Consider the following 279,825-nt stretch of genomic DNA (forward strand, 5'->3'; position numbering starts at 1 on the left):
AGGGGTTCTGAATGGTCCAGACTGAGTATCCAATTCCCAGTCAGAGCCCTGATCTTGCCCTCCAGGCTTCAGCCTCTACAGATGGTCCTCTGAAGGTGGAGGGGCACTTTGTTCTACAACCCAAATTTCTGTGAGAGATGCTTGGGTGATAGCAAAGGCATAAACCAGAACTGCTCCCTGGAGGCTGGCGAAGTTTTATTGTCCCCAGAGGAGATGACACTAGTCTGGATAACAAACTGCTCTGGTCTCACAAACCCTACCTGCCAACCACTCCCCCTGCCCCAACCCTGAGCAAACCCTGTAAGACAGAAAATAGAATTAGAGCTTGTGGAGGGGAAGACGAAACGTAAATTGGCATAGACTTCAGCTAAGAAAAATGCTATCCCTTCTGTTTTTGTGTCTTTGACTCCACACAACTCTGGGGTTTTTCTAACTTTATTTTCTCCTGATCCATGCTCACAGCATCCTCCCACCTTCCCGCTCTGTTCTGAAGTGGAAATACAGAACCAATATCAGCTCTAACCTGATTATCTGTAAAAATTGGGCCAGCGCAGGGTCAGGGATAATAAACGCAGGCAATTTGGAAAAACCATTTAAATTTGCCTTTGGCCTACATTTGTTTGTGTGTGTGCACTCCGCAGTAGGTTTACCTTCCTAATTACGTTTTGTTTGCATTTCCTCAGCACACATTGACTGGGAAGTCAGGGCGGGGTTCAGAGAGTGGGCTGAGTGTTGAGAAAAGCAGGCTTGAGATTAAAATTTGTAAGAGTTCAGCCATAAATTGCATCATTCATTTAACAAATATTTATTGAGCAGCAACAAATGATGCCACACAGCTCTTGGCTTTGCAGGAATTAGAAAGTAAGTGTGAGAAACAGGGTCTGCCTTAAAGAAGCTTGCCATCTTCTCAGGAAGGGTATATACACATTTGGTGTTCATACAATTGAGATTTCACTATAGCTTTAAATATGAGCCTAAATAGCACTGATTTTAACCCAAATTATCAGCAGACCCTAAATGGCTTTTGATCTAATGAGACTCAGATAAACAGGGATTCCTCCAGGAACTATACTATGATTTTCTTTGTTTCTCTGATTGCATAAAACACACGTTTTTCGGCCTGTAGAAGACAGCAGAGGAATCACTTCCCAGGGTACACGGGCGTTCATAATCATGGGTTGGAGAGGTTTGTTTCCCCTTGAGACGGCGTGTCAGAATTTACTGATGAGTTCATCACTGAGGAAGCAAACATTCGATGTGTCACTTGTCCTCAGTCCAGGCGCTTCCTGGCAGGCCCATCACAGTCACAGCTTTCCTTTTGGTTTACATTCCGAGGCCTGAAATCTGTGACACTGTCCCTCGAAGGACAGGCATGAGAGCTCAGTCACTAAGTCATGTCTGAGTCTTAGTGACGCTATGGACTGTAGCCCAACAGGCCCCTCTGTCGATGGGAATTTCCAGGCAAAAATACTGGAATAAGTTGCCATTTCCTTCTCCAGGGCATCTTCCTGACCCAGGGATCAAACCTGCATCTCCCACATTGGCCGGCAGCTTCTTTACCGCTGAGACACCTTCAGGGGGCAGGAGCCTTCCTCAATTCAATCATCCAGGGAAGAAAAGTGTGCCAACATGGGAAACGCAGTGAGGGGCAGGAGCCATGTTGGACCCAAATGCAAAACTGGGACAAAATTGTGACTCCATAACACTAGCCCTTCACCCAGATTCTTCTAGTAAAACAGATTCCTTTCTACCCCCTTGCTGCTGTTTCCATGATGGCCAGAGGAACTGGTAAAGTGGATTGTGTGTGCGTGGGAATCCCAGACCCATCCTCACTGCCCCCACTCCTGGGAAAGCACCCTGGCTGTCCATGTTCTGTTGTGGGTGAGACGGCAGCCCCCTGTTAGGGATGAGCGAGGGACTCTCAGAAGGCACCTCTGGCCAGGCTTACCCGGTCACGATCAGCAGCAAGGTCCGAGGCATCCAGCACAAGCTCACTTGTACACATGCCAGCCAGATGCCTCCTCACTGCAGGTGACCTAGGAAACCACTGAGCTCGGTTCAGAGGTCAAATAACATCTTTTACACATAGTGGAAGTAGGGGTTGTTATGTGAAATGACACATATACTAGGTATATTCGTACTTTGTATCACAATTTTTAAAAAAGGTCTACTTTAGGACATTCTGCATTCATGTGGATGGACTTGAAGCCAAAGCCTTAGAAATTATCCCCTAGCATTCATGGAATAAATACTAAGGTAAGAGTCAATGTTTGCATCGTGAACAAGCAAGTGACAACATAAATAAAAGCACCAGAGACGTGGAGAGTGAAGTCCCTTCTAAAACAAGGCCATATCTAGGAGGACTGGAAACCCTTCTAGTTCCTGCATGAGTTTCCCAGAAAGGCCTCTTGTAAAGCATCACTCAGCAAGGGAAAAGCAGACACCTACTTTCTAGCTTCTCCTATAACTGAAGAGTTTTGGGAGCAAGGGAGGGAGAGAGGACAGGAGATTCAGTGCCCCAGGGTCCCTGAGAAACTTTTCAAAAGTACATCTTATAAAGACTCTGATTCCTCTTTAAAACTGGTGCTAACCAATGCAACCTGCTAAGCTGAGCAGGTGGAGATTTGAACACCAAGATCGAGCAGGTAATTAACCACCTAGGTAGGAAGACCTGATATCCCCAGAAATGCCTTCTCTACTCTTAAAATTAATGTGGGAGTATTTTATTTCCAAAGCCAAATTCCCCTGAAGAGGTAACACTTTAGACTGTCTGTCATATACATCTCAGTGTGAATTTGTTTCAGATCCCGTTCTAAAACTAAGTATTGGTAAGAACAAGAAAAGAACATGACAATCCCACATGGCTTGGAGCACGGATCCCCAGTCTTTCTGGCACCAGGGATGGGTTTCATGGAAGACAACTTTCCATGGACTGGGGAGAGGGGTGGGGGGTGATTGGGGGTTGATTCAAGCACATTACATTTACTGTGCCTTTTATTTCTGTTGCTCGTGTGTCTTCACTCCAGCCTCTTCCCTAATCAATGCAACCTGACTACAGAGTTTCTGCCCACACCACCTCCCAGGAGGTGGTGGAAAGAAAACCCTGGCCTGGGCCCCACAGTGTCCTTCAAGGAGAGGCATGCAGGAGAGACTGACATGTCAGCTGTCAGCCCTCAGCCAAAGAGCTGCCGTTTCCACGGAGGCGTGCCTGGGCTCCCCCACCCTGGGATGAAACCAGGGTTCAGACAAGGGGCTTGAAGCCATCCATGGACTGACAGTGTAATACCCATGACTTTCGCAGTATGTGTCTTTCAGCTGCAGAAATAAGGGCAGGATAATTTTAGCTCCGCGTGTGTTAGCACAACTCCAACTCTCCTACCACCAGACTGGCTCCAGACAGAGACCCATTGTGTTCTTCTGCATCAGGGCACTCAGACGCTGAAGAATCACAGACTGGGGACTTCCCTGATGGTTCAGTGGCTCAGACTCCATGTTCCCAGTGCAGGGGGCCCAGGTTTGATCCCTGGTCAGGGAACTAGACCCCACCTGCAGCACTGAAGATCAAAGATCCCACGTGCTGTAACTAAGACCTGGCACAGCCAAATAAATATTAAAAAGAAAAGAAAGAACCACAGAGTGCAAACTCCGGGGAGTCAACTGGGGCTCAGGCGGAGAACAAGGCTCAAGGCTACCAGCAGTTCTCAGCCCACAGCCCAGAGCTGAGTGTCCTGAAGTGATGACCTCTGAACATCCAAGGGGACATGGTGCTCCCAGCATCTGCTGGCTGACGCACAGCTCCCCTAAAAGCAGCTCTATGCAAACAGAGCACAGTGGAAAGAGGACTCCCCTGTGCCGAACACTCGGCCGGCCAGCATCCTGCGACCTAGAAAGGAAGGGTGAACTAACCGCCCTCCTTCTCCTCCTTTTTCTTTCTTTGGTTTGAGTGGTTCTTCTTTTTCCTGATTTTCTTCCTACTTCTGCAGATGTGCTTTTATGTATAAGTTGGGGTCATTTTTTTTTTATTCCTTATAGGATATTGTCTACTCTCACTTTCCTAATTTGATGGGTCTTATATTTTAGTGGAAAAACCTAGGATCTCATCATTTCCACTCTAACCAATTTTGCCCTCCTCAGCTGTTCTCTCTTTGCTCACCAAAGACCAGGTACAAGTGCTTAGTGAAGGGAAAGATTCAAGAATCTGAACTATGAAGTACGTACAAGTGCCCAATCTTGCACTCAAACCCATCTGAGCCAGTTGAAGACAAAGACCTTTCCTCTCTTTAATTACAGTCTCCACATCTATGTGGCCCCTCACATCTGATCGCCTTTAGGATCCAAGGCCTGCATTCCCTTTGCTCCTGGTGAACGGTAAGTTACTCCAAAGGGCCAAAGACTATATAACATATCATGGGATGACCAGGCTTTGGCCTGGATAACACTCACTGGCACTCCCCTGTCCACTTGGGACAAGCTACCTATTCCCTGACTTTAAGAAAAATATACTGAGTTGCAAACTATTGTCAAGTTAATTCTTATTTTTTCAAATCTCACCCCTGCCCCTTAATTGCTCTGGGAACTCAAGCAACTTCAACATTTCTTTGCCTCAGTTTTCTCCTCTTAAAATAGAGATAACAAAAATTATGTGTCCCTTAGGGGTCATGGTATCCAATCAGTATGAAACACCTACAGCAACAGACTCCAACTCTGGACAGCTTATCCAACAAGATAGCACATAGGCTGAAGGGAAAAAACTAGATGCTGAGGTCCTAGAAAAGACTGGGAAACACCAAGATTCCAGGGTACAGAAACGAACACTGTCCTTAGGGCAGTGGGGATTCATCAGCTCCATTCACTCTTTCCACCTTGTTTCACTCAACTCAGGTATTGTATTTGCAAGAGAAAGAGGCTGATCGGTCCAGGACAGATCACACACCTGTCTTTGATAATGGCGGAGGACATAGAAATCACATGTGTGGTATAAAGCCTGAAATGAAGACCTAGGGATTTCCCCTGGCAGTCCAGTGGTTAAGACTCCATTCTTCTAATGCAGGGGTCACAGATTTGATCCCTGGTCAGGGAACTAAGATCCCACATGCCATGCAGTGCAACCAAAAAAAGAATTTAAAATTAAGACCCAATATTATATGTGCCTTGACATCTGGGGAAAATTGGAGGGCTTTGACTGATCTAACCACAATTCTCCTCCCTTTCTGCTCCTGCAAATAGGGCTCCCCAGCCAAATGATTTTTCACGCAAAGATGGGCTCAATAAAGGACAGAAATGGTCTGGACCAACAGAAGCAGAAGATATTAAGAAGAGGTGGCAAGAATACACAGAAGAACTGCACAAAAAAGATCTTCATGACTCATATAACCACAATGGTATGATCACTCACCTAGAGCCAGACATCCTGGAATGTGAAGTCAAGTGGGCCTTAGGAAGCATCATACAAACAAAGGTAGTGGAGGTGATGGAATTCCAGTTGAGCTATTTCAAATCCTAAAAGATGATGCTGTGAAAGTGCTGCAATCAACATGCCAGCAAATTTGGAAAAAGCAGCAGTGGCCACAGGATGGGAAAAGGTCAGTTTTCATTCCAATCCCAAAGAAGGGTAATGCCAAAGAATGCTCAAACTACCGCAAATTGCACTCATCTCATACACTAGCAAAGTAATGCTCAAAATTCTCCAAGAGAGGCTTCAATAGTATGTGAACCATGAACTTCCAGATGTTCAAGCTGGTTTTAGAAGAAGGCAGAGGAAGCAGAGATCAAATTGCCAGCATCTATTGGATCATCAAGAAAGCGAGAGAGTTCCAGGAAAAAAACATTTACTTCTGCTTTATTGACTGTACCAAAGCCTTTGACTGTGTGGATCACAACAAACTGTGGCGAATTCTTCAAGAGATGGGAACACCAGACCACCTGACCTGCCTCCTGAGAAATCTGTATGCAGGTCAGGAAGCAACAGTTAGAACTGGACATGGAACAACAGACTGGTTCCAAATCAGGAAAGGAGTTCATCAAGGCTGTATATTGTCACCCTGTTTATTTAACTTATATGCAGAGTACATCATATGAAATGCCAGGCTGAATGAAGCACAAGCTGGGATCAAGATTGCCAGGAGAAATATCAATAACCTCAGATATGCAGATGACACCACCCTTGTGGCAGAAAGTGAAGAGGAACTAAAGAGCCTCTTGATGAAAGAGGAGAGTGAAAAAGTTGGCTTAAAGCTCAACATTCAGAAAACGAAGATCATGGCATCTGGTCCCATCACTCCATGGCAAATAGATGGAGAAACAATGGAAGCAGTGTCAGACTTTATTTTGGGGGCTCCAAAATCACTGCAGATGGTGACTGCAGCCATGAAATTAAAAGATGCTTGCTCCTTGGAAGGAAAGTTATGACCAACCTAGACAGCATAGTAAAAAGCAGAGACATTACTTTGCCAACAAAGGTCCATCTAGTCAAAGCTATGGTTTTTCCAATAATCATGTATGGATGTGAGAGTTGGACTATAAAGAAAGCTGAGCAGTGAAGAATTGATGCTTTTGAAGTGTGGTGTTGGAGAAGACTCTTGAGAGTCCCTTGGACTGCAAGGAGATCTAACTAGTCCATCCTAGAGGAAAGCAATCCTGAATATTCATTGGAAGGACTGATGCTGAAGCTGAAGCTCCAATACTTTGGCCACCTGATACGAAGAACTGACTCATTGGAAAAGACCCTGATGCTGGGAAAGATTGAAGGCAGGAAGAGAAGAGGATGACAGAGTATGAGATGGTTGGATGGCATCACTGACTCAATGGACATGAGTTTGAGCAAGCTCCAGGAGTTGGTGAAGGACAGGGAAGCCTGGTGTGCTACAGTCCACGGGATCACAAAGAGTTGGACACTACTGAGAGACTGAATTGAACTGAACTGAACTGATCCAAATGACTGACCCTCCTTAACAAACAAACCAAGTGCAATTCCTGCCTATCCCTGAGTTGCTGATTTCAGTTCCCTGCCAGCTGATGGAATTACTCAAACAACTCGATCACGTCCCCACATGGGAATCAGCGGGTACCTCATCCTCTTGACGCTATAAAGTGCGCCTCCCACAGCCCCTGCTGGATCAGCCTCTTCCTGTGCGCAGCCCCTGTGTGACTCTGTGTGGCCTGCGCTGTCTTCCTCCCCCAGCCTGTGAATCCATGTCACTAATACACTTCTATTAGTCTCTCCTGTCTGGTGTCAGGCATCCTGTGTCCAGCCACCCCCATAACCCTGTGGAAGGAATCCCTGCTTCACAAATGGAGTGAAGAGGACCCCCCTTGAGTACCTGTTCCAGGAGCTGGGTAGGTCCCAAGAGGAAAATCAAGAGCTGTAACCATAGACCAGGAGGAATGCTGGTCCAGCAAGAACAACAGGTGCCCGGTATATCGTGAATAGTGCTTAACACAGGGCTCGAAAACCAGAAAATGGTTCCAAAAATGTAGACAGTGGTAACATTATTCCCACATTGTCCCGGAAATCCACAAAGTCTCTGAAAATAAACCTCCCATTGTAGTGTTTTCCACGTTTATAGAGTACTCTCTGCCTCTCCTCTCCAGACCCATCACTTCATGTCAGTACAGAGCATCAGGCATCAAAAAGCCAAAGGCAGGACCTCCCTGGTGGTCCAGGGGCTAAGACTCTGAGATCCCAGTGCAGAGGGCCTGGGTTTGATCCCTGATTAGGGAACTAGATCTGGCATGCCGCAACTAAGACCCAGAGCAGCCAAAATAAATAAACATTAAAAAAAAAAAAAAAAGCCGGGGGCATCATTAGAACAACCACAGCTGTGGGTCCCAAAGCAGGAAGTAGAAAGACACTGGCAGCCAGCCCCGTGCATGGGATTCCTGAGTTGAGCAGACGGACAAGGCAGCAGCGCGCCACACAAGCACCTCGCTCTGCAAGTAACATCACTGCGTCAGACTGGAAGGGAACAGGTGAAGACCCAATGCCCCCTGCACAGAGCCACACCCCTGATCATTTACCTCCTCCAAGTAAGAGGAACACAATTAAAAGCACTACTTTTGGTGAGCACTGGCCTTCTGGGCAGAATGTGTAGCTAGTGCCTGTTGGTTTATCCCAATCACAAGCGCCACAGAGCCCCTGACCCAAACATCAACCTGTTGCCTATCATTCTGCCACTCACACGTCATTCTTCCAGTTTCTGAGTATTTTTCAAAATAACACAGGTCCCACCTTTTTAGCAAATACCTTACATCTGCAGTCGTTTTCTCTCCTTCCGCTGAGAAATGAAATAGGACACAGGCTGGGTACCTGTCTGGAAGCAGAACAGCCGACTAGGACAAGACCCAGGAGGGAGGAAAGGAGGGCTGAGCAGTGGCCAGGGACACACACCAGTGACAAGTATCAAGACAGCTACTCCGGAGACCAGGGTCAGCCAGCACTGAACCCACCTTGAGCTCTGGGACCATGCAGCTAAGTGGTGCTGCAGCCTGGCTTCACTCTAAACTCTGTGCCAAGCACGTGGCTTCCACCTCAACAGCCAGGGGTATGCTGGCCCCATATGTTGGCTAAATTCCCAAAGTCCCCAAATGTTGCCAGGACCTGGGATCTCAGCTCTCTGAGCATCAGAATCCTAACATGGGCTTTTCACCATGCCAATCCTTATTCTCCTCCTTTGCTTCCCCCCATCCCAGAGATTTTCAACTGTGTTAGGTTTAGAAATCAAAATTCTTGAGTAGCTGCAAGCATAGCTCTCTGTTGTTTAAGAGCAGTAAGGATAATAATTAAATGCTTATTAAATGCCAGGCTCTTTATAAATATTATCTTCTTATCTCCTGTAATAATCCTCAAGGTGGGCTTTGTTATTCCCACCAAACAGAGGAGTCTGGCATGTTAAGGGGCTTGTCCAAGGTCACACAAATATTCAGTGACAGAGCTGGAACTCAAATCTAATTGCAAAGCCTCAAATACACTCATTGCCTCTTGAAAACATTTTTCAAGGACATCATCATGTCATAATCATGATGGGAAACTTAACCATACACCCATGAAGAATCCGTGAAAACATGACAGATTTTTCTGAAATTTTTACTCAGGCGTTCAGGATGTAAACTACTTGGACATCAATTCCTGGCCACAGTTGATCACATTACTCAGGTCTCAGAGAGCCAGACCCTGTCCTAGAAGCTAAATAAACAAATGTAACTTGTTGCATCTGAATTCTACCATAAAATCCTGCTCTCTTTTTGTCTGTTTCTAGAATCCTTATTGATATATCTCTTCAATGTATTCACGTATCACCCACAGCTAGCCCCTGGCTTGGAGCACCATATGAACAGCATTTATACCTTTTTAAAATGTGGGCACCCTTTAAAATATTCACATTTTACAAGAAACAATACCATTTAGGATGTTCCAACAGAAAAGCATTCTTTTCCTTCTGTTCTTCTATTGTAGTCATGGAGACTTCAAATTTGGTTGAAATGAACAGACAAAATTAAAACCTGCACAAAAAGCTGATATCAGAGCAAATAACAATGACAGTTGATATTTCAGGGGGTTTTTGTGTCTGAGGAAATCAATCATCCTACAGATGTTACCTCTTGCTGATCTCTCACTAAGGCAGGGAAAGGACAGGTGTTCCCGCCCCCGTGAGATCCACATGGAAACCACTGGTGAAGACCGTGGTAAACAGAGACTGGGTCTGGGCCTCAGGGAAACACACAGCTGAAACAGACACTTGCTCCCACCCAGTTATTTGGCATCAGACTGGTCAAATTAATCATCTGAAGTTAATGTTTTCATCAGTCAACTCAGCCACATTGATCTGTACAGACAAGAACTGTCAGATGTATCAACAAACCATGGAGATATGCATAAACCTGTTCTCCCCCTAAACCCCTGTCCCAACATTGAGCAGAGTTCCATATGCTGTACAATAGGTTTTTGTACAGCTGAGTCCCTTCACTGTTCACCTGAAACTATCACATTGTTAATCGACTATACCCCAATATAAAATGTTTTTGGTGTGAAAAAAATAAATAAATAAAATTAAAATAAAAAAACAAACCATGGAGAAGAGCTAAGAATAAACCTCAGGTTGTTCCATTGAATGTGGGGCTTTCAAACACCTCCCCGCCCTGCCAGACATTGCTTACCTTGATGGCTGCAGGTGTCCTACATATATCTCCACATTGTCACCAGGGGAGGGAAAGGGTCACTAAAACACAGATCTGATCACCTTACTGCCCCTGGTGACTAGGGCATGGACTTGAAACTGCCTGATGACACAGTCCTTCCTGATCTGACCTCTTGCCTAGGGTTCTGTCCCTGAGACTCTCACTTCCCATCCCGACTGCCACGTCATAGTTGTAAGAAGCTATTGGCGACTAGCAGTCATTTAAATATTCCAGACTGTTGCCTGGCCATACGACTTCTCACGACCATATGCCTACGACCCAATCTCCACCCACCATCGCCTGTATGAAAACAACCATTTATCCCTCTTTTCTTACCTTTTTAAAACATTTTTATTGTGGTATAGTTGCTTCACAGTGTTGTGCTTACTTTTTTAAAGTAATGTCTTATTGTTTTAGAAAAAAAAAAGCACATGGAAAATATAGTTAATAAAGAAAACTAGAAACAAGAAAACTAAAAGTATATATAATCCCATTGTGCACAGATAACATCTTGTTAGTATTTTGGGTATATTCCTTACAATCTTCTTTATATGAACAAGTAGAGACATTTTCTAACACACCAATTGGAACTTCTGAAACTCAGCTTTACTGCCACTTCCTGTAAGATGATTTTTCTAACCTTTTCTCCCCCTCATCTTCCCAAACTTAATCATGCTCTCTCCCACTCACCCTTCAGGTCTCCGTTTAAATGTCATATCCTCAGACAGTCCTTTCCTGACCCTCCCCCAAGAATATAATTTACATCACCCCATTTACTCTCTCTCTCTCTGATAACACAGACTTTCTCTTTCATCACTTTATCTGAATTTATAATTGTATATTTACTTGTGTGTTTATACATTCACATCTTTCCCATTAGACTGATAAATTCGTGAACGTTGGGGACATATCTTGTCATGCTTATCACACATCCCAAAACCTGAAACGGCATCTAGTTTCATCAAACACACAATGCATATGTTTAATAAACTGATGGATGGCAGTTCCCTTCTCCATACCCCCACAAACATCTTACCAATCTCTGCCATGTCTCTACTTACGTATTTTATGATACCAGTTGCTTACCGCTTAACTGAATGCTCCTGGAAGAAAAAGACGGTGTTTAAGTCCATGACTTCATTCTTAACATATGACCTCATAACATATGACCTCAATACATCTGTATCACACGACGCCCTGCCCGTGTCATATGGTCAGTTCTTTTGGATGATTTTAAATGAATGAATGAATTGCTGTGCAGGCAGGACAGCTTGCCAGTGTTGCTCTTGGGTGGTCCCACTTCTTATGTAAATTCTTTATTCCTGGTTTTGCTTAGTAACAGTTTCCACATAATACCAAAATATTGCTGAAAAGTGAAAACATTGCTTCTTGCTCCAGATGTTTCATTTTCAGAAGCCAAACATCCAGATCATTTCACACATATGCGAAATCGAGTGTTTTTTCATCCAGGTGTTTGGCATCTTCTTGGACCATTCAGAGGCGAGGGGGGTAAAAAAAAAAAAAAAAAACACCATATGCTTTGCCCCTCCACCACCAACAAAACTAAATAAATATAAATAGGTTTAGACACAACTAAAATAATAATTTCTGTGATTAAAGCTCGCGTTTTCAGTGCACCATAATCTTTCCACATTTAAAGAGCGCTGGTTTACATAAGAGACAACTGTTATGTGGGACTATCAGTGAGTTTTCTTTCAGCTATAAATGAAAAAACCCAACAGAAAATGACTTAAATATCAATAATTTTAGTACAGCACATAAAAGGACATCTGGAGGTTGGCTAATGCAACACTTCAGCAGCACCAACAAAGATCCCAGTGCTTTCTACCCTTCTGCTCTGCCTCTCTGAGAAAACATCTTCTGCACAGTCTCAAAGTGGCAGGAAGAGGACCAGGTGTCACACACACAACAAGCAGCTTCCTTCAAAGAAGGCTGTTATTGTGACTCCCCTGCAAGTCCAGTGGTTAAGACTCTGTGTTTCCAGTGCAGAGTGTATGGGTGTAATCCCTGGTTATCCCTGGTTAGGAGCATCTCAGGTGGCGCTAGTGGTAAAGAACCCACCTGCCAATGCAGGTAGACATTAAGAGATACAGGTTTGATCCCTGGGTCGGAAAGATCCCCTGGAGAAGGGCATGACAACCCACTCCAGTATTCTTGCCTGGAGAATCCCATGGACAGAGGAGCCTGGCGGGCTACAGTCCATAGTGTCGCACAGTCGGACACGACTGAAGCGACTGAACACGCATGCACAGGGAACTAAGACGCTAGAGGGAACAGTCAAAAAAATAAAATAAAAAGGAAGACAGTTAATCCCATGCACCTCTTTACACTGGTAAAGCACACTTTAGCACCCTTCCCCTCCCCATCTCACTTCTAGCCCTAGAGATCAAGATTGAGTCAAATGTCCATGCTCAACCTAGTTATTGGAAAGAGGAGTAAGATTAACACAATTGCTTTAGATCAATGGTTTTCAAGCTTTAGCCCAGATGGGAGTCATTCAGAGGATTTGTTAAAACAGACTGCTGGGCTCTACCCTAAGCTTTTGATTCAATAGATCTGTGGTGGGGCCTGAAATTCTGCATTTATAGTAAGTTCCAAATGATGCTGATGCTGCTCAGCTTGGGACCACATTTGAAAGCCTCTGGCAGAGAAAAGATATGAACTATCTTCCAGGGATGGGGAGAGGGACAACCTGCCAAGTACCTTGGTTGCCTGAGAGACATACAGATTCATGATTTTCTTTGCCTGGAAGACAGGAGTGGCTATGGGATGGCAATATTAGGGTCTACCACAGTGAAATAGAATCATAATAGCTGGAATGTATTCATTGTTGAGTCCTGCCCCAAAGCCACAGGTGCGAGGCCTTGCACCAAGACGGCAGAAGCAGAGCCCAGAACCAAGGTTACCTCCAAAGCTGACTGAGCCCCTTTGTAACCGTTGCCAAAAGCCCCCAGATAAACACTAACAAGTTTCCTGACTCCCGATTAAGCAAAGATGCCCACTCAGTAAACACCCTAGAGCACCTCAACCGATCACCTAATGCCAACCTTCCAGCAGGAATTTTCTTTGTCTTGAGGCTATAAAAATTGGCTATTAAGTCACGAAAACGCTCGACTCTCAGGAATTGTTGGCCCACTGCTCTCGGAGGGCCCATTTTATCTCTGCTGTTTGTTCTTAATAAACTCCCTCCTTTCTGAAATGCCCTGTGGCTGGAAATTCTTCTGCAATCCATGCTCGGACTGCCTCAACGTTCACTATTGTTGTTCCATCACTCTGGGTAGCTCTCTTTACTATAACTAGCTTTCTAACTAGGACACTCATCTGCACAGAATTAGGGAGATGATACAAACACTGAGAAAATACCCAGTCCATTTTTTTATTTGAAGAAATATATTTAGTTGTGTCTACAGAGTTAGATGAAGGCCACATGATGTCCTGTTATAAGAAAGTGAAAATTGTGCTCAAATTCAGCCTCAATTGAAGGAGAAAGTTGAGACTGTTTGGGGAGAGAATAGGTGGATGTAGAAGAGGCTACTGGAAACATCAGTAACTTCCCTATGGAAAAGGATTGGGCTCATCTTTCCTCCTAGAACCAACCAACAAGTGTCTCCTTCCTTTTATCTGCCAATGACTTGAACTGAAGTTGGTGAAATAAAATGATGACTCTGACCTCAACACACAGACAGAATCAGCTCTCCAGCTCATTTCACTGACAATGCCCCAGATTAAGGGTATTTAGCCATTAAAAGGACTAAAAGTTTCATGTTTCAGCAGCTCTGAGAGAGAGATCTGCCCTGATGGACCACCCAATCTCAAACAGTGCCCCACAAACCACTGTTATGCTTTTTCTGATTTTATTGATTGATTGATTTGGCTGTGTTAGTTCTTAGTTTCAACTCATGTGCTCCATCCAGGAGTGCTCAGGCTCAGCAGTTCTCACACAGTGACGTGTGGGATTTTAGTTCCCGGATCAGGGATCAAATCCACATCCCCCACATTGCAAGGCAGAGTCTCAACCACTGGGCCGCCCAGGGAAGTCCCCCTCATTGTTACTCTTGAGTCCCTTTCCTGTTGTATTTTCCTCTGAGAACTTACCAGGATCTGAAATTACATTGCTGCTTGACTTCTTTATTGTCTGCTTCCCGCGTAAGAAAGAAAGTTCCAGGAAGGGAGGAATGTTGTCTGTCTTGATCGCTGGTAGGTCCTCAATTCCTAGATGTATAGTAATTGCTAATTAAATATATGTTGAATGAACAAATAAACAAATACAGAAGTGGAAATTTAAATAACAGAGACAAACCACCTCTGTCTCAAAACTGGAAATTTTATCAGTGATGAGACAGAAACCTATTATCCTAACAGTATATTCATTAACATTTCATCAAATGAGAGAAGAGAAACTGTGAAAACTGTCATCCATGAAGCTGGGATGAGGGCCTAAACTGCATACTGAGATTTAGGCAAGTCTAAGCATGACCAGAGCTGTGACAAGCTTCACCACTGGGGACAGAATATGTCCTAAGGTAAGGCAGAGTTGACTCCAGGACAGAGCAGTGTTGCAGAAGCATTTTTGAGGCTGGCCAGGGTTCTGCTCCTCAGGGTTCTCAGGTTCTCCTACAGTCATGGTCTCATATGCGAGTTCTAGAGAGCGGGGACTAAGGCAAAAACCTAAAGGGAACAGAACGGATTCAACAGCTGGTGCAGTGGACAATCAGAAGCTGCATTTGGAATGGGAAAGGCTGGAGATATCAAGGATAGGCAGCACCATGCTCCCTTCAGAGACATCACAGACATCTTCATAAAGTGACAGGGGCAAAGCCTTCACTTAATATTAGCAACATTTTCCAAGTCAGCCACACCTTGGTTGGATATCAGCAATGGAGCCTTGAACAAACATCCTTGGCATGATGGTGGCCATAATACCTCAGTGGCTGGAGACATCACCTAAACTGATCATAAAGGAGAAAATCAGTGGAGACAGCTGAGAGGACAAGCTCATGAGTACATGTTAAATAACACAGAATCCAGCACGCCAGAACAATAGGAAAGGAACCAAAGAATAAAAACACGGTTCGATACCTAGTATCACAACTCTCTTTTACAGAAAGTCTTTCTACAGTTTTAATCGCCATAGTACGCTGTACTTACTCCATTCAGTGGCTCAGACGGTAAAGCGTCTGCCTGCGGTGCACGAGACACAGGTTCGACCCCTGGGTTGGGAAGATCCCCTGGAGAAGGAAATGATGTACTTATCAGAATAAAGTGACCCAAATAAAACTAGGCCATCTTAAGGAACTCTCCTCTCACCCGAATCCAGGTGAGAAATGAGACAAATCCATTGACAAATTAGAAAGACACAGGCACATTCACAAATCTGACTTTAAGAGCATCAGATGAAAACAAGAGGTTGTTATGGGAAAGCGCAAGAGATTTAGAGGGCCTGACAGCTCTTATCCCAAATCAGAACTGTCTTAAAATTACTTTTAAAAATCATTCTTCCCCACTCCAACTCCCTCCAGCAGTGACTACAATGTCCCCACACGGGCCCCCAATCCAGGTCCCTCGTGTCTCAGCAGTTCCTCACTTCCCACTTGTCCCGGTGTCTCATTGTTATTCCCAGCTCTTTGTTCTCTCTTGTCTGCTTCCTTTCCTGCCCTCTCCACCACCAAGGGCAGGAGCTGAACAGCACTGAGCAGCCTTCCTCCTGAGAAGAGAGTATTAGCACTTATGGTCATTTTTCCTCTATCACAGAAATCAAAACCAGAGAAAATTTCCTCTGCCAAGAGAATAAAAACTGGATCCTTTCTAATAATTCATTTATTAAAAGGAAATGTACTTTTATAAGTGACACCAAAAAGAAGAAAATTGAGGTGGATATACGAGAAATAGGATACCTTGAAGCCAAAATATTAAAGCTTCTGGAAATTCTCAAAATCCAAAGGAAAAGGCTCTTTTTCATTTATACAGATTGGGGAAAGAGGAAAAAAATGTAAAGCAGAGAAATCAATATTAATGCAATATGTTTCTATAATTTACAGCTACCGCTGTTAATAGCAAAGGATATAAAATATGCTACATGCTCTAACTGGATTGCTCACAAAATTGTCTTTTTCCTCCAATCTCCCTGTCTAATTTGACCATACCACCCACCCACCTCCCCCCCATTCTTTCCAATCTAATTTATTCCACTTACCCTAGGCTCCAATCAGAGTAGGCATAATTGGTCTTAGTTTCTGTGCTATTCATACAGTTTCTGCTTCCTCAGATGTTTCTCTTTTAAATCATCTGATAGTTTTATCATTGTTATCAAAAATTTATCTTAGATATTTTATTCAACATTTTAAATCTTTTCCAAAAGATAAAGGAGATTTGAAGAGGAAAAAAGTCCTTTTTCACTTTCTTTTTCTTCCCTTTTTCTCCCTTTGAGCCTTTATAATTTCTATTTCAGCATCCTAAAAGTTGCAAATGGGTTTTTGAAAAATGACTGAATTTAACCTCAGATTATTATAGGAAAATGACTAGTCATAAGAGAGCAGTGGACCTACATGGTGTAATTTGAGACCGTTGAAAGCTCTTTCACAAATATCTTCACTAACCTGCTCTATGACCTTAAATTCCTATTATGTAAGAGTATAAATCTTTTTAAAGCATTAGGTTTTCTCTTAAAATGAAACTATCCATGGAAAGGATAATGTCTCATTTCTCTGCTCAAAAAATCATCCACTGATACCCTACTAGCTACTAAATAAATTCAAAGTTCTTCAACTGGTCATTCGGGGCTCTCAGAGGTGCACTAACCCTGCATTTTCAGCATCATTCTCACTCCCCTGCCAACCCCGCTCAGAAACTCAGTACCCAACAGAGTGACTGCACTGCTTCCATCATCACACGGCCTTCCTGCCTGCATCTCTGTATATCCTCTCCTCTGCTTAAAAAGACACCAGTCACTGGCTTAACGACTCATCCTACCTTGGTATGACCTCATCTTAACTAATTACATTTGCAAAGGGTCTATTTTCAAATAAGGTCATATTCTGAGGTTCTGAGTGGGCATGATTTGGGGCAAACATGATTTAAGCAATTACATGCTCCAAAACGTAATCAATATGTATGATTTCCCATCATGGTTTCATGAGGCTCAGGAATCCAGGAGTGCTTTATCCGGATGGGTCTGACTCTGGTTCCTACAAATTCACAGTCCAGTTGTCAGTCCTCGGGCCTCAGTGTCTCCCCACACGGGCTTGGTTCCATTGGCTGCCTGAGTTCCTTCCTGACCAGGAAGCTGACTTCCCCCAATGTAGTGATTCAAGAGAGACTGAGTAATTAGCCTCCAATTAAAATAAATACATTTAAATTTAAAAAAAAGAGAGAGACTGAGAGAAAGAGAGACAGAAACAGAAAGACAGAAAGAATATGAGCAAAGGAGTAAGAGAGTGCCCAAGGCAGAAACTGCGCTTTTATAACCTAATGTCAAAAGCGACATACCACTACTATGCTGGATTCTTCTGGTCCCACAGACCGTCCCTCATCGTGGGTGGAGACACAGAGTGTAGAAACCAGGAGGCTGGGATCCTTGGGGGCCATGTTGGAGGCTGCCAGCCACAATAGTAATGCAACCCAATATATCATGAGAGCAAGTTTTAAATGTATGTAAATTATTCTTTTATATAATGCAATTTCAGATTAGTTTGCATTATGTATTCAGAACTACTGACGATTCTAACTTTTGTAAGTATTATAGAGGACTTCCTTGGTGGCCCAGTGGTGGGGCTTCACCCTCCTGTGCAGGGGTGCAGGTTCAATCCCTGGTGAAGATGCTAAGATCCCATCTGCCTTGCAGCCCAAAAACCAAAACAAAACAGAGGCAAGAGTATAACAAATTCAATAAAGACTTTTGAAATGGTCCACCTCAAAAAAAAAATCTTAAAAAATAATAAAAGTATTATAGAAATTTGTCCCGAAGTTAATGACTAAAACAGACCCCAAAACATAAGAGATGCTCACTACGCTCCCCTACAGGGCTATTGCTAACTTCCTGGACTCAGACTAGGTGTGTCTTAACACTTCTTTGTACACTTCTTAGACCAAGAAGAACATCTAAATCTTCCCACATTTTCAAAACTAGCAAAATAATCTAGTCATCCTGCAGAGTCACAAGAAAGAACACTCAAGAGGGGACCTGGTGACATGAATGCAGATGAATGCTAGCTCTGGGATCCAAGAACCCCTCAAATGAGGAGGAGCAGTAAGAAGGGCCAGGGTAGCTGCAGGACCCACTGAACCCCAGGAGTCAGAGAAGGACAAAAAACTGAACTTGCTGATACCCAGCACCATGTTGTAGGGTTGAGCTTGTATGGCTGGTATTCTTGGGATTCTAGAAGTAGTGTATTTTCAACTAGTCTGTCTGTCGAGAACTCTGGTAGCCTCGGCTACACAGTGATGCCCAAGGTTGAAATCATGTGAATCAATCAGCCAGGCTTTCCTCCGGCCCAGCCAAAAGAAAGACACACTAACTGAGCGTGAAAAACAAACAACGCACAACCCCACTAAACTAATAGAACATTAATGTTAACAATTCATGAATAACTAACATTTGCACACCTTTTAAAGGTTGCACAACAGAGAAACTAGTTAATAAATTGTGAACACTTAGGCACAAGTAAGGAGAAGGAAACGGCAACCCACTCCAATATTCTTGCCTAGAGAATCCTGTGGACACAGGAGCCTGATGGGCTGCTGTCCCTAGGGTCGCACAGAGTCGGACACAACTGAAGTGACTTAGCATGCATGCATGCATTCGAGAAGGAAATGGCAACCCACTGCAGTGTTCTTGCCTGGAGAATCCCAGGGACAGAGGAGCCTGGTGGGCTTCCGTCTATGGGGTCGCACAGAGTCGGACACGACTGAAGCGACTTAGCAGCACCAGCAGCAGCAGGCACAAGTACAATAGCTGTCTCAGCTTCCACAACTGCTATTAGCACTGCTTGACTTTTCTCTGAATCTTTAACATCTGGGCCTGATACTCCTACTCAGTGGCTTCTCTGTAGCTTGCAGTTTGTACTTCTTTGTTAATTGCAGTAAGCTGGCACGGATTGCCCTTAGGAAAGAATTTCATTTGTGCCTGTACATTCAATGCCAATCCTAGAAAACCCCTTAGGTTTCTAAACCTTTGTTTTAAAGAAAATAGCTTTGTATTTTAAAGCTTTCTCTGCAGAATGCTTACAAGTATTCACCAGAAGTAACCCTATCTTCACCTAGGGGTAGAGCAAAGTCTATGACAACCCCCAAGGCCAATGCTAACGTGCTCCTCCACTGAAATTTCTGTTCAGCTGCAATCCTTCCCAGCAAAGCCAGAAAGTAATGCACTCAATGTTAAAGAAACTCTTGCAGTCATCTGCATGGTCACCCTTACAAAGTGAGAAGAAACCTAGGGAAGGAGCCCAGCCACAACAGCCTGTGCTTTGCAGCAGGTCCTTGAGCTCCAGGGGCCCTACAGCCAGGCCTGAGTCTTCTAATACAGGAGTACGTTATCTTGGACCCTCCTGGCTGAAGCTGGCTTCTTGGATCCCTGGGACCAGGTACCTTCTTCTAGAGGCTGAGACAGTAAAAGACGAATATCCCATTGGCTCTTCCCTCTCTCTGGCTCCAGTATCCCCCATCCCATCCCAGCAACTGAAGGTAAGAGTTAACTTTTAGGGGATGCTTACTATGTGCCAGAAACCCCATCTAAGCAATTTTCAGGTATCTCTCATTTAAGAAATGACACTTTGGATAAGAGTACGAATTCAAGTCAAATTGCTTGAGTTCTGCTTTCCCACTTCCTAGCTGTGTGACCCTGGATAAATGAGTTAATCTCTCAGAGCTTTAGTTTCTTCCTCTGTAGAATGGGCTAATAATACCCATACTTCATAGGATCAGTGAGAGAATTAAGTGAGTTAATATAGAGAGAGTATGTAGAACAGCAGATTATAAGTATTGGATTGAAGATCGTTTATGATGAATTATGTTTTTTATGATTTGAAGTTTTTCTCTTCCTGACATTTCAAGGCAATAAAATTGACATTCTGCTTTTTATTCATCCTCATAAAATGTGAGCAATTTCCAAATAGAACCTTTACTTGAGAAACTCATGACCTAAATGGAATTAAGCAACTAAAAACTAAATGCTAAACAGTGGAGGCCAGAACAGCATTGTAAAGCAATTATCCTCCGATTTTAAAAATATATTAAGAAGCTAAATACAGTTCTTATAGGCTATTTTGTTGAATAGTACTAATCTTATATACCAAATAATTCTACAAAAATGGGAATTCTGGCATATATTCTATATTTCCCCACCTCGTATTTCAACTTATTTAATGTTACAAGTACTTGTAGCTTCTGAAGGCATATAGTTTTCTCTAAAGGAATTCAGCTAATATATCCCATTATTATAATACTGACATTCTTTTACTATTTGAAATTCCTTAGGAGTATTTTTATATATAAAATTATAGTTCTCACAGTCATGTTAGTTTTTCCAGAATTTTACTCTTGCAAAAATATATGTTTATACTTCATTTGACTGAGAGATTTAAGTGAGTAAAATGCATAAAGACATTTTTTACTCCAAGTTACATCTAAACTAAAAATTACTTTTATTTGAATGTTTCAATATCTCAGTATTTCAACATTAATAATAAATCTGAATAATATGACGTGTTCATTTTACAGATACTGTTATGCTGATATTTTATGATGGTAAATAAGTGATTGCACAATCACTACTCACAATCAAGCTCACAGACATCAGAAATGATACTGATGCAGACATACACATATCAGGGCTTCAGAGAATAAACCTGAACCAAAGGTGAATAGCATGTTTGGCTAAATACCAAAGTCAAGGCTTCAGTGTGTTTCTAATATATTAGAATAGTCTTCAGTCATGAAGGATGATACTTTAGAACATAAAGATATGGGGAAATGCTCTGGATAACTTCAAAGTATGTAAGAAAATATATTTAATTCTATACATAATATTAATAAGATCCAAAGCATTTCCATTTGAACTCTTTAGATCCTAAAGAATAGAGACTCACCCTAGCAAGCACAGGTGAAAGAAGCTTCATGTAAGGGTTAACGTTGGTCAATACAAAGAGTATCAGTGAAATCCAAACATTGAAACTCAATGAAGCTAAAGAAGAGGAAGAAAAAGCGGAAGGGCAGATGTGCCAAAATCCTCATCTAATATGGCAGGGTATCAGGAAATAGGGTCTAAAGTAGTCTGAACCAGAAAAGATGTAAGGTTTATCTTTATGAAGATTCAACAAAAGAAACCAACAAAAGAACAATAATTGCATTAAAATTAGAAGAGGAAGAGAACAGTATAATATTCCTTCTTAATAGGGGGTACTCATAGATGTATCCTAAAATAACCAATCACGAATTAGCGGGGCAAGTATATTATGCAGAAACAGAAAGGTAACCATCAAAAGCACTAAAAACAGAGTCACTTAAAGATGGTTGTCTCTGGCAAGTGGGAATGGGATGAGACAAGCCACTGTGGCCTCTTTTACAAGGCTTGCTGCATGATTTTTTCAGGTCAAGGTTCAGGTATTACCAGGATAAAAAATTTTACATGGAATGGCTAATTGTATCGGAAACTTTCTTTCCCTCGGGCGTTTATGTCTGCACAGATGATAAAGACTTTGGCTTGTCATAACTTCATCTCTCTTCAGCCCAGAATACCTTGAGAGGAAGGAAAGTGGTCTGGGTGGGTGAGGCCCTGACAGAGATTTCTTCCATATCAGAAGGCAGCTCTGCTTCCACCTCTGTCCAGTCTCTCCCTTTCACTCATTATGTGAATTCTGTATGGGCAAAAGTGGGAAGCTTCCATTTTTATTTAAAAATCACATTGTGTCTCCAAAGACAGTAAGGCGAAATTGTTTCTCATTTACATTTCGTTAACTCCCTCAGTCACATAATAATTCATTATTCTGTGAAAATGTGCAATAGTCTATAATATGAATGGCTTCAAAAAGCAGCATTCTTAAGAAATATAATGTCCTTCCTTACCACAGAAGTCAAACTCTGATAAAATAACATTAACATACTGATAAGCAAATTTTGCACATCAAAAATTTTATATAGATTTAACACTATTTTCAGCTTTTGTTTAATGAATATTTAATTTGGAATGCTATGAAATAATAGGTAATTATAGCTCTACAAGAACACATATTGACACGGAGTTTAAAAGACCGTGAAAGGTGACTTGTGCTTGCAGTGAGTTTATAATTTAAACACAAAGAAAAATTTTAAGGCTGCCAATCAAATATTCATCAGAAGAAAGAATTTACAGAGTATCTCACTTCCTCAGGGCACGTATGCAAAGAAGACACTAAAAATAACATAGGGCAAGTGTGGCAGACCGTGTTCAGGCAAAATCCAAACACACCCAAAAAGAGCTGAAGAAGAAAAAAGTTTCCTGAGCTTGAAAGCAAAGGCAACGGGATATAAGGGTCAGGTTTGGAAAAGATAGTGAGGACAGTCTGCAAAGGCCTTATAAGTAGGGAAAAAACGGGCAAGCCCAAGAGATTGAAATAGTTCCCCACCCTTTGTTTTAGTATCTTTTTCTTAACATGAGCAGTCCTCCGCTATCTTCAACCTTGACTCATGATAGAACCCATGTCACTCTTGCTGTCCATAAGAAAATCAATCAGGCTAATGGATAGAGCGTTAACGGGTTATCCTTCTTAAGCAGGGTTTTAACATGCTTTAAAACTTTCTAGAATGCTACAACTAACCAGTCCCATTCCGTGAAATTCTGAGATTTTGATTCAGTCCCAGAAAACTATATTTTTAACCAGCACTATAAGCAAGTCTGATGTGACCCATCCCCTGACCCACATTTGAAAATCACTGCATTGCACTGAAAGACAGAGGGGTTAGAGAAACCTTCACTTCCCTCTGCTGCCGGAAAATCCACCAGGGCAGGTCTTCTGCAGAATCTCTGTCCTGCATTCTCTCTTCCCATCCTCACCCATGACTTGCTTTGAAAAATTCTCAAGGATCTTTAATTGTCCGTTCATTTCCAATCACAGGCACTAATCCTCTGGCAAACTGGCAGTTCCTTCACACCCACTCAGAGATATTTGTAGCCTCTGGAGATCTTAGACAGGTGCTAACCCAGTAATCCTTCATCTAAGAGATTTGACTCCACACTAGTATTTTTAATTTCTCCAATTTGTTGCTTGTGGTTCACTGACTGGCAGTTGGATTCCAACCTGATTTCTTGTTGACCTGATACCATAGAGTCATTTCCTTCTGCTTATTCCCCAAGCCTTGTGTCACCCATCTGTGCCCATCTCACCCTAAAGAGAGAGGGTAAACCTACCAGTGGAACAGCTGATCCTTGACCTTAGAGCTAGAAAAGATGGGAAAGTCTTTGTACAGATCAAGATTCTTGAAATTACTGCTGAAAAAAAATCCTCAATCTGCCCTTTTTTCCCCAAAATCCATCCCAGTTAAAGTTTACTACTTGTTCCCAGCATTACAATGAGCACAAAGACAGGTAGTGAGACTGCATGCCAGCCCTCAGTTGTGGGATGGTCACTCAGGTGGTCTAGCACATGCTCGTGGTTAACAGATTGTGACTTAAATGCAAACACAAATTTACTGAAAGCTACTTGAGAATGTCTTTAGACTTTCAGGGTTCTACCGATCAGTTTGAAAATACCAGTATGATAGACTTCTTATCTCGGCCACTTGGTGCCTATGGGACCATGTTAGTGGTTCCTAATCTCTCTGAGCCTGACTTTCAACTCAAGTAGATTGATCAATAATAGGCTGCCTATATTAGTACAGTACAGAGGATGCCTGATGGCTCAGTGGATAAAGAATCTGCCTGCAATGTGGGACACACAGTCCGATCCCTGGGTCGGGAAGATCCCCTGGAGGAGGGAAGTGGAAACCCACTGCCATATTCTTGCCTGGAGAAGCCCATGGACAGAGGAGCTGGCAGACTACAGTCCAAACAGTCGTAAAGAGTTGGACATGATTGAACTACTAAGCACGAAAAGCACAGAGGATGAATTGCATAAGGGAGACAGTGAAGTCAGAAAGACGAATTGGAAGATGATTGCAGTGGCTCAGTCATGAGCAGAGAAGGGATATGACTAGATTACCAGCAGTGGGAATGAACAAGGATAACTCCAGAAGACTAACAAAGAAAGAACTGACATTTGTGACTGACTTGCATGTTTTCCTCAACTATACTCCCAGGATATTAACAGGGGTGTGTGAAAAGTGTGATTCCATCTTTGAAGAAACCTGGGGGGTTTCATAGGGGTTAGATAGCTTCATAGGGGTTAATTAGAGCTAGCAAGTAAGATTTATGGAATAAGATTTATCAGGATTTCTTAGGTTATCTTATAGCTCAGTTTCTTCAAATCTGAAGAAAGTATGCTACAGTATGATTGACAAATATGGATGTGCTGTAACAGAAAAAAAGAAAGGCTGCTTGAGTAGACAACCCTGACAAACAAAAGAGCCTTTGACAATAAAAGTGGGATGGCAGCTATAGCAAAAAAGAACCAAAGTTTCCTCACCCTGGCAACTCCGTAGATGATCTCCTGTAGCACATACCTCAGGGGGAGTTCTGGCTACACAGCCAGTTGTTACTGCCGTTTCCCAGAAATTACCAAGTGAAGCCATCAACAGCCTAATATAACCAAGCTGAAAGGTCAAACTAGGAACTCAAAATACCCTGTATATGGGACATACAGGAAACCCAAACTCAGAAGCAAGTGCATCTCATGGTTCTAATAGTCTGCTCTGAAAAAGGATTTATACATCAAAGGTGTGAGTGAGATGAATGGATTTAACAACAGAGTATGATCAGATATACAAATGCTGTGGTTATAGGCAGTGACTCCTCACAGTGTCTGATAACAGGTGTTTTATAGTGTTTTCTGTTAATTAAATCTCAACACAATTTTGTGGCAAGATTATTTGTCTTGTGTTTCAGACAGTCCCAAGTGCATTGGGTAAGAAATGATATACCATGCTCAATATTCCAGGAAATGAATTACCTGGGGGAATTCAGTGAAGACTGCAGAATTATGATGCTGCCTTTTAATATCCATCTGCTATTTTTTTTCATTGGTTTTGTTGACTGTTTAAACTTGCTAGCTGACATAGGACATCAGGTATGAAACGTGTAAGGAATTTTGGTGGGATAAGACAAATACAACCAGCTTTTTTAGCGCCATCTGCTCGCGGCGCCGCCTCCTGCTCCTCCCGCCACCGCCCTGAGTCACTGCCTGCGCAGCTCAGGCTGCTCGGCTCCCCGCGCTCGCCACCAGAGAGCTGAGCTGGAAAACGAAATTTGCCATTTTTGAAAAGACTTAGCATTTGTACAACATGGCAGACATCAACAACAAAGAACAGTCTGAACTTGATCAAGATTTGGATGATGTTGAAGAAGTAGAAGAAGAAGAAACTGGTGAAGAAACAAAAATCAAAGCGCGTCAGCTGACTGTTCAGATGATGCAAAATCCTCAGATTCTTGCAGCCCTTCAAGAAAGACGTGATGGTCTGGTAGAAACACCGACAGGATACATTGAAAGCTTGCCTAGGGTAGTTAAATGTGCACAGATAGAAGCCAAATTCTATGAGGAAGTTCATGATCTTGAAAGAAAGTATGCTGTTCTTTATCAGCCTCTGTTTGATAAGCGATTTGAGATCATTAATGCCATTTATGAACCTACAGAAGAAGAATGTGAATGGAAACCAGATGAGGAAGATGAAATTTCGGAGGAGCTAAAAGAAAAGGCCAAGATTGAAAATGAGAAAAAGGATGAAGAAAACGATCCCAAGGGAATTCCTGAGTTTTGGCTGACCGTTTTTAAGAATGTTGACTTGCTCAGTGATATGGTTCAGGAACATGATGAGCCTATTCTGAAGCACTTGAAAGATACTAAAGTGAAGTTCTCAGATGCTGGTCAACCTATGAGTTTTGTCTTAGAATTTCACTTTGAACCCAATGAATATTTCACAAATGAAGTGTTGACAAAGACATATAGGATGAGGTCAGAACCAGATGATTCTGATCCCTTTTCTTTTGATAGACCAGAAATTATGGGTTGTACAGGGTGCCAGATAGATTGGAGAAAAGGGAAGAATGTCACTTTGAAAACGATTAAGGAGAAGCAGAAACACAAGGGACATGGGACAGTTCATACTGTGACCAAAACAGTTTCTAATGACTCTTTCTTTAATTTTTTGGCCCCTCCTGAAGTTCCTGAGAGTGGAGATCTGGATGATGATTCTGAAGCTATCCTCGCTGCAGACTTTGAAATTGGTCACTTTTTACATGAGCGTATAATCCCAAGATCAGTGTTATGCTTTACTGGAGAAGCTATTGAGGATGATGACGATGATTATGATGAAGAAGGTGAAGAAGCGGATGAGGAAGGGGAAGAAGAAGGAGATGAGGAAAATGATCCAGACTAGGACCCAAAGAAGGATCAGAACCCAGCAGAGTGGAAGCAGCAGTGAAGCAGGAGGTATGAGGCCCTGAGGATAACCTGCGCTGATCTACCTTCTGCTTCCATGGAAAGGATGAATTTACACCATTTGACAAGCCTATTTCAAGTTTTTTGTTTGTTTGTTTGCTCATTTTTGTTTTTGCATCCTAAAATAAAAATGTCATATAATTTAAAAAAAAGAGACAAATACAACCAGCAGATAGGGCTTAGGCTACAACTGGGATTTAGGTCCAGGTACAAGCCTGGGCCAGGACAGGACTGGGACAATGCCCTGGAGCAAGTCTTACCCATTTCTCTAAGCTGAGACCACACTGAAGCACCAGGAGGCTGGAGACAGCTTGAAGACCAAGGAAGCAAAGGAGGTATTGCTAAGGATGATGTCAAGGGTCAGCCACGGGTCAAGGTAAGGAGGAAAGTAATGAGGGTAGGTCTACACTGTCCAATAAAATTAGGAGTATATGCAGTCACAACACTGACAGCCTAACAGAGATGCATGAAGCCAATAGTATTCTATTTAATGGCATGGCTAGAACAAAAGACACAGCCTGCATACCAAATTATTTATTTTGGCTTCAGATTGGGTAAATAAAAAGCATATCAGTCACAATACAATTGGGCTTCCCAGGTGGCTCAGTGGTAAAGAATCCACCTGCCAATGCAGGGGATGCGGGTTCAATCCCTGAATCAGAAAAATTCCCTGGAGAAGGGAATAGCAACCCACTCCAGTATTCTTGCCTGGAAAATCCCATGAACAGAGGAGCCTGCTGGATTTCAGTCCATGGGGTCACAAGAATCAAACACGACTGATCGACTAAATAATAACACCACCACCACAATATATAAACTGATTCTCTACATTCATAGATAGGCATTGATTTGACTGGAAGCTGAAGAATTCAATCATAATAGTTATGGTTATAGTTTTTAATGCCTGGTTTATGATACATGCAGCAGAAAAAGCTTTCTGATGTCCAGACATCACACCTGAGAGGAAGGTGTTATTGCCAGTTAAAAAGATCAGAATTTGCTATAAGCCACAGAGAAAATGCTTGAAGGAATCTTGGTCTTGTCACAAACATGTTTTCAATAACCTTGTATTCCTACATCCTTCTCTGACTTTGTAGTTGATCCAAATAATTTCTCGTGCATTTTAATGTTGTCTCATTATAAGGTGTGGTTTTGTAAGAATTAGGCTTGACCAAGATGATCTCTTGGTAATAGAATCTACTAATATTAACTAAGGAGATGAGGGAATTGACCTAAATACCCAAGTTAGGAAACAAAGACTTGGCTTTGTATTGTCAGCACTCAGAGGGTGTTGTGAGGCTCAGAGCCGATGATCACTCAGCGTCAAGTCAATAAAAGATCGGGGTTTATTGCAAGTTGAACTTAGTATTTTCTAAGGCAATGCTGTTCATAGAAATATGTGAACCACTAACATGCTAATATGAGCCACATAAGGAAATTTTAAATTTTCTAGTGGCCACATTGGGCTTCCCTGATAGCTCAGTTGTTAAAGAATCCACCTGCAATGTAGGAGACCTGGGTTTGATCCCTGGGTTGGGAAGATCCCCTGGAGAAGGGAAAGGCTCCCCACTCCAGTATTCTGGCCTGGAGAATTCCATGGACTGTATAGTCCATGGGGTCTCAAAGAGTCAGACAGGACTGAGCAAATTTCATTTTTTTTTTCACTTTCAGTGGCCACATTAAAAAAGATAAAAAGAAAGAGGTGAAATTAATTTGCATGATATATTTTAATATAATATAGCCAAAATGCTATAATTTTAACACACACTCAATGTTTTAAATTATTAAGTGTACATTTTACATTCTCTTTTGCTATAGCAAGTTGTTGAAATTCAGTATGTATTTTACACTGACAGCGTGTCTTAGTTCAGACTAGCCCCAAGTTAAGGACTCAATAGCCCCGTGCGATTAGTGGCTACCATAAGGCCAACAGAGTCCTAAGATGTCAAATGGGTAGTGAAATTCAAATAGATAGGAAAAAAACACTTATTAATATATCGTACAACAAATCAAGCTTTCAAAAACATCAAATTGTTTTAACATATATCATATGACATAGATATTATAAGTATCTTTGTCAATGCTGCTGCTGCTGCTGCTAAGTCGCTTCAGTCGTGTCTGACTCTGTGCGACCCCATAGACGGCAGCCCACCAGGCTCCCCCATCCCTGGGATTCTCTAGGCAAGAACACTGGAGTGGGCTGCCATTTCCTTCTCCAATGCATGAAAGTGAAAAGTCAAAGTGAAGTCGCTCAGTCATGCCCGACTCTTTGCGACCCCATGGACTGCAGCCTACCAAGGCTCCTCCGTCCATGGGATTTTCCAGGCAAGAGTACTGGAGTGGGGTGCCATTGCCTTCTCCTATCTATGTCAATAGACATATTATAATTATCTGTAAGTAAAGTAACTGCTTTTTTGTTAAAAAAGAAAGGGTTTTTTGTTTGTTTCCAAATTAAGAAAAGATATCCATTAGTTAATTTTTGTGGTAGAACGCTTCAATCCAACAGGATTTGAAGACCAATGCTTTGGAATAACATGGGTCACACACAGCTCCGAAAGCAATGAAAACTTGAGCATAAATTTGATGGGGACAGGGTGGGAGAGAAGGAGGGGGAAAGGAAAGAAAGGAGGAGAGGCGGGTGCTTTGGCAATGACAAACAAAGGACCTGGGGGAGGGGCTTCATCTCCACTGCATTTTGCCAAGAGCCAGTCCTGATATTAAAGAAGTTTATGGCTCTATACAGCTTTATTGCACTAGTTTGCAATTATTTATCCCTCTGCTCTTTTTATTCACAAGAGACACATCTGAAAGTGTGTCTCAGCTATTTATTCTGATCACCTTGATAACTGATACAGATCACCATGGCCTGCCCCACACAAAAGTATGGACAGTGACCTACAAATGTCCTTTCTGCCCCCAAATGCCTCCTCCAATTCCCACAGTGATGCCTGAAATCCACAGAGAGCCTTCCTCTGGGTAAAGAGAGGATTTCCCAGATTTCAGCCATTTGATTGATTCTGTTGGTCGTTATTTCTGCCAGATCTGTATGTGCTGTGCTGTGCTGTGTTTAGTCACTAGTCATGTCCAACTCTTTATAACCCCATGGACTGTAGCCCGCCAGGCTCCTCTGTCCATGGGATTCTCTAGGCAAGAATACTAGAGTGGGTTGTCATGCCCTCCTCCGGGAGATCTTCCCAATCCAGGGACTGAACCCAGGTTTCCTGCATTGCAGGCCAGTTGTTTACTGACTAAGCCACCAGGAAAGCCCAAGAACACTGGAGTGGGTAGCTTGTCCCTTCTCCAGGGGATCTTCTCAACCCAGGAATCGAACTGGGGTCTCCTACATTGCAGGCAGATTCTTTACCAGCTGAGCTACCAGGGAAGCCCACCAGATCTGTATACTACCTGTTCTACTACTTATTTAATGATTTCTTTAAACCAACTTCTTCCTTTCCACTGAAACAAACTTGCAAAGAAAAGAAACTCTATATCATTACCAAAAAGTAAAACCTACACAATTTGCCATAAATACTCTAAAGATGCAAACACCACCATTACACTTTACATGGTTACATATGTAACACTCTAAATCTTCACGCCTACCACCAGTGGTAAAAGACCACTTACTAGGAAATAAATGGGTTAAGAATTTCCAAATACTTTAAAAGGTGACTGCAAAAAAAATATGAATATCATAGAGCAGAGGTAGCATTCATAAATAGCTAGGAAAGCCGCTTGAGGAGGGAATCTGGTTTATGTTAGCATTCTCATCTTTACTGTGCCTAAGAATCACCTGGGAAGCTTATTTAAAATATAGGTTTCTAGGTCCCACAGCAGATTTCATAGATTTAGTAGAACTGGGTTGGGTGTGGATATATGCATTTTAATCGAATTCCTCAGGTGGTTAGGATGTAGTCGGTCTGCAAAGCACCCAAGAAATCCTGGGATGCTTCACTGCAACCCAGTAAGAGATGTGAAGCTAAGTCACAGACAACAGTGCCCTGGGGCAGCAGGGGGACCTAATATAGCGCCGATGCACAGGGGCTGGGGTGGGGGAGGGAGAGATCTGAAGGCAGTGCCATCAGTTCAGCTATTTTGTGGAATGTCTCTTTCCAGATGACCAGAGCTTAATGCAACCATCTATTCACTTCAGTAAAAACCCAGCAACAACATCGCTTCAATGGTTATAAATAAATCATATACATCAGCCCTGGATGGAATCTCTCTGCGGGTGTCTCCTGTTTCTCCCTCTCTCAGAGAAGATAAAGGTCATGCGTTTATTTAGGGTATTAGGAATTTATATAAAGCTTCCATTTGATCATGACAGTCCACATGAAAGATGTGAGATTTCAGGTTGATGTAAAAAGGGTGGGTAGAGAGTATGTGCTTGAACTTTTCCAGCAAAGTGAATGAATGAATCAGAATGGATCCTACAGGAAGTAAAGTCATTCCCAACAAAAGCCCTCCAGGGCCAGAGACAGAAAAACCTCAGCAGGGGCCTATCTGCAATTCGAGATACTTTCTGATTTCCCCTTATCTCACATCAAATATTATGGTTGCTGTGTGGGAAGCTTCTAAGATGGTGCCCAGTGAGGCCTGCCTCCTGGCATCCATGCCCTTGCGTAATCCCCTCCCCTGCAGTGCGGTCAGAATCCAGTGACTTCCTTCTCATTTATAGACGAGGGCAAAAGTGATGGGATACACCTCTGAGATGATGATAACGCTGCCCATGTGCTCAGTCATGTCTGCCTCCTGCAACCCCATGGACTGTAGCCCACCAGGTTTCTCTGTCCATGGAATTTTCCAGACAGGAACAGGTGAACTGGTTGTCATTTGCTTCTCTAGGGAGGCTTCACGGCCCAGGAAGTGAACCTGTGTCTCCTGCATTGGCAGGCAGGTTCTTTGCCAATGGAGCCACCTGGGAAGCCGCCTCTGAAGCGAGGCTCCACAACAGTGACTTCCGTCTTGCTCCTGCTCTCTTTCTGGCTCTTCCTGCTTGCCCATTCTGATGGAACAAAGTACCATTTTGTGAGATGCCCTGCAGAGAGGTCCACGTGGCAAGAGACTGAGGGGTTGTATCAGCTCCTATGGCTGCTATAACAGATGAGCACAAACTTGGCGGCTTAAAACAACAGAAATGTATTCACTCCATTCTGGAGATGGGAAGACTGAAACGAGTTTCACTGACTGTAATCAAGGTGTCAGCAAAGCTGTGGCTTCCTCTGGAGGCTCTAGGGGAGAATCTTTGCCTTGGCACTTCCAGCCCTGGTGGCTGCCAGCATCCTTGACTTGTGGCTGCGTCCTTCCTATCAACACCTCTATGGACACGTTGCCCCCTCCTCTCCTGTGCCGAGTCACCCTGTGCCTCTCTTTTGTAAAGATACTGCTGATGGCTTTAAGGGACCACCCAGAGAGCCCAGGAAAATCTCATCTCAAAAATCTTAATCTAGGACTTCTCTGGTGGTGCAGAGGTAAAGAATCCACCTGCCAATGCCAGGGACGTGGGTTTGGTCCCTGGGCTGAGAAGATCCCACATGGCGCAGGGCAGCTAAGCCCATGTGCCACAACTACTGAGGCCCTGCACTTAGAAGCTGTGCTCTGCAATAATGAGAGGCCCACACACTGCAACGGAGGGTAGCCCCCACTCGCCACGATTAGAGAAAGTCCCCACTCAGAAACCAAGACCCAGGGCAGTCAAAAGTAAATAATTTTTTTTTAACTCTTAATCTCATTCACAAAAACTTTACCATATGGTAAATTTTATATTATGTACTTTACCACAATTTTTTTTTTTTTATTTTAAGGTCAAAGTCAAAGAGTTAGGTGCTCAATCGTGTCCAACTCTTGGCACCCCATGGACTGTGGCCTGCCAGGCTCCCTTGTCCATAGGATTGATTCTTCAGGCAAGAATACTGCCATTCCCTTCTCCAGGGGCTCTTCCCGACCCAGGGATCGAACCTGGGTCTCTCACATTGCTGACAGATTCTTTACCACTTGAGCCACCAGGGAAGCCCAATTTTTTTTTTTACTTTTAAGATAACATACACATATTTCAGAGATGAAGACCTGATGTCTTTGGGAGCCGTGATTCCACCCACTACAGGTGATTCCTAGCCAACAACTAGAGAAGCACTGAAGCCAGTTCAACAGTCAGTGAGGAACTCAGTGCTGCCAAATGACCACTTGAGTGAGCTCAGGAGCAGTTCCTTCCCCAGTCCAGCCTGGAGATGACTGCAGCCCAGATGAAGCCCTGAAGACAATCTGCAGAGACTCGAGCCAAAGAACCCAACTAAACTGTGCCCAGATTCCTGAGTCACAGAAGCTCTGAGATAATACAGGCTCCTGTAACCAAGTTTGGGGGTGCTGCAACACAGTACCAGATAACTGGCAGCTGCTTTGTTCCAGGCTTGTAGAATGTCAATTCGTTACACTGTATTCACATCTATCACACGAGAATGGAACCAAAACTGTTTTGTTGATGGAGGCCACCTAAGACCACAAGCTGCAGGGAGGAGAAGCCCACTTTCTGCGGGACCTCAGGCAAGGTCTCTGCGACTTTGTTTCCACTTGTGTGGCTGCTGCTGCTGCTAAGTCACTTGAGTCTTGTCTGACTCTGTGCGACCCCACAGACGGCAGCCCACCAGGGTCCCCCATCCCTGGGATTCTCCAGGCAAGAACACTGGAGTGGGTTGCCATTTCCTTCTCCAATGCATGAAAATGAAAAGCAAAAATGAAGTCATTCAGTTGTGTCCGACTTGTAGCAATCCCATGGACTGCAGCCTTCCAGCCATGGGATTTTCCAGGCAAGAGTACTGGAGTGGGTTGCTATTTCCTTCTCCAATGCATCAGAGTGAAAAGTGATGGAGTTAATGATACTCTCCCAATAGTACTGTTGACAATACTTCATGACATACGTAAAGCAGCCTCTTCAGGATCTGGCATATAGTAAGCGCTCAATAAATAGTAGTCTATGTACTATTTTTACATGCCTTAAGAAAACATACGTGGTCTTCCCAGGTGGCTCAGTGGTAACGAATCTGCCTACCAATGCAGGAGACACAGGTTCAATCCCTGGGTGGGAAGATCCCCTAGAAGAGGAAATGACAGCCGACTCCTGGAAAATCTCATGGACAGAGAAGTCTGGTGGGCTACAGTCCATGGGGTTGCAAAGAGTCGGACACGACTGAGTGACTAAGCATGCATGCATGCAAGAAACCATGTATTTTAAAAACAAAATAGAACTAAGTATATTTTAGCATCTCAGAAGTCTTAAATGAAAATATTGTTTCTCCAAGGCCAATGACTTGGTGGTCCATTAAAAAAAATCTAATATCTCTTATAATGGATTCTCTCATCTCCTTAGGCCATACCAGCTGTACTCTGGGCACCCTTTTGACAGTTGATCCCGTTTGAAACATTAAAAACAGTTAGTATAAAATATGGACTCGGGAAAGGAAGGAATCAATAAAGAAATCAAGACCAAATTGTTTCAGCTGGAGTCAGTGAACCATTTCTTGACAGAGAGAGATGATGCAGTCACTTACCAGGAGAAAACTAACAAAGGACCTTGAAACCAAGTATGAGTCTGGGAAACTGCTCAGTGATGGATGGCAGGTCGATTTAGGCGGCAGGGACAGGATGAAGAGGTGGTAACATCCCTTGGAGGGCGGGGGAGATCGTTTCAGAAGCAGTCTGTGGGGAAAAAGGCTGAAGGTTAATGACAGGGGACTCTGAAAGACGCGGAAGCCAGAGAGTTATGGTGACATCCTCTCTCTTTTGCAAAAGGTTTGATCTAGAGTCTCATCCCTGAACTTGATCAGCACTTAACCTCTGCTCTCTCCTCCTCCCTGCAATAAGGAATCATCTGGATCATCTCCCCGGTCTCTTTGAGCTGGCATTCACAGCCACTGCCCATGTGAAAATGGATTATTCCCTCCCACATATGCTCAGCTTACTGATGAATGGTGAAATCGCTGGGGAGCGTCAGCTGCTACTAAGCTTCACTTTCTGCTCTTTTCCTAGTGTAAGTTATTATTCATTTAGGAGGAGAATCGGCACTTAATATGTGAGAGAAAAAGCACCTGAGAGATGGCTTTCCAAGGGCCTCTGCGCAGCCTGACAGTAAGAGTCACTGGGGCTTCCCTTGCAGGATCAGGTGGTAAAGAATGTGCCTGCAAGGCAGGAGACCCAGGTTCAATCCCTGGGTTTGGAAGAGCCCCTGGAGAAGGGAATGGCTACCCACTCCAGTATTCTTGCCTGGAGAATCCCCACGGACAGAGGAGCCTGGCGGGCTACAGTCCATGGGGTCACAAAGAGTCAGAGGTCAGAGGCGACTGAGCAACTAACACTTTCACTTTTCACTTTCAGCACTGACAGGAAGAACAACTGTGGCAGCTGACCTTGAGTACTGAGAAGGAAGACTGCGGTGGTTTGGACGGAGATGGTTCCGGCACCAACAGTCGTGTCCATACACACACGTTTTCTTGGAGTTGAGGGACATTTGTTTTCTTTTTAAAGGAAAAAGAAAAAAGTAAGTCAAATTGTTTATTCCTTTTCCAAAATATTTTATATTTGCTAGCTTTTTATTTGTGTCAGAGATTAATATGCATAGGAAAAGGAGGTGCTGAGTGTTTCCTTGTTATCTCCATGTTTCCAGGCCTCCCCTTCTTCCATAAGCATAGAAGCTGTCTCAGCAGCCCTGGTTTATATATGTAGACACTGACGCTTCCATTCCTGTCAACCTTGACCTCTGCCTCCTTGCACCTCCCTCCCAGTCACCCAGCCAGCGGGCAGCCAAGCGCAGGCCGCTCCCCAGAAGGCTTTGCAGTTACCTGGCAACAGTGACAATCTGGAACAGAAGACCAAACAGCAGCAGACACCAGAAAGAGCAGCTTCGTCCAGAATCTAAAAGAGGGAACGAGAAGGGAGGCAAAGGCTCTTTTTATCAATGGTTTTTATCCCCGCCTGTGCTGTTCTCCTGAATCCCCAACTCCCAATTTCTATCATCACCTGGTAAAAATAGCCTCCAATTGGAGAGTTTCATAAGAGCCATAGAGACTCACATGGAAGAGTGTACTTGGGTAGACTCACTAATCACTCCCTTCCTTAATCCCAGTGTGGAATGCTCAGGAGTTAATCAACCTAGTTTCCATCTGGGCACATGCTGTGTTTCAATCCAAGGATGTATTTTGACCATCTAATTATCTTTCCAAGATAACATCCGAAATTCTGTGTACTGAGAAGCACTGACAAGCAATTATCTCACATCTTGCCTCCTTAACCATAATTCCACAGTGAGAGGTCTTTGGTGGGGGTGGGGGTAGGGGGGTGGATAAGCATAGTAACTAACAATAGCTAACATTTACTGAAAGCTTTCTCTGTTCCAGCCGCCGCTCTGAACACTTTAAACTTTTGAAACAGTCTTATGAGATCAATAATATCATTATCTCCATTTTACCGATGGAAAAACTAGAGGTCAGAATGACTAACTGTCAAACGTCATACATCCATTAAGAGCAAGGCCACGATTTAAATTTGCTTCAGTGTTTGAACTCATGTTCTGAATCACCTTGTTAGGTAAATGAAAGCTGGAGACTGTAGGATTTGCTAAGAGGGAGCTTGTCTGAACGGTAAGACAGAGGTGAAAAGCAGAAACTGTAAGAGTCAGTGGATAAAAATTAATTATGCTACAGTCACCTAATAGAATATGCTAATCAAAACTTACTCCTCCATTAAAGTGGGATTGTGTAATTATAGGAGAGGCTGATCAACCCTCTCGGCAGAGTTCTGGGAAACTATGTAAACTCCCACAGGTCGCAGAGCATATAAAAGTCAACCTACAGGGACAATGACCCCTGAGGACTCTGTCATCCTCATCTTCTGTGATTTGATGGGCAAAGCAACATGGGCCATGTGAGTCAGCACAAAGAGAACGGGGTGTGGAATGACATGACCAAGTCGTGGCTTGCTTATCCACACGCTTTGTGACCTCAAAAAAGTCCATTCCATAAACATTCACAGGGCTTACACGTTGCACACCAAGTGCTGATGTAGAGACTGAGGAAGTAGGAAATTCCAGCCACGCACCATGTGCTGAAGTGGGGTCACAGGCTCAAGAAGCAGGGAGAATTGTGAACAGTTTCCCACATTCTCCATATCTCTAGACTGAGATGACTAATTGCAACTTCTCCTGTTGTTGCAAGCATCAGACTAGATAATGGCTGTGAGAAGGACTTACGGACTGCAAAAAAGGCATACAAAGTTAGTTAGTCAGTTCAGTCACTCGGTTGTGTCCGACTCTTTGCGACCCCATCAATCACAGCACGCCAGGCCTCCCTGTCCATCACCAACTCCCAGAGTTCACTCAGACTCACGTCCATTGAGTCAGTGATGCCATCCAGCCATCTCATCCTCTGTCGTCCCCTTCTCCTCCTGCCCCCAATCCCTCCGAGGATCAGAGCCTTTTCCAATGAGTCAACTCTTCACATGAGGTGGCCAAAGTACTGGAGTTTCTACTTCAGCATAAGTCCTTCCAAAGAAATCCCAGGGTTGATCTCCTTCAGAATGGACTGGTTGGCTCTCCTTGCAGTCCAAGGGACTCTCAAGAGTCTTCTCCAACACCACAGTTCAAAAGCATCAATTCTTCAGCACTCAGCCTTCTTCCCAGTCCAACTCTCACATCCATACATGACCACAGGAAAAACCATAGCCTTGGCTAGACGGACCTTGTCTCTGCTTTCGAATATGCTATCTAGGTTGGTCATAACTTTTCTTCCAAGGAGTAAGCGTCTAGTACTGATTATCAATGCTAAGACTGAGCTCTTAAGGTAATTCACAGATATTATTATCATGGCTATTATTTTATTTTATTAAAAATAAAATCATAAAAAAAGAGATGGGTAAACTGAAGTCTATCCCTGGAAAGTCCCACAGGATCCTGCTTGGTTTCACTACAATGATCATTTTAAAAAATAAAATAAAATAGAGAAGATGTGCACACACACACACATATATACAATGCACACATATACACATACATACACATATGCACACAATAACACATGCACACAGATGTGGGCACACACACATTCACATTTGCATGCACACACATCACTCTACTTCTTCATCCTTTTATTTTTCTTCAGCATACTATTTTGTCCTGAAATTGTGTTTTTACATGTTTGCCCACACACCTGTTACCTGACTCTCCCTCTGGAATGTAATCTCTATGAGGACAGGGACTTGGTTTCCTTAACATTCTATTTCTAGTGCCCAGAGCAGTGTCTGACTCATAACACAGTTCCATAATTATTGAGATATAACTCACATACCACACAATTTACTCCTGGTGCTCAATGGTTTTTAGTATACTCACAAAGTTGTGTAACCATCACCACAACAGGTTTTAGAACATTTTCATCCCCTCAAAAAGAAACCCCATACCCATCAGCAGTTACTCTCTGTTCACCCCCAAACTTCCCACCCCACTAATCTCCCCCACCCTACTAATCTACTTATTTCTGTGAATTTGCCTGTTCTGGACACTTCATGTAAATAGAATCATACTATACATGATCTTTTGAACATTAAAGTTTAATGAATGAATGGGAAATGTTGAATCCAAATTCTGCCACTCCCTCTAGATATCTGTAGCTCCCCAGATAGTTTTCTTCCCTGAGTTTTGAACAATCTATTATTCAACCTAAGTAACCAAGAATCCTTCTGGCAAAAATACAGCAAAAACATCTCATTTATTCATAGTGCACTTTTGTTTGTTTTTTAATTGTGACATTTTGACAGGCGTTGAACAGAAGCCTCCCTTAGCACTATCAACAGAAAAAAAGGAAAGGCTGACAGCTAGTAAATACTTGAAATGAAAGTCTGAGGGGCCTCTTTATTTACTTAAGAGACCAACTGTTTTCATACACTCTGAATTACAAATGATTTAATTCTAATCTAAGCAGAGGCCAGTGAGTCTGGTGCTCTGATATGTTGATTACAAATCATTCCCTATTCATTAAAGCAGGACCTTGATCAAGCAACTTCAGCACACATAATTCCCCACAGCCATGGACTTGAAAGTTGTAAAATGGCCTTTTATTACTTACAAGCATTTCATAATCAACTTCACCAACCAAACTGGCTTTCCCATTCAATTATTTTTAATTAGTGAGGTTTTAGTGCATAAATACTCTTTTCCAACATACACTGTCAAATGATTTCTCATATTTGATTCCAGTAAGAGTAACAGATGTTAGTATCTCAATCAAGCTATGAACTGGGCTTCCCAGGTAGCTTGGTGGCAAAGAATCTGCCTGCCAATGCAAGAGACGCAGGAGTCGTGTGTTTGATCCCTGGGTCGGCAAGATCCCCTGGAATAGGAAATAGCAACCCACTCCAGTATTCTTCTGAAGGAAATAGCAATCCACTCCAGTATTTGTGCCTGGAGAATTTCATGGTGATTGGGTATAACTTCTCACCCAGTGCTGGAATCCAAACCATAGCTTCCCTGTCTTGACTGCATCCAAGTGACAGGGGGCACACATCTACTGGAGGTACCTCCCTCCACCATTCCAAACAACATTAATGCCCTAGGGTTGCTCCTTAGAGTAAACTCTCCACGTATCCTAACTTAGAGATTGTCCCCCCATGACTATCTCCCTGCACCTACTTTATTTTAGTGCAAGTTCTTTGAGTCCAAGAAGAGGGGAAGTCTCCTTCTTCCTGGCCAGGGCAAGTGAGTCCCCTGAATATCTGAAGACAGATTGCCTCCTTGAGAATTCTTCCATGAGCTTAAAAAAATAGAAAGAAAGAGAACCCAGGCCATCTCGCAGCTTGGTTCTTTCTGCCGCCACCTCCCACCACCACCACCTTTCTGATCACCCACCACTGAAGCAATTCATTTCCGTCCCTCACTGTCTGTGCCCGTTCCCTCAGTCGTGTCTGACTCTTTGCGGCCCCGTGGAATGTACCCTGCCAGGCTCCTCTGTCCCTGAAATTTTCCAGGCAAGGAAACTGGAATGGGCTGCCATTCCCTTCTCCAGGGCATCTTCCCAACCCAGGGATCAAACTTGCGTCTCTTAGTCTCCTGCACTGGCAGCTGGATTCTTTACCACTAGCGCCACCTGGGAAGCCCATTGCTCACTGCAAATACGCAATACAGGGACTTCACTGTGAACCTTTCCAGTTAAAAGGGGATCACACATGCCTCGTATTAATTGCTAAAATACCCTCCTAAATGCAAACACAATCTATATGAATTCCCGAGATCATACAGATAAGACAATCCATATTAAGGGATGTCTATGGGCTTTTCATATTCATGTGTGGGTCAAGGGCTGCTTTGAGCTAAAATGAGCAGATCCCATTGAAACAAAGAACAATATCCATTCAGGAGCTGACCTGCAAGTCCTATCTTTAGACACATGTAATTTCAGCCGAAGTTATCATGAATCAAACCAGGAAAGCCAGAGCTATTTCAGCAGCTGTGAAAACAAAAGCCATAATATCAAGCTACTTGTATCCATTTAATTTGGAGCTTTCCTGTGGAGGAGAAAGTAAATTTCAGCACGCTTCCCATTTAAAGGTGCCACACGGAGAATGTTTTGTGTCTTCACAAGTCCTTCCAGAGGGTAATCAGTGCCAAAATATAAGGGGAAGAAGTGATGGCCTATTTTTGTCAGAGCTACTTAGACATTACCGGAATGAGAACGCTGCAGTTCAAGGTCTGATCTGTTTCCATCCTCTCCATTCAAACCCAATAACAAGTTCACCCAGAAATAACCAGTTTGAGGGACTTGAGTCCCACCAACTGTGGCCATTTCCAGCCAGGGAGACAACTCTGATGCAAGATTAGAACCAACCAGAAGCATCAAGCAGTTTCTTTCCAAGAGGCAGCAACATACAGAAAAGAAAGAAGGCATTGAAAGTTAGTCCAAGCAGCATTAAAGCACAGCTCTACCGTTTGTGATGAGTAACTGAGGAAATGACCTAACCACCCTTAGTCTTTAGTTTTTCCATTCTTAATTTTTCCACTAGTCATGTATGGATGTGACAGTTGGACCACAAAGAAAGCCGAGCGCCAAAGAATTGATGCTTTTGAACTGCAGTGTTGGAGAAGACTCTTAAGAGTCCCTTGGACTGCAGGGATATGAAACCAGACAATCCTAAAGGAGATCAGTCCTGAATATTCATTGGAAGGACTGATGCTGAAGCTGAAACTCCAATGCTTTGGCCACCTCATGCGAAGAACTGACTCTTCGCATGCTGGGAAATGCGAAAAGCCCCTGATGCTGGGAAAGATTGAAGGCAGGAGGAGAAGGGGACGACAGAGGATAAGATGATTGGATGGAATCATCAACTCAATGGGCATGAGTTTGAACAGGCTCAAGGAATTAATTGGTGATGAACAGGGAAGCCTGGTGTGCTGTAGTCCATGGGGTTGCAAAGAGACAGATTGAGCAACTGAGCTGAACTGAACCGAACTCAATCCTTAGCCTGTTTCTTCCTCTAAAAACAGGGTTCTCGATACTTACCTCAAAAGGTTGCTGTGAGTAGCCATGTATGAAAATGCACATGAAGTGTGCCGTGAAGTGTGTCTCTGAAGACAAGGCCAGGCACACAGTGTTGTTTAGTCACACAGTCGTGTCCAACTCTTTGTGATGCCAGGGACTGCAGCACACCAGGCCTCCCTGTCCCTCACCATCTCCCAAAGCTTGCCCAAGTTCATGTCCATTGCATCAGTGATACCATCCAGCCATCTCATCCTCTGATGCCCTCTTCTCCTTCTACCCTCAATCTTTCCCAGCATCAGGGGCTTTTCCAATGAGTTGGCTATACGCAATACACAGTAGGTTCTCATTAATAGTGACTAACAAACAAATTACAGATCAGAAAGTTGTTTGGTGAAGACAGAATTACAACAGAGTACATGGAATATGCTTAAGGGCTCTTTTTCCTGGGCTATGAGAACTTAATGAATTGCCCCCTTTCCACTCTGTCTAAAGAACTGGGGCCAATCAACTAGAATGGTCTGCCCTCTTTCCTGGACAACGATGAAGACACAGTAACACTTTCCAAATTTTCTATTTTTCAAGCTCTGTGCAGACCAACACCTTTCTCTGGCACTTGTCATGATAACCCTACCCTCTTGACATCAACAATAGTTTCAGATCCCTGACTTTACAGAGGATATTTCTTTCTTTATAATCAATGGGAAGATGCTTAGGTCCACTGGTAAACCATTCTTTATATATTAGGCTGAATTCCTTCTGCAGGTTTTCTAGGTAAAATTTTTAATTCAGTCACTAAAATTAATTTTGGAGAAGGCAGTGGCACCCCATTCCAGTACTCTTGCCTGGAAAATCCCATGGACGGAGGAGCCTGGTAGGCTGCAGTCCATGGGGTCGCTAAGAGTCGGACATGACTGAGCGACTTCCCTTTCACTTTTCACTTTCATGCATTGGAGAAGGAAATGGCAACCCACTTCAGTGTTCTTGCCTGGAGAATCCCAGGGATGGGAGAGCCTGGTGGGCTGCAGTCTATGGGGTCGCACAGAGTTGGACACGACTGAAGCAGCAGAATTAATTTTTAATTAATTTTTCCTTGGAGTATCCTGTTCTTTGCTTTTTCTTTTATTGGAGTATTCTGTTCTTTCACCAAACTCATCTGTTTGGGAATTCCTCAGTGGCCTGATGGTCCCCTGAAATCCACCATCAGTAGATAAATATAAGGTTCTCAGTTTTATCAGTCAACACAAAGGCCTTGGGTGCCTTTATGCTAATAAAATAGGCCATATATTCCAGGCTTTTCAGTAAGTTTATCCTGTCTAATCCCTCCCCAGCAGTTCCAGGTCATTAACCCCATAGATAAGAAAACTAACACCCAGAAAGTCCCAACCCACCTAATGTCACAGGTCAAGCTAATATCCAGTTAATACAGAGACTAGAGCTCCAAACAGCACTCCCTCTGCTCCATCCCACCTCCTGGCAGTTTGGGCTGAGCCACCTGAGGACATTCTTCAGGGATTACCTTGTCTCCTTGGTAACCAGAGGAGGCAGCACATCATTAAGATGTGCTCAGAGATGGCTAACGATTCAAGGCCCTGACTTGGAATGTCCGCAGGTGGTTCCTCTCAGGAGCTGTCTTTCCTGGCAACGGAGCCTGTTATCTCAGGGGACGCTTGGTCAGACGGGCCAGTGGCGGCTTTGTCTCCTTCATGAGAATTTCCTCCTATTGTGCACCTACAGGAGGGAACTGTGCAGCGGAGTGACTAAAGAAAGATGCTAAAGTTGGAACTGGGGACAATCCAAGTTGGCAGCCGCTGAATCATGAGGAGGTTCTATGCTGCCACTTGTTCCTCCACCAAGCAAAGTGACTCAGTTGTTTAAATCTTGCGGCAAGACACCTGGAAGCTGCTTGTCTTTTACCGAAGAACTCATTCACGGGGTAAAAATGTAATGATGTTCGTTTACCATCATTCTATTGCCCTGAAGACCAGACTGCTGCTAATTCAATGCGGTGCTGATTCAGTCGTCGTATCACTGAGGCAATATTCTTTTGCAATGGCTATTTATGTCCCAGCACCATTTGAAACGCCCTTCGGATCTGTTTTTTGGTTAATGTTTGTGTCCCAGAGAGGCAGCCTGATCTGGGTCCGTGGGTCCGAGGAGAGTGTGTCTGCAGGTCAGCCCACCACCCTGGGGCCATGCCATCCAGCTTGAGTGATACCTGTCTTTCATCTTCAGACTTGTTTCATGACAAACCCTGTTCACCTGGGCTCTGGAACAGTGCCTGCTCACTCCTGGCAGGAAGAAGGTGGAGAGATGGGTCGGCAGTTGGACATTTGATAATGCCTGCTCCAGAATGGCCAGTGGCCTGGCGTAAGAATGCAGTCACTCTGCGTGGTCTCTCTGTGCCCCAGCTTCCCTAACCAAGAACAAAGATAATTACTTCAATGAAAGGAGGCGAATAAATGATGGAATAAGGATAATTAATTACACAGTAGTGGGTAATTGGACACCCACCCAGCATGAAGCCAGGGAAAGGCTAATTCTGTCAATCTATTTATACACTGAGAGTCCTTGGGTTTGCTTCTCCCCCCCTCCCCCCCCATGCTCTGCTTCAGAGGGCCTGGGGTCTTAGCTAAGAGTGAGCATGGACAGAAAAACAAGCCAAATGCTGTCCTCGCTTCCTTCATCCTTTCCAGGTACCCCAGGTGAGAGCAGCTGATAAAATGCTTATGGAGGACTTCAAGCTCCTGGGGGATCAATGCTATATGAATAGAAAGTTTTATTATTATGCAAAACACTGGAGAACGGCTTCCCCGGAAATCATCACACTCCAGGCGGAGAATAGATGAAATAATTTCATTTCCTTTCTTCTGATCTCTGGCTAAAAGCTTCTCAGTCATTTAAGGAGGATTTAATCCACTAGTGGACTGTCCCCATTTGAGGACTGCAGGGCTAAAGTTAGTACTGACCTGAACACAACAACCACAAGGGGAAATAGACCATGGTCTGTCTCTACTGCTGCAAACTAGTCGCCTGCTGCTTTGCACACTTCCTCCTTCCCCGGGGTTTGGGGGAGAGTCTTCCACCAGGATTTCTCCTCCGAAATGCCTTCAAGGCAGAGCAGGCTTAGCACACCCTTCTCTCTGGACTTGGACTATCTCTCCACCCTTGATTCTCACTCCTTTTCTTCAAAGGACTTACTCCTACTCATTGGCACAAAGCTTGGCTGTCAACAAGTTGAACTGTAGCCCCTTTAAAGACCCTCTTGTCTTTAAGCCAATTTAAGAACCAATTTTAAGGCTCCAGGAAAGAGTCTTGCCAGGGGATAAGGAAGACCTTTTGAGGCTAGCTGACTTACTCTTTTCCCTTCAAATTTCTCCATAAAAGGAACTTCCAACTCCAGTCTTCATATTAGTCCTTTTTTTGAAGGCCTCAACTGTATGGTCCAGAGAGGAAGTACCAAGAGAGGGAGTGGACATCAGGCATAAAGATTAACTGATTGAATTGGGGGTCTTTTTCTTAGAGAGGGATTTCTCAGGAGATGCACGGGTATTTTCAGATATGTGAATACATATCATTGTAGCCTGTTTTTTTATGATAGTGCTGTTGCTGTTGCTGTTGTTTAGTCACTAAGTTGTGTTTGACTCTTTGCAACCCCATGGACTGTTGCCTGCCAGGCTTCTCTGTCCATGGGATTTCCCAGCAAGAATACTGGAGTGGGTTGCCATTTCCTTCTCCAGCGGATCTTCCTGACTCGGGGATCAAACCCATGTCTCCTGCATTGCAGGTGGACTCTTTACCACTGAACCACCAGAGAAGCCCTTTTATGATAATGAACAACAGTAACTCATTCAAACTAGTTTAGGTAAAAAGGGATTAGTACAGACCTAAGAAGGCTCCTGGGAATTCAAGAGATGAAGCCATAATAGGCTTGGGCCTCCTAGAAAAATGGTGGGAGAGTAGATTTGAACTTCAAGTGATCCAGACACTACAGGAGCAGAAGCTCAAGTGCCTTTTATAGAAAAGTCACTTTCCACATGACTCATCAGGCCCCCATCTGCTTCTTCCTCTAACAACTAACAAATTCTTTCCAAGTGGCTTCATTTAAATACCACTGAGTGAGAATCTCAGTGGTCTGACTTAAAAAAAAAAGACTATTTTTTAGAGCAGTGTTAGGTTCACAGCAAAATTGAAAGGGAAGTACAGAGACTCCCCATATGCCCTCTGCCCCTACAGAGGCATAACCTCTTTCATCATCAATAGTCCTCACCAGAGCCACACATTTGTTACAATTGATGAGCCTACATTGACACATCATAATCACCCAAAGTCTGTAGTTTCCATCAGAGTTCATTCTTGGTTCCATGTATTCTATGGGTTCTGAAAAATGCCGTAATTACACGGTTCCATCATTATAGCATCACAGAGTATTTTCCCTGCCCTAAAAATCCTCTGTGTTCTGCCCATTAATCTCTCCCCTCCAACCTCCAATGCCTGACAACCACTGATCTTTTCACTGTCTTCTTAGTTTTGCCTTTTCCAAAATGTCATAGAGCTGGAATCATACTATATAACTCCAAGCATGTAACTCTTTCAGTTGACTATTTTTTTTTCTACTAAATGATATGCTTCTAACTTTCCTCTATGTCTTTGTGGCCTGATTGTGGTCGTTTAGTCGTCAAGTCATGTCCAACTCTTTTGCAACCCCATGGATTGTATCCCACCTGGTTCCTTTGTCCATGGGATTTTCCAGGCAAGAATACTGGAGTGGGTTGCCATTTCCTTTTCCAGGGGATCTTCCTGATCCAGGGACTGAACCGTCATCTCCTGTACTGCAGGCAGATTCTTCATGGCTTAGCTACTGGGGAAGCCTCATGGCCTGATAGCTCACTTCTTTTTAGCACTGAGTAATACTCCATTGTCTGGAAGTACCACAGTTATTTATTCATTCATTTACTGAAGGACATCTCAGTTGCTTCCAAGGTTTGGCAACTATGAATAAAGTTCCTATAAACATCCAAGTGCATATTGTTGTATGAACAAAAGTTTTTCAGCTCCTTTAGATTACACCAAGGTGCAAGATTTCTGAATCATATGGTAAGAGTACACTTCATTTTGTAAGAAGCCATAGGCTATTTCCCAAAGTGGCTGAATCATTTGGCATTGCTGTTGTTCATCTTCAGTCGCTAAGTCATTTCCAACTCTTTGCGACTCCATGGACTGCATTCCCACCAGCGATGAATTAGAGTTCCGGTTGCTCCACATCTTCACCAGCATTTGGTGTTGTCAGTGTTCCAGAGTTTGGCAATTCTAACAGGTGTATTTAATTTATGTTTCTCTGATGATATACGCTGTAAGCATATTTTTGTATGCTTGCCATTTGTGTAGCTTCTTTGATGAGGTATCTGTTAATGTCTTTGGCCCATTTTTTAATTGAGTTGTTTGTTCTCTTATCCTTGAGTTTTAAAGTTCTGTGTATTTTGGAAAACAATCCTTTACCAACAGGAAGAAATGTAATGAAAAATGTTGCCTTTTTCCTTTTAAACACATGAGCTTACCTACTTGGTTCAAAAGGAGAATATTGCTGAGAAAATTGACACTATTTTTTAATCACCTAAGTGTAAACATATGGGGTTTTAAGGTTTAATAAATCCATTACATTAAAAAAAAAAAAGCCAACCCTTTACCAGATGTGTCTTTGCAAGTATTTCCTCCAGTCTGTAGCTTGTTTTCTCATTTTATGACACTGTCTTCACAGAGCAGATGTTTTTAATTTTAACAAAGCCCAGCTTATCAATTATTGATTTTTAGCAGACCACCCAAATAATAAATTATAGTCTAGCTATAAATTGCCTGGCAATGAATCAGGGATTGTTCTCTCCTCCAATTAGCTGTAGCAAGAAGGTGGGGTTAAGTGGTATATACAAATTGCTCCTGCCCGGCCAATCTGGGCATGAGATAGGAAGCAACAAATTCTTGAAAGAAGCACAGAAGGATGGGCAAACTAACAGGGAGATAAAGAGCATATAAGAGGTACAAACTAATTAGGTTTAAAATAAGCTATAAGGATATATTGTACAACATAGGGAATATAGCCAATATTTTATAATAACTATAAATTAAGTATAATATTTCTAATTTCACATCGCTATATTGTACACCTGTAACTTATATAATATTACTGTACACCAACTATATTTCAATTTTGGGGAAAAAAGCATGGAGGTTGCAATTGAATTTCTGCATACCACTTCCTCATGGATAAACCTAGAGCAAGTCACTCTCATCTCTGTGCCTCAATCTTCCCACATGTAAAAGTGGAAAAATAAATAAGGTTATTGAAAGGATTAATTAAGCAATCCACATAAAACACTTAAAACAGTGTCCAGCATAGAGCAGCACTCAATAAGTGCATGTTATTATTTTTCTTGCCAGTGTAGCATTTCTTCAACTTTAATGTGAATATCTGAGGAGCTTTTAAAGTGCAGATTCTGATTCAGTTATACAGGGTGAAACATGAGATTCTGCATGTCTAATCAGCCTCCAAGTGATGTCAGTGCTCCTGGTCTGTGGTTCACACTTCAAATAGCCCAGCTCTGATACCTAGGACATGAGGAAGAAGGAATAGACTGTTTCTAGGGAAAAGAACTAGAATAAAAGTCTTTAAAGAAAAAGAAAAAAAAGCAAACTTCTAGTTCAAAATAAGAAAAAACTTTCTACCAAGTTAAACTGTCCTTAAATGGAATATATAGGCTGCTCCATAAGGTAAAGAGTCTCCTCTTCAGAAGCATGGCTGACTTCTTTAAAGTACAGGAAGCAAGTGCCTAAAGCCTATGACTCTTTTGGGAACCTGAAAAATGTTTTCATTTTGATTTCTTTTAAAATCATAAGAAAAATGTAGGTAATAATAATAAATATATGATAATGAATCCAGGCTGGTCTATAGTCGGCTTTATTTCAGTGGAGTCACAAAATGCAATTTTAAATATTTTTTATGAAGCAAAAGGCCAACAAAAGCAAATATACCTGGAACTCATGAAAATGATAACGTGCCCCCGACTGGCTGTTTTCACAAGGATTCAAACACGAAAGCACAAGATAAAGAATGGAGATGGAGGATCAAAAGGTTCCTTCCAACTCTGAGAGTCAATATGTCTTTAAAATTCTATGACCTTGCACTAGGTCTGCTAGTCACAAACCTCACACCTGCAAAAGTTCACTTCCTGCCTGTCCCACATTCTCACACATAGACTAGCATTGCTTATTTTATTAATACAATAATGATATTTATGATTGTGATTATTTACCGCTGTCAATGAATTAGCTTGGAAAGACAAGCCACCCCTAGAATTTATCATCTATCTCTGTCTTCTCCCAGTCTGCTTCCAAAATAAAGTATGATTTTTATTTTTACAGAATACGTTTGATTCCAGAAAGATTTTGCAGACATTGCCTCATTTATCCATAACTCACTTTGTGGAAGGAGGTGGAGTTTTGTTTTTACTTTTAAGGAGGGACATGAAGCCAAGAAATGATTAAGTGAGACCTGTGCTTTGAGACTCGATGGGAGAAAGAAAAATACCTGTCTAAAATTATAGCTGTGTTTATGATGATTGTTGACATGACTGTGGGTGTAAAACATACATTAAGCACTCCTCAATCACTTGGGAAGTGATTCTCAACCATTGGTACAAAGTGGTGGAATTGTGTAGTCTGGCCCCTCCCACATCCTTTTCAGAATATCCAGAGAACAGAGCCCCAGACCGTCGTTTTGAAGAGTCTCCCTAGGGACTTACCTGGTGGCCCAGTGGTTAAGAACTCATGTTCCAATGCAGGGGATGCAGATTCGATCCCTCGTCAGGAAACTAAGATTCCACATGCCAGGGGCAACTTAGCCAGGCGTGTGGCAACTACAGAAGCCCACGCACCACAACAAAGAGCTCAAGAGCTGTGACAAAGACCCAGTGCAGCCAAAATAATGATAGTAATGGTAAAATCTCATCAAAAAGGGAAGCTCCCTGTGTGAGGGTTTAAAACCACTGTGTTAAAGCCGTAGAGAAGCATACTGCAGAAGCCCAAGAAGGGGAACGTTCCAAGGAGAAAATGGCTTGGTTCCCTGGGGCTGCACAGAGAAGGCGTGATAATGCAGATGGAAAAATGTCCTTTGAATTTGAGGGGAGGTTTGTAACTTTGGTGAGAATAAGGACTCTGGGCCAAGGGAGTCAAAGCCAGATTACAAAACATTGCTTGCCCTGTACACAGTCAGCACTCAACAGATATCTAGGAATCATAAACGTGAGAGATGAGTGGAAGATGAGGAAGTGGGCAGGGAGAAGAGACTTTACACCTGGGCTTTTAATCTGAGGTCCACAGACCAGCAAGGGATCCCTGCATAGAATTCAGGAAATCTATGAACTCGGAATGGAAAAGAATGACATCTAGATTTTCATTCACCCTTAGGTGAGATTTAGCTTTTCTTTTGATTATGATTGTAGATATCACACTTTCATGGTAGTAGTAGTAGTAGCTGCTACTTTGTCACCTGTGACAAAGCTACTTTTTAAAAATGTTTTTTGGCTGTGCCAGTTCTTAGCTGTGGCATGTGTGGCATGCAAACTCTTAGTTGCAGCATGTGGGATCTAGTTCCCTGACCAGGGATCAAATGTGGGCGCCTTGCACTGGGCGCACGGTGTCTTAGCCACTGTACCAGCAGCGAAACCCTGACAAAGCTATTTTAATGTCACATCACAGTGGATACAATGTGATAAATTGTTGCTTACGGTTATTTTGACATTACAAGAGCTATTAAATCCATTTCAAGATTTGACTATTTAATATATTAATAAAAGACGCATAACAAAATGAAAAATAAAATATGAAACAAATGCACTTTGTGCCAGGACAAGCTTAACTGACAGAAGCCTCCTTCAAGACCGTCTATCCTGAGCCCTCAGACAGGAGACAGGCGATATTCTGTGCCTACACTACCCAAATGGTGATATTGTGTTCAATTACCTTATTCCTTGAAAGTGAGGGATAAGCAGCAGAGGAGCAAGAGAAAATACCTGGAAAGAGGGTTTTTTTAGAAAAAAAAAAAAAAAGAAGAAGAAGAAGATTGGGGAGAGGAGAGGAGTCCAGTGGTTAAGAATCCACCTGCCAATTCAGGGGACATGGGTCCAAACCCTGGTCAGGGAACTGAGATCCCACATGCCATGGGGCAACTAAGCTCGTGTGCTATAGCTACTGAGTCAGTGTGCTCTAGAGCTCATATCCTACAATGAGAATCCAGGGGTCAGGGGTGGGGACAAGAGAAGTAAATACAGGGCAGGGAGTAGTGAACAAGGAACTATGGAGGAAGGAGGGCAACCCAGAAATCTCGAGGGCTGACGACATCCACGCTCCTGAATGCCACGTCTCTGCCCTCCTCCAGGCTTACTCCAGCTCGGTGTGCACTGTTCCTTCCCATGCCTGCACACGGAGAATAAAGCCACTGGACGAAACAGCAAGAAGACAGCATCACACAGTGCTCCCCAGAGGCCAGACCCAGGTGGGGTCTGTTCTGGGCAGAGCTTTCACAAGGTCCCAGTGAACTGGGGAAATTAATGACAAGGTACTGAGTATGTTACAAAACTAATATATCCCATTTCAAAGAATGCTCTTTGTTCTGAAATTATGGCTTTTCTATATTTTTATATTAAAATGTCCTTTTTATCAAACAGTACTGATATTAGATAACGTTTGGTTTTATATTTTAATATTCTTACTTGGAAGAATAAAGTATTATAAGCCCTGTATCTGTTCCCCAATTTTTAAAACCATTTTCATTGCTCTTGAAATCCACAAGGCTGGAAAGCACTATCTTATGCCTTCTGTTTAACTAACTCTTCTTCTTTTAGAGGTAAATTTTCAACAAGCAATGTGGCTTCTGATCCAGCATGTGGGTTTAGCAGCATATGATTTAGGGTCAGTTTACTTTGAGGTTGACCTCTGCCTCTGCTCTTCTCTACCTGTCTGACCTTGGGCGAGGAACTTGATCTTCCCAAGCCTCAGTTTCCTCATCCATAATTCTGAATCATTTGTTGAAGGATTAATGAGACAATGAATGTAAAGGTACTTTGTATATTGCTAAGTAGAGTTGTTATTATCACCATCATCATTTTTATTATTGTAATTCAATATTACCTGATTAATAGCAGAACTTGATTTCACACTGGATTTTGGCTTCCACACTGGGTTTTAGATTCCACACTGGACTGACCCCTTGCCCAGTATTCTTCAAACTATCCAGTGATTGACAATTCACACTTCGAGAATCTTTGTCAGATTGTGTCTTCTATTTAGCTTGTGACACATTAACAATTTATTTAATATTCTTGCCAAAAATGCGTAATCTGACTCTAGTCATGAGGGAACATCAGACAAAACCCAATTTGAAAGACCTCTAAAAAATAACTGGCCTAAATTCTTCAAAAATGTCAATGCCATGAAAAATTTTTTAAAAAGGCCAGAAAACTATTCCAGCTTTATAACTCTGTATTGAATTCTGGACCAAAAAAAAAAAGCATCACTATGAAAAAAAAAATGAAAGCAACTTGCAAAATATAAGATGTGTAATTAGATAACAGTATTCATTCTCAAATATCCTAGGGTGAATATTCGTCTTAGAAAATATATGCTGGAGTATTTAAGGACAAAGGGGCATGGTTTCTGAAACCTGCTGTCAAGAGGTTTGGAAAAATATATATAACGTGCGTGCTAAGTCGCTTCAGTTGTGTCCGACTCTTTGTGACCTTATGGACTGCCTGTCCATGGGATTCTCCAGGCAATAATACTGGAGAGGGTTGACATGCCCTCCTGCAGGGGATCTTCCCAACCCAAGGACTGAACCCAGGTCTCCTGTGGCTCCTGCGTTGCAAGCAGATTCTTAACTGCTGAGCCACCAGGGAAGCCCAATATAAAAATATATGATATATAAATAATATATATAAGAAATATATATACAGAGAAAGATATATAGATATAAAGATATACAGAAAAAGATACATAGAAAGAATATATATACATATATATGTATATAGGTATATATATATATATACACATAGAACAAATTTGGCAAGGTATTAAAAGTAGCTGTTACATGTAAGGCACTATGTAGGACAATAACAGGGCTTCTCAGGTGGCTCATGGTAAGGAATCCACCTGAGAATGCAGGAGATATAAGAGACAAGAGTCGAAATCTATGTTGGGAAGATCCCCTGGAGGACGGCATGGCAACCCGCTCCAGTATTCTTGCCTTGAGAATCCCATGGACAGAGGAGCCTGATGGACTACATACCATCCATAGGGTCACAAAGAGTCAGACGTGACTGAAGCAACTTGGCACTTAGAATGTAGCAGTTAATATAATGAAACCGTGTCTGCACTAGCTATGTGGGGATGCCTCACAGTGACCAGCCTCAGTAAATAGTAAGTGCTCAACTTATTATCCCACAACTTCTCTTCAGGAAATTAAAGCAAGCTTTCCCTCATTATCAGTTCATTTTTCACTTCCTAAGGCAAGAAAGAGAGGGGAGGGCTCCAGGCAGAAATGAACAGGAGTGGCATTAATGCTCCAGATTCATTCATGATGCATAGGGATTCAAAAAACATGCTGCAGGAAATTTAACCAGGAGCAGGGGCTCAAAACCCAAGTACCCGTAAACAAATGCCGCCTCTATCTTACTTCTGAAAAGATGAAAGGAGAAGAGATAGGTAGATAACAGAGTTAACATTTACCCAACATATGAGCCTCTTGCTCAAATTTCAGAACACATTTAAGAGGTGAGTAATATTATCACCATCTCCTGGGTGAAGAGACTCAGGCTCAGGAGAAGCGAAGGGACCACTCAAGATCACTCAGCTATTAAACATCTTATTAACCAGCTGGAGGAAACAAGTATTCCAGCCCAGGCTTCTCCAAGGTCAAAGTCTATTTCTTTAACTATTTGCAACATAATGCAGCTCTCCTTAAGGTGAGTGATTGCCAATATTTTTTCCATTTCCCAAAATAGTGTTTTCTAAGCTGAAATAGACACCCATTGATTAAAGCCAGCAGCCCTCGTTATTAATCAGTTTCTCTAGTGAAAAATAAAACAGCAGGTTCCAGCATTTTTATTCTTAGCTCCCTTACAAGGAGTAAGGAGAGATGGAAAGGGAAAGGAAGGAAGCTGGCATCCAAACACAAGGTGGCTGAATCAAACCCATCTTTGGCTGCCCCTGGATTCTCAAGTGCACAGCCCTTGACCAATTCCACGACAGCAAAACTTTTGCAACTCCCTTGAATCCTGGAACCATTTATTCCTCCACAGTGACAGGGCCATGGCATTTTGTGTCCCTATTATTAACAATGCATTTTTCCTCAATGGCAGCTGGTTAAGGTTCGCAGGTTAGAATAACAATGATCTGCATTGCGAGCCCTCTGACCGCCTCACCCGCCCATCACTTGTCCAGGTGTTCCCACTGCTGGTGATTACAATGCCAAGGTTTTGACACTCCTCCCCACTGCCCGGTGATTCACTCATAGCTGACACTCAAGCCTTCACTCCTCACTGTTGGAAAAAGAATTTCAAATCTCTGGGAGTTCTTTCCCCATTTTTCTTCTGTGCTGATAAATTCTGGAGAGCAGTAGCGATAACAGTAAGACATCCATCATGTTGCAGGATTTAGAAGCTGCTGGTGTGACATTCTCAGCCAGTATACCCGCACGCTAACTCTAACAATGATCTGTGGCTCTCAGCTTCCGGGAATATTGCCTGGATGCATCATTCTACTCCTCTATGCCAAATCCTCTAAGGTAGGCGTTCTGAGTCTCACCCTCTAAAACCCAGGGAGGAGGCAAGCTACAACTAAATCCCAGTGACAACAGTATATTATTCTGTGAGGATGCAGAGAACTCTTCTTTCATTTGCGAAGGTAAGTGGAAAACACTCAGGGCTTAAAAGTCCATGGGCCTTAAAAGAAGACAATTTCAGCTAAAATCTGAGGACATGAAAGTATTTGCAAAAGTTAGCAAAATCCATGCCAAACAAGTGTCCCATCTTGCTGAATTTCACTGGTTTCTTCCTATCATGTTCATTATTTCCACATTTTCTATTTTTTTAAATTTTTGGTTGCACTGAGTTTTTGTTGCTGCGCTCAGGCTTTCTCTGGTGGAGTCAAAGTGGCGGGGTGGAGGGGCTACTGTTTGCTGTGGTACATGGGCTTCTCACTGCAGGGGCTTCTCTTGTGACGCACAGGCTCTAGGCACGTGGGCTGCAGTAGCTGTAGCTCCCAGACTCTAGGGCAGGGGCTCAGTAGTTGTGGATGTGGGCTTAGCTGCTCTGGGGCCTGTGGAATCTCCCCAGACCAGGGATCAAACCCATGTCCCCTACCTTGGCAGGCAGATTCTAATCCACTGCACCACGAGGGAAGTCCCACATTTTCTAACACCATCCTTGGATCACCAATAAGGCCAGTCATTAATGCCATTGTCATTAATGGCAATCTGAGTTTGTGAGTCTTTCTAAAAATTTCGGTTCTTCAAAAACTACTTTCAGTTCCTCAAAAATAAAACTCAGCTGACTTAACCATCATTCCATGATAATTAGAACTTCTGATTATGTGAGGGGATGGCTTAGAAATGGTGAGCTGCTATCTCCTGCGTCTGACAGTATGAAACAACCCTGACTATTTAATTAGCATTTAACTAGTCCTTAAACCGGAGAAGGCAATGGCAACCCACTCCAGTACTCTCGCCTGGAAAATCCCATGGGCAGAGGAGCCTGGCGGGCTGCAGTCCATGGGGTCGCTAAGAGTCAGACATGACTGAGTGACTTCACTTTCACTTTTCACTTTCATGCATTGGAGAAGGAAATGGCAACCCACTCCAGTGTTCTTGCCTGGAGAATCCCAGGGACGTGGGAGCCTGGTGGGCTGCCGTCTATGGGGTCGCACAGAGTCAGACACGACTGAAGCGACTTAGCAGCAGCAGAAGCAGTCCTTAAACCAGTGGCCTCCAAAGAGTTTGCACATGCGTTCTCCCCTCAAAAAATATTAAAACATACTTCTGGTATGCTAGGTTGTAATAAACAGACCCAAATATGTAAGAGGGCTCAAATGCACTAAAGTTTCTTGGTTGTATAATAATAGCCTGAGCTGGACGTTCCTTGTACCTGAGTGGCTACCCTCCCAGCACTGTATCACAGATGCAGGTTCCTTTCATCCTGGGCCTCCAACATCCCCAGGACCTGGCCATTTTCTGCATCTAAGCCAGCAGTGGGGAAAGAGTACAAAGGAGACATGTTAGAAGCCTTGGCCCATAACCAATACATATCCCTTCTACTCACCTCCCACTGGGGAGAACTGGGACCCATCATTTACAAGGGATCTGGGAAAGTTGCCTCTGGCTGGGTAGCAGCTTCCCAGCTACTGTATCTTCTGGAAAGAAGGACAGATTTTGGTGAACAGCTAGCTGTTTGCCGTAACTCTCAATTTACTCTTTCCTTTATTCAGTCACTTTTTTATTTATAAATGGTGTGCATGGATGCTCAGTCACTCTGTTGTGTCTGACTCTTTGTGATCCTGTGGATTGTAGCCCACCAGGCTCCTCTGTCCATGGGATTTTCCAGGCAGTAATACTCAAGTGGGTTACCATTTCCTTCTCAGAGGATCTTCCTGACCAAGGGATCGAACCCACATCTCTTGCGTTTCCTGCATTGGCAGGTGGATTCTTTATCACTGAGCCACCTGGGAAGCCCATAAATGGTGTACATATGTGCAAATATATGTAAAGCATTGTACTAATATGTATACTGTAAAGCATACACAGAAATGTACATTAAAAAGATAAGAAGAAAAGTTTAAATAGAAGTTTTGAATGTTCTTCCTGCAGACCATTGAATTATGAGCATTTACCCCTAGATCTATTGCTCAAGACTCTAGGCAGTCCCAGAAGTTAGGAAGTGCTCTTCTAGGGGAGAGATTGAGAAAATGAGGGCCATCACCCTCCCCTAGTCTTTCCCATCTCTGTAGATAACACCACCCACACAACTGCTCAAGTCCCAAAGGCAGAAATCATCGTCAAAATTTCCCCACCCTCCCCCTCCATATCCAGTCCCCAGCTGCTCCTGCCCACTGACCCTCCCAATCAGACCCAGAATCCCAGCCATCTTTCCACCTCCAAAACTCCAACCATCCCCCAGGCACTATCATCTCCTGTCTGGACCCTACAGTAGTCTCATGTCCCAAAAAACACCCTCTATGGGACAGCCAGTGTGATCTTTAAAGCTTAATAAAGATTAGGTGACTGCCCTTCAAACTCTCCAATGGGCTGATATTTCATATAAAATCTAACCTCCTTATCCAAGCTCACAAGGCATTGTAAGAACTCAGTAAATATCTCTTGAATATTGTTAAACGTATGCATGGTAAAAGAAAAAAAAGGTTGAAAATGTTTTTGGCAAACAAAATATACTCATCTTCACTCTTCATTTGCTCAATGGCATCTTTCCTAATTGAAAACAAACGTATTCACATTTTGTAAAGAAGAAAGAGGAAAGGGAGAGGAGGAGGATAAGGAAAAGAAATTAAAGGTATCTGTTTCCAGGTAAATTCCACCCCAGGGACCAATAATTCTTTGAATTACTGTTTTCCCCTTCTAATTCAAGCCGATCCTCACTCACTTGCCTTGCAAGAGATTAGTAGCAAGAAAGAAACGGGAAAGATAGTTTATTTTCCAGCTTTCCATTTTTTCCTCCCAAAGAGCAAAACCCATTGAGGAGAACAGAATTTAATGAAACAAAAAGCCTCAGAGGGAAACTCGGGAGGGGATTTCCCGCCAAGAAAAAAAAAAGCTCTGGGTTGAAGGAAGACAGACAGATCTAAGACCTTGGAGAAAAATGCCATGTGTGGCCGGAAGAAGCTGGGAGGCCGTGTTCTCACTCGAAGCCCCAGATTCCTCATGAGTGTCAGGGCCCCAAGAGCCAAAGGGATCCTGTAAGCTCAAGACAGCAGTAGTCTCAGTGGAACCAGTATAAAGACTTGTCTAATGTAATATGTTGGCACTGCATAAGACCTGAGAATCTTGGCACAGCTCCTGGGAAGTGAGAGAGGTTAGACCAGAATAACAGAGGTTAAATTTCCTGTCAATCCAAGAAGCTAGGTGTCCAGAGTCAAAATTAGGTCGATTTATAGAAACAAAAGAAATGTCATTTCTCTTGAATAGCTTTATTTGTGTCCTGAGATTTATACCCACTATATCCTTGTACAAAAATGTGCAAGGATTTATCACCTTCATAATGAGTTCTGATTCAATGTCATAATTGTAATAATGTCACTCTTACTCATATGCATTCTAATATGCTTTCCTGGAGCAAACGTGTAGAGTAAAAGAGCGGCGGTGGGGGGTGGGGGGAATTATGAAGAATGCTGATGCTGCCCCAAAGGATGCATCTCATGCATGCATCTTAGCTGGCATGCATTTCAGTGGGCAAAAGGCTGAGAACTGGTGCTTGGCCCCTGTCTCATTCTGACTTGATCGCAGTTTCTTGTTTCCATCCCTAACCAGGCTTATTACATAACTTGGGACAGGAGGAGGTGACATGGCTTGGAAGGTTGTGGACCAAGACTCTCAGGGATGGAAATCAAGGTCTGCCAGCTCAGGAAACTATGTATGTGCAGCAAGTTTCCTAGTCCCACTGTTTTATCATCTGGATAATAACATACTTACTTTATTGGGTTACTGTGGGTTAAATGTGATAGTTTTAAGGTGCTTAGCACAGTGCTTGTCACATGGTAAGTTCTGTTACACATATATGTAAACTGAAGGGCACACAGATCACTTTGCTGTCCACCTGAAACTAATACAACATTGTTCATCAGCTACGTTTGTTGTTGTTGTTGAATCGCTAAGTCGTGTCTGATTCTTTGCAACTCCATGAACTATAGCCCATCAGGATCCTCTGTTCATGGGATTTCCCAGGCAAGAATACTGGAGTGGGCTGCCATTTTCTTTTTCAGAGGATCTTCCCAGCCCAGGGATCAAACCCATGTCTCCTGCATTGGCAGGTGGATTCTTAACCACTAAGCCACCAACTGTAAAGTAAAAAGTTATTAAAAATGATGATCATTATTACTCAATTCAGTTCAGTCGCTCAGTCATTATTACTAGCTTTTACTATACTGGCACTTGGAAAAGGCTGAGTGAATGAATGAATGACCTACCCTTCAGTGTATTAAGAATAGAAAATTACCAAGAAATACAGAATAGTGCTGTCCCAGGCCAAATACTGCGACATTTAGTGCTGCTGCTAAAGCACACACATTCGGTGCTTGTCACCTATCCTGAGGTGGCCTTGAGATAACTCATGGGACACGTGGTCTCACTGATGATCACCAGCCGACGCTGGCAAGGACTTCAGCCTTGATCAGGAATACACTCCGTCGTTATGCCCAATAATTTCCTCCTGGAAATGCTGTGTTCAGTGGAAATCAATCTTGCAATTTTAGCCCCAAGTAGCAGTAGAATAAATCAATTTCAAGAATAATGGAAAATCAAGAAATGCATATCCTTCTACGGGAGATATATTTAAGACAACCTTCAGCCAACAACTCAGCAGGGTGAATAGTTGGACAGCAGCCATTTGAAAACATTCAGATTTTAAGAAATGGTGTTGACAAATTCCTTTCCTGATATCCTCTGGGGGAAAAAAAAAAAACCTCTGCGTTGAAAGAAAAATGGTGCATGTATGATCAATGGTCCTGTGTTGCTTTCCCATAGAAACACAAAGCAAAACCATTAACATGCCATGTTCTCTCATCTCTCTGGGCCTTTGCCTATGCTGTTCCCTGAGCCCAGAGTGTCCTCCACACACCTCCTGTCCTCACTGGGTCCCATAATCCCAGCAAATCAGGCTTAACAGCATGGGTTCAAATCCCAGCTCCACGTTTCCCTGGATAGGTGATGCTGAACAGGTTACTTCTCTATTACTCAGTTTCCTATGGGGCTAGAACTGTACCAACCTTGTAGGGCTTTTGGAAAATTAAATAGGTTAATGTAGGTAAAATACTTAGAATATGCCAGTTCCTGGGACAGAGGAAGCACTACGTAGGTCTTGTTTTTCACATCCTAGCTTCAGCTCTGACCTCTTGTGAAGGTTCCTCCATTCCCCTGGGCAGAATGATACACCTCCTCCACTAGGCTCACACACATCTCTGCTGTAGTATGTATCACCTTCAATCACAACCTCCAGTGTGTATGTCTGCCTTGCCACTCTGCAAAAACATGAGGAATAGGAACGCCATCATTTGACCCTGGGAGTCTTCAGGCCTTTTACCAGAGCCATGAGCATGATAAATGCACAATAAGCATTTGGTTTCCATAGGAGGGCATTGGTTAAGCGCTCCTTAAGCTTTTCAAGCTTCCTATGCGATCTTTTTCCTTCCTTTCATGAAACTGTTGAAGAATTGTTGTTCAGTCTGCTTGGAAAGTCAAATAATGTAGGGTCTGAGCTTGTACAACTTTCACTGATTTCATAAAAAGTCTTTCTCGGCACCACTAATAATGGTGGATTAATGTTGTTACTGAGAAGGCAGAATGACTTGACCTAGCACATGTTATCTCTAGAGATGACCTTTAACAGGTTCTCGGGAAGCCTCAACTTCTCTGCATTGCTGGCACATGAGACCAATCACAGTCCTATGCAGAGATGTGGGAGTGGCTACTCACAGCCAATCAGCAAGTGGGATAGGACCTTGGCCGGAATGTGATGCAAGGAGACACTGAAAACATCAAGTCCATGGAAAGTGAGGGGAATTTCACCCTGTCAAAGTGAGAAGGAGATGATGAAATGAGAAGCTTCCCGGCAGTTGAGTAGAAAATATCCTGACTGAGCTGGAAGGCAATGAGGAACCCGGGAAGGTTCTGCCCACCTTGGGAAGGCAGTGGAGCAGTCAGGAGAGCACCAGATAGGGGATCCCAAGACTCGAATCTCTCCTACTGCACAGCACAGGGAGCTCTGCTCAGTGTTACATGGCAGCCTGGATGGGAGAGGAGTTGGGGGTAGAATGGATACACGTATATGTATGGCTGAGTCACTTTGCTGTCCGCCTGAGTCACTATCACAACGTTGTTAATTGGCTATACTCTGATATAAAATTAAAAGTATTTTTTAAAAAAGAATCAAATCTCAGTTCTTCCATTGGATGAGTTAACTTTCTCCTCTTCAAAATAGAGAATTAAGTAAAGAAAACTGCAAAGTGCTGCTGCTGCTGCTGCTGCTAATTCGCTGCAGTCGTGTCCGAATCTGTGCAACCCCACAGAGGGCAGCCCACCAGGCTCCGCCGTCCCCGGGATTCTCCAGGCAAGAACACTGGAGCAGGTTGCCATTTCCTTCTCCAGTGCACGAAAGTGAAAAGTGAAAGTGAAGTCGCTCAGTTGTGTCTGACTCTTAGTGACCCCATGGACTGCAGCACACCAGGCTCCTCCATCCATGGGATTTTCCAGGCAAGAGTACTGGAGTGGGGTGCCATGGGGATTTCCCTGGTGGTCCAGTTGCTAAGACTCCATGCTCTCAATGCTGAGGGTCCTGGGTTTCGTCCCCAGCCAGGAAACTAGATCCCGCATACCGCAACTAAGATCCAGTGCAGCCAAACAAATAAAAGTAAACATTTTTTTTCGAGGACAAAATTACAACTTTATTAAAATAAATGCAATTTATATTTTCAAGTATAGCAGCTGAGTCAGAGATATCTGCTGCTGCTGCTGCTGCTGCTGCTAAGTCACGTCAGTTGTGTCCAACTCTGTGTGACCCCATAGACGGCACCCAACAGGCTCCTCTGTCCCTGGGATTCTCCAGGCAAGAATGCTAGAGTGGGTTGCCATTTCCTTCTCCAGTGCATGAAAGTGAAAAGCGAAAGTGACGTTGTTCAGTCATGTCTGTCTCGTAACGACCCCATGGACTGCAGCCTACCATGCTCCTCCATCCATGGGATTCTCCAGGCAAGGGTACTGGAGTGGGTTGCCATTGCCTTCTCCAAACATTTTTTTTTTTTAATGTAAGAAATGATTCAATATGTTTGAATCATTCACTCAAGAACTCATGGAAAGAGCTCCCACCCTGAACAGAAACCTCTCCATCTTCTTCACTCTACGGGTTGGAAGAGAGGTCTCTGCCTTCATTTAACTTAAATTAGCAACTTTTTAAGAAGTTTAGAGGGACAAGAGGTTTAAAGGTTTTATCTTGGGATAAAACATTAATAGGACCTCCTCTTTTGACTACTATACCTTTGAAACTTATTCAGTTATACAGTATGATTTATGGCCTATGTAATCTTTTACCTTGAGAGCAAACATTTAAGATGCCAACTTGCAGTGGTGTGTATTGGGAGCTGGTGCCTCAAGATAACAAGAACTTATTTTGCGTATCTCTTCCCAGTTTTGTGTTTTGTGATATCATGTTGGTAACTTTAAGTTAGCCATAGTGCATGTACTTAACCCTGGCAGTTGACAAATGCTATAAATCAGTTGTCGGGCTTTTTTTTTTTCTCTCTCTCTCTAAAATTTGGCTGACCACTGACCCAGCCCCGAAGGACTCAAGATTCCCCCGGCCATCATTCTCCATCCACACACTACAAAAAGGAAACTGCAACCACATACACAAATACTAGACAGGGATACAACTCTGTGTGGCTAGAACAGCAAAAACAAAATGAAAACCCCTGGTGTATTAACTGTACATTCTTATCACGTGAGATTCTGACAAAGAGATGTCTTGAGTTTTCTTCTTTTTTAACTGAGAGTAACTGTAATATGCCAGAGAATTTTGAATCAGCCTTATGTGGAGCTTCAACTGAATCTACTCAAAAGACATATAACAGCTGGAATTCAAACATCTCCATTGCACGTTGCAGGTAATATAATGATAGAATAACTGGCTTGTCAAAACAGGTGACCTCTCATTTTCCCCAGTGAGCTAATGTAGAGTTGCATTTATAACCTTTCAATCCATGGTGGTCAACTGAACACATAGCCTTTGTTTTCTCTTACTTCTATTATCTATACTCCTAAAGTTTAAATGGATTGTTCCTTTTCTTCTGCAACTCCAAACATTATGCTATGTTCCCAAGACTGACAGGGGAAGAGGAAAATGCCTGCATGTATAGAGCATAGATGCTTCTCAGGGGTCCTTTTCACATACAATTCTCACTTAATTCTTACGCACACCCTCTAAAGTAAGGTGCATCCATTTTCAGATGAGGAAAAAGATGTTCCTCATGATAAGGGCTGTGGACTCCGCACCCTATTGTCATTATTGCTCCTAGCCACTGGACACTGACTATCATAGCCATCAACACCCTACTACTAGAATGACTATAGTAGGGGAGCAAAAATTGCCACCCCAAATTGTGCCTCTTTGGCATGAAAATTAATCTAGGCTCGTTATTTTTCAGGCCTAAAAGATTCAGGAAGAACCACTGAATTTTCCCTAACAGCCTAAAAGAGTGTAAATAGAAGACCAATTCCAGGAAGGCATTGTCATCATTATTGATACCTGTAGTATGAACTAAGGAGGAACCTGAGAAATTTCTGCTCATAAAAATTCCTCTCTGTATCCCACTGTCTCCGTATGCCCTGCAAACATTTATTTATCAAATATCTGCTTTTCCACCTCCATATACATAGCCTTCCTCCCTTTTGTAGGTCCAAACCATTACCCCCAACATCCTCTTTTATTTTTAGCTAAAAATGGAATTTATGATGAGGGCTTTGGCCATTTTGGTGAGTTATAGAGTTTTCCTGGGTTTCTCCCATGTACACATGTTACGAAAATTTTGTTTGACTTCCTCTGTTAATCTGTCTCCTATCTACATAGTTTTTTAGATCAGCCAAAAGAACCTAGAAGGGTAAAGGAAAACTTCTTCCTTCCTGACACTACCAAACTGCCCCTAGTTCTTAGGGTCATAAAGCATAGGACAAGAACTTCAGTTTCATGTTCAAATACTGTCTCATGTCAACATTTCAAGCAAACCGGTATCTGGAGTTGTTGGTTGTTTTTGTTTGTTTGTTTGTTTGTTTTTTGGCTTTTGCCATAGGAAGATTCTCCACCTAGAAAGACTTACAAAAAGGTAAATCCCCCAAACATAGGAGGGCGTTCAAATTCAGGACAGGAAACATTAAGACAATGATCATGGGCATCTATCCTATTCATGGCAGTCTATTAGCTCTTGAGTCTCCTTCTTTATTTGGGAAAATAACTGAATTCTGATCATAACCATTCCAACATAAGAAAGAATGCAAATTCCCAGCCTTCCTGGCAGCTAGGATTCATGCACGTGCTTTAGTTAAAACCAATCAGGGGTGCCATGATAAGACTTTGATTCAGAAGTAAGCCGCAAGAACAGATGCTCTGGCTTTCTGTGGAGGCAGCAGCAGTTGTGGCTATTTCCCAGGGATTGCAATGGTGTATTTCTGATGTAAAAGCAGCAGCTGTGCAGCAGCAGCAATTTTCTATTAGATCTGTGTCCTGGTTTGTGGTATTGTTCCTCCAGGCTTATCCTCAAGTCCAGTTTTCCAGTTCACTCAACAGTCTGTGATCCACCCAGTATTTTTTAAATAAAATGCTTTTCCACTTATTCAGCAGGAGTCAGCTTCTACTGCTTAGAGAACTCTACATAAGAACAACTATTTTTCTATTTCTCAGATGTGGAAATGGAAGCTTTAAGAGGTTAAATTCCTCAAGATCACAAAGTTAAACGATGACAGAACAAAGATTTGAAGCAGGACTGTTATAATCCAAAACTCACATTATAAACCAGGAAAGTTACACCACAGGGATGTAAAACTGGTGAATCAGAGTTGAGTAGCTGTTGTTTTTTTGAAGGTAGAATAAATTATAGAAATACCTAGTCCTAACGTGAAGTTCTGAGATATAAAGTGAAAAAGCAGAGGCCACAACCCAGATCTTCTGATCTGACGTGCTTTCTATGGTACCTCTCCTCTTATGATCCTATCACATTGTTTCTTTACACATTTTGAGATTTTAAAAATTATTTATGTATTGGTTGCACTGGGTCTTTGTTGCTGTGTTTGGGCTTTCTCTAGTTGCAGCGAGCAGGGCTTGCTCTCCATTGCAGCACACAGGCTTCTCATCTCGGTGGCTTCTCTGGTTGCGGAGCACGGGTGCTAGGCACACGGGCTTCAGCAGCTGCAGCTCACGTGGGTGCAGTAGTTGCAGCTCTCAGGCCCTAGTTGCCCGTGGCATGTGGGATCTTCCCGGACCACAGACTGAACCCGTGTCCCCTGCATTGGAAGGTGGATTCTTATTCACTGTACCACCAGGAAAGTCTCTTGAGATGCAGTTTTAAGTGCAGTTGAATTCAAGACTTATACAGGGAGGCTTTCCATCGTTTCTTGCATCTCACATATCCAATGCCTATCTTACCAAAGAATATGCTTTGGTAGTTTTGTCCACAAAAATCTATTTTTTTAATTATTTATCGTTAAATACTTTTATTTCCCTTTCATTCTTTATGATAATTCTGTTGAATATAGATTTCTGGGCTTCCATGGTGGATCAGATGGTAAAGAATCTGCCTGCAATGCAGCTGACCTGGGTTTGGTCCCTGGGTTGGGAAGATCTCCTGTAGAAGGGAATGGCTACCCAGTGCAGTATTCTTGCCTGGAGAATTCCATGAACAGGGGACCCTAGTGGGCTTCAGTCCAAGGGGTTGCAAAGAGCCAGACATGACTGAGGGACTAAGCACACATTATTTTTCATCAAAAAAAGGGTGGAGAACCTCTCCCTGCCTCCCTAATGGCTTTCTGATATGAGAAGTGATGGTTGTATCGTCCGCATAGTGCTTTTAGGGAAATGGGCATCCATGCCCCTTTTCTCTTCCCTGCAATCTCCCCACCACCACCCCTGCCTAGGGTGCAGACCAGAAGGCCAGAGCTAAAGAAGCCATGGGGGATCCTGAAATAGAGCCACAGATTGAAAATAACAGAGCCACTCTAGCAGCCTTTGACATCTTACATGCGGGAGAAGTAGCTTTCTATCCATGTTTTAGGGTATCTTTTTAAAAACCTTTTTATGTCATATTGGAATACCATTGAGTAACAATGTTGTGTTAGTTTCAGGTGTACAAAAAATAAAAAGTGATTATTTTATATATGTGTGTGTGTGTGTGTATACACATATACATGTATCAGTTCTTTTTAAAATTATTTTTCCATCTAGTTTGTTGCATAACATTGAGCTGAGTTCCTTGCTGGTTATCCATTTTAAATACAGCAGTGTGTACATCAATTTCAAACTCCCTAACTGTCCCTAGCCCCCAACCCCTCCCCTCTGGTAACCAAAAGTTCATTCTCTGTGAGTCTGTTTCTGTTTTGAAAATAAGTTCATTTGTCTCATTCTTTTTAGATTCCGCATATAAGTGATATCATATGATATTTGATGTTCTTTGCTGGACTTACTTCACTCAAGTGGTATGAAATCTCTTGGCAGGACACTCTGTTAAATCTGAATTTCAGATAAACATTTTTTACTTTAAGTATGTACCATTCAACTCTAGGACATACTTATACCAAAATATAAATATATATGTTCATTGTTTATGTGGAACTCAACTGTAACTGAGTATTCCGTATTTTAGTTTGCTAAACCTGATAAGCTTAGCCACCCTGCCTAAAACTGGCCTGAGGCCACATATCCAGTCTCTACATGAGCCTCAGCACCCCAGCCCCAGATTCTAGGACACAGGTGCAGGTCCAGGAATATTAGCTACAGTTAACACATTGACTCTGAGTTCCTTTCTCATAATGAGAACTAAACTGTTTCACTTACCTTTTCAATACTGGTTATACATATTTTTACCTGCTGACATGTTTTATCCAGACCTCTACACACAGGTAGGGGGAGAGGAGACTCGTCCATGTCAGATGTTGGCCATCGTCAGAAATGCTTTAATTACTCGTTGTATGCCTCTCACCCTCCAGCAGAGCAATGTGCGATGCCATCCAATTGAAAGCCTGGAGCACAGAGGGTTAATTCACCCAAATTAATGGAAAGACAAGGGAATGTGCAGGAACAAGCCCTCACTTGTACTCCAGGGATGCTGCCCATCTCAGCAAAAGAAATTATTCCTACGGGATGCACTCTTCAAAAGGGGGACAAACATGCCCCCGTTTTAGCTAAGGTTTGACTTTCCCCAAACCTGGGTATCCAAAGGTTTCTTCTATATTTGGGAAACACAGAAAAGGAAGCAAAATTTTGACTTTGCTGGGTTTTATTTTCACTGGGCCAACTGAAGATGAGACACTAGATGGTGAGGTAAAAATAGAAAATTATTAACTAAACGGGGTTCAAACAAGTATATTTTAAGACCTTAAATTAGTCAAAACCTAAAAAATGTAAGACACCGAGTCATAGGATGAGAAAATAAAGTACTTTTGTATTGAAATGTTTCAGAGAAAGGCCCCTTTCAAAACAGTTCTAAACCAAGTTCTCGGAACTGAAAAAGAGTATTTTGTTTTGACTTTAGACATGGAAAATCCCGTGGACCAAAAATTCCAAAATCCTTTCCAGAATTCTGGCCTTTTTTCCAGCAATTCCACATCCTCCATGTGGTTTCAAGGCAGGGCCTAATTTGCCTTCGACCTCATATTCATATTCATATTCATATTCATATTGGTGAATACCAAAATTCTCAAATTCAGGCCTTTGATCTATCTCCAAATGAAATTTTACTTTCTGTTCTTATACTCTGTGTTCAGGCATTTGTTCAAGATAAACATTTAAAATACAACACAACTTCTCAATTCTGTCTTGGTGTGTTTTGTTTTGTTCTTTTTTTTTTTTTCTCAGTATTTCAGACACCTTAAAAATTGATTTATGCCCTAGGCTTTCTGCCCCCTTTAAGGTTTTGCTGTTAAAAATTCATGTTGCATAGGGCTTAAAAAAATGTGCATACCTCCAAAACGTCTCCTACTTGATATGAGTTCAAGAAATAAGGTACATATTCTGCTAAATAGAAATTATTTATAACTCAAAAGAAAATGGAATAGTGCTTTTGATGTGTGTCTCTAAGCCCAGAACTCCTCTGTTGCACGAGTTCTTCAGTTCTAACAACCTCCACCTCCACCTCCAGCCCCTAGGTCTGTAGAATTCCTGTAGGACTGGTCTACCCCATGCTAAAAGACTCACAGGATAACAGTCCAAAGTATGACTACTCAAACTCTCAAAATAAATCAAATCAGAAAATCATAGACTTTTAATACATATTTTACATCAGAGCAAACCATGTAGCTTGGGCAACATTTGGAAATTACACAAAAGCATAAAGAAGTGGAAAATCCATATATCTCCACCACTCTGATAAATTTTTCTACACAAAACATTTTTAACAAAAATGAAATCCTACTCTAGAAGATGTAGAATTTGCTTGTTTCCACTTAGCTACATATTGTGAATATTTCCCACCATATTAAGTATTTTTCTAGAGCATTTTAGTAATTACACATGCCATTTTCTAAATGTGTGTTATTTCATTAGTTCTTTATTTGAGGAAATTTAGGTTGTCCCCAATTTCTCTCAACTCTGCAATACTTATTCTTGTAGAAAAGTTATCCTTGCAGTCAGTCATAATTATTTCCTTAGAATAAATTCCCAGAAGTGAAATTGATAAGCTGACGACTAAACGCATTTTCAAGATTTGAGGGACACATTGCCAAATTACCTTGCAATATGTTTGTCAGTCCCATCAGCATTCAAGAGCATCTATTTGCTTGCTTTAAGGAATTTTGTATAAACTAGGAAGATTATCTATTACGTGAAAGTACTCTTTATTAATGAAAAGGACTTACAACACAGTCCTATAAACACTGAATCTCTTAGTACATGTAAAACATTATTCAATTTAAAATAAGACTTTAGGAACCCCCTTGATGGTCTGGGGCTTCCCTGGTGGCTCAGACGGTAAAGAGCTTCCTGCAATGCAGGAGACCTGGGTTCGGTCCCTGGGTGGGGAAGATCCCCTGGAGAAGGGAACGGCTACCCACTGCAGTATTCTGGCCTGGAGAATCCCATGGACAGAGAAACCTGGCAGGCTATACAGTCCATGGGGTTGCAAAGAGTAGGACACGACTGAGGGAGTTTCACTTGATGGTCCAGTTATTAAGAATCCTTGCTCCCAATGCAGGGGCACAGGTTTGATCTCTGGTCAGGGAACTAATTTCTCACATGCTATGCAGTAAGGCTAAAAAATAAATAAAATTAATTTAAAAACAAAAACAAACAAACAAACCTGTCACAGGAGCAAAGACCGTTAAAAAATAAAATACGGGGACTTCCTTGGTGGTCCAGTGCTTAAGACTCCATGCTTCCAATGCAGGGGGCGTAGGTTCAATCCCTGGTGAGGGAACTAAGATCCCACATGCCTCGGGGTGCAGCCAAAAAACATAGAACAAAAGTATGATTTTCTGTTTCTGAGGAAATTTTCTGTAGCACAACTAATAAAGAAAAGAAAGCATTTCTCTATTTGAATATTTTTTAATGGAGGATGCCACCTGTCAAAGAACCCCTTCTCTTTCTGTCCTCACCCAGCCCGAGGGGAGGTGCCAGGGTACAGCAGTTATTTGGCTCTATTCCATCTCCTATTTCACATTCAGTTTCCCATCATGCACTGGGTGAAACGGCAGCCTGACATGATGAGAAGCCTCCCTGAAGACTACAGCCCACACTCATCCATCCCTTCACTGAACTCTATTATACTTATTGTCTGTACCACACAATTAGCACTTTATTATATACTGTCTTGTTCTCTAATTGCCTCCACCACACAAGTTAGCACTCTATTACATTCTGTCAGATTCTGTAATTCTGTCATGTATTTTTGCCTTGTCTTTCCACACGGATTACGAATACCAGGGTGGCAGGGACCGTGTCTGGTCTTGCTCTGGAGTTTCCCACAGCCCCAAACACTGTTCCAGGAGCAACAAAGTGGGCCTTTGACAAATGCCGGCTGGTTTACTGGTTGGTGGGGGGTCTGGGAGACTGGTTGATTTTCTGATGGGCTTATTTAAGCCAGCATCTGAGCTATCTAGAGCCTGGAGAAGAAAACAGAGAAGGTGCTGGGTTACAGAACACGGCCCATGGTCATTCCAGCCACCATCCTTCAGTTCAAACTGCCTCATCACCGACCAAGTCATTTCGTTTCTCTCTACCTAGGTTTTCCACATATGTAGGATAGGGAAATCAAAACATGTCACCAGATAACACCATTTTTTAGATCACGTGATGTTTTTCATCCAAAGATTTTACAAGATAAAATCCTCCCACGGGACAGGCATCACTGCGTAGAGGAGAGGTCGTGCTTTGAAATTAAAGAGACTTCTTACCAGCTATTTAGCTATTTGTTATCGTTAACAAATAGCTAAATAAACCTCTCTCCCTGAAACTAAACTCTCATCTCTGAAGTTACTTCAGTGACTGTAATTATTTGTAATATTACTTCTGTCCATAGGCTTGTTGAAATATTCTCATTTTTCCCAATTTCTGCAAGTGCCATGCCTCACAGGAAGTGTTAAGAATTATTATTATCATAATAAGTATAACAAACACCTCTGTTTGTCTCATACACTAGTTAAAGAGTGTCTGCTTCAGCGGTGATTCATGGGTTTTCTTCTTAGAGAACAAAGTCAGGGAGTTACACAATTTCTTTATCTTTCTTGGTTGAGGGATTGTTTATGCTTAATGGTCTATCACATGACTTCAGACTTATTCAACTAAATAATAAGTGAAGAAACACCCGATACGCGGCACTAACAAATCCATTCCTCAGTCTGTCTCTTTCACCTCTGCTATAAACATGTAGATGAATGGGGCACAGAGTTAATCTTATTTCTCTGAACTAGGGATGATGCAAATAAAATACTCTGTCCCTGTGTGTCATTTGCTTTTCCCCCTTTTGATCAGTATGCTTTGCCATACTGTATCCATTTCTGTTTTTGTCTTTGTTTTCTGGATCGGCAGGTACAGAATGCAACTAGTCACACAGCTGTGACATGTTATTTTCTTAAAACAAGATCAGCTTAAGCCTCCCCCAAGTGCTGCTCTAACCCTGGATCTTCTCCGCCTGAGGACCCCAGGAGCCTAAAGAGCTTTGAACGGCTACTTTGCAGGATAGATGACTCCCCCCTTTTTAAAATTATTTTTAATTGGAGGATGATTACACAGTTGCGTTGGTTTCTGCCATACAACCGTGTGAATCAGCCATAAGTATACATATGTCCCCTCCCTCTTGAACCTCCCTTCCATCCCTCATCCCATCCCACCCTCTAGGTTGTCACAGAGCACTGGGCTGAGCTCCCTGTGTTATAGAGCAGCTTCCCAGCAGCTGTCTATTTCACACTAGGCAATGTATATGTTTCAACGCTACTCTCAGTTCGGCCCCGCTGGGTCCACAAGCTTGTTCTCCATGCCTGTGCAGAGGACACCCTTTAAGAAGAGTTTTCCTCCCTCTTCGTGGGTTGCCTGAGTATCCCTTTGGGAAAGATGAACTGTTTCCTTTTGCGTACCTGTGCTAAACAGCAATTCGATTTTTCTCTCAAAAGCATTCATCAAGGTCTGCCGTGTAACGGGCAAGGCCTGGGTGCTGGAGAGACAAGGGTGACTACCACTCTACCACCCAGAGCTGGGGACTCCCACTGTAGGAACCCACAGTTTGATGGAGGAAGCAGAAAGCCTGAAAGATAACTACCACACAGGGAGATAAGTGTGACTCGAAAGTGTGTGGCCAGGCTGTCAGCCTGAGGCCAGTGTTGCCCACCACTAGGAGTCAACTTTGTCTGATAAATCTAAGGGAGCAGTTGGCCTGGTTAGGAGCTGATTAGACCGAAGGGAAGGGATGGCTTGAAGGTGCTTGCGACAAAGGAATGATAGGAAGGAACAGTCCTGGGGTGCAGAATGGGGCATGGGAAAGAAAAAAATGTCTTCTCTCTGACCTTGGCTCCCTGCCTAAGCTCTATAGACTCATTTCTGAGCCTGTGGACAGAGAGCCTGCAGGCAGAGAGGGTAGCGTCGGTGAGGCGCTGGATACAAGTCATGTCACTTTGAGACAAGGGTGAAAAACTGGCCAAGAAGAAGGGGCTTTTCTGTGTCTTTAGGCACCAAGAGAGCAACTTTGGCTGAGAGCGCTGTGACAGTGGCTGAGGGGAGACACTGCCCCCCAGTGGCCTCATGGCAGGGGACACCAACAAGGAGCTGGAAGACTAACAGGAAAAGACGGGAGGGAACACCAGCGGTACCACCTGCCTCCCAGGAACACTGGGGGAGACGTGGAGGGAGGGCTGCCCACTCCGCAGGCGGGTGGAAGCACAGCCAGTGCAACGGGAGTTCTCACCACTAAGACAATAACCGTTACCAGCAGCGCTGATGCGTAGGTAAAACTGCAGGAAACAGAGGTTCAGTTCAGTTCAGTCGCTCAGTCGTGTCCGACTCTTTGCGACCCCATGGGCTGCAGTGCGCCAGGGTTCTCTGTTCATCACCAACTCTGGGAGCCTACTCAAACTCATGTCCATCGCGTTGGTGATGCCATCCAACCATCTCATCCTCTCTCATCCCCTTCTACATGCACAAAAGTTATGTGAACACCAAAAAAACCCCTTATTTTCTGGCCACAAGATTAAGCAGAGTGGTATGTGCACTAGTTAGTAATGGGTCTGATAGGCAGAGCTATAGGATGTCCAAGATAAGTAACAAGAGGAGATTCAGACACAACTTTGGGGGTGGGGGTGGAGACTGGGTGGTGGTGAGCAGGAGTTCAGCCAGACACGGAGCGGGCTGCTGCAAAGCTCTGGATGCAGGAGCTTCCGGGAAGATGCTGCCAAAGAAGATGGCCCCGAGGCTGCGCACATCCTGGAAGTCAGACGACCAGACAGGAATACTCAACCAAATTTAAAACAGGACTTCTCTCCTGAACTAAACAAAATGAAATTCTATCCACAAGTGCATGGTTCAGTGGAAAAAAGAAACAAAAACTTCAAACAGCCCTAAAAGGCATGTTGAAAAATAAGTCCCTCCCTTCCTCAATCCCTATTGCCAGGAGAAATGACTGATAGCTACTGTCATATACTAGTATAAAACAACTAGCGAGTTGTTAAATTTCTTAAATATTTCCTTTCAGGTTGATAAGTAGCTACTGCTTCAAGCCCATAAAGTGCTGCCTGCCCAGAATTTCAACCAATCATTAATGGGTTAAAGCTTAGATTCCAGGGGGTCTCCAGCATCCTTCCAGCTTGAAGGCCAGCAGCCATCCTGTTTGTCAATGCCGAGCCACATAAATATTCTGAACATCACTGTTATCCTTCCAGATAACCTATTCGCGTATATAGGCATATCCCTGCACACATCTTTACTTCTTTTAATACAGATGGAAGAACTGAACACTGCTCTGCGTTTTGCGTGGTTTTTTACCTGCTTGGCCCACCTTTACAAATGTAGACTGTAGGTATGTCTTTCAGAGCTAACATAATCTAGTTATAACAAGCCAAACTGACCTGAGAAATGGGCACAGGAATAAAGAGTGAGATTCTGGAATAACTTATGGGAGCTTTCCAGTAGACCCAGAAGAACTTGGCCGATGGATTCAGTGGAAATACCACTGAAAGCTGGAATCCGAGAGTGCTGGTCTAGGCTAATGATACCCTGACAGCTTGGGTGCAGAGGAGGAGGAGGGACAGGGCCAGCGAAACCTCCCTGAGTCTCCCTCCAGAGACCATCTGGGCTCCTACCCCTGCTACCAGCTGACAGAGGGGACCTAAGCTTTAGAGGTTGAACGGTTAGCATCTAAATTCAGGCCTTACCCAGAATCAAACCAGTCTTGGGTAAAAATATATTAAATTGACCTTACCTCAGTGAATTTCCTTTCTTTCAAAAGGGACACATAATAAATTTTCCTCATAAAAGAGTCAAAATATATTTCTCCTAACTGCTCCATCTTCATCTCAAATGTGAAAAGAAGCATAGAACTTTTTTATTCATGAGGGAGAACATACTTACAAACTAAATTTGAACCACATTTTTAAGTATCCTCTACATATCAGAAAGTCAAGCCCACTGAATATGCATCTTCTTATAGTCGTCTTTATCATTAAAGCACAAAAGACTACAATTTGCCGGGGGGGAGTGGGGGACATAATTTTTCATGTCTAGCTTTTGTGTTTCTATACATCCTTTTTTTAATATTAAGAGGCAAGGATTAAACAAGATTTAAAATTAAAGGTTTCATCTGCATAGATTAAGGGGAAAGGAGGATGAGGAAATGGGAGAAGGAAAGGATTAGCTAATATTATTATTGTTTACTGATATTCCCAGAAACTTTCAGTCCAGAAAGGATTCATCAAAAGAGAAAGTAATTTCCGCTGATAGACTGCCACCTGGTGGTGAGTTTTTACTTTACTCATAATATTGGGTTGGCCGAAAAGTTCTTTTGAGTTTTAAAATCTCGAAAGAACTTTTTGGCCAACACAATATAAGCAGTTACTGAGTTTTGGGATGTTTTGGAAGACACGCTTATTTCTCTTTGAGACCCCTGGGGAATGTTATAGACTATTGCCACAAGGAAAATGGACTCACTTGTATGCTTCCCAAAGACCTAACGATCGGGTGGCACAGCGGTAAAGAATCTGCTTGTCAATGCAAGAGACATAAGAGACACATAAGACCCCAGGGTTGGATCCCTGGGCCAGGAAGATTCGCTGGAGTAGGAAATGGCAGCCCGCTCCAGTATGCTTGCCTGGAGAATCCCATGGACAGAGAAGCCTGGCGGGCTACAGCCCATGAGGTCCCGAAGAGTTGGACACGACCGAGCACAGACAAATGCAGTCACCAGGTAGACAGCAGCAATGCAGGCTGAACGTCTTTCAAAAGGGGGTCTGGCCTTTGTAATTATTTGAAGATTACCAAAGAAGCCCAGCCAAGCAAAATTAATATTGTTACATTTCTCTCCTGTTTTCAACCTATGGCATGTTCATAAGTCACCCTTGCTAGCAGTCAAACAAAGCCCAAATTTTTTCAAAGGGTTTTCCTCTCATTAGGTGGTGACAAAACATGTGTGCAACCCATTGGTTCAGTTCAGTTCAGTCGCTCAGTCGTGTCTGACTCTTTGTGACCCCATGAACTGCAGCACGCCAGGCCTCCCTGTCCATCACCAACTCCTGGAGTGCACTCAAACTCACGTCCATCGAGTCGGTGATGCCATCCAGCCATCTCATCCTGGGTCGTCCCCTTCTCCTCCTGCCCCCAATCCCTCCCAGCATCAGTCTTTTCCAATGAGTCAACTCTTCGCATGAGGTGGCCAAAGTACTGGAGTTTCAGCTTCAGCATCAGTCCTTCCAAAGAACACCCAGGACTGATCTCCTTCAGAATGGACTGGTTGGATCATCAGCCTAAAGACAGAACAGAGAATGTCCAAGTCAGCAACAAGGCAATGTTTAATCCACACCAGGAATAATCCCCTCCCTGCTCTCAGAGGGGTACTATGTTTCTGTCTGGCTCCTGTGTCCATCAGGTTCCCTAGTTTCACATCTTCTGTGCTGACACCATCCCTCTTAACCACAAAGGTCCCTCAACAAAATATTAGCCAACAAAATTCGACAAAATATCAAAAGGATCATACACTATGATCAAGTGGGAGTCATCCCAGGGACACAAGATGGGATGTGTCCACAGATCAATGTGACACACTACATTAATAAAACGAAGGCTGGACTTCCCTGGTGATCCAGGGTTAAGAATCTGCCTGCCAATGCAGGGGACGTGGGTTCAATGCTCACTCTGGGAGGATTCCACAAGCTGAGGAGCAACTTAGCCCATATGCCACAACTACCAAGGGCCATGCACCCTAGAGCACACGTTCCAAAACAAGAAGAGCCAGCGCAGTGAGATGCCTGAGCACCGCAACTAGAGAGTAGCCTCCGCTCGCTGCAGCTAGAGAAAGCCCCCACGCAGCAATGAAGACCCAACACAGGCAAAAATAAATTAACTAATAAAAAATAAATAACTTGAAGGATGAAAACCATATGACCATCTCAATCGATGAAGAACAAGCATTTGACAAGATGCCAAATGAACTCAGTGACTAAATCACCAACCACCACCAAAATGAACTCCAGCTTTTCAACCAGACCCTCTGACATAACTGAGAACTTCAAGAGAATTCTCATAACTGCAAGCTGGTTATACATTCTTTCCCCTGAATGGAAACAACTCCGGCTCACTTAAGGACACGCCTGTTTCTGGTCCACAATGGATGGCAACACTTTAAGATCCAACTTAACACTCTTTCCTTCATGGATGTGCTCCAATGTAGCACATTCAGACAGCATGTTAGCTGTCTGAAATCCATTTCTTCTTTTCTAATAAGGCAACTGTGATATTTTGATCTGTAGTAACAAATATATATTTGGTCTTCATTCAGCTCCTGGTATGGAGGGCCTAACACCCTTGGAATTCCTAAGTGATAAGAGCAAATCACTGCAGATGGTGACTGTAGCCATGAAATTAAAAGATGCTTGCTCCTTGGAAGAAAAGCTATGACCAAACCTAGACAGCATATTAAAAAGCAGTATACTAACGCATATATATGTAATTTAGAAAGATGGTAATGATAACCCTGTATGAGAGACAGCAAAAGAGACACAGATGTATAGAACAGTCTTTTGGACTCTGTGGGAGAGGGCAAGGGTGGGATGATTTGGGGGAATGGCATTGAAACATATCATACAAGAAGCAAATTGCCAGTCCAGGTTTGATGCAGGATACAGGATGCTTGGGGCTGGTGCACTGGGATGACCCAGAGGGATGGTACAGGGAGGGAGGTGGGAGGGGGGTTCAGGATGGGGAACACATATACACCCATGGCGGATTCATGTTGATGTATGGCAAAACCAATACAATACTGTTATGTAATTAGACTCCAATTAAAATAAATGAATTTTTTTAAAAGCAGAGACATTACTTTGCCAACAAAGGTCCCTCTAGTCAAGGCTATGGTTTTCCAGTATGGATGTGAGAGTTGGACTATAAAGAAAGCTGATCACTGAAGAATTGATGCTTTTGAACTGTGGTGTTAGAGAAGCCTCTTGAGAGTCTCTTGGACTGCAACCAGTCAATCCTAAAGGAAACCAGTCCAGAATATTCATTGGAAGGACTGATGCTGAAGCTGAAACTCCAATATTTTGGCCACCTGATGTGAAGAACCGACTCATTGGAAAAGACCCTGATGCTGGGAAAGATTGAAGGCAGGAGGAAAAGGGGATGCCAGAGGATGAGATGGTTGGATGGCATCACTGACTCGATAGACATGAGTCTGAGCAAGCTCCAGGAGTTGGTGATGAACAGGGAAGCCTGGGGTGCTGCAATCCTTGGGGTTACAAAGAGTCAGACATGACTGAGCAACTGAACTGAACTGGTCTCTGTTCACGAGTGCTGAATAGAAACGAGAAGACAGAATCTGAAGGGGTAGAAAAGAAGAGCTTTATTACTTTGCCAGGTAAAGGAGGACACAGTGGGATCCTGCCTTGCAAAACTATGTCCCTACCCAGGAGGATCTGACTTGGAGTCTTGTAACTCCCAACGGAGAGGTCTCTGACAAGCTGAGGGTGTGTGCAGGGCCTCATGTGATGGGTCTCCTAATCTTCACAAACTTCTCATTGATCTTGCCTCACGTGATTCCTTGGCTGCTTCTCCCTTGATTAGCAACTGTTCATATCTGCCCTTTGTAACTCAAGGAAGGCCATGGAGGCTGGAGTCTTGCGCTACGTGCTTAGTCACTCAGTCGTGTCCGACTCTTTTTGACCCCATGGACTGCAGCCTGCCAGGCTCCTCTGTCCATGGGATTCTCTAGGCAAGAATACTGGAGTGGGTTTCCATGCCCTCCTCCAGGGGACTCTTCCTAACCCAGGGATCTAACCCAAGTCTCCCACAATGCAGGTGGATTCTTTACCATCTCAGCCACCAGGGAAGCCCAATTTCTTTTGAGAAATGGGGGACAAAACAGAGGCCTCCATGCCCTGGGGCCCCACAGGGCCCCACTCCGTTTTACTTGGAGAGTAGTCAGCGTGGTGAGGGCATGAAAAAAATCTCCTTACCCTCTTTCCATGCCTTGCCGTAAACATCTCTTCCATCTGGCTATGCCTGAGTTGTATGTTTCTCTGAGTTCTGTGAGCCATTCTAGCAAAGTAATCAAACCCCTACTGGCACAAATATGTTGAAATTGGCACTAGCACCTTTCAACAACCTCACAAGAAGAAAAGGGCAACCTTTGGGGGAAATTACCATTTACCCACAGTCGGCAGTTCAGGAGCTTGTAATATGACTCCACAACCTGCTCCAAAGATGGAGCCTGTGGCCATTCTGATCAATTACAGTGCTCCAGAGTCTTGGGCTCTTTTCTCTGAATCACCAAGTTTCTGGCCTCCATGTGGACAGACACTGTGCTCTCTGCACCGCATGAAAACAAAGAAATGGGCCCTGATGCCTGCTTGGAGCACCTCACAGTGGTGCTCAGTCAGTTCAGTTCATTCGGTCAGTCATGTCCGACTCTTTGTGACCCCATGAATCGCAGCACACCAGGCCTCCCTGTCCATCACCATCTCCCAGAGTTCACTCAGACTCATGTCCATCGAGTCCGTGATGTCATCCAGCCATCTCATCCTCCATCGTCCCCTTCTCCTCCTGCCTCCAATCCCTCCCAGCATCAGAGTCTTTCCAATGAGTCAACTCTTCGCATGAGGTGGCCAAAGTACTGGAGCTTCAGCTTTAGCATCATTCCTTCCAAAGAAATCCCAGGGTTGATCTCCTTCAGAATGGACTGGTTGGATCTCCTTGCAGTCCAAGGGACTCTCAAGAGTCTTCTCCAACACCACACTTCAAAGGCATCAATTCTTCGGTGCTCAGCCTTCTTCCCAGTCCAACTCTCGCATCCATACATGACCACTGGAAAAACCATAGCCTTGACTAGACGGACCTTAGTCGGCAAAGTAATGTCTCTGCTTTTGAATATACTATCTAGGTTGGTCATAACTTTCCTTCCAAGGAGTAAGCGTCTTTTAATTTCATGGCTGCAGTCACCATCTGCAGTGATTTTGGAGCCCAGAAAAATAAAGTCTGACACTGTTTCCCCATCTATTTCCCATGAAGTGATGGGACCAGATGCCATGATCTTCGTTTTCTGAATGTTGAGCTTTAAGCCAACTTTTTTCACTCTCCTCTTTCACTTTCATCAAAAGGCTTTTTAGCTCCTCTTCACTTTCTGCCATAAGGGTGGTGTCATCTGCATATCTGAGGTTATTGATAGTTTTCCTGGCAATCTTGATTCCAGCTTGTGTTTCTTCCAGTCCAGCGTTTCTTATGATGTACTCCGCATAGAAGTTAAATAAGCAGGGTGACAATATACAGCCTTGACGTACTCCTTTTCCTATTTGGAACCAGTCTGTTGTTCCATGTCCAGTTCTAACTGTTGCTTCCTGACCTGCATATAGGTTTCTCAAGAGGCAGGTCAGGTGGTCTGGTATTCCCATCTCTTTCAGAATTTTCCACAGTTCATTGTAAAGGCTTTGGCATAGTCAATAAAGCAGAAATAGATGTCTCTCTGGAACTCTCTTGCTTTTTCCATGATCCAGCGGATATGTTGGCAATTTGATCTCTGGTTCCTCTGCCTTTTCGAAAACCAGCTTGAACATCAGGGAGTTCACGATTCACGTATTGCTGAAGCCTGGCTTGGAGAATTTTGAGCATTACTTTACCAGCATGTGAGATGAGTGCAATTGTGCGGTAGTTTGAGCATTCTTTAGCATTGCCTTTCTTCGGAATTGGAATGAAAACTGACCTTTTCCAGTCCTGTGGCCACTGCTGAGTTTTCCAAATTTGCTGGCATATTGAGTGCAGCATTTTCACAGCATCATCTTTCAGGATTTGAAACAGCTCAACTGGAATTCCATCACCTCCACTAGCTATGTTCGTATGGGGCAGAAAATAAAAGCACAAATAGTTAATGAAGGTGATTAGATAACACTGGATAACAAGAGATGAAATGTCACAGAGTCCGTGCCACTCATCAGAAAAGTGTCAGGGTGGGCAGTGATAGTTAGGGAGTTTGGGATGGACGTGTACACACTGCCATATTTAAAATGGATAACCAACAAGGACCTACTGTATAACACAGGGAACTCTGCCCAATGTCATGTGGCAGCCTGGATGGGAGGGGTGTTTGGGGGAGAGTGGATACATGCATATGTATAGCTGAGTCCCTTTGCTGTTCACCTGAAACTATCACATTGTTAATTGTGACAATTATATCCCAATACAAAATAAAAAAGTTTTTAAAAAAGAAAAGTGTCAGAGGACTTGAAGCCCGTAGTGGGGTGTTTTGTTTTGTTTTGTTTTGTTTTGTTTTGTTTTGCCTCTTCCTTCTTCTAAGGCCTACTCAAGTGTCTAAGACTGAACTTAGGTGTCACCTTCCCCTAGGGAGACCTCCCTGAGACTCTCTTGCCTCATCATACACACACTTACTAATACACACACATACTCAACCAATCCACATGGAGTCTCCTCTCAGTGCTTCTTAATATCTTTACACAGGTGTGTATATATATATATATATAAATGCCTTTCCCATAGTTCATAGTTGAGGCTGTGAGTTTCTTCAGAGCAGTTGGTGGATATTGGGATATGCACACCTCTCCCTCATTCTAATGAGACTCTTCCCACCCAACCCTCTTTCTTTCCTTCTCCTTCCAGAGGTATCAGAGCTCCATGACAACCTAAAGGCTCTTCCTGCCTTCCCTTGCTACCTCCCTCTGAAAATCTCCTGCACATCAAATTCCATGTTAGCATCTGCTTCTTAGCAAACCCTAACACATTATAATAAGGAATTGCCAGGCGGCCCTAGTGGTAAGGAACCCACCTGCCAATGCAGGAGATGTGGGTTCGACCCCTGGGTTGAGAAGATCCCCTGGAGGAGGGCATAGCAACCCGCTCCAGTATTCTTGCCTGGGGAATCCCATGGACAGAGGAGTTTGGCAGGCTGCAGTCTATAGGGTCACACAGAGTCAGAAATGACTAGGGTGACTTAGCACATAAGTGACTTGGCATGCATGCACCAAATTTATATAAACATTTATATATTTATATAAATAAACATATGCTAAGTCGCCCCAGTCGTGTCCAACCCTCCGTGACCCTGTGGACTGTAGCCCTCCAGGCTCTTTTGTCCATGGGATTCCCCAGGCAAGAATACTGGAGTGAGTGGCCATTTCCTTTTCCAATAAATAAACATAGTTATTTATAAAATATTTATATCAAATAGATTCAGAATATTGGCTTATTGGCTGGCAATATCAATCCTACTGATCGACATCTTTCAGGTGCTTAATTTTTCACCTATTAAAGTGTGACTTGAGCGCTTCCTTGGTAGTGGTGAAGAATCTTTCTGCCAAGGCAGAAGACTGGATTCGATCCCTGCACTGGGAAGATCCCACATGCTGAGGAACAACTAAGCCCGAGAGCCACAACTACTGAGCCTGTGCTCTAGAGCCTAGCAGCCACAACTACTGAAGCCCGTACACCTAAAGCCCACGCTCTGCAACAAGAGAAGCCACTGCAACGAGCAGCCCACGCACCGCTAGTGTGGTGCCACTGGAGAAAAGCCCGAGCAGCAACAGACCCAGCACAGCCAAAAATGAAAAGAAATAAAATTTTAAAAATGTCTTCAAGCGTGACCTTGAAAAAAAATACTAACATTGTCCCATTGGGATATAATATTCTTTTTAACATAATGAAACAAACAGATGTAACTAGGACTCTTCCTTCCTTCCTCTTTTGCAGGATAACACAGTAGCAATTAATAGTATCAGCTCCCAGACAACTGGAGATCAAATCACAACTCAACTGCTCACTGGTTCTATAGCCTTTGGCAAATCACTTAAGCTTTTTAAACTCGTGTTTCTGATCTATAAAATGGGAGAATGCATCCTCATCTGTAATGTATGACTTAAAAAAAAAATGGTACCCACCATATAGGATTGTTTTATGAATTCATTAATAAGAAGATGTGGCAAGAATACACAGAAGAACTGTACAAAAAAGATCTTCATGACCCAGATGATCACAAAGGTGTGATCACTCACACTCACCTAGAGCTGGACATCCTGGAATGTGAAGTCAACTGGGCCTTAGGAAGCATCACTGCAAACAAAGCTAATGGAGGTGATGGAATTCCAGTTGAGCTGTTTCAAATCCTAAAAGATGATGCTGTGAAAATGCTGCACTCAATATGCCAGCAAATTTGGAAAACTCAGCAGTGGCCACAGGACTGGAAAAGGTCAGTTTTCACTCTAATCCCAAAGAAAGGTAATGCCAAAGAGTGCTCAAACTACCACACAATTGCATTCACCTCACATGCTGTATAAGTAATGCTCAATATTCTCCAAACCAAGCTTCAGGAATATGTCCAGATGTTCAAGCTGGTTTTAGAAAAGGCAGAGGAACCAGAGATCAAATTGCCAACATCCGATGGATCGTTGCAAAGGCAAGAAAGTTCCAGAGAAACATCTATTTCTGCTTTATTGACTATGCCAAAGCCTTTGACTGTGTGGATCACAATAAACTGTGGAAAATTCTCCAAGAGATGGGAATACCAGACCACCTGACCTGCCTCTTGAGAAACCTATATGCAGGTCAGGAAGCAACAGTTAGAACTGGACATGGAACAACAGACTGGTTCCAAATAGGAAAAGGAGTACGTCAAGGGTGTATATTGTCACCCTGCTTATTTAACTTATATTCAGAGTACATCATGAGAAACGCTGGGCTGGAAGAAGCACAAGCTGGAATCAAGATTGCCAGGAGAAATATCAATAACCTCAGATATGCAGATGACACCACCCTTATGGCAGAAAGTGAAGAGGAGCTAAAAAGCCTCTTGATGAAAGTGAAAGAGGAGAGTGAAAAAAGTTGGCTTAAAGCTCAACATTCAGAAAATGAAGATCATGGCATCTGGTCCCATCACTTCATGGGACATAGATGGGGAAACAGTGTCAGACTTTATTTTTCTGGGCTCCAAAATCACTGCAGATGGTGACTGCAGCCATGAAATTAAAAGAGGCTTGCTCCTTGGAATGAAAGTTATGACCAACCTAGATAGCATATTGAAAAGCAGAGACATTACTTTGCCAACAAAGGTCCGTCTAGTCAAGGCTATGGTTTTTCCAGTGGTCATGTATGGATGTGAGAGTTGGACTGGGAAGAAAGCTGAATGCCGAAGAATTAATGCTTTTGAAGTGTGGTGTTGGAGAAGACTCTTGAGAGTCCCTTGGACTGCAAGGAGATCCAACCAGTCCATTCTGAAGGAGATCAGTCCTGGGATTTCTTTGGAAGGAATGATGCTAAAGCTGAAGCTCCAGTACTTTGGCCACCTCATGCGAAGAGTTGACTCATTGGAAAGACTCTGATGCTGGGAGGGATTGGAGGAGGAGGAGAAGGGGACGACCGAGGATGAGATGGCTGGATGGCATCACCGACCTGATGGACTTGAGTTTGAGTGAACTCTGGGAGTTGGTGATGGACAGGGAGGCCTGGCGTGCTACAGTTCATGGGGTCACAAAGAGTCGGACACGATTGAGCGACTGAACTGAACTGAACGAATTAATTTCTGGTGCAACGTGCAACAAAAGACCTATCCTAATGGATTTAAAAGCACTTTGCAAACTAGAAAGCACTTCAGGAAATTCATTTTTTCTAAATGCTTATTTAGCATTGCCTATTGTCTTTTATGGAAAACTGAGGTTAATTCACATCAGCAAGAGAAAGCTGAGGGACTTGCTTCTGCTTGTGTTTCTGATTTATTAACACAGCACTTAGTATTAGAAAATAAACTCTTTGACATTTCTACAAGTAGAGGTATTTTGGTTAAAAATACTTTTTCTTTCCAAATTCTTTCAATTGTTCTCCAGAATAAGCCAGAAAAGCTGTCGTATTAGTAACAAATCTGCTTTTAATATCCGTTCATCTCTTTTTAAAAACTGGAATATACTGATTCATAACGTTGCGTTAGTTTCAGTGAATCATTTATACCTATACATATATCTTTTTTTTTTTTAATTCCTTTCCCATTTAGGTCATTACAGAGTACTGAATAGAGTTCCCTGTGTTATACAGTAGGTCCTTATTAGTTATTTATTTTATACATAGTAGTGTGTATGTGTATGTGTTAGTCCCAATCTCCCCATTTATCACTCCTCCCTTTCACTCCTTGCAACAGGCAAGTTTGTGTTCTCTAACTGACTGTATCTCTGTTTCACAAATTAGTTCATTTTACCATTTTTTTAGATTCCACTTACATGCAACATCATGTGATATTTGTCCTTCTGACTCACTTCACTCAGTATGACAACAATCTCTAGGTGTATCTCTTTCTAACAGGAGAACCTGCGGGGTTGGGGCAGCAGCTGGAGCAGGAAGATCAGGGAATCCCCAAGGGGCAGGCAGTGTTCTCAGCAGGCTTCTAGAACAGCAGCCCGAATTTCCAAATCCGTTGTTGCAGGGCCTCGGGCAGAAGGCAGGTTAACACAGAAAGGAGCCCAGAAGGGGAAGAACCAGCCCAGCAGATGAAAAAGAAAAGATAGGTGTGGCTGCACCTGAGGGGAGGTGCAGGACGGACGGGATGAGCGCGCGCTCGGAGAACCCAGCTGCTCACAACTGTTGGGGAGCCGGAGCTGCGCGCCTGTGCGCAGCCAGACCCCGGCGTTGGCGGGGGCACCCCGGGGAGAGGGAACTCCACCTGTGCGCCCGGCCTTGCGCCGCGGGCGGCGCGGGAGGAACTGCAGCTCCCGGGCCGGGCGGGGCGGGCACGTGGTGCGCGGCTGCCGCGATAAAGAACGCCCCTGGGAGCCGGAGCGCAGCGGCGCAGGCGGCCTCGCGGCGGCTGGGTGAGCGCGGCCGGGCGGCGTGGACGGACGCACCGACGGACGGACGCATGGAAACAGACAGACAGGGAATAAGCGCAGAGGGGCGGCGGGGAGTGGACTCGGGGGTGCGTGAGACCGTGACGGCCGGACGCAAAGGTCAAGGCTGGGGAGATGGGAAATGGAGTCTGGGGGAGTGTGAACGCGACACCCTCCGGCCCGGGGGTAGTGTCCGGACGGACAGACGGGAAGGGGGACCCACTCCGCTAGGTTCTGTCCAGACCGCAGAGCCGGGCCTCAAGGATCCTTTTTTTAAAATGATCAGAGTCAGCCACTGGGGGAGAAGAGAGTTTAGGAATTAAGTGTGATACAGCCCCTTCATTTGATGGGACGCTGTATTTCTGCATTTTTGTGTGTTTAGTTTCTCTGTTTCTGTCTCTCGAGTGACTCTCCACGCCTAGAACTGCATCTTCCTCTTCCTCCCCCAGCGATTTTTTTTAACTTTGTTCCTTTAAGAGAGCTTGACTTAGGCAGCTTGAATTCTTTGCACTAAGGATTCTTGTCTGTGGAAAGAGGTGTTAAGATTTCGAGAGTAATAAGTGTTTAAGTAATGATATTCTAAATACTCCTATTTACAAAATACGGATCATTCTCAGTTACCAGGGTTGTGATTTTTTTTTTTTTAACTCCATCTCTTCCTGAAGCAGTTTCACAGTTTGCAAAGCCGGTAAACTTTGCTCATTTATTTTCCCTCGTGACTCAGCTGGTAAAGAATCCGCCTGCAATGCAGGAGACCTGGGTTCGATCGCTGGGTTGGGAAGGTCCCCTGGAGGAGGGAAAGGCTACCCACTCCAGTATTCTGGCCTGGAGAACCCCATGGACCATGGGGTCGCAAAGAGTCAGACAAGACTGAGCGACTTTTACTTCACTTCACTTCCTGAAGCATTTCCACGGTTTCTAAAGCCAGCAAACTGCTCATTTATTTAGTGTATTGCTCCACACAAAGATAGATTTTTGAACCCTTCTTGCCCCCTGACGGCTTACACTGGAAAAGAAGAGCCAGAACTACCTATCTCTGATGTAGTTTTTAGTGAAAAGCAAATGTTTGAGGGAATTCTAAAAGAGTAAGAAATTATTTTCATTTAGGGGATCAGAGAATGTCCTCTCATATTTAAGGTGAGTTCCAAAAGTTGGTTATACTGAAGGGGCTGAAATGGGAGATACTGCCATTCTGGGTGGGAGAACAGGCGAGCCAAGACAAGGTCGGTTACAACAGAGCACCAGGGACCAGCTGGACTGGGGCACCTCAGGTGTGGGGAGATCTCTGCAGAGAAAATAGACCAGGAAATTGGGTATTTGTCCCGTGGAAGCCAGGAAGAAGTTAATTAGTGTTTTCTGAGCAGGGCCAAATCAAGATCAGAAATGTCTGAGCTACTAGGTTAATCTGGTAGCCTGCCTATGTTGGAGAAGAGAGTTGGGGTTAGGACAGTGATTCCCAACTCTTATCCCAAGCCTCATATCTTTTAACAAAGCAAGCTGTATTTAAGTGCGCTTAATCTGAGACATTGATAGATAGATAAGTCTTTCTATCTTGCCAGTCCAGGCTTTTGACCATCCTAAGAATATCCTGGTAACTGCCCTAAATATGAAATAAATGCAGCTGAAAGCACAAGAATATGGAAATCTAGAGTGTACGGCCTCTAGGAGACTTGATATGGAACCTAGCTCTCTGAACTTTTATCTCTTGAACCTTCTTGAGCCCCTTTAATATGGAGTTGTGCTCATTGGTCTAGATAAGAGGTGATTAACGATGTGTAAGTTATGAGAGGGACAGTAAGGGGAGCGGGAAGGGTTGCAGGGAAAGAAGATAACAGATGGAAAGGAAATGACTTAGTCCCTGAATAGAAAAGAGTAGCCAGGGTTGGGGAGGTGGTGCGGACGGAGCTGAGATGACAGGAAACGGTGCTGATAAAGGAAAGCTGCCTATTCTCACCTATAGTTACCAGGCAAGACTATTCATGTAATTCTCTCAGCACCCCTATGAAAAGTGATTACGGTTATCCCCGTTTACTGAAGGGGAACCTGAAGCACAGAGAGGTTAAGTAGTAGTCCTGAGGTCACCCAGCTGGTAAGTGGTGGAGCCAGGATGTGGATACAGGAAGTCTGAATCCAGACCTAGAGCTCTAACCCTGCTACTGTAAGGAGCAAACGAAGACTGTTTAGATGATCAGATGGCAGGTTTGCTTTAGGCTGTCCTGAGTTGAGATGCGTGCAGGAGGAGGATGCGTGCAGTTGACGGCGTGCAGTGGACACAGCGTCAGCCTCGTTTGGTGCTCAGACCTTCCTCTGGGGTAGACAGGGTCCTGTGTTCTTGGCCTTGCATTTTCCCCATAGGCCAGGTGATTACATTTCTCTTTCAAAACTTCCAACAGGATTTAGTGGCATCTTCAAACTAGGAGAAGTCAGAGAAATCCTAGTATCCTTTATATCTGGTAAGGTTCCCTTTGTTGCCCTTCAGTACAGAGCAAAACTACTCAAAGGCTTTGGGCTTAATTTCAGGAGCAGAGCTCACCAGGGATGTATCTCTTTGTAAGGGGAGGTATCACCATTGGCCAGCCGCAAAAACAATGTTTTGCCACCTGTACCCTTCCATGTTTTTGTCCTTGTTCTGCCCTGTTTCTAGCTTCAAGAGCTCACTTGAGCCAGGATCTTAGGGGATACAGAAAAAGTAGAAGTGATCTCTGTACTCTGGAAGTTTATGCTCCTATCTGGGGAGATGAGATTAACAGTTATAAAAAATGAACACAATAGAATAGTCCATAATATTACATTATGTGGGTCAAATGTAAGCATAGTGGGCATTGGTGTTTTTTTTGTTTTCTTTTTTTTGGTGCTCTAGGTCTTTGTTGCTGTGCGTGGACTTTCTCTAGTTGTGGTGAGCATGGGGAGGCTACTCTTCCTTGCGGGCGTGCTGGCTTCTCATTGCAGTGGCTTCTCTTGTTGCGAAGCACAGGCTCGAGTTGTAGCTTTGGGGCTCTAGAGCTCAGGCTCAGTGGATGTGCACAGGCTTAGTTTTAAAGCACATGGAATCTTCGGGGACCAGGGATCGAACCTATGTCCTCTGTGTTGGCAGGTGGATTCTTACCTGTTGCACCACCAGGGAGTCTGGCATTTGGTTTTTAAAAGTGACCTCAGAACTATAATGGGGCATCCCTGTGGCTCAGAGGTTAAAGCGTCTGCCGCCAATGCGTGAGACCCAGGTTCGATCCCTGAGTCGGGAAGATCCCCTGGAGAAGGAAATGGTAACCCCCTCCAGTATTCTAGCCTGGAGAATCCCATGGACAGAGAAGCCTGGTAGGCTACAGTCCACGGGGTCGCAAAGAGTCGGACACGACTGAGCGACTTCACTTTCACTTCAGAACTATAATATACTCTCTCTTGTTAATTATAGACATCACTAACTTTTCACGAAGCCAAACATCTTTTGTATAATTGTCACCAAATACTGTCTGATTATGTTTTATTTTCTTCTTCAATTGTTAGACTTTGCATGTGTGCCTTCAAATTTTCATGTCCTCCAGCTCAAAAATTAATAGTGCTTCTGGAAGTAGTTAAATGGCAGAGGTGGGAGATGAACCAGGTAGCCTCCTGTGGAATCTAGGCTATTAACCAGGATGCTTGATGCCTCTCTTTGCCTGTTTTGGGCAACTTCTTGGCTTTTTTATGCTGGTTATGAGCAGGTACATTCTCAGCCAGGTGGTGAGGGATCCTTTTACCCCAAATGAGTGTTTGCGAGGTTCATTGTCTCAGCAGAGATCTCTGTGGAAGTAATCATCCAGCTACAATCTGGACACCTCATTCAATCACTCACATAGAAAGAAGAAAGTGAAGTCACTCAGTTGTGTCCAACTCTTTGCGACCCCATGGACTGTAGCCTGCCAGGCTCCTCCATCCATGGGATTTTCCAGGCAAGAGTACTGGAGTGGGTTGCCATTTCCTTCTCCAGGGGATCTTCCTGACCCAGGGATTGAACCTGGGTCTCCTGCACTGCAGGCAGACTCTTTACCATCTGAGCCACCAGGGAAGCCCAATCACTCACATATCCATCACTTTTTAATTGAACACAAGGTGTCCAACAGAGCACTCAGTTCAGGGAAAGCAAAGACACATGAAATCTATTTCCTGTCATGGGGGGGCTTGGTCTAGTGGGGAAGAGGTGAATGTCGTATTTGTGATGTGATTTACTAAAGCCAGGGAAACAGGGAAAAACTGATTAAAACTAGAATATGAAAGGATAGTTAGGTAAATCTAATGATAATCATGTAGCTCACACTGAAGCCTTTTAAGGCTTAAATACTGGTCTTAGGGGAGATTCTTGCTCAACCATATGAAGTTATGAAAAGACATAAGACTGTCCCTTTTCTCCTGACCAGATTTCAACCTGAGTGATGTATTTGACCTTGCTGAATTTGGTTCATATTCTTTCTTCTGCTGGTTTTCATCCCTGCTCTCTGAGGTTTCAAACTGCCTTGGTCATCTGTATAGATAAGCTGGGAGTCCTTTCCAGTGGTATTTTCCTAAAACATTACCCTCTTGTCTCCATCTCTGCTGTCTTTAAAATATAGTTTCCTCCTTTATAGTGTAAAGCTCTCACATCTTACATTCCTCTCATTTGCTCTGTGTTTGTAAACTTGTAAGCATTTTTCACAGTTCTAAACTGTGTAGGAATGGACTTTGCCCCAGAGTTTATCATTAATTGACATTTCTCGAAGACAGGAAGGACATTATATGTTTTCCAGACATTTCAGCAACTCGATGGCCTCCCCAAAGAAGAAGCTGCAAGGTCTTGTTGCTGCGACCATCACGCCGATGACTGAGCATGGGTAACTATGATCTGGGACTAAAAGGATCTCTCTCCACCATAAGAATCCAGAGGTCTCCATAGTAGCGGTGGCTTGGCCTCTGCAGCTTCCACCCCTACAGTGTCTCTGAGCCCAGGTCAGAGAAGAGGTCTCTATATCCCAGGCAGTGCAGAGGGAGATGAGATAATATATGGCAGCTCCCCTTCCTCCCAGTGTCCGTAGCCCCACAAAGCAAAATTCTGCTTGCATTTCATCAGAGCCCTGCCCGTTCCAAATAGGACCAGTGGAGTTGGGTGAGGAAAATCTCATTTTAGCAGGATTTGATATCAAGCTCTGGCCTCTAGAAGCTGTGTCTAGACTGTTCATGGACGTGATGAAATGTCCTACCCTGAAGAAAGTGGGGAAGGTTTCTGCCAGATGGCCCCCTTAAGGCATGTTTTACAGACTCATTTCAACATTGGTTAAATGATGGGGAGCTTGCAAAAGGGAGGTAATAACAGATGATTGCTGAGAAATTGTTACCCAAGCAAGCATTTTCCAGATGAATAGTATGGTGGTACTAGCAGAGAGTGGTCATGTGCCCCGGGCATCCATGAGCAGTATATAAATCCTCCCTGAATGTTACCATTAACACAGTGGGGATTTGTCCACCTTCTGGATCTGTTTTTGACATGTTAGAAGAAAAGCTTCTCCTTTCTTCCTCCATTTAATTGCAGCCATACCTACATTATGGAGTTATGAGTATTAAAATGAGATAATCCATTAATAGTGTTTAGCACAGGGTCAGCATGTGCTTAGGTTAATTAGTTTGAATTGCTATTGTGGCATAAGGGATAAATGAAAGATGACGTATTCTATAAGCCTTTAAATGAGACTTGTTTTTGGTCTTCTGTTACTGAATTTTTACAAACCTTAACCCTATCCCTTTAAAGTGGATGACATTTCTTATGACTTTTACTGTTCTTAATTCAGAGTTGGCTGTATCAGTTTTCCCTTAGGCCATTGGAGTTCAAACATTTTAACTTCCAAGATTCTCAAAAAATCACATCTTTACTAGGTCTAAGTAAAATTCTTGCTGAGATGGCATGGTTAATAGCATTTTTTTTTTTTTTCTGTTGCCTCTCCATTTCCACAAGCTCCAAGAAAGACTGAAGTCAGCTCTTTCTCAATGTGTCAGCTACTTGTTGGGCTGATAAAACAGCAGTCATGTGATTGCATGAGCAGACAGGATTTACTTCCTGTTATGGAGTAAGATCCTGTTTGCAAGCTCAAAACACTGCATCTGGTTGGTGTTACTTTAACCTTTTTAATCAGATTCCTCTTAGCCTAGAAGTGGCTTTCTTCAAAGTCCTGCTTGTTTATCTAGAACCCTCGCAGCGTCTGTGTTTTCACTCTATCCTGCTGTTTCCCTGGGATACCAGGACCCCCACATATTAGAGATAACTAAAATGACTCTGCTTTTCTGGATCCTTCTGTGTTTCCCAAATACTTCTAGCCCTGTTGCCTCCATTCACTATTTCCTCTTTTTTTTAATGAATTCTTTTCTCTTCTAGGACCCTCTCTTTCCTGAAGTGTGAAATAAAAATGTGTTTTTATAAGGGCCTTGTAAGAATTTAAATTAAATCATAATGTGTGTAAGTACATGGTACATAGTAGGCATGTAAGTTTTGTCAGTTCCCTTTTCTCTCCATCTTTCTGCTCCATCTAAACATTCCTATAGCTATGAAGCAGGTTTGGAGCACCCACCAAGAGCAGGTAGATATGAACCTACTTGCCCACAAGAGAATCTGTTTTTCTGACATGTTTTCAAAGAGACAGGACAGAAAGAAGAGCCACATGGAATCTAACACCTAGAAATTCTGCCCAGTGACCTACCAACATAGGAGGCTTCCTAACCTGGCTCTTAAACCACGGCCTCCATAATTCAGAATGGCTGAAGGTTCTTTTTTCTTCATAATTCTAGTGATTCAACTCTGAACATAAGTTGATGTCCTAAAGTGAGGAAGTTGGCAGGAAAAAAACATGGTTAAATAGATTTTAGTTAGAATATCTGGGTTCCTAACCCCCACCTCTGACACCACTAGCTATCTGACCCTGGGGAGCTCTATTCACCTTGTGAAAGTTCTCTCATATTTTGTAAGGAGACAGAATTCAACCACATAATCTCTAAGGCCATTCAAATGTTGAGAGTCCACAGTTCTCTAGTGTTAGGTTATTACGGATAGTGGTGGTCTCCATTAAGTAAGAATTTCTGAGTACCTGCAACTTCAGTCCATCCTCCACACTGTAGTCCAATGAGTTTCCTAATAAATGAATATAATCATTTGATGAACATGAACCTGGGCAAATTCCAGGAGATGGTGGGGGACAGGGAGGCCTGGTTTGCTGCAGTCCATGAGGTCACAGGGTCAGACATGACTTGGCGACTGAGCAACAACAAATTAGATTTACTCTCTAAGACTCTCTCCGAAGTCTGTTTTGTCTAAGCCTTGCTACTCGCATGGTCCATGGACCATTAGCTCCAACATCACATAGGAACTTGGTAGAAATGCAGTATCTTGGGTGCTACTACACACCACTGAACTAGAACCTGTATTTTAGCAGTGTCCCTGAATGATTCTTTAGCACGTTGAAGCCCGGCATCAACTGGTTGAAGCCCAGAACCTGGGATGACATAGGAAGTCCTTTACAGTCTACCCTTCCTACTACATTTCTTTTACCCAAAACACCTCATCCCCTTTCTTCTCTGTGTGCCTTTACACATTTTGTATCCTCTGCCTTTTTCTACCACCATCCTCTCCTTTTCCTGCTCCATTTGAACTTGTCTATTCATCCATCATTGAGTTAGACAAGGCTGTGGTCCTAGTGTGATTAGATTGACTAGTTTTCTGTGAGTATGGTTTCAGTGTGTCTGCCCTCTTGCAACACTTACCATCTTACTTGGGTTTCTCTTACCTTGGGCGTGGGGTATCTCTTCATGGCTGCTCCAGCAAAGCACAGCTGCTGCTCTTTACCTTGGATGAGGGATATCTCCTCCCGACCGCCCCTCCCGACCTTGAATGTGGAATAGCTCCTCTAGGCCCTCTGGCACCCACGCAGCCACCGCTCCTTGGACTTGGGGTCTCTCCTCGTGGCCACCACCCCTGGCCTCGGGCGTGGGGCAGCTCCTCCCAGCTGCCGCCCCTGGCCTCCAGCGGGGGTAGCTCTTCTCGGCTGCTCCTGCACTGTCACAGCCTGGCGCTCTCAGCCGCCGCCCCTGACCTCGGACGCGGGGTAGCTCCTCTAGGCTGCCTCCCCTGACCTCGGACGTGGGGTAGCTAATGAAACTAAATCATGCTCTGTGGGGCCACCCAAGATGGGCGGGCATGGTGGAGAGGTCTGACACAGTGTGGTCCACTGGAGAAGGGAAGGGCAAACCACTTCAGTATTCTTGCCTTGAGAACCCCATGAACAGTATGAAAAGACAAAATGATAGGATACTGAAAGAGGAACTCCCCTGGTCAGTAGGTGCCCAATATGCTACTGAAGATCAATGGACAAATAACTCCAGAAAGAATGAAGGGATGGAGCCAAAGCGAAAACAATACCCAGTTGTGGATGTGACTGGTGATGGAAGCAAGGTCCGATGCTGTAAAGAGCAATATTGCATAGGAACCTGGAATGTCAGGTCCATGAATCAAGGCAAATTGGAAGTGGTCAAACAAGAGATGGCAAGAGTGAACGTCAACATTCTAGGAATCAGTGAACTAAAATGGACTGGAATGGGTGAATTTAACTCAGATGACCATTATATCTACTACTGCGGGCAGGAATCCCGTAGAAGAAATGGAGTAGCCATCATGGTCAACAAAAGAGTCCGAAATGCAGTACTTGGATGAAATCTCAAAAACGACAGAATGATCTCTGTTCATTTCCAAGGCAAATCATTCAATTTCACGTTAATCCAAGTCTATGCACCAACCAGTAACACTGAAGAAGCTGAAGTTGAACTGTTCTATGAAGACCTATAAGACCTTTTAGAACTAACACCCAAAAAAGATGTCCTTTTCATTATAGGGGACTGGAATGCAAAAGTAGGAAGTCAAGAAACACCTGGAGTAACAGGCAAATTTGGCCTTGGAATATGGAATGAAGCAGGGCAAGGACTAATAGAGTTTTGCCAAGAAAATGCACTGGTCATAGCAAACACCCTCTTCCAACAACGCAAGAGAAGACTCTACACATGGACATCACCAGATGGTCAACACCGAAATCAGACTGATTATATTCTTTGCAGCCAAAGATGGAGAAGCTCTATACAGTCAGCAAAAACAAGACCAGGAGCTGTCTGTGGCTCAGATCATGAACTCCTTATTGCCAAATTCAGACTCAAATTGAAGAAAGTAGGGAAAACCACTAGACCATTCAGGTATGACCTAAATCAAATCCCTTATGATTATACAGTGGAAGTGAGAAATAGATTTAAGGGACTAGATCTGATAGACAGAGTGCCTGATGAACTATTGAATGAGGTTCGTTACATTGTACAGGAGACAGAGATCAAGACCATCCCCATGGAAAAGAAATGCAAAAAGCAAAATGGCTGTCTGAGGAGGCCTTACAAATAGCTGTGAAAAGAAGAGAAGCGAAAAGCAAAGGAGAAAAGGAAAGATACAAGCATCTGAATGCAGAGTTCCAAAGAATAGCAAGAAGAGACAAGAAAGCCTTCCTCGGAGATCAATGCAAAGAAATAGAGGAAAACAATAGAATGGGAAAGACTAGAGATCTCTTCAGGAAAATTAGAGATACCAAGGGAACATTTCATGCAAAGATGGGCTCGATAAAGGACAGAAATGGTAGGGACCTAACAGAAGCAGAAGATATTAAGAGGTGGCAAGAATACACGGAAGAACTATACAAAAAAGATCTTCATGACCAAGATAATCACAATGGTGTGATCACTCACCTAGAGCCAGACATCCTGGAATGTGAAGTCAAGTGGGCCTTAGGAAGCATCACTACGAACAAAGCTAGTGGAGATGATGGAATTCCAGTTGAGCTGTTTCAAATCCTGAAAGATGATGCTGTGAAAATGCTGCACTCAATATGCCAGCAAATTTGGAAAACTCAGCAGTGGCCACAGGACTGGAAAAGGTCAGTTTTCATTCCAATCCCAAAGAAAGGCAATACCAAAGAATGCTCAAACTACTGCACAATTGCACTCATCTCACCCGCTAGTAAAGTAATGCTCAAAATTCTCCAAGCCAGGCTTCAGCAATACATGAACTGTAAACTTCCAGATGTTCAAGCTGGTTTTAGAAAAGGCAGAGGAACCAGAGATCAAATTGCCAACATCCACTGGATCATCAAAAAACCAAGAGAGTTCCAGAAAAACATCTGCTTTATTGACTATGCCAAAGCCTTTGACTGTGTGGATCACAATAAACTGTGGAAAATTCTGAAAGAGATGGGAATACCAGACCACCTGACCTGCCTCTTGAGAAACCTGTATGCAGGTCAGGAAGCAACAGTTAGAACTGGACATGGAACAACAGACTGGTTCCAAATAGGAAAAGGAGTACGTCAAGGCTGTATATTGTCCCCCTGCTTATTTAATTTCTTTGCAGAATACATCATAAGAAACACTGGGCTGGAAGAAGCACAAGCTGGAATCAAGATTGCCAGGAGAAATATCAATAACCTCAGATATGCAGATGACACCACCCTTATGGCAGAAAGTGAAGAGGAACTAAAAAGCCTCTTGATGAAAGTGAAAGAGGAGAGTGAAAAAAGTTGGCTTAAAGCTCAACATTCAGAAAACGAAGATCATGGCATCTGGTCCCATCACTTCATGGGAAATAGATGGGGAAACAGTGGAAACAGTGTCAGACTTTATTTTTGCGGGACTCAAAAATCACTGCAGATGGTGATTGCAGCTATGAAATTAAAAGACGCTTACCCCTTGGAAGGAAAGTTATGACCAACCTAGATGGCATATTGAAAAGCAGAGACATTACTTTGCCAACAAAGGTCTGTCTAGTCAAGGCTGTGGTTTTCCCAGTGGTCATGTATGGATGTGAGAGTTGGACTGTGAAGAAAGCTGAGCACCGAAGAATTGATGCTTTTGAAGTGTGGTGTTGGAGAAGACTCTTGAGAGTCCCTTGGTCTGCAAGGAGATCCAACCAGTCCATTCTGAAGGAGATCAACCCTGGGATTTCTTTGGAAGGAATGATGCTGAAGCCAAAACTCCAGTACTTTGGCCACCACATGCGAAGAGTTGACTCATTGGAAAAGACTCTGATGCTGGGAGGGGTTGGGGGCAGGAGGAGAAGGGGACAACAGAGGATGAGATGGCTGGATGGCATCACTGACTTGATGGACGTGAGTCTGAGTGAACTCTGGGAATTGGTGATGGACAGGGAGGCCTGGTGTGCTGCAATTCATGGGGTCACAAAGAGTTGGACATGACTGAGCGACTGAACTGAACTGATTCATCCATCAAAACCATCCCCTGGTTATTCTTCCCCAGTTTCCCTAAAAAGAGTTATAGAGTCCTTCCTCTGTGGTCTCATAGCACCCTGTGCCTACCTTTTCATATTATATCACAATTATTTGTTTGTGATGATTACTATAATAACTTTGTTACATATGTGTTTCTGCCGAGATATTTTTTTTCTTCAATCTGGCTGAGCCAGGTCTTAGTTGTAGCATGTGGGATCTTCTGTCTTTGTTTCAACATGTGGTATTTTTAGTCGTGGCATAGGAACTCTTGGTTGCAGCATGTGTTGACCTAGTTCCCTGACCAGGGATCAAACCTGGACCCCCTTCATTTGGAGCCTGGAGTCTTAGCCACTAGACTAACAAGGGAAGTCACCCAACAGGCTTTGAGCTGTCTACCTTTATGTATAGTTATTTATTGGGTACCAGTCACTGCATAGGGACTGAGCATATATCTTATTTATCTTTGAATCTTCAGCATTTCACACATCATATGGTAAATTTTGTTAGCTGTAATTTCATGAGGAGAGGAAGCTAACATTGATTGGCTGAACACTATGTGTTAGTTTTCATGTGGGGCATTTTAAGGGACATATTCCACTTAAATCTTCGTAGCAATGCAGAGCTGTTACTTCTGTTAGTGCAGTTGATGAAACCAAGATCCTATAGACTAATGCCTAATTGGAAAGGAAGGTCAATCTCTACTCAGCCCAATTCATTTCTTTTTCTACATCAGAGTGAAGGACTTTTGTTTTCCTTAGTTGTTTCAAGAAGTCACTTTTTCCATTGGGCAAGTTCACAGTCATTAGAACAGAGTCCATTTCAGATTGGCCAAAATGTCTGGAAAAAAGTTGTGTTTTCTCCCTTGAAGGCCCTGAACTTCCTCATGAGAATTTTCACAACACACTGTGGTAACAACACACCTGTTACCCAGCCAGTCAAAGGGCCCGGCCCGCTGGAGATGGATTTGTGTAGACTGTCATCTTTCTAACTGTTGCGGGAAACCGAGTGACCCAGATTTCCAGAATAGGACACTTTCCGCCTCTGGCAGGGTGGGGTCGTTATAGCCCCTGCATGCTCTTCTCCCAAAGGAGTTTTTAAGTAACCGAGTAGTTATTTTGCCAAAAAGGATGAGTAGCTTCCATCTGATTTTGAAAGCTGAAGTATACATGCAATAGTGTTAGAGTGAAAGTGTTAGTCACTCTGACTCTTCACGACCCATGGACTGTAGCCCACAGGCTGCTGTGTTCATGGGATTCTTCAGGCAAGAATAGTGGAGTGGGTTGCCATTCTCTTCTCCAAGGGATCTTCTGGACCCAGGGATCGAACCTGGGTATCCTGCATTGAAGACAGATTCTTTACCATCTGAGCCACCAGGGAAGCCCAGGAAAACATTAGATTAAACCAAAAGAAAGCATATTAAAGTGAGTACAGTGGGTCTGTACTCCAGGTCTCGGTCACCTGGAGCTCTAGAGGCTCCTCCTTGGTGAAAAGGCCAGGCCTGCTCTCGGTTTGTATGTGGCCAGGGTGGAACTGGGGAGATGTTGAGACTTCAGTGAAAGTCTGCAGGAGCCACTGTGTCTGAATCCATGACTCCAGCATAAGCTATTGCCCAGTGACTTTATTTCCGGTTTCCGGTCCGTGATTGGAAAGTCCCTGGGGCCTGACAGAGGTGCTCCTGGCTGCTTGCATGAGTAGGTGGACATCAGTGGTCAAAACTAGAGCTACTGTCACACAGACAAAGCCGCTCCTGATCGTTCCTGCATCTCAGGGCTTGTTCCAGGTGGAGAAGAGCCGACGGAAGCAGCAAAGGGCAAGTGTGTTGTAAAGGTGTGGTTCCTAGTGGTCACAAATATCTGAAGCAGAGAGACTTCAAGAATTTGAGCAGGTCCAGCTGACCCAAACGAGGGTCCTGAGGTGAATTGTCTAGGCAGCCCACTCACCCATCTTAGAGTCTTGCTCAGTGAGACTGAGAGGCCAGAATTTGACATTTGAGCAAGTAGGGCAGGGAGGGGCAGTGTTAATGATGCTGGGACATGAGCCATTATGGAAAGCGCCTGCTCCCCTTGCAGGCCTTTCAACTACATTAAAGCGTGCCTTTGCCCAAGTGGCAGCTTGGACTGGTTGTCTCTTGCACATTGTGGGCAGTGGTTGCCTAGGCATCCTTTGTTTTCATCTCTATTGTTCTGTTTCCTTTGACAAATACCCTTTGATGTCTATGTTTTCTATATGCCCCAGATATTTTGGTTTCTTTTTGTTTTTTTAGGGACTAATAAGATGAAAAGAATGTTAATAAGGTTAAAATTAAATTAGTATTCTCTGGCCCCACTGACAAAAATGCAAAAGTACTAGCCAACTCATATCAGTACTTAGTTTTCTTGTCAACCATGCATTCTGCAACATTCTTGCCCCACTGTTTTCCTTTGTGTTTTCCTTCTCTATCCTCCCCACCTATATTTTGATTGAGAACAGGTCACTTTATCTGATCTGTCAGTTTCTAGATTTTTAAACTCAATATGATTTTAAGGAAAAGAGCCCTTATTGCCTGAAGTATCAGATCTTTACAAGGTCAGTACTTTTCAAACTGGAAAGCGCATCCAGATCATCTGGAGGTCTTGTTACAGTGCAGATTCTGACCAGGAGAACTGTGTGTGGCCTGGGACTCATCATTTCCAGCTAATATCCCCAGACACTGATACCGCTGTCCCACAAATGACACTTTAAAAGACAAACTGATGGCAAAGTTCCTTTCCAATTGTTAATCCCCTTTAGTTTAACGCTAACACATATAAATGGCTTTACGCCTTCCTCTATTGTCATAAATATTAAGTGCTAAAATTCTTCAGTTACTAAGATTGGATTTTCTTACTTCCTAAGAAGTGATTGCTTCTGGCCACACAGAAAATGTTAAGTTCTCATTTAACCACACCCCAGCCCATCACTCTTCCCCAAAAGGGCAAAAGATAATTAAGTAATTATTTTTTAATTATTACTTGTAATGAAGTTTAAATGTAAAACCTTTGTGGCTAGCTAATAAGATTTTGCTCACATAATTGAAGCACATGTGGCTGAGTAGAGAAGGAAAAAATCCAGGCATTATTCAGAAACAGGCTAAGAATTTCACAGTCTGATTGGGTGGATTTGAATAATGATTAACAAGAGAGAGCATTGGTTCAGCTGTTAAGAATCTGCCTGCCAATGCAAGAGATGCAGGTTGGATCCTTGTGTCAGGAAGATCCCTGGAGGAGGAAATGGCAACCCACGGCAGTATTCCTGGGAAATTCCATGGACAGAGGAGCCTGACGGGCTACAGTCCATGGGGTTGCAAAAGAGTCAAGCACGACTTAGTGACTAAACAATAACATGGATTGAACAATCTAGAAAAGAATAAATGCACAGTCTTTTCTGATTTTTTGTGTTTTTCAGAGAAATCAACTTTTCAGTCATTGGTCGGTATGTGGACTATCTTGTAGAGGAACAGGGAGTGAAGAATGTCTTTGGTAAGTCATCTTTAGGGATTGCTCTACATATCTCGAGCTCAGTCCTTGGAAAGCAGATTACTAGCCTGGAGGTCACAGTGTTATTGTATTAAAGGTTGTGGTTGAGCCTGGCTAAGCAGTGTAAAATCTGTGAATTTTTAGGTTCATCAATTTTAGACCTAAAAGATGATCAAGAGATTATCTGATTTGGTAGTGTACTTGAAATCGGCCAGGAACTGAGACCCTTTACCAGAGCACTTGCACCTAGAGCAACAGACTATAAAGAGGCTATAAGGGGCTAAAAATCGCTATGCACACGTGCAACTGGGGCAAATTATGAGCAATAAGATACAAAAAGGCCACGAGCCAGCGGCCACTTCTGAGGTGCTGGGAGCAAAAGCAGGGTGCTGCACACGATCCCTCCAGACTGCACAACGAGTAAGTGGGCAGACCACCTATGCCTCCTGCCCAACCCACGGACCCGCCCTCTTGTGACCCCCTTTAAGGACCGGCGTGCCACTTTGGGAAGCGAGCAAGGGTGCTTGTTTCTGGTTCTCCCTCCCCCCGGCTGCATCACAAGCTGCCATAAAGCCTTGCCTGAAATTCTCATCTGGCGTCTAACCAATTTCTATTGATTAAAGAGTCCAAGGACCCAGGTCTCTAGACAGAGGTCATTTTAGATCTGCAGTACCCACCATTGTCTTCGTAACTAAATGCCACTTAGGACCGCTGGGACATCCCAGTACTGGGTGGTATTGGTTTTCCTGCCATTAAACCCAAATAGAGAACTTGCCTGGTATGTTCGGAGACTTGCTTGAAACCTGGGCAGTCATCTCTGTCTCCATTTAAAATACTTACTCTCTGTCCCTGAAAACAAGGACAAATTTGTAATTACAAGTCATGCCTAACCTTCCCGGTCCTTTTGATAAGATGAAGATGAACAAAAGACTGGGTCTGAAGTGAAGAATGGAAACATGGCATCACACCACTGGCTCCAGACTCTCCTCAGTGTGTCTCCGTGTCCCTTCCTCTTGAGCAGGGGTTTCTGCCCCTGCACTGCCAGCGTTGGTGCTGGAGGAATGACAGGTATCAGCTGGTCCCCCTGACTGACTCTCTGTTTGGAACAGTGAACGGCACGACGGGAGAAGGCCTGTCCCTGAGCATCTCGGAGCGCTGCCGGGTCGCGGAGGAGTGGGTAACAAAGGGGAGGAACAAGTGAGTGGCTCCATCGAGATAAACTCCCTTATCTGCCAGGGCAGCAGAGACCACAGCTCTATCCCAGATGACACAGCCTCCCTGCCTTCCGGCCACAAGTCTGACCCAAGGTCAGCTTGTGGGGAGAGGAGCGCCCTTCCTTTCCATGTGGAAGGGCAGCAAGACACTCCCAGCTCTCAGAGATCCCATCGTGTAATCGGAAACTGCCTCTGATCTGTTTACCAGGCCAGTCCCTTGCTAGGGGTGGGTACCCTGTCCTTGGATGAGGGGCAGAGGGTCCTGGTGGTTGGCTGCTGGCCCTTCTGCTGAGCCGCTCAGCATCCTTCCCATCTCAGGGTGGGTCTGTTGCTTCCATCACATCTTGTCTCTGCACATGACTCCACGTGCTCTCTGTGGTGCTTCCTCTCATAGTCTTAGGGAGCTTTCTGCATCCTCTAAACTTCAGTGCAATGATGGATTTTTGTTATAACACTCAATTCATGTCTGGGAAAACCAATAGAACTGCGTCGATTCAATAGGCGCAATGAACCAAGTTTGATCCGTTGTCTGATACTTTGTGTGTCATGCACTGTGCTGGCGCTGGGGATATAAAACAGGATCTCTGCCCTCAGGTTGCTTACCATCCAGTGGAGATGTCAGACCATGAAAACTAACACTGATCCTTCTGATAAATAGTGTAAACAGGGGTCAGAGAAGGGAGTGATTGACGGTGCCTTAGATTGGCGGTAAGTCTCTGATCCTTAAATGGCTTTAGAGCACCTGGCATGTGTGCTAAGTCGCTTCAGTTGTGTCCGACTCTGCAGCTCTGTGGACCATGGCCCGCCAGACTCCTCTGTCCATGAGATTCTCCAGGCAAGAATACTGGAGTGGGTTGCTGTGCCCTCCTCCAGGGGATATTCCTGACCCAGGGGTCAAATCTGAGTCTCTTATATCTCCTGCATTGGCAGGCGGGTTCTTTAACACTAGCGCCACCTGGGAAGCCCTTGGAGCACTTTGGGCACTCTGAAATTGTACGCCAAACTTGAATGTCCACATAGGCAATTTCTGTCCGTTTTCAGCCAATTTTCAGTCTGATCCTGGGCCCCAAACAATTAAAGACCATGGGCAGAGTGAGAAAAGAGGATGGCTAAGTGTAAACATTAAGAAAAGCACCAGAGGGAATTCCCTAGTGTTCCAGCAGTTTAGGAAGCTGTGCTTCTATTGCCGGGGGTGCAGCTTCCATCCCTGGTCAGGGAACTAAGATCCCATATGCCTCCCAGCGTGGTCAGAAAAGAAAAGCACCGGAAACGGGGGGATAGTGAAGTGGGCACAGACAGAAAACACTCAGGAGGGAGATTAGGAGAGAGTCCTGTCACTGCAGGAAGGAAGGTCTTATAGAGCATCCAGAGAACATGGGAATTAAGAGCAGGGCTTGAAGGCCAGACCGCCTGAGTCGGCTGCTGCCTCTGCTTCTCCATAGCTCTGTGAGCTCAGGCTGGTCTTAAACGCCCTATGCTCTGTCTATCAAGCTGGAATGTTAATAGTACCCATCCTATAAGGTGGTGGTAAGGGTCCAAGCAGTGCCTGACATATAGTACTAAGGATTATATAAGAATTCACTGTAATTTTTGCAGTAGATGCCGTGTCCATTATAACATTTGTTTTAATAGTTGTTAGATGCTGTGAGAGTCTGCAGAATGGAGGATTGAAATGACCAGTGGCCTCAGAGAGAGCAGAGCCCATCGGGTCATTGTCACAGAAGCAGCTGCAGAGGGGGTAGAATGCAGCAGACACCTGGAAGGAGGACCAGTAAGGGTAGTTTATTCTCACACTCAGAAAAACCTTTGCAGGTGGGGACTTCCCTGGTGGTCCAGTGGCTAAGACTCTGAACTCCCAACGCAGGGGGCCAGGTTCGATCCCCAGTCTGGAAACTAGATCGCACAGACTGCAACTAAGACCCAGCACAGAGAAATAAATTTTAAAAATACTTATTTTTTAAAATGTGCTGGGATGAAAGGAAGGAGAAAGGGAACAATGGATTAGAGAGGAGGAACCAAGATTAAAAGAAGGGTAGTTTATCTCTCTCACAGAAGGAAAGTCTTAAACACATTTCCATGCTGAAAGGACAGTGCCATTGGAGAAGAGATAAAGAGAGTGGAGAACCGATGCCTTTGATGGAAGATCTCGGCGGGGCTTGAAATAAAACCAAATGTAGGTAGAGTAGCTCTAGGAGATAGATAAGAAGCTGGGAGGAACACACAAAAGGGGATACAGCTAAGCACAGAGATGAGGAGGGGGAAAAGGGAGTCTGTGTGCAGAGTGCCTTTACCTTTGGTGTCTTGGAAGCAGGGAGCAAGGACATCTGCCAAGAAAAAGGGGTTGTGGGATAGAATTTAGAGCTTGAGGTGAAAAGTCAAGACTTGGAGCAGCCTCTTCAGGGACTTGGAAAACGAAGTAAGTCATGGCGGCTAGAACACTTTGGGGAGTCTTTTCCTCCTGAATTGAGAAACTGCAAGTTTCCACTAAAGCCACAGAGTCAGCAGCCTGGTGGAGAGGAGAAGCATTGCATGATTGTTTTAACCTACGCCAGGAGATGGGGTAGTAAAAGGGTTAGGGGAGCCATGCACTAAAGCTGCTGGTGAGGGTAAAAAGCCAGCCACCTTTTCTCCTTTCAGAAATCTTCTGTTACCCTTTACAAATGCAGACCTGATCACAGGACTTCCCAGTGAGATCCCATTTTACCTAAGATAGCACAAGTCAAGGATGATGGGAGGACTCAGTGCTCAGGCCTCAATGACGACACATCTCCATCCCGTGAGAGCGGCACGTGCGTCATTCAGAGTCCCTGGAAGACTCACCAGCATGACTGAATTACAGCTGAGTCGTATTGATCCTACCCACAGAGGACCAGGGTGCCCTGTGGCACACATCCAAAGATGAACATTGGCGTCTCAGAGAAAACCTCTTTCATGGCCAAATCCTGAGGACTTTCAAGATAGGAAAAAACTTTTCACAGCGAGTTTGTTTCATATAGGACTGATTCCTGGATGTACTCCTTAAGGAACCTCTGTATTTTTATCTCCAACCCAAAATATCTCAGTTTTGCACCTATCTTCATGTATACAGTCACCATCAAATGCAGAATCTCTAACAAAGAGTAGTCAAAACAAGCCCTCGAGTATTGATTAATCCGTTATTGCTTTCAAAATTCTATTGCTTCAGTTCAGTTCAGTCACTCGGTCGCGTCTGACTCTTTGCGGCCCCATGGACTGCAGCACGCCAGGCCTCCCTGTCCATCACCAACTCCCAGAGTTTACTTAAACTCATGTCCATTGAGTCAGTGATGCCATCCAATCTCATCCTCTGTTGTCTCCTTCTCCCACCTTGAATCTTTCCCAGCATCAGGGTCTTTTCAGATGAGTCAGTTCTTCGCATCAGGTGGCCAAAATATTGGAGTTTCAGCTTCAGCATCAGTCTATTGCTTGGTTGAATCTTAAATTGTATTCCCTGGACTTTTTAAAAAAATCCCTGATCAGATTAATTTAAAGTAGACCACGGTATAATTCACTAGTCTTAAGAGTGAGATTAGCCAGATATTAGCTAACTGGTAAAACCAGCACAAACCAGAATAGCACAGCCCTTTGTAAACTTCAAGTGATGCAACAGAGGTTTCTCTTTTGCAGATTGGATCAGATAGTAATTCATGTGGGAGCCTTGAGCTTGAAGGAGTCACAAGAACTGGTATGTATGTGGGTCCATCTGGGAGAGACCACTTGAGGGACCTCCATCTTTATGCTGGAGTTAAAGTCAGTATCATTTTTGCTAAATATTGGATGCTATGCTGGTGCATATAAGGTCTAGAACCTCAGGGAAGCCAGCATGAAGCTATGAAGAGAGCAGCCCAAGGTGATAACTGCTGTAGCAGAGAGTCAAATAGAAGACAGAGGCACCTCTTCTATTGGGCAAAGTAAGGATGGGTATGGAGCTATCTGGCTTGCAGGTAAGGAACTTAACTTGAGCCAACCTCAGTTTTCTCTGGGAAGTAAAAGGCAAGACCATCTGCTGGGCCTAAAGGAGATGGAGTGAGTGTTCAGACATGAGAAGTGGTAAAAACTGAGAATTAATGCCTGGAGAATGGAAGAGAAAGTTTAGCAGAAGAAGCTTGCCCCCACCCATTTTTATAGCAGCACTGTTCATGAGGTCGAAGCAACCTAGATGCCCATGGTTAGATGAATGGATAAAGAAAGGGTGGAATATAGTATACATACAATGGGATATTATTCAATATTGAAAGGAAGCAAATCCATCTTGTCACATGCTGCAGTATGGATGAACCTCCTTGAGGACGTTGTGCTAAGTGAAATACGCCAGTCACTAAAGGACAAATACTATATTATTCCTCTTATGTTATGAGGTATCCAAAGTAGTCAAATCCACGTAAACAGAAATTAGAATGGTGGTTACTGGGGACTAGTGGGAGGGGGAAAGAAGAGTCGTTTAATGGGAATAGAGTTTGTTGTCTGAGAAAAAGCAGCAGGCTATAAAACAAAGAAATGCATTTATTTGGGATCTTGTTTTAAATAGAAGTATAGTTGATTTACAGTGTTGTGGTAGTTTCTGGTATATAGCAAAGTAATTCAGTTTTATACACACACACACACACACCTAGATTAAGCAGTTATTACCTTCAGAAATCTATTGTTTGGTTGAACCTTACATTTTATTCCCTGGACATTTACTTAAATCCCTGATTGGATTAATTTCAAATAGACCTTGGTAGAATTTAGTCGTCTTGAGATTGAGGTTACTTAGGTATTAGCTAACTGTCAAACATGCGCAAACGACAGCAGTGTAGCCTGTCTGTGTCACTGTGAACTTCAAGTGATGCAACTGTGTTTTCTCTTTTGCAAATTGGATCAGATGTATATATAAAGAATATATATTCAGATTCTTTTTCATTATAGATTATTACAAGATATTGTTTATTACAAGTTCCCTGTGCTATACACTTCCTTGTTGTTTATCTGTTTTGTGTGAAGTAGTATGTATCTGTTAATCCAGCATGGATGAACCTAGAGAATATCATACTCAGTGAAGTAAGTCAAATTTATAGGTGGAATCTAAAAAAATGATACCCGAATGAACTTATTTACAAAACAGAAACAAACTCACAGACAATAGAAAACAAATTCATGGTTACTTGGGGTCTTAGAGTTACAATTCAGGGAGCACAGATTCCAGCAGCCACCAGAACAGTGCCCCTCTGGGAACCAAAAGTCAGGAGTCTTTAAAGGAAAACAGAGAAGTACACTTAATTTCCATAAGTTATTTGCCAAGAGCTCTGACTGGGAGGTCCAGATCTTCTTCCTTTTTTTTTGGTTACAACTTATTGACTGGTCAAGTGTGTCTCAGATATGCAGATGATACCACCCTAAGGGCAGAAAACAAAGAGAAACTAAAGAGCCTCTTGATGAAGGTGAAAGAGGAGAGTGAAAAAGCTGACTTAAAACTCAATATTCAAAACACTAGGATCATGGCATCCAGTCCCATCAGTTCAGTCACTCAGTCGTGTCCGACTCTTTGCGACCCCATGAATTGCAGCACGCCAGGCTTCCCTGTCCATCACCAACTCCCGGAGTTCACTCAAACTCAAGTCCATCAAGTCGGTGATGCCATCCAGCCATCTCATCCTCTGTCGTCCCCTTCTCCTCCTGCCTCCAATCCCTCCCAGCATCAGAGTCTTTTCCAGTGAGTCAACTCTTCGCATGAGGTAGCCAAAATATTGGAGTTTCAGCTTTAGCATCAGTCCTTCCAAAGAACACCCAGGACTGATCTTTACTTCATGGCAAATAAATGGGGAAAAATAGAGACAGTGATAGACTGTATTTTCTTGGGCTCTAAAATCACTGCAGACAGTGACTTGCAACCAGGAAATTAAAAGATGCTTGCTCCTTGGAAGAAAAGCTGTTACACACCTAGACAACATATTAAAAAGCAGAGACATCACTTTGCAGACAAAGGTCCATCTAGTCAAAGCTGTGGTTTTTCCAGTAGCCATGTATGGATGAGAGAGTTGGACCATAAAGAAGGCTGAGCGCTGAAGAATTGATGCTTTCGAACTGTGGTGCTGGAGAAGACTCTTGAGGATCCCTTGGACAGCATGGAGATCAAACCAGTCAATCCTAAAGGAAATCAACCCTGAATGTTCATTAGAAGGACTGTTGCTAAAGCTGAAGCTCCAACTCTTTAGCCACTGATGCAAAAAGCCAATTCATTGGAAAAGACCCTGATGCTGGGGAAAATTGAAGACAGGAGGAGAAAGGGGTGACACAGGATGAGATGGTTGAATGCCATCATCGACTCAAATGGAGATAAGTCTGAGCAAACTCCAGGAGATAGTGAAGGACAGGGAAGCCTGTTGTGCTGCAGTCCATGAGGTCATAAAGAGTTGGACACGACTAAGCGATTAAACAAGTGTGTCTCACTTATTATCAGTAAAGGCACATTTCTGCACATTACCCCAAGATGCCTTTCTCAACAGATAGCTGCTGCTGCTGCTGCTTTTTTTTGTTGTCAGCAGGGTCAGCACAGTTCACAGTTTAACAGGATGGCGCCCTAAAGTTCCTATTGACAACTCCTTCCACAAGTTTCAGATTTGCAGGATGAATAAGTTCTATAGATCTGTTTCTCAACAATGTGAATATATTTAGCAGAACTGAACTGTACACTTAAAAATAGTTAACCTCACTGTGCAGCTTGTATAATCTTAGTTCCCCGACCAGAGATTGAATGCAGGCCATAGCAACGAAATCCTGCAATCCTAATCATCAGGCCACCAGTGAATTCCCAGTGGTGCATTTTTCTAAGTCACAATTTTGAAAAATAAATTTTAAAGTAATTAAATTTTTTTAAAAGGATTGCCCCAGCGGTGCTAAAAACCAACTAATGTTGTACGTCTTCAGTTTGTCCCATCACCACTCAACACAGCTGTGGGGATTTTCTTCTAGGCACACTCTTCAGTTAGAACATAGGAACAAGGATGCAAAGAGTTACGTTGCTCTGGGTTTAGAGGTGAGCAGGTTAGGTGGAGTAAAACTGTGGCAAGGGAGGAAGGAGTTAAAAGTTGCTAGCAGAAAAGTAAATGGTGTGGTGATTTTGCAGCCTTTGTGAGTGGAGTAAGTAAAGAAAGCCCAGATATACTGTAGACTGGACTGCTGTCAGTCAACTGTTGACTGAAAAAAATGTGCCGCCTAAAAGGCAAGAATTATATTTTAATCAGCGTCCTTGACTGAGGACTCAGGCCTGGGGTACAGCCACTCAGCTAGCTCTGAGGGACTGTTGCAAAGAGGCAAGGGAAGAACCTGAATGTGTAGGAGTTTCTGGCTGAAAAAAAAAACAAAAATAAACCATGTAGTTGAACATCAAAAGATTATAGCTTATCACAAAAGTACATTTCAAGTTAATCATTTTTGTGCTTTTCATTGTATGGGAAAGTGCATGCAGGCTTACTGAAACCGATCCTTTGATATGCATGTTTTTCTCCATCCTGAGTTCTCCTCAGGGCACCCTGACCTGGTGGCTGCAGCAGCTGATGACAGTTTGGTCGAAACACTGTTTACTGAAATGGCAGAGACGTTCTTTGTTCTCATAACTTTGAAGCTCTAATTCCAAGAAGCACAATGACCCGATCTAACTCCAGCATCTTCTTGTGGGTTTTGTTTGATCAAGAAGGCAATGGCAACCCACTCCAGTGTTCTTGCCTGGAGAATCCCAGGGACAGGGGAGCCTGGTGGGCTGCCATCTATGGGGTTGCACAGAGTCGGACACGACTGAAGTGACTCAGCTAGCAGCAGCAGCAGAAGCATGAATGCAAAATTGCTTCAGTTGTGTCCAACTCTTTGCGACCCCGTGGACTGTAGCCTGCCAGACTCTCCTGTCCATGGGATTGTCCAGGCAAAAATACCTGGGTGGGTTGCCGGGCCCTCCTTCAGGGGATCTTCCTGGCCCAGGGATCCAACCCATATCTCCTGCATTGACAGGCAGATTCTTTACCACCAGCACCACCTGGGAAGCCCTTGTTTGATTCTATTTCCTGTTATTTGAATTAATTAGTTAGGTTTTATTTGTCTATTTATTTATTTATTTTGGCCCTGATGTAGTATTTGGGATCTTAGTTCCCTTACTACAGATTGAACCCATGCCCCTCGCAGTGGAAGCCCAGAGTCTTAACCATTGCACTGTTGGAGAAAACCCTATTAATTGAATTTAGAAATGGGATGCATACTATATACTTGCAAAACTGCAATTCAATACTCTTAGGCAAGCCACAAGTGAAGGCACGACTGAATGATTGCTTAGTAAGCCTAGAATCAGAACTTGAAAACTTGATTTATTCTTTTTGATTTGTTGGTCCTACAGTTGGTCTTTCAAGTAAGGTAGTATAGTGGAGGAAATCTTTTTTCTCTCCCTTCTCCTTTCAATTGCCATTTTCTCCGATGGAAGAGGTGTTAGTTGCTCAGTCATGTCTGACTCTTTGCGACCCCATGGACTGTAGCGCACCAGGCTCCTCTGTCCATGAGATTCTCCAGGCAAGAACACTGGAGTGAGTAGCCGTTCTCTTTTCCAGGGGATCTTCCCAACCCAGGGACCGAACCTGGGTCTCATAAATTTTAAAATATTGTCATATCATGACATGAGAGCCAATGTTGTTCATTGGGCTCAATACTGCTGCTGCTGCTGCTAAGTCACTTCAGTCGTGTCTGACTCTGTGCAACCCCAGCAACAGCAGCCCACCAGGCTCCCCCGTCCCTGGGATTCTCCAGGCAAGAACACTGGAGTGGGCTCAATATTAGAATAGTATAAAGATAATCCTAGCATAAAGATTAATCCCCTGCCATGGGATAATCTTGCAAAAGAGACAGTAATATTGGCATCTGCTTAGACATAAATCTCCATTGGATGATGCCTGAATGGGCACTGCCATCAGCTATCTATGAAGTGGTTTTTCTCCTTCCTTTTACCTAAGGTTACCCTACTACTCTTGTCCTAAACAGTGTACTGAATGATTCAAATATGTCCCATTTCAATCCTGTATTACTAAAATTCTGTCCAGTGTCCTTGACTGGTCTTTAGACTATATTCCAGTCTCTTTTTGACTCTTCTGCTTTACTTCTGCAGAAAGTTAATCACATCTATTAGATACAGATATCCATAGTTAATGTGATGCCCCTTTTAGGTAATGGGGCGTGTTTCACACATCCACTGGGTACTTGCAATGTGTTCAGCACCATGACTGATCTGAACACAAGAGTCAATAAGATCTGACATCCTACCCTCAGGGAATTAACTCTAGCTGGAGACCAGTAACCATATGCAACTATCTTACAATGTGGTAGGCTTAGGTACTCTACTTGAAATACATACAAAAAAAGTTATGAGGGCTCAGTGGGAAGAAATGCTCATTTTTTCTGAGATAATGTGAGAAAATGTCAGAAGAGTAGCACCGTATCTTCTGTGATGTGTATAATCTTTCTACTCAAACTTTTTCAACTGCATTGCTGAAACCATTGTGGCATTTCAGGACGGCGTGAAGGGTATTCCGAAGAGCTCCAGTCCTTTATGTCTCAGTGCAGAAAGATTTCAGCAAGAGGCAAAATGGTAGCTAAGAAGTGATTTATTCAAATAGGAATAAAGCTTGTGAGGCTTACACAAGAGAGTGGGCGAGAGATTACCGGCCTATAGTTTTATAATCAGAGGAGAAGTGGGGAGGGGGAGAAGACCTTCTTTGTCTTTCTTGAATAGACATCATGCTTCCAACATCAGTTCCTCCTTCAGGTTGGGCAGGGGAGTTTTCTTTCCCTTCATGGTCAAGCTAGGTACACAAATTAGTGTTTTTCATGGGTGCAAAGAGTGTGTCCTAACAACGGAGCTCACTGGGCACGGTGTAGGTCTTATGATTGTTGTTATTCAGTCGCTCAGTCGTGTCCAGCTCTTTCCTACTGTTGCAGTTGTTTTATTGTTTTGGTCATGTCTCACACTTCTGCTGCAAAGCCAGCATGCTTGCTTTTGTGGGTAAGCAAACCCGCTTTCCGGAGTAATCATTAACTTACAGAGGTCTCCCATTTTTTGTCTGCTTATAATCCACTAGTGGCATTAACTATTTAATCACCTGCTTTGTCCCTTTACTCTGTCCCTAACATTTCCAGTCTGTAATATAAATTTTGAACTGTGACTATTGTATCTTTGGAGAGGAAAGTCGGTATTATCCAACGGGCTGAACACTGGACGAGCAATGACTTTTGCAAGTTTTGCTATCATTAACAGTTACAGTTTATCAAAACAAGCTGCTCATGTCTCCATAGCAAGTTTTTTTTGTAGTGACAATGCCTCGGAAGGTTCAAGTTAAATACACAGCTCACCTCCTCCAAAGGTCTCTACTTAGCAACCTGGGATTTTCCTGGTAATGACATTATTAAACAAAGTCTGTTGTTAACCTCTAGTATCTAAGTTAGAGGTGAATATAATAAATCTCTTACTCAGGATAGTTGTGATATTGTGATTTATAACAAGAAATATATTGAATTGGCCGAAAAATCATTTGTTTTTTTCCATAAGATCTTATATATTTGGTTTTTCTCCCATTTCTGGCACTGAGCTCCTTAAAACCCTTGGAATTCCCAGAGATGAGAACAATAAAAGTGTCTCTTGTTATGTTAATGAGGTGATTTTTGGAAAGCACTTAAGGTTGGGAGCTGGTTGCCAAGAACACCAAGCAAGTGAATTAAGAGGTTGGAATTTTCATTCTCAGCTCTCTCCCTGCAGGGAGGGAACGGGGCTGGAGTTTGAATCAGTCACCAATGGCCAATGATATAACCAATAATGCGTATGTAGTAAAACCTCTTTAAGCATACCAAAGGATGGATTTCAAAGACCGTCTAGTTTGGTGAACATGTAGAGATTTGGGGAGGATGTGGGAGACGTGCCCTGGAAGACGATGTGGAAATTTTATGCCCTACCCGCCCCTTGCCCTGTGCATCTCCTTGATCTGGCTGTTCCTGAGTCACATCCTACTTTAGATATAGATAAAGTAGACAGTGGTCTCCTCAGCCAGTCATTTCTCTGATTTCTGTGAGCCACCTTAGCAAATTATTTGATCCTTGGAGGGGGTCATTGACACCTCCAATCTACAGCCCATAGGTCAGGAGCACAGGATAACATGGCATTTGATGTGAGGGTAGTATTCTTGCCTGGAGAATCCCCATGGACAGAGGTGGCTGGCGAGCTACAGTTCATGAGGTCACAAAGAGCTGGTTCTGAATGAGCAACTCAGCACAGGAGTCTGGTCTTTTGGGACTGAGCCCTTAACTCGTGGAAGCTGATTCCATCTCCAGATAGATAGTGTCAGAGTTGACTTAAATTGTAGGAAACCCAGCTGGTGTTTGAGAATTGCTTGTTGGTGTGGAGCAACCCCCACACTCACCCGCATTGGAACTGTGACCAATGGTCTTTCTTCTTTTAAAGGCCCAACATGCAGCAGAAATAGGAGCCGATGGCATTGCTGTCATTGCACCTTTCTTTCTCAAGCCATGGAACAAAGGTAGGTAGATAGGTCTAAACACACAATGCCACACATGTTCCATTTCTTTATGCTGTCATTCCAAATGCTTGTATTTAACTCATGGAAGTAAAATCCTATGAACTGCCGTGAAGAGTCTCACGGCATGAGACTGCCATGGCATAGCAATTCTCTGGAATTTTCAGACTTCCTGGATCCATAGGAGAAAAGACTCCATTAAAGGACTTTGGCTCTTTTGCCAAGTAATCTGATTAGGTCATTCACCAAGCCTGGGGTCAACCTACAGGTGCCTGTGTTTGGGTCAGGTGTCCACTTCTTGTCCAATCAGTTGTGTAGAGTGTCAGATTACATGGCAAAGCATGAGACCATGTTTCTCAAAAAAAAAAAGAGGAATATAAGTGATGGGCATTTTGAGACTACATGTACTACTATTCAAGTGAGTAAGTGATGAACTGAAAAAAAGATTTCACAGAAATATCCATTGCTTTCAAAATATCAAGTTCTTATTTTCTCTATGGAAACTATTTGTGGTTTCCAAGTGTACTGAGTCCTTTTAATTCTTTTGATTAGCAAAAATACAATACAAATTAAAAAGGATTAAAAGCACAAGATGTTATTTGCATGCAGTTAAATAAATATTTATTGGTAGTGAGAAAATAGTTGTTAATATAGACAAATAATTTAAATACTACAATTCGGAAATTTAGCATGAATATTTTAAAAAAATTTTAACATGGTTTTTCATTTTTCTTGCATAAATACTTTACATAAAAGACAAAAAAATACATAATTTGTCAGATAGAAAACATAGATAGAAAACATAGAAAACATCACCACAGCATTCAGATAAAGTACATTGGATTTCTTCTCCCACTATTCACTGACATCCAAATGTAAGCAGTCTTGCTGGATTTGTTTATCATAAATACCTATATAAACAGCAGTGAAGTTCCTGTTAAGGTTTAAATTGGATGATGTAGGAAACCCCAGGTCTTCAGTAAACCAAACTGAACTCTCTTCTGAAAAATATAAATTTCTCTCCAAAGGGGAAAAGTACCAAACTCTGGTTGAAATGTGCCATTACTTTCATGTCTTCCCATTTTGAGCAGATGTTGTTTTATCTTTTCCTTGTAGGATTTTCTGAATTACAACTTTATTCTGATCTTAATGCAAAGTCTTTACTATTTACTGACCACACTTACCCTGCTGGGTAAGAGGAAGAGGATCCTGTTTGATGGGCTCCTGGTTTTTGTAAGAGTATTTCATGACTTAGTACGTGGGAAGATTTGCACCCGTTTTTTGTTAGAATTTTAGTACAGTAGGAAGGTGAGCCTCTTATTTTGGCCCTTCTGGAGAGAGGGAAACAAAACTTTGCGTGAAGTGAATTGCAGTAGCAATCCCAGAGATAGTAAGTGTGGTCAAGAATTTTCAGCCTCCGAAACAGATGGTTGCGTGTCACTCGGTGGCTCATTTTTCCCTGGGGAAAGGCAGTGTTTTACACCTGTTCACACCATGACTTTTCCTGCTGTTCTTTCAGATGTCCTAATTAATTTCCTGAAAGAGGTGGCTGCTGCCGCCCCTGCATTGCCATTTTACTACTATCACATTCCTGCCTTGACCGGGGTGAAGAGTAAGTACCGCTTCTTTCCGCGTTTCTTTCCCTTTACCCCTCACATTGTACCCTACTTCACTAACACACTCCCACACTCCATCCCATCCCACCCCACCCCATGTCACAAAATCATAAGACTATTGACTAAGATAGTTCCAATGGCTCCAAAGTAAATCACTCATCAAAAATAAGTCAGCCTGGGATTGCCCTGGTGGTCCAGTGGTTGAGAATCTGCCCTGTAAAGCAGGGGATGTGGGTTCGGTCCCTGTTTAGGGAATTAAGATCCAACATGCCACTAGGCAACTAAGCCCATCCGCAACTAGAGTCTGGATGCCGCAATACCCAGCATAGCTGGGGGGAAGAAAAATGTCCGTCCTTATCAGTCTTCGACACTACCTTATAATGGAATATTTTAAGTATGAAAGACAAGTTGACCCCTAGGCACTTCTAGCAGACACCTTGGGTCTGTGTCACACATCCCTCCTTCTTATATGGGAAGATATAGCCTGCAAACACCGCTAGGACAGTTGGCTTTGTACCCTGCCACATACTCAGTGCCTGGCACACAGGAAAATACTCTGATCTCTTCTCATTTTTCTTCTAGCTTTTCTGTCATCATTATCGTACTTCTCCAGCGTGAAGACTGTTACAGTTAGATGAAATTTCTTAGGAAGCTATTTTTAAAATCCTGCTCCTCTTAACTTCCTTAAAAGAAAACACTTAAGTTGCACTTTATAAATATCCATCTATTGTTCAAGGAACAGAAGATTTAAATCTATAATTTGACAAGTTCAGACGAACGAGGAGGCAAGGGCAAGTGACTATGTTCAGTCTGCAGCCAGTTGCAGCTGAGAGCAGCTCCTGGCAGCTCTGTACAGATGTATGGGGCTAGGTGGGATGTCATCTGATACTTCCCAGGATGTGCAGGTGAACAAGATGTTTACTGTTTTGAGCAGTTCGTGCTGAGGAGTTGTTGGATGGGATTCAGGATAAGATCCCCAGCTTCCAAGGGCTGAAATTCAGTGACACAGATCTCTTAGACTTCGGGCAGTGTGTGGATCAGAATCGCCCGCGACAGTTTGCTTTCCTTTTTGGGGTGGATGAGGTAAGTCACCTCCTGGCATGTCCCAGCTGGTTAGTTTCCCTCCCAAACAATTGATGTAGCTGCTTATCTAGTAGCAACTCTTCTCCTTTTTCATCATAGTAATTATGTTCTTTGTTTCTGTTTTTTTTTTTAATTCTAAATTTTTATTTGCTATTTATACCTCAATAAAACTGAAAAAAGTCTATCATAGCCTCATGATGAGGCTTTTGCCATAATTTGTTAGAAGCAAGTTATTGGTCCCACCCACTCTCAAGGAAAGGGACATATTCAGAGGGTAACAGTAACAAACAGAGATCAGATAGGCCATCTTAGAATTCTGTCCGTTATAACGAAATAACTCAATAGGTTACTGAACAGTATTTGTACTATTGGCTAACAGCAATATGGATGTCACTCTCTAGCATGGGGAACTAGGGTAATGGGGAGAAGACTGCTTTATGTGACTATTCCTTGCACACACTGCACTGCACAAATTTATTGATAAAAGTTATAAGAATATATAGTAAAAAAAATCTGTCATTAAGCAGAAGTTGAATGTAATTATGTAGAGTATGTTCAATGATGTTTATATTTTACAAAATATATATTTTTATCTGTCAAAACATAATGGAAGAAAATCTTTGTTTCTGATCAGCAACTGTTAAGTGCTCTGGTGATGGGAGCAACTGGAGCGGTGGGCAGGTAAGCAGGACTCGTTTTCCCCAATGATTATAACTGTAAAATCCCCCCCCAGAGCCATTCGTCACCTGAGTAGTTGTATTTCTTGCATGTAAACCTTTTCTAAGAGAAGTTGCCCTTCTTTGCCACATTCTCAGTGAAAATGAATTAAGTAGGGCTTAGCACTTTGGTGGGCTTCCCTGGTAGCTCAGCTGGTAAAGAAGCTCTAACTCTACCAACAGTATCTTAGACTAATCACTGGATTCTTAAGAGTAACCAGCAAGGCAGGAGGTTCTTGAAATTCAGAACAAGGGTGTTTTCCCAGTTTCTCTTACAGTAACTCAGGATCAGAGAAGTTTTTATCTTGTACTGGGAACAGCAAGTTCTTACCTCCTCCTCCTCTAATGCAGGAGACCTGGATTTGATTTCCTGGGTTGGGAAGATCCCCTGGAGAAGGGAATGGCAACCCACTCCAGTATTCTTGCCTGGAGAATTCCTTGGAAAGAGGAACCTGGCGGGCTATAGTCCATGGGGTCTAAAGAGGCGGACGTGACTGAAGGACTTTCACTTAACACTTTGTTAGTGGCTCAGCCATTGTTTTAAGAAGCAGCTGTTGCCATTAGAGGTGAGGCACACAAGCTGAAAGCGTGCATAGAACTTCTTTGTCAGAAATTACTTGGTTACAAATAACAGAAAACTATTCAAACTAGCTTATGTGAAAGAAGGTAAGTTATTGTAAAATACTGGGAAATTTCATACACCCCAAGGGGAGGGAATGCAGTGAGGTGTCAGAGAAGATGAGAACCCCAAACTGCAAAGCTCTCAGCTGCAGACTGTTCTCCATCTGCGGTCTTTGGACATCTCTCTATCTCCCTTCTCTCCAGATAGGCTTTCTCTGCTTCCGCATGCACATGGCCAGTCATGGTGCCTGATTGGGGGATTTCACGCTGTCACTAGATAGCACTGCCAAGCCAAATGTCCATGTAAAGCCCAATCAGTTGCAACTGGGAGGGGAGAATCATATGGCCTGATGTCTACTCAGCAAAAGGCTCTGGGACATTCGATTGAGCATGTCCACTGCACATGTTAACCTAATTCATTAGAAATGTGCCTGCAAGCAGGTTGAACTATCTATATTATACTGAAAGTGTATTTTTCCCCCCGGTGCGAAAAGTACAGGGGAAGCAAAGTGATAGCTCATAGCATATCTTGGTGAGCATGGCTTTGATGAAGAGTAGTTGAGTTGGATAATCTTAACGGCTCTTTCATCGAGCCAGGATGCCTGAAACAACCATTGTCACACAGGCCATTTCTATTGAGGAAAACTGAATGCCTAGATCTGCTGACCATGGAAGTTCTTTTTAGACTTTTTTTTTTTCTGACCTTCATACTAGGCATTTTTATTCTGTCAACATAATCTGAAGGCAAAGTACATTTGGTTACACTTCATTTCTTCTTAATCATGATCAACATTCCAAGACCCCTGAGACATTCATGTAACATATTGTGAACTCCAGTGTTTCACATCTGCAAATAACTTACCTTAGCAATTATATTTTATTCTTCCCTATTTTATTACTGGGAGAAAATATGAATTTCACATTCTTGGAATCCCTTGTATGGACTCCAGGGACTACATATTTGAAGTACCAACAATATGCTGTTCCTGGTACAACAAGATAAAACCCTTCTCTGATCCTGAGTTACTGTACGAGAAACTAGGAAAACATCCTTGTTCTGAATTTCAAGAAACTCCTGCCTTGCTGGTTTCTCTAAGAATCTAGTGATTAGTCTAAGATACTATTGGTAGAGTTAGAGTTTCTTTTTTAAGATGGCAAGAACATCTTATCAGATCAGATAACTCTCACCTCTGTTTTTGTTGAAGTGTAATAGAAGGCGGTACAAAGGGATGGAAAACCTTCTTGACAACTCTGTAGCCTTTCTTTGAGGCATAGCATCTTCACGGCGAAATGGAGACCACATCTCCCTCACAGGGTTTTGAGAGGATCAGACATGGTTTATGTCAGGCAGTGAAATATACTAGTCAATGAGAGGTCTCTCATATTATTATTATAATCAGTATTAATATTGTAATTAGAAACTAGTCTCTAGGTAGCATGTAACTTGACAAAGAATTGAGGTAATCGGCTAGGATTTTCCCCTTTTACTGTGGTGCTCCATTCACCCTGTTCCTCAGCTTAAGGTTTCTAGGATGTACTTTAGACATTGCATTTTATCCACAGTTCGTATCTAGCATTGCACCTCTGTGTGTGCCCTGGGTCGGGTGTTGCCCTCATTCACTCTTTGCCAAATATACCTCTGTCTTTCACTTTTTTCCAACTCTACCCTTTTTGTATTTTTCCTCCCTTTTCTTCATTCCCTTTAGTGTTCACTGCCTTCTCTGCACTGCTTAGTATTGCTGGAAAATTCAGAACTAAAGACACCTGATCCTTTAATAGATTAGGGCCCAAAAATAGACTTCTGGAAGGCTTGGTATATTTTTCCCTTTTAAGCTTCAGAGGGGTTTGTAGAGCTGGGTCTTCCTGCTGAGTTACTGATCCTACAGTGTGTGCTGTTTTCTCTTTCTAGTACCTATAACTACCTGGGAAAAAAGACAAAGCAGATGTTGGAGGCTTTTGAACGAAAAGACTTCTCTTCAGCTCTGAACCATCAGGTTAGCTTTCTTTTTCCCTCCTTAGAAGTCACAGCCTTTTTTCTTTCCCACTTGAGAATTCTTATTCTCTCTCATCAGCATTCCTACCATGCCTGCCCTCTTTAAAATTGCCCAGCTGCTTCTTTCTGTATTTTCTGTCTTTATTTTTGTTTGAAACCAAATCTGCCCCCATTGTCCACGCTCCCTACATGTCTAATCAGGACAGGCCCCATACAGGAATGACTCCTTTCTGTTCCTCCTAGAAGTGATCTTATTTTTAATCTACATTCAAAGTGTTTTTATGACTGTGAAATAATAGTGATGGGTTTCTGGGTAAGTGACCACATGCCATCCTCTTGAGAATTTCACACTTGAGTCACCAGAGTATATAAAGAAGTTATGAAGCTGGTGACCCAAAAACAGGAGAATTTATCCAAAATCAGAGCAGGTCAGTCTCCTTTGTCCTGGAAATGTTGCTGAGAACTTTATCCACCAGGCAGGAAACAAGAGCTGAGTAGGTGATCCAAAAGGAAGACACCAACTTTGAAACAGGAAGAGGAAAGCATCAGGAACTGGTGTGTCTCAGGGAAGACCCCTGGGGGAAATGGTGGGGGCTGTCAATGTTGCAGGGAGGACAGCCTCATGGTGTAGAGAAGGAAGAGCTTCGCCAAAGGCTAGAACCAGTCGCAACAGCTGGTAGTGTGTATACTTTAGGTAAACAGAATAAAGTGGAAAGACAGAGTCAGCACAACAGAGTGACTTCTGGAAGCCCTAAGAGGTCCAGGAACTTTCAGGATCATAAAAGTGACTAAGAGGAGTAGCCAAAAAAAAAAAAAAGAGAGTGGGAGTGAAAGGCATAAGCAAGATCAGAGCAGGTGGTTGGTTCCAGTAAGCTCAGATAAGGGATCTTTTGAATAGGACAGGCCACCATCCTGTCCTAATAATGGACTCATTGGGAAAGACCCTGATGCTGGGCAAGATTAAAGGCAGGAAGAGAAGGGAAGGCCAGAAGATGAGATGGTTGGATGGCATCACTGACCCAATGGACATGAGTGTGAGCAAGCTCCGAGAGTTGGTGATGGGCAGGGAAGCCTGGCCTGCTGCAGTCCATGGGGTTGCAAAGAGTTGGACATGACTGAGTGACTGAACTGAACTGGCCACCATCAGGGCAAATCAGGAATTACAAAGCAGAAGCCACAAAGCATCCTGAAGGTTAGAGGGGGTGACCTCAGCTCTAACCAAGAAGAGAACAAGAGGAAGCAGTTGCCAAGAGTGATTAAATACATCCCTCCTGGGACTTCCCTGGTGGTCCATTCCTTAGGAATCTACCTCGCAACACAGGGGGCATGGGTTAGATCCCTAGTTGGGGAACTAAGATCCTACATGCCACGGAGCAGCTAAACCTTTTGTGCTGCAACTGCTGAGCCCACGCCACGGGGGAAGGTCCAAAGATGGAAAGAAAACCTGCATGCTGCAACTCAGACCCAATGCTGCCAAATTTAAATTAAAAAAAATTTTTTAATACATCCTTAGCCTTTAGCCCTGAACATTGAGCCAGCCTAAATCTACTTCCTACTTAAAGTTTAAAACAGCTTATTTAATATTCATCTTTGTTCAGCCTCAGACCAGGTGAGGCTGAAAGCAGGAACACCGTAAGGACTTAGGAGGCTATGTCACCTAGATTAAGCATTGGAAGGATGTTGGTTTTAAACTAAGACATGAAGTCTGAATTGTGCAGACTCATGCCCTCTCTTCTTATTAATAATTTTTTTCTTCCTAAGTTTCCCAGAAAAAAAGTGTTTCTGAAAATTTCAACCTGTTCTGAGCTGAACGGTGGGAAGATCATAGAATTGTGTAAACCGTGACATGGATGAGAGATGGACCCTTCCATTTAGCAGTTTCTTTTATGGGTTGACTCAGCTTCCATCTCCATCCCATTTTTTCTTTTAGCCCTACTCAAATAAATCACCTCTCGTAAAACATTATTGGGAAGGAGTTTAGTTCGTCACATTCTATTTTTTCTTACAGAAAGCCAGTGTGAGTGGGTCTCATTTACTTATTTGTTAATATACCAAGGGCTGAACTGATGATTTCAGTAAAGCTGGTCTCTGCCCTAAAGGAGTTTGTAGTCAAGTGAAGAAACAAACAAGTAAAAAGTTAGGGCTAAACTTACTCGTTCTCATAGATTTAAATGCCATCCATTATATTTACCAAGTGAAATGATGCATATACAAAGATATTCCTTATAACATTGTTTATAATAGCAAAAGATGAAAACAGCTCAAATATCCACCCAAGGAGATGGTTAAAGACATTGTTGTTGTTTAGTCATTAGGTTGTGTCCAGCTCTTTTATGATCCCATGGACTTCTCTGTCCATAGGGTTTTCCAGGCAAGAATACTGGAGTAGGTTGCCATTTCCTCCTCCAGGGGATCTTTCCGACCTGGGGATCGAACCCATGTCTCCTGCATTGGCAGGTGGCTTCTTTACCACTGAGCCACCTGAGAAGCCCAAAAGACAGCTGGGCACAGCCTAAAGGGAAAGGTCCCCCCGCTATGTTTGAGTTATTTAATGGATCTATTTACAGCCCTTTTAAAGTTTTATATGCACAGATGTGAAGAGATCTCTATGATATATTAAGTGTAAAAAAAAGCAACAAAGTAGAGACTTTGGGGTTTTTTTATTTTTATATATATTTAATTTTATTATGAGTAGCTAAGGCAGTGGCATCCCACTCCAGTACTCTTGCCTGGAAACTCCCATGGACGAAGGAGCGTGGTAGGCTGTAGTCCATGGGGTCGCTAAGAGTCAGACATGACTGAGTGACTTCACTTTCACTTTTCACTTTCATGCATTGGAGAAGGAAATGGTAACCCACTCCAGTGTTCTTGCCTGGAGAATCCCAGGGATGGCGGAGCCCAGTGGGCTGCCGTCTGTGGGGTCACACAGAGTCGGACACGACTGAAGCGACTTAGCAGCAGCAACATTATTAATGAATGGTTTGATTAAATTATTTCCACTGAGCACCAAGCTAAGACAAGTTTGGATAGTGTGATAGTGAATAGGAAATAAAAGCTTAGAAGAGAAGCAAAGTAGAGACTTTTGAATGTAATGTGCCATAGTTTGTGTGCCAGGAAAAAAAGAACATATGCATATACGTTCTTGGTATTCAAATTTTATTCTGCATTGAATTTTTTATTGCTTATATACAGTTGATTAAGGGCTTCCCAGGTGCCACAGTGGTAAAGAATCCACCTTGCAATGCAGGAGATGCAAGAGACACTGGTTCTATCCCTGGGTGGGGAAAATCCCCTTTAGTAGGAAATGACAACCCACTTTAGTATTCTTGCCTGCAAAAATTCCCATGGACAGAGGCACCTGCCAACCTACAGTCCATGGAATCACAGAGTCAGACAGGACCGAATGACTAAGCATGCATGCACACACATACAATTGAGTAAAACAACATAAAAAGCAAATGTTATTGAAAATGCATCTCTATTGAAAATAGTGAGATGGATGGGGATCTCTTCTTTTTAAGGATTGCTTCATGAATTTGTGGATGAATATCCTTTAATGCTAGAATGAGTTACAGTTCGGCATCAATACTACTTCTGGTTTTTGTTTTTATAGAAATAAGTTCTGTGAAAGCATGATCATATATATTAGTAGATAAGAATGGAAGAAACTTTAGTATAAGCAGTGTCCCTCAGTCCTTTGAGTGGTTTTTGTGTCATATGCCACAAATCACAGAATGCTTGATCATTTAATGATTTTCAGCTGACAGTGTGAATCACAACATTAAAAGCAATGTTGAAAGGAAAAAATTGAAAACCCTATGATTTTTAAGAGGACTTGTTATTCATTAATTAGAGGAATCACTCTGTCAGCTCTCTTTGTGGATGCCAATACCAACATTTGATCTGCTTTATTTGATTCCAAGAGGTGTCCCAAGGCAGTGATATAGGAGGTATGTCTTTATTTTTTCAAAAGTAGAAGGATTGTGAAAGGGGAAAATAGAAAAGGATAATCTACACCTCCATTATGTGTGAATCCTCTCTCTGATCAATTTTAGAAATAGCACTTATGGAATTTGAGTATCTAGAAATTGATTTCCATAAATCAGCCTTGGCCAAGTGTCCCCAAGGTGTCTTGGAAAGTAATCCAGAAGTTAGAGCACCCCAATTTGGAAACAACTACACTAGCTGGTAAGCTTGTCTATGTAGCCTGGATGGGTAGAAGTTATCTTCCCCACCCTAACTCTGTATTGAACCGTTCCTTCACTGGAGCTCCTTTTCTTCATGGGCTCGATTCATAAAGCTTATATATATGGAAAGATTCTACCTTATCCTAGATGGATCTCAGCCATCCTCACTTGGCTGTTTTTCTGCATTCTGTCAGACCTACACAAAACTAAGATGTGTGGACCTTTGGTATGAGGTTTCTGTAATTTGACCTCCAAATTCTTTAAATTGTTACCACGGTTCAGTAATACTGACTGTAGATTTGTTTGTTTCTTTCTAGTTTTGTATTCAGAGATTTATCAACTTTGTGGTCAAACTAGGTAAGTTTCCCTCTTTGTCTGCTACTCGGGAGGGTTTGGGGGCTTCCCAGGTGACACAGTGATAAAGAATCCACCTGCCAATGCAGGAGATGCAAGAGGCTTGGGTTTGATCCTGGGTTGGGAAGATCCCCTGGAGTAGGAAATGGCAACCCCGCTCCAGTATTCTTGCCTGGAAAAAAATCCCCTGGACAGAGGAGCCTGGCAGGCTACATTCCATGGGGTTGCAAAGAGTTGAACACGACTGGGCAACTGAACACGCAACACTGGGAGCGTTTCAGAGAAAGTGATGAGAGACTTTCATCACTTTCTCCAAGGGTTCAACAAGAACACCTTTTAATCGGTTGTAAGCAAGGTTTTATCCCTAATGCTAACTTTCAGAGCCAGTCCTATAAAGCGGTGAAGTAAACCCAGTTGGAAGGTGTTGGCACCCTTCTGCAAGCCTTTCTCCATATTAGCACTTTACTCACCTTCCTACCCTGAGCACACACCATTTTTTACCCCTTTTCTTCTAAACCATCAACACTCCCTCCCTTCCCTTGCCTCTGCTCCTTAAAATTCTACTACCACACTATAGCTGATTTCAGCCTAAGTATTTGGAAGAAATCAGCTTGAATATAGATCATACTAAACTGTGAATGACTGACAGCTCTCCCAAGAGTATCTGCAATTTAAAAGTTTATTAACACAAGTAAGCTTGAATGGATAGAGGTTTGAATAACATGACAATGTAAAGTTTGAGGGAAATACAGTGGATCTGAGTAGAGAAACCTCTCCACAGTCTCCGAAGTCTTATCTCATAACAAATGACAAATGCCACCATTCACTCCACTTCTGCAAGAGCTTGGCCCTTCCTGAGAACCTGGGTCAAGTCCAGGAAAAGTTTTAGGCTTTTTCTTGGCAGACCCTTCCTTTTAGAGCCTTTCTGCCTCTTCCTGGCAAGTCCTCCCAAGCCCTAAGCACCTATTATGTATTATGTCCCTCATTCTCACGGGTTTTCAGCCAGCTCTCTTTATCCTTCAAAGACAATGCTTCCCATTTGCTTTTCCACTTCGATGATTTTTGGTCATATTTGTGTGCCACCAGTACTAATGGATTGGCCAAAAAGTTCGTTCTGGGTTTTCCATAACTAGAAGGAACTGTTTGGCCCACCCAATATTGTTAGCTATTATTATTCCCTTATCCTAAACAATACTTTACACAAAATCATGGGTTGGTATATGTTCCTAAGGTGCATGAAAGTAGATATTGAACTACTACTAGTTTTTCCAGTTTTTAAAGAACTAAACGTTCAGCTGTATGTCTAAGATCACTTTGCATACCAGCAGTGATACTGCAAAGAAGGCTTTTTCTTCCAGTTTCATTGAGATAAATTTGACATGCAGCATGTATAACTCTGTTTCTGTCTTTGTTTATTTTTTGTATTTTAGATTCCACAGATAAGTGAAATAATATAGTGCCTTTTTCTGTCTGACTTATTTCAATATCATTTAGTTCAACACCCTCTGGGTCCATCTGTTATAAGCTTCAAGCTTTCGTTCTTTTCTCAGTTTCAGTTTCAGTTCAGTTGCTCAGTCGTGTCCGACTCTTTGCGACCCCATGGACTGCAGCACGCCAGGCCTCCCTGTCCATCACCAACTCCCGGAGTCCACCCAAACCCATGTCCATCGAGTCGGTGATGCCATCCAGCCATCTCATCCTCTGTCGTCCCTTTCTCCTGCCCTCAATCTTTCCCAGCATCAGGGTTTTTCTAAATGAGTCAGCTCTTTGCATCAGGTGGCCAAAGTATTGGAGTTTCAGCTTCAGTGTCAGTCCTTCCAATGAATATTCAGGACTGATTTCCTTTAGGATGGACTGGCTGGATCTCCTTGCAGTCCAAGGGACTCTCATTCCATTGTATATAAGAGAGACTTAATAAATGTGATAGCCTTATCGTGAAGGTAGTTCTCCCTCTCCCACCATTCATGATAAGAATAGGAGGGCCACTTGCATTTATCAAAGTATATTCTATGTATTTAGCCAGGCTAGTATTTTCCTTCCCAATGCTCAGTTGTTACTGACTGTAACTAAGTTACTTTAGGAAAAGAAAGTTACTACTCATACCTTTAATCTAAGAACAATAGCCAGTTAAGAAAACAAATATCTTCCTGTGCTATATTCTGGATTATTTCCTTAGACCTACCTTCAAAATCACTAATATTATCTTTAGCTATTTTCTACAATTTCATTTCACTGATTATATATTTTTCATTTCCATTATTTCTTTTTGGTTATTTCTTCCAGATGATCCCATTCTTTATATGTCCTTCTCTTAGCCTATGGCTTCTATTCTTAAATATTTTCTAAAATTTCTTTCAGAATTTTGTGTCATCTTTTCTCGGGATGTGAAATTTGTGAGTTGTGTATTTGCTGGTTCCCATGCAGCTTCTTTTTCCTTGTGTGCTTTGTAACTTTTACCTCTGAATTCATCTTCAAAGACAGTTGTTTCCTGGGGAGTTCGTTGTACTCCAGGTTGTGAGGTGTCTCATCAAGTGGTTTTATGTCTGCCTCTTCAAACACTTTAGTTTCATCAGTTCTGACCAAGTCTTTAGGTCTATTTTTTAGTATGATTCCTGTACTAAGCACATAATATAGATCCAGCATTTATATGTGGCACAGGCTTGGGATTTCTTTTACTTCCTTTTCCAGCCATGGACTTCCTGGTGGCTCAGACGGTAAAGCATCTGCCTACAGTGCGGGAGACCCAGGTTCAATCCCTGGGTCGGGACGATCTCCTGGAGAAGGAAATGGCAACCCACTCCAATATTCTTGCCTGGAAAATCCCATGATCGCAAAATCCCATGAACGGAGGAGCCTGGTAGGGCTACAGTCCATGGGGTTGCAAAGAGTCAGACACTACTGAGTGACTTCACTTTCACTTTCCTTTCCAGCCACAGCCCTGGCAGAAGTCAGGCTCTCTTGCCTCTAAGGAGAGTTTTTCTTTGTTTGTTTGTTTAGTTTGGTTTTGTTTTTTCTATTGCTTTTCATGTAAGACTGACTACCAACTTTACACTGGGAGTTTTAGTTCCACCTCCTTGCTGTATACAGACTGAAGGCTTTATCTGGCATTGCAACCCTAATCTAAAACACTAGTACTGAGTCATAAACTATTACCTTAATTACTGCATTTCTCAGGGACTTCTTAGATGTGCTGGAACTAAATTCTGTCTTAGTGATGAATTCCTCTATCTTTCAATCCACAGCAGTACATCCCTGAATCAGATTATCCTCATGGACCATTGGCTTCAGCGTCTCCCTACCACTTTGGCCTCTTTATTCCTGATACCTCTTGTCCCTCCTTCTTGCTTTTGAGGCTGACTTTGAGTCTCACTTTGTTTTATTTTATAATTTATCAATTTGTTAAAAAAGCTTTCAGCATTTGTATGGGTTCAGAGCAGGCCTAGGGACTTCCTAAGGGGCTTCCCAGGTGGCCCTGGGACACCCCACTCCAGTATTCTTGCCTGGAGAATCAATCCCATGGACAGAGGAGCCTAGTGGGCTGTAGTCCACAGGGTCGCACAGACATGGACACAACTGAGGCCACTGAGCATGCACGCAGGGATTTCCCTGCATCTGCTCAATCTGCCATATTGACAAAAATGCCCCATCTTTTAGTTCCATTTTATCCTGTCCTAGGAATCACTGTAAGAATATGATCTCTTCTCTGGAATGTTTGTGGCAAAGTGGACCGTCCCAGCCATGTTTCCTGTTTATTTTTCCTAGGTTTTGGAGTGTCGCAGACCAAAGCCATCATGACTCTTGTCTCCGGGATTCCAATGGGCCCACCCCGTCTTCCACTACAGAAAGCCTCCAGGGAGTTCACTGATAATGCAGAAGCTAAGCTGAAAAGCCTAGATTTCCTTTCTTGTACTGATTTAAAGGATGGAAATATGGACGCTTGCAGTTAGTGTCTATCAAACTGAAATATAATGTACCTTGAATACAGCATTTATTTCTCAAAGACTTTTTAGATGAGCTTGAACTCAGTCTTCCTAGCAAATGAAATCCTACAGCAGCCAACAAGTATTTAAATACCTACTATGATCTTTTAAAAGTTTTAATTTGTGAAAGTGCAAAAACTTCAAAAGGAGTCATAGCCCTAAATCATTCAATATTTCACAAAATTTTTGTAGAGAAATTTTTGCATATATGGATGAGATTAAATCAAGAGGAAAAATGTACTTGATTAATTCCATTTGCCTTCAGGAGCTCCCATTATCTGAATTCCTGGTTCTTAATTCTATTTTAAAGTTTTCTAATTTTAAACCACTACAATATACTTTCATTTTAATAAATATTCATTTGTAATCTAGGACAACTCTGAGTGATTGCATTTAGGCAGATATTCTAATTGTAATGCCAGATTAATGCAATGTAACTCAACTACGCACAAATATTAACATATCACTTCACTTGGCTGCTCAGTCTAACTCAGTATATCTGCTTTCAGATTAATTACAGTGTCATGATTTTCCCCAAAAACTTTGGGTTAGGTGAAGACTTGCTTCAGTTACTATAACTAAAGGGCTCTTTGGGTGTTTTTCACATAACAAAGGAGAGGCCTTACGCAAAGATGAATTCATGTCTCTACTTGTTGCTGTAGAAAGTGAAAGTGAAGTCGCTCAGTTGTGTCCGACTCTTTGCAACCCCATAGACTGTAGCCTACCAGGCTCCTCTGTCCGTATAAAACTTCTTAAAGCTCAGAGTTTTGCAGAACCAAAGATCTCTCTGCTCTGGGCACTGCAACTTCCTCCTTTCCTCACTAGGGAGAAAGTGTGCCCCAACAGTGCACTGAATTATTGGAAATGAAAACCAGAGTCCCTTCTGCAGTGAGCCCAGCAGCTACTTACTTTCATTTTCCAGTTGCATTTTCAAGCAGTCACTTTTCAGTGATAAAAGTTTTAGGGAGGACCCAAAGATCTCACTTTAACTTTCTCTACACAACCTCTTTACTTTTTTCTTTTTCTGGAATGTATAACTGGCCGCTCAGCCTCCTCTGTAACAAACCCAGGTGTGTGCTTTCTAGCAACAAAGTCTATTGATGGTTAATCCTTAATGATTTTAAACTTGATTATCCAATCTAGTAACTACCTAGGGTTTTATTTTGTTTCCTGTCTGATTAGTCTGCAGAGGAGAAGTGTTTGAAATTCATATCAGTTTACGCTGTTTTTTAATTAAGAAGAAAACTTGTTCAAAATGAGAATTCAAAATGAACAATGGATTTAGTTATCTTTGCTAACCCTTTTAAAAATTGGTTGGGTAGGTAACAGTTGTTATATTTATATCTCCTCGTTCCTTCTACCGACTCAATGGATATGACTTTGAGCAAACTCCAGAATATAGTGGAGGACAGAGGAACCTGGCATGCTACAGTCCATGGGGTCACAAAGAGTCAGATATGACTGATAGTGACTGAACAACAGCAACACTCCTTTCTTACCCAGGAAAAACACATACTGTTTCCTCATATTTCTGTCTTCTTTAGGAATAGATATCTGAATTAGAAATTGAACCACAGTTGCTTATGTGAGCTTATATTCTACCTCATTGAAACTTCTTTGTATAGCTGTTAACTTCCTAAAAGAAGAAAAGTGAGGTTTTTTTTAGTGTTTGTTTCTGAGCATGTCATAACCCTATTTAACGATACTAAGGCCAGATTAGTTTTTCAGTGAAAATAAATACTGGATATCCACTAAGCAAAGAGCTCTGTTTTTCTTGTTTTGCTCATCTGAAATTAGCACTTGGAGAGCCTTTAACATGATTAATAAGATCTTGTGAACGCAAAGAAAAATATGACAGTTAAACAAATGACCAAGGCTGAATTTAAACTTTGTTATGTTGTTGGTTTGTTTTTTTAAATAATTTTTATTTTATTTTATCTCTTATTTTTGGCTGTGCTGGGTCTTTGCTGCTTTGCACATGCTTTCTCTAGTTGCAGTAAGCAGGGGCTACTCTTTGTTGTGCTGCACGGGCTTCTCATTTCAATGGTATCTCTTGTTGCAGACATAGGTTCTAGGCATCCAGGCTCAGTAGTTGTGGCACACAGGCTTAGTTGCTCCAAGGCCATGCAAAATCTTCCTGGACCAGGGATTGAACCTGTGTCTCCTGCATTGGCAGACAGATTCTTTACCACTGAGCCACCAGGGAAGCCCCCAGTGTATGTTCTTTATACATCAGAAAGAAACATTACATTGCTGCTAAACCGCTAACTCAATAGCTGGCAAAATAAAGTTGAAAATGATACAAAACCCAAGAAGTGATATAGAAATTTGCATTTATTATCATCAGAGATCAGATCACAGTTCCACTCTCAGATTTTTTCCTAGGTTGCAAACTTTTGACTGTGCTTCTAACAGTAGCAGATGGGAAATGGAAAATATCTACAGACTCTTGAATGATCCGTGTATCACTGTTTGGAACAGTGGCAAATACAATAAGAGAATGCCTTTTGCTAAGTGACTTTAGAGGAACAAGCAGGTCAAAGAGACACAGATTTTAAAAAGTTACCATCACTGAAAGATTTGAAGTATTTATGTGTTTATGGGGCCTCCTTATATGTGGAGTACATCATGAGAAACACTGGGCTGGATGAAGCACAAGCTGGAATCAAGATTGCCAGGAGTAATATCCATAACCTCAGATATGCAGATGACACCACCTTTATGGCAGAAAGCGAAGAAGAGTTAAAGAGTCTCTTGATGAAAGAGGAGAATGAAAAAGTTGGCTTAAAGCTCAACATTCAGAAAACTAAGATCATGGCATCTGGTCCCATCACTTCATGGCAAATAGATGGGGAAACAGTGACAGACTATTTGGCGGTGGGGGGGGGGGCTCCAAAATCACTGCAGATGGTGACTGTAGCCATGAAATTAAAAGACTCTTACTGCTTGGAAGGAAAGTTATGACCAACCTAGACAGCATACTAAAAAGCAGAGACATTACTTTACCAACAAAGGTCCGTCTAGTCAAGGCTATGGTTTTTCCAGTGGTCATGTATGGATGTGAGAGTTGGACTATAAAGAAAGCTGAGCACCAAAGAATTGATGCTTTTGAACTGTAGTGTTGGAGAAGACTCTTGAGAGTCCCTTGGACTGCAAGGAGATCCAGCCAGTCCATCCTAAAAGAAATCAGTCCTGAAAATTCATTGGAAGGACTGATGTTGAAGCTGAAACTCCAATACTTTGGCCACCTGAGGCAAAGAACTGATTCATTGGAAAAGACCCTAACGCTGGGAAAAATCAAAGGCGGGAGGAGAAGGGAATGACAGAGGATGAGATGGTTGGATGGTATCACTGACTCAATGGACATGAGTTTGAATAAAGTCCGGCAGTTGGTGTGGACAGGGAGGCCTGGCGTGCTGGTGTCCTTGAGGTCGTAAAGAGTTGGACACGACTAAGCAACTGAACTGAACTGAATTAAATGTGTTTGTGGGCTGGGAAGGTATGTGACATGACTTTTTGCTTTAAAAATGTCACTCTTGAAGCAGTGTGATGAGTAGATTAAAAGACAAACTGGGAACAGGGAAACCATTGGGTGGCCTATTGCAATAGGTAACCAGTGGTGGAGACTCAAACTAAGGAAGTGGCAGCAGTGATGGAGGGGAGGGAGTGGAATAAAAGATATTTAGAAAAAGAATCAACAGAAACTAGATACGGAAGATACAACTGGCACTCCGTATCTGTAGGATATCTCTGTATCCAAGGATTCAACCAAATACAGAAGAAAAATATTGGGAAAAAAAATTCCAGAAGGTTCCAAAAACCAAAACTTGAATATGTCACAAACTGGTAACTATTTACATAATATTTACATTGTACTTACAACTATTAACATAGCACATACACTGTAGTTATTAGACATCTAGAGATGATTAAAATATATAGAAGTATATCCTATAGGTTTTATGCAAATTCTGTGCCATTTATTTAGAGACTGGTGAATCTCCATAGATTGGTATCTAGGAGGGTCCTGGGACCAATCCCCTATGGATACTAAGGGACAATTGCACTTGTATTTGTTATTTATTTCATGTAACAAATCACCCCTAGATGTAACAGTTTAACATTGGAAATATTAACTCATGTAGTTTCTGAGGGTTAGGAATCTAGGAGCAGCTTAACTGGGTGATTTTGGTACAAAGTCTTTGAAAAAATTGCAGTCAAACCATTGGCTAGAGCTTTATTCCTCTCAAGATTGAACTGGAGCCGAAGAACCCACTTCTGGGTTCACTTACTTAGCTGGGCAGGCCTTTGTTCTTTGCTGGCTATTGGCCAGAGACTTCAGTTTCTCATGAAACTATGGCAGCTTTCTTACTCCAGAAAGATCTGAGAGAGTGATCCGAAAGATAGAGATGGCACACAAGTGAGCCAAAACTCAAAACAGAAGCCACAGTCTTTTAAAGCAATCTCAGAAGTGGCTTACTATCCCATTCCATGTGCTAAAGCAAAAAGTCAAAAAGACCAGTCCTAGTAACAGTGTAGGATGGGACTACACAGGGCTCATATGCCAGGAGGAAAGGATCGTTGTTGGCCATATTGAAGGCTGCCTACTCCAATAATAAAAGAATCAGGATTGAGACCCTAGACTCAGAAAGAAGCCTGGGGGACATTAAGGAGAGAGCGTCACTAAACATTTACATATGATCTGAAGTTCAAAAGAAAGTTTGGATTGGAGATTGAGGTTTAGAGGGTATTCACACATAGATGGCAGTTGAAAGCATGTAAGATACTCCAGGCAGAGTGTATACAGAGTGCCGAGAACAGAATCTGGGCATGACCGGCATTCAGTGTGCTTACAGAGGGAGCTCCGTAGGAGTCTGAGATGGAGGAATTGAGACATGGGAGCAGAGCTGTGCTCAGAGAAACTCCAAAAGCCTCAAATGTGAGGGGTGGTGATGTTCAGAGATCTGCTTCAGAAGTCTCTTTCTCAGAGGAGAATGTTAAAGCTCAGAGGGAAATGGGCAGTTGGCAGATGTCACCAGTCCCCAAAGGACCAGGGTCTCTCAATTACCCCTGGAGTCATCTTGCAAGTGTGGAAAGCCCTGGAACCTCAGAAGCTATGTACCACGTGAGGTTCCATTCCCAATCACCTTGTCACAGGCTCTCTAGGGCAGCTCAGAAGTAGCACAACTCACCACTGGCTGCCTAAGCTGCAGGGCAGGAGGCTGGAGCTGAAAGACCAGCATCTAATTCACCCCTGGTTCAAGGGAAGGGAAGATTAAACCCAGGGCAGCTGAAGGACTTGCCAGGGCCAAGGCCAGTGGTGAGCTGATAAATGGTTAACAATTGACTCTGGCAGAAGATTGGGGGGGGGGGGTAAGGGGGGGTGGTTCGTGGCTCCGGGGAGGCCCAGACTTGTAGCATTTGCCTAATTCAATAGTCTAAATATTCTCACCATGGGATGAGGATCAAGATGACAAACTAAGAAGATAACAGAGCTTACTTCCCTCCGCAAATGTTACCGAGTCCAAGCTCAGTCTGCTTCCTGCACAACAGGCCAATAATCAGGAGACAAGGTGCTGAGGCAAGGCGTAACGATTTTACTCAGAAAACCAGGCATCCAAGAAGGTGGCAGACTAGAGTCCAAGACATCTTATGGGGTCTGGATGCTAGCTTCTTTTACAGAACAGAGGAGAGAAGGTAAGAAAGTAAAGTAAAAAGGCGGTAAGTCTTGCAAAGTATCTCCTGGTTTGGCCAGCCTCCATTAGGGAAAGTGTTAATTCTTTTTTTTCTGCAGCCATCCACAGGTGGACAGGGTCAGGATGTTTCCCTATGAGCTGAATAAAGGCACTTTAACATTCTGGTAGAGGGGCAGGTGTACCCCGAGGCCATGATGTACGCTTATAGCTTCAGGCAGCATCTTCTTAGTGATTATAGAAACAAAAGTGATGGAAAACAAAGGTTAGAGTAAAAGAAACAAATCAAACAGGGAATCAGATTTTATTCTTCCCTGTTACTCAAATGAGTCAAAAATACATCTACACGGGAAACAACTGTTCTGGAAAACTAACTGAAAAATGGCAGAAAAACTAAACAACTAAGGCTGCAAGAAAGACTCCCATATAATTGGGAAGAAAAGCATGGAGTGGAGACCTGTGACCTTGGGAGAGGACAAGGGGAAAAGGGGAATCACACAGGTGGCCCTGGGGAATGAGCAGGTGAAGCCGCAGACTAGACCCCCCAGTCCTGGGGTCCTGCCCGGAAGAGACAAGCCCCTTTGGCTGCTTGGAGGACCACTGGGACAAAGAAGCCGGGGAAGCCTAGATTCCATTCATGAGGAGTGTGCAGGTACTGGTCTGCCATCGGACAGGGTGGATAGAGGTCTGCCCTAGTGGTTGCTTCTTTGCTCAGATTACCCCTAATCTGAGCTGGCTTCCCTGATGTTTCAGGTGGTAAAGAATCCACCTGCCAGTGCAAGAGACCAGGGTTTGAGCCATGGGTCGGGAAGATCCCCTGGAGGAGGAAATGCAATTCACTCCAGTATTCTTGCCTGGAGAATTCCATGGACAGAGGAACCTGGCAGGCTACAGTTCATGGGGTTGCAAAGAGTTGGACATGACTGAGCAATTAACACTAGTCTGAGCTAAGAGAATACCCCAGCCCCACATACTCCACAGCACAGCTTGGCAATGAACCTAGTGCCCCAGGACCTTGGAAAGACTTCATCTAAAGATGCAGAGGCAAGCTGGGGGCCTGGGGTGTGGTCTGGGTGGGGCAAGAGTGGCTGTTGTTGGCACTCACTCAAATGGTGCCGCTGAAGCCCTACCAGATTTCTGACAGCAGCATGGTCACTTAAACCACCATGACCCCTGGTCACGACCTGGTGAATGCTCTGGCCCCACTCACTCCATGCCACAGCTTTGCATTGATATGGGGTGGCTGCAACATGGGATAAGACAGGACTCTGGGCTGCTCCTGAGCAAAGCCACAGATGCCTACACAGGCAGCGCACACAAGCCTTTCTTACTTTACCACTCCCCTCCTTTGAGGCAAAGGCTCCAGTATGGGGAGAAGTAAAGATATACACACTTAGGGGCGATAAAGAATCCACCTGCAATGCAGGAGACCCCAGTTCGATTCCTGAGTCGGGAAGATCTGCTGGAGACGGGCTAGGCTACCCACTCTAGTATTCTTGGGCTTCTCAACTGGTAAAGAATCCTCCTGCAACACGGGAGACTTGGGTTCGATCCCTGGGTTGGGAAGATCCCCTGAAGAAGGGAAAGGCTACCCACTCCAGTATTCTGGCCTGGAGAATTCTATGGACTGTAGAGGCCATGGGGTTGCAAAGAGTCGGATGTGACTGAGCGACTTCCACTTCACTTCAATAAAAAACTTCAAAGATATAAACTTACAGGGAACAAAGCCAGCCTGAGTCCAACCTCCAGGGCTTTGGCTCAAGCAACTCAGGAGACCACTGCCAGTGTGGTGACAGGCACTGTGCAGAGCGAAAGTCCCACCTCACACCCTGCACAGGCTCTAGCTACTTCAACACCAGCCATGACCCCCTTTATCAAGGTGATAGTGGCAAGCCCGCCCTGAGAAAAGATGTGGCTGCTGTCATATCAAATCCAGCGCTCACATCAAAGACACTGGGCACACAGTCTATATAGGGATGCTCCCACAAACACCTATTCAACACCACAAGATAACTGTTTCACCTAAATTTATAGACACAGAGAAATGTAAGTAAAATGAAAAGACAAGAACTACTCTCAATTGAAAGAACAAGAGACAGTCTCCAAGAAAATGATGAAACAGATATATGTAATCCATCTACCAGACTATGAGTTCAAAACATTGGTAATAAAAATGCTGTGTTCTTTATCTACAAGAAAACACCTGTAATCCATTTATGCTATTTGGGTTTCCCTTATCATAAAATGAACAAAACAAAACAAAACTCTGGTTTAAGTACCCTTGTAATGCAAGTTCGTGTGCCTGACAGTGAGGCCAAACAAACTGAAAAAGAGTTTGCAGCAGAGAAAGGTTTATTGCAAGGTCATTCAAGGAGACAGGAAGCTTATGCCTTAAAAGCCCTGAGCTCTGCAAAGCACTTTTAAAAACCAGATGGGAGGGGGCGATCTGCGATCAGTTTGTCATAATTCTCTGATTGGCTGACAGTGAGGCGGTGTCACAGGGTTTAAAAAAATTGGTCCTTAGGCTCCAACTGACTCATGGTCATAATATCTTCCATTTGCTGGAGAGGGGAGGTTCTTTACATCTGCAAAGTAACTCAGGAAATGTGCATCAAACAGTATTGTCTAGGTACTTCAGAGAGGAGCTTTGGGGGAACATTTGGGGGAAGGCCTGTCCCAGGAAGCTCCCATGGCATCCTGCTCGGTTACACCCTGAAAGGGACAAAGAAAAAGATTAAGGTGTTTTCCTGAATGGTTTTGTTTTTAGTTGAAGACAGCAAACCCAGGAGGAAAATAAGATTGAGTAAATGCTGTGTTATTCTAATCATAGGAGAAATACTAAAACAAGGGACTAACCACAATGAGCTAGAAGAGTTAGGGAAAAAAACTTAGCGAAAGAGGTGAAAAATAAGGATGGTAGGTATGATGGGGTCAGATAATTGATTAGTCTGGATTCTCTGGAACAATCCCAACTTGAAATATTCTGTACTATTGACTCTGTGAGAAGCACTAGAGTTCAAAAATTTAAGTGACTACTACAATAGTTAACAATACAAATTATTTCAAAGACTAAAGACAAAAGGATATCCAATTTGAGCAAAAACAACCTTACAGTTTTTAATCTATTCATTTTAGTAAGCATGTGATATGTACCCCAGTTGTAGCAGGGAAAAACCAGTTCTGACTCCACTTTGGAACTATCTGACTTACTTTTAGTTTTTTGTTATTATAATCATACATAATGGCCTGCCTGAGAGAATCTTGCCCCTCTGCCTGTTAAAGTGTCTTTGTTCAGACCCCGGTCCATCTGTAGATGGCAGGAAGGAAGAAATGAACACATCTCTGTTTGAGGCTTCTCTTTCTAGGATATAGTTGCAAAATTAATGGCCTTTCTATTTTCTTTCTTCACCTCCCCCAATCTGGAGTCATTTGTCTGCCATCTTCTTGGCCAGTCAGCTCTCTGAACATAAAGTGGTATTCCTTGCTTCAAGCCCTCCCCTCTGATTCATTGGCCTGTCCATGTAGCAGGCAGAGTACGCTTGGACTCCGTTAACACAGAGAGTGGCCTGAGTGAGCCAGGCAGAGTTCCTGCCTTCATAGAGATTATTTCTCTCAGGAGACATTCCTGTTAAGAGTGTTTGAATCACTACAACAGTATCTGTTGAACACCTACTGTGTGTCAGGAACACACAATAAGCCCACTTCACATGGTGTCTAGTTTAACTACCCTAACAAGCCTCTGAGGTCTTCCCCGGTGGCTCACCAGGTAAAGAGCTCGCCTGGCAATGCAGGCAACACCGGTTCCATCCCTGGGTCGGGAGAAGGAAATGCAACCCATTCCAGTATTCTGGCCTGGGAAACCCCATGGACAGAGGAGCTTGGCGGGCAGACAAGACTTAGGAACTAAAACAAAAACCCTATAAAGTTAGCACCTAACATTTCAGTTCTGTCTTGGAAGGGCACCTCATCTACCACAGGTCCCTATGACAAAAGCTGCAAAACATTTTGATGCATTAAAATGCTACCGGGTCCCCCAAGTCCCCCAAACTTTCAAACAGGAGGTGGCTCTGCTACACAAGGAAGCCAGGCCGGGACCGCGGGCGCCATTGGCAGCCCCATCTCCCGGGCGACCACAAACTAACGGCCGCTACGTAGCCCCAGGCCCGCCCTTCCCTCACGGCGGCCTGGGCCGCCCGCCCCGCCCCCAGCTCGCTTTCTGCGCATGCGCAGAGCGCTGGCCCCGCCCCCTGGCGCCGAGATCGCAGCCATTTCGCAGCCGCTTTCTTGCAAGTTGCGGTTTGCTCTCCGGTGTCCGTCGCTAAAAGCCCGTGCTACGGACGGTCCTAACAGGGCTGTGCTCTCGGGCACCAGGAAAGCAGAAGAGGGTAAGGGGAAAACGGCCTTGTGGTTTTCGTTGGGCCGGCGTGGGCCCCGCGGCTCTGCAGCAGGGCTTTGTTCGCTGGCGCGGGCGGTGGCGGGTTGGGGTGGGGGTGGGGAACCGCCTCGCCGGGTTCCCGGATTGCGGGCTGCGTGCTGCCCGCCGCGCTGCGCTGCCCGTGGGGTCGGGGGAGCCCCGTTGTTGCCCTGCTTGTTCGCACACCCTTTCCCGGCCCGGTCTGCTTAACGGCCAGGCCGCACTTCCTCCTCCGGCCTAGCGCGACGGCGCGGCTCTCGCCGCAGAGGGAAAGGTGTGTGGGGGCGGGGTGAGTCGTCCTGTGGGGCTGAGCCCGCCGAGGCCCCGCGCTCGCCTTAGGGCCCTTCGGTCGTTCAAGACACACAGAACGGGCTGTTGTTTCGGGGGCGCTGTTCTGCGGCCGCTGTAGACAGAGAGTAAAGGGCTGAGGCAGCGTCCCGGCCCTTCCTTTCCAGGGGTTGGGGTGGGGGGAGAGGGAGGCAGTCGGAAAACAGGCGTCTGCAGGTTTCCGTCAAGAGGTGGCGAGGAATTAGTGTAAAGGGAGAGAGCCACTTGAGATCGGGTGGCGAGGGCAGGCGTCCCGGAGGAGGCAGTAGACCTTTGAACTGTCGGCCGCGGGGCGGAGGATGCGTCAGCGACGGAGGAGGGGGCAGAACCGCAGAGGCCGAAGGGAGTAGTGAGTGTTAACAGGCAGGCGTTGGAAACTGAAAGAAGGCCATGTGACTGGAGTGTGGTGAGAATTTAAGCGAAGCAAGGATTCGGGGGTAGCTAGAGTGGAGGAAGTGGGAATCGTTGAGGACGTCATTCCCGCACTCCAGGTGTGCAGAGTGATAGCAGGGAGATGGGACACCTGCCTTGGAGGCAGAAGTGGGCTGTGGATGAGCAGTGGCCTACCTGGCTGGAAATTCTGGGTCCCCCAGTTAGGAGCTCTGTCTCTTGGGGCAGGTTATTCTTGACTTAGTTTACTCACCTGTAAAAAGGGAATAATAATAATGCTTTTTGCACAGTGTTGTAAAGGTTAAGTAAAATAGTTCACGTAGGTGCTCCTTTAAGGATACTGACGGGTACATAACAAGGGATGGCTATAGAGGATCTTCAGGGACTGGGTAGATCCCACACCTTGAGTAACTTGGTGAATGGTGGTGCCATTTGGGGAGATGGGAAAACTGGGCTTGGGAGGAAGAAGAACAGGTTTGGGGAAGAAATTAAAAGTTTTGTATTGACTGAGATGTCAAGGTAGCATCCAAATGGGTCTGTTAGATGAATTTGGTTTTGGAGGTTAAAAAGACTATAAATGTTTAGTATATATTTGGTTATCATTAGGATATAGTTGGTGTTTAATATTATGGAGTTAGATGAGACTACCGAGGGAAGAAGGAATTTGATAGTGTAGTCCTTCATATTCCATGTTAACTCGTTCACCTTGAGGGCTTGTTTTTTAAATTGATTATTCATGGTTGGAATTTGTAGATAGATATCCTTAGCTTTCCACAGCTTTTCGTTAATTGGGTGTCTCCAGGGTTAACTTAGTTGGCAGACAAAGGTCCGCATCATCAAAGCTTGGTTTTTCCAGTAGTCAGTTGCAGACATGAGAGTTGGATCATAAAGAAGGGTGTGGGTGTATTTGTGGGGTGTTGGGTGTGTGTTAGTCACTCAGTCGTGTCCCAACTCTTTGTGACCCCATGGACTGTAGCCCACCAGGCTCCTCTGTCCGTGGAATTATTCTCCAGGCAAGAATACTAGAGTGGGTTGCCATTTCCTTCTCCAGGGGATCTTGCCCACCCAGGGCTTGAACCTGGGTCTCCTGCATTACAGGCAGATTCTTTACTGTCACAGCCCCAAGGAATTGATGCTTTCAGATTGTGGTGCTGGAGAAGACTCTCCAGAGTCCCTAGGAGTGCAAGGAGATTTGCATCCTAAAGGAAATCAAGTATGAATGTTTATTGGAAGGGCTGAAGTTGAAGCTCCAGTAGTTTGGCCATCTAAGAGCTGACTCATTGGAAAAGACCCCGATGCTGGGAAAGATTGAAGGCAAAAGGAGAATGGGGCTGCAGAGGATGAGATGGTTGGATGGCATCACTGACTCAATGGATTTGAGTTTGAGCAAATTCCGGGAGATAGTGGAGGACTGTCTGCCTGGTTTGCTGCAGTCCATGGGGTCTAAAAGAGTCCGACATGACTTAGCAACTGAACAACAACAGGGTGACTGACTACAAAGTAAACTTTATACTAAAGTCCGGTTTGATGACACAAGACTTAGGTACTAACAAAATACACTGAGCATCATCAGAAGACAGACTTGTTGGGGTTTCCTCTCACATCACAGCAAATTGAATTTGTAGTGTATTTTCTCTGGTTCTAAATTTAGTCTCAGATACTTAGCTAGTAATTTAAATTCAGATTTTAGACTTAGGCTAAATATCTTTTGCTATCTTACAGAGGGAGTAGAGGGAGAATGCTAACAAGTGCAATATGTTGTTTTTCAAGAAGATGTAATATTTTCAAATTTTAATGAATATCAGGGCCTAAAGATTTGGTATAATATATTTAGGTTCATTAATTATTTTAAGTACTGATTAATTTATGTATTTGGACTTAGTAACAATATATTGCCTGCAGCTTTGAGGACAGTCTGCTAGGAGACAGTGCAAATGAGGGTAAACTATTGGATTTATATATGAAATAATTGATGACCATTTCTTAATATAGTAGTTTGGGTTTGAACTTGGGCCTCCACAGTGGATAACTTGGAAGTTACCTATCTATGCCAAAGTTTCTTCCCCTGTAAAACGGTGATATAGTAGGATCTATCATGTGTATCTCCCACAGTTGTGAGGATTAGATAAAACACATAAAGTACCTCTTGTAAAAAGGAGATTACATAAAGTCTCTTTCAAGAAAAGGTAAAAATCACATGTAGTTACCTAAAGATAACCATTTGTGGGGGATAGTTGTTTTCCAGTCTTGATTTATTTATGCATACTTCTTGCGTAGTACAAACTCTAGTATTCTGCTTTTTTTCTTTTTAAACAAAATGTGATAGATGGTCCAGTTTCATCATTAACATTTCTTAATAGGCAATGTTAATAGCAGCATGATAGAATATCCTGTGCTTAACATAGATTTTCAGTAAATTTCAGCCATTGGATATTTCCAGATTGGTAATTTCCACTGTTTACTCTTACAAATAATGCTGTTTTTAACTAACTTGTTTCTTAGGTCTGAAGAAGACACTTGAATCATGGGTGATGTTAAAAATTTCCTGTATGCCTGGTGTGGCAAAAGGAAGATGACCCCAGCATATGAAATCAGAGCAGTGGGGAACAAAAACAGACAGAAATTCATGTGTGAGGTATTAAAAAAAATACATTTTGCATTTATGTGACTTTAAGGCTTATTTTATTAAAAGAATAATGTTTTCTGTTTGGAAATGTTAATGTGTTGTACATTGGATTATGTCCTTTATTGTGACTTGCCTGCTATTTCTATCTCATTATAAATCATTTTCAAGTGATATGAAATCAGTCATTTAAAAAAAACTTTTGGCTGCACCACACAGCTTTGGGGATCTTAATTCCCTGACCAAGGGTGGACCCGATGCCCCCTGCAGTGATAGCACTGAGTGCTAACCACTGGACAGCCAGGGAATTCCCTGAGTGTTACTTTTAAAACATCGTGGTAGGTAAATTATTCTAATTAGAACAATGTGTCTTTCACACACTATGCACTACCAGTAATGCAGACTAGAAAAATTGGATTAACTTTGTCTGTAGTTAGTTACTAATTCCAGTAGAAAGTAGGTGCATTCTTAACTGCTTCACATCAGAGAGCTTTAAAATAAGTACGGCTAGTTTATTCTTTGGTCTTGTAAAATCAGATTTTAATGTGAAACTTAATGTTGTATTAGAATAAATTATATGAGCCACATAAGTTAACATTCTTGCTTTTGGATTAGTTTATCACTGGACAGTATGAATTAAGCATTTTTTTATAAGACAGCCTGTGAATTCTCTTAGGTATGTTATTTTCACTATGTTTATAAAGTATATCTCCAATAATTAACTGTAATCCCTTAATGGTCTGGTAAAGTATGAATTTTTTAAATCCCAAAATTACCCAGTCACACTCTCAATATATTTTTTTCTTGAAGGTTCGAGTGGAAGGATATAATTACACTGGCATGGGTAATTCCACCAATAAAAAAGATGCACAGAGCAATGCTGCCAGAGACTTTGTTAACTATTTGGTTCGAATAAATGAACTAAAGAGTGAAGAAGTCCCAGCTATTGGGGTAAGTATGGCCAAGCAACTTGAGACATATATTATAAGATTATGCTAATCCAGTATGTATGGAGGCTCAGCGTGATAGTTTTTCAGTGTTGTTTTCAAATGGTATATTAATATGTTCTTTAGTGAACCTTGGGGGTGATTTGTTTTCTCAGAGAACTGGGATGATTTCCTAAAGATTTGGATTTCATTTTCATTATGTACCTGACTTGGGGATTCCCTTTAGTCGGTATGTCTTAGGGTTTTACATATTGTATTCATTCAGAACTGATTTTTCAGAGTCTGTTGTATTCTGTGTACTTCAAAAATAACATTTTAAACAGAATATAAAAATCAGTAACATTTTAAAATACATTTGCTCCCATTGACATTTTCTTAGCAGAGTTAAAATAGTATTTGGTACAGTAGAATATCATTCTTGTGTTTTTTATACCATAATTATTTTTAATTATATTGTGTGTATGCAGCAAACGTTTTGAAAAATAAACTAAAAAGTGAAAGTTTGAATTTTCACAAAAATAGTGGTATTGCTGATGTTTTTAGGAAGTTGTATTTTGAAAAAAATCACATTATGATTTAAGCAGATGCCTTAGGTATTACATGAAAGATCCAGTTTTTATAAAACCTTTAGGAATAACATTAATTTCAGCACCCTTCAATGGATTTTTGTATTCTGACTTGCTTATAAAGGTAAAAATACATGTTTTTTACCTTTCCATTGCATTTACCCAGGAATTGAGTTTACTTTCTAGTATGGTGTACCACTATATAATTACAAGATTTTTAATTAGTTTGGTTGAGCCATCTGTAAAATGAAAAGATTGGACAAGACGACCTTGATTCTTTTTCAAATATTTGACCCACTGGCCTTTGTTCCATGTGTTATGACCTATTCTAGTTGTGTGTTTTGGTTTTATATTTTTAAGCCTCTTCCTAGGTCTGTTGGTGGCAAACTCTTCCATCTCTTTTATGTAAAAATGTTTTTATTTACCTTGAATAGAAGATAACGCAATTCTGAGGCGCCGGTTTTCTTCTAAGACTTCAAAGATCATGTTGCACTGTTGTCTAACTTCCGTTGTTGTCTGACGAGAAGTGGGCAGTAATCCAATCATTTCTGCCTATATATGTTTCCTTTGGTTGCTTTGTTTTTTTCTTTGGTTTCCAGTAGCTTGGCTGTGATGTGTTCTTTGTACTCATCCTGCTTAGAGTTTGCTGAAATTCTTGAATCTGTAAATTTATGTCTTTCATATGGGAAACTTTTGGCTATTTTTTTTTCCCCAAATATTTCTTAATTTTTTCTTCTTCTTTTTCTGGGACTTTCATGTTAACATATATAAGAAACCTTTTGGAACTATTTTGGAGGTCCTAGACCGTCTTTTTCTCCTCCTTTCTCTAATTTTCAGATTGGATGATTTCATATATATGTTAAAGATAATCAGTATCTTCAAGTTCACTGATTAATTTCTTTGTTGGTTCTGTCAGTTCCTCCCCCCACCACCCGCCAGATACTATCTTCCCCCCCCCCCTAAGTTTATTGCCCTTTTTTTTTTTTTTTAAACAGGTTTTGTTTTTCTGGTGGCATTTCTTTTCATCTAGTCAGTATAAGCATGCATTCATAATATGACTGAATTTCTTGTATATCATTGAGCATAGTTACATTAGCTGCTTCAAAATTCTTAACTGCTAAATCTAACATCGGGGCCATCTCAGGGTTGGGTTCTGTTGATTGTGCTTTTTTTTCCTGTAAAAACACTGGTTTTATTATTGAAAAAAAGAAACAAAATCCTGGTCATTTGCAGTATCTATCAGCTTTCAATTTTGGCTCTCCTGTCCAGAAGTGTTTCATACAAGAATCCATCTTTCCGGGCCTTTTTCAGAATTTTCTGTCTTCTTTCTTATTTTAAGCTTGTGGTCTTGGAAGCTCTGGAATTTTTTTACATAATTGATTTCACACTGTGTGACGTTTCCTTTGTCTTCTGGAATATCATCTTTTTTCTTAGTTTCTCTTTCGGTGCAGGATCTGATCTTTATCATTTCTTCTGCCGTTTTACTTTTTGCTTCTATATCACCTGCTTCATTGCATCTAATAAAACAGCTATTGGAGGCCAGTAAAGCCATTTTCCCATCTTGAAAGACGGGTTCCCACTGCTCTCTAGGTCCAATTGCATCTGAATGCCCAACAACAGTTGTGCTTTTGAGATTTTTCCTCTTTGTATGTCAAATGGTTTTGCATTATATTCTGGGCATTGTGACTATTATATTTTGGAAACTAAATGATGTTAGTCCTCCAAAGAGTATTTTGTCATTGTGTTGTCAAGCAGTTAATTGAGATGGACTTAAGCGCCAGCACTGTCTTTTGAGTGGTAGTTCAGATCTCACTTCAGTTTTCTGATCCTGTGCTGGGAGGCTTGAAATCTCTTCTGTATATATATAGTTTAAAGGTTAGCCAGAGATTTGGGGAAAGTTTATACACAAGAGTTTGGGATTCCTCTTTTGTTTCCTTTCCAGGATTTCTTTCTCACTTTCTAGCAGCTTTGGTGTCCCCAAATTCTTATCCTTTGATACTTATGGCCAGAAAGACTGGGTTTACTATTGAGTTTTAGCTGTCTGAGATGGTCTTCCCTAGTAATAAAAGGCATAATAAGCTGGAATTATACTTTCTATTTTTTGCTTTCTCATTTCAAGTTCCTTCTAGAGTTTGCAAGATTTTGTTCACTTTTTAGTGCCTGTGTATAGCTGAGGAGAGTTTTAGGGTTTTTGTTTTTCCGGAGTTCATATTACCTGCAGGAGTTAGTGTAGTAGGAGCTACTGTGCCATACCAGAAATAGTATCCTATTTTCAATTTTTTCTTGTTAGAATTGTAACACATTCAGATCTTTTCTGTAAGGCTCCAACTATGCATTTTCTACTTTGTCCCTCACTTCTACACTGGCCTTCTTGCAATTCGTCAAATAGGCTAGCGCCTTTTCCGTCTGAAGACTTTTGTGCTTGACTATTCTTTCTGCCTAGAGTGCTATTTCCCAGCCATCCTGTTGAAAATTGCAAATCTGCTGTTAGCCTGGTGGTCTGTCTCCTTTCATTGTTTGATTTTTGTCCGTATCGCTTACTAACTTCCAGTCTGGTGCTTCTCAACCGGGAGTGATCTTGTCCCCCAGGGATGTTTGGCAATATGTGGAGACATTTGTTACAACTGGAAGGGGATGGTGGCATTATTGACATCTAATGGGGAAAGGCCAAAGCTTCTTGAAACAAAGAATCATCCAACCCAAAATGTCATTTATACTGAGATTGAGGACCCCTCTTTTAATCTATTTTTTACCCCTAGATCCTCATACTATAGTTCATGAGAGCAGAGGATGGGGTTGGAGGGGGGGAGGTGGCAGTTCCTGTGTTTAATTCGTTGCTAACTCTCTGGCATCTAGAATAGTTCTGTTCCATACAGTAGGCACTTAATATTTTTTGGTTAGATGAATGAGTGATGAACTTGGAAAAATATTCTATCACAAGCAAATCTTTACCATACCATCTATATTTTACCTCCCCATCCTCACCAAACCCTGTTTGTGTCACTTCACTTGCCCTTTCATGCAACAGAATGTACTTGCCAAAAATGACTTATTTCTAAATGCCAAGGATACTTAAACTTTTTTTTAATCATGGAAAATGTCAGATGTGTGTCAAAGTAAGACTAGGAATAATATCACAAACCCCTGTGTTGCAATACTTTTCACCATGACCAATCATGATTCATCTCTTAATTTCTATCTACCTTTTTCCTTTTGGATTATTTTGTGGCAGATCCCAAATATCCTGTCATTCATATGTTACTGTTTCAGTTTGTATTTCTAGAAGGTAATCTTTTTAAAAAAACACAGCAATTCCATTATCAAACTAAAAAAAATTAATAGTTTCTTAACATCCCCAAACACCCAGTCAGTACTCAGATTTTCCTGAGTGTTCCGTGAGTCCATTTTTAGTAGTTTATTTAAATTATGTTCCAGATGTTGTCTGTGTTTTACAGTTAATTGATGTCTGGTGTTCTCATCACTAGATTCTCTCTCCCTCCCCGTCTCTCTCTAATTTTTCTTTGGAATTCGTTAAAGAAAGCATGTCATTTATTTTATAGTTTCCCACACTTTAGATCTTGCAGATACAGCCCCCTGGTATCATAAAGTATTTCTCTGTTCCTCTGTTTCTCATAATTGGTGGTTAGAGACTTGACCAGATTTCAATTTGATTGGAGTAGAGGGGCAGGCACAGGAAATCTCCAAAGATTGTCTGTACTCCCATCAGGAGGCACCTGATGGGATGTTAGCAGCTATTGATATCACTGTGGATTTAATTCTTCAGTAAATTTCTTTGATTTTTTTTAGTTCAAATACTTTTATAACAAGAAACCACCTTTAAAAAAAAACAGAACCTCTCTTTATCAATAATTCAGTTATTCTGGGGTATAGTTTATACAGAAAATGTTAAAGATAAATGTTTGATTCTTTCCCTTTAACAGTTAAGTTCATCCCTAGTATCTTTTAAAGGTTATCACTTATGTATTAGTCCACAATTATTACGAACTAATTGTTTCAAATATGTAACATATTAATACATTCATTAATCTTTTTGTTGCTGTTTAAGTTGTCCCATTTTTAGCTGGTAGGACCTTCTTCAGATTGATTTTTTTCAGTTCCTTTAACCTTACCCCTCTCGAGTACTCTTGCCTGGAAAATCCCATGGACAGAGGAGCCTGGTAGACTGCAGTCCATGGAGTCGCTACGAGTTGGGACACTACTGAGCGACTTCACTTTTACTTTGCACTTTCATGCACTGGAGAAGGAAATGGCAACCCACTCCAGTGTTTTTGCCTGGAGAATCCCAGGGACGGGGGAGCCTGGTGGGCTGCCGTCTATGGGGTCACACAGAGTTGGACACGCCTGAGGCGACTTAGCAGTAGCAGTAGCAACCTTACCCCTTAGTCTGATCATTTTCTTGCTTTGTGGCATATCATATGTTTGACTCAGCTTGAATTTTACTATTAGAGATGTTAAGATCCCTGGCTTTTTTTCCTGGGGGGTGGTGTTTAGAGACTACAAACTGAGTGCCAAGAGTTGCTACTAAATCGGTTATTGTTTTAGCCTTTTCAGTGTACAAAGCTTGGGAAAAATTTTTCCAAGACAAGGTATATTTTGAGTTCACCCTGATGCTTCCAGTTTAAACTCAGAATGGCAGAGCTTTTTCTCACCCTTCGTGTGCATCTGTTTGTCTGTTACCCCCAAACCAAAACTTTCCTTGCAGAGCCCTAACATAATTACTCTTGCCTTATTCAATAATACATGTACAGCAGTCTCATGCTGTAAATTCCAGTGTTATCAATTATGCAATTACTGGAAAATTTAAGGTTTTGCAGTTATTTTCATATTTAGGGTATATCCTACTTGTTGTTTAGTCACTAAGTCATACCTGACTCTTTGCAACCCCATGGACTGTAGCCCATCAGGTTCCTCTGTCCATGGGATTTCCCAGGCAAGCATACTGGAGTGGGTTGCTGTTTCCTTCTACAGGGAATCGTAACCGCTCAGGGATCAGACCACATCTCCTGCCTGACAGGTGGATTCTTTACTGCTGAGCCACCTGGGAAGAAGCCCCCATATCCTACTGCAGACTTAAAATGACTGCACTTTCACGTTGAAATAATTCCTCTTTGTGGTCATTCTGTCATCTCTATCCTCTGGTTTGTTTTCATTTTGCTTTAATTTTTAAGGATCATTATAAAACTGGACAATTACATTAAATAGTTTCATAATTTGTTAAATTAATGAAACAAGTATATTTGGAAAAGTCTGACTTCTGTCCCTGCCTCCTCCATCTGTTTTCCTGTTGGGTTTTTGTTTTTTAGTTATTAGTCAATCTTCTTTTTTCTAACTATAAGCCAAAAAAAATATGTATATTAATATTCCTAACCCCAGCTCTTTATTTTACTAACAGTATCTTGTGTACACTTTTCTTTTTCCTTTACTTACCTGCTTTTCACTAAAATAGTACCATAGTTTCTTCAGCTAACCTCTACTGATGGATTTTTGTGGTTTTTACTGTTACTTACAATGCTAAAATGAGTAGCCTATGTATTATGCATGTGTATACATATAAATTTTTGTATTTTTGCTCATCTGTCTTGGGGAGAGATTTGTTGAAATGGAATTGCTGTATCAGAGGATACTGCATATGTGCTTTTGCAGGCTGTTACCATTTTCTTTCTCTGTAGGATAAGAGTTGAATTATTTTGCATTTCCACAATTTCAGTCATTTCCAGTGGTTCTCAACGGGCAGTTTTGGCATGTCCCCCAGTCCCCATTGCATTTTTGACTAAGAACAGGGGGAGGGTTGCTACTGGCATCTAGTCGGTAGTCCAGGGATATTGCTAGACATCCTGTGATCAAAGCGTCATTCCTGCTTTGGCCCAGCTGGTTCATTCTTACTGGAGCTGTTAGTAATTGCACTCCACTCTTCCCCAGTAGTATATTGGACACCTTCCATCCTGGGGGACTCATCCTTCAGGGTCATATCTTTTTGCCTTTTCATACTGTTCATGGGATTCTCCAGACAAGAATACTGGAGTGGGTTGCCATTTCCTCCTCTGGTGGATCACATTTTGTCAGAACTCTTCACTATGACCTGTCCGTCTTGGGTGGCCTTGCACAGCATGGCTCATAGCTTTATTGAGTTATGCAGAAAGGTAAATGATGTATACAGCATAAAGTGATCCCAGTTTTTGTGTGAAAATTATTTTCATCTACATAATTATGTAATCTCCAGAGAGAAAATTAACGGATATTTTTATTACCCTTACCTTTTCTGCCTGAAATGAGAACATAATAGTTTTTTAATTCTGAAAGCAACAATATTAACATTATGAGGAAAAGAGGGGGTGACACATGGGCCTCCGCTGAGTTTTAGAGAATTTAATGGTCTCTGAAGGCAAAGTTACTGACCTTGCCTTGACTTTTCCTCTTATAGGTAGCACCCCCTCCACCCTCAGCTACTGATTCATCTGATACCACAACAGATGATGGAGGTTTACCAGGAAACCTGGGAGGACCTCTTCCTCCACATCTGACTCTCCAGGCAGGTAAGGACTTGAATGTGTGCACATGACTGAGAATAAGATACACACTGTCTTGCACAGTCATCATCTTTTTCTCACTTGGACAGATAGAAATAACTATTCTGAAGTCCTAATGTGAAGAGAACCCAAGATCTTCATAAGTTTGCAGATACAACCAGATTATTTAATCTCTTAAAAAGTGGTACAGCTCAATTACTTTCTGTCAATAGATTTTGATCTCTGGATAGATTTTGCACAGGCTAGAATATTTGGTTAAAGGGGTTTATACTGCCCTTTCTTGTTTTTAACTTGACTTCTACCAAATCTTGTAGGCTTGTTTGTTTGCTGTATGGGTCCCAGTCACTGCTGAATTCTGTATATATCAAAACTTTTATTAGTGTGTCCCCTGTGGGGTCAATTACCTGGAATATTTGTCAGATTACCTATGTCTCAGATCCAGTGTTGATGAGACAAGGATAACAATGTTTACTTATAAGATTACTTGAGTAAACTTTTAAAAAGTATTAATAAACAGTTTTAGGCAATATTAAGTACAATTTTTACTCTGCTTTCTCATTAAAATTCATCACTTTTTAATACTTTTTTAACTTCTTATTTCCATCTCTAGCACTAGCGTGTAGCTTTCTTTCAGGGTCATATCTAGTGAAGAAACAGTTACCATTTAATCAGTTATTACATATGTAACAACTTAAAACAGAGGTACATGATAATGTATGCCAGGTTATCAGTCACTTATGATCATTACTAGCAGCACCCTGCTGCATACCATCTTTACAGTTAGCAATTTAGACCTGTATTCAGTGATGTAACACTTTGTTAAGTGACAGATTTCAGGTCCATTTCCAAATAACTGAAATCTTGAATTTCTAATAATAGAGCTCTGAAATCTAAATTAGGAGTAGTTTTAAAAAATATTAAGAGTGTTTGTACAATTTGATTTGCTAAAAGAACATCATTTTCTTTCCATAATAGAAAATAATTCTGGAGGTGGGGGCTCTGGCTATGTGCCCACCTGGGATCGAGGTGCCAACTTGAAGGATTATTACTCAAGAAAAGAAGAACAGGAAGTCCAAGCGGTAAGGCTATATATATAACCCTGTATTACATCTCCTAGAGTGTGATTTAGGACTTGGTTCATGGAACAGTTTAAAATATTTGCAACTTTATAATTTAGTGATTGTTTTAATTAATTGAGACTGATAATTCATGCAAAACACCATAAATCTAAGCTACCTGTTAATTCTGGTCACTAGAATTGCCTGTGAAATAAAACTGTTTTTCCCTGGTACTAATAAAATGTCTCTTCATCTGCTTTGTAGGAAACTTAGTTGCCTTAGTAAACCTCATTTCTTGATCAGTTGCAGTAAAAGTGCTTTGATAAGACAGCTTACTTTTCTGACTTGATAGATACCTTATTTTTTTGGCCAAATATATAGATACTTATATTTTTTTGGCTGTGTGCAGCGTGCAGGATCTTAATTCCCTAACCAAGGATCAAACCCATGCCCCTTGTAGTGCAGAGTCTTAACCACTGGACCACCAGTGAAAATCTTTTCGCTTTGTTTGTTTAAAGTTTTAAAACCAGCCCAAAAACAGTGGTCAAAGGCTTCTTAGGAACAGTTTAAATGTGTAATACATTAACCAATAGCGTGTTTATACGATAGGACCGTCACATGGAATAAAAACTAGTTCTGGCTGAGTTTTGACTAGGATTAAAAGCTGTTAAAAAAGACAACTTTTGCACTTTTAAAGCATGGTACAAAGAAATTGTTGTTATAGAATTGTGTATCTTAAATATACATAGCATCATGAAGCCAAATTTAATTATCATTGATTCAACAGACCCTTGAATCTGAAGAAGTGGATTTAAATGCTGGACTTCATGGAAACTGGACCTTGGAAAATGCTAAGGCTCGTCTGAACCAGTATTTCCAAAAAGAAAAGATTCAAGGAGAATATAAGTACACCCAAGTGGGTCCTGATCACAACAGGTTTGCTTGTTTCACTCTTTTCCTTCTATAGTAAGTTAGGGGTTTGTAGAGTTATTGTTCTGTTCTTGTACGTGGCATCTGGTTCAGTTTGTGGATGAGTAGAAATGGTGAAAAGATATGTTACTTTGACCGAGAATTGTCACTGATGTGTAGTGTGCAGTTTGTGATGGCTTCCACTTAGGAGTGTGATTTTAAGAGTAAAATCACAAAAATTTTCTGTGTAAGAATAAAATCTGCAAAAAATCTGCTATTTGTGTTGCTAGACTTCTGGTTCTCGTATGAATCTGAGAGGCAAAAGCCTCAGTAGTAGCCTCAAGTAGTGGTTTGTCCGCGTTTGACTTAAAAGTCAGCCAGAGGTAGTGAGTTTGTTGTTCTCTGTGGTGTTAGAAGCAGTTATAATGTGTTTTTCTTTAACGTGTCAAGTTAGACACTTAAAGTTTAGAGTCTTCAGAGATAAGATGGTGTTACATCTAGAACCAAATTTCCCATCGGCTTTGAAAGTTGCCTGTGTTCGAGTCCTATTAGTGAAGTTTTAAGGGCCTGTTGTGAAGCTGAAGGAGAGCCTCCATCTTTGTATGTGAGTTAAATTAGTATACTTTTGTTCTGTTAAATTTCATAAAACTGAACATACAGGGAGGAGGAGGTTCTCACAGTGACAGTATGTTTCTCAGCCTGCTTGCTGTTCTTCCTGAGAGCATTCCAGGGTGTAGTAATTATTACTCCCAGGAAGGCTCATATGGATAAGATTCTTCTGGGGGCACTAATATTTTATTGAAAGGGAGGGGATGTTTTAATGAAAATCTGGATGATTTAATTTGCTGTCCTTAAATGAACTAAGTCAAAATGCATCAAAACTGTTTTCCTTAAAAATCAAAGTGTTGCATCCAGCAACCCTAAAATAATTATTACTGAAATAAAACTTTGATATTGATCAAAATGATGTTCAGAGCATGGTTCCCCCTGCTTCCCAGTGTTTTATTCAATCCTGAATTCTCAAATACTTAATTTTGACATTGACTTTATTAAACCATCAGAGATTATAAAAGAAAGATTCATTTATTGATGATTTTTTTTTTAAATTTTGTTTTGCTACACTGATTGGGCTTAGTAGCTCTTAATAACTTTAAGGGCAGTTAGATAATTTAAGTATGCCTGAAACTTATTGTAAATTTTTTTTAATATTTTAATTGATTCTGATACAAAGAGTTAAAGAATTCAGGCTATGACAAGGAAGGCAGAGGCAGTTGGGGGAGCTTGGACAGCATTGCTCTTTGTATGTCCTTTAAAGGCATAACAGACAGCAACACTAGAGGTCTGTGTTCATACACACATGTGCTGCTGCTTAGGCTGAACTAAGCAATCACATGGGAAACTATTGTAAACTGATTTCTGGTGTTGCTGTTCCCCCCTAGGTGGAGGAGAATGAGATTGAGTGCTGACTTTAAGCCTGGCTGAGAAACATACTGGCATCGGTGTCATTAATGAAAGGGTGGATGTTGTTTCCCTGAAAGCCAGTGGCCTTTGACCCCTGAAGCCGCTGTGCCTGAAGGTCAGTTCACGAGGTATAGGAAGGAATCTTAACATTTTTTTTTGTAAGTCTCACCTGACCTTTTATTCACAGCACAAAGCCAAGGTTAGAATATGCAATGGAAAGATCAGAAAGCATAGTTTCCAAAGGGCAATTTTCCCCTTTTGAAAGCCCAAATTTATTCCCTAGTGTCTGCTAGCTATTTTAGCTGTAGTTTTCAAAAATATTTTGTTCTCCGAGACTTGACTTAAATAAGCTAATTTTTTTTGTTGTTAATAAGGGCTACTTCCAACTGCAGGCAGATACCAGATCTCTGTCTCGAGCCACTGACATGGGCTCAGTGTTCATATACTCATGTGTATGTGTGCATACGAGCCTATTTTTAGCTGATGGTAACAGATTGAAATCATTAGTGGGTGGCCCATGCAAAGAATCTTAAAACAACCACAACTGTAGTTTAAGGAGAGTATTGGACTTATTTTATTTCTTGGCCTCAGGCTAAGTGGAAAATTCCTTTTCACTGAATGTTTTCTAGCTATTCAGACTGCAGCCTTGAAATACAGTTTAAAGTAAGTAAATATGGAATCACAACTCCTAACATTTTCTTTCCATGAACAGTTGGCTCATCAAGTTTGATTACAGCTGTCTCATGCCGTGTTGTACATTATTTGACGTTTATATACTTCATTTGTTCTAGGAGTGAACAGAAATGTTTACAGTGGTTTTTTGCTTTGATTTGCCTAAGCAGTTGGAAAGCCTGATTTAAGAATCCTGGATTTAATAATTCTAATGGTGAAATTTCTAACCTTGTTTGTATATGTTGTTACAGGAGCTTTATTGCAGAAATGACCATTTATATCAAGCAGATAGGCAGAAGTAAGTGTTATTGCTTTCCTGATATTCTGAGTCTTGTACAGTTTAGTAGTATTCATTATAAAGTCTTGAGCCACATATATTATTAATTTGACAGAGTCCATGCTATAAGGTACCATTTAGGGTGTTTTAGAATATTAGTGATTAGCAGGCCCAGTTTCCCAATTTTACATGTGAAAGATTGTGCTAGTATTGTATTTCAAAGGGTAAGAGGTGGTAGGCTGCTGAGGAATGTGCCAGTGTCAAAGAATTAATCTTTCCATTGATACAGAAAAGATACAGCTCCTTCAGGTAAAACTTAGTGACATTTAGAAAGGATTTAATCAGATGATAGGATTGGAGGTCTAAAGGTGAATGTGAGCATTTAAGAGTCATGGAGTCAAGACAGAAAGGTGAGAAAGTTACCCTTGAGGAGGCATTTAAGGAACTGACTGGGGTTATTCATAAAGGAAGTAAAAAGACAAGCATGAACATGTATTCTTTATTCTTAGTAAGTTTAAAAGCAGGCAGTGTGTCATGCTTGAAAGTATAGAATAGCTCTGTGTACCTGATTTTGTCTCTAACAAGTTGAGTGATTTCAACTAAATCATACCTGTGTTGCTGGGACTCAGTTTACCTCACCACAGTTGCGGGAAGTAGGTAAAGATTCTTTCCAGCTTGAGAATTATGCACTTATGTGTAGTGTCTAATTCTTATGACTTAAGTGTAGTGTATCAAAGACTTAGAATAAAATCAAGTCTTTGAAAGAAGCAGTAGGAGATGATGTTGAATTTTTTTAATCCTAGACTTTTACGATTACTTTGAGTGGATAGGAGTTTTAAGCTTTTTGGAACATAGCTACAGTCATTTGTTTACATCAGGGAATAGCAAACTTCTGTAGAATTCCAGATAAATATTTTAAGCTTGGTGGGTCAAATATATGACACATTATTATTTCTGTCTTATATTTATAAGCTCTTTACAAACATGATAACATTTCTGGTTCCTGGGCCCATGGTCAAACTCTAGTTGAAGTGTTCTTAGTAAATGGCTTCACTCTTGAGAGACAGAATTTAGTAACTGTGACAGAGACTATATGGCCTTAAAGCCTGAGATATTTTTTGACCCTTAATAGAAGAAAATTGCATGACTCCTGGCCTAGGCACTTTGGACCCATTTTCATTCCTTTGATTTGCTTTTTAATCCTTTATTTTTCAGAAGTTAAATTCTTCCCGTTTTAATGCTATATGATGTTAATAATGGCAGCTTCATTAAAATAGTTTATTTGCTTTTAATGTAAAGATTTGTATGTGGTATGTGTCTTAGTGTGTGCCTATGACCGATGGTCAGCTGTTAATGGTATTGGTTTGAGTTAGCAGTTAGAATGAAAAGAGCTTAGAATTCATACTCTGCATTTTAGGTCAGCTTTTGTACCCTAACCTCCTAGTTGCTTATGATGAGATGTTTCTGTACTTAAGACAATTTATCTTTTTCTCTTTGGTAATTTCGAACTTAAATTATAGGGATTTTTGCACGCGAACATGGATCAAATAAAAAATTGGCAGCACAGTCCTGTGCGCTGTCACTTGTCAGACAACTCTACCACCTTGGAGTGATTGAACCTTACTCTGGACTTACAAAGAAGAAAGAAGGAGAGACAGTGAGTCTTTAGACTTAGTAGCCCAGAGAGATAATATGAGATTCAGTTTGCTGTTGTTTACTCACTAAATCTGTCCGACTCTTTGTGACCCCATAGACTGTAGCCCGTCAGGCTCATCTGTCCATGGGGTTTCCCAGGAAAGAATACTAGAGTGGATTGCCATTTCCTTCTCTAGGGGATCTTCCCGACCCAGAGAGCAAACCCTGGTCTCCTGCATTGGCAGGCAGATTCTTTACCACTGAGCCACCAGGGAAGCCCGTGAGATTCAGTTTAGCTTCTGTTTAATATTTGGCTAAAGATGTTTGATCATTCTAGGACTTGCCTCAAGAAATGGAAATGGCCTTACTCCTCATCATTAAAGTAATTCTTTCACCAAGAAACTGACTTCTTGGTGGCTTTAGGTCGGTTGTAGGCCTAGTATCGACTCCATCCTCCTAACCCTTCCGTAGTAAACCCGAGTGGTGTCCATGCGTATGTCACACGGTTCTGATGACTCTCCCTTTTCTGTAGGTGGAGCCTTACAAAGTGAATCTTTCTCAAGATCTGGAGCATCAGCTGCAGAACATTGTTCAAGAGTTAAATCTTGAGATCGTGCCCCTAGTAAGCATACAGCTACTCATTTCTTCACCTTTGTAATGACCTTCTTTAGTCAGACAAGAACTGATATTTTTGGTTTTGTTTGTTTTTTTAATAGCCTGAAGATCCCTCTGTGCCTGTTGCACTCAACCTTGGCAAACTGGCTCAGTTTGAGCCATCCCAGCGGCAAAACCCAGTGGGTGTGGTTCCTTGGTCACCGCCACAATCCAACTGGAATCCTTGGACTAGCAGCAACATTGATGAGGGGCCTCTGGCTTATGTGAGTGCAACACTGTTGTTGAGATCAGACTTCTGTGTTTTACTTTTGAACATATTTCATTCAGATGTCTAGTTTTAAATGAATTCAGCTTCATTTGAAGCTGAATTCATTTCTTCATTTGAAGCTGAATCATGCCTTTGTGTGACTGTTGCTTTCCCATTTTACAGGCTACTCCTGAACAAATTAGCATGGACCTCAAGAATGAATTAATGTATCAGCTGGAACAGGATCGTGATTTGCAAGCAGTAAGTCTGAAGTATTTAAACAAATGGGGCTTAAGAGCTTCAAAACAGTGAATAATATATTTTTGCCCTTTCTAGGAAGGCAAATCAAAGATACTAATCTGATTCCTAGTTACCTCTGAGGATAGGAGTAGTGAGTTAAGGGCCTGTGATTCTTAATGTAAATGAAGAGATGGAGTATAATAACTTTCTGTGTGTGTGTGTGTTTTGGTGTTTTCTGAATAAAGCGACTTAAAATGTTAGAAGAAAGGTAATGTATATGTAATGTCCAGGATAAAAATGAGGAAAATAAGGATGTGGATAAGGCCAAAAGATAGGTTTTTTGTGGTGTGGGGTTTTTTTTTTTTTTTTTTTTTTAAGAAATTTAATGGAAAGAGGCTGTTCAATTAGAGGTGTGTGTGTGTGTGTGTGTGTGTGTGTGTGTGTATATTCCTTTCTCAAAAAGTATTTTCTAAGTATTAAGCCAGTGGGAAGGAGTAACTTTTCCTAGAGATGGCAGTTTCTTTTTCAGAATTAAAATAGTAGCTTCTGATATGTATGTGGGTGGACATGTGAAGTATAACTTTTCTAATACAGGTCTTACAGGAGAGAGAGTTACTGCCTGTGAAGAAATTTGAAAGTGAAATCCTGGAAGCAATTAGTCAGAACCCAGTTGTCATTATTCGAGGTGCTACCGGATGTGGTAAAACCACACAGGTTCCCCAGTTTATTCTAGATGACTGCATCCAGAATGACCGCGCAGCTGAGTGCAACATTGTAGTAACTCAGGTAAGTGACAAGCCAGTTGATGAGGCGTGTGCCTGTTGTGAATAGTGTTGGAGAGGTGGAAACATCTAGAAGCCAGAGCATTCCTAATTCTTTGATCAGCTTCCCTTTGTAGTGACAGAAAATTCTGAAAGTGGTAGAGCATTAGGCCCCTTCAAGTTAAAAACAGAAAAAAGGCAGGAAAAGAATTTAAGTTTTGTGTTAATCTCCGGTATCTTTCACTGATAAGGTAAACTGAATCATATGGTAGATTCTTAATGTCTGGGCTTGAAGGGAGTCTTCGAACCTCATTTCAGTTCAGTTCAGTCGTGTCTGACTCTTTGCAACACCATGGACTGCAGCATGCCAGGCCTCATCACCAGCTCCTGGAGTTCATGTCCATTGGGTTGGTGATGCCATCCAACCAGCTCATCCTTTGCCACCCCCTTCTCCTCCCGCCTTCAATCTTTCCCAGCATCAGGGTCTTCTCAGATGAGTCAGTTTTTCTCATCAGGTGGCCAAAGTTTTAAGAGTTTCAGCTTCAGCAGCAGTCCTTCCAATGAATATTCAGGACTGGTCTCCTTTAGGATGGACTGGTTGGATCTCCTTGCAGTCCAAGGGACTCTCAAGGGTCTTCTCCAACATAGTTCAAAAGCACCAATTCTTTGGTGCTCAGCTTTCTTTATAGTCCCAACTCTCACATCCATACATGACTACTGGAAAAACCATAGGTTAGACTAGACAGACCTTTGCTGGCAAAGTATTGTCTCTGCTTTTTAATATGCTGTCTAGGTTGGTCATAACTTTTTTTTCCAATGAGCAAGTGTCTTTTAATTTTATGGCTGCAGTCACCATCTTCAGTGACTTTGGAGAACAAAAAAATGAAGTCTGTCACTATTTCCATTGCTTCTGCGTCTGTTTGCCATGAAGTGATGGGACCAGATGCCATGATCTTAGTTTTCTGAATGTTGAGTTTTAAGCCAACTTTTTCATTCACCTCTTTCACTTTCATCAAGAGGCTCTTTAGTTCTTATTTGCCTTCTGCTGTAAGGGTGGTGTCATCTGCATATCTGAGGTTATTGATATTTCTCCCAGAAATCTTGATTCCAAGCTTGTGTTTCATCCAGCCCAGCGTTTCTCATGATGTACTCTGCATATAAGTTAAAGGGTGACAACATACAGCCTTGACGTACTCCTTTTCCTGTTTGGAACCAGTCTATTGTTCCATGTCTAGTTTTAACTGTTGCTTCCTGACCTGCATGCAGATTTCTCAAGAGGCAGGTCAGGTGGTCTGTTATTCCCATTTCTTTGGGCCTAAAATAAGATAAAACTGAGAGTACTTTGTCCTTAAGTTTGCATTCAAGCTTTGGTTCTCTTTATCTTATCACCTTAAGGTTCAATAAAAACCAATCAGAACAAGAGTAGACAATATAGAAAAACAGGTAAATGATTGACTTTAGCAGAATGCTTATTATATGCTGGGTTCTATTGTAAACAATTGATATTTTTGAGCTCATTTAAAGTTTATGACTTTTTTTTTAAGTTTATGACTCTTAAGATGTAAGTACTGTATCATTTAGTAGTTTTCTTTCAGTAACTTGAGGCACAAAGAGATTTAAAAATCGCCCAAGATTAACACAGGAAGTGGTTGAAACTAATATTCACAACCAGTCTGCCTTCAGTATTCCCCGTTTTGACTGCCACGTTCAGTTACCTTACCAGCTATAAGCAATGCTGGCAAGTCTGTCGCACAGTTAGGGAAGAGCTAATTACCCTTCCAAGTCTTCTTAGGTAAAGTGGTTCCTGTCAGCTGTAACCCTGTACTTCCGGCATTTGGAAGGAGAGCATTGCAGGTAGCCGGATACCACCTCCTAGGCTGACTAGGGTTGACTTAGGGATTCTTAACCTGGAAAGTATAATTAATATTCAGGGGAGCGTCTTGAACCTTGAAATAGCACCCCCCAAAAGAAATTGTGCATATACATTTATGTGGACATGTGTAAACCATGCTTTTAATGTGTCTGAAATGAATATATGTCTTAAAATTGCCCTGTATGTTTTATAGGAGAGTTGGGTTTGGGGAGGATCTAGAAATGTTGACCAAAGGAATGCATTTAAAATTGATGATATCCTAAGCTTGAAGAGATAGGATGGATAGGTGTCCATTTTTCTAGGATAGGACCCTTAGCTTTTTTCTTCTCAAACTATTCCTTGATTGTCCTTCTCACTCCCCAGACTAGCTATGATTTCTTTGCCTCACAGGAGACGTTCTAACTCCCAACTACACCTATCAGTAAAGTACCCTTCCTCTTAATACTTACCTTTCAGGAGACGTGGTGTTCAGGAGGATGCCGTTTACAGAACAGTTGAGTTCTGTTCTGCCCTCCTGTGCTGCCACTTCCAGCTTTACACTCAGAACAATCCAGCAATATCGGCAAAAATGCAAACTCCAGCAAATGAGCTGAACACCTGTATTTTCACTCAGAAGTTGTTTGCATGTCATGAGTAGGAAAAAACTAACTTCTGCCCCAGTAGGAAGTGATTTTTTTCACCTCCTATCTGATTTACCAAATCCAAGTTGTTCAGACAAAAAATGGCTTCTGTTTGTTCTAGACAGAATAGTTTCTGTAATATGGTCTTCCACTGTGTATGATTTGCTCACTAACTTGTGCCCCCTCCCAAATAACTTGGACAGTTCCAGTGGGCTTCATCTGTAAAATGCACAGATTTCTATAAGTAGGCTATAACAAATGGCATCCCACTCCGGTACTCTTGCCTGGAGAATCCCATGGACAGAGGAGCCTGGTGGGCAGCTGTCCATGGGGTCACTAGGAGTTGGACACGACTAAGCGACTTCACTTTCATGCATTGGAGAAGGAAATGGCGACCCACTTCAGTGTTCTTGCCTGGAGAATCCCAGGGACGGGGGAGCCTGATGGGCTGCCGTCTATGGGGTCGCACAGTCGGACACGACTGAAGCGACTTAGCAGCAGCGACAAATATCAAAGCAAGGAAGCTAGTGTGGAATGGTGGATCAAGGGTTATTCTCTCTCTTTGCATATAAAACAGCTTTCATTTATTCCCTAGTTTTCCTTTATTGTTGTATCTTTCATAAAGTAGTACATTTATGGAGTTGAAAAATGCTTCAGAGAATTATTCCATCTTCTCAGAGTGGTGTATTTATAATAGATGGTCACCTAACTTCTGCTTGAAAATTTCCAGTGGTGTGGAGGTGTAGCCTGTGTCTTCTGATTCCAGGACAGCCTGGAAACACTTAGTCTAAATCTACATGTACCTTTGTTGCTATACTTACAGAATATCATATTAGCCATATTATCTACCAAGTATAATGCTGTTTTGTATACTTGGATGATAGGGAAATCTTTGGAAGTTTTCAGAAAAATCAAGGCCCAACACTTAAAACATTAACCCATAGCATCATCCTTATGATTCAGCCTGTTTATTCCTACATTGCAGGGAACAATTATATACATTTAGTTTTCCCAGCTACATAAGCACATCAAAACTAGGAGTGATTTCATTGTGGTCTGGGGGGGTTTTGTTTGTTTGTTTTTTAATCTTTTTCTGTTTGTCTAGCACCTTCTGTGGTACCTGATACTAATGTGCTATGACTACTTACCTTAGGAATTAATAAATGGGTGAATGGTAGATACAGCAAAGGATGAGATTGTTCGCGTTCTTAATAACTCGTACATCTCAGTTAAATAGTTCTTTAAAGGTGTGCCTTCACTTAAAACAACAAGTTCTCTACCACGTGTGATTGGTTTCCCTATTGAAAGATCACTTGATACCATTAAGAGTTAGGGCCAGTGGTGAAGAAATTTTATTTTCTGTAAAAACCTTGGAATCACTTTGTATACAGAGTGAAAAACAGCATTTTAAACATGTCTGCCTGCCGGGGTCCTGCCCCGGTGGATCCAGGGAATTCGAAGGGGAGACGGAGTGGGCGAGGAAAACCTTATTTATTTAATTAGAAATATAAAGAGAGATCAAGAAGAAATAGTGTGGTAGGAAAATTTAGTGGAGAAAAGAGGCTGAATAACTTGGTTTATGTGGAAAGCCAATAAAGTTCCAGACAAGGAACTTGCATCATCTCGGTTAGGCCGCCGGTGTCCTCTTTAATAGCGGGGGTGCCCCACCTTGGGCTCCCTCTCTTGTGGATCTTAGAAGCCGAGGCAAGTAAGTAGACTTGGTGAGCCTCCACGCCCCAGATGGGAATTCAGCCAGAAAATAGAGTAAAGACACGGGGGAAACCAGTCCAGTGACGGGCCCATCCCCTATTGTCCAGAAAGGCCTTTTATACTTTTTTTTGTACATAGACATCAATGGATAATATAAAATTATGCAGCATCAGCAGCCCTGACTCTTACCAAAACCAGGCTTTCTTTCTAGTATACAACATACCTAGTTGTATACACAAGTCTTAGGTGATTTACATCATCTTCTGGCCAGAGGGCCAGTTAACATTTTACGGCCTTTTTCTGATAAGGATTTGTCAACCAGAAGACTTATTTGTGGTGTTCTTCCCAAAGTCTGGTGCCACTCTCAGAAAGCACTAAATAAAGCTACATTTTTACGTAGCAAGGATACAAGAGGAGTGCAGTGATACATAACAAAGAAAAGTAATTAACTCAAAAGTCTAGTGTTGCTAACATCAAAACTACTATATTTCTATTTCTATATCCCAATTACATTGATTAATATCCTTCAGGTGCCTAAAAGGTAAAGAATATGGAGGCCTGGCAGCAGTCATTGAGTCAACAGTGAAAACCCGTCACCAATATATCTTTTTAGAGAAGGCTCTGTATCTCTAAGATGCTCTAAGCTTCGTGCCTCTCGCGGTTGGGGGGCTGTAAACAGATCACAAGTAGAAAAAAGTTCAGGGGAACCTGTTAGGCAAGTTAGAGAGCCATCCAAAGGGGGTTCAGACCGAGACATTCTTTTTATATGCAATAAGGCAGGCAGACTCTGGTGTTTGGGGGTAGATGTTAAGGAAAACTCGGGGAACCCCTGAAGCTAGATCACGCCTTTGCGTTTTGTCTGGCTTCCTTCCTCGTGACCATTGCCATGGGCGGGATTCCTCACGCTGGCTCCCGGCATCTGCCATAGAATTTTTTTTTTTTTTTTTTTTTAATTTTGGAACTTTCTAAATATATCACTATTATTCTTTCTATTGATTACTGAGCTGGCAGTGGGTCAGGTTTACTACAGTAATTTAATAACCCTACTAAGTGTAACTAATTTTGTAGCATTTAAATCACTTTTTTTGTTTGTTTGTCTCAGCCCAGGAGAATCAGTGCGGTTTCTGTGGCAGAACGAGTTGCATATGAGAGAGGAGAAGAGCCTGGAAAAAGCTGTGGCTATAGCGTTCGGTTTGAGTCCATACTTCCTCGCCCTCATGCGAGTATAATGTTTTGCACTGTAGGTCAGTGACATGTTTTATTTTTGCCTTTCACTTGGGGTGTACATTGTGTTTGTGACGAAAACTTGATAACAGCACAGAATGACTGGAAATGATGAATCAAGAGCCCAGTCTCAGAATTCTTGTTTAAACAGAACTTTTGGCAGTTTTCCTCTTAGTACGATACATTTCTGGTTGTTGTAGCACAGAGCAAATGAAATCAACTTAGGTTACGAGAGTAACATCTTTTTCATACTCTTCATTAGACAGGTATGTTTCAGAGTACAGATCACTTTTTAAATAATTTATACCAGTGATGAAACTAAAATGCTGGGGTTGTAGTAGTTGAAGCATGGATGATTGTCTGGAAATTTGTTTCTTTGCACTTTTCTGTACCTCCCTACTTTACCATAGAAGCTCATCTCCAGTGTTTACTCTGATTTTCTTTTCAAGGTGTGCTCCTAAGAAAATTAGAAGCCGGCATTCGAGGAATCAGTCATGTAATTGTAGATGAAATACATGAGAGAGACATAAATGTAAGTAACTTGAGAATTATAGTAAGGTACTGGTACTAATACTCTGAATAAAGAGAGCTTACAACTTCTGACAAAATTAGGTACTTTAGTCACTAAGATATGGGCCATTCTGTTTTAGCAAAGTCATTAAACCCTTTTTTTGTTGTTAAAGCAGAGTTCTAAAAGTAAAGACCTCTTATTGTAAAGTAAGTATAATTTCAGTGATTATTAAGCTATACCATAATTCAGCAACTGAATGATTTATCACTGAATATCTGATGGAATTTTAATGATCAGTTTTTCTTTGAGTTGAAAATTTGTAATAAATTTTACTTTTTCTTTTGGCCATGTGACTGGTGGCATCTTAGTTTTCTGACCAGCATTGAACCCATCCCCATAGCTGAGTCCTAATTGTTGCACCACTAGGGAGTTTTAAAATTTAATACAGTTAACAGTGTTTTTTTGAATATTTGTAGTTTTAGTCTTTTTTGATAATAATACCAGAATTAAGAAAAAAACTAGATTTTTCACACCTGATCCTCTTGGTTCTTAGCAAAACTTACATAGAATTAACTTCTTATACAGTTGTATAATTCAAAGATTGATCCCATAAAGCAGTCTGTTTTCTATGACACTGTTTTACGTATCCAAACAAAGATGTTAGTGGATGGATAGTAAGTCATTCAAACTATTGCCAGACTGCTGTATCTTTACTAATAGGTAACACACAAATGTTCTTCGAGTTTAAATTACTCCAGATCATACTAGAAACATGGATTATTGTTACTAATTTCCCCCAAAATAAGTGGTATTGGTTAGCTTTTCTTGAGAGCTTGTCAGGTCTGTATTAATATATTGTTCATTCAGTAAAAATGGAAAAACAGCTTTGCAGAAACTTTGTTCTCTTTCAGATGAACCTAATCTAAATTTGTCACTTTAAGAGGAAAAACCTCAAAGAACTTATAAGACCAATAAGAAATATTTAGCAATATGGCTGGATAAAAAGTTAATATACAAAAGTCAGTTGCATTGTATATGTTACCAACAGCTAGAAAACAACTAAAAAGATAACACTGCACTAATCAGAATGTCAAACACCTAAGACTGACTCCAACAAAAAGACCCAGAACCTCTATAAGAAAAATAGAACTTCATAACAAAATACTAGAAAAGAGCAGGTTGTGTTCATGGCTAGAAGGACTTATGTCAGTTCATCTGAAGTTGATCCACATTTGAATGTCTAATCATATTTCCAGTAGGTTGTTTTTTTAATGGAAGTTTTTTTTTTTTTTAATTGTAAACAGGGGAGATTTATGGCCAGAAATAACCAGGACTCCTATAGACAGGCAGAATGAAAGCTCTTGCTTTACAGATGTTGGGACTTAATTTGAAGCTCTAGTAATTGAGATAGTGTGGCACGAGGGGGGACAGTTTGACTGACGGAGTAACAGTGTAGAAACAGATCGTGTTGCGTGCAGCTTTGGTGTAGTAGAATGAGTGATAGGTGTCACGTTAGATCAGTGGGAAAGGGAGTGGACGATTCAAGAAATGGAGCTGGAAACAAATGCTCATCTGTAAGGAGATACTTGAATAGTTTTCGATCCTTACCTCGTAACCAAATATAAAGATCAGCCGCAGGTAGATAAGGATCTAAGTGCCAAAGCAGTTTTAAAACTCTAAACTAGAATATGTAAGTAGACAACTAAACAGCAGTACCCAGTAAAAATATAATGTGGCCCACACATGTCATTTTTAATTTTCTAGCCTCATATTTTAAAAGGTGAAGAGAAATATAAAATTAACTTAGTATAACTAAAATTTTCATTATGTGGTCAATATAAAATATATATCAAGGTTTTTTGCATTTTCTTTTTCATGTTAGGTCCTCAAAAATCTGTGTATTCTGCTCTTAGAGCACATCTTAGTTTAGATCAGGCATATTTCATCTCCTCAGGAGCCACAACTTTATGGGGCAACAATAGTGCAGTCCTTTTAGAAGAATTTCTTAAAACAAAAGATGCATTAGCCATGATACAAGACTGATGTGTTCATCTAAATTAAGATCAGTTATTCATTCAAAAGATACTTTACGGAAAACCACAAGCTTGAAGATTGCAATATAGCCAACAAAGGATTAGTAATATAGAAACACCTCCTGCAAATTAGTAAGAAAAGTACAGATGGCTCAGTAGAGAAATTTGAAAGAGGAGTTATATTTGGCTAGCAGACATGATGTGGGGTGTTGGTCTCGTTGGTGAATAGGAAAGTACACACTAAGACCATAAGATACTTCTCTTTTATATCCACTTGATTAATAAAATATAAGTGATGATACCAAGTATTGAAGAATATAAATGTCATCGGCCTCTCTTATTTGAGCATTATCTCCCAAAGTTCAGCATTTCACACCCTCTTAGTACAGTTCCACACCTACACTTACTCATGGAAGCTTGGATATGTACCACAGGAGGTGCGCACAAGAATGTTCAGAGGGCAAATGTTTGGACGATTAAGATCCTGAAAACAACATAGATGCCTGCAGAGGGCATCCCCAGAAATCTTCAGGTGAATTAACGAGTGTATACACACATTGTGATATTTAAGTAGTTTTGTCAGACTGGTAACACACGTGGGTGAATCTTAGCAGTGCTATGGTGTGTGAAAAAGGAAATCCTAAAAGATGACATAGAATGTTGTACCCTCTCATAAAGATAAGAATAGGTAAATTTTAAAATTCTATGTATTCATACATATATATGTCTGTGTATATGTATTTAGATACAGATATAGATAAGAGGAAAGGTATATGAAAAGAAATAAAGATTCAGAATGGTGGCTCTCTTTAGCTTGGGGAGGCAGAATGATGGACTTGAAGACCATATTGCCAGAGAAAAGTTTGTCAGAGATCCACCTTTAATGTTGTTTGGTAGGTTGATGGAAACTCTACATTAGTAAATAAGTGCCTTGATCATTGTTTGTTTAAATGGACTAAGTACAACCTTTTCAACATATTTAAGATTAGATAGGTGATTGGAAAACTGATCAGGCTGAAAAACTGAAAGGCTCATTGTGACTTTCCCCCTTTCTTCAGTTAAAGTTTGTGCAACTGAAAATGTAAATTTCATTGAAAATTTCCTCTCATTAAATTGTTTTCTTCTCCCTTCCCCTACCCTGATAGCACTCATTACGAATCCCCACAACGAATAGGCTACAACTGTTGTTAAAAAGTACTGTTACTGCATTCCACTGTAATCCCTCATCTTACAAGCCACCTGAAAAACCAAATTTCACTGATATCTTGTGCTTATATAACTCAGAAGTCTTTTTAGGTGTATCTCATGAGCAAGGACTTCTTAATTCATTTGTTTTTCTTTTGTGTTTATGTTATAATAGACTGACTTCCTTTTGGTAGTGCTGCGTGATGTCGTTCAGGCTTATCCCGAAGTTCGCATTGTTCTCATGTCTGCTACTATTGATACTAGCATGTTCTGTGAATATTTCTTCAATTGCCCAATCATTGAAGTTTATGGGAGGACTTTCCCAGTTCAAGGTAAATATTGTGGGAGTAGGGTGGGAAGGTGAACATTTTTTGTGCAGTAGTGTGTAGTTTTCCTTAATCCCAGAGATAAGAGTAATCTCAAGGATATTTAAAATAAAGTCTAAATTGAGAATCAATCTTTTGTAGAGCAGAGCAGGCAGATTTTGAAACAAGGTTAAGGTGAGTGTCAAGTTCATGCATTTCTGATTATTAAGAGCTTCTTTATTTGGAAGATTTTTATCATCACCATACTCTATGATAGTCATCTAGTAGCTTGTTTTTAAAAATGAATTACTTGGTACAATCTAATTTGAAGACATGAAAATAAGCTAAAAAGTTTTTAGTGTACATATGGAATGATGAATAGCTGTGTCAAGATGCTAACTTTTGAAATTAAAAGGTAAGAGTAGCTCTGAAATAAAAGTCAGTGCACTCATATCTCATGAGGGTACAGTTAGTAATTCCCAGATGGCTTTGCATGCATACTGGGATTCAGAAAATAGGTAAGTGAATGGCACATGGTGAGAACCAGGTTAACTGCTGTAGTGAGAGGCTATATGGGTGAGTAGAAGGGGAGACTTGAATAAACTCTGTGGTATTGGGTTACAGTTGTAAACATCTGTAAGAACTCATGTTCTAATAGAAGTAAATAAATGCAGACAAGTCTGGATCCATGAATTTGTATACATATATTTCCTCACTTTGTCTGCTGAACATGCCTGGAAGTAATGACATTCTAGTACGATACCCAGATCTTGTTTTCAATACCATTCTCCAATTAAAGGAACCAGATGTCCTTAAAGAAAACCGATTCTGAGGCAGGGAATACACAAGATGAGCCTGAAACATTTTGTAGTACCAGAAAGTAAGGAAGTGCTTAAAAACAGTGAAGGAGTCAGAGGGACATAGGAGTCAACTGTAAGCTCTCAGTGGCCAAAAATGGAATAGGTGGAACAGAAAAATAAAAAACAGTATTGGATTTAACCTGAAGTATAAAAATAGGTATCCATGGGGTCACAAAGATTCAGGCACGACTGAGCAACTAAACTGAACTGATTAATTTGTGCAGTGGTTGAATAAATACGTGGATAATAAAGACACAGCTCTCATATGAAGAATTACAGAAAAAATTATGTAGATATTCAAAAAAGTAACTCTTTAACTCTTTATATCTTCAGGGTGCTCTACTTAATGACTTGCTTCCAAAGAGTAACATATGGAAATGGGGAAACAAGTAACTTGGCAAACACTGCCTCACCATGATCAAGTTTATATCACAATGAGGAGTTGTATTGATATGTACCTTTGCTATAATGTGATGAGAATGGTACTCTGGGGCTCTTTGGTGTAGTGGGGAAGTGTTTAGAGTATGAGACATTTCCAGAACACTTCTGGAACACTTCAAAGAACCTCAGGAGCATAATTGATCAGTAGATGTTCCAGCCTTTGCACTGAGGTCCTTCTTTAGAGTAGTAACTAGAAGGAACCCATTTTATAAGGATGGACTATGGTTTATTATTAATTTCTGCCCACATGTACCACACCATGGGAATATACAACATAAAGCACAGTATGCAGTCCATGAATGTTAGTGGACACCCTGACTGGCTTTGTGGGAACATGTATGTATAAGAGATACCTCACCCCTTCCTTCATGGTTTAAGAAATGGGAATACTTAGTTTGGTTGGGAAAACAGGTTATTGCCCCTGAACACTTAGTTTGGTTGGGAAAACAGGTTATTGCCCCTGAAAATGCCTTGGCAGTTGTGAAAAATCAGATTGAAGGGCATGAAAGTAATTTTGAATTGTGAATTTAATTGTGAATTTTGAATTGTAATTCGAAATTGTGAAATTAGAGGATGAGTTTTAAAGACTGCTCATTCTGAAAGTTGCTGTTACTTACCCGACTGTATTGTCCTGGCAGAATACTTTTTGGAAGATTGTATTCAGATGACCCACTTTGTTCCTCCACCAAAGGACAAGAAGAAGAAGGATAAGGATGATGATGGTGGTGAGGATGATGATGTAAGTGAATTTAATGAAGAATTTTCATTGTGGGCAAAATTTTTATTACAGAGAATGATTTCAGTAAAAAGATGCAACAAGTTAGCATTACAAAAAAAACCTTTAAAAATTGACTATATCTACCTTTGAATTTGCTGATGTATTTGAATTCACTGATGTATTTTACTCCAAAAGATTCCACATTCAGTGAAAAGTTTTTTTCATAACAAATTTTATCTCTGGCATAAAGGTTTTTTAAAAAAACGGAAAGAGGAGTATATTTAGTAACTATTTTGTATGATTTTGCTGCTCTGTTATTCCGTGAGCCATAGCACCTGGAAGACTGGTAGGTACAGTCTTGTACCCCATCTCAGACGTACTGAGTCAAAATCCACATTTTAAGATCTCCAGGAGACCCATGTGTACAGTATAAAGTTTTAAGAAGCAGCAGTTGTAGTCCTTGGTTATACAGACTATATGGTGATGACATTAGCACGTGGAGAGAGTATGAAAGTGGGGGATAATGACGGATTTCCTAAGAAGAAATGGGAAAGAAAAGTCGACAATTATTTCATAGTGCTTAAGAGTTGGACCAGTGATATTTTAAAATGCGTCTTAAGTCTGGAAATGTGAGGAGAATGAAGACTACAAGGCAGCCAACAATGTAGAATATACTGAACATAACCTCAGATTTTTTTTTCTTTTTTTTTGAGGATTGGTAGTTTTAATCAGATACTTTGAAGATATAAATGAATTCTATTATGAATTGCGTTCTCAAATCTTCTGATGAATTAGAAAATTTATGGGGGGGTGGGAATCATAACAAGTTTGTTTCTCATTACTGAAGGTTTGGGTTATCTTTGTTTCTCAGGCACACTTTTTGGAAGATACCAACCATAGTAAATCAGATGAAGGTGATCCAATGTCCTGTCTGTAGGACTCATTTTAGAATTAAAGGACTTAATATTTAGGGTGAGATGAGTCTGGAAGTTACACAGAGAAGCATTGCATATATATATATAAAGTAATTATACAGTAATTGATACAAAGAGAGGATCATAGAAGCAGTTCGTTAATTGGTAAGGAAAATATTTTTTGAAAAACCAAGGTTATAGTCAAAAGAGAGAAACTTGGTAGAAAGAGCCATTAGTAACTTCAGTCAAATGAAGAGTTTGTGCCTTGAATTTTAGTCATGTCCTATGGGACATGTTGGTCAGTGGAGAAATTCAATAAGCCAGTATGCAGTGGTTTTACATTTTTAAAAATTAAATTTCTTCTATATGCTAAATACAACTAAACAGCTAGAGATAATAAGGATATTTAGGTGTCATTTGAACATTGAGAACACATCTGTCTAGTTGTGAGCTGTGGTGATTGAGACAGTCCAAAATATGTTTCCCTGTTTTTTGCAGGCAAATTGCAACCTGATCTGTGGTGATGAATATGGTGCAGAAACAAGGATAAGCATGGCTCAACTGAATGAAAAGGAAACTCCTTTTGAACTCATTGAAGCTCTACTTCTGTACATTGAGACCCTTAATGTTCCTGGAGCGGTGTTGGTCTTTCTGCCTGGCTGGAATTTGATTTATACTATGCAGAAGCATTTGGAAATGAATCCACATTTTGGTATGAGTCTTTCTTGAATTTTCAACTATTTGAGAGTGGGAAGTGAATGATTTTGCTTGTTCTCTAGCCAGTATGTGAAAACAAAGTTTAATGTATTGATTTTTGATTAAAAAGTACATAATGTAGGCAGTTTTAAACCAGGCTCCTTTTTAAGACCTGGACTTTTCCATATTGTTACAGGAAGCCACCGGTATCAGATTCTACCTCTGCATTCTCAGATTCCGCGAGAGGAGCAGCGCAAAGTATTTGATCCAGTACCAAGTGGAGTAACCAAGGTAACAGGGTTGCAAGTGCCTTAGATATTAAATGAGACAGACCTTCAAAGAGCTATCCAAAAAAGTTGTAAATTATCTAAATTGAGGAAGAAAAACACAGGTCTTTTCTTCATGAATTTAGTGGTTTTTCCAGTTATCCAGTCATTGAGTGATTTTTTTTAAAAAAACTTTTGTAGTTCTATTATCACTTACTACATAGGCAGATCATTCTTTTTTTGAGTACATGATAAAATATTTTCCTAAGTGTAATTTTTAAAATTTTATTTCTTCACAGATTATTTTGTCCACAAATATTGCTGAGACAAGCATCACCATAAATGATGTTGTTTATGTCATTGACTCCTGCAAGTAAGTTCTCAAGGAGCCCATTGCCTGGGGCATAAGAAGTCAGTTAGCAGATTCAGAACACTTGGTTTTTAAAACTCTATTCTTCTACCATCAAAATTACTGTGCTGTATCTGTATGTACTGAGTGATTCTTGGTGTTGATCATCATATCAGTTATGGTAGAAAGTGACAGAGCTTAATGTTAGCTTCTGGCTGCTTCTCATTATTTTTATCTGCTGGTATTTTTCTCATATGCCATTGGGTGTTTTCATTGACCACTGCAGTACAATAGTGAGCTGTTTGGTGTGTAAAGATACCCAATATTTAGGTTGTGACAGGTGTCCTACTTGTAGGACACTCACTTAGAATAAAGACGTGTATTTGCATGAGGATGGCCTAGGAAACAGCCAGGGAGGCACTGTGTTACAGGTAAAGTAATACACAGAGAGGACAGGAACGTCGAAGCTTGGTTCTGTCTAGCTAGCTTGTGCTGCTTGTCTTCTCTGTGTCGTTCCTAAGCCTGTCCTGGAAGTTGAAAAAGATTTTCCAGTGCCCATGTCAGGTCACCCTCAGTCATTTAGTGACAGCTGCCTGTGTGTGACATTGACAAATTCCGAGTTTGCTACAGGGCTCCAGAAGTACCTTGCTGACAGCGCTTGGTGAGGTCATTAGAAGTACTGCATGTTCCGGTTTAGCACATAGTCTTTAGATCATAGGTTGCCTAACAGTTATAAACTTTGGAATAGAGTTGGCTTGAAATAATTATCACTTAGTTATGTATATGTGCCATATCCTGTTTAAATGCTATATGTTCATTAATTCACAAAATGGAAAAACACTGTGAGGTAGGTGCTAGTATTATACACGATTTCAGTTGAGGAAAATGAGTCACAGAAAGATTAGTAACTTGGCCAAGATCATCCAGCTGGCAAGTGGCACGTGTGTGTTACATCACCTCATAGTAGGTTGGCAGCTTAGAGAGTGCAGAGTCAAATTCTTGGTGCTGCTCACAGACAGACATTGCAGGTAGGCCTAACTATCTGGAAGCACCTGCCACTTAGTGGAAATATAATAGCCATGTATTGATAGTCATGTGAGTTTTAGAATTAACCGCCCATTCCTATTTAGGCAAAAGGTGAAGCTGTTCACTGCTCACAACAATATGACCAATTATGCTACAGTATGGGCATCTAAAACAAACCTTGAGCAGCGGAAAGGACGAGCTGGCCGTGTACGCCCTGGATTCTGCTTTCACCTCTGTAGCCGAGCTCGTTTTGAGAGGTAAGACCAATTCTTGAGTGAAGAAGGAAGATTTTCTTTCAGCCTTTTTATGCACACAGCCCCTCCCCACACCTCTGCCCTGACATAACTTAATGAACTCAGTACATAGTGCTTTCAGTTAAGTTCATTGCAGGAAACTTAGCTTAGATAAAAGATTATGGTGAGAATGAGATGAAATTAGAAATTATCAACAGTGGCATATTTGATACTGGTATACTGTTTATTGATAATCTTTTAAAAGCATGACATGTTTTCCCCACCCCCACCCCCCCATCCCCCCCAAAAAAAAGGATATATGTGCATTATTCAGGCACCACATGGGGAGTACTGTATTTATGAAATGATTAGCTTTCTGAAAAAATATGTTAAAATAGACCCTACAACCACCCAGCAGCACATCACCTCTGTCATACGATCTGCCTCATGTGTGAGAGAGGGCATTGTTCACCTAAAGAAACCAGAGCCTAAGGAGCTCAGCAGACTTCTCCAGTGCTGAAATCCAAGTCTGTCAGTGCCTTGTCCATTTCCATTTATACCACAGAGCCTTTTGGGGAATGTTAGTGGGTGAGACCAGTCGCTTTAATGCGCTTCTCTGGGGCATGAGTGCACCATCTTCTCAGTTTGTTGGCTCTCCAAATGAGGTGGTATTCCCTGTGTGCCTCCCCACAAACCACCCCCCCCCCAATTTTTTTAAATAAAAAATACTGTCCTTGAATTATAGACTTAAGATATCTATTTAGTTGTGTGTTTCCTGGAAATCAGCGTGGTGTACATTAGCTTTAATAAGTTGATAATAAAGGTAAGTTAGGGGTGTGTGTGTATTCACCGCAATGAAGAAATTGTGGGCCAGACTAATTTAGGTCTAGATGTATATAACACACTGAGTAAAAATCAGAGCTTTGATTTGTTTTTATACTGGTAGCATGGCTCCCTAGTAATTGTAAATATAGGTTTATTTGAGCATCAGAAATTATTCCAGGCAACTGGCTGCAACGTGATACTTAGTTCTTTTTAAAGGTTGGGTTCTCCCTTGAACTGAAGAAACATCTTGGAGTAAAATCAGCCCACAGCTAGTAACAGCATGAGTAGATCTGAGATTTTTGTTCTTTTTTTCTGTAAGATAAAGTACAGGTATGCTATATGCATTTATGTAAACCCAATTTAAGCTGATCTAAGTCTTGCCAGAAATGTTTGCATTCACCTCCAGATGATCCCGCTGAATCTTCATTACAAATAGTTCATATAGAATAAGCCTGAGTTAGAAATGTAGGGACCTGCATTTTAATATTATTTGTACCTAACGTATCATATAACCTTAAACACTCACGCTCTTTAGGTCTTTATTTCCCCATTCTATAAGATGAGATTAAGTTACTTAACCTTTTTGTGTCTCTTTCCTCAGTGGGGGAAAAAAGGTAGTATAATGCTAACTCCATAGGGTTTGTTTGAGAATTAAGTATGTCAGTAATGGAAAGTATTGAGAACAGTGCTCAGCACACAGTAAACTCTCAGTAAATACTATTTTTGTTAATTTATTTGTCTAGTTTTTATTAATAGAATTTTAAAAGGTTAGAGAGTCTTGTCCAAGAGTCTTTGTAGTAAATATAAGTATTCTTTGGTAATTGTGGAAGGATGAGGGAAGGGCCTGATTAGCTCTCTGCAAGGTTTTTGTTAATTAAACGCGTGTGTACACAAAAGAAGATGGTTATTTTATGCTTATTTTCTCTTAGACTCGAAACCCACATGACACCAGAGATGTTCCGAACACCACTGCATGAAATTGCTTTGAGCATAAAACTTCTGCGTCTGGGAGGAATTGGCCAGTTTCTGGCCAAGGCAATTGAACCTCCACCTTTGGATGCTGTGATTGAAGCAGAGCACACGCTTAGAGGTACCCACAAATACAGATCTGCCTAACTCATGTGAATTACATCATCTGTCTTGTCCTCACAAATAACACTTCACAAAGGAGTCAAGAAGAGGATACAGTCCACAGGACTGTGATAGTAAAATTTCCAATGTTGCTTAATGTACTTAGTATGATCAGTATATAAAATGAGCAATATAAGGTAAGAAAGGAGTAATATGAGTCTCATTTGGGGAAAAAAAAAATGGAGAAAAGGCAGATGTTATTTCTTAACCAGTATTTAAGATCAGACAGTGAATATTCATGATACCCACAGCATTTTATGTACATCTCTTAGAACCTCTATGTTTTCTAATCACACTTAGAGAAACAGTGTATAGTGGGAAAAAATAAGAACATTGGAGCCGATTTGAATTTTTAATCTCATGCTCCTCTGCACATGAACTTCAGAAATTTATTCTCCAGATTTCATTTCTTTCGAAAAATTATTAACAGATGGTGTCAGACTTGTTAACAGCATGTTTTATGCACCTATTATAGTTATTACTGTACTTACAGACTTCTCATGGATGGTACCCATCTTTACAGCCTATAGGGCCTAATTCTAGGGCTTTCTTCGTTAATTTTGTTCTGTTTCTGAGTGAAGAGAATTGTTGATATGGCGTGATGCTGGCAGTTGGCTTGACAAATGATGAAAACTTCAGTCAGTATCTGAAACTTAAGTTTCATCTTTCCCGGGGTTGAGGGGGTATTCATTACTGTTTCTGCTCACGAAGCAATCTCTCCCCACAGAGCTTGATGCATTAGATGCCAATGATGAGTTGACTCCTCTAGGACGAATCCTGGCTAAACTCCCCATTGAGCCTCGTTTTGGCAAAATGATGATAATGGGATGTATTTTCTAGTAAGTGCTTTATTTTATTGCTTACAGCTAAATGGTAAAACAGTTTCAGAATTTTATCCCCCTCCCAGTAGAAACAGGATGGGCCCACATAGAAGAAAAAGCTTAAATATTCCTCAGTAGAGAAGTGGCATGCTTGAGATACTGAGCAAAGTGTGAAATGAGAAGAGACTGTTGTAGTAGATGGATACCTGGGCCTAACTTGTTGAGATGAAGAGCACAGATTTATCAAGAGAAGTGCATTTCCTCTAGGAGGTTAAGCAGCTGTCCAAGAAAGAGAAAGGTTAGGAAAACAGGTATATTTTGTTCACAAGTTTTGAAGATGAAGAGATTTAGTAAAATGAGGGAGAATGGGAAAGGAAAATATAATACTTGGTCAATTTATGGTAAATAAGCATCCTTTAACATCAAAGCTCATTTTGTTTTTTTCTTTTTGCATCTGGAGAGCAGCTGTAAAATTCTTTGTTAAACCAATTTCAGTACTGAAAAAGCAATATGGTAGCTAATACCCTGACCCACAATTGACTGTACTGCCGAGTTGCTGGAACAAGAATGTGGTTTGGACCGAGTTTTCCCATCTCTTTCAGTGTGGGAGACGCTATTTGCACCATCTCTGCGGCCACCTGCTTTCCAGAGCCGTTCATCAGTGAAGGGAAGCGACTGGGTTATATCCATCGAAATTTTGCTGGAAACCGATTTTCTGATCATGTGGCCCTTTTATCAGTATTCCAGGCTTGGGATGATGCTAGGTATGGGCTTGAAAGACAAAGATTTGTAAGATTTGAATGAACTGTCCAGTTTGTAGTCTGTATCTAGTTCTTTAGGCTTTGAGTATAACTTCTTAACCTGTTTGTTTAGAATGGGTGGAGAAGAAGCAGAGATACGTTTTTGTGAGCACAAAAGACTCAATATGGCAACACTAAGAATGACCTGGGAAGCCAAAGTTCAGCTCAAAGAGATTCTCATTAATTCTGGATTTCCAGAAGGTAAGATTCTCATATCTAAAGTACCTTAATATTAAATTCACATTGACAGTCCCAGTATATTTTAGCTTTAAACATAAGGCTTTTGCTTTTTTTGTATTCCTAGCTATTTCTTAGTTTTTTGAACTCTGGTGATAATCAGTTTTTCACATTAATTGAATTTTTTTTAAGGATGCAAAAGGTTATAATGTTCAGATTACAGTTTTGTACACAGATGATGAATAGATGTTTTGAGAGTTGTGCTGCTTTGGGAGGTTTTGTTTTTATTGGATTGTAGTTGATTTACAGTGTTGTGTTAGGTTCTGCTGTACAGCAAAATGAATCAGTTACACATCACTGTCTTTTTTTAGGTGGAAGGGTGTGTTTTTATTTCTAATCCATTTACTTTGTAAAAAAACAGGCCTAGCTTTTTGCATTTCTAGAATGAGCAGTTTGTTGAATTAACCTCAGGTAGTGGTTTGTGAAGTGATGTATTAATTTGCTGATCTGTTCATTCTTAGGTGTGAAGTTAAACTCTATTGCATTAAATTTTAATTGGCTTTGAGTAAGTTTTAATGGATAGCTAATCATAGAGGACTTTGATATCTGATATTGGAATAGTAATCCAACTGTTCATTTCTTGTGTGAATTTGAACAATTGTACTTCTCCAACTAGATTGAGACAGAGTTAATTTTCTGAAACATTGAGAGTTGGAACACGTAACCAGAAATAGCTAGTTGAGAGACAGAAGGACTACCTTCTGGGCCATATCTAAATAACTAAACACTTTTCTTCTGTTGTAAACTGACTAAATTTATACAAAGGAAAATAGGACATTTTTGTATGATAGACTCTTTACAAAATTCCTGAGATGCAGATATGACCTCCATTTCACAGGTTAGGCAGCTGGCCAGAGGTTTAAATTACTTGTCCACATTCATTCAGTTCAGAAGTTTATAAGACTGGTATACAGGCTTTTTGGAACAAAGTTTATCCACACTCTTACCATCATATTTTCCATGTGATGGCCTGGGCACAAAGCATTTTTTGGGTGAAAACATCAGCGTTTTTCTAGTGTGTTCCTCTTGGTCATCGTTTCATCTTCTGTAGAAGGAGCAGCTTTTTAAGAGCAGCAGGTGAAACACTGGTCATACCAGTCTAGCTTTAATCTGAGAGGAGATGGTTAATTGGGGCATTTGTTTTTAAATACTTCAAGCTTAGTTGTGTCTACAAAAGAAAACAGATGTTTTAATTTTACTAAAATTGTGAAGACTCAGCAGAATTTCTCCTTGCATTAATCTGAGTGCGAGAATGCTAAGAACAGGGGCAGTTAGATGGGTTATTTGAAAAAGAGAATGAGGGAGGAGTTAATTCTTACAATTGTCATTTAATTTTGGTAAATTCAATGTTAGAATTAGCCAGATACTTGATTTTTTTTTTAAATCTCCTTCCTCTTTACAGAGTGTTTACTGACACAAGTGTTTACTAACACTGGACCAGACAATAATCTGGATGTTGTTATCTCTCTCCTGGCCTTTGGTGTGTACCCCAATGTGTGTTACCATAAGGAAAAGAGAAAGATTCTCACCACTGAAGGGCGTAATGCACTTATCCACAAGTCATCTGTTAATTGTCCTTTTAGCAGCCAAGACATGAAGTACCCATCTCCCTTCTTTGTATTTGGTGAAAAGGTAAGAAAAGAGAGGTTTAGAAAACTTCTACATTTAAGATCCAGATTACTTTATTAATGAGTAGTGGGGACATGGGTTTTAGTTCATTATTATTATATGGTAGTTGATTGACAGTTGGAATGTCAACTTTTTCCTCTTGCCTCTTTATCTTCAGATTCGAACTCGGGCCATCTCTGCTAAAGGCATGACCTTAGTCACCCCCTTGCAGCTGCTGCTTTTTGCCTCCAAGAAAGTTATGTCTGATGGACAGCTTGTGGTTGTAGACGACTGGTATGGATTTTCAGATGTGAACTCACCTGAATTCTTAGAATTGAAATGTACTGGAATTCAGCTGCTAATCTATTTGTGAAATATGGCAGAATTCGATGGCATAAACAATGTGTTGTGTAACACTGTCTTTTCTTAGAGGAGTATATCCTAGGCTTACGATTTGTAGCTGATAGTGAAGTCTCAAATTGATTATACTTGTAGAGGCAGATGCAGTAAATCAGGGGTGCCCACCCTCTGGGGTCTAAGGCCTGATGACCTGAGGCGGAGCTGATGTGGTAGTAATAGAAATTCAGTGCACAGTAAATGTAATGCACTTGAATCATCCCAAACCATCCCCACCACCACCCCAGTCTGGAAGAAGTTTCTTCCACAAAAATCGATTCCTGGTGCCAAAAAGGTTGGGGGCTGCTGTATTACTCATTGGAGCCCCATCCACCGCCGTGAATACCACACTGAGGAGTTAGAATCTAATTGGAATTTGGATGCCTCTTTTTTATGTACACTCCATATTGCTTAGAGACAAGTGGTGTCTGTGTAGTAAGCACTTGGCAGAATTGAACAGAACTTAATGGTTAGTAGGCTCAGTCATATTCATGAAAATTTACAGAACTCTGAGTCTCTTATTTCATTCTTTTATTGGAGGCTGAAGTGATCTGTATGGCTAAGCGTACTTCACTTGGTAGACTTCATGGTTCACTACTCCTGCCAGTAGCTAGCAGTGAAGTTTAAGAAGCTGGTTTAACTTACTGTTACTCTTCATACCTGTGTTTGCTAAATCTAGGGCCATTACATTTGGAAAAGAAGTTAAATTTATCCCATCACTTGCCATGGGTGAAATTGGGAGATAATAGTCTTTTTCTGTGTGTACCTCCTCTCATTTTTAATCATTTTTCCCTAATTTAGGATAAGACTGCAAATATCTCATGAAGCTGCTGCCTGTATCACTGCTCTTCGAGCAGCCATGGAGGCTCTGGTTGTTGAAGTAACCAAACAGCCTGGTATCATCAGCCAGTTGGATCCTGTTAATGAACGTATGCTGAACACAATCCGCCAGATCTCTCGGCCCTCAGCTGCTGGTATCAACCTTATGATTGGCACTACACGGTGGGTATCACAGTAACTTTCTTTGAACTAAGCAGAAGAGACAGTAATCTTACTCTACATTTAGTTTATGGAGGCCTTGTTATTTAAGTTAAAATTATATACACATTCTAAATGAAGTTTAGTTCTGGTTAACACATTCAGAGAAAGAGTGTTAATGATACGTTACACCAGTGCATGCTAGAGATAGAAAGAGACCTTGGAAGTACATACAGAGTCCAGGATAGGTCCCATGACAGGAAAAAAAGCGACAGGCCCAGACAGTCCTCTTCCCACAGAACTGCTTTGCCATCTCTACAGGAAAAATGATGAGGGCTTAAATTGCTGCTGCTTCGAATGAAAAGCGTCAGAGTTTAATCTTTAACGTGTTCTATTTGCCTCATTTTTTTTCACCTTAAAAAATTTTCTTTGCCCACTGCCTTTTACTCTCAAAATTTTTGATACCCGTAGAAAAGGCAGAACAGTAGTGCAGTGAACTCTGTTAACTTAGGTTTCAATGATTGTCAGCATTTTGTGACACTTGCTTTGATATATATATATTACACACATACTTTTGTTGAATCATTTGTGATTCAGTTGCAGGTGTTACGACATTTTACATTAGTATGCTTTATGTATCTTTTAAGAACATAGCTATAAGTCACACACAAAAATGTGTTAAAATAATAGTATCTAATATACAGTCATTAAAATTTGTCATTCAAAAATATTTTTCGATCTCCCCATCAAAAATCACTTAACTGCATTTGGTTTTAAAGTGTTAACTTACTATACAGAAATGCTGTGTGCCTTAATGGATTCTGGCATTCCATTTTGGTTATAACTGAGTTAACTTTTCCTTTGAATTAATCAAACATAGTACTTAGATGTGGCACACTGTGCTAAGTGCTTTTCTGATATTCACTTGCTTTAATACTTGATCCACCTGTGATGTAGGTAGATCATTATCCCTTTTAATATAAATTAATAAACTAAGCACAGGGAAGTTAAAACCCAAGATCTTCCAGCTAGTGAATGGTAGAGTTGAATTCTCCAGCAGACAGGATGGCTCCTGAAATGGTGCTCTCATAACTGTGGTCTGCCCACAAGGTCAGTTGTATAGAACAATTGAGAAAGAATCTTCAGAAAGAAAGATGGAAAATACGTGTCCCAAGCATGGTATAAATGCAGTACTCATAGATGTTTAGGAGATAAAACTTTTGTCAGGAAGGGGTGGTGATCAAGAAGGCTTCATATACAAGCTGCTCTGTGAAGGACAAAACTAGTAAGGATGGGATAGAAATAAGAGGTTAGGTTGTGTGAATAAAATGGTGGTCTGAATTATAGTCAGGGGAATTGAAATGAAAAGTAACTAGATTAGAAAGATTTGCAATAGAGTCAGTAAGTATTGGTTATGGATTAAAATGGGGAGAGCAGTGTAGTGAGGGAATGAAGACAGATCCTACCATGTTTCAGGCTTGGACAGCAGCTGAATTGGTAATGCTAGTCTCTAAGAAGGAGAAGCCAATGGCACCCCACTCCAGTACTCTTGCCTAAAAAATCCCATGAACGGAGGAGCCTGGTAGGCTGTGGTCCATGAGGTCACTAAGAGTTGGACACATTGAGCGACTTCATTTTCACTTTTCATTTTCATGCATTGGAGAAGGAAATGGCAACCCACTCCAGTGTTCTTTGCCTGGAGAATCCCGGGGACAGGGTGCCTGGTGGGAGGCCGTCTGTGGGGTCCGCAAAGAGTCGGACACGACTGAAGCGACTTAGCAGCAGCAGTGTCTAAGAAAAGCTTCACAGGAGGAATGAGCAGATTGGGGTATGTTAAATTGACATTTTGGTGAGACATCTTGATTTTCTGCAGCTTTTCATTACCCTCCTTTCTTTGCCATATGAAGCCGATTTAGATGGAAGTAAATTACCAAAAGGCATTTTTGCAAAAACATTTTTCAGAGTTGATACAGGAAAATATTTTGTGGTAAAGGTCAAATAATTTATTGCCAGGTCAAATTATTACTTTCTTAGAATGCCATATATTTGAGATGAGTGAAAGTTGTAAGGACATGTCAAAATTTTAAGATTTTTAGAATGAACCAGTAAGAACTTTAGAAAAACAGATATTTATAGGTATGCCTCCTCTTGTGTCTGTCTTGAAGTTTAGCAGATTTATTTCATTTCAGCTTAATTTGTGCATTTGGCTGTATTCCCTTTGTGTACTAAATATTCAAATATGACTAAATGTTACTATTTTGTGACTAGTTGAGAAGTATTCATGATGCTTTGCTAAAGTGTGCTAAAATGGTGGTTTTGTGCTTTTCCTAGGTATGGAGATGGTCCCCGTCCTCCCAAGATGGCTCGTTATGACAATGGAAGTGGATATAGAAGGGGCGGTTCTAGCTACAGCGGTGGGGGCTATGGCCTTGGAGGCTATGGCACTGGAGGCTACGGAGGTGGTGGAGGCTATGGTGGTAGAGGAGGCTACAGTGGCGGTGGCTATGGGGGTGGCTCCAATTCGTTTCGGGGAAGCTATGTTGGAGGTGGTGGCGGCGGCGGTGGTGGCGGTGGTGGTTTTAGAGGGCTTTCCCGAGGTGGCTATAGAGGTATGTCAGGAGGAGACTACAGAGGGGAGAGTGGAGGAGGGTACCGAGGATCTGGAGGATTCCAGCGAGGAGGTGGCAGAGGGGGTTATGGGGGTGGTTACTTCGGACAAGGAAGAGGAGGTGGAGGCTATTAAAGTTTAGTTATGTCAGTGTCTATGCATAGACAGTTTAAAAAAAAGCATGCTACCCATTTTCTCAAGTTATTTGCTGCCAGTAAGTAAACCCATTTTCCACCTGTTCTGTAGTTCATTGTAGCTTAAACTACTAGACATTTAGTTATATTAGTGATTTTGTTTATATTATGTAAAATATCTATAATAAAGGTACCACAGTTTGTATTTTTTTTCTTTCAGGAGTTGAGAATTGTCTTTAAAATACTTGATATTTTCTTGACTTTAGTTTAATACAATAGAAAATAAAGTATTACATTGAATACTGGCCATGTATAGTTAATTGTTGATCTTACACATTAGAATAATTTTACAATGCCAGTTAATTACATTCATTAGTTTTAAACATCAGGGGAAAAACTACTTCATTTCATAACTATAGCAACTGATGTCATTACCTACAGTAGTTAGAATAAATAGCCTTGGAATGCTGTTATTCTTGTGTTAAATACTGGCCGGTACCCAATTTACATGAATCTCTGTACCTGAATAAAACTTTTGACCTAGGATTGACTATTTTTACTTTTTCCCAACCATTCTCTTTGAAAAATCTAAGACCAAGGTCAGCATTCTCCTTTTTCCTGGTTAGTAGTTTCCAGTATTAAAATTAATTTTAATTAAAATTATAAAATTAATCCAAAAAACTAAGGTAAGTGAAACTTCAGTGCATAATGTTTAGGTGTTTGACAAATAACTATATTAACATGTATTTCAAAGGATATTTGTTAAGCTGGGTTATTTTATTGGAGACATTTATACACTTAGTATATACTTGTTTCCAGTGAATTTTCACATTTCTCATTTCAGTAGCACAGTATAGTAGAGATGACAGTTTTTGAATTAGAACCGAGTTCATATCTTCATGCTGCTGACATGTGAATGATATTGGACAACTTATATTTTGTCTTAGTGGCATTTTCAAAATCCTCTTCTCGTGGATTATCTTCAACGGTTAACTGCTGATAAATCCAATTTATTTATAGACTCTCAAATCTGTCTCCAGCTGAGATTTTCTTTCTGTGCATCAGGCCTTTGTAAAAAAACTGCTTACTAAACAATAGAGTGCTGTCCAGAAACAAAGCTTTCCAAACTGGAAAAAAACCCCTAATTAACTGCATCTTGTGTGTCTCACAAAGAGTTAGCAACTGCTTGTACCTTGTGCTGCTGAGGAGTCCCTTCATTCCTTTGGTTTGTAGCCACCTGCCACTTTACTGCTTCTAATAAATTGACAAGAGACTCTCGTATTATGGCTCCCATTCTGTTCTTAATTTAGTTGAGACTACCATAGCTGCTACCGGCATTGCAGTGGAGCAAAGGAAACCCCTTACAAAAAAGGGGTTCTAATTCATCCCTTTTCCTTGTACACTAACACCACTTTTCATCTTGATTTGTCCAGCCTTCCCCTCCAAAATCCTAATATTTCCATCCCCAACGACTATGATGAAAAATCCTTAACAGTCCTACATTGTTTCTCTGCATCAGAGAATAAACCATTTCTCTGCATAAGCAGAGACCCATTGGTAGCATTCCTTTAAAAGTTAACATTATTACTTGCAATACACAGTACAGTGTGGAATACAGTGGTTACTAGGACCCAATGCCTGTACTCCAAAATTAGTCTAGTAGGCCAGCCAGGTATGTGCACAAAAGGGAAAGAGCAGAAAAAACTGAATTAAAAATCCCATTTGAGAGGAATAGGATTAGAATTTGTCATCCCTTGACTTAGAAAATTAAGATGGGTGGTAAGCAGAAAGGCCCCTCAAAGATGTCCACATCCTAATTCCCAGAGCCTATGAATGTGTATCCTGCATGGCAAAAGGGGCTTTGCAGGTGTAACTGAAGTTAAAGACCTGGAGATGGGGTCATTACCCTGGATTATCCAGGTGGGCTCAATCTAACCATGGGTTCTTAAAAGTGGAAGGGAAGGGACAGAAGAGTTGGGCCAGGGAGGCAGAAATTCAAAGCAGGAAAGGGACTCATTCCGTTGCTAGCGTTGAAGATGGAGGATGGAAGACAACCCAAATGCAGTTGGTCACTAGAAGCTGGGAGTAGCCCCCAGGTGACAACAGTTCTCAATCCTACAACCGCAACAACAGAATTCTGCCAACACTCAAGTGAACAAGGAAACAAATCGCCGAGAACATCCAAAAACACTGATTTTAAGCCCAGTGGGACCCATGCCAGACCACAACCTACAGAATATAAATAAAACCTACAGATAATAAATTGGTGGAGCTTTGTTTGGTAGGACTGATGTTGAAGCTAAAACTCAATACTTTGGCCACCTGATGCGGAGAGCTGACTCATTCGAAAAGACCCTAATGCTGGGAAAGATTTGAGGGCAGGAGAAGGGGACGACAGGATAAGATGGCTGGATGGCATCATCCACTCGATGGACATGGGTTTGGGTGGACTCGAGGGGTTGGTGATGGACAGGGAGGCCTGGCGTGCTGCAGTTCATGGGGTTGCAAAGAGTTGGACGCAACTGAGCAACTCAACTGAAGCCTCTTATTATGTTATGATGGAGAGAAAAAAGTAAGGATGGGAAGGCAAAAGAGGGAGAAAAATAACTCAGTTTCTAGAAAATCTTAAAAACACTTTGTGTATGCTTTGATGAACTGAGAATTGGGGGGCAGGAGGAACTGTATTCTGAAGAAGGACTGAAAAGTAATTCGGAAACCAATGGAAGCAACCAAAAGGAGGCAGGTGACCAATGATTGAGAAGCTTGTTCATGCAAGGCTGTTGCTTTCTGTTCACTCTCAAAAGGGTCTGTCTGTCCATCACTTACTCTTTGGAAGAAACAAGGAAGTAGAGAATTGGAAAGGAAAATCCCCACTTTGACAGCTTATTAAATTCATTATAAAGAGGCTTTTTCTTAAAGCCTCCTTAAATTACGTCATTTGGCAAAGACAACCTTGTGTTTAAAAAGCTATTCAGTGAAATACTGAGGAACAACATTTATTAAATTCTCTAAGCCTTAAGAGATTATAGCAACACAGGGTCACTTCTACTAAATTCAGTTCAGCCCAGTCTCAGTCACATCTGACTGCCACGCCATGAACTGCAGCACGCCAGGCCTCCCTGTCCATCACCAACTCCCGGAGTTCACTCAGACTCATCATCGAGTCAGTGATGCCATCCAGCCATCTCATCCTCTGTCGTCCCCTTCTCCTCCTGCCCCCAATCCCTCCCAGCATCAGGGTCTTTTCCAATGAGTCAACTCTTCGCATGAGGTGGCCAAAGTATTGGAGTTTCAGCTTTAACATCAGTCCTTCCAAAGAATACCCAGGACTGATCAAATTTGCAGAAGGAAAGATGAAGGGCTGAAGCCTGTGCTTATTTCCTTTTATATCCTGAAATTAATGTAAATTGTGCTTACTGAAAAAGACCAGTTTCTTAAAAAACCCTCTTGTAAAGCACACATGGCAATCCAATTTAAAGGTTTTCTAGCTTAATGTGCACTCAGAGCCATGTGATTAGATTCTGGCTGGGGGCGGGGGGCATAAAAGTTGAAATGTGTATGACTTAGTAGAGAGGTCTTATCCCTTCTGCTTGGCTTGAGCAACAGTTGCTATCTTAGACCGTATGGTGATTTGGATGAAAACCATACAAATAGAAGACAGAAGAAATTTGAGGCACTTTGAATTTCTAGCACTAATAGTGCCCATGTGGAACATCTGCTAGTTTTGTAACTGAATACCTCTGGATTTCTTGAACATAAGGAAGAAATACATTTTCTTTGTTTTTTGTCTTATTATGACTTTTTGTGTTTCCTGTAGTTAATCCTATATAACTTACCTTATTCCAGTTACCTGCACAGATACGTAGGAATGAATCAGGAATTGACCATAAATTGGCCAGAAACTACGTAAAAAACCTAACGCTGCTTATTGGACTAAGGCTATAAGAACAATATTCAGGGACTTCCCTGGTGGTCCAGTGGTTAAGACTCCATGCTGTCAGTGCAGGGAGCTTGGGTTCAGTCCCTGGTCAAGGAACTAAGATTCCTCTTGCCCCATGGTGTGACCAAAAAATTTAAAGAATTTTAAACCATGTTTGCTTTTGGAATGGGTGGTGATGGTATTACCATTTAGCTTTTAGGTTGTGTGACATTTCAAAGACATTTTTTAAAAACATTAAAATGACTCTTCAGTGAGAGCATTAAATACAACCAGGTTAGCTCACCTAGTGGGCGTTAGTCTCCCAGGTGTGTGTGACTCTCTGTGATCCCACAGACTGCTGCCCACCAGGATCCACTGTCCATGGGATTCTCCAGGCAAGAATACTGGAGTGGGTTGCCATTTCATTCTCCAGGGAATCTTCCCAACCCAGGGATCAAACTAGGGTCTCCTGCATTGCAGCCAGATGCTTTACCGTCTGAGCCACTAGGGAAGCCCTTAATTAAATAAAATTTGAATTTAATTAAAATGACCATTTCTGTGGGATATGAGATTTATTAAATATCTGAAATATAAAACTTTAAATCCAGATGCTTCAACTTGTTACTATTCTAATATCCCCCTTTAAGTTTGCTTCTATTTTATTATTGTTCATTTCCAAATTCAGATTTTGCATTACTTTGGAGAGCATATTATCATCTCTTTTATCTCCTGAAGCAGCCCCTTTGTTGAGGGCTTCTTCTGCTACAATAAAAAACTGTTCAGTTGGTTGAAGAATGCTTACTCCATAGCCATTGTTGTTGTAAATATGATTATTAGTCATCTTCAATTTGGGTGCTGGAAGAACCTGTTAAATTATTCAAGGAAATTGGGTTTTCAGTAATTTCTATAAAAATATGAACTAATGAACATTTCATAAACTCTAGAACTTAATTCTTAAGCTCACACATTACCTTGAAACAACTGAATCTCAGTTTTGAACAAGTGTTATTTTCCGCATACTGGAATAATGTAATATTAACTACAAAAATGTTTGAGGAAATAGTATATGAAGTTTTCAAGTTTATTGTTAACTATACAAGTCGAGAGAGGGACCTATAAAGGTAGAATTTACATAAGTAGAAAAGAATGGGAAAGCATTTCACTTACAAATTATTGCTATTTATGTTTTAATTGGTTAGCTTAAATTATTTTACAACTTTTGAATGACTTAAATATTTCTTAATATATTTATCCTCTTTATTCACTTTACTTAGCCAAATGTATTAATACTACAAGTCTGGCTCAATGAAAACAAAATCTAAAAAGAACTTACCCCTTTCTCATATTCAAAGTTATTTACTAAGAATTTAAGTTGAAATTATTATAAGACTAAATTTGTTTCCTGTCAACTATTATCTAAACAGTATTTTAATTGCTTGTACCATACTTAACAGACTAAAATTTAAGGCTGAAGCTAATATTTTGGTATCTTTATAATATTTATAATTCTTATGTTAAAAAATATGAGAATACCTTCATATTAACTCCACCTAAGGTGCTTTTTGAACTGTCACAGGTTCTGAGGTTATTACAGTGATGAATTTCATTTCGTTCCAGAATGGCTACGCTCCCAGGATACAGTTCAACACCAGCACCCTGTAAATTAAAAGCAAATAAAACAATCTACAAAATACATGTACACCTCCAAAATTTTCGAGTTCTATATTAGCAGTCTAAACATATTAAGTTACATGAAAATACAATAGTACAATTTATTGTGGAAATAATGTTTAAAACATTGAAAACAAACTCTGTGTCAAAGAATCATTAGACCTATAAGAAGGCTGAAGCTGTATGGACCATTACATTGCTCTCCACCCACCCGAATCACGTCTTAGAAGGGAAGATCTCTTAACAGCAATTATTCTCAGTAGTTATAAAAATTGATGTATATGTACTTTAAATCCTTCATAATGCTGCTAAAATCTGTTAACCTGACTCATAATCTGTTTATAACCGCTGATTCCTATTGTTTTAAAAAGCACACATCAACAAAACTAATTTCTTTCTTTGGCAGTTCACTTTCCTAAGTATACGAAGTGTATAAAATGACATGCTTGTACTTGGTTCTCATTTAATTTACTGTTTATCAGTTTCCAAGCTTAATTATAATTCCATTCAAAGATAAAACAATTGGTACCTTCTGTTTACATATTAAGATCACTCAAAGTTATATACAGCCAAATAAAGCCATAAATTTTATAAAATAAAATACCTGGGCACCAGTTATTTCACTGTCTGTAATAGTCAAAGCAGCCCCTGTAAGAACACATACTCCTGTTCCTTCACATTTTAATACACAGTTTTCTAGAGTCATGTGACCAGACTCTACCACCACAATACCATCAACTGTCCCTTGTTGTATCAAAGATAGATGCATTAGTTTCACATTATCAGCTTTGGACACCACAAAACTGTCATGAGAAGGTTCAGAAGTAATCATAATTTCCTCTCTCTTTCCAATTCCTGATTTATAGGGACAAAAATACATAATTAAATGAGTACTTCCAAAGCTTAAAGCCCGTTAGTCATTCACTAATACTCACTATTACAAGTAACATTTGTAATTATTCAGTCAACCATTTAGACACTTAACTATAATGTAGTCTTGTTTCCTTATTTTGATGCCATGATGGAAGAATCTGGGTTTATAATCAACCTAAATGTACCTATGGTACTTACACTCATTCCACTACATATTTCCCTATATTACATAGTGAGCAGTAATCTACAAAATGTGTAAGATACAGAAAGTATCTTACCATAACCTGGTTTCAAAACCATAATAAAAAAGACTGGCAGAGACTCCTGAATTAGGTTACAAGATTATTGTAATCGTGTCTATAATTTTGCTCTAGTAGTCATTGCAATCATCGAAGTTTAACATCTATCCAAAAATGAGGAGTTGTATATTAAAGACAACAAATTTTTAAAATTAACAAATATCCTTATTACCCATATAGTTCAGCAAAGTGAACATTACAGTCATCAAAATCTAGTGGAAATTATGCTCAGTTTTTGAAATGATAGCAAAGTTTAAGTCATCTGTCTTGACTTCTGGCCAGACAATGGGAATAACCTTAAAGTAAACGGGCAGAACTAAAGTCACTAAATATGTTCAGAACCTAAAAGAAGTTTAGTAAACTCTGCTTTTTTACTTCTAGTTTAGTAAGTTTCCATAGAATTAAGCTTTTACAGAAAATACTGAGTATATTTTAATATAACTTTACATTTGGGTTTTCTACTATAGTAATATGAAATGCTGTGGAGACAGAAGAGAAAAAAAGTAGTTTAGGTAAAAAATAGAGCTGATGAAAGATATTGTGAGCAGGGTTTTTTTAGTTTTATTCTGACTTTGGTTGTTTATCATGGGGAAGCAGTCTCATTGGTCTGCTCTGGTACGGTATGTCCAAATGAGGTCACCTGTACAGATAATACACTACTGGACAGGTGCATACGCACACGCATGCTCAGTTGCTCAGTCGTGTCTGACTCTTTCTGACCCCATGGACTGTAGCCCACCAGGGTCCTGTCCATGGGATTATCCAGGCAAGAATACTGGAGTGGGCAGTATTCTTTCCTCCTCCAGGGCATCTCCCCAACCCAGGGACTGAACCCTCGTCTCCTGCATCTTCTGCACTGGCAGCTGAATTTTCTACCACCAAGCCACCTAGAAGCCCACACTGGAGAAAGTACTAATTGGAAAAGGCACATACAGGGTTTTTGTGAAATGCAAAACTCTTCTAATTTCTAGTAACCTGATTAACCATGTTTATAATATACAGTTTGTCTAGAATACATTGCTATTAAAAAATTAAAAAGGATGCCTTGCTAACCCTTTATAACAATGTCATCAGTCAATAAAGCAAGATTTACAGCTTGATATTCTCCTGGAAAAATAACAACTGTATCTCCACTATAACAGCTATCCAAAGCCAAATCCAAATCATCATGCTGTTGGAGAAGTGTGTCTGGAGATAAATCCTTTACCTGAAAAGAAGAAATAGAACAGTAGGTCAAACTGACATAGGTCATTTAAATCAGTTAACTCCTTGGTAATGTGCTTTTTCACATTATCTTATAGGTAGTGCACTGTTTAAATACTGTGTATATTTATGTTCATTAAATGTCTGAAGAATAATGAAAGACTTTCCTTATAATCCCTAACAATTTTTACAGCTACTGAATACAGCCAGAAGTTATTGTGACCTTTACCCCCCTAAGCCTCCCAATAGTTCTTTGAGGTAAAGTATTATTATACCCTTGTAATGTTAAAAATTTCCAGTAGTCATGTATGGATGTGAGAGTTGGACTGTGAAGAAGGCTGAGCGCCGAAGAATTGATGCTTTTGAACTGTGGTGTTGGAGAAGACTCTTGAGACTCCCTTGGACTGCAAGGAGATCCAACCAGTCCATGCTGAAGGAGATCAACCTTGGGATTTGTTTGGAGGGAATGATGCTAAAGCTGAAACTCCAGTACTTTGGCCACCTCATGCGAAGAGTTGACTCATTGGAAAAGACTCTGATGCTGGGAGGGATTGGGGGCAGGAGGAGAAGGGGACGACAGAGGATGAGATGGCTGGATGGCATCACCGACTTGATGGACTTGAGTTTGAGTGAACTCCGGGAGATTGTGATGGACAGGGAGGCCTGCTGTGCTGCGATGCATGGGGTCGCAAAGAGTCGGACATGACTGCGCAACCAAACTGAACTGAACTGAATGTTAAAATATTGAAACTCTGAGAGTGAATGATTTGCCTATGGACACAGAGTGAGTGAGTGGTGAAGCTAAACTTTAGGTCTAGGCTTTGATGACCCCAGATTTCTTTCCTATTGGAAACTACTACTTTATTTTCTTTAACTCAAACTGACCCTAAAATTTTGGTAAACCATCAAAAATTTATTATAGATTCTAAAACTAAAATGAAAAAGGACCAGGAATTTGCACTGGGAGTAGAAAAGGTGAAAGAACTTCATTATTAAAACCAGTAAGAATGAGAAACTTTAAAAATAAAATTTGAAAACTAAATATGTACCATGAAAAAATGTCTATTCTTTTATCCCAATAGAAATGGCATTATCATTCATGTCTCTTTTTTCTTATTATAAAAAATAGAAAATTGAAACAAAGCATAACAAAAATGGAAATTGTAACAAATTTTTACCTAAATAGAATATATTTATGAAGCCATTTTCCTTCTTGTCTTTTTCCTATGCATATACTCACATGTATAATATTGATGTATCATAAGATGGATGCAGATGATTTTGAATCCTAATTTTCTCATTACATTATATCACATTTTCCCATGTCTTTAAATTTTTCAAAACCTAATTTTTTTAAGTTATGTAATAATACATCATATAGATGTGTATATATTTATTTATTTGACTGCCTGAGTCAGATACGGAGAAGGCAATGGCACCCCACTCCAGTACTCTTGCCTGGAAAATCCCATGGATGGAGGAGCCTGCTAGGCTGCAGTCCATGGGTTCATGCTAAGAGTCCACGCTAAGAGTCGGACAGGACTGAGCGACTTCCCTTTCACTTTTTACTTTCATGCATTGGAGAAGGAAATGGCAACCCACTCCAGTGTTCTTGCCTGGAGAATCCCAGGGACGGGGGAGCCTGGTGGGCTAACGTCTGTGGGGTCACACAGAGTCGGACACGACTGAAGTGACCAGCAGCAGAGTCTTAGATACAGCATGTGGGATCTAGTTCCCTGATTAGGGGTTGAACCTGGGCCCCCTGCATTGGAAGTGCAGACTCTTAGCCACTGGGCCATCAGGGAAATCTCGATGTGTCATAATTTATGTTACGATTTTCTATCCTTATCTAGATGGCTTATAATTTTTCAATATCATGAAAATACTACCACAAATAAATTATGCACATCTCTGGTTATTTTTTAGGGTAAATTGCTAGATTGAGAATTACTGTCAAAAGGTATAAAACATTTGAAGCCTCTTGTATACATATTGCTAAACTGCCCTCCAGAAAAGTTTAACCAATTGAAACTTGATCTGAGAACTCACTTTTCTTTCTGCAAGCTCATCAGAATGGGGTATCTTTTAAATGTATAAAAATATTCACCATTTTAACAATTTTCGCTGCCTAATTTTAATTTTCCTTGATAAACAGGAGTGATCATTTTTCTAGAAATATATATATGAGACTCTAATAATAATCCTAAGTCAGCAAACCAAGATAGTCATTTGTGTTTGTATTACATCTTATGTACTCTTATACATCTGTGGCAAACAGTATAAGGATTATCTCTGTAAATAAGTGTTTTAGAAAAACTCTAGAATCCATCTCATTTTTTTCCCCTAAGTTTTTTGTTTCTTTGGGTTTTGTTTTGTTTTGCTGTGCCATGCTTGCGGCTTGCAAGATCTTTATTCCCTGACGAGGGATAGAATGCATGTCCTCTGCACTGGGGAGCTTGGAGTCCTATTCACTGGACCACAAGGGAATTCCCATCATTTATATTTTTCTTATTCCTCCTTATCTCAGAAGAGGGACTGGTAAGGAAACTGACCTTTGTTTTACCTCCCTCACTTCATGGCACATAGATGGGGAAACAGTGGAAACAGTGGCTGACTTTATTTTTGAGGGCTCAAAAATCACTGCAGATGGTGATTGCAGCCATGAAATTAAAAGATGCATACTTGTTGGAAGGAAAGTTATGACCAACCTAGACAACATATTAAAAAGCAGAGACATTACTTTGCCAACAAAGGTCCGTCTAGTCAAGGCTATGGTTTTTCCAGTGGTCATGTATGGATGTGAGAGTTGGACCATAAAGAAAGCTGAGACTGAAGAATTGATGCTTTTAAACTGTGGTGTTGGAGAAGACTCTTGAGAGTCCCTTGGACTCCAAGGAGATCCAACCAGTCCATCCTAAAGGAGGTCAGTCCTAGGTGTTCACTGGAATGACTGATGTTGAAGCTGAAACTCCAGTACTTTGGCCACCTGATGTGAAGAGCTGACTCATTTGAAAAGACCCTGATGCTGGGAAAGATTGAGGGCAGGAGGAGAAGGGGATGCCAGAGGATGAGATGGTTGGATGGCATCACCGACTCAATGGACAAGGGTTTGGGCAGACTCCAGGAGTTGGTGATGGACAGGGAGGCCTGGCGTGCTGCGGTTCATGGGGTCGCAAAGAATTGGAAGTGACTGAGTGACTGAACTGAACTGAGGATGGAGGAACTTTGCAAGTAGCAGCTGATAAAAGCATTTAAAGACATACTATACCCAAAGATACCTGGGGCAAAGGATGAAGGAAGGGACAAGAAAAAGCCTACAAATGAGGAAGCTGAAGAAGAAGATTCTTGGGGTAATAAGACCTACCTCTTATCTTGGGAACCTAACATGAAATGCACAATCTCAGGGATGGATGCATACTCAGAAAAGATCTGTAAAGACCTTAGGCTTGTGCTTCTGACTGACCACGGCCCTGTGCTAGCAGAACGTGAAAGCAATTCGCAGGTGTAGGCAGCCTGGAATAGCTTTGCTGCTGCTGCTGCTAAGTCACTTCAGTCGTGTCCGACTCTGTGCTACCCCATAGACATCAGCCCACCAAGCTCCATCCCTGGGATTCTCCAGGCAAGAACACTGGCATAAGTTGCCATTTCCTTCTCCAATGCATGAAAGTGAAAAGTGAAGTCGCTCAGTTGTGTCCAACTCTTAGTGACTCCATGAACTGCAGCCTACCAGGCTCCTCCATCCATGAGATTTTCCAGGCAATAGTACTGGAGTGGGTTGCCATTGCCTTCTCCAACCTAGACAGCATATTAAAAAGCAGAGACATTACTTGCCGACAAAGGTCTGTCTAGTCAAGGCTATGGTTTTTCCAGTAGTCATGTATGGATGTGAGAGTTAGACTGTGAAGCAGGCTGAGCGCCGAAGAACTGATGCTTTTGAACTGTGGTGTTGGAGAAGACTCTTGAGAGTTCCCTGGACTGCAAGGAGATCCAACCAGTCCATTCTAAAGGAGATCAGTCCTGGGTGTTCATTGGAAGGACTGATGCTGAAGCTGAAACTCCAATACTTTGGCCACCTCATGCGAAGAGTTGACTCATTGGAAAAGACCCTGATCCTGGGAGGGACTGGGGGCAGGAGGAGAAGGGGACGACAGAGGATGAGATGGCTGGATGGCATCACCAACTTGATGGACATGAGTTTGGGTGAACTCTGGGAGTTGGTGATGGACAGGGAGGCCTGGTGTCCTGTGATTCATGGGGTCACAAGGAGTCAGACATGACTGAGCGACTGAACTGAACTGAACTGAACTGAATATTAAAAATACCCAGTTTTCAACAAAAATTATAAGACATTCAAAGAAACAGGAAACTATGGTCCATTCATGGGGAAAATTAAAAAGAAAAAAAAAATGACACAAATCACCTGAGGAAACCCAGAAAAGTATTTGGACCTTTTCTTTGGAAAGAATATTTGACAAAATAACAGTTGAAACCTTGAACAAATTTTAAAACTTCTGTGCATCATTGAACATTATTAAGAAAGTCAAAGGACAACTACAGAATGAGAGAAAACAGATGCAAACATATATCGCAAATGAATACAGTATCATAACAAAAAGACAAGCAACCCAACTAAAAATAGGCATAGGACTTCAGTGTATCTCTCTCCAAATAAGACATACAAATGGCCAACAAGCACATAAAAAGATGAAATGAAAATCAAAACCACAATGAGATACCACTTCATATCCGTTAGGATGACTGTAATGAAAGAGACAGATAAGTGCTGCTAAGGATGTGGAGAAATCAGAACCCTCATACATTGCTGGCGGGAATATGAAATAGCTCAGCCACTGTGGGAAACATTTTAGTGGCTCTTTAAAAGGTTAAACATAGAATTACCATACTCAAATGAATTGAAAACAGGTAGTCAGACTAATATTTGTATATACTACCATTCACAATAGGTGGAAACAACTCAAATGTCTATGAGCTGATGAATGGATAAGCAAATTGTATATACATACAATGGAATATTATTCAGCCATGAAAAGGAAATGATATACTGATACATGCTCCAATGTGGATGAATCTCAAAAACATTATGCTAAGTGAAAGAAGTCAGACACAAAAGGTCATATATAGTATGATTCCATCTAAATGAAATATGAAGAGTAGGTAAATCTACAGAGACAAGAGATTGGTAGTTGTCAGGGCCTGGGAAGAATGAGATTAACAGTTGAATGGATATAGGGTTATATTTAGGGGTGATGAAAATGTTTTGGGACTAGACAGAGATGACAGTTGCACAATATAGTGAAATAATATTACTAAATGTCAGTGAACTGTTCACTTTAAAATAGTTCATTTTTTAATGTGAACTTCATGTCAATTTCAAGAAAAGGGAAAAAATATACAAGAAAGAGAAAGAATAACCAAAAGCACAGTCTCTCTGAGGAGTCAGGTAGCAACAGACTCAGTAGTGCAGATGGAAGGGAACTGATTATTCTTCTTTGCACCTGGTATATTTTCAGACACACTTTACCACACTTAACCACACATGTTACCACACTTTCTGAAGCATTACAAGGAAACTGTAATTCTAGCAATGACAGATATATGACTGAGATCTGAATGGCAAATTAGTAATAATATTAGGAGTTCACATTTTTGTGGTAGGCACTTTGCTAAAAGATTTACGTAAATTATTTTACTTAAGCCTTCCAATCCCAAAGAAAGGCAATGCCAAAGAATGCTCAACCTACCACACAATTGCACTCATCTCACACGCTAGTCAAGTAATGCTCAAAATTCTCCAAACCAGGCTTTAGCAATATGTGAACTGTGAACTTCCAGATGTTCAAGCTGGTTTTAGAAAAGGCAGAGGAACCAGAGATCAAATTGCCAACATCCACTGGATCATCAAAAAACCAAGAGAGTTCCAGAAAAACATCTGCTTTATTGACTATGCCAAAGCCTTTGACTGTGTGGATCACAATAAACTGTGGAAAATTCTGAAAGAGATGGGAATACCAGACCACCTGACCTGCCTCTTGAGAAACCTGTATGCAAGTCGGGAAGCAACAGTTAGAGCTGGACATGGAGCAACAGATTGGTTCCAAATAGGAAAAGGAGTACGTCAAAGCCGTATATAGTCACCCTGCTTATTTAACTTATATGCAGAGTACATCATGAGAAACGCTGGGCTGGAAGAAACACAAGCTGGAATCAAGATTGCCAGGAGAAATATCAATAACCTCAGATATGCAGATGACACCACCCTTATGGCAGAAAGTGAAGAGGAACTAAAAAGCCCCTTGATGAAAGTGAAAGGAGAGAGTGAAAGAGTTGGCTTAAAGCTCAACATTCAGAAAACTAAGATCATGGCATCTGGTCCCATCACTTCATGGGAAATAGGTGGGGAAACAGTGGAAACAGTGTCAGACTTTATTTTGGGGGGCTCCAAAATCACTGCAGATGGTGACTGGAACCATGAAATTAAAAGACGCTTACCCCTTGGAAGGAAAGTTGTGACCAACCTAGATAGCATATTGAAAAGCAGAGACATTACTCTGCCGACTTAAAGTCCATCCAGTCAAGGCTACAGTTTTTCCAGTGGTCATGTATGGATGTGAGAGTTGGACTGGGAAGAAAGCTGAGCGCCGAAGAATTGATGCTTTTGAACTGTGGTGTTGGAGAAAACTCTTGAGAGTCCCTTGGACTGCAAGGAGTTCCAACCAGTCCATTCTAAAGGAGATCAGTCATGGATGTTCTTTGGAAGGAATGATGCTAAAGCTGAAACTCCAGTATTTTGGCCACCTCATGTGAAAAGTTGACTCATTGGAAAAGACTCTGATGCTGGGAGGGGTTGGGGGCAGGAGGAGAAGGGGACGACAGAGGATGAGATGGCTGGATGGCATCACCGACTCGATCGATGTGAGTTTGAGTGAACTCCGGGAGATGGTGATGGACAGGGAGGCCTGGCGTGTTGTGATTCATGGGGTTGCAAAGAGTCGGACACGACTGAGTGACTAAACTGAACTGAATGACTCTATAGGATAGACTTCATTACTCCTTTTTAAAGATAATGAAATAAGAGAAATTATGTAATTAAAAAAAAATCCAACCCAATTATTATGAAGAAAAACTATGAATCAAACCTAGATTTCTATTATTGTAAAGCTTATATTTTTCACCACCACACTATCCTGCCTTCTAGACAAAGAAGGAACATGATAGAGTCCTATGATGAACAATGGGGACATTGATATTTCTCCTAAATATAGGAGAAAACCTAATGTTGAAATTTAAGCACTGAAACAAATATTGCTTGTCTCTGTTAGGAATGATTCAGAAGTCAGACTGAGTCTAAACCTAAAGACAGAATTTAAGTCCCTCATCACAATTTGAGAGACTAAGGAAGTAAAGACATACTTAGTTCAATTGACTGGAAGGACATCTAGGACATTAATTCAATAGAGAATACAGGAGGACTAAAGACAGGCTTTGTACAAAAGAACAGTAAGTTCAAATTTAGGGTCGTTGTCTGTTAGTGAGACATAAGGTAAAGATGCTGAGAAGAACTTGTAGTGATGTTGATCAGCAAAAAATGCAAGAGGGGATAAATTTACTGAAAAGCCACTGCATGCCAGGCACTGCTAGGTATTTTATACATAGGATTTAATTTCATCCTCAAAAAAACAAAAAAATAAAGTTTAGTGGTGGTATTGGTGGTGATGGTTGTGATGGTGGTGCTGGCAGCAGTAGCCATCATACTAGCAGAAAACGATTATCGAGTACTTACTATGCGCTGGCCATTATTCTAAGCACATCACAAATGTGAATTCATATAGTCTCTATAATATAAATAAAGAATACATATTATCTCCGTTTTACAGATGAGGAACTAAAGCGCAAATGGGAAAGCAGCTTGTTGAAAATCACATAATTAATGAGTGCCAAAGCCAGACTCTGCATCCAGGCAGTTTGGCTCAAGATCATCCTCTTAATCAGCAGTTTTTCTCTCTTTTTAAAGCACTCTAAAAATAAAGAATTTGGGGTTCAGAGTTAGGCAGCTTGCCCAAAACAGGCTATTTAAAGACTGGGCTACCTGACTACAAAGTCCATGCCTTTTCACTACACTACTTGTAAAGATCACCAGTATAACGGCATGGATTAAATGGGCATGGATTAAAACTGTTTATGGAGAGTATAGAGCAGGAAAAAGACTAAAGAATCTTCAAAGTTGAGAAAACTGTTAAAGGCTTATATACACCACTCTGACTAGGTACACCAAATTAAAATATTTTGTCCACCTCAAAGGTAAATCTAAAATCAAAGATCTGAGCAAAGTAGAAATTGATGATGCTGCCTTCTCAGAGTACTCTTCCTCTCATTGTCCTGTTGTCTGAAGTTTGTGGATATTTACTTACACAAATGAAGACAGGGTTGCAAAGCACTGAATAAAAATTACAGAAACATTTTACTGTTATATAGGAAAATAAAGCCAAAAACAGATTTAAAAACAAATAAAAAGATAGGTAAAAATAAAAATATTTTAAAAGGCTGGAGATAAAATCTATACCTTACTTTATAATGATGTTTCAAAAGATGTTTACAAATATAGTTGGTGGAATAATTAATATTATTGAAAATCTGATCCAGTAAGCAAATCAAAGGAAAATTAAATTTTGTTTAAAATAATAAAAATTGGTAGGATAACATATAAGACCAGTCTAATAGGCCAGGCTTTATCTCTATTCACTCTCCTATTGGGTATTAAATACCATCCTTTCTGGACTTCTTTTAGTTACTCATATATACCCCATACTCTATCAAACATGTACTCATTTACTATTCAATGAAAAATGCTCAGCACCCACCTTATACCAATCATCATGCTCGGTGACTAGATGAATGATAAACATACTCCCCTTGCTCTTAAAAGCTAGTATATTAATAGTAAAAGAGACAGACACTCAATAGGTAGCCACAGAAAATATTTAACAGTTATGATAAGGAAAAGTGACAGTAAGGGAACATGCAGGGTGCACAGTATGTAGTCTATGTATTCTGGAAGGTTGAGCAAGTTTTTTCCTATGGAAACGACATTTAAATTGAGACCTAAAGGACATATGGTAGCTCTCTGAAACAACATGGTGTATGCCAAGATGTGGTTTAGTGAGGGAGGAAGGGGTATATGAAGGCGATGACAAACTCTCAGAAGATGGTAATTAACAACTGGGTAGATGGTGGTGCCGTTCACTGAAACAAGAGAACTCTAGAATATAAACTAGGTACTGGTAAGATCATGAATTTAATTGTGGACACTGAGTTGAAGTACTCAGAAGATAATTAAGGGGTGATAAGCAATAGGTAGCTAGACATACTGGTTTGGGGCTCAGAACAAAAAATGTGGGCTGTGGATACACATTTTAGATTATCAGTGTATATAACTGAAGTTATGGGAAAAGATCACATAAATCACTTAGGCATATTATAGTGCAGAAAAAAAGATAAGTTCCAAGCATTTAGAGTACAGAAGGAGAAAAAATACAACAACAACTAGAGAGATTGAACCAGCAAAGTATGGTAACAGAAGACAATGAAAGACTATTCAAGGAGAGACCTGTGAAATACTACTGAGAGGTCAAGTGAGATGACTTAGAACATTTCCCCACTTGGGCTAGTTCAATTTACACTCATCCTTGAGGTTTCATCTGCATTATTTCTTTCAGCCAGTGTTGCCAGAATTCCTAACTCTGCTTATGTACCCATCCTAAGCACCTCCTGTATATACTCCTATCATAGCATTTACTATTATATTATTCTGTGTGGCAACTGCAAGAGCCTATTTACTTGTCCGTGTCTCCACCATAGGGCTTCCCAGGTGGCTCAGTGGTAAAGAATCCACCTGCCAATGCAGGAGATGTGGGTTTGATCCTTGGGTTGGGAAGATCCCCTGAAGGAGGAAATGGCAGCCCACTCCAGTATACTTGCTGGGAAATCCCGTGGGCAGAAGAGCCTGGCAGGCTACAGTCCACGGAGTCACAAAGAGTCGGACATGGCTCAGCTTCCACTAAACAACATCTCCACCATCATTCAAACTGCTCAGATGTATGGAAGAAGCAGGACTGTGGGTCTGGTTCAAAAGTGTATCTCCCTCAAATGCAGTATTTCTCATATTTCTCTCCCATAGGTGCTAGCATAGCACCTAGCAACAAGATTAGTACTCTGTAAATAGTTGTGGACATTTATTTATTTAGTACCTATTATATGTCAATCATTGAGCTGGGTGTAATGGAGGAAATAAGACATTAACGTCATACAAGAATCCAAACTTCAAAGAGCTTGTTTTCTAATTATATGCAGCTAAAACTTAAATGAACAAATAAGAATAAAATGTATTTCTTACCATGTCAGTAGTCATCACTTTTGCTACGATATGTGTTATAGTCTTTCCAAAGTTTCTTTTTCCTTTCCTACGCCTCAGAATTCTTGGAAAGAAAGGTCCATGAACTCTGAAGTTGAAAATGTTTATTTTTAATTAAATCAATATGAAAAATATTCAAGGTACACCTACTTAAAACTTTATACTAAGCATCTTTGAGAAATAGGTTCCATTCATTTTGAGCTTCTTGAGAGCAATGAGCAACTTGAAAGTGATGGAATAATTGAGATCTTTTAGATAACTGAGTGTTTAAACCACTGAACTCTGAAATCTTTTGAACTCTGAAAATCTGCATGCAACTCACTACAATCAATACCTCAATCATCTTTTCAGTACAGTAGAAAATTTTCTGATTATACTTTCATAATATATTGAATTGTAGACACTCAAAGCAGAGATAGGTTATATCTGTGCTACTGAGGTATAAGAATATTTGGGGACCTGCCTAATTTGAGAGACTATGTTTAATTGAGATTGTTTTTGTATCTATGGAGAACTTATCCTTTGAAACAGGATAAGTTGGCTGTTGGCCTCCATCAGACAATTCTAGCTTCTTTCTTCATTGTTGTTAACTGATTGCTATTCAGCACTTTTAGATAATTCCATTCTTTGTCTTCTTTCTGCTTTCCTTTACAGTTCTTGTTTCCTATTAATCATTTAAGTGTTATCAAAAAAGAAAAAAAATTGAGTATAACTTTTATCATTACTGTCAGACATATTTACCTTATGTGTAATCTTTTGGGTTCTCTGCAGCACTTTGATTATCACTTGATGCAGCATTAATACCAATATTTTTCCGCTTATGTTTCAATTATCAATATTTAAAATAATTTATTGGTATATAATTAATTTATAAGGTTGTGTTAGTTTCAGGTGTACAGCAAAGTCAGTCAGTTGTGCATATACATATAGCCACCCTTTTTTTAGATTCTTTTCCCATATAGGTCATTACAGATTATACAGTAGAGTTCCTTGTGTTATAACAGTAGGTCCTTATTAGTTATCTATTCTATATACACTTTGTAGTGTGTATATGTCAATCCCAATTTATTTCTCTCCCCTCCCCCTTATACCATGGTAACCATGAGTTTGTTTTCACATTTGTGACTCTACTTCTGTATTGTAACTAAGTTCATTTGCACCCTTCTTTTTAGGTTCCACATACAAACAATATCTCAGTAACCAATATTTTTGTGAAGCTTAAAATTTCATAGAACTGTTCCTAAGTATTTATCATTCTAATGATTAAATTTTGAACTCTAAGATATTAGCAATGTCCTCCAAAGGAAGTTTCATTTAACATTTCAACATCAAACCCATTTAGCACTTTTACACCTATTTAAGCAAATTTTGATTTGAGAAAGAGAACTACTCATGCATTTTTTTCACCATATATCTAATTATTAGTTGCTCAAAGAGTAAAGCATCTTACATGCAGGAAATAGTTTACCATACAATCCTAGCTTTAAAATTAAAGGTATATGTCAGTGATTTTCAAAATTATACTTTTAATAAGGTATAATTTACATAACACTCATTTTAAGTGAACCACTCTATGAGATTTCACAAATGTATACACCCATTTAACTCAATCATAACACTCAATATATAGAACATTCCCATCGTACAAGTTCATACATCTTTGCAGTAGGTCCTCAACATGGACTTTCAAAAACCCACTTATCTTTTTGTCATAGATTTTCCTTTCTTGTAATTTTAATTGGAGGATAACTGCTCTATAAGTTGTGTTGGTTTCTGTTATATAGCCATGTGAATCAGCCATAAGTATACATGTGTCCCCTCCCTACTGAATCTCCCTCCCACCCCTCACCCCATTCCATCCCTCTAGGTTGTCACAGAGCACTGGGTTGAGCTCCCTGTATCATACAGCAACTTCCCATTAGCTCTCTGTCTCATATATGGTAATGTATATGTTTCAGTGCTACTCTCTCAATTCCTCTCTTTCCCCAGCTGTGTATGCAAGTCTGTTCTCTAGGTCGGCATCTCTGTTGCTGCCCTGCAAATAGGTTCATCAGTACGATTACCTTTTTTGTAATTTTAGAATGGAATTTTAAAGTAGAATATGCTATGTACTCTCTTGTGTCCGGAGTTTTCCAGTCAGACTATTTTGAGATCCACCATGTTATTTTGTATATCAGCAATTTCTTTACATCACAGAAAATATTTCATTATTCAGTTCAGTCACTCAGTTGTGTCGACTCTTTGCGACCCCATGAACTGCAGCACGCCAGGCCTCCCTGTCCATCACCAACTCGTGGAGTCCACCCAAACCCATGTGTCCTTTGTGTCAGTGATGCCATCCAACCATCTCATCCTCTGTCATCCCCTTCTCCTCCTGCCCTCAAACTTTCCCAGCATCAAGGTCTTTTCAAATGAGTCAGCTCTCTGCATCAGGTGGCCAAAGTATTGGAGCTTCAGCTTCAACATCAGTCCCTCCAACGAACACCTAGGACTGATCTCCTTTAGGATGGATGGACTGGTTGGATCTCCTTGCAGTCCAAGGGACTCTCAAGAGTCTTCTCCAACACCACAGTTCAAAAGCATCAATTCATTACGATTTTCTATATACAAGATTATGTCATCTGCAAGTAGAGATAATTTTCATTTTCCTTTTTGGATCTGCATGAATTTATTTCCTTTTCTTTCCTATTGTTCTGGCTAGAACCTCCAGCACAACTGAATACAAGAGTGGACATCATTGGCTTGTTCCTGATCTTAGGCGGGGAAACATCCATTCTTTCATTGGTAAATATGATGTTATAGGATTTTCACAGATAGCCTTAAACAGGTTGAGGAAGATCCATTCTAGTCTAAGTTTTAAGAATTTTTATCATGAAAGAGGAATTCTGTCAAATGATTTTTCTGTAACTTTTGAGATGATAATGTGGCTTTATTGTGTATTATATTGATTTATTTCCATATGTTAAACCAACCTTGCATTCCTGGGATAAATTCCACTTGTCATAGTGTCTAATCTTTTTCATATGTTGCTAGACCCAGTTTGTTAAAGTATTATTGAAGATTTTGCATCTATATTTAAGTCTTTTGTCTGTGTCCTGCAGCATGTGGGACTTAGTTCCGTGACCAGGGATTGCACCCACATTCTGTGCTTTGGATGCTCAGAGTCTTAACCATTGGACCACCAAGGAAGTCCCAGCATCTATATTTATACAGGATATTTTCTGCAGTTTTCTTGTGATATCTTTCTATAGTTTTGGTATCAAGGTGATAATGTCCTCATAGAATGAGTTGAGGAAGTAGTCCTTTCTCTTTTTATTTTTTGGAAGACTTTGCAAAAAAAAAGGTGTTGGCTTCCCTGGTGGCTCAGTGGCAAAAAATCCACCTGCCAACAAAGGAGACTCAAGAGACACAGGTACAATCCCTGGTTTGGGAAGATCCCCTAGAGTAGGAAATGCAAACCCACTCCAGTATTCTTTCTGGGAAAATCCAATGGACAGAGGAGCACAGCAAGCTACGGTTTATGTGATTGCAAAGAGTCAGACATGACTGAACAACTAAACACACACACACAGGTAGAGTTTATTTACCCTCTTGGTTTCTTTCAAGATTTTTTCTTATCTCTGATTTTCTTCATTTTAAATATAATATGCCTATTTGCACATTTTGGGAGTATCTGTCCTACTTGGTGTTCTCTTAAGCTTCTTGGATCTATGGTTTGGTGTCTTCATTTAATTTTGGAAAATTTTCACCATTATGAATTTGAATTTTTTTTTTCAGCTGCATTTGCTTTCTCCTTTTCTGGTATTCCAATTGCACATATGCTACATTCTTTGAAACTATTCCACAATTCTTAGATTTTTTTTCATTATCTTTTCTCTTTGTACTTCAGTTTGAGACAATTTGACTGACATATCTTCAAGCTTTCTGATTCTTTCCTCAGTTGTGTCCCACCTATTCATGAGCCCTTCAAAGGAAGTCTTCATTTCTATTTACAGTGTCTTTGATTTTTAGAATGATCTTTTAATTCATTCTTACAGTTTCCATGTTTTGCTTGAACATTATCCATTTCTTTCTTGCATGTTGTATACTTTTTTCCATTAAAGTCCTTAACATATTAATCATAGCTACTTTTTCTTTTTTTTGGTTGCACTGCATGGCGTGTGGGATCTTAGTTCCCTGACCAGGGATCGAACCTGTGCCCCCTGCAGTGGAAGTGCAGAGTCTTAACCACTGAACTGCCAGGGAAGTCCCAATCATAGCTATTTTAAATTTCCTGTCTGGTAAATTCTGAAATCATAATTGAGTCTGTTATTGATGCCTGCTTTCCCTCCTCAGACTTGGTTTATTTCCTTGCCTTTTAGCATATCATAACTTTTTTTGAAACCCACACATAGCTAACAGGAAGTGAGGTAGATTAATTATTAATCCAACCAGGAGGTAGCCTATGTTTATTTGCTGTAGCTTTGTGTGTCAAAGACTTCAAATTCCTGTGATTTCCAATTTTCAGTCTCCTCTATATACCTTCAGGCGTCCTTTAGAAGCCCCAAACTACTCTTTAGAAGAGTCTGTGTCTTACAGCTCTTTTAACTACAATCCAGTTATTGTCCTGGAATCTTGTTGGTATGGTTTTAAGATTTAGTGGAGAGGAAGTGTCTATACTCTTGTGATTACTTATCGGTCTTTTACTGAGTCTCTGTCCCTGGACTGTGACCTTCACAACTGTTTCTTAATCCTCTCTTTCCCCAGACAGGAAGGCTAGAAGGGACTAGAGTCAGAGAAATGCCTTTTCTCTAGGTGGCAAAAAGCTCTGGTAAAGACTTTTCTTCTGGAGAATAGCAGATCTTTATATGGAGAATGCTCTGGGTATATTTCATAATGGGTACTTTTCCCTTCACCCTTCCAGAGTCATAACAGAATCTTTCTTGGCTCTTCACTGAGAACCTAGTGAGACTCCTAGAGGTAAAACCCCACAAAGGTATGGGATCTCACTAATAACTGTAGCTCCCTGTGAGTTTCTTTCATACTAGTTATCATTCAGCATCCAGCAATCTATCAAAATTACCATTTAAATGTTCTTATAATTTATGGCTCTGGCTGGTTCTGTTCAAGATAAGCAGATCTTAGCTGTGACTCTCTGAATTTACCTTTCTCCACATTTTAGGGTGGCAGTCTGTCCTGTGATCTCAGTTCTCTGATGGTTCCAAGAAAGTAATTTTCAAGTTTGTTCAGCTTTTTTCTTGTTGTAAGGATAGGGATGATAACTCATAAGCTCTTTGCATTTTTCTTGTTGTAAGGATAGGGATGATAACTCACAAGCTCTTTGCATGTCAGAGCTAAATCCAGAAATTCTTGGTTCTTTTTTACTATAGTTTTCATTTCTCTGTTGCTCAAATTTTGGGTCTCACTCCTTTTGCAGCTCTCTCACTTTCAGAATATCCCAACTAAATTTCCAGCTACTCGGGCAGCCTTGAACTCTGTCCTTTGTGTCACCTTGAAACAGTAAGATGGCACTTTTTTGCTACCTGAGCTATAACAGCTGGTGATGACCCTCAAACCAAAATGCCACAAATTCGCACTCTCTACTTGCATTTTATATGTGGACAATGTCTCCTGACTCTTTTCTTATGCTTTGGCCAAAATTAAGAAGGTAAAGAAGAAAGGTAAGGAGAGGACTAGATTTATGAGATCTTTTTTAAAATAAAAAACCCCAAAACATTGATTTCAGTGAATTCGGCTCGTACAAAAATAATTTTCCAATACTGGTAGTTGTGCCTGTGCTTATCTCATAAATTCAGTTCAGTTCAGTTCAGTCGCTCAGTCGTGTCTGACTCTTTGTGACCCCAGGGACTGTAGCACACCAGGCTTCCCTGTCCATCACCAACTCCCAGAGCTTGCTCAAACTGATGTCCATTGTGTCAGTGATGCCATCCAACCATCTCATCCTCTGTCGTCCTCTTCTCCTCCTGCCTTCAATCTTTCCCAGCATCAGGGTCTTTTCCAATGAGTCAGTTCTTCGCATCAGGTGGCCAAAGTATTGGAGATTCAGCTTCAGCATCAGTCCTTCCAATGAATATTCAGGACTGATTTCCTTTAGGACTGACTGGTTCGATCTCCTTGCAGTCCAAGGGACTCCCAAAAGTGTTCTCCAAAACCACAGTTCAAAAGCATAAATTAGATGTCTATTTTTATAACCTATTTCAATTGGGGTGATATATGACAAGTGATATGATAAAAGAATGACCATGGAAGATGAAGAAATAGGACAGGGAGACCACTTTCTCCCCAGTGAGTTCATCAAAAGATCATCTGAATGCTGAAAAACTTCCACAAAACAACTTCTGAACGCTGGTGGAGGACACCAGCATCCAAAAAGGCAGCTCATTCTCTTTGAAAGAGGGTAGGACAACTATAAAAGACAAAAAAAGAGGCAAAAGAGTTAGGGATGGAGACCCGTCCCAGGAAGGGAGTCGTGAAGGAGGAGAAGTTTCCAAATAGCGGGAAACCCTCTCACCGGTGGGTCTGTGGGGAGTTTTGGAATCTCAGAGGGCAACATAACCAGGAGGAAAAAAAAAACAACCCACAGAACACACACTTAACTGCAGCTAGCAGCAGAGAAGTAGCCCAGACGCTGCATCCACCACCAGCAAGTGGGGGCTGGACAGCGAGGTACAGGTTGAATACTTAGGGTAAGGACCGGGCTTGAATGTCCTGAAGACAATCTGAGGGAGCTAACATGAGATAGCAACCCAAACTGTGGGATAGCCAGAGAAAGAAAAAACAGAAAGAGAGAGAACTTTCCTGCGAAAAGCTCTAACCTAAGGCACAGCCTGGCCCGCTCACAGAACAAAGGATTGCATAAATACCAAGGGAAAGCTAGCCAGCTCTGGACCAGCCCCTCCCCTTGCCAGAGGCAGAGAGGCAGGCGGGCAACAGCCAGAGCCAGAAGATGAGAGGCAGTCTTGGCCCCAGAGACAGCATCCTCCACCAAACTGTGAGCAGGCTCTGAGTTGCTAACTAAGTCTTCCTGGGATCCTGGACAGCTGACATCTGCCAGGAGGGTTGCAGCCAGAGATCAGCTCCCTAGAGGAGACACATGGCACACCTGAGACAGTGCTCTCCTGGTGCAGCTAGGAAACCAAGCAGCTGGGACCGGGGAGGTGATTAAGACGCACAGCCCACCTGGGACAGTGTGCTCGCCAAACACCTGGTCACCTGAGCCGCTCGGACCTGGGAAGGGCACAAAACGCATGCCCAACCAAGTCTGTGCCTTTGTGGAGTATCTGAGAACCTGAACCTGAGCATCTTAGACCTGGGAAGTATGAAACGCAGGGCCTGCTTTGGACAGTTCTCCTGCAGAGCCTGAGCACTGCAGACTAGGAAAGCACATGCCTCCATGAGCTGGGGCAAACCCAGTGTGGTCCATAACAGAGCACTCCCCACACACGCCAGTGATATTTGTTTGCAGTGTTCCTCCCTTCCCATAGCATAACTGAACAAGTGAGCCTAAATAAGTGACCACCTTTGCCCTCTTGTGTCCGGGTGGAAATTAGACACTGAAGAGACTTGCAAACAGAGGAAGCCAAATAAACAAAGAAGAGGGAACAGCTCTAGAAGCGACAGGTGCAACAGATTAAAACCCTGTAGTTGGCATGACTAAGCATTGGAAGGGGCCCTGGAGAAGAAGTATAAGCTGGTACAAGGAACTATCTGAAACTGAACTGACCCCACACTGCCCTAAACAGCTCCAGAGAAATTCCTAGATATATTTTTACTATTATCATTTTTACTTTTTACTTTTTTACTTTTTAAATTTTTAGGTTCTTTATTACTCCTCTAATTTTCATCTTATAACCTATTACTACCTTGCAAAAAAAACCCCATATATATATTTTATAATTTTTGTGTTTGGTTTTGTTTGTATTTTTAATATTGTAGTTTTGAGAGTCTAACCTCTACTCTAGATTTTTAATCTTTGCTTTTTGGTATTTGTTATCAATTTTTTGTACCTTTAAGAATTTCATCTTCAGTACCCATTTTTACTTAGGGGTATAATTACTGGCTTAATTGCTCTCTCTCCTTTTGACTCTCCCTTTCCTCCCCCAGGTCACCTCTGTCTCCTCCTATCCCCTTCTCTTCTCAACTCTGTGAATCTCTCTGGGTGTTCTGGGCTGTGAAGAACACTTAGGGAACTGATTACTGGCTAGATTGGTCTCTCCCCTTTGACTCCCCCTCTTTTGCTCCTGGTCACTTCTATCTCCCTCTTCCATTTTCTCTTCTCTATGTAACTCCATGAACCTCTCTGGGTGTTCCAGACTGTGGAGGGCACACAGGAAATTGATTACTGGCTAGACTGCTCTCTCCCCTTTTGATTTCCCCACTTCTCCTCCTGGTCACCTCTATCTCCCTCCTCTCTCTTTTCTTCTCCATTTAACTCTGTGAACCTCTCTTGGTGTCCCTCACTGTGGAGAATCTTTTCACCATTAACCTAGATGTTTTATCATCTGTACTGTATGGATGGATAAGTCTTGAGACTACTGTAAGAATAAGACTGAAAGCCAGAGGCAGGAGGCTTAAATCTAAAACTTAAGAACACCAGAAAACTCCTGACTCCAGGGAACATTAATCGACAAAAGCTCATCCAAAAGCCTCCATACCTACACTGAAATCAAGCTCCACTCAGGAGCGAACAAGTTCCAGAGCAAGACATACACAGCCCTGAGCATTTAAATTCAGGCTGCCCAAAGTCACACCAAACCCACAGACACCTCAAAACTTACTACTGGACACTTCATTGCACTCCAGAGAGAAGAAATCCAGCTCCATCCACCAGAAGACAGACACAAGCTTCGCTAACCAGGAAACCTTGACAAGCCACTAGTCCAACCCCACCCACAGGGAGCAACCTCCACAATAAAGAGGAACCACAAACTTCCAGCCTACAGAAAGGCCACCCCAAACACAGCAACCTAAACAAAAAGAAAACACAGAGAAATATTCAGCAGGTAAAGGAACATGATAAATGACCACCAAACCAAACAAAAGAGGAGGAGATAGGGAGTCTACCTGAACAACAATTCAGAATAATGATAGTAAAATGATCCAAAATCTTGAAAACAAAATCGAGTTACAGATAAATAGATTGAGAAGATGCAAGAAATGTTTAACAAGGACCTAGAAGAAATAAAAATGAGTAAATCAATTATGAATAATGCAATAACTGACATCAAAAGCATTCTGGAGGGAACCAACAGTAGAATAACTGAGGCAGAAGACAGGATAAGTGAGGTGGAAGATAGAATGGTGGAAATAAATGATGCAGAGAGGAAAAAAGAATGAAAAGAAATGAGGATAACCTCAGAGACCTCCGGGACAATGTTAAACACCCCAACATTCAAATCATAGGAGTCCAAAAGAAGAAGACTAAAAGAAAGGCTATGAGAAAATACTTGAGATAATAGTTGAAAACTTCCCTAAAATAGGGAAGGAAATAGCCACCCAGAGAGTCCCAAACAGGATAAACCCAAGGTGAAACACCTCAAGACACATTAATCAAATTAACAAAGATCAAACACAAAGAGCAAATATTAAAAGCAGCATGGGAAAAGCAACAAATAACACACAAGGGGATACCCGTAAGGATAACAGCTAAGTTTTCAATAGAAACTCTTCAGGCCAGAAGGGAATGGCAGGACATACTTAAAGTGATGAAAAAGAAAAACATACAACCCAGATTACTATACCTAGTAAGGATCTCATTCAAATATGAAGGAGAAATCAAAAGCTTTACAGACAAGCAAAAGCTGAGAGAATTCAGCACCACCAAACCAGCTCATCAACAAATGCTAAAGGATCTTCTCTAGACAGGAAACACAGAAAAGGTTTATAAACTTGAACCCAAAACAACAAAGTAATTGGCAATGGGATCATACATATCAATGTGAAGTGAAGTGAAGTGAAGTGAAATTGCTCAGTCGTGTCCGACTCTTTGTGACCCCATAGGCTGTAGCCTACCAGACTCCTCTGTCCATGGGATTTTCCAGGCAATACTCCTGGAGTGGATTGCCATTTCCTTTTCCAGGGGATCTTCCCAACCCAGGGATTGAACCCGGGTCTCCCACATTGTAAACAGACACTTTACCATCTGAGCCACCAGGGAAGTCCTTAAATGTAAATGGGTTGAATGCCCCAACCAAAAAACAAAGACTAGCTGAATGGATACAAAAACAAGACCCCTGTATATGCTGTCTACAAGAGAACCACTTCAAAACAAGGGACACATACAGACTGAAAGTGAAGGGTTGGAAAAAGATATTTCATGTAAATGGAGACCAAAAGAAAGCAGGATTAGCAATACTCATATCAGATAAAATAGACTTTGAAATAAAGGCCGTGAAAAGAGACAAAGGACACTACATAATGATCAAAGGATCAATCCAAGAAGAAGATATAACAATTATAAATATATACGCATCCAACATAGGAGCATTGCAATATGTAAGGCAAATGCTAACAAATATGAAAGGGGAAATTAACAGTAACACAATAATAGTGGGGGACTTTAATACCACACTTGCACCTATGGATAGATCAACTAAACAGAAAATTAGGAAGGAAACACAAACTTTAAATGATACAATGAACCAGTTAGACCTAATTGATGTCTATAGGACATTTCACCCCCAAACTGTGAATTTCACCCCCAAACTGTGAATTTCACCTTTTTCTCAAGTGTACACGGAACATTCTCCAGGACAGATCACATCCTGGGCCATAAACCTAGCCTTGGTAAATTCAAGAAATTTGAAATCATTCTGAGCATCTTTTCTGATCACAATGAGGTAAGATTAGATATCAACTACAGGAAAAAAACTGTTAAAAATACAAACATATGGAGGCTAAACAACATGCTTCTGAACAACCAACAAATCACAGAAGAAATCAAAATATGCCTAGAAACAAATGAAAATGAAAACATGACAACCCAAAATCTATGGGATTCAGTAAAAGCAGTGCTAAGGGGAAGGTTCATAGCAATACAAACTTACCTCAAGAAACAACAGAAAAATCAAATAAATAACCTAACTTTACACCTAAAGCAACTAGAAAAAGAAGAAATGAAGAACCCCAGGGTTAGCAGAAGGAAAGAAATCATAAAAATTAGGGCAGAAATAAATGAAAAAGAAACAAAGGAGACTATAGAAAAAATCAACAAAACTAAAAGCTGGTTCTTTGAGAAGATAGGCAAACCATTAGCCCGACTCATCAAGACAAAAAGGGAGAAGAATCAAATCAGCAAAATTAGAAATGAAAATGGAGAAATCACAACAGACAACACAGAAATACAAAGGATCATAAGAGACTACTATCAATAACTATAAGACAATAAAATGGACAACTTGGAAGAAATGGATGAATTCTTAGAAAAGTATAACCTTCAAAAACTGAACCAGGAAGAAACAGAAAATCTTAACAGACCCATGACAAGCATGGAAATTAAAAGTGTAATAAAAAATCTTCCAACAAACAAAAGCCCAGGACCAGGTGGCTTCACAGGTGAATTCTACCAAAAAATTTAGAGAAGAGCTAACACCTATCCTACTCAAACTCTTCTAGAGAATTGCAGAGGAAGGTAAACTACCAAACTCATTCTATGAGGCCACCATCACCCTAATACCAAAACCAGACAAAGATGCCACAAAAAAAGAAACCTATAGGCCAATATCACAGATGAACATAGATGCAAAAATCCTCAACAAAATTCTAACAAACAGAATCCCACAACATATTAAAAAGATCATACATCATGACCAAGTGGGCTTTATCCCAGGGATGCAAGGATTCTTCAATATCCTCAAATCAGTCAATATGATACACCACATTAACAAACTGAAAGATAAAAACCATATGATTATCTCAATAGATGCAGAGAAAGCCTTTGACAAAATTCAACATCCATTTATGATAAAAACCCTCCAGAAAGCAGGCATAGAAGGAACATACCTCAACATAATAAAAGCCACATACGATAAACCCATAGCAAACATTATCCTCAATAGTGAAAAATTGAAAGCATTTCCCCTAAAGTCAGGAATAAGACAAGGGTGCCCACTCTCACCACTACTATACAACATAGTTTTGGAAGTTTTGGCCACAGCAATCAGAGAAGAAAAAGAAATAAAAGGAATCCAGACTGGAAAAGAAGAAGTAAAACTCTCATTGTTTGCAGATGACATGATCCTCTACATAGAAGACCCTACAGACACCATCTGGAAGAAGCACAAGCTGGAATCAAGATTGCCAGGAGAAATATTAATAACCTCAGATATGCAGATGACACCACCCTTATGGCAGAAAGTGAAAAGAAACTAAAAATGCCTCTTGATGAAAGTGAAAGAAGAGAGTGAAAAAGTTGGCTTAAAGCTCAACATTCAGAAAATGAAGATCATGGCATCTGGTCCCATCAATTCATGGGAAATAGATGGGGAAACAGTGGAAACAGTGTCAAACTTTATTTTTGGGGGCTCCAAGATCACTGCAGATGGTGACTGCAGCCATGAAATTAAAAGACACTTACTCAGTGGAAGGAAAGTTATGACCAACCTAGATAGCACATTGAAAAGCAGAGACATTACTTTGCCAACAAAGTTCCATCTAGTCAAGGCTATGGTTTTTCCAGTGGTCATGTATGAATGTGAGAGTTGGACTATAAAGAAAGCTGAGTGCCAAAGAGTTGATGCTTTTGAACTGTGGTGTTGGAGAAGACTCTTGAGAGGCCCTTGGACTGCAAGGAGATCCAACCAGTCCATTCTAAAGGAGATCAGTCCTGGGTGTTCTTTGGAAGGAATGATGCTAAAGCTGAAACTCCAGTACTTTGGCCACCTCATGTGAAGAGCTGACTCATCGGAAAAGACTCTGATGCTGGGAGGGATTGGGGGCAGGAGGAAAAGGGGACGACAGAGGATGAGATGGCTGGATGCCATCACTGACTCGAGGGACGTGAGTTTGAGTGAACTCCGGGAGTTGGTGATGGACAGGGAGGCCTGACGTGCTGCGATTCATGGGGTCGCAAAGAGTCAGACACGACTGAGTGACTGAACTGAACTGAACTGAACTGAAAGACACCACCAGAAAATTACTAGAGCTAATCAATGAATATAGTAAAGTTGCAGGATATAAAATTAACACACAGAAATCCCTTGCATTCCTATACACTAACAATGAGAATATAGAGAAATCAAGGAAAAAATTTTATTCACCATTGCAATGAAAAGAATAAAATACTTAGGAATAAATCTACCTAAAGAAACAAAAGACCTATTTATGTAGAAAACTATAAAACAGTGATGAAAGAATCAAAGATGACACAAATAGATAGAGAAATATACCGTGTTCATGGACTGGAAGAATCAATATAATGAAAATGAGTATACTACCCAAAGCAATCTATAGATTCAATGCAATCCCTATCAAGCTACCAATGGTATTTTTCAGAGAACTAGAACAAATAATTTCACAATTTGTATGGAAATACAAAAAAACCCTCAAATAGCCAAAGCAATCTTGAGAAAGAAGAATAGAACTGGAAGAATCAAACCTGCCTGACTTTGGACTATACTACAAAGCTACAGTCATTGAGACAGTATGGTACTGGCACAAAGACAGAAATATAGATGAATGGAACAAAACAGAAAGCCCAGAGATAAATCCACATACCTATGGACACCTTATCTTCGACAAAGGAGGTGAGAATATACAATAGAGAAAAGACAATCTCTTTAACAAGTGGTGCTAAGAAAACTGGTCAACCACTTGTAAAAGAATGAAACTAGAACACTTTCTGACACCATACACAAAAATAAACTCAAAATGGATTAAAGATCTAAATGTAAGACCAGAAACTGTAAAACTCCTAGAGGAAAACATAGGCAAAACACTCTCTGACATAAATCACAGCAGGATCCTCTATGACTCACCTCCCATAGTAATGGAAATAAAAGCAAAAATAAACAAATGGGACCTAATTAAACTTGAAAGCTTTTGCACAAGGAAGGAAACTATACGCAAGGTGAAAAGACAGCCTTCAGAATGGGAGAAAATAATAGGAAACAAAGCAACTGACAAAAAGTAAATCTCAAAGATATACAAGCAGCTCACACAGCTCAATTCCAGAAAAGCAAACGACCCAATCAAAAAATAGGCCAAAGAACTAAACAGACATTTTTCCAAAGAAGACATACAGATGGCTAACAAACACATGAAAAGATGGTCAACATCACTCATTATCAGAGAAAGGCAAATCAAAACCAGAATGAGATACCATCTCATGCCAGTCAGAATGGCTGCTATCAAGAAGCCTACAAAGAATAAATGATGAAGAGGGTGTGGAGAAAAGGGAACCCTTTTACACTGTTGGTGAGAATGCAAACTTGTACAGCCACTATGGAGAACAGTGTGGAGATTCCTTAAAAAACTAGAAATAGAACTGCCATATGGCCCAGCAATCCCACTACTGGGCATACACATTGAGGAAACCAGAATTGAAAGAGACACATGTACCCCAGTGTTCATAGCAGCACTATTTACAATAGCTAGGACATGGAAGCAAGCAACCTAGATGCCCATCGGCAGACGAATGGATAAGAAAGCTGTGGTACATATACACAATGGAATGTTACTCAGCTATTAAAAAGAATGCATTTGAATCAGTTCTAATGAGGTGGATGAAACTGGAGCCTATTATACAGACTGAAGTAAGTCAGAAAGAAAAACACCAATACAGTATATTAACACATATATATGGAATTTATAAAGATGGTAACAATGACCCTATATGCAAGACGAAGCAACTGACAAAAAGTTAATCTCAAAAATATACAAGCAGCTCACACAGCTCAATTCCAGAAAAATAAATGACCCAATCAAAAAATAGGCCAAAGAACTAAAGAGATACAGATTTAAAGAACAGACTTTTGGACTCTGTGGGAGAAGGCAAAGGTGGCATGATTTGAGAGAACAGCATTGACACATGTATATTACCGTATGTGAAACAGACTGCCAGTCCAGGTTCGATGCTTGAGACAGGGTGCTCAGGACCAGTGCACTGGGACGACCCTGAGGGATGGGATGGGGAGGGAGGTGAAAGGAGGATTCAGGATGCAGGATAGGGGACACATGTACACCACCCATGGCTGATTCATGTCAATGTATGGCAAAAACCACTACAATATTGTAAATTAATTAGCCTCCAATTAAAATAGATTAATTACTTTAAAAAAAAAGAATGACCATGCAATCTTTTTGTTTCCATTTAAAATAGGGCAGGGCTTCCTTGGTAGCCCAGTGGTTAAGAATTTGCCTTGCAATACAGGGGACACTGGTTTGATCCCTGGTCTGGGAGGATCCCACATGCTCTGAAGTGGCTGGGCCTGTGTGTCACAACTGCTGAGCCAGTGTACCCAGAGCCTGAGCTCTGTAACAGAGAGACCACCATGGTGGGAAGCCCTCACATTGCATCAAAGAGTGGTGTCCGCTCACTGCATCTGGAAATGGCCAGCGCACAGCGATGAGGACCCACACCTATGACAACCAAAAAAATGAATAGATACACAAATAAATAAATCTTTTTTTAAAAAAATAGAGCAAATTATTACCGGAGGCGTAAATCTTCCCACATTTTCAGTAATCCACAGAGCATTACTATCTCATAGTATTTTTTCCAACATTCAACAGCTTCTGCCGCAGATGGATCTTCTTTAATATTGCTCTGATACTCAATGAGTTCAACTCGCTTGTTTTTATACTTCTCCAAAGTTTTTTTGAAACGTTGTGCAATAGGGCCAGGTATAGTTCCATCTTGTATATCACACCACCTGAAAAGTATCAGTACAGTGACAATGTTTATCTTACATAATGTGATGAGTAAGTTTTTAACTATACTTACAAATTAATTCTTTCTTCAATCAAAGCAGTATAATTCTCACAACTTTCTTCATCATCCCAGTCTCTCCAAAGAAAGTCATAAAAAAACCTACGACAAATCAAATTGAGATGACAGTGGTCAAAATCAGCCAGTACCATGTTTATAATTTAAAAGATATCCTGATGTCAGAAATCTTTATATGAATCTTAATTGTTTAAAAAAATCAGTCAGTTCAGTTCAGTCACTCAGTCATGTCTGACTCTTTGTGACCCCATGGACTGCAGCACGCCAGGCTTCTCTGTCCATCACCAATATTTCAAAATAAACTTTCAGTGAACTAATATTAAAAGTAAAACTTCAAACATTAGATGATCTGCATTATATTCCAAGTTACTACAAATAATGTTTCTTGAAGTGGGATTATAAAATTCATGTTCCACATTTCATAGACTGTGGCTGATTTTGTTTACCAAAGAAGTAATATCTGAGATAGAATCATATTTTATATTGGGGGTATTAGGAAAACAAAGACGTGCCCCCCAATATTCTGTATTATGCTTACATATAGCTTCTCTCAAACTGTATCAATGTGTAAGAAGCAATCATAATGGGGATGATGACATCTGGTACTTGTAATGCTTTTAAATGCGAAAAATGAAATCTAATATATTTAAGATGCTTAAATATGAGCAGAATATGGTGGGTTTTTTTTTTAATTTTTTATTTTTTTTTAAATTTTAAAATCTTTAATTCTTACATGCGTTCCCAAACATGAACCCCCCTCCCACCTCCCTCCCCACAACATCTCCCTGGGTCATCCCCATGCACCAGCCCCAAGCAAGCTGCACCCTACGTCAGACATGGACTGGCGATTCAATTCTTACATGACAGTATACATGTTAGAATTCCCATTCTCCCAAATCATCCCACCCTCTCCCTCTCCCTCTGAGTCCAAAAGTCCGGTATACACATCTGTGTCTTTTTTCCTGTCTTGCATACAGGGTCGTCATTGCCATCTTCCTAAATTCCACATATATGTGTTAGTATACTGTATTGGTGTTTTTCTTTCTGGCTTACTTCACTCTGTATAGGTTTTGTTTTTGAGGTAATTTTTTTGCCACCCCTTGCAGCCTTCCAGATCTTAGTTTCCTGACTAGGAATTGAACCTGGGTCCCATCAGTGAAAGCCAAGGAGTACCCCAGAATTTAGTGTGACTTATCTCTAAAAGTTTTTAAAATTCAATTTTTGTAAAATGTAAGATCAAAACCCAGCAAGCTTATTGCCCACATAAAATATTTCCACAAGAGAGAATATTTTAGACACAAATATGTACATTAAAAATAGAAAAATTGATTTCAGCTGTGAGTAAAAGTTAAATAAAGTACCTATATGAACAAGACTTACATATTAAATCAACTTTTTAAATATGAGAACTTTCAGAAGTAAAAAGCTCTAATACCTTACAACTTCCAAGGCCAAAGCAATATCATGTAAATCAGAATCTTGTCCTTCAACAGGGTATACTTCCAAGAGAGACACACTATGCTCTAGTTCTTCCAAAATCTCATCAACCAAATCTCTTGGAATATTTGCAATGTTAGAAGAAAAGGGCTCAGCAACAGAAACAGTAACCCTGAAACAAGACGATGAGCTCTGGCTTGGTTTACAAGTTACCTAAGATAAATATAAAGTTTGTAGCTGTGAATGAAAGTAAATCACAAAGATTCTTCTTCAAATATGAGCTACTTATAACATTTCTTCTTTTAAATTTTTATGACTTCTCTAACAGTCAATGTACATAATAACAATATATAAATACAGAAAAAAATATCAACACAAATTTTCAAACTACTTCTTAAGCAATTATTAGTTTTTAAGGTTCATGAGAGGAACTGTCTCCTACATAATTTCTAAGTTTGAGTTGCCAGACTTTGGGATTTCATAAAACAGTAGTATTAAAAAAAAATTGGACTAATTTTGCCATGAAAGTATGTCTTAAAATATCCTATTGTCTTTATTGGACATGGAAGCCTGGCCTGCTGCAGTCTACATGGTCACAAAGAGTCCAACACTACTGAGCAGCTGAACTGATTATCTGTATTACAGTATTAGTAAAAGAAAGGATTATAAAATACCAAAAAAGTAGAATGGACATAATAAAAAAGTTAAGTCCTCAAAAGAAAAGTAAAAGGTAAAGTCCTTAGGTTGAATAAATTTAGCTTCATAAACAATACACTTGTGTTTTCTTGTATTATAACCTCTGCTAAGTCACTTCAGTCGTGTCCGACTCTGCAACCCCATAGACGGCAGCTCACCGGGCTCCCCGGTCCCTAGGATTTTATAATCTCTAGCATGTCTGAAAATAAGTGCATGAAATCACTGAGTTGAAAGAAGCTTTATTTCTTTTTAAAGTCTTTATTGCCATTGTTACAATATTGTTTCTGTTTTATGTTTTGGTTTTTGGCGGGGAGTCCTAAGTCCTAAGTCCCTGGGTCTTAGCTGTCTGACCAGGGATCAAACCAGCACACCCTGCATTGAAAGGAGAAATCTTAACCAATACACAGTAGCTTTAAAAATTAATAAATTACACTAAGTATTAGCACAAAATATAGAATTACAGAAGTTGGTACAAATTTTCAGCTGTAAGATGAAAAAGGTTTAAGGATCTAACATATAACATAGTGACTACAGTTGATAATTTGTTATTCAGTCACCAACTCATGTTCAACTCTTTGTGACCCCATGGACTGCAGCATGCCAGGCCTCTGTCCCTCACCATCTCCCAGAGTTTGCTCAAACTCATGTCCACTGAGTCTGTGATGCCATCCAACCATCTCATCTTCTTTGCCCCTTTTTCCTCCCACCTTCAATCTTTCCCAGCATCAGGGTCTTTTCAAATGAGTTGGCTGTTCACATAAGGTGGCCAGAAGATTGAAGCTTCAGCTTCAGCATCAGTCCTTCCAGTAAAAATTCAGGCTTGATTCTCTTTAGGATTGATTGGTTTGATCTCCTTGCTGTCTAAGGGTCTCTCAAGTGTCTTCTCCAACACCACAGTTCAAAAGCATCAATTCTTCAGTGCTCAGCTTTTTTTATGGTCCAACTCTCACATCCATATATAGAAAGACCTTAACTTGGACTATACAGACCTTTGTTGGTGAAGTGATGTCCCTGCTTTTTAATATGCTGTCTAGGTTTATCATAGCTTTTCTTCCAAGGAGCAAGTGTTTTTTAATTTCACGACTGCAGTCACCGTTTTGAAGCCTAAGAAAATAAAATCTGCCACCTTTTCCATTTTTTCCCCATCTATTTGCCATGAAGTATGTGTATATATGACTTCCCTGGTAGCTCAGACAGTAAAGCGTCTGCCTACAATGTGGGAGACCCAGGTTCGATCCCTGGGTTGGGAAGATCCCCTGGAGAAGGAAATGGCAACCCACTCCAGGACTCGCCTGGAAAATTCTATGGATGGAGGAGCTTAGTAGGCTACCATCCACAGGGTCGCAAAGAGTCAGACACGACTGAGTGACTTCATTTTCACTTTTTCATATGTATGTATAAAATCATCATGTTATACACCCTATCTTACAATCTTGTCAATTATAACTCAATAAAACTGAAAAAATAAACACTACTAATAATACATTTTCAACATTTTCAAATACATGTCCAATAAAAGTATTACTTTTTTTTTAATATACAGCATTTTGGTGCTTAATTTATTAAAAGGAATCAAGTTATGGTCAATTGACTGTTTGGTTTTCTTACCTAACCATGCTTTCTTTCCTTCTCTCTTTTAAACTATTTTGTATTGGGCATAACCAATTAACAAACAATGTTGTGACAGTTTCAGGTGAACAGCAAAGTGACTCAACCATACATATACATGTATCCATAACTTATTTTCTATATAACACAGAATTGAATTGTTTTCTGATAGTATGTAATGTAATGAGTTTCAAACACAATTTTTTTCTTGTCACCAAAACCACAGATTTGAAGTATCTATCTGAAGTAGGAGTACCATTTGTGATTGCAAATATTAATTTCTACACAGGATAATTGACCTTTAAGGCAATCAGATTTACGATGTCAAATATGCTACAATATTTAACCTACAGACCTATAAAAGCAAAATCTTAGATAAAAGCTTGGAAGTAGATGTATTATACTAAAAAGTCACTTTTCATAGGAAAGAATTTCAAATTTTACCAATAATTTTACCAATAATTTTCTGATCTAGTTTATTCTTTCTTAATATAACTAAACCTCATAATTCAGATAAATGAAGATTAAAGATAAATAATGGGAAAAATTTACTAATTTTTAAGAAGTGCACTTTTGTTATTTTTACAGTATTTGAGCAATTGAAAGTAGGATAATAAATATTATCTAATACTATGAGATTTGATTTAATGATAATTGTTTACAGGAAAATATGTGCAAATACCCGTCCTTACCCTCCTTTACATTGTTAACTTGTTAAGAAACTTAAATAGATGTAAACTTTTGCCAACCTTTGTTTAAGTATCCAAGCCTCAAACTTATAAAGTTACATTTTGGTCTTAAAAAGAACTGATAATTTCACGCAAAGAAAAAGGATCAGGTGAAAATTATTTACCTCAACCAATATACCAACAAAAGGGATAGAAGATTCTTCATATTTCACAAAGAATAACTCAGGATTAGCTTTCCAGACTCCAAGCCACTTGTCTTTCAACTTTAATTTTTCTGATAAATATTTACTCATAGCATCATCAGCATCTTCTGCCTAGCAAAACAAAAATATGTACACATATATATATGAAATTATAGATTTATATATATTTTTACTGATTCCTATTTAAGTATGCAGCCCATATGCCTTTAAAATAACAAAAAAACTCAGAAATAATAGATTTTAACTGAATCTACATTTAATGAAAAATAGAAACATTAAAAAATTAAAATAAATTGAAAAGATATCTACTCATTCAATAGAGTAATTCAGAGATGAGACATCTACTTATTATTTTTTAAATAATGTTTTATTGATCTACTGAGCAATTTCAGTTCAGCCACTCAGTTGTGTCTGACTCTTTGCAACCTCATGAACTACAGCATACTAGGCCTCCCTGTCCATCACCAACTCCCGGAGCTTGCTCAAACTCATGTCCATTGAGTCGGTGATGTCATCCAAACATCTCATCTTCTGTCATCCCCTTCTCCTCCCACCTTCAATCTGTCCCAGCATCAGGGTCTTTTCAAATGAGTCAGTTCTTTGCATCAGGTGGTCAAAGAATTGGAGTTTCAGCTTCAGCATCAGTCCTTCCAATGAATATTCAGGACTAATTTCTTATATGATTGACTGGTTTGATCTCCTTGCAGTCCAAGGGACTCTCAAGAGTCTTCTCCAACACCACAGTTCAAAAGCATCAGTTCTTCAGCACTCAGTTTTCTTTATGGTCCAACTCTCACATCCATACATGACTACTGGAAAAACCATAGCTTTGACTAGTCAGACCTTTGTCAGCAAAATAATGTCTCTGCTTTTTAATATGCTGTCTAGGTTGGTCACAGTTTTTCTTCCAAGGAGCAAGTGTCTTTTAATTTTGTGGATGCAGTCACCACCTGCAGTGATTTTACAGCCCAAGAAAACAAAATTTGTCACTGTTTTCATTGCCTCCCCATCTATTTGCCACGAAGTGATGGGACTGGATGCTATGATCTTAGTTTTTCGAATGTTGAGTTTTAAGTCAGTTTTTTCACTCTCCTCTTTCACCTTCATCAAGAGGCTCTTTAGTTCCTCTTCACTTTCTGCCATAAGGGTGGTGTCATCTGCATTTCTGAGGTTATTGGTATTTCTCCCAGCAACCCTGATTCCAGCTTGTGCTTCATCCAGCCCAGCATTTTGCATAATGAACTCTGCATATAGGTACATAACCAGGGAGACAATATACAGCCTTGATGTACTCCTTTCCCGATTTGGAACCAGTCTGTGGTTCCATGTTGAGTTCTGACTATTGCTTCTTGACCTGCATACAGATTTCTCAGAATGCAGGTCAGGTGGTCTGGCATTCACATCTCTAAGAATTTTCCAAAGTTTGTTGTGAGCCACACAGTCAAAGGCTTTGGCATAGTCAATAAAGCAGAGGTAGATGTCTTTCTGGAACTCTCTTGCTTTTTCTATGATCCAACAGATGTTGGCAATTTGATCTCTGGTTCCTCTGACTTTTCTAAATCCAGCTTGAACATCTAGAAGTTCTTGGTTCACATACCACTGAGGCCTGGCTTGGAGAATTTTGAGCATTACTTTGCTAATGTGTGAGAATGACGGCAATTTTGAACATTCTTTGGTATTGCCTTTCTTTGAGACTGGAATGAAAACTGACCTTTCCCAGTCCTGTGGCCACTGCTGAGTTTTCCAAATTTGCTGGCATTTTGAGTGCAGCACTTTAACAGGATCATCTTTTAGGATTTGAAATAACAACTGGGATTCCATCACCTCCAATAGCTTTGCTTGTAGTAATGCTTAAGGCCCACTTGACTTCATATTGCTAGATGTCTAGTTCTAGGTGAGTGATCACACCATCATGGTGAGTCATAAACATCTTTTTTATATAGTTCTTCTGTGTATTCTTGCCACCTCTTCTCAATATCTTCTGTTTCTGTTAGGTCCATACCATTTCTGTCCTTCATTGCACCCATCTTTGCAAGAAATGTTCCCTTAGTATCTCTAATTTTCTTGAAGATATCTCTAGTCTTTCCCATTCTATTGTTTTCCTCTATTTCTTTGATCAAATAGGAAGGCTTTCTTATCTCTCTTTGCTATTCTTTGGAACTCTGCATTCAAATGGGTATATCTTCCCTTTTCTCCTTTGCCTTTCATTTCTCTATTTTTCTTAGCTATTTGTAAGGCTTTCTCAGACAATCATTATGCCTTTTTGCATTTCTTTTTATTGGGGATGGTCTCGGTCACCATCGATGATGGTCCCGTACGATGTCATGAATCTCCGTCCATAGTTCTTCAGGCATTCCATCAGATCTAATCCTTTGAATCTATTTTTCACTTCCACTGTATAATCGTAAAGGATTTTACTTTGGTCATACCTGAGTGGCCTAGTTGCTTTCCCTACTTTCTTGAATTTAAGTCTAAATTTTGCAATAAGGGGTTCATGATCTGAGCCACAGTCAGCTTCTGGTCTTGTTTGGCACCCCACTCCAGTACTCTTGCCTGGAGAGTACCATGGACGGACGAGCCTGGTAGGCTGCAGATCATGGGGTCGCTAAGAGTCGGAAATGACTGAGAAACTTCACTTTCACTTTTCACTTTCATGCACTGGAGAAGGAAATGGCAGCCCACTCTAGTGTTCTTGCCTGGAGAATCCCAGGGACGGGGGAGCCTGGTGGGCTGCCGTCTATGGGGTTGCACAGAGTCGGACACGACTGAAGCGACTTAGCAATAGCAATAGCAATACAGCTTCTCCATCTTTGGCTGCTAAGAATATAATCAATATGATTTTGGTGTTGACCATCTGTTGATATCCATGTGTAGAGTCATCTCTTGTGTTGTTGGAAGACGGTGTTTGCTATGACCAGTGCATTCTCTTGGCAAAACTCTGATAGCCTTTGCCCTGCTTCATTTTGTACTCCAAGGCCAAACTTGCCTGTTACTCCAGGTAGCTCTACTGTAATTATACATACAAAAACATGGTTATTATCATGTTTAAAAACCTAGTCATCAATTTTTTCTGAACTTTAAAGATTTAATGACCTATTTAGAATTTACTCTGCACATAAAATTTTAAAATAGAAATCCATTCTATAAAACAAATGAGCATACTAAGAATTTTTGCCCATTTGGTTTTCTGCATTTCAATTCAACTACCTCAGGATGATAATCTAAACTAGTATGAAACTCAGACATTAAACCCTGACTAATGACACAGTAAAACAGGAAAAGGAGTACGTCAAGGCTGTATATTGTCACCCTGCTATTTAACTTCTATGCAGAGTACATCATGAGAAACGCTGGGCTGGATGAAGCACAAGCTGAAATCAAGATTGCCAGGAGAAATATCAATAACCTCAGATATGCAGATGACACCACCCTTATGGCAGAAAGTGAAGAGGAACTAAAAAGCCTCTTGATGAAAGTGAAAGAGGAGAGTGAAAAAGGTGGCTTAAAGCTCAACATTCAGAAAACTAAGATCATGGCATCTGGTCCCATTACTTCATGGCAAATAGATGGGGAAACAGTGGAAACAGTGTCAGACTTTATTTTGGGGGGCTCCAAAATCACTGCAGATGGTGACTGTAGCCATGAAATTAAAAGACGCTTAATCCTGGGAAGAAAAGTTATGACCAGGGCACTGATAAGGCCTATCTTCCTTCAGCTCTCAAAAAAACTGGAAAACGCTATGTGATCTGTTTGAAGGAAAAATCGAATTGGAATTCCTTTAACAGGGCCTGGGAATCTCTATCCAGGTGGAAGTCCTGTAAGCGTGGAGTAAATTTACTTTTGTGACATGCAGGTACTTTGTGGGCTCTGTGCCCACATCCGCACGGAAGGTGGCCCCGAGTCCCTCGGGGCCCGCTGTCTTGTCCTCACCTTGTAGCCCTGCAGCACTTCGTCGCAGTACAGCGCCACCTTCTCCTCCCGCCACATCCCCCTCATGGGGAACGCGCACACCGGGGGCAGCGGCTGCGCCTCCTCGTCTTCCTCTGGCACTGAGAGCAGGGGCTCCTCTTCCTCCTCTTCTGGCCCCTGTCCCGGGCCCTCGGCCTGAGAGCCCGGCAGGAGCTGGAGCCGCCGCCGGGCCGCCTCCCGGCCCGCTTTCCCCTTCAGCGGGCGAGGGGAGGCCGCCACCGACCGCATCGGGGACGCGGCGCTCTTCAGGGCCGCAGCCATCACCAAGTCCCCGGTGAGCGCCGAGACAATCTTCTCGCCTCGCCGGCCGGGGCTGACGGCTCGAACCGCGTCCTCAGGCACCCGGGACCCCGACGCCATCTCCTCAGCACCCTGCGCGCCAGCGGCAGCCGTTAGTCACTTTTCCGGCCCGGGCCGCGCGGGCAATGGGCGAGCCGTACCTGCAGGTCCCGCGACGAGCGCGGCGGCTCGAGGGGATGCCGCCCGGAGCGGGTTGGGGGATGAGGTTGTTGGCCGCGGGTCCGAATCTGGGCGTTGCCGGCGGGTAGGATCCTGTGGGGCGCGACGGGGCGGGGCGGGATGGAAGGAAGAACGCGCGAGCTGTTGGCGGGCGGGGGAGGGGCGCCACAAGATGACTGCCCGCTTGGCGCCCGCTGGTTTGGTGATGGTGGTGGTGGTTTAGTCACTCAGTGTTGTCCGACTCTTTGGGACCCCATAGACTGCAACCCACCAGGCTCCTCTGTCCATGAGATTTTCCAGGCAAGAATACTGGAGTGAGGCGCCATTTCCTTCGCCAGGGGATCTTCCCCACCCAGGGATCGAACCTGGGTCTCCTGCATTGCAGGCAGAGTCCTTACCAACTGAGATATCAGACGCTGGATCTAACATCACCTTGCCCTCTTTAGAACCGTCTCTTTAGAGACGGAATTCTCTCCCAAAGGAAGATTTTCATAGGGTCGTCATGTTTTCAGGATGATTGTGGGACACCGTCCACGTCCTCATAACCTAATATATGTAGGTGTTACCTAACCCTCCATGCATACGTGTCTGCTCAAATACACCCTGAAAGAAAGTTTATTTTTATACTGAGTGGCAATGGTAGCTGGACCTTTCTGGTTATTACTAGAGGAAAATCTAGTGACAAACCCAGCGACCTAGGTTTTCCCCCCAATTTTTCACAAGTTTCCCAAAATAAGATTTTCTTCACATTTTAAAGAAGACACTGTCTGCCAAGAAGGATAGGTTTGGTCTATTTTCATATCCCTTTTGTGCTGCTCAAAATTCTCACGTGAAAGAATGTGTTTTTTAACAGTTCAACTGGACCCAAATTTCCAGCTGGGAGTAATGTGTGCAAATGACGAACGGAGACCGTTCGTTTCTGTTACTTTTGCTATTGAAAGTACTGTTGAGCCAATTGGAATAAGTTTTGTTTACAGTCTAGCTGTGAAATACTGCTCTGGGGCTGACAGCTCCCACGGAGGAACAGCATTGGGAAAACACCTGCCTGCCTTCCCGCTCATCTGGAAGGACACTGTGTTAAATTTGCAGTTTATTTTGAGGAAAATATTAATATTAATATTGTGTAACTATAGTTCAGGGAATAATTACAACATTCATCATATTTGACTCTTAAGTTTATTCCTTTTGTCAGAAGTCCTGGATCTTTAAAAAATTATCCCTAACTATAGATTTTACTCATCAAAAAAAAAAAAATTACACTAGCATTTCTTGAAAAAGTTTGCTTTTAATAAAATTTGGGCTTTTTACTCTTTAGGTTCAGAGTAACAGAGACCTTAGTCAAAAGTTCTTAGTCAAAAGTTCAAAGAAAACAACAACAACCTCCCACCAAAGAAAAAGAAAACAATTTGTTAGGAAGCTGCTATTTGCCAGGCAGTGCATAGATGCCTAAGTTATAGAAATAAATGACAAGATTCTTATCTTCATAATCCTAGTGAAGGGTGCAGATGGGTGAATATGTGGTTGTCTTTGGTAAGGACAATGATTATATATATATACATATATATATACACACACACACATATTCTCCACACTGTGAGAAAAAAGGTCTTTTCTTTCCAGAGGTGATACTTAAGCTGAATCTTGCTTCTGAAAGCAGTATCTGTTCCCTGAGCCAATTTGGCAATATGGAAAAGCATAAGAAAAAAGGAAATTTAAGTAAATTTACTTTCAGGAAATTTAAGTAAATTTACTTTCAGTTCAGTTCAGTTCAATCGCTCAGTCGTGTCTGACTCTTTGCAACCCCATGAATTGCATGAACTCCCGGAGTTCACCCAAACCCATGTCCATCAAGTCATCTCATCCTCTGTTGTCCCCTTCTCCTCCTGCTCCCAATCCCTCCCAGCATCAGAGTCTTTTCCAATGAGTCAACTCTTCACATGAGGTGGCCAAAGTACTGGAGTTTCAGCTTTAGCATCATTCCTTCCAAAGAACACCTGGGACTGATCTCCTTTAGAGTGGACTGGTTGGATCTCCTTGCAGTCCAAGGGACTCTCAAGAGTCTTCTCCAACACCACAGTTCAAAAGCATCAATTCTTCGGCGCTCAGCTTTCTTCCCAGTCCAACTCTCACATCCATACATGACCACTGGAAAAACCGTAGCCTTGACTAGATGGACCTTTGTTGGCAAAGTAATGTCTCTGCTTTTCAATATGTTATCTAGGTTGGTCATAACTTTCCTTCCAAGGAGTAAGCATCTTTTAATTTCATGGCTGCAGTCACCATCTGCTGTGATCTTGGAGTCCCAAAAAATAGAGTCTGACACTGTTTCCACTGTTTCCCCATCTATTTCCCATGAAGTGATGGGACCAGATGCCATGATCTTCGTTTTCTGAATGTTGAGCTTTAAGCCAACTTTTTTACTTTCCTCTTTCACTTTCATCTCAGGCAATAACAATTGTTAAATTTTGTAATATTTTTTCAATATTTTTTCCTATCACATTATTGCAAAGTTTTGGTACTAATAATTTCATTTTTTATTTAGTGTATCAGAAACATTTTATCGTTGCAAATTATTTAAACACATCATTTTCAATAACTACACTCAATTGTTTGGTATGGATATAATTTCCATAAACCTATGCTTTCAGATATTGGTTACATTGATTTTCATAATAATAAATATGCCATTTTTAACATCTTTGTGCATAAATTTTTGAAAATTTCAGATCCCCACCCACCAGAAAAGTGGGGTTCCTGAACCATTTTAAGGCTGTCAGTATTGCAAAATTGTTTCCCAAAAAGGATGTATTAATTTCTATTTCCATTATCAGATAAGATTCCCAGATTGGCTGTGTGAAATAGAAGTAGGCTATAGGTGTCTAAGGCAGGGGTAGAATGGGGGTGGAGTAGGGTAAACATTCTAGATGGAGAGAGTTGTTAATGGTTTTACAGAGGAGTGAAATAACTTGGCCAAGTAACTTGGTATTATTGAAACAGAGGGGGCAAATTAAGACAAAACCTCCGATTTGAAAGACATGCAAAAGTCATATCACAAAGAGTCATATATATGATGTATTAAAGAGTTGAATTCCAACCATATTGATAAACTATCCCTTGCTGTGCTTAGTTGCTCCATCGTGTCCAGCTCTTTGCAACCCCTTGGACAGGCTACAGTCCATGGGGATTCTCCAGGTAAGAATACTGGAGTGGGTTATCATGCCCTCCTCCAGGGGATCTTCAAAACCAAGGATCAAGCCCAGGTCTCCCGTATTGCAGGCAGATTCTTTACCATATGTGTCACGAGGACTGTCCCTTAACCAGCTTTATATTCCACCCTCTGATCCAGCACCTTCAGTATCCATTTCCAGATAAACTTTCCCACTACCTGCCAGTACATATGGGCCACTCCTTCAGTGTCCTTGTCTTCCCTTGGCAGATCCAGTACTTCTCTGGCTGGGTTATGTTGTATCTTAATCTTATTTATTAGACTGGTGGCCAGGAGAAAATATGGGTGGATCATCAGAAATGGCATAAGACACTTACGTAAGACATCATCTCCAATAGGGGAGCAGGATTTAATGGGTTGCTGTACACCCAGAAAGTTCAAGGGAATCTGGGGATTCAATATTTTCAAATGTGTCAACCAAGACGTCCCCAAGTCTGTGGATCTTATTCCCTCCCAATCAGAGCTTCACTTTGGTTTAGCAGTCTTGCTCTGGCTGAGAACTCAACCTACTCTGAAACTTCATTACCCTTACAAAAACCTAGAGCTATGTTTTTTCTGTCCTTCAACAGTAAATGAGTATTTTTATTTGCTGTACTGGAGGCCTCTGGCCTCAGACCTTAAACTGGCAATTAATTACCTCAGCCTTTCTTTGTCTTATGCCTGTGAAGAGAATAAATAAGACTTAGCAAGAGCCATTTGATTCTATTGTCATTGTTCAGTCATTCAGTTGTGTCCAACTCTGTGATCCCATGGATTGCTTCACTATCTCCTGGACTTTGTTCAGACTCATGCCCATCGAGTTGGTGATGCCATCCAACCATCTCATCCTCTGTAGCCCCCTTCTCCTCCTGCCCTCAATCTTTCCCAGCATCAGTATCTTTTCCAGTGAGTCAGCTCTTCACATCAGATGGCCAAAGTATTGCAGTTTCAGCTTCAGCATTAGCGCTTCCAATGAATATTCAGGGTTGATTTCTTTTAGGATTGACTGGTTTGATCTCCTTGCAGTCCAAAGGACTCTCAAGAGTTTTCTCCAACACCACAGTTCAAAAGCATCAGTTCTTCAGTGCTCAGACTTCTTTATGATCTAACTCTCACATCCATACATGACTGCTGAAAAAACCATAGCTTTGATTATTCTCACCTTTGTCAGCTAAGTGATGTCTCTGCTTTTAAAATAAAGCATAAAGAAGGTTGAGTGCCGGGAATTGATGTTTTTGAACTGTGGTGCTGGAGAAGTCTCTTGAGAGTCCCTTGGACATGAAAGAGATCAAATCAGTCAACCCTAAAGGACATCAACCCTGAATATTCATTGGAAGGACTGATGCTGAGGCTGAAGCTCCAATATTTTGGCCACCTGATGTGAAGAACCGACTCATTAGAAAATATCCTGATGCTGGGAAAGATTGAGGGCAGGAGGAGAAGAGTGTGATAGAGGATGTGATGGTTGGGTGACATCATCGACTCAATGGACATGAATTTGAGCAAACTGTGGAAGATAGTGGAGGACAGGGAAGCGTAACATGCTGGGATCCATGGAGTCACAAAGTGTCAGACACAACTGAGCAATTAGACAACAGCAACTAGGTTTTGTCATAGCTTTTCTTCCAAGAAACAAACATCTTTTAATTTCATGGCTACAGTCACCATCTGCAGTGATTTTGGAGCCCAAGAAAATAAAACCTGTCACTTTCCACTTTTCCCCCATCTATTTGCAATGAAGTGATGGGACTGGTTGCCATGATCTTAGTGTTTTTGAATGCTGAGATTCTATAGTGCTTATAATTACCTCTTTCCCTAACTTCTCAAACTCCCAATGTTGTACCACCAGTGAAACCCTTCCCTTTCACCCACAATGAAAGTTTTAACAATTGCACCTCCATATCATGCTGGGAGCTATCAGTATTCCACCTACCACCAATGACAATGTCCTCATTGACAGTTGGTGATCCAGTTCCAAAATATTATAATCTACTTCCATTGGAGAAGGAAATGGCAACCCACTCCAATAATCTTGCCTGGAGAATCCCATGGACAGAGGAACCTGGAGGGTTTGCAAAGAGTTGGACACGACTGAGCGACTAACACACAATCTGCTTTCATACCAACTGTTTTAGGTTAGGTCTCCTGGGAATCAGATGATGATTTGCATAAAGAGAATTCGAGGGAGCCTTTTTGAAAACTACATCTGTAAGGGAATGAAGGAGTGGAAATGGCAAAGAGGGCTATTGAATTCTGATACTTTTAAAATGAGTCCTCAGCCATTCCTCCTGGCAGCTCAGGACTGGGATGGCCCTTTAGTTGAATGGGCCTCTGTACCTCTGGATCTTCTAGTCATTGAATGTGAGCTGTTCAAAAAGAGAGAGCATTACTTGGATGTGGCAGCTCCATTTATAAGAAACTGCCAAACTGTTCTCCAAAGTGGGCTGTACCATTTCGCATTCCTTACAGCAGTGAATAAGAATTCCTGCATATCCTCTCCAGCATGCAGTGTCATTAGTATTTTGAAACTTGTCCATTCTAAGGGATGTGCGGTGGTGGCAGCTCCATGTGGCTGAGGCTAACTCTCAGAGAGGGATATAGATGTGAGTCTTCAGTGGGCAGCATTCTCAGCAGCTGGGAAATGACTGTCTTGGTTCTAAAAGAGGGGTGGGGGCAGCTCACCCCAGCATTCACTACTTGCAGTTATCAGAACTGGGATGTAAGATAGAATCAGTTCAGTTCAATTCAGTTGCTCAGTCATGTCCAACTCTTTGCGACCCCATGAATTGCAGCATGCCAGGCCTCCCTGTCCATTACCAACTCCCAGATTTCACTCAGACTCACAGAACTCTACAAAATTGGACTCAGTGCTGATTCATCTGAGCTATTGGTCTAAAAGAGTGTTAGTTGCAGCACTTGAGATTATTAAGTCAATCAATTTTAGCTTTGGGAACTGATGGGGAATTAGGCACCCTCCCTGGACTTATAGAGTATTAGTCATCCTTTCCCTAAGGCTGGGAGTCAAGGGTTTTAAGGGATGGAGACATGCAAAGGATTTGAAAAGTCTGAATGCCCATAAAGCTGATCTCACTGGACTCCTGTCTTTGAGCTTTCTTCTCCTCTAGCACTTTTTCTCAGTTCACTTCTTTGCTTAAGTTACTTTCTATAATGAATGATCAAGAGCACGGACTCTGGCAGACTGCCTGGTTTTAGTGGCTTGGCTGTGATATAAAGGTAAGTTTCTCCTCCTCTCTATGGCCTTAGTTTCCTTACCAGTAAAATGAGACTCAAATAAGTTTGCAGTTAAAAAAAAAAAAAGGTACAAATGAACTTACTTACAAAACAGAAATAGAGTCACAGATGTAGAAAACAAATTTATGGTTACCTGGGAGGGAACGGGAGTGGGAGGGATAAATTGGGAGGTTGGGATTGCCACATACATTCTACTACAAAAAGTAGGTAGGTAATAGGAACCTACCATTTAGCACAGGGAACTCTGCTCAATGCTCTGTAATGACCAAATGGAAAAAGAATCTGAAAAAGAGTGGATATATGTATAACTGATTCACTTTAGAGCAGAAACTAACACTGTAAATCAACTATACTCCAATAAAAATTTAAAACTAAATAAAAATAAATAAGTTTGTGGTAATGAGGTAATATGTTTATCATTTAGCTAGTCCTTGAGGTACATCCTATCAGTGTTAAATCAGTCTGTACTTTTTCACAGCACTTAGAACAATTCTCATGTTTGATTAGTAATTCTAACTAACAAGGCCTTGGGTGTTAAATGAGGCCAGTTCTACTCCATACCCTGCGAAGAGGAGGGTGGGGTGTGTGTGAGAGAGAGGGGTATATATTTCCTTGATTTGGTTTTCCTTGCCATTGTAGTAGGAGAAGGCAATGGCACCCCACTCTGGTACTCTTGCCTGGAAAATCCCATGGGCAGAGGAGCCTGGTAGGCTGCAGTCCATGGGGTCACTAACAGTCGGACACGACTGAGCAACCTCACTTTCACTTTTTACTTTCGTGCATTGGAGAAGGAAATGGCAACCCACTCCAGTGTTCTTGCCTGGAGAATCCCAGGGACGGGGGAGCCTGGTGGGCTGCCGTCTATGCGGTCGCACAGAGTCGGACAAAACTGAAGCGACTTAGCAGCAGCAGCCATTGTAGTAGTAAAATGCATGATTTTGATAGTTGAGTAGTGCTCCAAAGTGAAAAGAGCAGGATGCTGCCAGGCCTGTGCGGACATTAGAGCTCCAGTCAGCCAAAAATGAGGAGTCTGCGGGTTCTGTATACATGGCTAGTGTCCACATTGGAGTTTTGTTGAAAAAACCTTCAGGTTTGTCTTGTTTCTCACAAGGATCTTGAAGGGGATGCCTGGCTATCAGTTCAGTTCAGTTGCTCAGTCGCGTCCGACTCTTTGCAGCCCCATAGACTGCAGCATGACAGGCTTCCCCGTCCATCACCAACTCCCAGAGCTTGCTCAAACTCATGTCCATCGGGTCCACAATGGCATCCAACCATCTGATCCTCTGTAATCCCCTTCTCCTCTTGCCTTCAGTCTTTCCCAGCATCAGGGTCTTTTCAAATGAGTCAGTTCTTCACATCAGGTGGCCAAAGTATTGGAGTTTCAGCTTTAGCATTAGTCCTTCCAATGAATATTCAGGGCTGATTTCCTTTAGGATGGACTGGTTGGATCTCCTTGCAGTCCAAGGGACTCTCAAGAGTCTTCTCCAACACCACAGTTCAAAAGCATCAATTCTTCAGTGCTCAGCTTTCTTTATGGTCTAACTCTCACATCCACACGTGACTACTGAAAAAATCATAGCTTAATGGACCTTTTTTGGCAAAGTAATGCCTCTGCTTTTTAATATGCTGTCTAGGTTGATTGTAGCTTTTCTTCCAAGGAGCAAGCATCTTTTAATTTCATGGCTGCAGTCACCATCTGCAGAGATTTTGGAGTCCCCCAAAAATAAAGTCTGCCACTTTTTCCATTGTTTCCCCATCTATTTGCCATGAAGTGATGGGACTGGATGCCATGATCTAGTTTTCTGAATGTTGGGTTTGAAGCCAACTTTTTCACTTTCTTTCACTTTCATTAAGAGGGTCTTTAGTTCTTCTTCGCCATAGCAGAATTGAATTTGAGAAATCTAAGGTCCTGGATATCTTTCTTTGTCTCTCATTCCCAGGGATCTGAACACTAGCCATTGTCCTACCTTGTTCCTGATGTTTTCTTCACTTGCACAAGCCCTTTCTGCTTGTCTCCACCTGTCAAAATTCCTCTAGGCCATGTTCCAATACATGTCACTTGTCAGAACCGAAATTTCTCTCCTCTGTGCCCTTTTGTACCCTTGGAGTGTATAAAAATTTTTTTTCAATTTCTGAGTTGAAATATGTATTTGTCCTTCTCACCTGTTATCTGCTTGATGCCCACTATAGAACTTTTTGCAGCACAGAGTTCTCACATTACCAGTTCTTAGCACATGTATACTTAAATTCTTTAGATTAATGTGAATATTTGTAAACTGTTTTTCTCTTTGGGTTAGGCTATCTGGGTTAACTCCACTCCACAGATTGTCTCCAACAAACAATCTAAATGTCAAAATTTTATTTAAAATTTAGAATTCGTTATTTTTTATCAGAAAGTATTTCTGATCAAACCTTCTTTTTCTTCCTAGGTCACTTTGAATAGAAAAAGCAGACTTGTAAATTCTTTCAATCCTGAAGCCCCTGAATATTAATTCTGTGGCTCAGACTGTAAAGCATCTGCCTGCCATGCGGGAGACCCGGGTTCGATCCCTGGGTTGAGAAGATCTGCTGGAGAAGGAAATGGCAACCCACTCCAGTAACTTGCCTGGAAAATTCCATGGACTGAGGAGCCTGGTGGGCTACAGTCCATGGGGTCGCAAAGAGTCAGACACGACTGAGCAACTTCACTTAGTCTTTTTTCGGTCTTCAAGGGAAAGAACAAAGCCCTGATGAGTAATAACAGCTAGCCCTAGGCAAAACAGAGAGTAGACAAGGCTTATTGGCATTTCAGAGATTCACCCTGCCTCAGAGTTTTCTTGATATTTCCTTATTATCTCAAGGAGGGACTTGGAGTCAGGAGCAATGCAGACCCACCTGGAATAAATACAGAGATGGAATAGAGGCTGGAGTGTAATAAAACCAGTTTGGGGATTGGAGGAAGATACTGGAGAGATAGCAGAGATCTGGAGGATTTGTGAAATGTGAAATAAAATAGAGTCACTTATGGCAAGAGGTTTTAAAATGGAGCCAGGGGGCTATTAAGGAGGTGGGCCTTATGCATGTCCTCACCAGGTGAAACTAGGAACTTTTGAACTGAGCCAAACCACAAGCCATTCAAAGACTCTATGAGAGCACCTGCAGCTTGTCACAGGAACAGTCTTTTACTTCCCTCTAGAAATAATCTTGGTATTCAGTCATGTTTAACCAAGACTAGCTTCTGCCTCTAACTCCAATTAAAAGTCTTTGTAACGCAAACCTCCCTTCTTTGCCTTTAAAAGCCCCTGACTTTTACTCCCTAGCGGGATACTCTTTGGGTTGCTACTGGAATCTATATGCCTTGAATGGCAATTCTTTGATCCCCAATAAAGGCTTTTTTGCCTGATTATGCCCTTCTAGGTTTCTTTGGGTTGAGGGGTGTCAGAAGTGGGATCTGAAGCCCTCTGAAGGCCACAGGATTGATACCTCCTAGAATTGGTGTGGTACACCCAGATCCTCTTGCATTCACTGTTTTCACAACTTGCCATCTCCTTCAACTAAGTTGAGGCTGAGGTCTCTGCCTTTCTTTGGGATCAGGTGGGCAGATGCCCTGGTACATATTGACTGTCTCACTGTGCAGTTCATCACTATGCCGCTATAAAGATTTCCCTTCCAGTGAGTGTTCTGTTTTCATTGCATGCTTCTTTAATTGTGGGACTGTCCTCTTCTAAGTTCTCCCAAGTAGCCTCCCTCAGGGACTCAAGCAGATTTTAAGTCTAAAAACTACGGTTGTTGGAGTTTCCTGGTGGCCTAGTAGTTAGGAATTGGTGCTTTTAATGCAGAGACCAAGGTTCAATCCCTGTTCGGGGAACCATCCCACATGCCACATGGTAGGGCCAAGATATAAAAAGTAAAACTAAATGAAAACCCAAAAACCCATGGTACTTAATTTTATAAATTTCTCTTTCAATGGATTAACAACACCAAATATATTTAAAATTACAGTGGCCACAGTGGAGTTCTTTTGAATTTCCTAAACTTATTTTTCTGCACAATAAACTTGAGAACTACAGAACTAAGCAGATTGAATGGGACACTTTAATTGGTATTTAGAGGCCAGTGTTCTTGCCTGGAGAATCCCAGGGAACGGGGGAGCCTGGTGGGCTGCCGTCTATGGGGTCGCACAGAGTCGGACACGACTGAAGTGACTTAGCAGCAAATGAGTCCAAGATTCAAAATCACTTCCCTCCAAGATGAAAATTTTAGACTTTCTGAGTAGGTTTCTCAATCACAAAAGACTTACAACTCTTCTCTGTCACCCCCCTGACCCCTCCTCCTCAGTCTGCCCTTTGCCCACCCATCCTCCACTTCTGCTTCCCTTTACCCTTCCTTTGCTGAACTCCCCTTCAAGTTCAGAAACCACAAGACCTCTGCTGATCTTCCAGCCCAACCTCTTCCACTTACTTAAACCACTTCAAATTCTTCCCTTTAAATTGGAACCCAATACTGAAGGCCCCCTTGTATTTATTTATTTGGCTGCACTGCACAGCTTGCAGGATTTTAGCTCCCTGACCAGGATGATTGAACACTGGTTGACAGCGGTTAAAGTATGGAATCCCAACCACTGGACCTCCAGGGAATTCCCAGAGCACCCTTTTAAATGTAGCTTACACACTTTGGACAAAGGCAGAATTGCAAGATATGGCCAAAGAATTTCCCAAGGTTACTGAAGGCCTGGCCATTTTGCAAAGGAATTTAACATTGTTGTCCATACCTATGAGCCTGTGTTTCCTGATCTTTATCAATTAGTCCACGTGCTCATGCAAGAAGGTCAGGCCCAACACTTGATGGCTAAAGCTAGCTGGAATCATCCTCTGGAGAATCTTCAGTGGATCATGATGACTGATTCAAAGCTCGAGAAATAGGAAAAACCTTATATGACGCCATCTCCCGGGCCTTCCCAAAATCTGTTGATTGAAATAAAATCCAAGCATGCACTCAAGGACTGATGAACCTCTGCATAACTATTACAACTGACCTAAAATTGTTTTTAAGGAAAACCCTGGACTCCCTTTAGATGCAGAGTCACTAAGGTGGCCTTTAACACCTTTTTCATAAACAAGCTGTTCATAAACAGCTCAGACGAAGATCTCACCATTCTAGCAAAATGAGCACAACTTAATTGGGAAACCATGGCATCTCCCAATGTGGTTAATCCAGCAAACAAATCAACCTGGACTCTTAAAAATTCAAATAAATAGAAAGCCACTAAAATGAATTCACAGATTCAACGGCTAGCAGCCTCTCTCTAGGGGACTCAACAAACTAAATTAAAGCCTTCAAAGTTTCAAATTTTCTGCCATTTTTTAGAAACCTGGTCATTGGATAAAGGATTGCCTTAAACTAAAACACTGTAAACAATTCTCCCACGTTAAGCCCTCAGCTTCTCTTATGGACAGAACCTGCTCCAAGACAAACAAGGGGTTTTTCCAATCCTTCCCTCTCTTACGGGGAAAACCTCTCTTATAGTTGGAAATGAAGTCCTTACTGTCTTAATTGACACAGAAGCCACAGTATTCATGCTCACCCACACCAAACTCTCAGACGATAACAAATTGCCTGCAATGCGGGAGACCTGGATTCCATCCCTGAATCAGGAAGACCCACTAGAGAAGGAAATGGCAACCCACTCCAGTATTCTTGCCTGGATAATCGCATGGACAAAGGACCCTGGTGGGCTACAGTCCATGGGGTTGTAAAGAGGTGGACAGCACTGAGTGACTAACACTTTCACTTTCACACCATCCACAAGCAACCCCTTCCTCAGAGCACATTCACATGGTGATGATGTCTAATAAACCCCTTATAGCTTATAAGTCCCTTAACTTTCCCACTGGGCTCCTTCCAGGACAGCTATTCCTCCCTCCTGGTCAATTCTGCTCCTGTCAACCTCTTAGGGAAAGACTTTAAAAATATCATGCTGCCATCTTTTTTTCCTCTAAAGGGAAATTATCTTTGAAATTGATATAACCTCCTCAACAACTCATGGCATTCCAAGCTCCTCAATCCCATTAGCAGTTTTTGCCCTTAAGACAAGTTTCTAAAATAAACTTAAAACTCCCCAAAGAAGTCCCTGAGAAACTCCGGGCAAAGTCCACAACCAACATTGGGTGGATTCACTCAGCATCCCCAATTCAAATTTTTGAATTTTCTTGGGCTCCAAAATCACTGCAGATGATGATTACAGCCATGAAATTAAAAGACACATGCTCCTTGGAGGAAAAGTCATGACCAACCTGCTGCTGCTGCTGCTAAGTCGCTTCAGTCGTGTCCTACTGTGCGGCCCCATAGACGGCAGCCCACCAGGCTCCCCCGTCCCTGGGATTCTCCAGGCAAGAACACTGGAGTGGGTTGCCATTTCCTTCTCCAATGCAGGAAAGTGAAAAGTGAAAGTGAAGTCGCTCAGTCGTGTCCGACTCTTAGTGACCTCATGGACTGCAGCCTACCAGGCTCCTCTGCCCATGGGATTTTCCAGGCAAGAGTACTGGAGTGGGTTGCCATTGCCTTCTCCAACCTAGACAGCATATTAAAAAGCAGAGACATTACTTTGCCAACAAAGGTCCATCTAGTCAAAGCTATGGTTTTTCCAGTAGTCATGTATGGATGTGAGAGTTGGACCATAAAGCTGAGCACCAAAGAATTGATGCTTTTGACCTGTGGCGTTGGAGAAGACTCCTGAGAGTCCCTTGGACTGCAAGGAGATTCAATCAGTCCATCCTAAAGGAAATCAGTCCTGAATATTCATTGGAAGGACTGATGTTGAAGCTGAAATTCCAATACTTTGGCCACTTGATGTGAAGAACTGACTCATTTGAAAAGACCCTGATGTTGGGAAAGACTGAAGGCAGGAAGGAGGAGAAGGGGATGACAGAGAATGAGATGGCTGGATGGCATCACCAACTCGGTGGTCATGAGTTTGAGAAAGCTTTGGGTGTTGGGGAAGGACAGGGAAGCCTGGTATGCTGCAGTCCATGGGGTTGCAGAGTCGCACATGACTGAGCAACTGAACTGAACTGAACTGAATTCAAATTTATATTGACTCTGGTAAGCCTTTTCCTAATATTGAACAGTATCCTTTAAATCCTGAGGCCTTAGCTGGAATTAATCAATCATAGAGGAATATGAGACACAAGGCTCCCTAGTCCCTGGCACCTGTTCTTGTATTCCCTGTTAAGAAATCCAAGGAAGAGGGTGAAGATTTGTCCAAGATCTGAGGGCTGTTAATAACATTGTCATCCCTTGTCATCCAGTTGTCTCCAACCCTCACACCCTTTTAGTGGCAATTAGTGAAATGAAGTCAGTCATGTTCGACTCTTAGCGACCCCATGGACTGTAGCCCACCATGCTCCTCCTTCCATGGGATTTTCCAGGCAAGAGTGCTGGAGGGGGTTGTCATTTCCTTCTCCAGGGGATCTTCTGTGCTTAGTCGTTTAGTCGTGTCCGACTCCTTGCGATCGTTTGGATGGTAGCCCACCAGGCTCCTCTGTCCATGAGACTTTTCAGGCAAGAATACTGGAGTGGGTTGCCGTACCTACAGAGAGTAAAATTTTCACTATGATAAATCTCTATAATGCGCTTTTCAGCATACCTTGTGGATCCTGAGTCAATCTTTACTCACTTTCATGTGGAAAGGACAATAATACACCTGACTAAACCGAAAGTTTTTTCTACTTTTCACAGATCCTAAAAGCAGATTTAGCAGATGTCAATTTTCCACAAGTGTCTACCCTCTTAAAATATGTTGACAAACTTCTTTTCTGCTCCTCTTCCAAGGAAGCAAGTGAGCAAGATAGGATCCGTCTCCTCAAGCTGTTAGTAACTAAAGGTCTTCAGGTCTCTAAAGAAATGACACCTTGCTCAAATTCAGATCAAATACCCAGGACACTTGATCTCAGATCAAGGACTCCTTTTAGAACCTAATAAGATTCACAGGGTCTCAGATTTCCCACAGACTGAAAGACAACTTCAAGGATTTTGGGGTCTGGCCAGATACTGCAGGAACTGGATACCTAACTTTTTCTTAATTGCCCAATCTCTTTATGCATTGCTCAAAGCTGAAAGACCAGATCTCTTAGAGGGGGAGGAAAACACATTTTATGGCTTTCCAGAACCTGAAAAGCAGACTTCTCAGTCTCTGCTTTAGGACATCCTAATTACCAGCTTCTTATTTTCCTCTTTGTATAAGAAGGGGAAAAGAATGCCCTAGAAGTGCTTATTAAAAGGCACACAGGTCAACATTGACCCCTTGGCTATTGCAGTCAACAATTAGACCCTGTAACCAGAGGTCTTCCCCCATGCCTAGGAGCTACTTCAGTGGTAGCAACCCTTGCAAAATCAACTGAGCAAACAGTTATGGGCTGTCCACTCATCATCTGTACTCCCCATGTGATATAGCCTGGCTCAAGTCTCATCACCATAAACACCTTTCTGCAAGCCATCTTACTTCATATGAAATATGGTTACTGACTTCTCTTCACACAACCCTTTCTCACTGCAGCAACTTGAACCGTGCAAGCCTGTCCCTTTACCTACTCACCAAACTCCTCATAATAACTCATTAATAACTGACTCAGCAGTTATTAATCCTCAGAGCTGACTTACAAGAAACTACTATTGCTAATGCTGAGATTGCATGATTTATGGATGTCTCTTATTTGAAAAACGGCAAAGGTGAATATTGTGCTGGGTATGCAATCACCTCCTCCTCTGAAGCTACTGAGGCAGCCCTGCTGATGACTGCTGCTTCAGCCCAGCACACAAAAGTCTATACTTCATCTAGAGCTTGCATGCTAGCAGAAGGCGAAACTGTGATTATCTATTCAGATAGTCACTATGTCTTTGGGGGTAGGTCATGACTTTGGCATGCTTTGGAAAGTGAAGGGAGCAGGGGGAAACTAGATCAAGAATGACAATTGGGAAGATTCAATTTCCATTTGTTCTAGCCATCGTTTAGGTGTTCGGGCATTCAAAATTAAATTCAGCTGACTTCTGAATTAGCTGACTTCTGAGTAAAGATCTGAAGGAAGTCAGAGGAAAACCTTCAACTCTGACAGCTGCAGGGGGAGAAAAGTTTTCTGTTTCACCCAGTCATTCCCAGAGGACAATTCAGATATAAAGAACACAGGTAAATAAGGAGTAGCTATAGTTTTATAAAGTCCTTAATGTTGCTAGCATATTATTTTCACATTTTCCTGTATGTTAAGCATTTATTTTTTATTTAATTAATTTATTTTTTAATTGAAGGATAATTGCTTTACAGGTTTTTGCTGTTTTCTGTCAAACCTCAACATGAATCACCCATAGGTATACATATATCCCCTCCCTTTTATTTAAATAAGGTTTGTATTGGTCAGAAAACACTGAGTGAGTGTATCTGAAGGTCTAGGAATTGTAGAAGTTTTGTATGGTGGATATATGGTTTTTATTGTTTTGAAAGTGTACTCAATAGGATGCTGTGAAAAATAGTTATATTTGTTTTTCCTTTTGGTTTTCTCAGTTGAAAAAATAGATATTAATAAACACTCAGCAATTTAATTTTTCTCTCTTAAAACACCAAATTTCCCCTCTTCCTTAACTCTTTTTGTTAACTTTGTAAACAAATATTCTGAATGTTGGGAGGATACAGGAACATTCTCCGGTAAGCATGTAGCTCCTCAATTTGGCCAGAAGAGGGCACTAGAGAGCTTCTGCATGGTTTAATCCCAAAGGGCTGGGTGGAGCCTGAAGCATTCCTTTAGCCCCGCCAGCTCCAGCCCTGACTCAGAAGGAGGCTGCACACCAGTTTGCTAAAGGACAAGCTCAGACACATTTCTTTAAAGTCTAGCATTTCTTTCACCTCAAATGTGATGTCTGTTAAATCTTTAAACTCTGGCAATGAGCGCTTACTCCCTGATATTTGTTTGGTGTTCTGCTGTTGCTTTTAGCTCTTTTTGAGGTAAATACAGGATTTTAATTTCACTTTACGTAAACCACCCAAAAGAAAAGAAGCAGCAGACATGTTTCAGGGCACATGCATTCCACTAAAGAGAGGCAGTGCGGGCTGTGGACAAAGCAGAAGCCAAAGCTGCTGACTCTAGCTCCTCTGGTGAAGAGCTAGTGGCCCAAACGTGCCTGGACGCCCACCAGAAGCCTTACACTTCAATCCTGACAATAAAGGATGCTAAGAATGACAATAGCTAATCAGCACAGATCTCTCATAGTAGAGCAAATATATGTAAAATGGATAGTGACCAACATAAGAAAGGCACTCTTAACCACTGCGGATGAAAGTAGGAATTGTTAAAGACTTTTAGGAAGGCAGTTTGGCAAAACTTGTCAAATTCTTAAATGTGCTTAACTTTAACTCAGTAATTCCATCTTTAGAAATCAATTCCCTTGTGTAGGTGCACAAAGATGTTATACATAATGATTATAATGATGACGATAATAGCATTTAACACTTACTGTGTGCCATATAGAGTTGAAGAACTCTATGCTGATCGGGTTTTTCCTAAAATCCATATTCTCCACTTTACTGTTGAGGAAACTGAGGCACAGAAAGCTTAAGTAACCGCTGTGACGTGAAGGAGCCAGGATTCAAATGCACACGGTCTTAAGTCCAAAGTTCATGCTCCTAATTGTTACAGCCTGCAGTACCTTATTTACTATTGCACTGTTTATAATAGCATAAAACTGGAAACAACCTACATCTGTTGCTGGTGGTGTAAATAACTGATGGTAACACCCAATTTACCAAAATAAAGCCAATTTGGATATGCTGACTCAGAAAGGGCCCCCAAAATATATTGAAGAGAAATGGGGAAAAGGATAAGAAGCAGTTCTCAGAATAATACAGTAATATCCCATTGATGGGTTTTTAAATTACAAATTTATATTTGGACATATATAAAAACATTAGAAGGACCTAAAGACATCAAACTATACTCGCTGTCACCTTTGGGGAGGAGAATGGTACTGGGGATGGGAGTGGTTGTAAGATGGAAACTTTATCTTCTACCCCATGTAATTCTGTATTACTTAAATGTTTTAAAATAAAATATATTTATGTACTACAGTAACACCCTTGCAAGGAAAGAAAATGGTATAGAGTAAAAATAGAAATGAATATTAGCAAGCAGTCCAATCAACCTCTTCACATCACAAATGAGGAAACCGAAGTATTAGGAAGTTAAAATGGAGTGTGTATTGTTATACGTAGGATAGCTGAACTAAGCTAGAGCCTGCCAGCCTGACTCCTGCCCCAGGCTTCTTTGTGTTATACCGTTTTGTCTTTCCCTGGTGAAACAGCTGGAAATGAGTCATGCACCATCTTAATGTGATTTCACAGTTACACTTTATCTCAGAGATTCATAATTATGTGGGCTTTAGAAAGTTTTGGAAGGATATATAATGTCAGTCATTCGATCAACTAATATTTATTAAATCAAATAATTAGACATTAATAACTAGGGTGCTAATTGCTGTGTGCCAGGTACTGTGCTAGGCCCTGGATGTATAACAGTAACCCAAATAAACATAGCTGTTGCCCTGAAGAATGTTGAGAAAGTGTTTATCACATTGTTGCTGTTTACTTGCTGACTCGTGTCTGACTCTTCTGCGACTCCGTGAACTATAGCCCTCAGGCTCCTCTGTCCATGGGATTTCCCAGGCAACAATACTGGAGTGGGCTGCCATTTCCTTCTCCAGGGGATCTTCCTGACCCAGGGGTGGAACCGACACCACCTGCCTAGCAGGCAGATTCTTTATTGCTGAGCCACCAGGGAAGCCTGTTTACCACATTACCATATATGAAAAAACACACTTGAAGCTGTATGTGCACAAGAAAATCCACAAACATGTTAAGAGCATTATCTTAGGGATTTAGGGGTGGGTGGATTATGTGGTTCTTAACATAGTTTCATGTTTTCTTTTTCTTAAAAGTTTTCAATTCGCATGTATTTCTGTCATAATAAAAAAACATTTTAAAGAATCAAATAGTAGCTCTTTGTCTAAGGTTTTGAAGAGTATTGAAACATATGAAAGAGAAGAAGGCCATTGTACTAGAGGAAATAAGAGGCTTCCTAGGGGGACAAAAAGGCTTGGGCTAGCTCTTCTACCCCTGACTTTAAACTGTCTATGGAATTCCCAGAGTCAAGGCTTCCCAGAGGGCATAGACTGGAGGTGGGAGACATCTTTCGTCACATTACTAAGGAACATCAAGCATAGACTGCAAAGGAAAGGGCATCGGGAGCCAGTTCAGTTAGGCCTCAGGCTCTGGAAAAAGACTGCTCAGCTCAGCCCCTGTCAAGCTAGGCAACTTCAAGAAGCATTGTTGGCCTTTCTGAACTTCGGTTTCTCCATGTGTAAATGGGAACAAGTTAGAAATTGTATCATTGGGGGACTTCCCTGGTGGGATAATGGCTAAGCCTCTGAGCTCCCAATCCCAGGGGTTTGATCCCTGGTCAGGGAGCTAGATTCCGCCTGCCACAGCTAAGCGTTCGCATGCCTATGCAACTAAAAAAAGACCTCCCATGCCGTAAGCTGGCGCAGCCAAATGAATAAAAATCAATATTAGGAAAAGAAATCACCTCCTTGGGTATTTATAAGTTACATGAGATGATGTTTGTAAGAAGCTCAAAGCCATGGCTGACATATAGCTGTGCTTACTTTATGTTACTTGCTGCCGAGTTCAGCAGCAGGATCTTATTCTCACTTCCCTGACCATCCCCCTGACTCCCACCCCCCACGACACACGGTTCACACACACATACAGACCCTCACACTAAAACACACAGACTGTACCACAGAAAAAAATATCATCAGTGCAGTTTTAGACTGTCATACACGTTAGCTCCTACACTTAACAGTCAGACTAGAAATAGAATTATCCTGAATGTGAAATTACAATAAAAGAGAATGATACATTAGGAAAAAATTTCACATTATTGTTTAGGCTTCCTCTGTGTTCATAGAAAACGTGATAATATTCTACAATATTCGTTGCTTCATTTTCCAAATCCCATAAAAATAACTAGTAATGAAAGGACTCTGAAGAAAACTGGCCATATGGTAAGGCAAGAAGGCTTAACCCTGAGTGCTGGGACTCCCAAATGAGCAAAGGCTTGGTTGCTCCCCTGACACGTGACCAGCAGAACTATTCAACTCGAAGAGACCCCATGCCCTTGGACAATGAGGATGTCCACGGCCCCTCTGGTGACTTAACCCTTATTCATCATCCAGCACTGGAACTCGGTGCTTCAGCACTTTGATGCTTTGAAGATCCATTTGTCAAACACACCGATGCTATTTGTGTAATTATACAGCGTCTGTATAATTTTGAAGGAAAGTAAAGCTATTCAGTAAGCCTCCAGGGAAATCATAAGATTTTCAACATGTAGCCCCACTGCTGAGATCTCTCTTACAACCACAAAGGGATCCAGTCTGAGTACAGAGCCAGTACAAATAAAAGCAGAAAGAAAGAAAACGAGAGCCCTGAATCAACCATGCCTGAAATTTGTAACTACCTCTGGTCTCTTCAATTATATGAGCCAATAAATCCTCATGCTTTAAAAAAGAATTACCAATAATAGCTGCTGCTGCTGCTGCTAAATCGCTTCAGTCGTGTCTGACTCTGTGCGACCCCAGAGACGGCAGCCCATCAGGCTCCCCCGTCCCTGGGATTCTCCAGGCAAGAACACTGGAGTGGTTGCCATTTCCTTCTCCAATGCAGGAAAGTGAAAAGTGAGAGGGAAGTCGCTCAGTCGTGTCCGACTCTTAGCGACCCCATGGACTACAGCCCACCAGGCTCCTCTGTCCATGGCATTTTCCAGGCAAGAGTGCTGGAGTGGGGTGCCATTGCCTTCTCCAACCAATAATGGATAAACAGTGGTAAAACAAGTGAGTTTCCTATTCTGGTTTTGAGTCATAGAACCAGATTTTTTTTTCTCCCAGTTTTATTGAGCTATAATTGACATACGACACTGTAAGTTTAAGGAGTAGAGCATAATGATTTGACTTACATATATCGTGAAATGACTATCATCCCAGTAAGTTTAGTGAACATCTATCATTTCATGTAGATACAGAACAAGAAACAGAGGGTTTTTTTTTTCCTTTCTGTAGTAAGAATTCTTGTAGTTTACTCTTAACAACTTTCATATATAACATACAGCAGTGTTATCTTATTTATCTTACAGCTGGAAGTTAGTACCTTTCACCTTCATCCTCCCCTACCCCATGCTTCTGGTAACCACAAATCTGATCTCTTTTCCTATGTTTGTCTGTTTGTTTTGAAGTATAACTGGTCTACAACACTATGTTAGTCCTTATAACACAACATAATGATTTGATATTTTTGTCCATTTCAGAACGATCACCATGATAAGTCTAGCTATGATATGTCAGCACACAAAGATATTGCATAGGCCCCAGCTATCTTCTCCACACTGTACATTTCATACTCATGACTCAGCTAGAAGTCTGTGCCTCTTAATTTCCCCCACCCATTTCTTTCCTCTTGCCACCTTCCTCCTCTGCAGCAACTACTTGTTTTCTGTGTGTTCTCTGAATCTGTGCCTCTGTTTCTATTTGTTATGTCTGTTCGTTGGTTTTATGTTTTCGATTCCACGTACAAGTGGAATCATATGGTATCTGTCTTTCTCTGACTTATCTCACTCAGCATGATGTCTTCCAAGTCCATTCACGTTGCTGCAAATGAAAAATTTCTTTCCTTTTCATGGCTGAGTAATATTCCTATGTGTATTGTTCCTATACAATATTCATATGAAGACCCAGCACAGCCAAAAATAAATAAATTAATTAATTTAATCTAATAAAAAAATACACTTTGGTGTGACTGTCTAAGTCCATGCTCCATAAATTCAGCTCTATGACAGATGTACATGTGTACCTATATACGTGTGTGTATACACATTTATTAATTAATGTATTGATTAATGAATAATTAGCTTATTTTTGGCTGTGCTGGGTCTTCATAGCTGCAGGCAGGCTTCCTCTAGTGGTGGCAAGAGGGGGCTACTGTTCCTTGTGGTGAGTGGGATTCTCACTCTAGTGGCTTCTCTCGCTGCGGAGGATGGGCAGCGGAGGGAGAGTGGGCTTCAGGAGCTGCGGCACATGGGCTTGGTTGCCCTGTAGCATGTGGGATCTTCTTGGACTCAGGATCGAACTGGTGTCCCCTGCATTGCACAGCAGACTCTTAACCACCACCGGATCACCAGGAAAGCCCCCAAACTCTTAACAGTAGTATAGTTGCTCCCTAACACTAGGAATTGCAATTCTTATGTCCTTTGGAATACTTTTCAATTTGGATTCATCTCATATGTATTAAAAGTCTAAGCCATAAGCATGTTTTACTGAGGGACGTTTCCCAAGTCAACTTGCTAATTGCAGGTTTGGAAGGCTCACCAATTGGAACAACTGCTGCTGGGTGAGAGGTACCAGAGCATTGGGTGGCCTGGGACTCCAGCCAGATGTGGGCTGACGGAACAACTTAGAGTCCAAGGGAAGTCCATGAAGAAGCACTGTCCCAGGGAGTCATCCAGCCATCTTTCTTCTGCATTTGTTGCCGGAAGAAACATACAAAACACTGAGGCAATGGGAAACGAGGTACGTTTTAGATAAGGAATGCTTGACCTAAGCCAGAATTTCTCCATTTCCTTCTCTTTACCCCCAGAGAGAGTAAGAGGGGGAAAAATGTGTGAGTGTAGAGGTGAATGGAAGCGTGGTCACGTCTTTGCCTTATAAATGCTGAAAAACTTGAATCATTGAATATCTTGTGCTGGCTTTTGCATGTTTAGATAACAAAAACCACCTTCAGGAAGGCCAGGGAAGAATATAGTAGTGGGGACTTGGAAAACTGAGCAAGCCCAGTTCAAAGCATTTCCAGTTTGACTTATAAATGTAATTCATTTTATCTTGTAGCCTTGAAAAGTTAATATCTTTCAAAGAACTTAGAATCAGAGAGTAACTAATGAAGGAGAGAAAAGAATGGAATGATCTGGGGTAGAATGACTTGGCATGAGCTGGAGCCCCACCTCACCCCATCATACAAAACGACTGAAAATTACATTCCATTCATAATCCAGTGCATATTCCCAGGCTGAAATTAAAAGACATTTGCTCCTTGGAAGGAAAGCTATAACAAATCTAGACAATGTATTAAAAAGCAAAAACCTCACTTTGTTCACAGAGGCCCATACAGTCAAAGCTATGGTTTTTCTATCAGTCATGTATGGATGTGAGAGTTGGATCATGAAGAATACTGAGCACCAAAGAACTGATGCTTTTGAACTGTGGTGCTGGAGAAGACTCTTGAAAGAGTCCCTTGACTGCGAGGAGATCAAACCAGTCAATCCTACAGGAAATCAACCCTGAATATTCACTGGAAGGACTGAAGCTGAAGCTGAAGCTGAAGCTCTAGTACTCTGATGTGAAGAGATGACTCATTGGAAAAGGCCCCGATGCTGGGAAAGATTGAAGGCAGGAGGAGAAGGGGGTGGCAGAGTATGAGATGATTAGATAGCATCACAGACTCAATGCACATGAATCTGAGCAAACTCCAGGAGATAGTGAAGGACAGAGAAGTCTGGCATGTTGCAGTCCATGGGGTCGCAAAGAGTCAGACTGAACAGAAAGTATTCTTGCCTAGACAGGAGAGTAATCTGCCTGGACAGAGTTCCATGGACAGGAGAGCCTGGTGGGGTCAGACACGACTGAGAACACACACAGCATCCTCTTTTGCAGCTCTATCAGTCTGTGGTTTACATACCATAAAACTCATGTGCTTTAACCCAATATCTTTTAAAAACTTCTTTTAATAAACTGCTTAAACATCTGAAGTCAGTTTCTGTTTCTATTATTTGTACCTAAAAACTGATTGAGTTTTTAACAATCATAAAATGATTATGGCATTTTCTTTGGGATATTTTATTGCCATTTTTAATATCATAATTAAAAAAATTATGCATGAGTCTCTGTTACATTGTTGTTCAATTGCATTTCTTTGACACACTTTGTTATACCCATGATATATTTAAAAAATAAGGAATACCATAAAGATGGCATAAGTCAACATTAAAGCAGACTCTCTTTTAAGGACCTCTACCTAACTGACCTACTTGATGGCCACAGCAGTAACTCTTAGGGTGAAGTGGCGGCTCTATTAGTTTGAGGCGTTTGTTTTTCAAATTTAAAAACATTTTTTTTCTGGCCGCACTGCCCAGCTTGTGGGATTTTAGTTCCCTGACTCAGGCCCTCGGCAGAGAAAGCACAGAACCCTAACCAGTGGACCACCACGGAATTTATTGTTCTCAGACCTTTTAATGTCAGTTAAACTTTTTATTGTTTAACCTATATCTAATCTGACAACTTACGCTTCCCAGGTGGCTTAGTGGTAAAGAACCTGCCTGCCAATGCAAGAGACGAGGGTTTGATCCCTGGGTCGGGAAGATCCCCTGGAGAAGGAAATGGCAACCCACCCCAATATTCTTCCCTAGGAAATCCCATGCACAGAGGAGTCTGGTTGGCTATAGTCCATGGGGTCACAAAAGAGTCGGACACGACTCAGCGACCAAGCAACAACAAAATCTGACAACTAAACAAGTTGAAGTGATTCGATCTTATTGCAAGTTTCCAGTGCGTTCAACTTACTTTTCACAGAAGCAATTTTCTTTCTTTTCATTCTTATATTTTTTGATTTGGGTAACTTAAAAATTAAATTACGTACTTAAACACAGATGGAAATGTCAGAGTGAAATGTTGCCAATCAGAAAACCCACAGCTTGCTTGGGGCAGGTGCATGGGGATGACCCAGAGAGATGTTGTGGGGAGGGAGGTGGGAGGGGGGTTCATGTTTGGGAACGCATGTAAGAATTAAAGATTTTAAAATTAAAAAAAAAAAAAAAAGAAAACCCATTTTTGGAGGCTGCTACTGTCTAATATTTTTATAGCATTAGGTACCATATACCTCATCAGAGAGCTTCTGCTGCTGTTGCTGCTAAGTCACTTCAGTCGTGTCCGACTCTGTGCGACCCCATAGATGGCAGCCCACCAGGCTCCCCCATCCCTGGGATTCTCGAGGTAAGAACACTAGAGTGCGTTGCCATTTCCTTCTCCAATGCGTGAAAGTGAAAAGTGAAAGTGAAGTTGCTCAGTCCTGTCTGACTCTTAGCGACCCCATGGACTGCAGCCCACCAGGCTCCTCTGTCCATGGGATTTTCCAGGCAAGAGGATTTTCCAGGATAGCTTCAGCTGTCCCTATATCAGTGTGAGAAGCTGGATTGCTCCACGGACATATCTTGCTTATTACCAGAAGGGAAACTGAAGACCAACTTAGGCCATTTGAGACTTCAATTGAAAATTGACAGGTGAAGCAGAGCAACAAAGAGTCTCACCTAATAGAAGGATCTGGTGTAATATCTAAATGATAACAAAATTAAATCAGAAATGACAAGCTGTTGGGTTTTTCTGTTGTCTTTTCTTTTCTTTTTTTGTAATCTGAGGTCTCAGGCCTTAAACCTTAAATCAGTTTATCTAGAAATTTTGTGTAAAAATGGACTAGGATTTTACAGTAAAACAGTAAGATATGGACAGGATTTTCAAAAGGTGTTTTAAAGATAAATCTAATCATGCCTTTTCGGCTTTCAAAACTCAACCTAAATCCCACCACACAAAGCTATACCACAAGAAACAAAGGTCCAGAGCCTAAGAGAGATAGAGGAAATGAATGCTCTTTGGAAGTTCTTCTAGCCAGAAAGTAAACATGGCCAAACAATGGAGCATGGTTGTGGTATTTTTCAGATATGAGCTAAATTCAGTGTGGTGTGTTACCACGCACAATTTGCTCAGCATGAAATGTTCCAGTTCACAAGGAGGTATGGGGAGGATCCCTGGTTTACTTTACCTGCTACCGTAAATTCTAGAGGAAGATCAAGTTTGAAAGTTATTTTTCCCATTCAAAGGTTTACTTTTGGTTTCTAAGGACTCCAGGCTTCTCAGGGCATCGAGGCCATGAACAGTTTGGTTTTCACTGTAAAGTTATAGTAAATAAGGTTGGTGGTTTTTAGAAACACATAGAATAAAGTTGCCTTTGTCAGCAAACTATTAGAAATAGACTGTTGATTAACCCCTGCACAAGCTCTGATGTTTAACTTCTTGAAGTAAACATTTGCAGGTCACAGCAGCATCTCGGTAGGTTTGACATATCACTTCAGGTGGAGAGGTGTTAAAAGTGTTCATTTGATCAATGTATCTGTTCCCCATGTTTGATCTGAAAGTGAATTAAACTTATCAATGAAATCCTTCTCTCAGATTCTAAACTATAAATTCAAAACAATTTCAAGAAAAATATTTACTACTTTACAATTTTAATATGAAACCATGATTTCTGAAATTGTGTACAGCCAAAAACTATGAAATCTTTAACACGTTTTAAAAACATTTTAAGTGTGTTGGCTACATTTCTAGAACCATGGTAGGAGTTGAAACATTCTAGTAGTTGTTAGATTTCTGGAAATAATTACCTGCAAGGAGATTAACACCTCTCAACTCGTTAGTGACCTAGGTCTTCTACGCTATTGTTCGTTGATAAACGGGCTATTCATTCATCACGCTGGACCCACCCAACCAAACAAAGAGACTCTCGGTGGCAGTTCAGGTGGACTTCAGGTCAAGAGAAAGGATTGCTCATTTCCTCAAGACAGAACTTTTGATCAGTGCTGTGTGGCTAAGCTAAAAAGTTTGATGGGATTTTAAACAAGGTTTTAATGCCATTTCGGAAGCCACCGCCAAATACCCTCTGCTAAGGAAGCCAAGTATTGACTTAGATGGAGTCAGACAGGAATTTATTCAGGAAATTACTACAATATGCATAGAATTCTTTTGGCATCTACTGTCAAGGTTGATGAATATTTTACAAATAAATTATTCACTTTGGCAAACCTGAGGATGTGATATGGGTCTTATTCACAACTGTCAAGTTTTAGTAACTTGACATGACAAAACTTGACAACTTTTGTCAACTTGACAACTTAACAAAATGGGGTTGAGCTTGCAAGATGCTGGGGTACAATAGAAAAAAAGACTAACAAAACTCCTATTCCCCTGGACCTTATAGTCTTGTGGTGAAGACAGACTGTAAACATCTTTTTACAATATATTTTTACAAATTGTGATTCGTGTTTTAAAGGAACGAGGGCACTGAGGAGAAGATAGTGGAGTGGAACTAATTAAATAGAGAAGTCAGAGAAGTCTTCTCTGACTTGGGACTTTTTTTTTTCTTTTGTTTTTTAAATTAAAGTATAGCTGAAGTACAACACCTGTAACTTAAAGGTGTACAATATAGATTCACAAGTTTTAAAGGTGATACTCCATTTATTTCCTGGAGAAGGAAATGCAACCCACTCAAGCATTCTTGCCTGGGAATCCCATGGACAGAGGAGCCTGGTGGGCTACAGTCCATGGGGGTCGCAAGAGTTGGATAGGACTGAGCGACCAACCAACATCAACAACAACATATTCCTTTTATAGTTATAAAATGTTGACTATATTCCCTGTGTTGTACAATATATCCTTGTAACTTGTGTTATACATAATAGTTTGTGTCCCTTAGTCCCCTATGCCTAAATTGCTCCCCTCCCCATTGTTAAGCACTAGTTTGTTCTCCACATCTGTGAGTCTGCTTATTTTTTTGTTATAGTCATTACTTTGCTGTGTTTTATAGATTCCACATATAAATGAGATCATACAGTATTTGTCTTTCTCTGTGTGACTTATATCACCTGGAATAACGCCTTCCAAGTCTATCCTTGTTTCTGCAAATGGTACCTTCTCATTCTTTTTTTATGAATGAGTAGTATCCCACTAGAGATACACCACATCTGCTTTATCTGTTCATCTGTTGATGGACACTTGGGTTGTTTCTTTATCTTCGCAATTGTAAATAATGCTGCTATGAACATTGCAGGTATATGTATCCTTTCAAATTCGTGTTTTTGTTTTTCCTGGATGTATACCCAGGAGTGCATTTGCTGGGTCATATGGTAGTTCTGTTTTCAGTTTTTTGAGAAACCTCCACTCTGTAGAGGCGGCTATGCCGATTTTCATTCCCATCATTAGCGTATGAGGGTTCGCCTTCTCTCCACATCCTCACCAACACTTGTTACTTGTGTTCTTTTTGAAGCCGTTCTGAGTTGTGGACTTTTGAACTGAGACCCTAATGATCAAAAGAAGTCATTCATGGGAAATCCAAGAGGAACAATCCATGCAGAGGCAATGTAAGTGCAAAGGCCCTACAAGGCAAAAGTCTTAGCATGTTGTAAAAAAAACTGACAGAGGCCTGTGTGACTGAAGCATCTGGACCAGCTGCTGTAGGAAGAATAAATGGAAGGATTATAAAAACAGAAGTGTTCATGATCAGTTATGGTATTGCAGAAGCACAGGAGAAAGATGAAAGTAGCTCAGGTAGGGTAGGGGCAATAAAGGTGGAGAAGCATGTTCAGAGTCAGGATATATTTCAGAGACAGACCCACAGTTCATAGTGATGGATTAGGTGGGTGGGGATGAAGGGAAGGGAAGCATCAAGAGTCAGTCCAAGCTTCTGGCTGTAGCAACTGAAAGACTAGTATCCTATTTACTGGGATGAGGGAGTCTGAGTAGGCTAGGATATACGGAGGAAAATTTATACATTCACTTCAAACCTGCTAAATTTGAGAAGACTCTTGAGTCATCTGAGCAGTTAATCATACAACTGGAGTTCAGAGAGGAAAGCTGAGGACCAAAAAAATCAGTGTCCAAAACAAATAATTGGCATTTAAAGTCATAGAAATGGATGCATTCACCTAGAGAAATTATGCGTAGAGAGCGGAAAAAGAAAGGGCTCAGGAAGGATTCCCAGGAACTCCATGTTGAGAGGTGGGGGTAGAGTGGATTAGGAGGAGCTGGAAATATAGACCAGGAAGGAGCTACCGTTGGAATGTGAACAATGTCAGCCGACTGTGCTATGCTGACCCGGGCAGAGCATCCAGGGAAGGAAAAGCTGAGTTGGAAACTGCTGAGGACCCAAGCATAATGAGAACGGAAAATCACCCATCCACCACTGTCGCGGCTTTGGAACCTTGACAAAGTCCTTTCAGGTTAGCTGAAGGACCAAAAGTGGGATTAGATCTTAGAACCCAGAAATTCCACTTCTCAGTTATTGGAAATAAGAAACTCCTCCATGAATGCACTGAGACTACACACACCAGATGGTCATAATTACTTTGTTCACTGGAGTAAATTACTTGAAATGGCCCAAACTTACATCTTTGGGAGAATAGATAAATAAATGGTGTTTATTCAGAGAATGAAATAGTATAGAGTAATGAAAGTGAATGTTTTAACATGGGTAAATCTCATAAACTTAATGCTGACCAAAAAAAAAAACAAACCCAAACCCTTCCAAAGGTCACAAAATAACTGCAATATAATTCCATTTATATAACGTTTCAAAACTGAAGAACTAAACAATACATTGTTTAAAGATACATATTAATAAAAAGGAAATGATAACACAAAATTCAGAAAGCCTGTTACATAGGCCATATAGGGATGCTCATACATATGTGTTATATATATATATCTTTGGTGGCCTAAAAATAGCCACCTAGCTTTGTCCACTGAATAGGCCTAAATGCATTTACCAAGCCAGCATCAATGAGCACTGTTAACACTGAGATGGTGATCTCCAAATATTTTGTACTAAAAGTAACAAGGACTCTTTCAGAAAAGAACTAATTTCAGGTATAGGACAGGGAATGTACAGGACAGGCTTGAAAATCTTGTCTTAGATTGCAAGGAATGCTTTGAGATTGCTAAGAATGTGTCAAAAGAACTCAGAAGCCTAACTGAAAGGGCTCCCACTGACAAAGATGGAAAAGTTTAGGCAGCCATAAGGATAAATATTGCAATAGATTTGAAAACATACCACTTAAACACCCAGGCTATTATGTTTGTTTCATCCATGTTGTTGTATGTAGAAATGATTTGTTCCTTTTAACTGTTATATTCTATTGTATGGATGAAAATAATTTATTATGTTAACTATATTTAATATATATGTTATAGTGTATAATAATATTATTATATATTAGTTTAATAATAACAAAGGGACATCACGTTGCTGACAAAGGTCCATATAGTCAAAGCTTTGGCTTTTCCTGAAGTCACATACAGATGTGAGAGTTGAACCATAAAGAAAAGGTTTCCTTTATGGCTAGTGCACTTTGTGTCTTACTTATGACCTCAAGATTTTGAAAATATTCTTCTAAATTACTTTCTTGAAACTATTGTTTCATCTTTCATAGTTACATTTTTAATTCACCTAGAATTAATTTTGTAGATAGTATGAGATAGAAGTCAATATTTACTTTTTCCTAAGTGATACTGTTGTAGGATCATTTTTTGAAAATATTATTCTTTCTCCACTACGTTGTGATGCTGCTTTGGCATAAATCAAGAATCTATAAATGTTTGATTCTGTTTTTGAATTCTCTGTTACATTCAGTCTATTTGTCTATTCTGTGTCAACGCTACATCATTTTATTATTGTAGCTTTATTTTGATATCCAAGAGTATATATCTTCCAACTTTGTCTTCATGATTTTTTGGTTATTATAGAATTGTCTTTTGCATTTCTTCAAACATTTTAGAATAGGCTCATCAATTTCCATGAAATAAAAAGCCATTGGGATTTCTGATAAGGGATTACACTGAATCTTTGGGTTAGTTGGGTAAAAAGTAACTTTGCAATGTTAATTCTTTTAACCCATGAACATGGCATATCTCTCCATTTATGTAGGGCTTCTTTAATTTCTCTTAAGAATATTTTAAAGTTTTCTATGTAAACATCTTTCCTTCATACGATTTATTCCTGTGTAATTTGATGATTTTCTTGATATTGTGTCTTTTTTAGTATTTATTTTCTAATTGTTCTCATAAGGAAATTAATTGATTTATGCATATTGACCTTGTAATCAGAAACCTTGTAAAATTCTTTTGTTAATTGTAATAGTTTATCAGCATTCCTTTTGGATATTTTTAGATACAAAATCATGGCATATCTGAATAAGTTGTGTTTTATTTATTTATTTCCAACCCATTTGGTTCTTACTTCTTTTTATTATCTTCCTGCAGAGGTTATGCATTCAGGGCTATGCTGAATAGAAGTCGTAAGAATGGTTTCCTTACTTGTTACAGATCTCAGGGGGAAAGCTTTGAACATCTCACCATTAAGTCAGGTGTTTGCTATATGCTCTTGTTAGATATATTAAGAAAATTCTCAGCGGACTTCTCTGGTGGTCCAGTGGCTAAGATTCTGTGCTACCACTACAGGGGACCCAGGTTCAATCCCTGGTCAGAAAGCTGAGACCTACATACATTGCAGTGTGCCAATAAAGAAAGAAAGGGAGAAAGAAAGAAAGTTCTCTTCTAGTCTAGTTTGTAGGAGTTTCTCTCTTTTTAAATTGTGCATGGGTACTGAATTTTACCAAATGTTTTCCTTTTACATCTGTTTTCACAGACATCTGGTTTTCTCCTGTATTCTGTTGATACGGTAGAGTAACTTGCTGTCCTTAAAATTTTTGTGTGCGTGACGTTTACCCCAATAATTAACTCAGTTTTTCTTCATTTCCAGTATATGCTTTGAGGAAGCTATACTGTTTCCATAGCAGCTGTGCCATTTTACATTCCTACCAACACTGTTCTTGCCGGGAGAATCCCAGGGACAGAGGAACCTGGTAGGCTGCCATTCCTGGGGTCGCACAGAGTCGAACATGACTGAAGTGATTTAGCAGCAGCAATAATGTTCAGGTTTCCAATTTCTCTATATCCTTGCCAAATCTTGTTATTTTCTGTTTGTTTGGGTTTTTTTTTTTTTTGTAATAGCCATCCTAATGGATGTGAAGTGATATTGTGATTTTGGTTTGCATCTCCCTAATGATTAGCAATGTTAAGCCATTGTTGACATTTTAAAATACCTGATACAAATTATAACTTAACTTCCCAGATAATGGAAAAACCTTGAAATACTTGATCTTCATTTTCCCTCTTACTGCCTTACTTAAAATACTGTATAATTTAATGATTATCATCATATAATTTAATTCTAGCTATAGTTTTAAATCCCATGAGGTATTATTATTGTTTCATAATAATAAATAACGCAGTCAGTATTGATTCAGTTTCCCGAAAATGGAAGGTAAGAAACGTGCTCTGGGCCACCTTTGCTGTTCTCACACCCATTTTTCCTCTGTTCCCCTGCTCCGCTCTGTATCACAAGGAATTACATTTCCCAGGCCCCCTTGCTAACTGCCCCTCTGAGGTTCACCCAAATGGACGGCTCTGGGAAGAGACTGAAAGGTACGCGGGAGGGAGAAGCCAAGGTAGTTTTCTCTTTTTCACTGTTTTAGTGAAACACAGTGATATCTCCAGCAGTCACTGTGCGTTCCTTATACCTGCAGCTGCTCTGGAGTGACCCTCTCCTCTGGGGTCCTACACCCGCTGGACACTCCCTACTTTGTTTGAATCCTCCTCCTGCCTGACCCTGGCCTCTAGGCTCTGGTAAGCCCTCCCCCTCCCATTGCCCCTACTGGTACCCGAGCTGCCCCCCTAACCCTATGAGGCTTGTCAGTGCCTCCATCACCTACATAACCAATTCTTTGTATTAAAATCCCTCACTGGACCTTGTTAAACTCTACAAAACTCATTTTTTTCACCAAAGTATCTCATTAAGAAGATGATACATATTGGGGAGAAAGATCCAAAAAGAGGAGTACACTAAGGTATGCATTCCTTTTTTAAAAATAACCTTATTGATTTCTTTTTGGCTGTGCTGGGTCTTCGTGTGGCACAGGCTTTTCTCTAGTTGCGGCGAGCGGGGGTCACTCTCCAGCTGCGGTGTGCAGGCCCCCCGTTGCAGTGGTTTCTCTCATTGCAGAGCATGGGCTCTAAGGCATGCCGGCTTAGTAGTTGTGGCATGGAGGACTCAGTAGTTGTGGCTTCCAGGCTTTGTTGCTCCTCAGCATGTGGGATCTTCCTGGATCGGGGATCGAACCCATGTCTCCTGCACTGGCAAACAGATTCCTTACCACTGAGTCAGCAGGGAAGCCGGGTGTTGGCTCATTTTAATTCTTGAGGAAGGTGTGGGAGGAGGTGAGGAAGGGTTGAGTTCTATTATAAACCTGGGAAGCTCCAAATCAATGCTTGCCAAATGGGAAAAAATAAATACATTGGCATTTAGGGGAAGAAAATGTTGTTTTTAAGAGTCTAAGTTACATGTTTAAAACAATAGAATGCTTAAAAAAGAACATGTTAAGAATATATAAAAATAAGCCAGTTTCCTCTGGAATACTGCAGATCATATTTTCTTTATGAAAAAATTCAGTCCATACCTATTTAGAAAATAAAAACATTCCATTATGTTTTTAAAAACAAATTTAAATGCATTGTTTTAAAATTTAAATTAAATAATAAAAACATATGGGGCACTTGTTTTGTGCTGGATAAATATTATGAAGCATGAAGTGAAGTGAAGTGAAAGTCACTCAGTTGTGTCCATCTCTTTGTGACTCCCATGGACTGTATAGCCCATAGAATTCTCCAGGCCAGAATACCAGAGCAGGTAGCTTTTCTCTTCTCCAGGGGATCTTCCCAACCCAGGGGTCGAACCCAGGTCTCCCACATTGCGGGCAGATTCTCTACCAGCTGAGCCACAAGGGAAGCCCAAGAATACTGCAATGGGTAGCCTATCCCTTTTCCAGAGGATCTTCCTGACCGAGGAATCAAACTGGGGTCTCCTGCATTGCAGGTGGATTCTTGACCAACTGAGTTATGAGGGAAGCCCATTAGGAAACATAGAAAGACAAATAAGACAAAAATGATTCAAGAGACAAAATACAGGAAAAAAAATATGCGTGTCTGAAGATGTGGAAGTCCATGTTTAAGATCTCGCTTCACTTAAATTTAACTAACTTTTATATAATAACTATTCTGTTTTATCATGTCCTGTGCTATGCTAAATCACTTCAGTTGTGTCTGACTCTTTGTGACCCTATGGATGGTAGCCCACCAAGTTCGTCTGTCCATGGGATTCTCCAGGCAAGAATACTGGTGAGGGTTGCCATGCCCTCCTCCAGGGGATCTTCCCAACCCAGGCACTGAAGCAGGGTCTCTTATGTCTCCTGCCTTGGTTGCTCTGCTGCTGCTGAGTCGCTTCAGTCGTGTCTGACTCTGTGTGACCCCATAGACGGCAGCCCACCAGGCTCCCCCGTTCCTGGGATTCTCCAGGCAAGAACACTGGAGTGGGTTGCCATTTCCTTCTCCAACAAAGTGAAGTCTCTCAGTCGTGTCCGACTCCTAGCGACCCCATGGACAGCAGCCTACCAGGCTCTGCCATCCATGGGATTTGCCAGGCAAGAGTACTGGAGTGGGGTGCCATTGCCTTCTCTGCCTGCCTTGGTAGGCGGATTCTTTACCATTAGCACCACTGGGAAGCCAACAAAGATTTAATGTTAGGGAACAAGTGATATAGCACTAATTTCATCTTCTACCATTTTCCCTTTTATTCTCCCGTTCCTGCTACACTGGACTTACTGCTATTTTTATCCCTCTAACAAGCTAAGCAGGCAGCAGAGGCAATGGGAGATAATACACAAAATACAAATAGAATACCTAAAAGAAATAAAATATTGATGATGGGTGCTAGAGTCTTCCATTTTTTGTTTTAGAGAAAAGAGTTACAGATTTGGAAACGTACTAAACTAGAATGAACACTGTAATGGACTGGAGTTAGAAGCAATGGTGTGAACTTACGGATTTCAGTGTTTTCAGGGTATGGAAATACATGTATATATTGATATGGGATATATGCATTTCCTAATTCTGACCTCTTAGAGCATCACCCCTTTCCACCACATCCAATGGCAACAAGCACACCAACAGTGCAGAAGTTGGCTTCAATATGCAGTTCTCCGCTGAAAGGAATCAGGACTCCTTATAAAAATAAGAACAGCTGATTCCAGAATTGGTGCAGCAAGAGTGAAAGGTGAGTCTGAAATATTTTATTATGCTAGACTGAAAGGAAGTACTCAAAGAATGATGGGGACATGTCAAAAAGACACAGAAGTTGATTTGGGAAGAGTTCTCACTGCCGAAATGGACTGTTTGAACAACAAAATAATGTTTGTAACAGTTATGATTCCATGCGTCCTTATTAACATAAATTAATAAATGAAAACATTGAAGGTGAGAAATGGAATATTTCCTGCCTTATCAGTAAACAAAGGATGTCACAGCCCTTAGCAATTGCAGCCCTCCTCCATTATGAGCCATTTTGGGGTTGCAGAGTCAGACATGACTGAGCGACTCAACTGAACTGGTCATGAGCCAGTGAGCCCTAAGGGAGCTCAGGAAGGAAATAATACCCGTCACCTAGGAGTCATCAGCCTGCAGCCACTCCTTAAGGTTTTTTCGTTTAGTCACTAAGTCGTAGTCCGACTCTGCGATCCCACGCACTGCAGCACACCAGGTTTCCCTGTCGTTCACTGTCTCCCAGAGTTTGCTCAAACTCATGTCCATTGAGTCAGTGACGCCATCCAATCATCTCATGCTCTGTTGCCCCTTTCTCCTCCTGCCTTCGATCTTTCCCAGCATCAGGGTCTTTTCCAATGAGTTTATTCTTCCCATCAGATGGCCAAAGTATTGGAGCTCCAGCTTCAGCATCAGTCCTTCCAGTGAATATTCAGGGTTGATCTCCTTTTTAAAATTGGCTGGGTTTGATCTCCTTACTGTCCAAGGGACTCTCCAGAGTCTTCTCCAGGACCACAATTCAAAAGCATCAATTCTTTGGCACTCAGCCTTCTTTATGGTCCAACTCTCTTATAGGATATACTTCAACAAAAACAGTAAAAATAAGTTATGGTTCTTGTTTTTCTAATTGCAGATCCTCCTTCTTTACCTTTCTATTAATAATTAACACCATATGGTAAAGGTAAACTCTTCTGGGATAAAGCTAAGAGAGTAAAATAAGCATATGCATTTGATGACCTTACTCTCCAAACATCTACTAAAACAGTCTGGCAAATATAAAGTGGATATGTTTTGCCTAACCCTGGAAAATAAAGACCTATCTCACTTATGTATCTTATGACTCAAGGAGTTTTCACAGAGCTAACATAACCAAGAAGGGAGCACCAGCCTGTTGACAGTTTTGATCCTCTGGAGAAGGGAATGGCAACCCACTCCAGTATTCTTGCCTGGAGAATCCCATGGACAGAGAAGCCTGGCAGGCTACAGTCCTTGGAGTTGCAAAGAGTTGGACACAATTGAGTAACTAACACAACACAACAACTAGAGAAGATAGGAAATGGCTTTGACTCATCTCTTTTGCTTACTAGGAGAACTGGCTGGTTCACAAATACGTATTAGCCCCCAACCCTGGAGGCAGCCTCTTTACAGGTTTGCCCCCAGGGAAAACATGCCTGGCTCTATTCTCAAAATCACTCAACAAGGAGGAAGCCTGCGTGGAGACTTGTTCCAGGGAGATTGTGATCAGTGTAGCTGAAGACTCTGCTCCTGCTCAACGGAAGCAATCCCAGAATAAGCAAAATATGTTTTAAACAAATCCAGTTAAGACAGATTGTAACTGATTGAATATCAAATTATGGAAAATTAAATGTGTGAATTAGGGCTTGGTCAGTTATCCCATGCAAGTCTGTGTGTGTTCAGTTGTGTCCGACTCTTTGTGACTCATGGACTGTAGCCCACCTGCCTCTGTTCATGGGTTTTCCCAGGCAAAAATACTGGAGTGGGTTGCCATTTCCTTCTCCAAGGGATCTTCCTAATCCAGGGACAGAACCCTTCTCTCCTGTATTGGCAGGTGGATTCAGATATCCGAACCACCTGGGAAGCTCCAGTTATCATATAAGGAGAACAAAAAGGCTTTGGAGATTATTAGATAAAAGTTAAGAACATAGCGGAAAAACCGCTAGACCATTCAGGTATGAACTAAATCAAATCCCTTATGACTATACAGTGGAATTGAGAAATAGATTTAAGGGACTAGATCTGATAGACAGAGTGCCTGATGAACTATGGATGGAGGTTCATGACATTGTATAGGAAACAGGAATCAAGACCATCCCCAAGAAAAAGAAATGTAAAAAAGCAAAATGGCTGTCTGAGGAGGCCTTACAAATAGCTGTAAAAAGAAGGGGAGTGAAAAGCAAAGGAGAAAAGGAAAGATATACCCATTTGAATGCAGAGTTCCAAAGAATAGCAAAGAGAGACAAGAAAGCCTTCTTCAGCGATCAATGCAAATAAATAGAGGAAAACAACAGAATGGGAAAGACTAGAGATCTCTTCAAGAAAATTAGAGATACCACTGTGGAAAATTCTGAAAGAGATGGGAATACCAGACCACCTAACCTGCCTCTTAAGAAATCTGTATGCAGGTCAGGAAGCAACAGTTAGAACTGGACGTGGGACACCAGACTGGTTCCAAATAGGAAAAGGAGTACGTCAAGGCTGTATATTGTCACCCTGCTTATTTAACTTCTGTGCAGAGTACATCATGAGAAATGCTGGACTGGAAGAAACACAAGCTGGAATCAAGATTGTCGGGAGAAATATCAATAACCTCAGATATGCAGATGACACCACCCTTATGGCAGAAAGTGAAGAGGAGCTAAAAAACCTCTTCATGAAAGTGAAAGAGGAGAGCGAAAAAGTTGGCTTAAAGCTCAACATTCAGAAAATGAAGATCATGGCATCTGGTCCCATCACTTCATGGGAAACAGATGGGGAAAGAGTGGAAACAGTGTCAGATTTTATTTTTGGGGGCTCCAAAATCACTGCAGATGGTGACTGCAGCCATGAAATTAAAAGACGCTTACTCCTTGGAAGAAAAGTTATGACCAACCTAGATAGCATATTCAAAAGCAGAGACATTACTTTGCCGACTAAGGTCCGTCTAGTCAAGGCTATGGTTTTTCCTGTGGTCATGTATGGATGTGAGAGTTGGACTGTGAAGAAGGCTGAGCGCTGAAGAATTGATGCTTTTGAATTGTGGTGTTGGAGAAGACTCTTGTGAGTCCCTTGGACTGCAAGGAGATCCCACCAGTCCATGCTGAAGGAGATCAGCCCTGAGATTTCTTTGGAAGGAATGATTCTAAAGCTGAAACTCCATTACTTTGGCCACCTCATGAGAAGAGTTGACTCATTGGAGAAAACTCTGATGCTGGGAGGGATTGGGGGCAGGAGGAGAAGGGGACGACTGAGGATGAGATGGCTGGATGGCATCACTGACTCAATGGACATGAGTCTGAGTGAACTCCGGGAGTTGGTGATGGACAGGGAGGCCTGGCGTGCTGCAATTCATGGGGTCGCAAAGAGTTGGACACGACTGAGTGACTGAACTGAACTGAAGAATGACTAATCTCACTATATACATTTGTGTCCCTTTCTTGCTTTTAATAGTGTTCAATGATTTCTACTAATTTTTTCTTGGTTAATCTTACCAATGGTTTTTGCTTTATTGATATTTTCAGTAGAGATTGAGATTATTTTTCTCCATTAAGATTACATTTTATATTTGGTTTTGGTTCTTAGTTATCAGTTCACTTCTTTGTTCTTCTAGTTATTTCTTTATTGGGATTTTTTTTGTTATATTTTCTTTTAATATTTTTCTTAAGCATCTTCATTTATTTCTTTTTATTTTTGCTGCACAGACTCTTCATTGCAATGCATGGGCTAAGTTACCCCAGAGCATGTGGGGTCTTAGTGCTCTGACCAGGGATTGAACCCACATCTCCTTTACTGGGAGGTGAATTCTTAGCCACTGGATCACCAGGGAAGTCTCTCTAATTTCTTGAGTGGAATATTTAGTTCCTGTATTTTCTTTTTAATTTAAAATATTTTCATCGAAGTAATATATGCAAATAGATAAATTATCAAGTAGTACTAAAGGCTTAAACCAAGAGGTACTAGTCTTTCCTCTTTCTGCCACCAAATATAACTCCCTAGGGGCAGCTGTTTTTAAATCTTTCAGCTGTGTCTTCTGCTATTTATCTCCTTCTTTTTTATAACTATACCTACTAACATCAATTTTAGACAGACTCTGTAGATTACTTATTACAGTAGCTGAAGATTTACCTCTGTACTTCCTTTCTTCCATTCTTAAAGAAATCTGCTAAAGTAATAGCCAATGTATATATTTTTCTGACTGTGTAAATATTATTTACTATTGAGCCAAATAATGTCCCTTAAGAATGCATTTTTTTCTGTATATCTTTCTAGTGTTCCTGCAATTAATAATTGACTCCTTTTTTATTTGCTTGTGTTTTTTCTGTACCTAACTTTAATTTCTTTTCAACTGCTTCTACCATTTATTTTTCCAACACACTTAGCAGTAATTTTTCCAAATGCCTAATCACATCAGATAATCTATGATTTCTATTTTTATTTTGCTGGGTACTTTTTCCCAAAGACTCTAACATGAACTGATTGCCCTCCGGCCCTGGTGTACAGCTAGTAAGATGGAACATTTCTTTATCATCCTCCTATAACAGACCTCCTGTTCTCTAGGTCCCATGTGTATTGTTGTAGATTCTTAACCATCTGGAGCATAAACTCTAGCTAGTTTAAATCCCAAAAAGTTTACTTGATTTGTACAGTCATTGGAAGAGCTAAAGGAAGAACCTCTGGTCTGAACTTCCAGGACTTCTCCCAAACTAATACATAGAAATAGGTAGTGGCTGACTCTGTCGTGATCAGGAAGTTGCTGAGTCAGGAAGCTGCTTCCACAATGGCTGGCACCAGAAACAGGCCACCTCTGTCACATCAAAAGCTGCTGAATCTAAAACCCTCCTGTTAACATGGGAAGATCCCTGGGAACCAGGAAGCCATAGCTGCCAGCTCTTCTTCACCATCTGTATCAGTTTCTACCCTCACATAATTCAGTTTCAAATCAAATTCTTTGTTTCAGCTTGGCTCAACCCAAATAATCTGAATATGGAATTTTAGCTGCAACTTAAATGTAAATCTGGAATAAGAGACTTTCCTGGTGGTTCAGTGGTAAGCCTCCATGCTCTCAATACAGGAGGCCCAGGTTCCATCCCTGGTCAGGAAACTAGATCCCAGCTAAGAGTTCACATGCCACAGCTAAAAATCTTATGTGCAGCAACTAAGACCCGGTGCACTCAAAAAGAATTTATTTTTAAAATCTATTAAATTCTGGAATAAGTATCTTTCAGCTCTCCAATCTCTGCATTTCAGAAAGGCATTCTGGGACAAGGGTGAAATAAGTGTTGTGTAAACCATTCTATAGTATGCATGCTAGTCCTCTTGGTGACCCAAAATTCGTTTGTACAGACCCTTCTTCTCATCCTTAAACTTCCAACAACCACCTATTCCCACTCAGTATAATGCAGCAACACTTTGTACAAATGAGAACATCCTTACCATCATACCAAAAGAGAGACCCCACATCTTCTCAGTCACAGCATCCACCTCTGAGTGATGCTCTTTTCTTCTCTAGTTCAGTCACAATCCTCTTCTGAGAACGTGTGACGTGTGGACTCACCACTAATGACACACCCTGTATAAAACAGCAGGGGAAAAGGGAAAAGCAAGCAGGAAAGAATATGAACTCCCTAAAATGTTAAGTTGCCATAATAGCCTGGATCACCTGCCAGGATTTCTACAGGAAAGGTAAATATACTTTATACCTATTACTTGTGACTTGTTTAAGCCTCTGTATTTTCAGCCTAACATGTAATCTAACTTTTGCAGTCACTCAACAGTAGCAATCACTAAATCAGCTTTGACAAGAGGAAGTCCATTTTGATGAGCTTTTCCTAATGTGGGGTGGGGTGGAGAGTTGGAGGATCATTTCATGTGTGTAGCTTAATCGAATCTCTTTGTTATCAGTTGGAGTTCTAATTGGAGTTCCAATTGTTATCCTAACTGGAGTTCTGTCCAGTCCCTGATCATCAATCTAAACTATTGCATAACACTATAAATCACTGATGATTTTAACCTTTGGCCACCCATCCTTCCAGGCAAAGCAGATAACCCATATTGCTGTTTAAAGCTCTTCCCTCTAGGAGGGGAATTATTTTCCCAGGTCCCTTATATAAAGTTCTAAGTCTTTTTTTGTTGTTGTTTGTTTTGGTGAATTTATAAATCTGTTATTATTTGTTCTGCTTAACAGTGTGTTATTTTAAAATTTCTTTTCTATCTTTTCAGTTTTATTGAGCTATAATTGACATACAGCCATGTATGAGTTTAAGGTGTACAACATAATAACTTGACTCATATATATGATGAAATGATTACCAAAATAAATTTAGTTAACATCCACAATCTTATTCAGATACAAAAAAGAGAAAAATTTTTCTTCTTTGTGATGAGAACTTTTAGGATTTGTTCTCTTAGCATCTTTCAAACATACCACAGAGCAATATAAATTGTAGTCATCATATCGTACATTTACATTCCTAGTACTGTTATCTTATTAATTGAAGTTTTGTACATTTTGACCACCTTTATCCAATTCACCCCCCAATTCTTGCCCCCAACTTGAAGTTCTAATGCTATGACAGTCTGCTTCTTGCTGGTACCAGCATATACTCCAAAAACCATCTGCAGATCAGGCTTGAAGTATTCTTTCTCAGTTAACTGATGACAGTAGATTTCCACGAGGCCATATGTGTGGTTTAGGGAGAGGAGTCAGTGTGTAGCGTAACTGATAAAGAATGAGCCACCTGTTCACACAACTCACCTGTCCTTCAAGGGCCTGCTTCAGACCAAATTCAGTCGCTGCTTCCATTTAATGATGGAGTGCGCTGGTCATGTCCAACTTTTCACTGTGATGGATTGAAAAGAAAACACCCCGTTTGTGATGAGTAACCAGGCTAATTAATCATTTACTGTGTTTCATCTTTATCAGGACTCAATTTAGAGATTTATTAAGAGATACATAGAAGAAAAGGAGAGTAGTTATTTGCTGAAGAGAGAAGGACCTGGTGATAAAATTCAAAGGAGCTTTGATAATGATTCTCTTGTTAGGCCTGCTGCAGGTTTCTACACAGCAGTCCAAGACAGTCCAAGGGTAAAGTCAATTGCCATTGTATTTTCTGTAAATGAAGGATCAGATACTTGCACTGAAGCCTGGAGCAGCTGACATCCTTCTCTTCCTCTAGGCCTATTCAATGTCAGTGTCTTTACAGGTTGCTTAGGAAAGGCCAGAGAATGTACACCCAACTATGTTACATATTAATTAAAAACCATTCCGCCAAGTGTTGTGCCTTTTCCTCAAAGTAGAATTGCAAGGTGCATCACTGTTTATTTCTTTTTGGAAATAATATCCTCATGTGACTAAACAACAGGAATCTCAGAAACTTTCCTGAGGTGGCAGGACAATGCACTTTTGTGGGACTTACCTTCCATTCTTTGGCACACATGACATCTGCCTACCAAGACAGTGAAGGTGTGCTGCTATCCACATTAGTGAAAGCAAGGTGCTTCAGCTCAAGACAGAAAAAAAAATGCACTTATCACTTCAATAGCTGCATACAAGACGTGGCATTTTGTTGATTTGACTCAGTAAAGAGATCAAAGGTGCAGCTGTATACTCTTCCTAATATAATTAAGCTTATGATGCCAGAACCTATTTGTCTTCTGCACAGGTGAATGTCAAGTTCAATGCAGATAAGATGAGGACTAGTACTCTTGTTTGTTTCAAGTCTTTTATTAAACCCTTTCAAACAATGACTTCTATGATTCTCCCAGAAATTTAGAATTGCTTTTGGTTTGCTGTTTTGATTGGGAAGGCTGTTCTACTTGGCCTTTTCTTTACTTTCTTTCTTCTTTCTTCCTTTCTTTTTTTTGGCCGCTTACAGGATCTTAATTCCCTGATCAGGGATCAAACCCGGGCCACAGCAGTGAAAGCACCAACTCTTAACCACTGGATCACGAGGGAATCCTCTACTTGAGCTTTATCTGTGGTAATAGCCTTTATTACTTGGGTTGGGAACCAATACTAGAATTCTACCAACCGCGGAGTATACTATTCCAATTATATACTCAGGAATAGTGGAAGAAACCAGAGGTGGGCTTGTAAATATCAGGACCCACTGTAAGATAGACTCGAACCCAGCAGCATTTACGACATGACCTATATAAGCCACACTCAACTGAGTGACCGTAGTAAAGCTCTTGGTTCCCAGGGATTCATGGCAGCTCAGAGCTCAGTCCATAATCCATGAAGAGTATTTCTCTTTCCCCAGTGTACAGTTACCTCAGTAAAGGACACAGGGTCTTTCAGAAAAATCCAGGAGCTTCATTTATTCATTTCTTTCATCCAAGGGTAATAAAAGCACCTACTTTTTTGGGCTGTTTTAGGGGATCTGAGAGAATAACTATAAAGCATTACATAGTTCCTTCCACATAATATATGATCATTAAATGCTGATACTTTCTTTTTTTGATCCTAGCAGTGGAAATAGAGGGAGAAGCAGGTAGTACCATTCAAATCTAAATGTTGACTTTTAGTGTGTACATACACACACTGGTATATTTAAAATTAGTAACCAATAAGGACCTAATGTGTAGCATAGGGAACTCTGTTCAATATTATATAACAGCTTAAATGGGAAAATAACTTGAAAAAGAATAGATATATGTAACTAAATCACTTTGCAGTACATTTGAAATTAACACAATATTGTTAATCAGCTAAAGTGAAGTCACTCAGTCGTGTCCGACTCTTTGTGACCCCCATGGACTGTAGCCTACCAGGCTCTTCCATCCATGGGATTCTCCAGGCAAGAATACTGGAGTGGGTTGCCATTTCCTTCTCCAGGGGATCTTCCCGACCCGGGGATCAAACCTGGGTTTCCCGCATTGGAGGCAGACACTTTAACCTCTGAGCCACCAGGGAAGCCCCGTTAATCAGCTATGCTCCAATATAAAATAAAAGGCTTAAAAAAAAAAAAAGGTTGACTTTCAGGCTAGGTGATCAGGAGTCCAGAATCTTGGGTTTCACTGTGTAATTGTGTCAAATACAGTCACTACAGTACATTAAAAAAAAATTGACCTTCACGTGAAAGCCATTCAAAAACTATCTAGGCATGTCTGTGAATTTTTTTTTTCGTGTATGAGGTTTTAATATACACTGAATTTTCTGGAAAGCAAGAATCATGTACATGAAGCTATAGCTATATTGTTTTGTTCAGAACTTCACCAATATGTGTTTCATTATTTTGGAAAAATTATGTCACTAACCACAAGGCTGCCTATGATCTTTTACCTTCAAAACAACACATCTATGTCAGCCTACATTTGTAGCTATTTTACTCAAGGTGATTCCACATATAGATGTAGACATATGACTGACTAGTTTGCTGCTGTGTCTCCTGATAGGAGCTGTGTTTAAGCATTTACACACTGAAATAGTAATACCTTCCCTTTCCTTCTTTATGTTACAGTTAGAATGCTATATTGATTTAAGAAAATAATATGTATAAGTGGATTATATTAACTATGAATTTCATTTCAGAACAAAGTGGGTATTACAAAAAATTATTATAAAAAGGGGGCATGAGGTCAAACTGGGCTGAGAATCACTGTTTCATATAATACCAAGGAATTTCTGTTATCTCAGCTTAACTCAGCATAGAATACATTAAATGAAAGCCAACAATTAGAACTATTCTCGGCTGCTTGAATTAGCTCACTGAATCCAGCATCTTTTATGGATACATGCCAAGTGATAACTTCAGCCCAATCTAAAATTATGTTCCTGCCTCCTGATCTAACATCCTTAGAACTCATTACCACACATGTTCACTGTCCAAGGTTTGGACAATATAAATGAACACTTGGAAGAAGCCTGACAGTTTTTGACTCTGTGTACCCTCCACTCCTACCCCACACAGGCTTAGGATCTACTGCAGCAGGTATGACGTTTGCTAAGGCCTTGCCTTCAGTAGACGCAGCCTTTAAAGTCATCACAGGTGGCAACAAGTGTTTTATCACTGGTACTTGGACTAGCAATGTCCCATTTTTTCTCATTATAATTATCCAATACTGTTTCATTAAAAAAAAAAAAAAAGCTCTTCTTGCATTTTGTGGAAGAGATCAAAAGTGGAAATTTTCGTCTGAGTAATGCTAGATAATTTCAGAATTATATTTTACCCCCAAACCCTCACTGGGTTGTTAGTTAACAAATATTTATAGAGTATCTACATGTGCTAGACATTAGGTAGGTGTCAGGGCTGGGAGACTGGCCTCATCCTTGCCCTCATGACATGCACCACACGGCATGCAGGATCTTGGTTCCCCAACCAGAGATTGAACCTGTACCCCCTGCCAGGGAAGGGTAGAGTCTTAACCACTGGGAAGTCCCTCCCATGACATGCTAAAGATACTGTTCGCTTCCTAAGTTCTCCAGAACCCTTTGCAAGGTCCACCCTTAGGTTTTTTGTGTTTTGGTGTTTTTATCTCTTTCCTCAGTTCTTCACGAGGTAAAATCTTTCCAGGCTTTATATTTGTCTTTGTTAAGAACAGTGACAGTTGAATGGGTTCTTTTGTTTGATTCTGGATTACACCCGAGTGTCTGCTAATTTAATCCCAACAGCATGTGCCTACTGTATGCAAAACATTGTACTAGGAGGTGTGGCTAATAATCATAGTTAGCGCTTACTGAATGCTTAACAGGCGCCAGTTACTTTCAGTTTCATTTTTCACATTTTTTTCAGTTTCTTTGCATGTATAACTTGTTCAGTCCTCAATTGCTCTACGAAGTTTTGCTATTATTCCCCCATTTTATAGATGAAGAAACTGAGGTGTTAAGTGGCTTAGAAACTTGCTCAAAGTCACACACCAGTAATTAAATTCAGCAGCTCTACATCTAGGGCCGGCACTTCTTTGTGATAAATAAGCACTAAGTTGAAAAATATGACTTGCTTCAAATAACTTGCCATCAAGCGGAAGCTTTGAAAATTACTATAGCTTATTATTAGTTAAAAAAAGAGAGCTAATTAAAAAAAAGAGAGAGTCAGTCAAGATATATGAAGTTTTTTAGAAAAATTAGCTCAGGTAATTTTTCTGTTGATTTTTTTTTTCTCTTTCACTCTTTTTTTCCCTCTAGTGATTCGATTGAAATTGTGCTTATCTGTGTTGATTGATTCTTTTATCTTATGATTTATCTTCTCTGCTAAAATGAAGAATCCCTTGAAAGTCGGGACCACGTATTATTTATATTTTTATCCTTAGCACCTAATGTATAATAGAAGATTGCTAAATATCAGGATTAAATAAATTATTATATTCAAAACAAGCAGCAGTAATTATTCATACTTAGTATTTACCAATACATGTCACCTAAGGGCATAACAATGTTTTAACACCTTTGATGAGATAAGTTTTTAAAATATTCTCATAAGGAGAGTTCAACAGTATTATCCTGTATCACAATCAAGGGCTTAATTGTCAAAAGGTCAAGTGGCTTACCACAAGTTACAGAGGAAAAAACAGCATCTAAGCGTTTCTCTTTTTATTAAAAAAAAAGGTTTCCCCCCAAGTTATGTGAATGCACATTAAAAAAAAAAGCAAAACCAAGAATAACAAAGATACTTTATCAAAACCAAGCAATATTTCATCACAAAACATGAACTTATATTAAGTTATTGTTGAAGTTATTTTGAAAAGCAACTATAAAGATCGTGTTCTGAAACTCCTTTCCAAGCTATTTTTGTGTTCTACATTTTATTTTAATAATCAGGGCTATATCCTCCCATGAGATCTACAGGGCGGATATGAGATAAGCCACAGATGAGTTAACTTGTTTTGGCTTAAATAAGGAAATGTGGTTGGTCCAGATGCTTCCATGTCCAAGCACATCGGGATCTAGTAGGCGATAGAAATTGGGCTGAGACTCAAATAAGAGGGGTGGTTTTAGCTAATAACAAAGCCTATTCCTTCAGTGTTTCTGTAGACAAAACTTTTTTTCTAAGAAAAATTATTACAACATAGTTATAGAACAGTTCTCGGTAAAACAAAACAAAACAAAACAAAAAAAAAACAACAGCTCCAGCAAAGGATGCTCATAGAATCTCACACCTCTAACTGTAAGAAAGCTTTACTTCTACATTGTATCTGTTCCAATGACTGTCTCGATCTCTGTTCACAGCTTCACTATCCTCTGAACTGACCAAGTTGGAAACCTCAGAGTTCATCTCCACAGTCCCTTCTACCTCACCCTCCCATGCCAGAGGTTTTCCAAGTCCTGCCCATTGTGTTTACTAAGTAGATTTCTCTCCTTGTATCTTTTGTGAACTCTATGACAGTCTCCTACATGGTATCCCTGCCTCCAGTCTCCTCTTTCTAGTTGTTTTTCCTCACCGGTGTAATACAGGGGTTTATTTACCCGAGAACCACCAGTGGCTCACCGTTGCCTACAGATCAGAAAATCACCTCCTTAGTATGATACTCATGCCCTCCCCAATCTTTATCATCACCTTATTTTCTTCTACTTCCCTGAAACCCTAGATGCTGACTACAAGTGTCTTCTTGCATTCCCCAGACATCTGTTAACACCTTGAGTTCATCCACACACATGATGTTCCCTTGGCCGGCAAAGCCCTTCCTCTATACACATCACATGGCCGATTCCTAGACTTCCTTCAATTTCCAGCATAAACGTGACCCCCCTGTGAAGGATTTCTCGACTTTCCCAGCTAGTGATTGAATCGTTCTCATTCCAGACTCTTGCTCCTCACTGAGTAGTCTGTCGATGCCCCATGTGTTCCAGCTCCTTTCTAATGAGGTGGGGCCATGTGACTGCTTCTGGTCAAAGAGCCGTGAGTGGAAGTGACATGTGCCAGTTCTGGTCTGAAACGCCTAAGAGCTGGCACATGACCTTCCAAAGCTCGCTTCTGTCGGCTAACTACGAAGGTCTTGTGATGAGATGGCAAAACCACAAGATGAAAATGGCCTAAACACACCTCATGCTGGGGAGGGGGTAGGTATGCTCTGGAAAGTTCTCCGAAATCGCATTAGAGTTCACATAAGTGAGTAATAAATTCTTGTTGGTTAAGTCACTGAATTTTAGAGTTTATTCATAACCGCACATATCCTGTTTCAACATTTTGTATCTTTATGTAGTCTTTCATTATGCTGAATACAATAACGTGCTAACTGTTTCTTTCTTGTACTATGAACCCTCAAGGTCAGACATTATGCCTTATTTTGCATCTAACACAGTCATATCGACCAAAACCGAACTTGTTGAAAACTGACTCAGCATACTTAAACCTTATCCCCAAACCTATTCTTCTTCCAGCGTTTCCTATCTCATTAAATGATGTCACCATTAACCAGTTGCTCAATACAGAATCTAGACATTTCTTTCCTATTGTCCTCTTAATCTTCTAAAGTCAAGAAATAAACCCAGGAGGTACTTATTCTACCTCAAAGGTATGTCTTGAATTTGCCGTCTTTCTCCATCCCCTTATCTATCATTATCGATCTCCTACCGGGATGACAGCCACCAACTTTCTAAATGGCTCTCTTCCATTTTTGATTCATTTCTCATCTGTGATGAGAGAAATGTGCTTTAAAATTTGGAGATATTATCATGTTACTTCTATGCTTAGATAGCTTCCAGTTATTTAATGTTCCTTCAATAACTTCCAGTTATTTCTATATTTATGTCATATTCCATTTCACTTTATGAAATTCCATTTCAACTTTTTTGGGTGTTCTGAGACCTGATGTAGTGGTGAGGGGGGTAAATTCCCTACATCAACAAACAATTCTTGGACATCAGAAGGGTGTGTCCAAGAATTCAACTTAATTCTGTCACTATCTATTGAGAGATAGCATCAGATTCCACAGTCAGTCTTACAAGATTACCACCTCCCTACACACACACATGCACACACTTCAGACACCACTTGCAAACCCAGGCTGTTACCCATGCTTCTGACCAACTAGCTAGATTGGAGCTTCCAGTGACCCCCTCCTTGGACTTCAGACTCCATTCCCAAGTCCAAGTATTACCTATATTTCTCTGACTGACTTGCTATAAACCAGAGGTTCGCACAGCCACTTCTTAGGGTTTGATGAATTTTGCTAGTTGTTGTTCGGTCACTCAGTCATGTCCGACTCTGCAACCCCATGGACTGCAGCCTGCCAGGCTTCCCTGTCCTTCTCCATCTCCTGGAGCATGCTCCAACGTGTCTGCTGAGTTGGTGATGTCATCCAACCATCTGCTGGAGTTTCGCTAGAGAGGCTTACAAACTCAGAGAAAAATTTCACCTACTAGATCCCCAGTTTATCACAGAAAGGCAGAGCTTAGGAGGAGCCAGGGGGAAGAGACACACAGGGCAAAGCATGCGAGCCACTCTACCAGCATCTCCCTGTGTTCACCAGCTGGGAAGCTCCCTGAACCCCTTCCTTCTGAGTTTGAATAGAGGCTTCACTACTTGGATGTGACTGATGAAATCATTGACTACTGGTGATTAAATTCTCTATCTCTAGTGCCTCTCCTCTCCTGGGGATGATGGGAGGAGGAGAGGTGGGACTGTTCAGTTCCAAACCTCTAATCCCAGGGCTGGCTCCACTGGCAATCAGCCCTCATCCTAATCAGTTCAGTTCAGTTCAGTCGCTTAGTCGTGTCCTACTCTTTGTGACCCCACTAATTGCAGCATGCCAGGCATCCCTGTCCATCACCAACTCCCAGAGTCCACCCAAACCCATGTCCACTGAGTCAGTGATGCCATCCAACCATCTCATCCTCTGTCATCCCCTTCTTCTCCTGCCCTCAATCTTTCCCAGCATCAGGGTCTTTTCCAATGAGTCAGCTCTTTGCATCTGGTGGCCAAAGTATAGGAGTTTTGGCTTCAACACCAGTCCTTCCAATATCAATATTCAAAATAAAAACCCCAAACCTTGGTCTTTAACTTCAGGTAATTTGGATTATAAAAGACATATCTCTTATGAATGAAATGAGGCACATATGTGAATTTATTCTTTGCTTGACCCTGTCTGTGCTAAGAAGGACTCTTTCCTTGGCTGTGGGAACGCTAAGAAGGACTCTTTCCTTGGCTGTGGGAAACATTCTATTTTCTGTAGCTTCTATGCTGCTGTGTAATTATATATCTCTGATAGAGGGATAAGATGGATCAGGACGGCAGCCTGATGACAATGATACTTTAATGCACTCCACAGACACTGATGTTTTTATAATTAGCTGTCTTAAGATGGAAGTTCCAGAATAAGAAATATTCCAGTGTTTCAGGATAATGTAAAGCTATCCTGTTACTTAAAATGATCCTAAGCACAAAATGAGGAAAAAGTACTGTAATTCTTAATTCTTACACTTTACTTCTATAAAAATGTTCAGATGTTACACATGCTGAGTGAAGAAAATCCACTCTTAAAATTATCAAAAATTAAACTTTAAATACTTAAAATCACAAAATTTCAGAGCTGGAACATACTTCAGAACTACAGGCACAAAGGGTTTTCGCACCTTGTTGTATTTGAGATTTACTGAATTTCTAAGGATTTGTTTTTGTTGGCATAATTTAGAGATCAGTTAATATTAGATTGTTACAAACAGGTATATTAAGATATAATTTATTCCTATTTTTAGGATCTGCAACCAATTGAGAAAAAAGCAGGTTCTGAAGACCTTCAGTATAAACAAAGAATCACACTTTCTGAGACATAGCAGATTTACACTGCGTTGACTGCAACAAAGTACAGGTAGTTTTTTAACAATTGTGTTAGCCCAAGCTATCTTGACAAAGACCATCGACTGGGTGGCTTAAAGAGCAGAAATTAATATTCTCACAGTTTTGGAAGCTTGTAATTCCAAGATCAAGGTGCTGTGCTGGCCAATATAGGTTTTTGGTGACAGTTTTCTTCTTGGCCTGTAGCCAACACCTTTTCATTGTGTGGCAGAGACAGAAATATGGAGAGAGAAGGGTGGAAGCACTTGCTCTTTTGTGTCTCTTTCTCTAAGGGCCTGTCAGACCAGGGCTCTACCGCCAAGACCACATCTAACCCTAATCATCTCTTAAAGTCCTAGCACCAAGTATCATCACATTGGGAATTAAGGCTTCAACATATAAAATGTGTGTGTGTGGGGGGGTGTTGGGAACACACTCATTTGGTCCATAACAACAATTTAATGAGTTTTCTTTCTGTCTTGAAGCACTCTGGCTATTGGAATTTGCCATGGCACCAATTTCCAAAGTATGTTATTTTCTTTTTCTTTTTTCCCGTTTTTTTACATTCTGTTTTTTATTTCCCCAATTTTAGCAGTTTGCTTTGATTTTAATTCTGTGACATACTGAGAAGAATTCTTTAGAAGTGGTAATTTTCTTTTCTGCCTAGGAAGCCATGTGGAATATTTCCACTTATTTGCCTTATGTAGTGATTGTATTGTATTCCTGCTTTATAGCCTGGAGTACTGCTGCTGCTGCTAAGTTGCTTCAGTCGTGTCCGACTCTTAGTGACCCCATGGACTGCAGCCCACCAGGCTCCCCTGTCCCTGGGATTCTCCAGGCAAGAGTACTGGAGTGGGTTGCCATTGCCTTCTCCAATGCATGAAAGTGGAAAGAGAAAAGTGAAAGTGAAGTCACTTAGTCGTGCCCGACTCTTAGCGACCCCATGGACTGTAGCCCACCAGGCTTCCCCGTCCCTGGGACTCTCCAGGCAAGAACACTGGAGTGGGTTGCCATTGCCTTCTTCAATGCATGAAAGTGGAAAGGGAAAGTGAAGTCGCTCAGTCACGTCCAACTCTTAGCGACCGCATGGACTGCAGCCCACCAGGCTCCCCCGTCCCTGGGATTCTCCAGGCAAGAGTACTGGAGTGGGGGTGCCATTGTCTTCTCGGAGCCTGGAGTACATTCATTGCTTAAACTCAATATGTCACAGGGGTCCTTTCTATTCAGAGTGTCGTTTCCCAACTTATTCCAGAATACGGGATCAATGCTTCCATTAGTACAAATGTTCAGATGCTATTAAAAGCAAGAGTGCCTTATGCCTAAGGAGTTCTACTGATGTGCATGTGAAACTGGACATCTAAAGACCATCCATCCAGCTCTTTGAAAGAAATTGTCATTCTTGTATTCAATGAATACTCCGATGTCAAATTACTCCCTGGAATGACTTTTCCATAAAATCAGTTTGAATCAGTGTTAATTCTTGCTTCGGAGAAGCACATCCTTTGTGGTTAACAAATGAGTGTAGTGAACATACACCAAAGGTCAAAAGTGAAAAGTTAGTAGCAAACTATTATTACTTCAGTCAAACATGACTGGATAAAGGGTTGAAGGCTCTATTCCTAAAATTTAAAAGCAAGTTAAGGACTTCAATTACTGTATAATATACTATACGGTTTAAAAAATGTGATGTGTAGGAAGATGATTGTTCAGCTCTGCAGTCATTAAGTTGCCTGGATATTAGACAGGTGACCTTTGGATGAAAATGGACCCTTTCCCCTTCATGTGGAACTAACACCAAATAAGCCTTGTCACTACAGCATATTTATGAAGTCTGAGTGGTTTAACATTAAAGTTTAACTTTTAAACTTTAATAATTCAGGTGGCAGCCATGGACAAAATAACCTGTGTGCATAACTTAGGGCAAACTGAAGTTTTCTTTCCCTCAGTTGATCTTATCTATAAGTCATTTCTTTTTGTCATAGAATTCAAACTAAGACTATAATGTGTATTTTTATATAATCATATTTGTCATAAACACTGTTATTTGTAGGTTATTTCTGTTATGCCTATAAATTGTTTTAAATTTTTTTAAGTTGGGGAGAACTTTATTTATGAGAAAAGCATCCATTCAGAAATAAATGCCTCATCATTACTGATATAATTATCAAGTCTGGGTCAATGTTAATTTGATAATGTAATACGACACGAATGATGTCTTTAAGTCAATATGATTTGAGAGGCAGCAGTATGTAACAGCGAAGACAAAGGCTCTGCAGTCAAACTGCTTGTGTTTGAATCTCATCTCTGCCACTCACTAGCTCTGTCACCTTAAGTAAGTTACTTAACTTCCCTGTGCTTTCATGTGCTTACCTGCAAGATGGAATGGTATAAAACTACCTACCTTGTTGTTTAGTTGCGAAGTCTTGTCTGACTCTTTTGCAACCCCATTGACTGTAGCCCACCAGGCTCCTCTGTTCACGGGATTTACCAGGCTGGAATACTGGAATGGGTTGCCATTTCATTCTCCAGGGGATCTTCCTGCTCCACGTTTCCTGCGCTGCAGGTGGATTCTTTACCGTTGAGTCACCAAGGGAACCAAACCTACCTCATAGGGTTATTATCAAGATTAAATAAATTTATATATACTGAGCACTTAAAATGTGAATGCAACCTAGAAAATTCCAAGTAAGCACTTGTTATTAGTATGCACAATGGTTAGGAGCATCAGCTCTAGTGCCAGGCATCCTGAATTTAAATCCAGACTCCACCAGCAGCCGAATGACCTTGGACAAATCACTCAATATCACAGTGCCTTAGTTTCTTCATCTGAAAATGTGGAAAAAGGATATGAGGACTAATTGAGTTAATAGAGGCAAAATGCTTAGAAAAGTGCCTGAGATGTAGTAAAAGTGCCAAGTAAATATCAACTATGGATATTATTAACACAGTGGGGAGACTAAATTATATTCATGTCTCCTAAACATCAAGTGAAATATGATATCAAATGAAAAATGTTATGTCCTGTTTTTCCAGCTTGGAGAATTAATTTAAGGTCACATATTTTTAGTAGTAATATGACGCCAAACATCTCTCCTGCTTATTTTGAGAATGTCTTTCATTTTCTGGGTCCACATGTCACGGTAAGTCCAAGAATCCAAGAGTTGTTACTCAGTCTCAAGAGGTCAGATCTGATGGCCTTTTAGTGCTATGGAAAGGCTATTGCTGCTCCAGCAATATATACACCTTCAAGCTACTGGATTAGAGAGGTTCTAGAGAGATTGAAGAGAGCCAGCCCTTTCCAAACTGATCAAACCTCCAAGTCCTCTTTCTCATCTCCCTCCATGGGTTGACTCCATGATCTAAGCAAAACAATCACCATAATAAACATTAGATTTCCTAAGGTCCCATTATTTATACTTTAAAGAACATTATAATGAAAAACAGTATAATCACAAAGATCACTACAAACCCCCCAAATCTTTGGAAATTAAATGCATACTCATAAGTGACCTATAAGCCAAAGTAGAAATTAAAGCAGAAATTAGAAAATATTTTGAACTGAATAATAGTAAAAATGACATGGTAGATTGAAACTCATGGGATGTAGCTAAAGCAGTGTCTACAGTGAAATTTGTATTCTTAAACATATATATTAAGGGGGAAATGGCTGAAATTAATTATCTAAAATTTCATATAAAAAAGCTAGAACAGAATATAAAACTCAAAGTTGAAGGAAGAAAATAATAAAACAGAAATTAATGACATTATAAACAAGTAATAGAGAAAAATTACAAAGCCTAAAGCTGGTAATCTGTAAAAATTAATTAAACTGATAGATTCTAGTAAGTAATAAAAAGAGAGAAAATACCAGTCTCAGGAAAGAATAAAGCTCCTGCAATCATTAAAAAAAGAATAAGTTATTATGAATAACTCTATGCCAATGAATTTGAAATTTGGAGGAAAATGACAAATTCCTTAAAAAACACAAGTTGTTAAAACTGACTATAAAAGAAACAAAATTTAAATAGTTCTATATTTATTTTAAATATTGAGTGTACTATTAAAATGTCTTTTCCTATCCTATTCACCTCTCCCCAAAACCAGGTCTAAATAGCTTCACTGGTGAATTATTCCAAATACTTAAAGATGAAATAATACTTAAAATAATTCGTCCAAAGAATGGAAAAAGAGAAATAGTTTTCAACTAGCTTTTAAAATCCAGCATGGTCTCATTAATAAATGCTGAAGAAATATTAAGGGAAAAAAAGGACATTTAATATAGATGAACAAAATTCTGAATATAATATTAGAAACTAAATTCAGTGATAGATAAAGATAATAGCACAACCAAACTGAGTTTATACCATAAATAAAAGTTTATTTGAAAGTGAAAGTGTTAGTTACTCAGTCATGTCTAACTCTGTAATCCCATGGACTATAGGCTGCCAGGCTCCTCTGTCCATAGAAATGTCCAGGCAAGAATACCGGAGTGGGTAAGCCATTCCCTTCAGGGGGTCTTCCCGACCCAGGGATAGAACCTGGTCTTCTGCATGGCAGGGAGATTCTTTACTGTCTGAGCCACCTGGTTTTTTCTTTCAATGCAATTTGCACACTAAAAAAATAATGTCATATGATATACAAAATGCAAAAGCATTTCAAAAGATGCAGAAAAATCAGGACCAATTCTAACATTCATTCATAATTTTCTTAAAAAAATATTCTTATCTAACTAGGAGTATAAAGGAAATTCCTTAATCTGATAAAAGGTAAACATAGAAAATGTACAACAAACATATTTAATGGTGAAATGTTGAAAAGTATTGCCCTGAGATCGGGAACAAGATAAAATGTCTATTATCATCATTTCTATTTAACATTTAATAAGAAGTCCTAAACAATGCAGGTTGAGGAAAACAAAAAAAAGAACTGAAAGACATTTAAAAGGAAAAAAACACCCTATCTCTATGCACAAATGACCTGACTGTATAGCTGGGAAATCTAAAAGAATTTTCAAAGTATTGGAAATAGCAAGTGAATTGAGCAATGTTTTGGGGTTGCTAGATACAAGGCCAATATAAAGTAACCAATTGTATTTTTATACTCTAGTAACAAACAATAGGATGAAAAAGAAAATACTTAGCAAAATATTTAATTTAAAAGTGTGCAAGATTCTACACAGAAAACGATCAAACATTACTAAGATAAGCTAAAGAAGGCCTAAATTAAATGGAGGGACATATCATTTAAAGTAATGGGAGACTCAATAATGTATATATATTGTTTCTGCCTAAAGGAATATATAGATTGAATATAATCACAAGCAAAATTCTAGGTAGACTTTTTTTTTTTTTTCTGTAAATTGACAAGCCAGTTTTTAAATTGTTTGGAAAAGTAAAGGGTCAAGAATAATCACCATGGTCTTGGAGGGGAAAAAAAAATGTTGGAGAACCTATACTACTTGCTATCAAGACTTACTGCAGAGCTATATTAAAACAGAATACAGATAACTGAATCAGATTAGTGAGCACTTGATTAGTGATAAAGGCAATAGTGCAGAGTAATGTTGGAAATAGTATTTTCAATATTACTGATTAAGCAATAGGGCAGCCATATGAAAAAAGGTATCTTCACCTCTATTTCATATCATACAGAAAAATCAATTCAAGGTGTATTAAAGTTTTAAATATGGAAGATAAAACAAAATTTTCAGATCATAGTATAATAAGATATCCTATTATTTTTAAAGATTTTTTAAATGAGTATAAAAACAACACTAACATTTTTTTTTTCTTGGCCAGCCCTGCAGTTTGTGGAATCTGTTTCCTGACCTGAGATTGAATCCGCGCCATGGCAGTGAAAGCACTGAGTCCTGACCACTGGACCACCAGG

General features: G+C 41.1%; 4 protein-coding genes across 6 annotated transcripts; 3 read left to right on the plus strand and 1 right to left on the minus strand.

The window, feature by feature from the left end:
* LOC102186508 (nucleosome assembly protein 1-like 1) lies at positions 25,600-26,702 on the plus strand. The gene has a single exon (XM_005691094.3). The coding sequence runs from the start codon at positions 25,600-25,602 to the stop codon at positions 26,689-26,691; it is 1,092 nt and encodes a 363-aa protein (XP_005691151.2). The 3' UTR covers positions 26,692-26,702.
* NPL (N-acetylneuraminate pyruvate lyase) lies at positions 84,188-126,765 on the plus strand. Of its 2 annotated transcripts, XM_018060692.1 has the most exons (12): positions 84,188-84,263; positions 89,039-89,122; positions 99,005-99,078; positions 100,185-100,272; positions 103,935-103,992; positions 111,772-111,847; positions 113,364-113,456; positions 114,395-114,543; positions 115,178-115,224; positions 117,790-117,874; positions 122,378-122,417; positions 126,177-126,765. In XM_018060692.1, exons 2-12 carry the CDS (start codon positions 89,055-89,057, stop codon positions 126,359-126,361), a joined length of 963 nt encoding a protein of 320 aa, XP_017916181.1. In that variant the 5' UTR covers positions 84,188-84,263; positions 89,039-89,054; the 3' UTR covers positions 126,362-126,765. The 2 variants fall into 2 exon arrangements, with proteins under 2 accessions (XP_017916181.1, XP_017916182.1); XM_018060693.1 differs by lacking the exon at positions 117,790-117,874 and having other exon boundaries at positions 126,177-126,287.
* DHX9 (DEAH-box helicase 9) lies at positions 136,327-181,560 on the plus strand. 2 transcript variants are annotated; one of them, XM_005690952.3, is made up of 28 exons: positions 136,327-136,472; positions 139,721-139,853; positions 140,652-140,792; positions 147,797-147,908; positions 148,878-148,981; positions 149,748-149,896; positions 152,254-152,300; positions 153,800-153,936; positions 154,447-154,536; positions 154,631-154,792; positions 154,960-155,037; positions 155,611-155,802; positions 161,083-161,224; positions 161,654-161,736; positions 165,109-165,265; positions 167,178-167,278; positions 168,670-168,883; positions 169,064-169,158; positions 169,433-169,506; positions 170,613-170,765; positions 172,496-172,656; positions 173,425-173,536; positions 174,121-174,282; positions 174,392-174,519; positions 175,958-176,187; positions 176,342-176,457; positions 177,361-177,561; positions 179,869-180,579. In XM_005690952.3, exons 2-28 carry the CDS (start codon positions 139,743-139,745, stop codon positions 180,278-180,280), a joined length of 3,864 nt encoding a protein of 1,287 aa, XP_005691009.2. In that variant the 5' UTR covers positions 136,327-136,472; positions 139,721-139,742; the 3' UTR covers positions 180,281-180,579. The 2 variants fall into 2 exon arrangements, with proteins under 2 accessions (XP_005691009.2, XP_005691010.2); XM_005690953.2 differs by lacking the exon at positions 136,327-136,472 and adding an exon at positions 151,309-151,445 and having other exon boundaries at positions 139,722-139,853; positions 179,869-181,560.
* Positions 184,774-223,751, minus strand: SHCBP1L (SHC binding and spindle associated 1 like). Its single transcript, XM_018060694.1, has 10 exons — positions 223,180-223,751; positions 219,211-219,360; positions 216,052-216,266; positions 214,614-214,700; positions 214,324-214,542; positions 198,656-198,761; positions 188,095-188,248; positions 186,474-186,724; positions 185,732-185,854; positions 184,774-185,063 (listed from the first exon to the last, which is right to left on the minus strand). The coding sequence occupies exons 1-10, from the start codon at positions 223,576-223,578 to the stop codon at positions 184,812-184,814; spliced, it is 1,956 nt and encodes a 651-aa protein (XP_017916183.1). The 5' UTR covers positions 223,579-223,751; the 3' UTR covers positions 184,774-184,811.

Source organism: Capra hircus, chromosome 16, assembly GCF_001704415.2.
Source record: "Capra hircus breed San Clemente chromosome 16, ASM170441v1, whole genome shotgun sequence".
Lineage (NCBI taxonomy): Eukaryota > Metazoa > Chordata > Mammalia > Artiodactyla > Bovidae > Capra > Capra hircus.

Excerpts from the sequence above, each read along its gene's own strand:
- LOC102186508 (XM_005691094.3), top strand. The coding sequence starts at position 25,600 with ATGGCAGACATCAACAACAAAGAACAGTCTGAACTTGATCAAGATTTG.
- NPL (XM_018060692.1), top strand. The coding sequence starts at position 89,055 with ATGGCCTCCCCAAAGAAGAAGCTGCAAGGTCTTGTTGCTGCGACCATC. Across the intron at positions 115,225-117,789 it reads GCAACTGGAGCGGTGGGCAG|TACCTATAACTACCTGGGAA; the intron begins GTAAGCAGGACT and ends TTCTCTTTCTAG. Across the intron at positions 122,418-126,176 it reads CAACTTTGTGGTCAAACTAG|GTTTTGGAGTGTCGCAGACC; the intron begins GTAAGTTTCCCT and ends TATTTTTCCTAG.
- DHX9 (XM_005690952.3), top strand. The coding sequence starts at position 139,743 with ATGGGTGATGTTAAAAATTTCCTGTATGCCTGGTGTGGCAAAAGGAAG. Across the intron at positions 165,266-167,177 it reads GAGGACTTTCCCAGTTCAAG|AATACTTTTTGGAAGATTGT; the intron begins GTAAATATTGTG and ends TTGTCCTGGCAG. Across the intron at positions 173,537-174,120 it reads ATAATGGGATGTATTTTCTA|TGTGGGAGACGCTATTTGCA; the intron begins GTAAGTGCTTTA and ends CATCTCTTTCAG.
- SHCBP1L (XM_018060694.1), bottom strand. The coding sequence starts at position 223,578 with ATGGCGTCGGGGTCCCGGGTGCCTGAGGACGCGGTTCGAGCCGTCAGC. Across the intron at positions 219,361-223,179 it reads AAGTGCTGCAGGGCTACAAG|GCAGAAGATGCTGATGATGC; the intron begins GTGAGGACAAGA and ends TTGTTTTGCTAG. Across the intron at positions 214,543-214,613 it reads ATTGAAGAAAGAATTAATTT|GTGGTGTGATATACAAGATG; the intron begins GTAAGTATAGTT and ends GATACTTTTCAG.